The sequence below is a fragment of the Falco punctatus genome (genome assembly GCF_963210335.1).
Source record: "Falco punctatus genome assembly, chromosome: 1".
Lineage (NCBI taxonomy): Eukaryota > Metazoa > Chordata > Aves > Falconiformes > Falconidae > Falco > Falco punctatus.
Genome location: NC_137580.1, coordinates 101,358,734 through 101,605,197, shown reverse-complemented (window position 1 = coordinate 101,605,197; position 246,464 = coordinate 101,358,734). Strand labels below are relative to the sequence as shown.

The following is a 246,464-nucleotide window of genomic DNA, read 5'->3' as shown; positions in this document are numbered from 1 at the left end:
TTTTCTGGCACCAGCCAGGGATGTCCTCCCAGCTACGTCCTTAGAATTACTGACCACAGAAACACTTCTGCTCTGCCCCACCGCCCCCTGGGATTCACGCTGCTGCACAACTGGTAAAGGTAGATGAAACCAGGTTCTCCAGTTTAAGGGGAAAGGACTGAAGTGGTGGCACATCACACACGAGCTCAGCAGTCAAAAAAAGAGAAAACTTCTGTAGAAACGAAGGGGAAGCAAATCCCAAACCCAGGGTTGTTGCACTGATGGACACCCCAAGCAATGTGAGGCCATCTAATGGAACTGGACTGAGGGCAGCGAGTGCAAAGGTGGCCCAGAGGCCAGCGGTGAGGCCAAGCTGGTGGGGTGGTGCTTGGGGAAGGCTGCTGACTCCTGCCCATCAGTACTGCCTGCTTTTCCAGCTAACCTGGGAATGTTTCCTTTACCTCGGCCCTGTGTTCCCTTTCATGCTTTTTGTGCAGATAAAGCTGAGCACCCAGATAGCCCTCAGGGGGGATGTCTCCCATGGACTGTCCCTCCATGCCACCCTTCCCGTCAGCTCTCTTGCAGATGTGGTGCCACAGTTCGGTTTCGGAGCAGACGTGCCCCTCTGGAAAAGTTTGTACTGGAGCAGGCAGCAACTGCAGACAGCTGGCTCAGTGGAGGGGTGATGGGACATAAAGGCATGGGGTGGGAAAGGACCTCACAAGCCCTGAAGGATGTGGCTGACCCAGCTCAGGACAGTGTACACCCCTGCCCAACCTCAGCACGCTGCAAGGAAACTGGGTGTGATCCAGGGTGGCGAGATGCCTCCTGCTAGCAAGAAGCTGCTGACACCAAGCCATCATTCCCATCACTAGCGGGGTCAGAGCAGGAGCTGTCACGGGCTGGGGGCTGCAGATTGTGCCCTTGGTGTGGGACAGAGCCTGCGGTCACACCGGGGATGGTGGCTGAACTAAACCTGCTGTGATGGTAGCATCAGCCCCGGGGAGGGGACAACAAAGCCCTGTACAACCCCTTCCCAAAAGGAGAGACACATCTCCAGCTTGAGCACAAATGCTGCCCACATTCAAAAAAACCCCAAATCCTGGCTGAGCTGGTTGAGTTAGTCCATGCTTCCCAGCACATCGTGCAGTGCCCTCTGGTGCATGCTCAGGCGAGGGAGGTTTCAGGTTTGCAACAGAATCTCCCACTTCAAACACCATCTCAAAGCCAATTCAACCCTCACTTCACTTAAATTAAAGAAAAAAAAAAACCAAAAAAAAAAAACCAAACAACCCCCACAAAAAAAACAAAAACCCCCAACCAAAAACAATCCAAAGGGTTTGGTTTTTTTGCAGGGGTTCAATCCATTTAAGATGGGATCTTTTCCAAAATGATAGAAGTTATTCACCATTTTTAAAATATCTATGTCATAATATTTCTTAAATGACTGATGGCATTACTGGCACTGGTAGAGCACTAGACATGACATCACACTTCTCTATTATTTAAAGGGACAAATTCAAGTTAAAATTAACAGTCCTGCCTGCTAGTTCAGTGATATGAGACAGGGTAACAAATCTGACTTCAGTAAAATTGCTCTTGACTTCTGTCAAATTGATGAGATTTTTTTTCAAATACATATAATTTCCTTTCCCATTATGTTATGACTGGAGAGAGATGCAGTGTCAAAATCCAGATCGAAATGATCGAGCGCTAACAGAGACAGCAAGGGCTTATCAGCTGGGGCTGTCATTCAGCTGATAGCATCCCTCCGGGAGCAGAGGTCGGCCAGGAGCTGTGCCCTGTTGCTCCCTGGGCTTTGCCCCAGCACCGCCAACGCTCTTCAACACCCACATCTGGCTGAAAAACTGGAAAAGCCTCGGGGGAGTGGGGAAAAGAAACCCACAGCATTTCTTGCCTGACTCTAGAAATCATCTCTGATTTCTGGAGTTAGCACTAAGAAACTCCAGGGATGCTCGAGCTTGGCAGCACGCTGTCAGTTAGAGTCCAGGATATAAAGCGTAATGAGCCAAAGCGAGCATGACTATTTGATGGGACGGAGGTATAAAAGGAGAGTAAGCGACCAGGCTGCTCAGCCTGCTGAAGCACTTAATGTTGTGAGGAAAATAATTAGCGCCTAAAATGAAAAGGGACCAGAATCTGAAGATGCCAGGAGTGTCAGAAAAGAAAACTTGCCATGGAGGGTCCAGGTAAACAGAAATAAAGATGCAAGTAGAGATATTAAGTGATGTTTTCAAAAGTGGTTTAGGAAGCCAAAATTCCATTTTATGCAGGACTTTAATTTCCACGGGCTGCCAGTGAGGTCTGAGCTTCAGGGAAACTGAGTTGAAGGATATTTAAACACCTAAAATATGACCCTGAGCTTGGGGGCTGAAGGATATTCACTTATGAAGAAGTACCTCGGCACAACCAGCATCTTGAAAAGCCTCTGGCCAGACTTGTGCAGCCCAAGCCCACCACTGTCCCAGGATGCTCAACCATTTCAGAAATGGATTTGGGACAGCCTGAAAACTTTGCCTAAAATCCCATTTCTACAAGCAAACATCTTTGAGAGTTTGGCTCAAGTGTCGTTTTGAAAATCACTCCAAGAGCCCAGCACAGTCTGGGCAGTGGCTGCAACTTACAGTTTGTAAATAGAGTCCAGGAACAACAAACAGAGATCCAAAAAGGACTTAAAGGTAGGATGCTGCAGACATGGGCTTGTGTAACATGATAAAGGAGAATAAAGTGATGGCAGGGGGGACCCAGGTCCTGCCCTGAGGAGGTGCAGGTACCATGTTTATCAGGGACATGGATGTGTGCTATGGGGCGATGCAGGATCGGAGCCGACCAGCACATTAATAACAGCAGAGAAGAGGTTTAGTGAGCACAAAAGGGAGGGATGGCTGGAGACAGCCACTTCGTTACCGTAATTCACAAAATGGGTGCCCAAGGTGTGATCCAAGCACAGCTCCTTGCTTTGGAGACCCATCTGTTGTTTCTCCATCAGTAAATCAGCCTTGTAGGAGAGGCTGTCTGATAATGCTGCCTAATTACCAGCAAGGAGGTACAGATAAAGATAAACCCTCCAGTGCCTTTTTTTTTTTTTTTTTAATCAGTATTCCTGCTGTCAGAGAAGCTTATTCTGATCCATTTGATCTCCTCTTAGTCATCCAGCCCAGGACACAGGCAGCTCTGGAAGCGCAGGCTCTACATTTCGTTCAGATTTGCATTTCCATTTGTCCAGACATTTTCTCCTCCAAATGATCCACTGGCCATCAGCTAGCAAATGAGCAGGGCACCCACAGGGTGTTTTGCCCAAACACATCCATCAGTGACAGTCCCCCATCACTCAACTCTTCCACAGACACCTGCAGCCAGCTCAGCCCAGTGTCAGCGTTCCCAGGACCTCCACACCAAGGTCCTAATGGGATGCTCCCGGCTGTATCAGCCATGTTTCCAAACATTCCCTTTTGAATGGGACACCATAGCGGGTTATTAAGTCCCCTTCCAAAAATCTACTGGAGACACTCCAGCATCGCCCTTGGTGCATGTAGCTGGGAGGTTAAACCGCCCTCAGGCACCACGTTTTGAGGCTCGTCAAAGCCCTTGGTCATGGGTTTCCTCAGGAGCCTCCATCACTCAGAGACAGCAGCAGCACCACACAAGGAGGGGCACAGAGGGCAAAAATAAGCAGAGGAGTCCGATACGGCTTAGCTCAGGGTCTTCAGGATTTTGGCTGGCTTTTACTTGGAGCTAGCTCAGTGCATATCTCCACCTTGTCCTGATCCTTGCCAAAGATTTTTTTCTCATACTAAAAATATAAAATGAACAGAGAAGCTCTAGAGGACCAGGGCACTTGCACACCACCACGAATGTGCTGCTTCAGGAATTCTTGCATGGCTGAGATGTTTGAAGCTGAAGGAAGGAACTGAAGGATGGTTTATTCCCTCCTTACTCAGCTGGTCTCAGAACAACTTTCTCTGCAGCCATAAGGCCTTATTGCCTCCTCGTTCCTCTCTTTGGGATGCCAAGGAGCCAGATCTAGGGCAAAATGAGAAATATGCCTTCTCCTAACATTTCCTCAACCAAACACCAAGCAAACCATCTCGACACTTGCAGGTTTTACCATCTCACTTTTGCAGGCGTTGTTCTGTTGGGAAATTTGTGGTGCACCTGGGGGTGCTGAGGTGAGGTCTCAATGCGCTAGGCTCTCCACACACACGTGAGAAATCACCACCTTCATCTGAACAACTCCCAGCTGATGCTTACAGAGCCATGACTTCCAGGGATGTGATGGGTCAAACTTGGTCCCGCAGGCACTGAGCTCATCAGACAACCCACCAGCCTCCCTTCGCTCTCCTCTACAAAACTTAATATTTTCTTGCCTTCAGGTGAGAGCACAACATCTTGAGTACAGAACTTTCATCAGCAGCAGGAATGATGTGGCTGCAGCCCCAAACCATTACTCTGGGAATGGTGTTCGTGACTCAGCCACAACTTCTGGTGGGAAGCTGGACAAGTCTAAAACCCCTTCAGTCTCAGTTTGCCACCTGCAAAAGCAGGACAGTTAAGGACTGATTTTCTCCAAGTCTTTGCTGTTCTTCTGTATTAGAATTGTAAACTGCCATGGGCAGGGACAGTTCAGACAATCATACCACCTCTAGGCTTTTCCTTGATGCAAATAAATACTTCCATTATGGCTACGGTAATCAAAAGCTCAATAATGCTGACACAACATCAATAATGCTGCCTTAAGTGAACGAATGTCACTTTGGGATCTTTGAACTGTCATGCCTTATACCAAAACTTTTGGATTTAACATATGGCTAAAAATCCTACCTTCAGTGAAGACCCTCAACAACTTGTAAACTGGCTGATAAAACCTGGTAGCCACCAGTGACATGCTGAATTACTCCACTTGTCCTGTGTTTGGGAATGACAAATACACCCGGCAATTCTCCTTTGAGAGGTAAAAGAAAAATGTCAAAACACTCTATTTGATCCAATCTAGCTCTGTTATTAGAAATGCAAAGCAAGTAACTAGATGCATGCAGGTAGCACCGGGATTATTTATATTATTACTCCTACAATTATTATTAGAGCTCAAAAGATCCTCAGGCACGGCAAAACCATTATAGAATAAAATATGGAAGTAAATTGCAGAGGAAGGCAAATAATTGAAGTAATAAGTGAAAACACATAATGCACAAGAAAATACTGTAATCCAACAATGAGTTTCAGTGCTGTAAAACTGGAAGGAGTCCATAAGTAGAAACCCAAGGAGCACCCGTTTAGGAGAGCCTCCGTAAGGCTGAAGTGTTTCCATGAGCTTTCAAGCAGGCAGCAGAAAGCAATTCTGCCTGCACAGTTGATTTTGGGGGAGAACTTGGGGGGAAATACCAAGACTGGGGGATCACAGTCAAGGAGACATCATCTCTGGGTCTCTGCTGGAGACAGGAGCGTGGGCTAGATGGAGCCAGCTGTGGGCTGACTCGCTCAGCCTGCGGGCTGAGCCAGGAGCAATGCAAACCTTCCCTCCAACCTCCCCAAATTCAGGGCTTCCACTGGGGTCCCAGTTACAGCAAGGGGAGCTGCCTGGGGAGTCCTTGTTTCAAAAGCTGTGATGTTCAACAGATGTTCTCAAACATTTTTTTTTTATGTTTGATATTGATGATGTTGATTATGATGGTCAAACATCAAACATCAAAAGATGTTCAAAAGACATTTACGTGTCTTACCTCAATTTTCTGTACTTTAATGCTCTCCAAGCTTGCTGGGCTCCTGCTGAGTCCAGGGACCATGGTTATTTTCCCCATCTTACACCCAGGTTTTGCTGATTAACTCTCCCAGTGAGCCTCCTGAAGCAGCAGCTCAACCTGGGTCATTAAAGCACGTCCCTGTTGCCCAAGCAGAGGCTGCAAAACAGTTGCAGGCTTTGCAAGGCCAACCCAAGCAATGGTGACACCTACACCCACACAGAGGAAAGGTCATCACGGCACATTACCTTGCTCCAGCTTCAAATTGCAACTGAAGCACGTGACCTCAGCGGACCCCAGGCTGCAGCATGCTCAGCACAAAGTCCCAGCTGCTCAGAAAAGGGGAAATGCTCACAGAAGCAATAGAAGACTAAAGGGTGGGGAATTGTCATGCCTGCAGCCCAAAGTTTGCAGTCATTATGGGTACAAAGAGTCTATCAAGCCAGGAGCTAAAAGGAGAACAAATGAACTATTGGCCAAGAGCTGTAGGATTCCCAGTGGAGAAAGGTACAATTTTCTCTTCACAGTGAAGGTCTCTCTGAAGAATTACTGCCATTCCCGCTAATCTCTTTACTAGTAATGGTGTGGCACTTCAAATGATGGGACAAGAGCACCTCGTGGTATTTTAAGGATCATGCAGAGCAATTTCTTGTTTCCTGGGGGATTTGTTCTTCTCCTGCTGTTTCCAAGCAGCAGCAATCACAGCGGTCTGTGCGTCAGGGTTATGCTCGCAGGTTTTACAACTGCCACAAGAAATCAAAAACACGTGCAGGTGTTGGACACGTTTTCCTGAGGGCACTAATGACTTTGCTGTCATTCCCTCTACCTCCACCACTGTCAGTGTTATTGGTGGAGGATAAGCTACCATGCAAAGAGCACCTGCGAGGAGAGGGAAGGCTATGGACAGTTGAGTTTTGTTCTCAGCTTCTTTACACCCCTCTACATTGCACTGAAATTGTTTGATCTTGTTTTAAACTGTATTTCTCACAGCAGCCCCCCAGCTTGCACCTACCTGTAAGGATCAGCAGGTTGCTGTGGGGCAGGAGAAGGAGGCAGTCTTGCTCCTTCCCAGGGTTCAGGTGGCTCTCCTGGACCTCAGGAGGAGCAGGCATAGCAGTCCCCCTTCGTTATACTGAGAAAGGCAAGCGGCATTTTAATCACAGCTTTTGCAATCCTGAGTTAAGGCTGCTGCGTTCACAGCCAAAGTTGTCTTCCTGGTTGAGCTCAAGCATGGCATCAAGTACCTCTTTCAAAGCAGGAAAGACATTTGCTGCTGCATAAATGCGCTTTCTGATGCATATAGGAAGACTGTGTTTGGTAGGAGACGAAGTTAACATCAAGCAGTCCCTAAATTCTCTTCTGAGTTCAGATATGCATCCTCATGTGATTCTGTGGATGCCCAGCTGTCCAGTGTAAGATTTTTACAGCAACTTCTTTGCTGGGAAGATAGTTCCTCCCTTCACTACCATGTACCAGCAAGATTATTTATTTTTTTTATTTTTAATCTTAGACTACATCAGAGTATTTCGTTTCTTGCTTGGTTTTGTTGGCTGGATTTCAGGGAACTTGCCAGTGTGAGGTTATTAGCAAAGCTTTTCTAGGCTTATTAACATGATGCTGCGGGACAAGTCAACGTGAGGTTATCCTTTCAGCCCTTCCGTCTTGACTGGTCTAACAGGATGGCAGAGGACCCCACAAGTTAGTTCCCAGACCTTGGGACCTCTAGATAGATCTTTGCTCGTTAGCTCAGTTATTGCTGCTGTCTGCACATCAAAACACGGGCTTGGGTGGATTATGGGCACAGCCGCATTCGTTTCACAGAGGAGCAGATCATTTCTGAAACAGCTGGATTCCTCGGGAGCTGCAGGCGGTCTCTGCACACAGGGACACAGGGCTGTGCTGTGAAGGGCTACAGGCATTTTGCCTCTTGGTACGGTGAAGATGGCAGCAGGCGTGTATGGGCAGGATTCCAGGAGAAGTCATCTCCCAGCTAGGCACCAAAATAAGCCTCAGTATTTCAAACAACATCTACGCACCTCTGAGGGGAAGCTCACGGCCAGATGTTCAATGTGCAGTATGTGCACCATGGGCTTTTGAAATTCTGACTTCTCTGGGTTTAATCATTTTTTTTCACAAAGAAATTCAGTAGAGGACAAAGAGAGAACAGTCAGAAAATGGTTTTGTTTCAAGCAAAGATATAGAAAAATGTGAACTTTCCAAAGCTGCTGGCATTTGCCAAATTGCAGGGGGAAGAATGAAGTGCGGGGACTGACTCTTTCCTCCAGCATTACAATTGTAAACAAATCATCCCTATTTCCTCACCATTCTCTTTCTATAGCTGTAGGGGTTTGGTTTTTTGTTGTTGATATTTTCCTGTGACTTTAACTGGAGTGCTACTTTGCCAGCTAACACACAGCTTCTAAAACTCTGCGACGCTGGGCTTTGAAACTGCTGCAAATTCCATGTCAGAGGAGTGATGAGTGTTATCACTAGGGGCTTTACATTTTTAATCAAGAGCAGAGCTTATACTGAAGAGGAAGCTCTGGCCAAGCCACGAGTGTAGCCTGCCTGCCTTTGGGACCTGGGTTTTGGAGGTGAGCTTAATTTTAATGTCATTAATTTCTGCAGAACATGCTGTACCTGCTGCTCTGGAATAGCAGAGCTGGTATCTCAAACTCACACCCAGAAAAAACACCAGAACTCACTCATTTTGCAAAGACTACAAGAGCAAATATGTCCACCTGGTGCTCCTGGTCTGCTCAATGCACTCAGCCAGCATTTGCAAAATAAAGGGAAGGATGTGCTATGCCACCATTCTTTCCTAGAGAAAAAGGCTGCTGAGGAACGGCTTAATAATTAATGCAGCCTCTTAACTCCACTTAACTCATATTGTTAATATTTACAGCCAAGAAAAGACAGGTCATGGAGCGGAGCCATGCAGAGACTGGGCAGCCTGGGCCAGGGATGCTTTCCTGGCTCCACACTGGGATGCACAAACCAGGGTGCACAAAGCAGGATAGGAGTGCTCAGCAAACACACCCTGTGGTCAGCCCACCACCAAAACACAGACGGGGGTGTAAAGGCCCTGGAGGGAGCAAGACCCCTTGATTCAAGAGGCCATGCCCCAGAGCACGTCTCCCAGATCTGGGGGCTGCTGTGATCCATTGCCGAAGGGGCTTCAGTATCAGAAGGGTTTGGAAAAGCTTAGCAGGGTGTCAGGAACGGGGACAAATGCAGGCACAGTTCTTGCAGCTGTTTTCTCATTACTCAGCTCACACATTGTCATTGCAAGCAAAGACCTTTCTCCCAAAGCCTGGTTTTCGTGTTAAAGGTTTAATACCAGCAGAATAAATCAATGGCCATTAGACTACTGGAGAGTGCTAAGGTCAGCTGAATTAATCCAGTCCAAGGGTTTTAAAATTTCATAGCAAGTTTTTTTTGGATCCATTCCCTTGGCTGTAGCACGCCAGGGACATGACTCCCCATGCAAAGCAGGGTGGTGTGATCCAGCCACATGCTCCCTGGTGTCTAGAAGGTGGCAGGAGTCAGGAAAAACACCCGAGGTGACTGCAGACAGTGCTGCAGGAGCAGCTGTAACCCTTTGGAGACCAGGGATACCAGTATGGAGTGCGTGACATGTCTGATAACCTGGAGCCACATTAGCAGAGGTTTATGATGACAAAGTAGCTCCTGCACTGTGGTAAGGGATGTGATGAATATCCTGTAGCTACTTCTACCTGCAATGCACACCAGATTTACAGCCTCAGCTCCAGACACCTCTCCAAGGAGACCAGCTCTGTGTCCTATGGAAGGACAGCCACTACCTCTGCTTCTTCTCAGCCATCAGCTCCTTCCCTAGCACCAGGACCCCAATAACACGGCCACAGCCCAAGCTCTTATCCCACCTTCCTTCCAGCTCAGATTGTTATTAGACCAGAGACCCCACAGCCCATCGCTCCAGAGCAAAACCAGCCATGAGCCACACCAGCTGCACTGTTTGCTCTCACAGGGACCAGCACATGGTCACCCCCAGACCCTGCTCCCCTCTTCTCTCTTATTTTCAGACATGTACCTCTGGCTGCCTGAGGCACCGGCTCACTGCTCTGCCTTGCCAACCTCTTGTGCTGGTGTCTGTGCCTGCAGGCATCTGTCTGCATCCTCCTCACACATGGTCTTGAAGGAGAGGTGACTTTTGGATCCCTTCCCTGAACCCCTCCTTCTGCACTACACACACACACACACACACACACACACATATATATATTTATACACACACGCACATATTTATTGAGATCATTAGTATTGATGAGATTGAGTGTTTTCAATTTAGCAATTTTCAAGGGCCTGAGGGCGCTCAGTTCCCTTTGCTTTCCCTCTCCCTTCTCACCCTCACAGCCCAAAGGGGCCCGTTTAAAGGAGGTGTGTGCGTTGCTGGCCTGGCTGGGGGAACCTGGCACATGCTGGGTGGTGGGGAGCCCCCATCGGAGCTGTTCCTCACTCTGGTATATGCAAAACAACTGCAAATGACATCGCTCAACCCGGCTCACTGAACCCTCATACCACCCACCTTCCAAGATGTTCCCTGAGGCTCACTTGAATTTTTGCCACAAGGTTTTTAGTTTAATTTTGTGGATTTATTGGTTGGGTTTTTTCTTGCAAACATGAAACATGTCCTGATAAATGATATCCCTGCTTTTATGGTTCTTCCCCTTGTCTCTCTCATATATTTTCCCCATTTACGCAACTCTTTCTTCCCCTCCTTGCCCTCCCCAGGCTTTTTATCTTATGCATCATTCATCCCAGCTTACTGTCTTCTTTTAACACAGGCTTCTGGGAGATGCATATCTCCTTGAATTCCTTTTTCTCCTTCTGCCTTGCCCTGATTTGCACTCACACACAAACTTTCCCATCTCCACAGCTGCCTGCAGTCTTGCTGAGAACACTAAATCCATGAAGAGCAGAGGGAAGAAGAGCAGCCTCAACACATCTTTCACCAAAGCTTGGAAAATATCCATGCAGTCGCAATGACCAGAGCCTCGCTCCAGGTTATCCAGAGGGATAAGCCACTGCTTAGCAGTGTCCACCAGCATTAACACAGGTGCAATGGAAGGGGACAGGGCAACATGAAGGTGTTAAAAACGTGATAAAACACCGGGCTGAATTAACAGGAGAGCTGCTGGACACGTTTCACCAGGCTTCAGGTATGCTCCAATGCTAAGGGAGGATGCTCTGGTGGCTTCCCAGCAGCACTGGTGAGGACACTGCGTCCCCCCGGCAGTGTGCTGCAGGGTGATGCTCACATCTAAGCCTCATAGTTGGTCTTTCTCTAAGCAGCATCTTTAGGAACAGCCACTACAGATGCCATCCCTGAACCTGCCATCTGGATATTTAACTGTGGTTCAAGCACGCACAGACCACCGCAGAGCCCCTGGCGTGCCCACCACAGCAGTGTCCGTCGCAGCAGGTGCCAATGTTTTCACCCTGGATATTTCTATTGCATTTCTCTGTTGCTTGCCAGTTCTCAGACCAGCCAACATTATGGGCGCAGCTCTGGGATAGCTCAGTTCCTCCTCTCCTCTCGCCCTTTCCCAGTGCTCCCACTTGAAACCACACTGCAGATTTGCCAGAAAACCCGAGTCCTCCTTTGGTGGCATCTGCCACGCTTGCCGCCTTACAGCTGACAGCTCAACACACCAGAATACTTCCTGAAATCCCCCAAATGTGCTTGATCTGAACAAAAATGACAGCCCTGGGTAACGTGAACTGAAAGACAAAAGGAAGCGCAGAAGGAAAAGCTTGGGAAGGGCTTTCCAGTCCTTTTGTGAAGCCTCTCAGATTTCTGTCAACTACAGAAGCCTCTTAACGTCCCGTCTCTTGATTCTGACAGTAGTTAAAAAGGTAAAAGCTTCTGAGAAATTACCATCTGTACCCAGGGCTGTTAGGAGAGCTCACAGCTGGGGATTTGGCCTCTTGCTGGTGAGAAAGAACAAAACAGAGCCATCTCCATCTCCTTTCATCAGGTACCAGCACCGGTGATGTGCTGGGTGCCTTTCTTCAAAGTGCCCACACCTGCCAAGTGTGTGGGACTAGTGCACAGCCAGCACTCCTCTATTGGGCAGTCGATACACATAAAATTTTAGAGGCAGAGCACGGCAGACTGTTTCTGAGGAGACATAACAGCTTTTCTGATGCTCTTTGCCTATATTGAATGAATTAATGAAGCAAGTCCTTCCCTGCGGCAGTGCCGCCGCTTTCTGGTAGCTCAGAGACCTTTTCCAAGAAAATCCATGGCTCTTTTGTAGAGCTGTTAAATACATACCTAGGCAGGTATACATAAGTGTGACATGGCTTTCAAACTTTCTTTAGGGTAAGATGTTTGACTGTTGACCTGCCAAAGCAGAGTGGGAGGACTTCCCCCTCCCAGCACCAGGGCCACGGGTGCTGTGGACAGAAGTAGGGCCGAGCCAGGGAAAACCATCAGTGAAGTTGGATCTGGACATGGGGCAGCCTAATGCCGAACCTTCCAGACATCTTCTAGGAGTGATGGACCTTCATCGGGGTGAAGAGAGACACAGGCCAGATGCCCCTGGAGGTGGCTTGGCCACATCCACTTGCAATTCCCATGGTCTTAGTGGATCAGAAATGCTTGGACTCATCCCAAGGCAACGCTCTCAAGCTCTACCCAAGGCTTGATATTCCACTGAAGGAAGGGAGACCCGTCCAGCCATTTCAAAGCACATTTCAGGAGAAGAGCAGGGGTGACCAGCCGTAATGAAGGACACCGAGATTGCTCCAAGACCCTGGCCAAGGGCTGGTCCCACCTGGAGCTCACGTCTTCATCCAGGGATGGGTGCACAACTGACTGGGACCCTGGGTGGCTGATCAGCTTATGGTTCCCTTACTCAGCATTTGCAAAGTGCAGTTCACTTCTGAGAGGATTTCAAATTAAGCTTTTTAAGTAACAAAGCAAGACTTCTCTTTTAAATTTCTATTTAATCACATAATCCTGAGAGAAGACCTCTCCTCCCCTTGGGGAAAGAAAGAGGAGTAGGTTTTCTGAGGGAGACATAATTACTCTATCCCCATATAATCGGATGATATTTGCTGATTAACTACAGAAGGCCTTGGGGAAAGTTCAAGTTTTGATAACAGTTTAAACATCTTTAATAAAAAAAAAGATACCTCAAAACAAACCACAGGAAGAGCCAATGAATTACTCCACACCTGGAGTGCTGCGTCCAGTGCTGGGCTCCCCAGTGCAAGAGAGACCTACTGGAGAGGGTCCAGTGGAGGGTTACAAAGATGATGAGGGTACTGGAGCATCTCCCTGATGGGGAAAGGCTGCGAGAGCTGGGCCAGTTCCGCCTGGAGAGGAGAAGGCTGAGAGGGGAGCTCATCCAAGGCTACAGAAAGCTTAGGGGTGAGGGTCAAGAGGACGGGGCCGGGCTCTTTTCAGTGGTGTCCAGTGACAGGACAAGGGGCAACGGGCACAAACTGCAACACGAGAAGTTCCTTCTGAACATGAGGAAGAAGTTGTGTTACGCTGAGGGTGACAGAGCCTTGGCATGGGCTGCCCAGATAGGCTGTGGGGTCTCCTTCCCTGGAGACAGTCAAAACCCAACTAGACGCGACTGTGCACCCTGCTCTGGGTGACCCTGCTTTAGTAGGGGGTTGGACTAGATGGTCTCCAGAGGTTGCTTCCAGCCCTGACAGGTCTGTGATTCTGTGATCTTTAAGGAAAAAAAGATACCCTCTAAAAAAACCATAGGAAGAACCAGTGAAGAGGCACAGGGGAAAAAAGGGGTCTTGTTCTGGTGGCTTTGTGGTGCAAGCAGCAGATCATGTTTTGCCTTTGCGGCAGAAGGGTGCAGGAAGGACTCATGATGACTCCCGTTACAGTCCAATTGGCAAGGAGCTAAACCACCCCCAAAGCCTGCCTGGCTGTGGTGAGAACCAGGCGGCTCAGTACCAGGGAGGCTGTCATTTTGGATGACCCATGGCAAAGCTCAGTTCTTAGATGAAAAAGACCACCAGGCATTTTGAGCTGGCAGGTGCCCTGGAGGTCACCAGCCCAACCTTCTCCTCAAACATGGTCAGCTGTGGGGTCACACCAGGTTGCTCAGGGCTTTATTCAAGTGGGTCATAAAACCCTCCACGGATGGAGGCAGCAGGGGTGCATGGAGCCAGAGCTTCACCTCCACCCAAACACAGGAGGCTGCAAGACTCCCACCTCCCACATTTGCTAACCCTAGGGCTGCTGTGGGATGGAGTAGCTGCAACTATTCTGTGTGTGCGTGCAAAGCCTGATGCACAAGGAGGCTTTGAACACCAGGGCCTCCAGTCACAGAGAAGCACAGAGAACAAGGACCACGAAGCCCACCCACCAACACGGCCATGTGCAGAAGCATATTTCATTGATGGCAACAAAGCACTTTGAAGGCTTCAGATGGAAGATCTGAAACATCAAACAGCCCATGCATTACACTATCAAAGCAACAGTGAAGCAAATCTGAAAACAGTCTAGAAAATATTAAATAATATTACTATAAAATATTATTGAATACCTAAACAATATTAAGTCTCATTTTCTGTCTCAGACTCTCCTGATTTTTTCTGTTCACTCAGCATTACTTTTATTTAATGTGATTTCAGCACATATATACAAAGGAAGCAGCTTATGTGAGGCTGACATCTGTTTCATATGTGGAGCAGCTGACTGCTGCCAGCGTTCCTACAGAACTGGTCCTCCATCCATTGGTTAAAATGTAGGATCTCAGTCTACAAAGTTAAGACAGCAAGAAAAACACTTACACCACTGATAGCTGCTTTTTATACTACTCTGGGACCACAAACAGCAATATTTGCGTGCATTACTGTCGGATATTTAATGATCATGTGTACGTTGGGCCATTACACATCGCACCCAAGAAAGGAGCGTGCAGATGTGTTCCAGCTGCCAGCCCACACTGCAGCGTGTGTGTGCAGCACCTGTGGCAGGGACAGGTGAGGATCAGGACCACTCTGTAAGCGCTCTGTGGAGGAATCCAGCTCCAAGGGCATCCCAGAAGATTTCCCCAAACCCACTGCCCCGAGCTGCCTCCTCTGCTGCCACGGTGCCAGCAGCCCACACACAGGTGATCCCTCTAGAGCCCCTTCCCTCCTCCTACAAACCAAGTGGCATCAAGGGCCAGCAAAGAGGCATCAGGGACAGCTGTGCTTGGCAGCAGGGGAGCAGGATGAGGTACGAGCAGTGACCATGGCCTAGCACCCTTCCCTGGTAGCCCCCCAGGGTGGTGGTACCCAGAGCATCACCTCCCAGCATTCCCAGGGCTCCCAGTCCACTCTGGAGACATCCAGATCTCTTGCAGAGACAAGAATCCCAAGACTCAAGCAATTTCGGGAGATTTGGTGCCAGTTTTGGGTTAACAGCCTTGCCACAAAGCAATGGCTCATCTCCTGGGTAACCCAGGACCCTCTGCTTCCCTTCCAGCAGCAGAGATGGCTGCAGCTGCAGCGCAGCACCAGCAACATCCCACCCACGGCCTTGATGAGCCCTGTAAGGAAAACCTGTACAGCATCGCTTGCAGCAGACATCAAACAGGGCTGTTGAAGAGATCAGAGCTTTACAAGATTGTTCAATAGGGTCTGAATGTTCCCCATGTTCTCAGTTTAATCTTGAGAGAAGAAACACAAACCCCAAAATTAAGAACTACCTGCTGCATGAGCGAGCATGGGCAGCTGGGGAAAGGCAGCAGCCTTGGTCCATCTGGGGTCGGGTGAGCAAAGCTTCCCATCCCCTTGCAACTAAAGCGATACCCAAATTACCTCCCCGCATCAGCTGCAATCGTGGAAGCCCCTGCCCCATCACTCCTTGCTCTCTACTTACGGGCACCTTGGTGTGCCCTTCCAAAGCCTCTTCCAAAGGCAGCTCAGCACATCACAGGGCCAGATCCGGTGCCAGGAAAGGCTAACAACACGGTCAGAAAATCTGCCTACCCTTCCTCACGCCAAAGAGACTGACTATAAAAATAACGTGAAAACCTGGTTTAAAAAAAATACCTGAGACCACCTCAGAAAGACACAACTGGCTGTACAAAGCTAATTTGTTTTGTTTTTTTTTTACGGAAGCTTCACAGGATTACAAGTATGAACAATCATTAGTTTGATGCTCTTAGTTAGTAGAATATTAGGAGGGAATACATACCTGAGACAGGATGGCCAGAATGAAGTCGGGAAAGAAACACTCACAAATTATTGTCTGAAACTAAAGCTTTCCATATAAACATTGGCAGTTTTGCCGATTTTTTTTTTCCACTGAAAGTATTGCCAATGTTGTTGCATTGCCAGACCCAGAATTTGGGCCAGGTTTTGGGAAAACAGGCAGTTTGGCATGCCTGGGCTGTCCTGTGCCTGGGCTGAGGTCAGAGGAGTCCTTAAACCTGTATTTGCTGGTGTCACGTTGTGTTGGATGTGCAAGTGCAGGCAGGGAACCCCAGCCTGAGAACCTGGCTGCTGCCCACAGTAAGGGGGACGAAGGCATTGAGAAGCCCCCGCTGCCACAGGGGAGGCCAAAGCATCGCTGGGGGGGGGGTCTCAGCATTCTTTGGGGCAATCACCCACAGGCAGGAAAGAAGCACCCATAACCTGACCTTGCAATCGCTCTTCTACGAGCTGCAGAGTGCAAGCACCCAGATGGGGCAGAGGGAGGACCAGGAGGGCAAGATGAAGATATGACAGAGCTGGGAGGGATAAACAAGGGCTTAAATATAGTAATATATACACATATTTTGCAATACAGTAACATAGATACATATTTTGCCTTTTGTGGGAAGTCATAGTGCGCTTCTGGCAGCTCCTGCCCAACCTATCCCAGAGTGCTGAGGTCATCTGGTCCCTTGCAACACATCTCCCATCGTGCCAAGCTTTAATGGAGGAAAATGAAGGATTCAGGCAAAAGGAGATGCAGGGCAAGCAGCACACTGTTCCTCTCAGCCCATGGGGTCCTTGGCAGCACCACAGCCCCAAGGGAGCTGGTCCATGCTGAGGCTCCAGGTGGAGATAGCTTTTCAGCCTCTGAGAGGCCAGAGGAGATCTCAAAAAGATCCCAGCTGTCCCTTTTTGTCTTTGTTCTTGAAATTATATGATTAATTTTGCTACTGCTGTAAAGCACCGGAGCAGTTGCTGCTCTATTTCATGGCCCCTTCCCAGTAGGTTTCCCACCCCACATCTTGCCAGGATTCATTTCCTACCCCTAACCCCACTACCAGGTGTGGGGTGCAATCTGCCTGCAGCTGAGCTTGGTCTGGCAGGGCAGAGCTGCCAGCAGTGCTCCCTTCATGAGTCCCCAAGAAACATGGCCAAGGGTCCTCAAAGCCACAGTCACCACTAACCCCACCAGCAGTTTGTTGGATGCGGCACCACATCCCCATCCCTGGTCCCAGCGGGCTGAAAAACTCACCTCCAGCACCATCCCTGAGCAGAGACATCCTTCAGCATCAACTCCCCAGTGCTTAAGGATCTACCTTTGAAGCTCAAACCCAACCTCCCATTTGGGCAGCCCCAGTGGCTTCTGCAACCTTCCCAAGAGCCCTGCCCAAGTCCCTCCCTCCTGCTGTCCTTACAGCAAACCCAGCCACCTAGCGAGAAATCACCTGCTGCTGGTTTTCCTCCTCCAGAGCCCTTTTCCAGCCATGTTTCTGCTTCCACACAGCAGCACGGCCCTCACAGCTGTGGGAAATACCCTGCAACACTGGCCTGAGAAAGCACAAACTGCAAAAAGTGGAGGTTTTATGAAAATAACTACAAGGACCAAACAGGTTTTGCTGTTGGCCATGTCCACACTGGTGGTGCAAGGGGATGCAGGTGGAGACGGATGCTCACTGTTGCTCTCCAGAAGAGCTCTGCCCTGGTGGGCTGCTGGGGAAGTAGAAAACACCTTGGAACCACAGATAAACATGTCTCCTTCCCATAGATTTGATACTGCTGACTGCTATGGGAGTGTGTATCCCTGGAGTGTGAGCTAAGCACAGGCTCCCGTACAGCAAGCACTGTGGGAGCACCCAGGAGGATGCTTCCAGCCATGCACGCCACCCGTGCTGTGAGTGTTCCCAAAATATTTAGGAAAATACAATGAAGGAAAAGATGAGTAAGGAATGGAAAATGTGGGGAGATAACATACTCTTAAGACCCAGCACAGCATACAGCAGAGTGCTGGCGAGCCCTGCTCGCCTGAGGAGGTCCTGCCTGCAGCAGTGCAATCAAAGCCAGTAAACCCAGCAGGAAGGACCCAACTCCCATTTGCTGTTTTCACATTTTCACTTTCAAAATAACAGGCAGCAGATCTCGGTCCCTTTTGCTACGGCCAGGACGAGCACAGCACCACAGGCTGGCAGCCCGGCTGCAGGCACAGACAGCCCGCAGCAAAGCCAGGGCAGGGAAGGATGCTCCATCCCTGCCGACACCCCAGCCAGATGTTACCCTCCTTTTGTTAAGTGCAATTTGCTGCTTTCTTATGGGGCTGTTGAAAAAAACACATCATTTCCACTCCTTGTCTTTAAGCTTGCATTAACCACACCACTGGGGTTGGTGGGACCTGTATCATCTTCTTCCCAAGTGAAGGGCAGACCCGAAGGGAGTGATGGGAAAAACGTGGTATCCCCATCCACCCTCCAGCCATATCACCTCTTCAGAGATCTCCAGGGCCAGAGGAAACCCAGGAACAAGGTGATCTCCCATGCCTGAGGAGGGCTTTGCCCCAAGCATGGTCCTTTTTTGCAAGGTGAGCCCCAAACTGCTGCAGACTTAATCATGGAGAGGCCACCTCTATGAGATGAATAAGTTATGGGGAATTTGAGCAACCAACCCTGACATTTTAAAATTAACCACAAAAGTGTTCAAGGAAAGGTGGTGATTACCTTCGCACACTCCAAGTGATGCACAGTGCCTGCAGCAAAGGAACCGACACCATTGATTTTAGCTCTGTGTCTCCTCACTGCGTTACACAACTGCTCACCAAAGCTGCACTGCTCCTTGGGTGCTCTCTCCTCCAGCAGTACTCCTTGCGGCCAGGAGACATTCATCATCGCTTTCTCAAACCAGGAGGCATGATTTGGTGCTTTATTTTGAGAAGCGTTGATGCCACTCTCCCAACTCATGAGCTTTTTCATCTTATTTTCTCCCTGTCTTACTGAAGAGGGAGGGTGAGCAGCTGGGTGGGCACCTGGCAGCCAACCAAGGTCAACCCACAACACACATCCACACGCTTTTGCTCCTTTTCCAAGCGGGCATTTGCAGACCTTCTAGAAACTGTGTACTCCCCAGGGGACAAGGACAGCAGGCAGCTTGGCATTGGAGACAGCTCCTGCAGGACAGGGGTTTTTGTGTCCCCATGTCCCCCAGGGCTCTGCTTGGCTGCTGCACGGGGCCATGCATGTAGCTTCATGCCACAACTCTGAGATGTCGTGAGTGTGCCCGGGCTCAGAGACCTCACCAGGAATGGAGATTGCTGGCTCCATGCCCCATGCCTCTGAGTGAGGCTTGAGTCGAAAAAGCTGGATAACAGCTTCCACTTCTTAGTCTTGCCTTCTCACTGCTGTTCCTCTGTGGTGTTTAGCAACTTCTGTAGCTTATTTATTTAAAGAAAGCAAAAAGCTTTGTACTGAGCAGATGTTGGGAGAGCAGTGACAGGTATTTTGGTGCTACCCACGTAAGCTGAGCTGAGCTCAGAGCAGCTTTTCTTGTAATGCTGTAAGCCTGCTGCCAAAGAACAATATTTTATTATTACCATGTTAATGCCACGATCCGGTGTTTCGCAGCCTCAGCTTCTGCCTGTAGAGTTCACCGCTGGTTTTCCTTCTGCATTAATCTGGAGAGTAGATTTCCATAATATGTGGACAATGTATCATGTCATTCACAGGGTAGTCTGCTGGAGGAGACCAAAGCACACCAGAAACCCCTCCAGGAAACACGCCACATAGCATCAATCCTGTGCAAAGGTACTGAGGTGGTTTTTTATTTATCAGCTCCCTCACAAGGACCATGCAGCCTCAGTGCAACAAAACTCACCATCACTCCCTGCTGGAGAGGACAACTCTCTTATAACCTGTATCACTCCAATGCTGCAAGCCCAGCCCATGCTGGTGGATGCCCCACCAGCCCCTGATAAGGTTTGACCGTGGCCAGGGGGAAACACATACCTTGGCATGCTGTGGTTGACAAGCAGAAGGGCTGCATGTTAATCAGAAATAGAAAAGATGGGTTAAGGTTTTGCATGCCCAGCCTGCACCTGGACAAAAAGAAAAGAAAAAAAAAAAAAAAAAGGGAGGGGGAAAAAAGCAGAAAAGTCCAAGTTAAACCTCCAGGCTCAAAAAAAAAAAAAAAAAAAGCATTTTCACATCTCCAGTTTGCAACCACAGAGAAATCAGATCCAGTGATGGATGCTTGGGAAGAGCCATCCCCAGTCCAGAGGGACTGGAGCAAGGATGGGCACCCCTGGCTCCCTGAAACCCAAAGGGCACTTCGATGCACCATCAGTGCCCATCCCCCGAGGGGAAGGGAAAGCAGAACCTGAAGCCAAAGACTTGTCCAAAGTGGCAAATAGAAACTGCAAGTTACAAGTAATTTGCTGTATTACTACTGTTCCATTATTTATTGGTTTATTATTGTGGTTAATTAGCTTATTTTCACATTTTAAAAGGACTTGCAGGATGTCATGAAATGATACAAAACCTGTCGCTTTTATTTAAAAAAAAAAAAGTCAAGGAGAACTATTTCATTTTCATTTGTGGCAGCCTTAATGGCACCTGTAAGTTCCAGCCGTACCATTGCAGGCTGACGTGACTGCCCGGGCAGCGGGTGCTGCTGCCGCCCCAGCGAGGCGCACGGTGCGAGGGGGGGGCATCACCTGCTGACAGAGCCAGAACACCCAGCCCGGCATGAAAAGCCTCCTCCGATGCCATTTGCCTCAAAGCAAGCAGTCAATTAGCAAATACCACCCTTAAATCGGGCTGGTTTTTGAGTTGAATCACGCTGTTCATAAGCCTGATTTGAGGGATGGAGTAAACATGGAATTACCGGGGGCTTCTTTGCCCATGCTAAGCCCATGTGTCTCAATGAAATAAAAGTGCTGGTGGATCTGTTGCTGTTTCTGGGCTGCATTCCTACAGATCCTGCCTTTTATTGAAAATAAACCCAAAATAAATGTATTTCTGAAAACCCTAAAGCTGCTCCCCCCAGGAAACAGTGGGTGCGTGGGACACAGCAGCGGTGGCAGGGAGGAGAAATGGGGAAAAGAGCAATATTTGACCATCACCATCTTGCTGGGCAGCTGCACCAGGAGGGTTTCGAATGGGACCACAGGACCTGACCCAAAAGAAAAAAGGCTGAAATTTCAGCACTTCCAAGTTCTGCAACCTCCTGGATGTCTGGGAAGCCTCATCCCTCCTGGGCTGCCAAAACATCACAGCCACATACAGCCAGCGAGGAATATAACGGCTGTGGGGTGGGAATAAGTAAAACTCTGATAAAGCAAACATTTAGAAGCAAATGGATGTGTTTTAATGACATTTAACCAGGGAAGGCAGGAACTGGCTACCAAGCACAGGGTGCAGGCGGCTGTGCAGGCAGCGTGGCTACCTGCAAAGGGGCAGCCCCGTGCAAACCCCCAGGGGCTCTCCATCCACCCGCACCAGTAGCTTTTTGGGTTGTGGAGTGAGAAGTGGAAATATGTATGCTAAGGCCAGGGGAGTGAGGCAGCGCTCCCTCTCTGCTGGCTCCAAGGGTGTGGGATGCTCTAGATAATAGAGCAGCTGCGTAAAGGCCACGTTCCCCCCTTACAGACGCCGATGGAGCTTCACAGCTGGGACATAGCGACAGCAAAGGCTGCAACGAACCCGTTTCACTGCAGAACATCACAGTCAGGTCTTTGTGATTACAGCGGAAACGAACCTGCCAGCGGGCTTCACCTGCCATCCTCCCCCAGTCCCAGCCGAAGGAGAAATTACCAGTTACCAAAGACAGCTCAGCAGCTCGGGGGGCTGTGGATAATTTGACAAGCAGCTTCACATTTCCTGGGGCAAGCCACTGGCACGGCTGCGGCATTTAACAGCTAATTATTCACGTCTTTGATGCTTTCTCTCTGTTTTCCATATAACATGTATTTAGCACTAAGATGATTTAAACAGCTGATCTGATCTGAGCCCCTGGCAAAGAGGATGAAATTCAGCAGGCAGCGGTGGTTTAAGCTCCCAGATGGCTGCCCTGCAGGTGAGGATTGTTATTATCAGCATCCCTAAAACAAGCCGGCGATAGGAAAGGCACACAGCAAATAACGGCAACAAGGTGGCAGGACGGAGGTGATAGAGCTCGCCCCGGCGTGGGTGCAGGTGCTTGCAGGAGGTGAATAGAAACGTCCCTTGTTCCCTGTGGTCACCTGGCCAGGGTGACTGAGAGCTTCCAACCCACCTTGCAAACAAGGAACTAGTCCTTGGCTGGTTTAGGGACCTGAACTGGCTCACGCTTAGGCAAGCCAGGCTCCATTGGAGCAAAAAAAATGGCATCAAGTTTTGGAGGATTTTTCCCATCAGTATTTAACCACATTTTTTTCTAAGCAATTGCTGTATTCTGAATTTTGTCAAGGTTTTGGTGGTTGGTAGGGTTTTTTTTTTCTGGATTAATTTCTTCTTGTCATCAATTTTCATCTATCCTGATAAGGTTTTTTTGGTTTAGAAAATTTAATTTGAAAGATGGCACCAGTCACTATGCAACAGGGGACCTGAAGGTCTGGCTTCCCCTGGCTGGGGCATCCTGGCAGAGAGCACCCACCCATCCCAGCAGCTGCCCGATGGGCTTGAGCCCACCCTGAAATGAGATGGGGAAGAATGTGAATATAGCACATCACTGAAACAGAAATTGTCCACAAGGAAAGACTATTTCCAGCTCTTCTTCCAGGTCAAACGTTCCTTTTTAGGTTGTGAAACCCTTGAAAAGTTTCCTTCTTCATTCAATAGAACAGTTTATTTAAAAAAAAAATCTTTAGTTACTTTGTTCCTTTAAAAAAACCCAGTTTAAAATACATCAAGGTAAAGTGTAGAAGAAAATAAAATAAAATAATACAACTAAGTCTCCCAAGAGATTTAATCTAAATTTAAAGGAAAACCAGAACTGAGCTTTTTACTATTTTGTGGAAAGCATGGGACCCCCAGGCCAGTGCAGTTGCTCCTGGCTGCTCTGGAACCTGGACCACATTGGCACAGCTGGGATGAGCGATTAGCTGCTCTAGTTTGTTCCTCAAGAAACCCTCCTGTTGTGGAGATGCAGCAATTTTTGGCATCTTCTTCTGTTGCACCCTCCAAAATTTCCCAGTGGAAGTGGGAAGCCCTGTGCAGCACCTTCCCTATGTCTGCAGCATCCTTCAGAGGAGCCCGCAGCCACCCTGGGGGCTCTGTCATGGGGAATAACCATTTTGGATGTTTTTAATACACATACGGAACTGTGGCCTTGGCAGCCTGAAGACAGAGAGGCTGGGAAACAAAAAGGGAGAGGATGCTCCAGCCCTGGGATGGGGTGTTCCTGGGATGATGGGTGTCCCCAGGGTTGGGTGCTGCAACCTTTTGGTTTAGAAAATTTTTAGAAAATTAGCAAGTCACCACATCGGGATTTTAGGGGTATAAAAGGAAAAAGGTCAGGTCAGGCTGTGAAAGGCAGCACAGGGAGCTCTGGCTACATCGCTCCCTGGGGAGAGGGCAGAGGGTCAGCTGGGAACCAGGGAAAGTCACAGCTGGGGTGTGAGACCTCAGGGACAGCAGTGAGAACACAGGCCAGGCTTTTGTTAAAAAAAAGAAGAAAGGGTAAAACTAACAGAAAGCCTGCTGCGACAGTAAATTATTTCCAGTCCAACATGAACAGCAGCTTCTGGGGGAAATGCTTTAAATTGCCAGACTAAAGATAACTGTTCCTGGCATCCGCCTCTTTGCATCTCCAGGGCCCTGCTGTGTCTCCAGCCACCCTCAGCATCAGCGGCTGCAGGACTTTGGGAGCCCTTCCCTGCCCCCCACCCGGGCCAGCACAGGCTTCCCCACCCCGGACACCCCCTGCCCTCTCCTGTGGCCTCACCTGGAGCTTCCCCACCTGCAGAAGATACCAACAGTTAATTTAAACCAGCGCTTTGCTCTGGGAGGTGGTTTATCACCACCTGTGACATCCTTCTGTGAACACTTCCCAGCACTCCTGGGGTGGGAGATCATCTCAGCATCATCTCTTTGAGGACTGCTCATGAAATGGGGTCACCAGGGCTGTACAAGCAGCAGCGAGACCTTTCCTTCTTCAGCCTTTCCAAGTAATAATGGAGGAAGGCATTGGGATGAAGCGAGAGGCTGGGATTTGTCTAAGCACCAAGGAGACAACCCAAGTATGGTGGCCCTGCTACAGGCAGCTGGAGGATGCAGCCACATGGGCTCATGCCCCACATGGGAAGGGAGACCTGGGCGCCAGGGATGGCATGGCAGATGGTGACAGTCATAAAATCAGCCCCGCTTCATGCTCTCACTGGCTTCAGCCTTGCCACTGCTTATCACATTTTGGGAGTCAACATTCAGACTGGCTGAAGGAGGGAATGATGCCTACTGCAGGTTCTCTGCCTCTTCCTAAATGGCCTATCACTGCTGGAAATGAGATCCAGGAGCTCCTGCCACCTCCATCCCGGCTGCAGCGAGCCATCGAGCCATTGCTGGTTGGTTTTGCTTGGCCAGGGAGGAGACAGAGAGAGCAGGAGGAGGAGGGGGGGAAGGAACTGGTGAGCTCTCACCTCTGGGAAAGCTCAGCTCCAGAAAAGCAAGGGCTTCCTTTGAAATATTTCCCCAGGATTAATTGCCTCCCCTTCATCGCAGCGAGCTGCTAGAGCAGCACATGTTCTCGCGGCTGGGTCAGGTCCCCTCCCGCGGGGCCCACAGCCTTTGCCAACTCAGTCTGCAGCTGATGGAAGGAGAAAGATGCCCTTCCTTCAATTAATTCAGATATCTTCTTCCTTTCCCCTCGAGGCACAATAGTGGCTCTAACACCATAAATGATTTAGGAGCAGAGCCAAAAAAAAGACAAAGCTGATGGATGACAACTCCCTGTTTAGGCGATGTTTTCCTGCTGGAGATTTTTGGAACCAAATATATTTATCCTCATTCAAAAATGAAACACAACCCCTGTCTCAAAGGACTCACCCTGTGAATCAGGGCACAAGGGCAGCGGGGCCGGACAGCGCCCGCAGCACGGCGAGGAGGGATGCCAGCCGGCACCGTGAAAGGAGGCGCTGGGCCAGGCAGATAAAGCCAGGGAGCAATCGAGGAGCCCTGTGCCCCAGTTCAAGTGGTTAAAATAATTTTTGCCCATCTTGCCTTCAGGGTGGAACCTCCCGAGCTTCCAGGTTGGCTATTGAACCAACAGGTTCCTCTTCCCTGGAAACTGCACCCAGGAAGCACATTGTGCCCTGGCTTCGGGCAAACCCCCCCAAACCGGAGGAATGGCAGGTCTTCAGGGGGTTCTGGGCAGCCCTGGGGGCAGCAAAGAGGGTGGAGACCCCCCTGCACCCCAGAAGCACCACAGGCACGTGCTGCTGGAGGGTGGCTCTAGTCCAGATCAAAACCTATGGAAAATGGGTTGGCATCACCCAGATATTGTCATATACATTTAGAATGATAGAGCATCAACATCACAAGAGCATAGGCTGATCCTGAAAACATGACTTTGGAGAGGTTTTCCCAGACTGGGATCTTGTATCGATCTCTAGCAGAATAGAAAAGACCTCATTTAACTAAGGATCACTTCTTTCCAGAGTGCATCCCATACCATTGAAGTTTCCCTGTGAAAAAAACCACAACCCCCAGCCTGCATGAGCATCCTGGTGAGTGGCAATCTATTTTAAATCTAAAAAGAAGTAATTTCAGGTGAGGTATGAAATGCTGCTGTTAGGAGAGTAGGTAAAAAACCCCCTCCCAGCAGAAGCAAAGCTCCCCGGCCCCAGCACACGCGGAGCACGATCCCCACAACTGCCTGCAGACAGCTGGAGCGAGAGCAGCAACCCACACTGCCTGGCTGGGTCTTCAGTTTAGCGTGTCCCTGAAATAGCTATAGATGGCGATTTATATTAAGTTGTACAATTGAGAGCTACTTGTGTAAGAGGATTGCTTTTGGATATGTGCGTTGAAAGATTTGCTTTAAGCACAAGGCAATTCAAGTGTAATTGCAAAAGCAAATCCTGCGCAAATTGCTCTCAGAGCAGCTTCCAGATGTCAAGATGGACCCCAGGAGGTTCAAGCAGGTAGGATGGGGCCGTGGTTACCATCCTGCCTGGTATTTGGGGGCAGTGTTTTCCCTCTAGCCACTGAGCCAGGGGAATCGTGATTTTTCTAAGATACCTCAGCTGCCCATCCCCATGGGGATGCCACAGCACTGGGCTCAGTGCAGGTCACCCACCTTGTCTCTCTCCACTGTCTTCTTGGCTAAGCCCCGGTGGCGGTGGCCCCATCTCCAGGGCTGCAAACCAGCCTTCAGCACCTGCTCAGACAGTTGCCCCAGAGACCAGGAGCACAGTGGGCGGGAAGGAAGGACTGAGGGAATGTGAGGACAGGGGGAGGATCAGGGAGAAGGATGGAGGGAACGTGAGGACACAGGGAGGACCAGGGAGAGGCCTCTTACAGCGCCAACAAGTTATTTCAACTGAGCCAAATGGCGCGTGGAGAAGCACTGTGTAATGGGGACAGCAGCAATTTGTGTGTCCCAAGGGGGCTGGAGAAGAAATAGTGCCAATACCACAGCACAGAGAAAACACACAGTTTTCTTTAGGGCTCCCCTAGGATTTCTAAGGGAAGGCACTGTCAGGGTTTTACAGAGCATTTTACATGAAGTGCTAACCACCACGGCAGCCGTTGAGGCCGGCAGCCCCAGGGCTCTGCTGGCACAGGGACCACCTCTGCCTGGGCAGCACCGGCTGCTACCAGGGCTCAGTGTGTAGGAACAAGGGACTGGGGTGCGCACTAGTGATTTATGGCTTCTTCACCTGTCAGGGAGGTGTGTGCAGCATGGAGGTGTCTGGCCTAGGAAGGAGGAATAGGTGCAGAAGAGCTGGCACCCATCAGGAGGAATATTGTGGGTTATGGTGGACACCAAACACACCAGCCCAAAACTCCATCTGCACCCACACTCAACTGATGCCCCAGTGTGAACAAGAGTCCCACAAAAAGCTCACGTCTTGCCTAAGCTGCCACTGACCTCATTTAACCCACCCCACAGGAGGCTGCTGATGAAGAGGCACTGAAATATCTGTGGACCTTTATTATTTATGGCATGAAGAACTTCCCTTCCCTTGGGCATGGCTACAGGAAGGTCCCCCATGCTCTACCTTTACAGAAGCTCACACAGAGGAACAAGGATAACCATCATCCCACAGCTGATCAGAAGAAAAGGAAGACCACAGCCTAAATGTGCACACCTGGTGGCTTGGGAGATGCCCTGAACAGCTGGCAGACATGGAGCCAGGCCTGCCAGGAGTCTTGCAGAGCACAGCTGGTGGCTGGAAAAGTCTCTGCACCTACTAAACATCTGTATTCAGGCAGCTGCATCTCACCCCTGGTATTTTCACTTGAACTGAATTAGTTCTGCAAAAATAAGCCCAGAAAACAAGTTTTTAACTCAAATGTGGTCCAACATTGGGAGCTGCTGAGAAGTCACTTCTTCCATACACCATCCCTCCCAGCAGAAACAGGAGTCGGAGAACAGGTCTTGCTAGAAATGTTTTTCCCATTAACAGCTTCAAATCTTTCAGCATGGAGCACCTGGGCCCTCCTGCGCTGCTAACCTTCAGCCCAAAGCCCAGATGGGAGTTAAATGGTATCAAACATGACCAAGAGAACAGGGGAGCAAGTGAGCAGAGGATGGGATTGCCCCAGTGAAGCCATGGTAGGAACACAACAAATCCTTCTCCACAAGGCAAAAGGAGAGCATCCTTTCTCTAGCCAGGTCTTTAAGGAAACCAAGTCCCTAAGACTCACTTCCCATTTCTTTTGAAAATATGGTCAGGAAAGCAAGAAAAAAAAGTAGTTTTGGAGATGCTGGTTGAAGATAGATGCCCACTGCTGAACCAAACACACGAAGATCCTCACCTGGACTTTTCATTGCCCTTAATGAGTCCATGTCTTTCTTCCACCATTCACTGAACAGCAGAAAGTACCACTAAGAACATAAAAAAAAAAAAACATTTTCAGGTGGAATAAGGCAATAAACAGGTGCCCTCCCAGATGAACTGGGCACTTGCCAGCTCCTGTGAATGGGGCTGTAAAGGATGAAGCACACAGAGACGTCTTAGCTAGGAAGCAGCACTAGTGGCTCAGATCTGATCTCACCATGAACTGGCTCATGCCAGGCGCAGGTTCTGAGGTGGGTCATGATAGACGGAGGTCTGTGCACAGGGTCTCACCAGCCTTGCTGGGACACCTGAGACACCAAGCTCAGACTCCAGCCAGATGCAATCACGCAGCATGGACATCTGGGGGGCTGAGAGTCCCACAGCTGGACTTTGGTGATGCAACGCACACAAAGCGGCAGCATTACCGTGCCAGGTTTCTGTCGTAGGAACAAGACTTGAAAATGTCCTGTCCCACCTCAGGCCTTGCTGGTGCCACCTGTGTGCTGCTTGGCATTGGCCTGAGGAAGCATGGTAACTTCTGACCACCTCCAACCTCCATTCAGTGCTTTGGGGAGGGGAGCTGGGTGACCCACCTGTTAGAGCAGCCTGCCATCTGCCAAGCCCTCTCCATCATCTATGGGCACACACGTGCTCTCCCTTCCACTCCATATGCTATTAAGAAAAAAGATATTCTGCAACATTTGTGCTTTTGATCTCCTTAAAATCCCTTTAGCATCCCCTCTTACAAAGTCTTGTACAGCAGTGACATACCAAAAGGGCTCTAGGGAAAATTGCTTTATTTACTTTCTTCTTTAGAAACACTTTTAACAGTTTTAAGAAATGAAGTTCTTTTAAAAATAAATGAAATCACAACCTCAGGAACGCTCACCATCTACAGCACCATGGGTGCTGGGAGTTGCAGGCTTATGGACCTCACCATTAAGGTGGGAGTGTTGTGAACACCTCCGATATATGCTCAACAGGAAAACAAAAATGCTCCAGTGTGGTTGCACTTTCTTCTCCCCACCAGCTGACACTTCGGGGTCTAAATTAAAGCTATTTCTGCAGCTGGTTCAGCCAGCCACCTCTGCCGAAGGGCTTTAGCTGAAGCAGGTCAAGCCACCACGCAGCAGCCTGAGGAAACGGAGGAGCCTCATTGCCCACTGCCCTCCCACACGGCGGCCCATTCACCCCAAAAGGCTGGCTGGGCGCAGCGAGGGAGGAGAGCAGCCACCGCACCCCGGGCCTCAGGGAAGCCAGCGGCAGAGGCATGGGAAGCAGTAGTGTTGTAGCCAAGTTCAGCCATTTGGCAACTGAAGGCACTGCTGGCCATCGGGGGTCTGCTCCAGGCGTCTGCACGCTGCTGGTTGGGGACTGCAGCAGACACAGATGTTGCATAAACAGAAAGGGAAAGGTTATCAACACATGAAAGTGGGGATTTTCCCAACAGAAAACAACCCGCTCTGCTCTCATTTAAATGCAATTTTCCAGCCAGCCTGCAGTGCCTCCGAACAGTGCCAGGCACAGCCCAGGGTCTCCAAAAGCAACGCCCAGGGACATGTCACTGGACCTTGTGCCTAGATGCCACCTCTCCAAACTAAAAGAGTTGGTTTCTTGACACGAGAGATCTCAAGTGGATTCAGGTTTTGTTTACATCAGACTACCGCCTCTACCCAAACCAGGAGCAACACTGCTGACCTGCCTGGGTGAAGGAAGCCATCTGCTGATGCCCAGGGCTGCTGGCTCCCCACAGCATGTCCTCGCCATGAGCAGGACACTGGACACACACAGCGGGAGCATAACAGGCCTTTGAAGAATTATATGTGGTGTTTAGGGCTGCTGGGGGAGTGGGATAAAACTACTCAGAAAATATTCCTTGCCAAACCCATGAAACTGGAAGATATTTGGAGGGAGATCATAAGTTGCAGATGATATTGACAGGGGCTGTTACTTATACCATTACCAAGCTTTACCTTCTTGGGGATGGAATGGGGTTTTTATAGGAACTGGCACCAGTGTTCAAAACACATAAATCTGTGTTACTGTCTGTACAGTGATACTTCCAGCAGGGCTCAGGCTTTAAGATCCAGATCCGTCTGCAGTCCCACCTTCACAGGTCCAATCACCTCACAGCACTGAGGATCCTCTTGGCACAAGTCCGTATGGATGTGGTACGTATTGCTGCAGAGCTGGGTGCCACCACAGGCTGGGGACTCCTTGCAGCAGGGCGCAGAATCACACGAATATTCCCCCTCCATTCCCAACTCCAAATACTCTCCGCTGTGGAGACCACAGCCACTGCCCCCCTCCTCACACTGCCAGTTACGATAAATTGCTGGCATGCACCGTTTGTGATTTATCTTGAGATAGTATTATAAATATTTTCATCCAAAAAACTCTAAAAACAGGAGGGAGGGGTTAAATAAAGGCTTTACCCTCCTTCTCAATATCAAATGTCAGAAAAATCTAGGCGAATAGGTCAAAATTGATGTTAGCCTAGAAACGGAGATCAAAATTCAGCAGCCATCCATCCCAGAGTTCAGTGAGCCCCAACTTAACCTCAGCACCCAGAGATGTCTCTTGCTTTGTTCTTCCGCTGGTATCTTACATCCAAGGGATCAAATCCCCTTTCTTTGGACCCAAACAGTGCCCAGCGAGGAGTTCTGGCTGCATAATCAGCTGCTGTGAAAGTCTTGGATCCACCGCTCCTCTCGTGCTCTCGCACCAGCTCCTGGAAGCGCTCGTAATTGATCCAGGTGCACCACTCACCATTGATCTTGAACTGGAAGGAAAAGAAACATGGTACTGAGCCAGGGAACAATGAGTACCACCAAATACCACATTTCTACAAGACACTGGTTACCCAGCTGTAGTCTTTTAATCTTCAAGCCACATTAAGGTCCAGGGGTAAAGCTATCCAGAAGCTAACACGGGATAACTGCTTTAATAGGAAAAAAAATAATCTAGGTGGGTAAAAACCCAGAACTCATTGTTTCTGAGCCACACTATAACCACACGGTTTGACACCACGCACAAATACAGGATGGCTGTTTTTCTTACAGCTTCAGCCATCTAGTGCTGTCTACCAGCTGTCTACAAGGGTTTGACTGTTGGGTGCTTTGCTGGACCCTTCAAAGTACCAGATCCTACCACCACTTCGGCCCCACTTTGCCAGAAGAACAACTCCATGGTGCATCCCAAAGCCTTCCCAGGCGTGTCTGCCCTTGCCAAGTGTCACTTATACCTGAAAGACCTTGGCCTGGAGAACTGGAAGAGCCCTGGAAGAAAAATATAAATAACAGTGATAGCCAGGCACCCCTCGATAAACAGATCCTTCCAAGGCCAACCAAAACCCCTGTTCAGAGCATGTGACACTGACTCCAGACACCCACAGCCTAGCAAAACGGTACAGGAGCAGTGCCAGAGCCATGTATTGTGGTGATTGGCATGGATTTGGTTCTTTGAAAGGGGCAAGAGGGCTGTGTTTGGGAACAGGGAAAGATAAAAAAGTTTAAGGACACGAATCCTCTTTCCATACGAGAATTTTAAAATATTGTTTATTTTGACAAGCTGAAGCTGCATTTGTCTAGCAGACCTGCTCTGCTAATTTAGCAACATCCTTGACTGAATCCTCAAGCAGGATTTATCTGAACTAAGAGCTTATTATGCATTTCATCCCCACCCCACCCCACAAAAAAAAAAGAGGAAGACTGACTCCCTGTTTTTTTCAAAAACATAATGGCTATGGATTTAAAATGGCACTTGACTTTCTGCCCAAGAGCTAAAAGCTTTTTTGGTTGGAAAAAATGCTGACACTCACAAAATTTTGCAGTCAAACATTGCTAATGCTAATCTATTGCTGCCTGCATAATTACAATGAATTCTTGCAGGAGTCATCCTCTCCACACAGAGCAGAGATATCAGACTGCAGAGTCATAACAGTGGGGAACAAGTCTCACGGTAAATACACTTGCCCAAGCTCGCTCTTTATACGCCAAGGTGGAGGCCATGCTTCACTGAGGCAACACAGCCTCCCCAGTGTGTGCAGCCACCAGTAAAGCAATAGAGGAAACAACACGTCACCTGTAAAGCAGCAGGTCCCAAACAGGATCCAGGCTCAGGAGACTTGAACTTCCTTCCCAGTGTGTGTGGAGGTGCTGGTGACGCGTTCACACACCATGCATAGGACTACCTGTTCCCCCCAGATCTGATTCACTAACTCAGCAAATTCTTAAGCAAACTTGGGGGGGGGGCACGACACACCAACCAACCCACAGGATCCAGCAAAGCTTTTAACACACATGGCACCCAGGAGAGCTGTTCAGCACACAGGCTGTTGAGTTTATTCGCACAATGGGTATGGAGCACTCCTAACAGGTCGGATGGGTCCCTAGATAGCCTTGAGGCCAACCAAGAGAAACCTAGCACATAAAGAACAAAAAAGCTGCCATCTGAACTCAGCTGAATAGGTAATTCAGCAAAGCCCCTTTCCTTGAAAGCTAATGCCATGCTCCAGTCTCCGGATGGAAGGGGTAGCTTGCAATGAGCTGTTAACCCTGTGGTCAAGAGTAGCTCAGCAAGAGCACCAAAGCCACAGGAGATACTGGTGCCACCCAGACCCGCTGAAACAAGGGTATGGACTGCAGCCACCATCCCCAACCCAAATAGTGGCATTGACATCTGCCTCTCCAGAATCTTAAAGTCAGAAACTGCAAGAAAACAGCATTCTATTACCTGCAGGAGACATTGAGAAGTATTCCTAGAAGCAGCCCTGCTCAGACCATTGCTGGTCAAACCAGTCAATGGTGATGCAGCTGCACTCACAACTGGTTTAATTGGCAATGGGTGGGTAAAAAACCACCATCCCATGAATGGGCCGGCATCAGTGCTGGCATTCATCATCCACAGCAGCTTCAACATCAGTATGACACTATCACTGCCCAGCCAAGGGCAGAAGCGGTCTTGCACAGGGATGAGTCTGACATGAGTTTCTGGGACACAATCAGATGGTTTCTCTCTTTTTAGAAGAAAACTATTCCCCACCCCCACCCCCCCGCCATCCTCCACTCCCCACCGTATCATGCTGTGGCTGTATCTCACCAACGTCAGCTGCTCTTCCATGGAGTTAGTGACCTCTGACAAGACTAGCAGCAGAAGGAAAGAAAACCAAAGATCTTCCAACACCAGCCCCTGAAAGTCCCCATCACCTGCAGTCAGGCAGCAAAGCTTTCAGAGGCCACCGGAGGAAGCACAGCAGAGCGAGCAAGGATGCAGCTGGCCTGAAGGCAGTGGGCCCAGGCCCACCAGCTTTTGGGGCTGGGTTCTTGAGCAAGGTGGGACACAGAGGTGGCTTAGTGAGCGGCAGGAAGGGACCTCTGCCCTGTCCTCCCCTCATCACTCACTCCCTTTAGCATAAAGCACTATGTATGCTTTCCTGGGGATAAAACCCACCAGATTTGCATATGCATTGCTCTGCGTCCTGAACTTTGGCTAGGTCACCAAAGTAAGATTTTAAGCTATTTAATTTTGACTCCATCTGAACGTGCAGCTCCTGGGACTGAAGAAAGCCATCAGGGCTGAGAGCAGTCTGCTGCAGACCAAGGTGACGATACCGTTCCCACCAGAACAACCAAATGAAGGCTGCTTGGGATTCATTACAAAAGAAGATTAAATAATATTAAATATTTTCAGTGCTGCAATAGCAGAGCTATAAAACACGAAGAAATGAGAGCAATCCTTTAAGTGTGTCATGGAAAGCAATTACTTCTGCTGAGGAATAAAAAAAATAGACAAAGATGGGGTGCAGGAAAACAGCCTCAATTACCCACAAGATTTATAGATTGGATTTTAACCATTTTGTGATTATTCATAAGTAACAAAAGATTTAAGACTCAAAATACTTTCACAACATTCATATAACCAGCGAGCCAATACTAAACATCAGTGTTATTTCAGACTAATGTGGTCAGTTTTTTTATTGAAATTTTCACTACCTGGTTAAGTCTTTTAAGATGATAAACACATTGGCAAAAGATAAATGGCTGAAACTATTCTTTTTTTTTTTTTTTAAGCTAACATCATAAAAAAAAGTAATAAAGCTACTTCAGTTGGCTCTGAAGCCAAGCTGCGTTGCCTGGAAAGGCAAACTTGCCCACCCTGAGGGCACTTTACTTGAGCAGCGAGATGATACAGGAGCCAGGAGCCAGCACATGCCTTTCCCTCAGAGCTCATGCTCCCAGAGTCCCTCACTCTGGTCCCCAAGCTCCAGTCCCCATGGTCCCATCACCAATTGCTCCCTACAGCACTGCAAAACCTGCCTGATTTCTGCAGATCACACAGCCAGGGCAAGGAGCTCTGCCCCTAGCAGGAGTTAATGCTGGGAAAATGAGGAAACTCATAACAGCCTTCAAGCCCAGAAAAGCAGATCTAGGTGTGATGCTGGACCACGACTAGGGACGTGTGTCCAGGGGTTACACACCTCTGCCTGGACTGGGACAGCTGGACCTGGGGGAGCCACAGGGCAATGGTGCAAAAGGATGGAGCTACCTACCTGGGGTTGTGCTGTCCACAGACATCGCCAGCCCCTCTAACAGTCTATAGCAAAACTAGTATATATACAGCAAAGACAACTGGGAGCAAGGACTAAAATAGAGAGGCAAGTTAACTGGGAGCACCAACAGAGCATGGCTAACACCTCCCTTTTCTCTTACAACTCCCAACAGTGGATACGAACAGGAAATTTCTTTAAATTATCTTTTGTAGTAGGTTTACAGCAGCCCCAAATGCTGCTGTAAGCAGAGAGAGAAGCTTCTTGCTACAGAAACCCATCAACATTCATGGAGGAGAAAAGCCACACTACATATTTCTTTTCTTATCAATATATTTGCATAAGCAATTTTGGGGGGAGGGAGGAATGTATGCATATATTGAGGACAATATAGTAGTACAATTTACTACGTTTCTCCAGACATGCATAACTGCTGAGAAATAAACACGAGGTTTATGCAAAGGGATAAAATAGAGGAGAGGCAGAGACAGTGACACATGAAATGCTAACACTGAAAAATGGAAGTCAGCCAAAAATCAATTAGTTTGTCCTAAACAAGGATAATGTTATATTTTCTTCAGAGAAAAGCACACTGAAATGAGGTGGCTCCTCTTCATCCGTTCACTCTGATCTTTCTCCACACAAAAATATGAACGTATTTTCAGGAAAGGACTAAATAGTATGGGCTACCTAAGAGAATAAAACCTAGAAGTGGGGCAAAGCCTGCTGTGGCTCCTTGCAGACCTCATCCTTGCAGAGCAAACCCTGGGCTGGAAGGACAGAGGCTGCCCCCGAGGCAGAGACGACCCACGGGAAACCTTTCTCTGTGTTTCTCTGTGTGATGAGCTGTGTTGCAACACAGCATCCCCAAGGAGCAGAGGGAAGAACTGGGAAGAGAAAGCAGAGCTTTAGGTCTTGCAACAACTACTCTTTAATTACTTGAGGACACGAAGATTTAGTATTTCAACAAACAGATTCTTCCCCAGGCAGATGCACAGGGTCTAATAGTCAAACACGGCAGTTTTACACGTTGCTTTAAAGACCACACAAAAAAGTAATGTGGGAAGCAGGGAAAACAGCATGTACTTCAGTTGCAGGGAGGCACAGAACTGGTGTAGCATTATACAGGAGGGCAGGGAAAGCCCACTGCTCCTCTGATGCCTTTTTAGTTATGGTTTCCAGCATTTTAAAACCTGTCTTTGCCAAATGTTTCAGTCAACACTTATTTTGGTTTGCACATAGCATGAGACATTAAAGGAGCATTTTGCAAAAGCAAGTCTCAGCAACTCGGCTTTTGTAAGGCCAGCAGGTCTGATGCTTCCTAGTCCACAGTTACATCCCATCCTGAAAAACAAATTAAACCCAACTGCCAGCTCTGCTCTTAGACATTCAGAAATGATTAAGTCCTTCCCCCTGCCTAAGCACTGAAATCCCAGCCAAGCAACACAAGCTGACAGCTCACACGGGGGCTCTGTGCTGCCGGCATGCCTTGCTCCCTGTCTCTCCCCACAGAGCGGCTGGATCCAGCACTGTCTTCACAGCCCCTTCCTGGCTGCCACATGCAAACCAACCCTCAAGTGCCAACAGCAGCGCTGCTGCCCATGGCTTTGGTGAGCCAGGGCTGCAAGATGCAGTCAGTGTTGCAGGCTCTGTGTTGCAGGCAGGGGGTTGCTTTCACAAAAAAAACCACCCCAAAAAACCCCAACACAACCCCACCCCAAAAACCCCCAACACAACAAAGAAAACCAACAACAAAAAAATTGTTTTGTGCACAAAGACTTTACAGGAGGTAATGCATTCACAGTCCATCAAACATTACAGTCCCTGCAGAGCCTGAGCATTTAAACACAGAGGGATTTAAACAGGCCCAATACTACATCCCATTTATATTCCTTCTTGAGAAGAAAACTTATCTTTGAATTATCTTTGGAGAAGCAGTCAGGATATCCTCAGTCTGTTTTTCAGTGGCTTTCCTTGAAATATTTTCTTTGCTGAGCTTAAATACATTCTTTTGCTATTAAGGAAAAGCATTGTCCTCAGGAGATGGAGAGTGGCTTTGCACACAGGTCTTAAGCAGATGTATTTATAATTCCATGCTTACATAACTATGTGGTCCTGAAATTCAAAAACTTGTTTTCAAGTATCCACACAGCCTCCTGCCAGCTGTGCAGACTGTCCATCTCAAGCCAGGTGAGCTCACAGCCCACAGGGTCACTGAAGACCACTTGTCCCCACACTACAGGGCTTATATTAACGGTATTTTGAGATTAAAAGAAAAAAAAAAATCTGTAGTAGAAATGCTTCTCTCCTTAGAAGCCGTGGTAGCAGCTGGTACTACTCAGGAGCATCAAAACACCACAAGTTTTATCAATCTGCAGGGATACATGTTATTTATTAAATATTTTTTATTTTATCTATAGAAATATATATTAATAACATATATTTTAATATATATTGATATATATATGCAGCCAGGATGCACATGAAGTCTTCATATATAAATTAAAAATTATATATATTAATAGTATAAATTAAAATACATATTATCACATATGCAAAAATAAATCTGTCCCGGCTACTTTTCATACTGGCTGCAACTGGCCATGTGGCAGGGCAGTAGTTAACACCCAACATCCCTTTTATTTCCTCTTACATATTCATTGTCAGCAAAGAGACCAGGAGACACTTACAGACCCCAGGTCTGCTACAGCACATCGGTCTCAAAGGAACAGCACAAAGTTTGCTGAGAATCCCTCTATGAGCCACATCCACACATTCAGTGGGCTAACGTACACATCTGGCTTTTCTATAATGGACAGACAGAAGTCTCATGAACCATCTAGATGGTGCAGCTGGGCTCTCGCAGTCAGCAGGAATTTAAATACTGCAGCAGCTGAGGCCATACGTGAAGTTGGGGGGGTAGGTTCATCCCGCTCTCACTGTGACTGACCTGCCAGTCTTTACCTTTGTGATTCCCCTTCTGAAAAATAAAATCACATCTTCCCACTCCACTTCTGAGTCATTTGGCTTATAAGCAGTTCAGACCACTGGTACACAAAACAGGAGATGCCCAAGTAGAGGGTAATGCCGTGTCAAATGTGTTACTTGGGAATTAGTTACCACTCCAGATTTGCAATGCAGCAGCTTTCAGCTGCTGGTCTTCAATTGCTGGTCTCCACCATCAGCCACTTCTCTGGGCATGACATCAAAAAAGGCTTCTGTAAAGATGATCTTGATGGCTCAAGTCCTAGCTCCTTAATTTAAATTTGAAGGCTGCCCATCATTGCAATAAACAAAACAGCTTTTACACTGTCACACAGGGTATTATTAAACAGTTCATATATAATGGGAGTGCAAAGCACTTACATTATGCAATCGCTATGACTATTTTCACCACCTGCCAGTATGAAGCTCTCCAAGTCAAACAAATAATTCATTGAATTATTACACACAGTTTCTCACCTAATTAAAGCTCACAATTATTTAAGGCTCCCTTTGTTTGACAGTGGAAGTGACTGAAATGGAGTCACTCAGGAAAAGAAGAAATATTGTAAAATAATTAATCTTAACAGGGTCATATTGCTTGTTAAAAAGCTAAAATCTTTTGGTTTTAATTACCAGTTGTAACCTCAGGCTTTAGGGGGAAGAAATAAAGATTAAGGTGGTTATTAAGTTACAAATGCATGCAACAGAACAGAACAGAGGCATGCAGAGGCAAGTCTCACTACATGCCGTGTCCATAGGGCTAAATGAAAATCTGCAGGGACACCAAGCCCTGGGAACAACAGAGTTTTAAACTCCTCAGCAACGTTGCAGACAGTATCTATGAACAGTTAACAGTACCGAAAGTTTCCATCAATTTTAGATGGGAACAAAAAGTAGCCTTGCAGTTATATGTTCAGTGAATTAAATAAGTGCTCATTAGCAATCAGACATCTTACAGTAGATGAAACACCTTCTAAAGCTGGCAACTAGAACGCCTGGAAATGGGATCCGCTGTTGTGTTTTTCAAGAGAGTGAAACCAAAAGGCAACACGAAACCAACGCTGACCCGACCTGCGCGGCTGAGCAGGCACCGTCCCCCACCAGTGCTGCATGGCCCCATGCCCGTGGGACCAGTCCTCTGCAACTCGTTAGCTTCTATTTATTATATCTAATCTCACATGAGTTAGTCTAAAGAAAAGATTCATTATTGCAGATATTTTTTTTTAATCCCTACCCACTGCAGAGCAGAACATCTCATCTGCCAATTAAGCCAGGGCTACAACCAGACAGTTTTAATTCTAGTGGATGAAAAATGGATTACTTCAGCACAACTGTGATCATCTTTTAATAACTAACAGATCAAGCACAGCAGAGCCACCTTCCTATTTGGAAGGAGACAATGGAAAGAAAAAACCTTCAGGAAACATAACACTCATACTCATGCCTGCACTAAGGCTATTCTTTGGCTACTGAGACACCTTGTCCTCAGCTGGGGAGTAGCATCATCCCCTGCATCTGCTGCAGACACAGGGATGTGGCATCTACTCAGTGACCTGAAGCAGCAACCCCAGTTTGCTTTCCCCCTTTCACAGTAACGCTGTCACAGGTACAGGGTAACTGATGGGCGACCAGACAGAGAACATGACCCAAATTCTGGATCTGGAATGCTTGATCACAAGAACAGTTTATGCTCTCTGAATGATTTGCAAGGCAGGAAGGAAATAAAATGTGATGGACTATTTTTCTGTAATATAACCCTTGTTAGTCAATCTGCAGCTGGTAGTTAAGTGCTTCCTTTTCCTCCCTAAATATAGATGAAATGCTCAGCATGGAACAACTTCAACGCCTTTCACCCAACCTCTCAAGCCTTCTGCAAGTGCAGCCAGGATGCACGTGAAGTCTTCATGTCCCATCCAAGCCTCCATGGTGCAGACACAGGCCGTGCTGGAAAACCCGGTGGGAAAGAAAAGGCTGATTCCCTCTTTGCTGGGAAGATTTCTTGGTTGATGGAGAGTGATGAGCACCTTCGGTCAGGCTACTATCTTCTCCCAACTCATTTCAGTTCAAACTAACCACGACACCTGCCTCGGAGGTACCCTGTGTAACCTCAGCACTGCATTTTGATTATGGAAATGAAATGATTACAAGGACCTTCCTAAAATCATATACCTTGGGTCATTTTGTGGATGCCAGGCTCACACTGCCACGCTGGAGAATGCAGTGCTAACCCAGACCACATCAACCAGGGAAATAATCCAACTGGTGAGGCAAGGGAGGTTTGGGACACAAGACTGCCTCCACACCACAAGGGAACATCTGGATCCAGTCTATGGACTTGGATCTGCTTCTGGAAGTCAGGTGTACCCATTTATTAAGGCAAAAAAGAACAATGGCAGCCACCCTTCTGAACCCACCAGCCTTTCATTTCATCCTGCTAAGTGAGACATCCAAAGACAGCAAAAAGCAATGGGATTTCAGAACTATTCCCTGTGCCACGCATAGCTAATTGACACAGAAATCAATCCCAGCATCACGGGTGAGAGGCAGGGATCCTCACACCAACTAGAAAACTTGCTAAGGACCAGAGCGAGCAGCTAGGACACAATACAAACTGTACTAACGAGAAACTTGTGGCTGTAAAGCAACAGGGAGAATGTAGCGGGAAAACAACCCACTTGCAAAAGCAAGGTAGATATTTAAATGAACGTAATAGAAGAGAATTGGCAGGCAAGCGTTTTAACACAATGGAGAAAGTGGTAAACACAAAGCAAATTCAGCAGACCAAGGCAGAGGGGTTTATTCTATAAATTACCAAGATGCTAACTTTCACTCAAAAAAATCTTTGCTTGCAAGGCAGCTGCAGCACATTCCCCCTTCTTAAGCACTTGTTATGGTTGTCCTGAGGATACACTTATGGTTACAATCCAGGAAAAACAGCGCCTAACATCTCTCTGGAAAAGGTTACTTGAATTAATTGTTAAACTGAGACAGCAGCAACTTTATCGTATCTCAGCCATTAGTTCAACAGTGCCGTAATAAATTAAGCTTTTGTACCATGGTGTTTATAGGATTTGCTACAAAGAAACAGTTACTCAAGAACTTAGCCCTATTGCCACAGAATCAGAAAGGATGGAACCAAAACACACTGGGCACCTCTCAAGAATAGATGGAAACCTGTATGTGGAGGTGGAGGGGAGCAGAAAGCTGGGAGGAAGATGCAGGAAAGGCAGGGAAGAGGAGCTCTCCCACCCGTGGGAGCCCAGACCAAGCCAAGGAAGGGCTGCACTCAAGCCTAGCTGTCCTTGCTTGTCCTTCAGGCTCAAGCAGCTGACAGCCAGTTGGAAACAAACACCAAAAAACAACAAAAAAAAGTGGAAATACCAGTAACTAATGGTTTCTCAGGTTATGGTGAGTGGGGCACAGGCATTCTCTGTGTTATTTTTTTAGGCTCTATGAAGGGTAACTGGAAAACAAACATTTTACTGTAAGGTTTCAAGTTATGAGATTTTTTTTAAGGTCTCCTGGGATAGCGCAGGAGTGCCAGATCCAAAGCTCTTTGAGGTGAAGTGGGACATCTCTCACATCCTGAGACTCACCAAGTCCTGAAGGCTCTCACAAGCACCTCACCTGTAACTGCAGAAAGACTCAGACACCAGGAACCCACTCCTGGTCAGCAGGGTGCATGTGCCTGCACGCGTATGTGGGAAGAGACTTGGAAGCCCAATAATACACTCTTTGAGACACTGAGGTATCCTGAAAATGCAACAGCTCTAATCTCTGTATCACCTCTTGATTTCCCGAGAAAAGAAAATAACACCAATCGTACAAACTTCAGTTTCCTCTACCTAAAATCCCCTGTTTTCTACCTAAATCCCTGGGCTTAAGAGACTCAGAGCCGACGTTCTAAACTATCACTCATCAAGTAAGCATATGCCCATCAATGACTCTCCATAAATCAGGAAGCAGTGGCTGCAAGCAAGCAGCATTATTTCTCTGACATTTTCAACTTTTTTATACAGGCTGGCATTTCAATATTGGCATTTAAAATTAATATGAGCACTGACCACCTCAAAACTCAGACCTAGAAGAACACAGTGAAATAAATCACATTTCCTAATGATTTTTATTACCATCTTCTTGCAACTCCTTAACTTTTTTAAGATACCTTTGATTTTGCAATTAATCACTAGTTTGACTGTTCCCAGAGTACAGGTTTGCTGCGAATAATATACACTGACAAATTTTATTCTCCACTGGAGCCTGAAATTCAAAATTAAATGTAATAGAAATAAATTTATTTTTTATTAGTTATTTTAGTACTGAGTATAGACTGTTTCCAAAAGACACCCTCTCCTAATGGCTTTGGAAAGCAAAGCAGCTGTTGAATTCCTCCTGGGCCGGTATCAATCTATTCTTGTTACTAACAGTGTTACTTAAATTATGCATCAAGAAGTTCGGTGGTAATCTGTTTCCTTTCTTTCCCTGGGCCCTTTACTTCAGAACGGAAAAGAGTATTTTGCAATCAAGGATTTGCTCAGGCACAGTTGCCAGTGGCAACAACCAAGACGAGACTGTAAATAAAGCAACTTTAAATAAAGCAACTTTAAGGTGAATTAAAAGAAAAATAGTGCCAGGTATCCCATTTTCCTCTGCTCTTTTACAGCTGTTCCCATAAAACTGCAAATTGCAAGTAACAGTTTTGTAACTGTGCAGAAGTTTTCAACAATGAAATTCTAATAATGCTCAAATGTGGCTTTAAAATGTTTTGGATCTTTTGCAAATGGTGATTTTAACTAGTTATTCCCTGCACGTACTGTGAATCACCTCCCATGGAAATCCCTACACTACCACTCACTAAAAGCAGCTCCCATTTAAAGCAAGGGACATGAGAGCGCTCGTGACTTCAACCACAAGCAAAGAATATGCAAAGAGAAAGATCATCACAATTAGCATAATAAGTAGCTGCTCCACCAGCTGCCTAGCTAGCACATTATTAAACACTTTTATTCTCTTTCTATTAAGCTTTTCTGAAGCCCAGAAAGCAAAATTGTACTTGATCCTTTAAATCTAGTATTTTTTTGGCATTGCACTTTATTTCAAATTGTGTTGATGGTATTTAAGAAGGAACCCAAGTTTCAAACAAAATGTTTTCCACACAGGCTGCTGAAACACGCTTGGCCTGTGAGGCACTCCAATTGCACAAAGGGACGCTGGACTGGTGTCACAAGGCAGCACCACTACTTCTTCTCCATCATTAAGATGGAGAACGCATGTAATTGTTCTAGCTGCTTCGTTTGTCCTGCAAAAGAGTTTTGCAGAAAGGCAGCTCCAGTTCAAAAGGAAAACATCCTCTGTTAACTCTGCCAAAATTATTTCTCCAAAGGAAGAAATACACATTATCTTAACTCTGACTAAAGGGCAGGATGTTCTATAAATTTCTATAAAGTTCTAGCAGGCATCACAAAGATGCAGAAGAGGAAAAGCACAACACTAGCCTATTCTGGTGTAACTTTCTCAGCAAGCTGTCTATGCCACTGAAAATCATCATGAAAATACAGAAACAAGACAAAGCCAGCTGACCCACCTAAGCAAGATTTGTTCTTGCCTTTCTCAAAACGCAAAGCAAGTGTGACAAAGCACAGGCGATACTTGCTTCTTGTCTGGATCCATGGGAATGCTGCGAGTTACCACGAAGAGCTGCAACCTGTAGTGGCTTCAGTAACTATTCCACAGCATGCTCTGCAATATACGCTAATGCATTTTTTCCCCAAAGAAAATATCCAGCTAACTCTAGAGAGAATATGTATTGGAACAAGGCAATTGTACAACACTTCCAAGAAGATATGGTGCCGCTATCGCACCCTGACAGTCTCACCTTTTTATGAGCTATCAGAAGACAGTTTGAGTGTTCGTGCTCGCATGCAATTTCATAGTCGGGGATGAGGTCTGCCAGCTCCTGGACAAAGTGCACCACCTCCTCGTGCCAGGGGACGTTGGCCATGGTGAGGCTGCTGGCTGAGCTTTCACCGCAGTATGTCATGCCCTGAAAAGAAATACGGAAATCAGAGTCAGCTTAACCCTTCACAAGCTCAGGGCAGCGCTGGCATCAGTCAGAGCAAACCCTGGCAACAGTCTGCTCTGTCCTCCCCTTCATGCTGTATCTTATGGAAAGGTAACAAATTTGAAGATGTCATTAAAAAAAAAATTAAAAAAAAGAAATAAATCAGTCTCTCCCTCAGTGACCATCACCAAACCACTGTGTGCCTAGGCTTCTCCAGCAGAAAAAACACAGGTTAGTCCTTATTGTGGAAAGCAGCTTTAAAACCATGCAAACAGAGGATGTTCGTGCTGCTCCTGAGCCACCAAAGGCCCTTTGAATAAGTCACTTGGTCTTAAAACACGACATGCCTGAAAGAAAGTCTCCTGAACATCCAATGTAACAAGTCAGCATGACACTTCTAGAGATACCTGTCCTATGTGCCACAGAGATAAGGACCTTTCCCCTTCCAAGCCAAGGCTGTGATTTCTGCCACTGTCCTCTAGTATTCATATAAATCTCATTCTGGCCCCTCGTAAAACCGTTGTACGTGTCCTCCTCCCTAACCATGCCCAGGGAAGCTCTGCCAGCTGTACAGTGCTGGCTGTCCCTGCTTCCAGCTGTTCAATTTGTTACAAGAGGATTAAAACTGCCCATTTTAGCTGTAGACAATTGCTGTAACTGTCCCAGACCAAGACCATTTTGGCAATCAAGGTGAAAAGACAGTCCTTACACTCCAAACCCTTTTTCTGTTGTCCCCATGGTGCTCATGCGATGAGACCCAGGTAACTGTAACCCGGGGCTCTATGAATAACTATATTGGAGATTTTTAAGTAGAACAATTTTATTCACATGATTGTCTGGATTTTGAGATCTCAAGGTTCTTTCTAACTACTGGTCACAGAAGAGAAAAAATAAGTAACTCCCAGTTATGAAATGAGCATTTGTAAAGCATTATGCATCCAAGTGCAGATGGGCTGGGCAGAGTCCCACCAGGCAGCGGTTCCCAGACTGAGCACTAGCAGAGATGTGGATCGCTGGGAGAAAGGTATATATACATGCAGATGCTGGCAGGGTAGCAGCTGCCTGAGCCCAGAGAAACATCAGAATTATTTTAAACACCTTTCCTTCTAAAGAAAAGCTGGGGAGGGAGGGGGGGAGGAAGCAAAATATCTGCAAGTATGCAAATCATCCTTTTCTTCTGTGTGTGCACAAAGTGTACGATTTTTGACAGCACAGCAAAATCACTGAAAAAATTGAAAAGCGCAAAAGTGGAATAAAGCAGAGTATGTCTGTGAACCTTGAGGTCCTCTGAAAAGAAGTGCTAACTTTAGGTTCAAGCCAGGGGGATGGAATTGGGCTTTAAAGGTGGAGAAATGGTGAACTGGCACAGTTCAGTGCCACATCACCCATTCCCTTCTAAAACCTTTGATAAACCAGAAGCAACTCCATGGGGATAAAAGCATCTTCCCTGGGCTCAAAAACAGTTTCCCCAGAAAAAACAGGGCTTTGCTTCTGCCCCTCTGCTCATCTAAGCTGTTTTTGTGCAGTAGCCAAGCACCTAACGATCCTTAAAGCCAGGAAGTCAACATCTTCGAGAGGGACATGTTCCTACCCTCCTTTTACAGCCTGGAAAAAAGGGAGACAAGATTTGCACAGGCCATGGGGCAAGCTGTGGGGGAGGAAAGACAGCCGCCCTGGACAGCATCGTGGCACTGCTGGAGCTTCATCTTTCTAACCTAGCCTGCCTCGCCTCTGGTCTGCTCCTCTCCATGGCAGCACTGCTCCTCTGACTTCCAGTTAACAAGACTTACAAGACTGTAAGAAAATTTCAAGGCTTTGTAGGTGCTGCTCTTTGTTGTTCGTTCACTCCTTGGGAGGCAGAAATAACCCAGTTGCTCAGCAATGAGCTTGCTGTTCAGAGGTGACCACAGCGTAGACCACAAAAGCTGGTTTGCTGCTGGCTCTGCTGCTGCATCCAGCGATCCCAGGTTCCACCAAGATCCTCAACACTGGCGTGAAAGGATGAACACAAAGCCTCATGTGGCCACATGCTTCTAGAAACCAGGTGGAGAACTCTGCCCAACCTCCTCTATCTAAAGTAACACAAGTTGCTATTTCCAAGATAGTTCTTTAATTCTCTGGCTCAGTACCAGCAGTTCTGTTTGCATGGAGGGCTGCAGGCTGCCCACCTGCCGGGGCAGGCAGTAGCATTTTAAGGAAAATATTGAGCATGCTCCTCCCTGCTTTTCCCCCCAGACCTCACCTACAGAAGACAGCTACATCCACTGCTGGGCATTCAGCACTCTAGACCAGTGAATAGAAACTGGGGACACTTGTCCAAACTGCTCAATATCCCCCTTGGATGTCGAGGGCCATGAGCCAGATAAAAAAAAATAACATTGGCACAGTAAAGCCAGTACAAAGACAGTCAGTAAACACACAGATTATTTTTCAGGGCTGAGTACACAAGGAAACACCCCAAAATATAAAGGCTTTATAAAAACTCCCTCCAGCTCACTTCACTCTTACAATCTTTTGCTTAAACTAATTCAGTAAATACTGAGAACTGTTCAGAAAAAAAGTCCATCTCTGCCTGCACCTCCTGCATGCACACTGAAGGAGGGTAAAAATCCAGTTTTGATTGGTGCACTGGAGAAACTAATTGTTTACTGATGAGTAGAAGTGACTTGATAACATTAAAAAGCAGCTTGTGTTTTGGTCAAGGGCCATCAGAACAACTGGGGAGTTTCTATAATCCTACCACTTCACAAACAGTCTGTGCTGCTTTATGAAATGCTGAGAGCTGAAGTAATGGCCCCAGGGCAAATGTCCACCCAAAACAGAGGGAATTTTTTTAATGATTGATTTGCACTGATTGCAGATCCCCCACCCGATGCCAGCTGAAAGGCCAGCACCATCGCTCACACACCCCCAAAGCCCCCATTGCTCCTGATCTCCCGACTTGGCAGAAGTAAAGGTCATGCAACACTGGTACGTTGTATCTGTACCGATAAAAAAACACAACTAGTCCATGGCATGGGAAGTACCCAGCACATGCAAGCTGATGTGATGAGCACTACAAGCACCCCCCGGGCAGAGCACAGAGAGAAGCTTCCCACCGCACATCAGCCTGTAAAGCTCTGTAGCTTGCCAGTGTGAACATGCAGGAGTAGGAACCTTCGGCGAAGCAGCTTTTCTGATTGTTTTCTGGAAAAAGACTCAAAACTAGTTGCTACTTTAGAAGTGACATTGTTCAAAAAGACACCTTCATCTCAGATTTAATTGCACTAAGCTAGCAGGGATACTGGGTTCTTTCTCCAGCTCCCTTCTCAAACACCCAATACAGCACACAGACTGCAGAAGAGCACGTCAAAGCAGGACACACGTTCCTGCTGTGCCTACACAAAGCCAAGCCATGAGCACTGCTTGTTTAGGTGATTTATTTGCAGCAGAAGCTGAGCCCCTCCAGGTCACTGCAATACCCACCCCCTGCTGCCGCCAGCTCCATGCGCTGCAACGATCACTTGTCAGTGAATGCAACCTCTCAAGTTCTCCTACACAGCACTCCACCCAACTTCAGCCTCATCATTTTGAGATCAGCTGCTCTTAAATTGGAGATTGGATCACTTGAACCTCCTGAATTACTGATTTAGTCTTAGCCATGAACTCAAATTCATTACTGCCTTGCTCCATCTTTAATTTATTAATATTCTCATAAACTAGCTCAGCAGTACGTGGCTTGCTGAGACATGTGTTTTTCTTATTTCTTTCTTTCCAAATAAAATCCATTAAAGGCTCATCCAGGTGGTTTAACCTGTGGTATTGCAACCCAGGTCACAAATCCACTCGTAGCCAAAAGGGCAAATTCACACAAGAAACAGCTTTTCTTCTAGACAAAAGCCCAACCCCTCTCTACCTCGCTGGGTGGTTTCATCACCTTTGGTCTTTGGCCCAGCTATTTCTTATTCTAGTCACAGAATCCCATCAAGCACCAGTCTTTAAAACAGAGTGCACACAATTTTATGGATGATTATGTTTTGCGTTCTCATGTTTTCCTCTGTGAAGAGCACTTCTACTTCTTTTAAATGGCATTTGCATCCACACTATGTTTATGGCACCTGCTCCCAGCTGATGCTGCACTCCCAAGACCTAATTCACCTACATTTAAGTTGTTTATTGCTGACCGTGACACGTGCAGACAGATCCTTTGCAAATACTTAAAACTAGAGCAAGGTGAATCATGCAGTGCTTAAATAGGGCTACAAAAGAAACAGACTCATGCTAATTAGAAACTGTACAAGTTTTGGAAGCAATTACTTTCTCGCTGGTAAATTTATGAGGGACTTCCTCTATTAATCTGCCCATGCAAACGATATTAGAGCCACATACCATAACTCAGAGCCACCGTGGAAACAGGTTGACTGTGCACAACTGCAGCCAAGCCAGGGGAGCGCTAAACAGCTATGTAGGTTAATTTTTTTAGCCTGGCTCTGAAAGTCTCAAAAAGATTTTAAATGTTCTTGTATTAGAGCAGCCAGCCACGTAAATAATAGGATATGTATTTCCAGAGTTCAGCTGTATAGACATGGCTCCATATAGCAATATTTTCCCTGCATTCATTATACAGATTATGGTTTGAGCAGCATGAAAAATGTGTGACTACAGAGGGGGAAAATTCTTAGGAAGCTACAACATGACTCATTCTTTTAATAAACTTCAAAGATATCATTTACAAGCAAAGAAAGCGGAGAAGCAAATGGAATAACTAAGTGCTCGGATGGCTGATTAATTCACAAGCACAAATCAATGAAAATCAGCTTAGCAGCACACTAAATGAAAGCACATCAGCTTTCAACTTCCCCAACTTCTTAAAATTTGAGTTAATTAACAGTGCTGATACCACTTTAAAAATGTGAACAGTTGATTAGGGCACTCATGTTATATTTTTCAGTAATACACGAAGACAGTTATTAAGACATCAAGCATTAAAAAAAGGAAACCATTCTATTGTATACCCTAAGCTCTTACACCAACTTCCCTGCAGTAGCAGCATCAATGATGGTGCCTCTTAATTAGTCTTTAATAAGGGTGCTTTTAGCATCCTAATCATGCCACATAGCTTTGGCCAAAGACCTTGAAATGCAGAAGCCTTCTGAAAATCATCTCAGCTATTCTTGGTTATGCTGGTACGAATACAGAGCAACAGCGCTGGGCATGCTCTGGATTTCTGTGCTGCTGTAATGGAGCCGAGCATGCAACACTGTACTTAAGCAATGCCTTGTGCCAAGATGATTATCACTGCAGCAAAAAGCACGTTTTTTCCACTGTGATCTGGCTCCTTGCCAGAGATCTTGACAACCAGCAATCATTTTAATCCACAGGACTACGAAGGAAAAATTACTGGGGAACTAACTATGACAGTGCTTTGTTTCTCAACTCTGAAACTCCAGGCTTCCCAACTTAATTACTGAACAAGAGAATTTTCTTAACTCCTAGCCCACAAATTATAAATTTGTTTAATTGATGCTCATGTGAATTAACAGAAGAACAAAAGTGTCAGCCAAGCTGCTGAGTGACAGAGCCACTGTTTAAAAACTGGGGCAGCCTTGACCCAAAACAAATATAAAAAGCCTCAAATGACATGTTGATAGATTGCACTCTCTGCAATAAAAATGCTTATGATCTGAGCATCTGCATTGTCCAAATTATATTCACAAGCTTTCATGCACGTCTGCTCCTCATTGGAGTGCATTTGGACTCATTGGTTGTTTTTAATAATTGCTTTCAAGTTGATTTAACAAAGGACATTGGTTTATTTGTGTCAGTTAAATCTGAAAAGCAGGAATGGAAATGGTTAGTTATGCAGCATAACCCCAATATTTACCACCAGCTCTCCAGATGCACCACACATACAGATTATGCAGATCCGTGCTACTGCAGCCCATGAACCTTCGGCAACTCACTTGAAATCAAAGGAACTCCTCCTGTAAAAGCTAAACTCTGAAAGGCAGGACACAGACAAGCCATATAGATACTGAGACAGAAAAGGCCACTGTTAAAATCACTTATTTTATCACTCTGCTCCTTATACCGTCATAAAGAGCAATAGCACATGGAGAGGTGGGAGGTTTAGAAAGATTTAGGCTGGAAGGCAGGAGGTGAATTTTCAGCCAGTGACCTGCTTTGCTACAATCCACTGCTACCCTGCCTCAGTTGCCCCAGCTGCAAAACGCAGTACATAGGGCTAGCCCTTCTTCTCCTGCAAGCAAGCACTCAGGGCCGTGGACAGAAATTTATTATTACAGACTGTTGGCTGAGCACAGCAACACTGGGCCATCACACACAGCCAGTTTCCATATGCTCCTTTTTTTTTTCCTGCAGCTTCCCCTGGTCATATCTAAAAGCCTCACAAGCCTAATACAATTTCCATGCCCTGTGGTTCCCACTTATTGTGGATACTAACCTTTACTGAAACACAAAAAAAAAAAACACAGATGAGAACAATCCATTTTACCTTGGGTTTTCATCAGGCTTACACTTGTACCCAAGCCCAATGCTGGAATGCGAAAATACCTCCTCAATTTCACACATATATTTGTACCAAACCAAAGGCTTGGACTAAAGACTGACTTTTTGACAAAAGAGTGTGGCAGGGTCACTTGAAAACTCAAAATTTAATCATTCACCTATGTTTGCAATGAAACCTGTTATCAAGCCTTACTGTGTACGCACAACACTAAAAAACCCCATTGATGTCAAGCTGAACTCCTCAGGCACACCTATTAGTAACTTGTAACCTTTAGCTGGATCAACAGAAATAGCAAGATGGGTCCCTACCTCTGTCACACACACATGCTAATAATGAAAGGAGCAACTTGCAGCAGAGGCTGCTTGGGATCCACCTGAAAGCAGCTTTCCACAGCAGTCCAGGCCAACTGGGATTTATCCAGCAGAATGCTCAACCTCTTGTCGAGTGCTCAACAGCCCTGTGGCTCTCCAGCATGACAGGGAGGTGATGCAGCCCTGCCACTGCCTACTCTGCCACCTTGGACCATCCATGCTCTGTGTCTTGTCCTTGGACCTATGGCTCACAGTTGAGAGAATATTAAGTGGTCAATAGTTTGAGTTTTTTTCAGGCATAGAAATTACACATCGCTTAGACTTATTTTATAGCAGGTACTAGGACAGGAGACTTCACCTTCTCTTCATCTAAATGCAGATGGGAATAGCAGCAAGATTCTGAATAGCTTTTTGACAGGTGGGGGCAATCGCTGCTTGCTGCATGCAATTAAAAACTCATTAAAGCAGAGCTCATTTTCTTCATTATTTTCAGCACTTAAATAATCTTTACTGTTTAATATGACAAGACTAAGCAGATTGGGATAGATACTTCCCTCTGGTCCTTCCTTGCAGTCATTTACTGGGTCTTTTTAATACCATAAGTCAGTCTCAGACACTACGAGCAGGAGCTGCAGTCCCAGAACATCATCCTGAGCTCTGAACGACACCCAGCCTATCCTCCACCACGAGCTCAGCACAAGGATGCTGCACTGATCTGCAGAGCAATCATCATGTACAAATGCTTTCAAGTGGTTGAAAACTGATTTTATGAAGACTTGAAATTCTGTGCAATGCCATGGCTCTCATCTGGGCTCTGCCTAAGTCCTGCCCTCAGACAGCACCACGGGATGAACAGCCCTGGAACAAAGGACAAGCCAGGTAGGCCCACTCCCCCACCACCTTAAACTGAAGTGATGGAAAGCAGCAGCAAGGCTCTGCTCAGGCAGGAAGCCACGCTACTGTTGAGAACTGCAAGATGAAGCTTCACTCTAGCAAATACAGACCACTTCCCCAGGGATGTCACTCCACTTGTGGCTCTGACCAGAGCAACCAGATCTCCCTCACCACTGCAGAACCCGGTCTGAACTGCAAAGCCAGGTATTTGAGGCTGAACACTTGGCCCACATGCTTCCATATGCACAGCCTTAAAGCTAGTGGCAGCATGAAGGAGATGTGTGGACACAGCAACAATTAAAGCAGAAGTGTACCCAGCTGCGCCACAATGTGTCTGCAGTGACCAGAGGTCCAGGCTGTGTTTTCATGTGCTCATCTGGCCATGGTGCACCGGCGTGACCCTGCAGCACACTCCATTCACTTCTGGAATTAGTTCCTCAGGGCCTGATGAATATCAATGACCTGGACAAGGGGATTGAGTGCACCCTCAGTCACTTTGCAGGTGACACCAGGCTGGGGGAAGTGCTGACCTGCTGGGGGGCAGGGGGCTCTGCAGAGGGGTCTGGGCAGGCTGGGCTGATGGGCTGAGGTCAGTTGTATCAGGTTCAACAGGGCTCCGTGCCGGGTCCTGCCCGTGGGTCACAGCAGCCCCAGGCAGCTGCGGGCTGGGGGCAGGGGGTGGGAACTGCCCAGCAGGAAAGGGCCTGGGGGGGCTGGTTGATGGTCAGCTGAGCTTGAGCCGGCAGAGTGCCCAGGTGGCCAAGGAGGCCAAGAGCACCCTGGCTTGGATCTGAAACTGTGTGGCCAGCAGGACCAGGGCAGCGATCGTCCCCCTGTACTCGGCACTGGGGAGGCTGCACTGTGAATCCTGGGGTCAGTTTTGGGCCCCTCACCCCCAGACAGACACAGAGATGCTGCAGCATGTCCAGAGCCGGGCAGGGGCCGGGGAAGGGGCTGGGGCACAAGTGTCATGAGGGAGCTGGGGGTGTTCAGCCTGGAGAGGAGGGGGCTCAGGGGGGACCTTCTCGCTCTCTACAACTACCTGAGAGGAGGGTGCAGTGAGGTGGGGTTGGTCTCTTCTCCCAGATAAGAAACAATAGGACAAGAGGAAACAGCCTCAAGTTGTGCCAGGGGAGGTTTAGGTTGGGTATTAGGAAAAAATTCTTCACTGCAAGGGTGGTTCAAGTATGAGAACAGGCTGCCCAGGGTGATGGTGGAACTGGCATCCCTGCAAGTGTTTAAAAATACATAAATGTGGTGCTTAGCAACATGGTTTAGTTATGGGCTTGGCAGTGCTGGGTTAATGGTTGGACTTTATCTTAAAGGTCTTTTCCAACCTCAATGATTTTATGGTTCACATTTCATAGGAAAATCCTTTTGCCCCTTTGGTTTAAGAAGGATTAATTTTAATTAGCAAATTTAATTTTAAATAGCAAAATACTGCATGTCAACACAAATCTCTGGCTTTTAACACTAAACAGGGTAACATTGCAAAAAAGGTATTTTAAAACCAGAATGTGCAACTCCCAAGAATACTTTGTACAACTATGACAGTGACATTCTGACATTAAAACAGACTAATGCAATAAATAAACATGAATCAATTTTAATAACCACATCACTGCTTCTTCCTTTGAGTTTTACACAAGGGTAATCAAGGCTAATTTCTATTGGCTTAAATAAGAGAAAGAATAGGGTCCCACAGAGTTATACCACTGTAAGATAACTGATGTAAATGAGAACAAGTATTAAGGCCTGCAAGAATCTAAATCTCTATCCACTCCACCCTGTGAGCCTTTCTGAAGCAACAGTGGATTAGCTACATTCATTTTAAATGAACGTCATTTATCCCAAGTATTTAACCAGGAAATCCCTGCTGAGATGAGCCTCATTTTCTGGCAGATGCTTTGCAGTATCTTGCAATATTTTTTTAGTTTATTTGCTTTGAGCAGGACTCAGTCTTTGCCTTTTTGACCTGTCACACTGGAGTTCGGAAAAAAACCAACAAAATGCTAAGCCCTATTCACACGCCAAATAGATTCTTCAATATGCTTCATTCTCAAAGGAACACAAGAAATTACTTTAAATCAAAAATATGAGGTATTTTGGGAAAAACCCCAGGTCACAAACCATGTGGACACCACAGCTACTGGGGCTGGACGAAAGGGCAGCTACACACTGGCAGTTTTTTCCAAGTGCAGATCAATACACAGTGCATGAGAGGGAATACTGATAGCGATACTGAGTACTAGATTTGAACACACCTCAACCCACCCTCCTTTGGGTCAGAATTTAACTCCTATGTACTATTGTATGAAGTATCACTTTGAATGCTGTGGGATTATATCTACGTGATCACTCTGCTTACATATGCTTTGCCTGCACAACCGCAAACTCCTAGGCTCTAGGCAGGGGGCTGTGTGATGCAGTCCTGCTTCTGCTGTTCGCCTTTGCTGAAAGAGATTTGCTTCCTTTTATTCCAGAGCAGTCAAACATCGCAGGGACAGAGACCCTGTCTCTCTGCTTCACCCCACAAATGAAGAATCCCCCACAGGCAGAAGCAACAAAGCACCCTGAAGTATTCTCGACCCCAGCGTGCTCAACAGCACAGCTGAGACGCCTCTGAAACCACTGCACTGGCCATATGGCACCAGTGATCCTGCTGTAAGTGAAGGTTGATCTCATGGGTAGGGTGTTAGACAAGAGCTTTGCAAGCCAGGATTAAAGATGATCAGATTAAAACAACCTGTCTGCAAAGTGCACAGCAAAGGAGGATAACTACTGTCAGACCACAGGGTAAGGGTCTAAGCACAGGTGCAGCAGCAACATGAACACCTCCAGCAGCACAGGGGCACACCACCCCACCAGCAATCCATCAACACTTCAGAGAAGGATGGCCAAGTAAGGAAGCTGTCCTTCAGATAACATCCCCTCTCTCAGCCTCTCTTGTTGGTACTTGGCTGGACACTCACTACCCCGCATCAACACAACTAGCTGTTCATCAGCCACTCCAGAACATGTCACTTACTCCTGGCCAAAAGTGAAAAATTGGTTCCATGCTTGAAGTGAGAAACCATGTAAGCCCCTCACATTTCAAAAGTCAGACACTGCAACAAGAGAAGAAAGCCATTGTGCCTCCCTACAGAGCCAAATCTTCCACACTTTAGAAACTCTGCTGTTTAGCAGGAACTGGCAGATGAAACTGTGAAACAAATAAGGCCACTGACTGGGCTAATACTATATTTAGTGTGAGCTACTTCCCCTCTGCAGAGCACCAAGCACCCATCTTTTAGATCATTACACTTGCTCCAAAGAGGCAAGGAAGCAATGCAACTTGTTAAAAACCCCTTGCTCTCACATAAAAACATTTCATACAAAAATCTGTGAGCAAGACCTTTCATCCAGCTTTGGGTCTATTTAAACACAATCTGGTGTCAAGCAAATCCACTGCTTCATGGAAGCCATCACAAAGTTTACGAATTTTTCAAAGGAATGAAATGCCATTTAGACCCCCTGTGTTGTGCCGGAACAGAGTTGCACCATTGTTTCAGACAGCAGTAAGACCAGCTCAGTTCCTGCTACAAATGGGCACTCCAGCAATCCTGCTTGCAACATTGTGCTTCGTACATGAAATATATGAACCTTGCTTCCCTGTCTTCGAAATTAAGATAAGACAGCACAGCTCTATTTAAAAGCTCAATTAAATGGAAAAAAATGGAGACTATTTCAGAGCCTGCTAGTGAACGAGCTGGAGCAGCACCCTGACAATTCACTTCTGCTGCTGAAGCTGAAAAGGAATTAGTGTGTTTTCTTGTACTCAGCTTCTCACTTCTGTCTTGCGGGGCTTAGCTGCTGTCAGACTCGCTGTATGGTTTTGAGAGCTCTGAAAAATCATCCTCCCTCTGCTAGACTAGAAGAAAGAGCAAACTGTAGAAGACTTTTTGGACTTTGAGTATACAGATCATGATGAAGTTGTGATTTCACATTTGCTGTACTGCAGTTTTTAATGAGAGCTGTAACCAGGGAAGGGAAGACTTCCCCCATCACTTCCAGCCTAAATACAACAACTAGCAGAGACAAGGCAGAGAGATGCTGCAACCTTTGAAAGGCTTAAACTCTAGTTTCTCCAAGTACTGCTCTTGCGATTGGAAAGACAAGAGATTTTCCATATGCCAATTACAGACTGTTTGTAGGATCACAGTTTAGGCATAACACTAAATGATTCATAGAGGAAGAAACTGAGGCACAATTTTTGTTGCTTAGCTTGAAGACACCATGCTCTGGCCAGGATCACCACCCTGCCTGAAAGACAGTTCTGTCCTACAGCAGAAATGCATTTACCTGCTGGAAATTCTGAAATACGCAATTTCTGAAAATACAGCATTTAGAGCAAGGCATCCTGCTTACAAATTTAAGTAATATTAAACAGCATAAACTTCAAAAAAAGCAAGCCACAAAAAAAAACCCCAGCAACTGAAAACCAGTATCAGTCCACAAAAGTCCCAAACCCACCCAAGAGCATGTGGCCAGACAGTGCATCATTCCTTCTGTACCTCTCTGCCTTCTGTGCCCTGCAACCCCTCTGAACCCCCTTTGCAGCTGGTGTTGGCAGGTACACAGCAAGGCCGAACCCCCAGCTACACTACCGTGCTATGGGGTTTTGGGGAATGTCACACAGCCCCTCTCTGCCTCAGTTCACACTTTCGCAAACAGGGCAAAGTGTTCAATGCATATCCCTTCTGTAGAGAAAAGTCATCACTAGTTGAGATCTGACAAGCACTTTGAAGCACCTGGACTGCAAAGATGACTTTTTTTGAAGCAGAGTGGGCAGTAGCCTGTCCCAGCTGGAAGAGTACCAGGAGTACATCTATGACCACCTCTTTCCTCACCTATTTCCCTGGCAGCCCAAGGCATGATTTTGCCAGGGAAGAGCCGCTGGGAGAACTTAGCTCTGCGCTGCTGGGAAACCACAATTACGAGGCTGAATCCCTCCCCAGGCAAAGGGAACAGTAGCCTTCTGCCTTGGAGGAGACAGATGTTCGCCCTGGAGAGTGCTCAGGGGAATCTGTGCTCAGAAACATTAACTTACACCCGATTCATTTTACTAAAATTGCTACACACGACAGAGCAGTCTAAACAGCACGTACACTGACAGCCCCACACTCGGTGCTGCTCTGCACACTCATCTCTGCCCTTCGTGCACACTGGAAGGATCTCGTACAGCCAGGCTACAGTAAGAGAGTCAGGAGATGCAAGGTAGGAAGCGCCCCATAGGAGCACTCCTCCTGCTAAGTTTTACCCAAGGAATATAAAGCAGTCTGATACATGTTGTAAAGCTGAGGTTTTTTTCCCCCCAAACCATACTCAAAATCTTATTTTGTATTAAGCTATCAACTTCAGCAGCACATTCAGAGAGAAAGAGACCTCTCAACACTGACAATATCAAAACCTGTGGGTTTTGTTTCATAAGGAAATTGCAGCAAACTCCAGGCATTTTCTTCAAAGCAGCAGTAAATAAAGGTTAAAAAAGAGAGAAAGAAAAGAAAAGAAGAAAGAACCAAAAAAGTCCAGGAATAATAGAGCTGCAAAAATACAGACCTGAGGTAAATGTGCTGGTCACAGAGGAGTTTGCTGGATGAAAATGCTGATAGTGATTCTTCACAGAGCACTTTGTAATGTGCCTTTTCTACATTCTCTATATACTAAATTGATTAAGTCCAAGATAAAGCACCTCCTTCCCCTGCTGTATCTCACATGGGCTCCTGTTAGTACCTCTTCCAGTTCCAGAGGGTAATATTTCCCTGTTTCACACAGCCAGACAAATAGCATATCAGTAAACCACACCTTATCACCTTCTCCTCCGGCAAATTTGAGACTAGGATGGGAAAAATAATACCACAAACTACAAGCCTGACCCAGAATATTTTGTTTAAAATGTTGGTTAACACAAAGAAGGAGTATCTACATTTATCAGTTTCTGCTTTCATGAGAAATACGAAAGAGACCAGAGAGTTATGATTCTGCTGGGCAGAAACTGATGCTGGCTGGTACAAATCTTGTCTTGCATAATACTGAAGACTACTTTAAATGTACACGTAAGGTATTAGAAAGGAAGAGGTAAGTCTTTATTACATTAAAAGGAAGAGGTAAGTTCCTCATGCATCACTGAAATCTTTGAAATAATTGAATTTATTCGTATAAGTTTAAGACTAGGGGGTGGGGAACGGGGAGAAAAAAGTAAAATACTAACTAAAACGATAAAGTAGCTTTATGCAACTCACCTTGACCTCAATGAAGTCTGGTTTACCAAGGGATATCAGGTCAGCATAGGCTTTGAGTTCATCCACGTTCCAAGCTTTCACCAGTGTCAGCCTATAAACAGTTCGCTGTTGCTGAAATAAAGGAAGAATTACATTAGCAACACATTCTGACAAAGGAAGCATGTTCCAGCCTTGCACAAAGCTTCAAACGGCGGGGTGGGGTGGTGGTGGGCACAGAAATCTCAGTAATTTATTCCAAGAAGCCAGGGGCTAAAACAAACCAGACCCAAACCAAGAGCCCCCTCACTTGTTCTTTCAAGAAAGCTACTCCATAGCATCTGTGAGCTGAGCCACCTTTTGCTATACACTTATCTTCCCTCCATACATCCCCAGTACTTCAACTTAATGGGATAACCAGGCAGTTTATCACTCTCCGATTTGCTTCCCCAGACATAAAACCTCACCATTAGTTGCTACACAGATATACTTTACTTCCTCCAGCTGGATCACTTGGCATTGGTGACTTTTGGACAGGACAAACAAGAACAGACAGACCCTTGTCTGCTCCCATCTGCAAACTCCCCGTCAGGTACAGTATCACAGAGAAAAGGCTCTCCCGTGATCAGTTATGCAGAACATTTTATTGGAAGCACAAAGTGGCCATTAAAAATCACAACCAGAAAACATTGCAAGTACCCTGCTTATGACCTAGCCTTATAGAAGCGTGGTGCAAACCATTAGAAACACAGTTGCTACAGTGCTAACTACAAGAGCAGCACCTACCCCTCACTACCCTCTGCAGCACCAGGGCAGCTGGATTTTTGCCGGGCACTATCACTGCATGGACCTGTCCTCTCCATCCCACTGCTGAGCACTGCAGCTCCCCATCATCACACCAGTGCCCCTCCAAAACACTCAGACCTGACTTATTTCTGTGCACAGTGGCAGACAGCACTCTGAGAACTTCTTTCCTTGGAGTTATTCCGATTTTCCCTCTAAGAGCTGCTCACCACAACAGCTATTCATGACAAAAGGCCTTCTCTTAGCAATATAAGCACTTAGCCACGGAACAAATACAGTCTCATTGCTCGCATCTGCTTGTTTCCATCCTTCCCCTTTCCTTCCCTTCCTCTTCCACTAATGTTTTATTTTGCTTATCTCAAACTTATTTATAAAGCAATCTTCCAGCACAATTGTTTTTTGAATTAACTCATTTTCCTCCCCTGGCACACCGTAGACCATAAAACGTGACAAAAGCATCAGTTTAGCCAGCACCAAACAGCAATTCAACAAATCCGCAGCAACCCAAGACTCCATGGCTGGGGCCAGGCTGTATCGCAGGGCTGGGACTTCACAGTCCCAGCAAGGGCTGGAATCAAAGTCTCCTGCCCCAGAAAGTCCAGGCTTAGACTCAGCTCGAGTTAGGAGATCCTCCCTTACCTATTACCCACAACATGCCCATGGCACAAGGTTACCTGAACGTCAACGCCATGTGGGGGAAGCATGCACGCTATTCAGTTTACTACATTTTTCAACTGGAGAAGGGTAAGCTAATAAGGAACTTTCCATCACTAAACCTCAGACTGTTCCCCACTGCAGTACCTCTGACAGTATCCACTGACCTCAGGCAAAGCAGGGACAGATCCCAGGACCCTGAGTCCTGGTCCAAGGCTATTAAAGTGTTTGTGCTATGACCACTCCCCAGGTAACACCGGACACTTCCCAGTATCAATCCTCAATCTAGCCACGCTTTACTTCAGAGCCTCTAACCTACAGGCCATGTAAGTGAACTGTGCCCTCTGTATAAAAATCAAAACTTCACTTACCTAAAACACATTTACAGGGATCATTACAGGGAAAGCAAAAGTAGTATTTTCTACACCAGTTTACTATGGAAACATTGCAGATTATTTACTAACAATTAACTAGGACAAACCAGTAAGAAACAGGAGCATCTTCTTCCTCCCATTAACATCTGAACACAGCCAGGGGAAGGTCTTTAGGGCATATATGTACAGAGAACTGTATGTTCTTCTACGAACCAGAAGTGTCCCAGCACACTCACTGTCTCTGTTGTCTTGGGAACCTAAGCACCAGGTAAACCCACAAAATTCTCCAGAAGACAAACACAAGCAAGAATTCGATACATACAAGGAGTCAGTGTCTTAAGAAAATCATTAAGGTAGAGCTTTCTTTTTTTTTAAAAAAAAAAAGAAGTCTGTGAGAGTAACTTTGAAGAATTATTGAGAGAATGATTATTGAAAGCCAAATATCAAAAGAATTAAAATAGCTGGCCTCTACTTTAGCCACAGCATATAAGCACATATTTAAGGAGACTCTCAGTTTGAATGGATTGGCAAAAGAAAGGTTCACGCCAAGAAGCAACAGGCCAGTATGAAATCAACAGTTAATTACTAAAGAGAAAAACAATGAAGGATCTAGTACAAAAAATAAACGCATCATTTGCCATAGAACAGAGAAAGAAGAAACCAGAGGGGAAAATATCAAACAAGAGGAAAAACTCCAATACACATATGCCTATCAATCTGAAGTGATTAGATAGCCAATTAACTCAGAAATGTCTCCTCAAAGGTCAGCTCACAGCAGTAAACAAATGCGGGCAGCTTCAAGACAGCAGTACATAAAAATCACATTTTAATACCAGCTCTTAAGACAGGCTGCTGATCTGGACCCAGTCCTCAGACTAGGAAGTTGGGTTCCCAGTGCAATCAGAGTGGGGAGTCCACCATGAAGTGAAGCTTTTTGGGGCATATCTTTGTTCTGGCAGGATAGTTTTGTGCTGAAATTAAGAGCAAGTTTCTGGACATCTTTACTGTGTATAGAAAATGTAGCTTGGCAATGAGCACACTGAGTGGGACAGTGCATCCTACTAAATCCAGCATGAGCAGCATCACCACCACTGGCTGAACAGGCTGCAGCAGTGGAGGATATAAAAAAGGAAAAAAAAAATTATAATCTCAACCTTAACACAGAGACATAAAACACAGGAAATCCACTTGCAGGATGAAAGTCTCAGAAAATCCACTTGATCTTCAGACAGCAGATACTTTTTATTTGGGGAATTTGAACAGGACATACAGATAACAGGAGACCAGACCAGGCAGACACTGGTCTCAAGTGCTGGAATTAAGGATAACAAATATCATCAACAGATGTATGGAACGCTCCTATAGACTAATGAAAAATATTTATACTTAGCTCAAGTGTGAAGTGACAGGGCAAGGCCTTTAGATAACTGAAGTGCTGGCAGTTCAGGAGGGCATTTGCTACCCTGAAGGCCATGTGTGACAAGTGGCATTTACAGTACCGCCACGTTGCTTGGAGCAAGCTTAGAAAACGGCACTAAGTGTTCTCCCAAGGTTCAATTCCTTTATGAAGTCTCCAAGAAGACAGAAAATCTTTTCCAGGGGCCGAAAGGATCACTTGCAGCAATAAAAAAAACCCAACTACTAGCATCTTTGTTGGCAGCAAAAACTGACATCAACTGACTGGAGGAAGATGACCCTGGGAGTGCCATGCTGCGATTTCAGAGGACCACACTGTGATTTTGAGGGGGGCCCACACTGGTTCCCCCCTCTGTCTCTGCTGGCAGATGAATGTGCCAAGTGCACCCACATCCCACAGGAGACCATGCTGCAGGGGACTGCCCACAGCTCATGTTTTTTGCCAAAATACAGTGGAAGGAATATATTTGAAAAAAATCAACTCTAGTCTATTAAAAATCAATTAAATCAGATTGCAAAGATTAACATAAACCGTTATCAAAGAGGAAACAAATACACACTTGCTTCTTATTTGCCAGTCCTCAGCACTGCACTTACAGCCATTACCCGGACTTCTCTCCCTGGGACAGCTCTCCAGGAGGCAGCATGGAGGAAGGCGTAAGAGCAAGCAAGAAACATGTGGCTCCATCCTCTGCTGACACAGAAGACAGGGGTCCCCTGGGGTTCATAATCATGGGGCTGACCCTACGGTGCCCTGCTTCCTTCTGGGATCACAGGCACAGCCTCCAGCACTTGTCAACTTCTTTTAGACATGCCTGGTTGTTTCCCACATGTTCCTGGAACTGCCAGAGCAGATGGGGCAAGTTCAGGGAAGGCCACAAAATACTGACAGCAACTGGAAGAGCTGCCCTGCTTCACAGTGGCTGCCACAACCAATGCAAAGAGGGCGTGACGTGAAAGCTGCGTGAAGGCACATAGCCACCAACAGCTGCCTCTGGCTTAGAGCATGGGGACATGCACTCGGACAGACATGACCAAAACCCAACTGGATCAGCAAAAATATAAACATCTTGGAAAAAATAATCTTATGTTGGCAGAGGACATCCATGTGCAATGATGACCAAGCATTCTGCCAGCCTTCAGACACCAAAGGCAGGGAAGTCCACTCACCTGTCATCTTGCAAGCCAGAATGAGTGGGGACACCCCTCTGCCCAGCACTGCTAGGATCATCTCACTTCTTTCCTCTGTAATCTAATGAATGGTTTTCAGGGCTAATCCCTATTCACTCTCCGTGCTTTGCTCTTGTAACTCTTAACAGTTCGTTCCCTCCCCCACTTTGGAACTGGGCTGAGGCATGCAAACACTTCTGCAAAAACATAAATAATCATTTATTAATTTTACACTTGTTCTGCAGAGGGACTAAACAAATGCCACCAAAAAGTGGTTTGAAGCTCAGATCAACAAGCTGAACACAGGACGAATGCTGTCAGACCCAATTAAATGCAATATTGCAAGAACAGTTTTGTGGGGAGGACGAAACGTTACCAGTGTACTCTTAGCACAGCATTTTCACACGTACATTAAGTACAATGCTTCAGTGAGTGTTTCTTCTTACAGCAATGAAGGCTTGCATGAAGGGAGGTGGGTTTTTTTTTCTTCCCATTTAAATCTCATTTTTAATACTCTCCAATATACAGCCTAGATAATTTTAGAAGTCTAACTTTAAAGTTCAAATACTTCATAAAATTAAAACTGTTACAGGCACATTAAAAAGGCTTTTCCTCCCATAGGGCAGCACAGACAAGTAACAACTGCAACCTGTATTTTCCATCACTTCAGAAACTGAACTATCACAAAATCTGTATTAACTAATCACAACTGGTGGTGAAAGAAGAAACAAAAATATTGCCAAAGGGATACAGAAAAAAGGTAGAAAAAAATCATAAATTAATATTGCAACTGAATAAAACTCTTTCCAGGGGGCAACATCTCTCAAGCATTGTCTGAGCAGAGAAAAAGCTGGTAGAAGGGACAAATCAAAATGACTAAGGGTCTAATACCACAAAATCTTATATACAAGTAATCCTTACAGACTGCCAGCAGTACAAATAACAATCCTGTTTTATTAATCTATTATTTGTATTTAGTTGTACAATAATAGGGCCCCAGGAGATCCTCTTAGAAACACTGAAAAACAAGAAATAAGAGCTTAAGCCCTGAGAATTTAATGATCTAAACCATCAGGACAGAAAACCAGACTGCAATGCTCTAAGTCCGGTGTTTCCAGAAAAAGCAACCATTATTTATTTCACTTCAGAGAGCCATCAGAGTAACATTAGCAAAAAAGAAAAAGTTACCATGATAAAGAACCTTCTGAATGGGTGAAAGTTGAGGGTGTGGAACTGCATCTATTTTACACCAAAAAGCTCTTTATGCAAATGATCAGCCTATCAGGAAGGGCAGCTCTAGGGCCTGGCCCACTGGGTGGAAAAGGAAATCAAGAGATGGGAAAGAAAACTAGAATATGGCCTTGAAAAAATACCTGGTGGGGGGAGTAAAGCGGATGGAGGCAGACTCTTCTCAGCAACACCCAGGGAAAGGACAAGACATAATGAGCACAGGCTGAAGCACAGCAAATTGCATTTTTAAGTGAGATTTCCACAGGGGCTTGACTGAACAGCAGAAGGTTGCTGGGAGAGGCTGAGGAGTCTCCATGCTTGAAGATACTCACCGCTCAGCTCAGCCAAGCTGATCCTGCTTTAAGCAGATTTGTCTTCCCATCTCGACAGCTCCCATCCTGCCCATCTAGGAGTTGTAGATTTTCCTCAAGTATTTTTCAGGAGGGGAACCAAGGGCAGCATGCAGACCACTCCATGAGGAAGAACTACAAGCAGCAGTGGTTAGAGAAGGTTCCCTTAGATCAGGCGAGCATTGCACAAAACAAAAATTCGGGAGGGCAACAGTGCACGCTGCAGCCAAGCAGCCTCATTACAGCCAGAGCAGGAGCACTACTGCCCATCAGGTCATAATCAAGGGACACTAAATAACCAACAATTCAGACCTCAATGAAGAACTGGGAGCACAGAGAAAAAGCAGTTGAGTATGCTGAAAGAAATCTATTCAAGGCTGGAGAAGTCAGAATAACTTTTAAAGTAATACTACAAAAAACATGGAGTTCTTCAGAGCAGTTATATGGCACAATGCCTGCATGTCTGCACAGAAAGCAGGATGCATCCTTGCTCCAAAGTGACCCTCTGAGCACCAAGTACATTCATCCAGTCTGGGCAACAGGACAGCATTCAGCAGCAATCTTCAGCCTTTTCCTGACTCAGGTCACGGCTGAAGAGCATGCTCTCCAAAGGGCTGATTGCAGAAACAGAATAACTGACTATTAAAGTGTTATTTTTTCAGTTGTGAACATCTAAAAGCCAAATGAAGCCTCTTTGGCTGCACTCCAGATGCAATCCATCTCCTCACAGGGCTGCAGCAGAACATTGTGCTGGATGACTTGATGCTTTTGCTCTGATCTGCAGCTGCACGGTGGAGGAGAAATCATCTTGCTTTCTGCCTCTGCAGGGCACAGGGCAAAATGGTGCATGGCTGCAGGTCACAGCACATTCACTGTGCAGCCGGGAGGGCCAAGGATGGAGGAGTCTGGCCCTGCCAAAAATCTCAGCAGCCTCACAAGAGAGGCACCCACCCATGCTCCATGCCCCAGAAACCAGCATCCCTACAGGCCAACCCTTCTCTGCCAGGAAATCCCCTCTGTTCCAAAGCTCAAGGGTCAGCAATGCTTTTATTCTTGCTCTTGGTAAATCAGTTGACTCAAGATGCTACTGACAGAGCACATCACCGTAACAGCAACAATTACATGGTCACAACACATGCCAGAAGCACAAAGCCCATCCTTAAGAGCTACCAAAACAGCAGCAGAAAGGGCCTGTGCTGCTGTGTAAAATTAGCATCAGGCACTGCAAGTCCTTCACGCCAGGAGACGTTTCTCCAGGCCAGTGCACACTGCTTAGGAGCAAAGGAACAACCTGCTCCTGTGATCCTGTCCTGTTCTGATGAACTCTAACTCCCAGCCCATAATCTCAGGTATATAAAGCAGCTAATGAGGTGCTTTTCCCCACACAGGACACTGAGCCCACAGGTAAAAACTGAACAGTTTTACACAAATACCCTTTGCCTTCCCATACATTTGCTTGGGTTATCATGGCAGACTCCTCTAAAATACAGCACATGGTCTCTTTGGGATTGTACGTGATAGTTGGTTCATTAAAGGCACCTTAATACAGAATATTGTCCAAGAAAGATCTTAAAAGAAAGAAAAACACTAAGACAGACCACATATGGTATGGCATATAGTTGGTACATACCACAGTATGACTTGTTCCCCCATTTCATATCTTACTCTTTGGAGGACACGAACCACATCAGTGTTGGCAGCACACTTAAACAAGAGATCCTGCACTTTCTCATTGCATTCTGAAAACTGTGTAGCAACAGTCACCTTTTTATACTGGGGTCACAAAAATGCAAGTCAACAGGGGCCAGCTCAGCTTTCTGTTCCCCAAACATCTGAGGACAAAGGAATGAAGAACTAACCTGGGGAAAAGCAGTATCTTCCCTTCAGGCAACTCCTGCTAAAATCTTTCCAAGCTACCCGCCCCCCCAAAAAAATTGCATCCCTTGAATGCCAGAACAGGGTGCAAGGGAAAAACAAAACAGAACCCTCCCCAAAGCAAACAGGATTGGGGAAGGATACTGCTAGCTGATCTTTAAGGTCCCTTCCAACCCAAGCATTCTATAAAACCAAAAACCAAAAGAGTATTTTATTAACTGTATCTGAGATCCTGGTCTCTCACTCAGCAGATAAAAAGACAAAAATTCTTGTCTCAAAAGAACGTCTCATGCCCAGGTCCCAGCCACAGCGATGCCCCATGGACAGAGCTCAAAGTCATAATCTGGGCCAGCAGATGGGGATGGGGCTCCTTCCCTCCACCCTCGGGTGAATCCGCAGACAAGTCGCCAGGCGGCTGCACACCCGCACCCCTCCAGCAGAAACACAACCCCGGCCCCAGTGACAGCTCCGAGAACAGTGGGGTGACCTCCCCAGCCACCCGGCTACGCTGAGCCCAGCAGGATGCCCAGCCCTCGGGGCAGCACAGCCAGCACTGACATTTCTGTGCATTTCCACAGCGGTTACATTTTCCTTTGAAACCATTCTAAAACGTTCCTAGTCCTATAACATTTGCAAATGAACATTTGCTGCACGCGTATGCTAAGCCAACGGCCAAGTCCCTACGCCAAACCACCGAACACACCTCAGACTGAGCCCAAGCCCACAAGGCAACACTGCTCTCCTGGCATCCGCTGGCCCAGATGTTAATAAAGGATTCGCACGTCAGTTTGACAAAGTGCTCCCTTCTTGCTTCAATAACCAAGAGGGATTGGGGCTGGGGTTTTTGTGGGGTTTTTTATCATTTCTTTTTAATTCCCTCCTCCTCAACATTCATCTTTTCATAGATGAAATTATTCTTCATAAAACAACCCAGGTTTAATCTCAGGAGGAAAAGGGAATGGTGAACACAACTGTGCTGCAAAGAGCAGGTTGCTGGATTAATACAAGTTTTGCTGGGGTAGGGCAGCATCTCCCTTCTCCAGCTGGGGCAGGGAGGCAGTGGGAGCAGGATCAAAGGAGGCTGGGACAAAGGACAAGGCAAACAAAACTCCTCCTCCAAGCGACACGCTAAGGTCCTCCAAGACCCTTACCTTGGATCATCTCACTTGAACTTGCTCTTTTCATAAAGCAGAGTAACAGTGTCCTACTGTAATAAACCCCAGATTTTTATTTCAACCTGCTTAAAAGTCAGATATTCTGACCACTCATATACCTTACTCTGATATCAATAGAGTAATTTTGTTGTTGGAAATTACATTTCATTCATAGGCTCCTCAACATAAATTTATATTTTTGCAGCTAATGAATCAAGTAACAAAACCAGTATTGTCAACAGAAACACCACATTGCTTAAATGCAAAAAAGCACTCTTGGGGGAGAGAAAATTATGGTGCAAACTCTAAATGAAACCAGCTCTTGCTTTCACACAACTTCACAGATCCTTTGCAGGTATTAGATGATGAACAGGAAGCCACTTCAAAAGCCAGCTTCTTAGTTTCATTAATATTTCTTATTTCCTTCAAGGAAAGGCTCGACTTGCAAACTGACTTTATGACACATTTTCAGAGCTTCTTAGTTGGCAAGGACCCACTCTGATCATGATACAAATCAGGCAAAAAACTGAAACACGTATGCAATCCCGCAGCCCAGCGCCGCACTGGTGCTCTTTTGGCAGGCTCCTCACATGGTGGCAGGAGGCAGGCAAGCTGCCCTGTCTGAGCAACAGCCCCTTCGAAGGGAGGAGCTGTCCTCTCCAAAGACTCAATTCGGGTCCCTTAGTAAGGTGTTGCATAACCCGAACAAGTGAGCGAGTCCTGAATAAAGATATCAAAGCAATTTTCACACTTGGAAATTACTTGTCACAGGGATGTGATCAGAAAAAAAAACCACCCTGCAGCCAAGTTATCTATTCACCATATTCAATAACATACATCTTTATGCGTAAAACCCCACGAAGGATAAAAAGAGCCAAAATGCAGCAAAAAAAAAAATATATCTCAAATGCCAACAGACCCCGAATTTCACAGCTATCCAAACCCTTTCAGTTCAGCCTGGAGACAGCCAGTGTAAGAGGACTAGAGATCACTTCTGTCTCTCCCGAATGAGCACTGCTGAGCCTCCAGGCTCCCAGAAGCTCTGCAGATGAGCTGTGGCACCCATCACGTGCCAGGAGAACATCATCAGGAAGACTTGGCGCCCTTGAAAAGATGGCAGATTAATCTATTATTTTGGCAACCAGGACCCTCCCCTTAAACAAAAGCCTCATTCCTTCATTTGGGCTCACCTACCACTACACGACCAGCCCTGAACACGGGCACTGGAGAGATTATATCCTCCAAAAAGTCACATTGCAAACACCGGAGAGCCTTCTGCTGAGCAGATGTGCACAGCAGAGGAAGGTTGTTTTTTTCCCCCTCAAAGACCTAGTCAGCACAAAGCACAAAAGTTTTCAGCTTCCTTTTTTCAGGCTAATAGTCATTAAAGCAAAAAACCTGAATAGGTTATGCTGCGTAGGTATCTACTAAAAACATACATTGTTCAAGCATTTGCTATTAATACACCGGTTTAAAGCAAGCTGAGTCTTTGTCTTCATTGCTAAAAAAGGTGCGTATTACCATAGGATAATTAACACATTAGCTACTCTGCTGTAAAACTAGAGCGAAGCTCTGAACTTTGATTTTGCTGCTAGGAAAGTGAGAGCACACAACCTCAGGGTTTACCTGCAGACCAGCACCAAAGCCCTTGGCCTTCACCCAGGATCTTACAGCACAAGAGTTGTCCCCATGTCATCTCCAGGACAGGGGAGAAAAACCTCATCACTTCCAATCTTTTTAGACCCCCGTACCAGCTCCAGCACAACATTCAAGTTCTAATTCCAAAGAAACTAAGATGGAAAAATAACAAATCCAAATTTTTTTAAAAAAGCACACAAGAACTCCACCCACCCAAAACACAAGCCTGGTACTACCTTTGCATGCAAAACTCGTTCCTGCTTTTTTGCAAGAGAATCAGGTAAAGCCAATTACAAGGTGCACGCATCCAGATGATGAGGGACTGGTTCTACATCTTGTCTTGACACCTGGTTCCCAAGTCAGCCCACTTGGATGAAGGCCAAAGAGCAAAGCAGATTGCAATTCATTCAGTTTTAGTATACTTGTGTAACTATTTTTTCTAGGAAGTATTATTCTGAAGTGCTAAGTCTGAAAGCCATATACATTTTTTTAGTTCTGCTAGAACTGTGATGAAAAAGTTACAAAAAACATGAAAGTTGGGCTTTGGATTTGCACCAGTTTTTTTTAAAAGACAGATCAGTCAACATAACTATTCTCACATCATATAAAATCAGGTTGTATTGACCAGCTTTGAAATTCTCACTCGAAATAAAAAGAATATCCTGGAGTGAGATAAGCACATCAGCACCAATACCCAAGCCAGAATTTTAAGACAGAAAAGCCCCTCAGCCTGTGAGCAGTCCTGCTGATGTACAAAGCACAAGAACAAATGAACCAGACTAGAAACCAAGGAGAAAATATATCAAATTTCATTATCTCACCTTCCTAAACCGGCATCCTAAGTCACATTCCCCTCCACAATCATTCTTCCTGTACTTGCCACCTATTACTTGTAATCTCCTTTATTGCTTCACACTTTAGTAGAAATTAATCAGTTTATTTAGTTAAGAAGCTCTAGAAATAAAACAAAGTACAGCAACAGCTTTGTTCTGAGACCTAAAAATGTTCTTACGTAAATCCAGCACCATGACTGCTCCTCATTCATTTTCCATAGGCTCGTTTTTAATACATTTACTCTTGCAAATCAGCACCAACAATATTCCAGTTATTTATTTTCAATATTTCTAGAGCAGTTTCAAGGAATTATCATGTAAAATTTATACCAAGGGAAAGAAGTCCAACGCAATGTAACTTAAAATAGAAGAATAGCATTAAAACAGATCACATCAAATCAGCAGCAAAAAACCACTTCAAGCTTGCTGTTAAACAGACCACACAGCCTGCCGATATTTCATTTCCTGGGGAAGCACAGTATGTTTAACACCAAAGAGCCAACAAAAGCATTAGTGCGAGCCTGGGTAGCACTCCCACTGAGCCCTGTGCCAAAGCGTCATCACAACCAAAGACAGGCTCAAATCTGAGCACAAAGTGAACCCACGACACTAAAAAGCACTTTCACCAGGATAAAAGCTTTCAGCAACACTCCAAGTTTGTGCCCAGGTCCCACTGACTTTGAAAAGACAAACCAGAAGTTTGACAGGGGATAGTTTTGTGAAGGCTCCCAAATACAGGTGAGATCAAGACCTTTCCTGCACGGGTGTCTTCCAATTAAGAACGGCAGCAGTCCCACGGGGCAGAGGAGCAGCTGCAACAGCAGCAGGGACCTGCCATGCAGGCACCAAGTGACAAGCACTCTGTCCAGCTCCAGCTGCTACTCTTCAACACAAAGGGAGGATGAGCACAGGAGCACAGCCAGCAGCTGACCTGCTCGGCCACCTTGGCTCCATCCCATTTGCAAAACAGCTCCTTTGCCAAAGAGATGCAAAATCCAGGAGAATCACAGACTTGCTTTGATCTGACCATAAAAATGATTTCTCTTTAAGGCAAGCAGGTATCTCTACTTTTGTCTGGGCTGGCACTTTGTGGGTAAACATACTTGTGTCTGGTCCCATGTGGGAAAGAAGAGCCAGTCTTGTGATGGGAAGAGCTGAAACCACCCTCTGGGAACCTCTCACAACCTCTTTTCATTTCACATTCCCAAAAATGTCCCAGCTATAGCTCCACGCTGTCATGTCATTCTAGCTCCATGATGCAGTGTCTCAGGCTTGGCTGTTTGGCCAAAGATGAGGGTAACCTGCGGTACCTGGTGTGGTGGTCCTGGAGAGGCACCATTTTCCAACACGTCACATAGCAGTGCACAGTTTTAACTCCAGCAGTGCAAGGAAATCCAGAGAAGGACAATATTAAGAACAAGCTACAGACAAGGAGGGGAACCCCAAGGAGGATGACAAGGAAAAAAAGTTTGCTTCAAACAATGTGCAAAATATCATAACACACAGGTTGGGGAACATAAAAGAATAAACTTGAGCAGCATTTGTATGTGTGAAAAAAAGAAAGCGAAGGATAAAAGCAGTTTAAAAAGAGCTCAATTTTAGCCAAAAGCTTCTGGCTAAAGAATGAACTGAACATTCACCGAAGTCACTTTGGATCCAACAGAGGAACCCAGTCTCCTCCACGTCAGCTGCCAGGTGTTCGGTATTTTTAAGCCATCCCAACAGTTATTTATACATCCAGCCAATGACTTGGATGCTACCTTACAAACCTCTAGTTGGAAAGCTCAGCCAGGAAAACAACAGCCCACTGAAATTTTGCAGGGCTCTAAAAGAATATTCCTCAAAATCAGTGATTTTTGCTCAGCAATAGGGGATACAGAACAGAAGAATAAACCGCATTTTAAATAATTCTGTAATAATAATGGTTTAAGTGGGCAATTACAGGATAATGAAAAATGAGGCAGCATCATGTCTTTAAGGTAAAAAGAATCCACGATTTGACAAAACGTCAACACTTTCACCACTGTAACTCAGGCAGCAGCAGCCAACAACACACACATGACAGGCGTGTGACTAATGGCATGGCACACAGGCTTGGCCGAATACTGGGAAGGGGCTGTTGTAATGAAGAGAGTAAACTGACACTTGTTATCTTAGGAAACAACAAGCCAGCAATGCAACTGCAAGAGTCAAACGATGAAAGCAGAGATTAATCCACCATAAAAACATAATTACCTCATTAAAAATCACTCTCACAGTCTGTGAAGTAAAGTATTTATAACATTTTTCTCCTGGGTTTTGTCCAAATAGTCTAAAAATAGATCTAAAACCCCACCGCGATTTGCTGAAAATCCTGCCCGTTTTATTTAACAGAGCAATATAAACAAGGAGTATGAGATAAATTTCTTCATTGATTAAGCAATCCTTGCAAGCCTACTGCTCATGTAAAGCCTTAACTCAAGACTCTAAAGTAACAAACAGTATGGAAAGGTAAATACACTTTATTTTAACTGCCCATGCTATTAAACAGTCAAGCTCCAGCTTGAGCTGGGGACTGAGAGCACTCCTGCACAGTGGTGGGGCAAAGCAAGACATGCCAGGAGGTGACATATAGAGAGGGGACATTCCCCTCCCGAGCACAGAGGAGGAATGATGCTCTGCACCGGCAGGCTTGTGAAAGCAGGCCCTGAACAGCACCGGGATGATGCTCTGCAACACACTTCAGGTCTGGAGATCAATCCTGCTGTGAAACAGCTGTTTGCCAGCAGCCACTGTTAAACCCCTCCAAATTTTTCTCACCAGCACTACCTGTGTGTTCAGGTGCAGCACTGGGAGCCTTTTAGCAGCTCCCATAGGCTTTGTATCTGGCTCTTCATTTTGAGCAGTTACCCTCTGAGTTTTAGCCTTGAGGAATCAGAGTCCTTTCAGTTCCCACTGGTTTACAGGATTACTCCCTTCAGATATACTCTAGGAAAAATTGTAGAGGATCACCACATCAGAGCAGGCAACAATATGTGAACTCTTCAGCCCTTGCCCCATCATTTCCACCTGCTGAGAAAGTTTCACCTCCTGGCTACCACAGTCTCACAGCCAGGTCAGCACCATGGAACAACACCTGGAGAGACTGCAGACTGGCAGCTCATGCAGCAAGAATCACTTCTGCTTGCAAAAGAACAGCCATTACCTTTCTGTGCAGCACTCTGGTCCACTTGTGACCATGCAAAAATGCATCCAGCAGTCCACTGCAGGCAACCATCGCTCCTGTCTCAACGTGTTGTACACCACCACTAATACAGCTCTCACTTGCCACCGCGCAGCATGCTGCTGTCCCCACCTCACTCAAAGCACGGTATTGCTCCATCAGATTCCTAAGTTAGGTCCCCAAAGACAATTGAAACAGAAGCAAGGCATGGAATATTTAGAGCAGAATCAGAAGGATTTGCTCAATGCCATAGAGGCTGGGTGAAGGAGGAAAGAGAATTAGCCTCTTAACGCAAACTGTAAAAGTAATCCAAAGTCATGGCAAAAACCAGGGCTAGTGTCATGGTCTAAATGCCAAATCTCATTCTGGAGAGCAGCTGGGGAGCAGCCAGCTTCACAGACCTGCCTGAATGCAAACCCCAGGCACGAGGCACCATGTCACTGTTACTAATTACCAGCTTTCAGTGTTAAAGTATGTACAAACTCCACAAATTTGTGTGAAAAATGCTCCAGCAATTTAGCAGCTTCAAAGTAGACTTTGAATCCGTGTGTTGTAGTGCCTGCATTTCCTACACTGGCAAATTTAATAGCAGTTTCATCCAAGCAGAAAATGCAGGACATGGCTCTCAAGCGCACAACTTGCAAGTCAACAAGGCTCCAGGTGAGTTACTTCAGCAGCTATGGAAATTATGAATAGAGTATGTGGTTTGGGAGGCCACAGACCACCCCACTGATCACAGCCATCATTTACACCTACCAGCAAGTGTCCAAAGTTACAAACACCCAACTCACACCACCAGCTCCCTTTGGATTTTTAAGGGTGGAGAGCCATACAGAAGAACAGAGCCAAGGCACAAACATCTACATGCAACAAGGAAAAGCAGCACTTCTTTGCATGAGCTGGTTTATTGCTAAAAGTCTATCTGACAAAGGAGGTTTATGGTCAGATTCTGCTGTTGCTGGCACTTGGGTAACCCAAAGAAGCTGAGGAAGACAACTACTGACAAGCAGAGCACTGAAGATATGACTGTCCCCTGTTGCCATCTACCTGCTCAGGATCCTGCCCTAAAGAACACTGAGGAAGAGACTGAGCACTCCCCAGCTGCTTCAGCCCCAAACCAACTAAATCGGGTCAAATCACTTTCAGCAGCAGTTTGAGCCAAACACACCAATCCCACCTCACGGCAGAGGAGAGCCATCCCAGAGCCTGCAACACTGAATGGCCCTGTCCACGTGTCTTCCAGCTACTGGATGACAGAGGCTTGCAGAAAACACACCTACAGTACTCACTGCACTGTAGCTAACTCCTTAGAAGAGGATTTCTCATCCCCTCCAAACCTATGTCTTCCCAATTTTATTTACCTTGCACAAGTCCATGAGAATGTTCCCTCTGTTTTAGAGGACCAGCACACCCATTACCACATTCCCATAAAATCCATTTTTTTTGTCTCAGCGTTTTTGCCTCAATTATACATCCAGTCCAAGATGAGAAAATAGATCGCTCTTGCAGATGCTTTGTCAACTCATCTTTCCTGAAACGTCAAATGAATAGATTCAATAAATGCAATAAATGCTTCTTATGTGAATCATCATGCTAGAGCCATTGATAATCAGTCAGTAAGTAGAGAAATCCAACAGCTAATGCATCTAGCAGAATGGAATATTATGCAATGCTCTGCACAATCCCAATCTATGGCATTTGGCCCAGTTATTTCTACTTTATAGGCTTAAATAAAAACATGCTTTAAAATAAAGTGCAGATACAAGTTTCCTCTGCCTAGTTGCCACAAGCAGAATTTTAGGCTTGTTCTTTCCTTTTAAAGAGTTCACAAAAACACACACATGCTCTGTCTTCTCAGGGTGCTTTTACATGAAGACTACTGCTCTATTTCACAACTAGAGAATGAAAATGTGAGAAGACATCCCCAAGACCACAGAGAGAATTTTGGGACAGTTGGGAGTTCTGGCTGCCAGAGCCAAGCCCCAGGGAACAGAGCAGCCCTTTGCTAGTGATTGGGTTAATAAATAACAGAAGTGCTGGAAAGGGGAAGAGAGACTGGTTTGAACCAAGTTCTCTAAAAGCCAAACTTGGCATCTTTCATGTAGCCTCTAGGAAGAGCTCAATGCAAAAGAAAATCATATTTAATAAAGAACAAGAATAGCAAATGCTTCTTAAATGTTAAGTAGCATAAAAGCTACGCAAGCTAAATAATGTGTGCTAGTTAAGGAGTGAAAAAGAAGAGTGAACTTGGAAGAGGATGGCCGTCTGTTTCTCCCATTTACACTTCGTAGGCAGAGCCCAGCTCCAAGAGACATGGGAAGGTGGAGAAGTGCCTTCTACCAACAACACGGGTGGCAGCTGAGCAGCCTCTTTGCAGCTTTGCTCCCCTGGCAAGAACAAGCAGCAAACAAATAGTCCACTGGCCTGGCTTTTCCAAAGCACCAAGTATAGTAATGAGGAAGAGAAGACTGACATGGGCTAACTGACAAAGCATTGGACAAGGACTAAGACAACATGGATTTTACTCCCACTTCTGCCTCAGGCTCAGAGCCACCTTGCCTTCCCTCCCCAGCATCACTATACTGTCTTAAGACATGCAGTAACAACCGGCAGCTTGGAACAACATATTCTGATTGTGAAGTGTGTTTATGAACATTTTTCCCCTTTTCTTGCCTGCAAGCAAACCAAGAGGTACTGGAACAGACAGAAGAAATAAGGCTTCACTCCCTCTGCAGCCAAGAATCTTACCAAAGCCTCATTTGGATCACTTCTTGCTGTAAGCTAAACTGAAAGCAGATGATTTATTCCAGAGACAATAACTTAATATTAAACATCATACCTTTGCAGCACTCATACTGTGTTTCAAAAGGCTTACACCAGAAGTCTCATTAGCAAAACCATTAAGACAAGCACACAGCTGGTGAAGAGCATTTACTGTGCAGAAGAGTCAAATTCTTCTAAATCTATAGTGGCAAAATTGATTACCGATTCCAACATCTGTTGCAAGTTTTACATTTAAATTTTTAAGAAAAGTGACTTAGCTCAGAAACATCAGACTAGGCTTTACAAACCAGCTCCCCTCCCCCAGTAACCACATAAATGATCTCCATGCAAATCAAATGTGCTCTTTTCATAAAAATAATTGTTACTGTCATATAATATATAATAAGCAGTAAGACATGCTTAAGACATAACTTGATGTATTTACACTACATTTGTAATCACACAGAAGCCAAGAGTAACTTTGTAGAAAGGTTCTCATTGGGGAAGAAAAAAAAAAAAAAAAAGACTAAAGCAAACAGCACCAGATGCAAGCCTGAAAACTTTAAATATGCAAGCTGGCATCTTCATCATCCAGAAGTGTAAAAGTAACTACCTGTGAGCAGCATGCAAATGCAGACCTGGAAGATGGTAACAGGAGACATTTTTACATTTCATGCCTGCCTTTGGACAAGCCATCTCTAGCACCTTCCAGCAAGGAGTACATCACCACAGGCACCAAATCCATGCACTGTTAAGTATGTGATATCCCCGGACAAGTAGAGCTAAGAATTTCCCTTTTTGATCTTTTAATGGAAGAGGGTGGGGTGGGTGCAGAAATTTGCTACACCTCCCCCACAGAGCTTTTCTGTGAAATCTTAATTTCCTTGAAGTAGAAAAAGATTGAGGGCAAGATTTTACCCAATGTCTAAAGCAAGACTCATGTATGATGTCTAAAGACAAGTCTAACTGAATTCCACAAAGTGCCAATAAGCTGTTTCTTTTGCTTTTTGTGACCCTCCTGGAAGGACAGGAAGGATAAGGTTCTGCTTCATCATCAGTTCCTGCAGTGCCATAACATCTATTAACCTAAAGGGTTTTTTCCCCTGTTTGCTTTGTGCGTGGCTCCAATCTGTTTAGAGAACATTGGCACTTGTCCCCCTGAAAGTTAAAGCAGTTGAGCAATGCCTACTTGGTGTCTGGCAGCACAGCAAGTACTACACGGTACAGCATATCGAGCAGACTGGACAGGATTTATCATGATTATGTCAAGAAGATACAGACAGAAGAGGTGACACCACATCAAGTTTGCTCCCTCAGAGCACATAAGCAACACCAGGGACTTTTTTCATCGTGCTCATCGAGCCCATAAATGTCCATGGACCAGCAGCCCACTCGCTTCAAGAGTTGTCTTACTCTCTCAACAGGTGGAAAAAAGTGTGCTCAGAGATGTCGCAGTATAATGTAAATCCACAAACAGGGTATGTTCTGCTGGTATGTCCATCACCATCTTTTTTCCAGTTATTTTCAAAGTGCCTGGGTAGAAATCTGTGAGCAGTTTTGCCACAGTGGGTCACTGCATCCCCACATCAGCAGCTCAGTGGGGGATTCCCATTTGTCTCAGTCAACACACCCAAAGCTTGGGAAAACACTTGGTGATTTATGGATAACAACAAGAACAACAGTTTTCAAATTTCTCAACCTACAGAATCTGGTCTAGTTACACTGAAGGAAACAGCACAAAGTCAAAACACAAATGGATCATGAGTCTGACTGCTGGTAGATGACAGCTCACAGAACATCAGTTCCTTATTTTCTTGCTAAGACAGAAAACGTTTGGTTCATGCTATTTTTGAAAATAAGCATCAATTTGGTCATAAAATTTCAAGAGATACCTCTTTCCTCCTGGGCTTCTGGACCATCATTATTAATTTGTACCTTGCTTCTCATTTAGATATAGCATTATGAGGCAGCAATGGCTGGAAGAAATGTCTTTCAACCACTGGAACAGATTTTTCAACCTTATGATGAGAAAAAGGATTCACATCCTTAGAATTACCTCCAAGCACTGTCCATCAAGCCAAGTCACCCCTCAATCTTATGAACCCAAGGCTGTCAGAGGACAAGACTACAAGACTTCTCAAAGGTGATGTTCTGAAAGGGCACATTCCAAATGCATATGTTAATGTCTGACTTTTTCCTCTCAATTTAAGTTGGAAGGCAGAAGACACATGACAAGAAAAATAGAGCCTTCTGGGAGTCTATCTGCTGTTTAACAAACTCCTCTCAAAAAACATTTCTCAATATAGAAAATTTAACACAAAGATCATCTCAATGAGAATCACTCTAGAAAGGATAAACCTTGCTCCAAGTAGTAGTGGAAGAAAAGGGGGTTTCTTGCCATTTGTTGCAGAAAGAATACATTTTTATCTTTTAGTCCTGAACTTCCTTTGAAAATGCTGTAGCAACTGATCACCAACATGCTTTATGATGCTGTTAAATCATACTGGGAACAATCCATTATTAAATTCACTCCTTTATTAAGGGTTCAAGAACTTTGTGCAGAACTTCAGTTGAAATAATGAAACCCATTTATCAGTGTAACTACCTCACTAAAGACAACAGGATTTGAAAACCACCTCTTTGCCCAGGCACTTCCATTTCTATTTTGAACAAGAATCAGCCTGCTTTTTGGTGGCAGAAAAGAGAACAGCTAAGAAGGACATCCTCACTCCTTTCTCACCTAGGACCATGTCCTCTCCTCTTCCTTTCTCCTACTTGTCTGTTTGGATTATCAACATCTTGCAACAGGACCTGTCTCTAAGTACCCATCCCTGCAGCACTGAGCACAAGGCCCTGGGGACAGTCAGCAGTCACGCAAACGAGCAGGCGAACAGCACTTGCCAAACACCACAGTGGCAAGCACAGCAAGGTACAAACTTGTGGTTTTACAAAGCCCTTTCACCCATTTTTTAATGTCCATAGATCAAACCTACCCATGATTCTTATTAGCAGTGACTGCTATCAGCTGCAATGCCAGCTTGTCTCAGTCTCAGGAGACCTGAATAAGCCTGGACGGTTTGTCAGGCAGCATGAAAATATGGGAATTGTATTTTGTTTCCAGATATATTAGCATCACTTTCCGAACACAATGCATCAGCACTTCCCCCCCAATTCTGAAAGAGGAGCTGTATTTCTCAAGAATCAGCAAACGCATTAGCTTCCACCACCTTTCATTCATCACAGTCCTACAGAACAGTGCTTAATATCACACGAACACCAAGCAACAAGCCCAGCAGGAAAACAGAAAGGTGCTTCTGCCCAGAAGATACCCCAAAACTATCATTAAGAGAATGTTATAACCAAACAGCAGCCTCCCCAAGACTTCTCACTGTCCCTCATGTGTGATGATGCAATATGCAGCTGAGCAGGCGCTGGCAGAACAGCGCGAATCCGACTGGTGCAACTATTAATTGGCCCTTGCATTATCAGTGTTTCAAGGACCCTTCAAAGTGCAGTTGCTTCGAGGAGAAAATGCACCTGCTAGTTGAGCTTCTTTTTCCTCTCCTCTTCACCTTGACCAGAGTATTTTTAGCTGTATGGACAGACTTGCCAATACTTTCACCTTCAATTCTTCGCAAGGAAATTTCTGACAGCATACAGCAACGAATGAACCATATCTATCCAGGGTCAAGAGAGGCAGAAGGAAAGAAGTGATGGGCAAAAGCAAGTTTCCAAAAGATTTTTTCAGTATTTTTACTCCTCTTCTTTCCACAGCTGCCTCTACTCACACAGAGAGCTTTGTAAGTTTGTACCCGAGTACAGAAAGCCCAGAGTTTGACCTGAGATTTTGCTTAACAGTATCAGCCAGCAGACTTTCACACAAACAACTTGATCAAGCTACTCCATGTCTTTGTGTAATTGAGTGACACTGTATTCTGCACAGAGTCTCCCAGATCTACTAATTTAAGTACCTTTGGCAGAAAATGGTCCAATGTTGTCATCTCAGAAGGCAGAAAAACTCATTATTCAAATGAAACAGTCTCTCTTGTCTGTTCATCTCAGCAGGTAACACATCAACTTCTGCCAAACTGGTAAACAGAAGTACTTGCTTCCATCAGAGCGCAGTATCAGTAAATAAGAGGGGGAAGACACGCTCACAAAGCACTGTTCTTATTAATTCATGTGATGCTAGGACCATGAGTGCTTAATTAATACACGAACTGTTACACAGTAGACTAAGTTCTGAGCTGACAGCAGCAAACATGATCCCATGGGCCTTCAGGTGAATGCACTGTTCAGCTGTCTCAGACAGACATAAACTACTGAGTGTAAAGGGTCACCCTTGCTATTATGCTCAGGTCTACTGTTCTGGGGAAATCTCCCAGAAATAAGCAGATTTCTGTATGTAGCAGGAGGGCAACCAGAGCTACTAAATTCCATTAAAAACACATTTTAATGTCCCTTATGTACTGTAATTCAAGAGAACCTTTGAGAACCAGTGCTAAGTGCCACATGGGGATTTATGACTCTTCCTAGGCTTTCCTGAATTTTCAAGTTTTCCTTCAGCAGCCTGCTTTCAGTATAAACACTTCATCAGGAAATATTCTATTTTATAATCTTTTCACCTCTCAGCATCTCGTATTCGCAGCAGTTTACTGTTCCATTTGACACACTTCTGCTCACCATTAAATTTTTCCGCACATTGAAAACTGATCAAACTTGCTGGACTTTATACACCTTAACATACAAAACATGTAAATATGCTCTCAACACATCCAGAACCCACTTCATGGTCCGTCTTAAGTCTCTTAAGTCTTCTACTTTTGTCCCAAGTAGGTAAGATGCACAAGGAAGAAAAGAGTATGTAAAAATACGTCTTTAACTGGGTACCTTTTCAGACAAGGCCTTTAAACTGTCTAGAAACCTCTGCCAGAAATCCTTGAAGAGGGGTCGATCAATTCTCTTCAGACTCTCTTTGGTGCTGGCATCCACACTGACATACAGCTGTGTTACTGGCTCAAGGTTCCTTGGAAATAAAAAGAAGAGAATTGTTGTTTTCTCAGATTTGTATTTTCCTACCAAAGCACACAAAATACAGTATCACCAAATAAGCTGCTCTGCTGATCTAGTAGTGACAGGAACTATACAGTATTTACAGGGAAACTACCAAACTCTGATGGTTCATCTCTGCCAAGTGACCATCATCTTAACAGCAAGATGTTACAACCTACTTTCAACAAACAATACACCCCAAAGCTAAGAACGTCACATATAGAGGCCCTGGCTGACATTTTAATTATCTTTTCCTCACTGAACTGGAACATAATTCACTCCAGTGTAGCTGCAACACTTTCAGAAAGGCTTCTCAAAAGCAGACTGCCAGGGCTTCACACGAGGCACTGGAAGGCTCTGCTTCTCACCACAGCCCCCATGGTTAAAAACCATGAAGCTCATCCCCTTTTCCCAAGTTCTATTTGCCCTGGCCCACAGAAAAATAATCCCATTTAACAGAAACAGAACCATAACTCAACCAGTTTCTACTGCTGGACATGTTGAATTTACCTGACCTACAGCTGGCATCATCAGTCAAATTTTTTTTTAAGGGAAATCAAAGGCATTTAGAAAATAAAATCAAGCACAATCCTCCAATGTGTTCTCCTTCCAATTCCAAGGTTCTTATTTCATACAGATATTGCAACATAGTCTTTCTGGTCACATAATGCCAGCAAGCACAGCATCTGTGAGCCCGACACCAGTAACTTCTAAAAAGATTAAACCTCTTCTACTGTGCAAAGAGCCTGGGTTGAGTCTAATCCCTTCCCTAAACCCCAAGGGTGTAAAGGAGAAGCAGCAACCCTGCAGTCCATTAGCAGAGGGATAACGGAAGGCATTAAGAGGAACATCCTAAAACAAGCTCCCTTAATACAGACAAAACTGAAAAAGCCAGTGAGTGTAACACATCCACCCCCTCATGGCATCTTCCACCCTGGTGTCTCTAAGATGAAACGACAGCATCCTAGTTGTACCGCATAACTCTTTAGCTCTGAACAGTTTTAGGACAACACTGGAAGCGTTATTTGTGAAGTCTGTTAATGAGCAGGCTATAGTCCCAGCTTTATTTGTTCTTTATAGAAGATGAGAAGAAATTAGAAACTATTGTTCAGCTGCCAAACAGTGCCAACTAAAAATACACCAACCCCCCTGTCCTTACCAAAGGTGACAAGAGCTGTCCAGAATGAGCTCGAGCAGAGCTTTTAGTGTCCAGAAAAAAAAAAACACTTAACACCAACATTCAAACAACTTACCTAAATGTATTCTCTCTGTATGTATTCAGACAGAAGAATAAAGTGGCCCAGAACTAACTCAACATTTTAGGTTTAAAAAAACCTGTTTTGTAAACAAGCTTGTCTGGACTGGCAGCCCAAAGCCACAATCTCCAAAAATGACCAAATGTTCTAGGCATAAGTGGATCAAAGTATTCAGTTTCAAAGAACACAGCCAAAATACTCTTTTCTTTACTTAATGCTGCATTTGTGTAATTGCACGGGGCCCCACTGAAGATAGAGTGTGTTACAAAACATGAGCTGAGAAAAATCATCTCTTCTCTGAAGGTCTCAATCCTAAGGACAGGCAAGAGCAAGACTGGAGAAAATTAAGGAATTAGAAGAGATCTCAAGCAGAGATTTCTGCCTCACTTTGTTCCAAAATGGAGTGGTCCACAGTGCTCTGCCCTGGCTGGGACTGAAGCCAGGACAACTTTGCACATGCCCTGCCAAAGGGGAGCAAGGAGAAAGGGCAGTCATAGGTCCAGCCAGCACTAGGGAGAAGCCGAACACAAACTGATGTTCCTGGAATACAGCTACATTTCACAATTAACAGGAAATTTAGTTGCATGGTACTAGGATGGATTTTTCGACATTCTCCCTTAATTTTTGGTTCTAATTTCCTAGCTAGCTTAGACATCCAAGATCCCATCCAGATCAAATTGAGAGCATTTACCACATATGAACTTGGGCAGAAATCATGAGCAAGTAGCATAGCACAACTCAAGAGCAATAAATTTACTTCAGGCCACGAGGTGGTTTTACAAACCACACAGGACACAGCCTAGTCTGACACAAAGAACAGAAACATCAATATAATAAAAATTATCATTTGGTTATGAACAATAATAAGCATCTACTCATTATTATTATTGATGCTCATAAATGCAGACACATACACAAGGGTTCTAGTTCACAGCCACTGATCAGAAACAAGACAAGAAAAAGCACAAGAACCAGGTAACTGTTCAACGCCAGCTCACATGCTATAAAACACCCTTCAGTTTCTGAAAATGTGTGCCTGGAGGCAGATGAAGCTACAGTTTAAATACAAGAGAAGGAGGAAAGAAGAGAGGAAGGCACAGGCAGCATCACGCTGGAGACCCAGCCAGAGGGTCTGCAGAGCCAGCAGGCCCCTCTCCTAATCCCAGCAAACACCCCAGGACACGCTCCCCACGTGCACACTGGATACCAGAGGTCATGCTGTCTATTTTAGAGCTAACTTTTAGACCATAACTCCCCTCTGCTGACAGTGGAAAAGTGAGATTGGTGCATACTTCAGTTCCCAAATTAAGCAAATCATTTGCTTTGATGAGTCCAAAATCAGCTGCAATTTTTAGGACAGCAAGACTAGCATTTTATCACTTTCTTTTTTGTTTCTTTTTAAAAACATTCAGCAGATCCTAAGGAAATGCAGCTTCAAAATATAGTGCGTGCTCTCTTTTTAAAATACTATTTTTAGGAAAGAGCAATTTCTGTCTATCAGGCACATAATACATGACTTAAAGTAACTTGATTACACAGTTATTCAAATCATTTGGAATGCCTTTGTAGTGTATAATTACTCACTCAAAAATTGCATGCCCTCCCCCCTCACTGCCATATTCAGACCACGAGAAGGAAGCGAAAAGGAAGCTCTATCAGAAAGTGCTAACACAGTCATTGAGCTGAAATGACAAGCTGAGCAACATACAAACCCACCCTGCATACAGCTCTGCGAACACGCTCACGTAACACGAGGGTTGAACTTCATCAGCATTACTAGCTGACTGTATTCTGATGAGCTCCCAACCACCCTGCAGCTCACACCACATGCTGCATTTCCTTGCTACGTTGCTTCAGACTTTATTAAAAGCAGCCTGGATGCTCAAGAACATCAGAAACAGGGATTCTTTGTATTTGTGAAGACTCTTTCAGAGTTCATTAAAATGTTTTGAACACTTAGCTCAAATCCCTCCAAGAGGAGGTTAAGAACTACTGATCTCACTTTTGCTGATGAGTATGTGCTTCTCCACTTTCCTTATCCTGCACTCTGAGTCCTGCTGGAGTTGCTGGGCTGTATAGATCTTTGGTTCGCACCATTATAGCTGGTCTTACAGAGTTAGACCAAAGATCAGACTGCAGAGAAGCACACAAACCAAAAAGGCAGTTTATGAGTTCAGTCTCGGTCTAGCTGTTGGAAACACACCAGTTATTCATGTCCCCAAGCATAAAACACAGCTCACTTGCTGTTCTCTTCCTGTCGCACCTCCGGGAGGTACTATATTACATTCTCTTCACTTCCAGAGGTAATCACACTTTAGGAGATATAGAAAAGAAAATCAAACAGGGAGAGAAAGAGATGAGAAAGAGCACAGGGAGATTAAGGTTAAAATCAAATAGATGCTGAGTGAGCTTTTTCATTGCCAGTGCTCATGTAGAGTTGACTGATGAGAGATAAAACAGAATTAAAACACAGGTCAGCACTCAAATGTTTTAGTAGGAAGATATTTTGCCCAACTCTTACCTAATCTCATCTGGGAACTGTGCATTTGTAACCAGGAAAGTGGAGATGCTGTACTGGTGCAGGAGCTTCACAAACCGGTTGATCTCAGGGTACATTATGGGCTCTCCCACCAGTGACAGTGCGCAGTGCTTTGCTGTCATTGCTTCTTCAAAGCGATCTGCTTTTACTCCTGACACACCTGCAGAAAGAGGGAAAACAGGCTTAAATCAACTAAACCCCCTCCCAAACCACACATCTGTATCTAAAATACACTCTTGGCACAAGACAGACTGAGCAAAACCTGCCGGAGTCCTCCTGAACCAGGAGACAGCAAGCCACAGCCAGTGCCCACTGAGCCAGCTCTGCAGGAGTCCACAAAACAGTGCATGGCCGGACAGGCAAAGCTTGGGGCTCTGTGTGCCCTGCTAACTATGTAAGCAATTGTCTAGTAACATTTGAGTCAAGCTTTATATTGCTAAGACTGCAACGTGGTGCTGCCTGAATGCTGAGACAAACACAAATGCCAGTTTAATGCCACTTCAAGTAGGCTTCTTAAAAAACAAAACCAGATTATATCTGTGTCTGTTGCTGACCCCCTGGGGTCCCCAGCCCCACCAAGACCAGCTCCCCAGAGGAGCCAGGCAGAACACCAACCACCGCGTCTGAATCCACATTAACAAGTACATGAAATGCAGCTCTGAGTACACGTTCAAAAACAAAACCCAACTCATGACACCATTCCAAATAGCAAGAGACATTTCAGAACAAACTGGAAAACACAACTGAGCTCTACTGTAGTGTCCACGTTAAAATGCTGGCTGCAGGTTTAACCAATCAGAGTCACATTGTACCAACGGGAGGGCAGGGGAAAGGCAAATATTTCTCCAGCCCATCTGTATCCAACCAAGTACTCAGGACCCCGTGTGAAATCATCTGACTACAAACAAGCTTTTGTTCCAAATATGTCACTTCACATTTCCCTGACATGCCTTTATGTACTCAAATAATATCTGAAGTTTTAGACTGGGTGTTGGACTGTTTCAAAAAAAACCCAAAGACTTGAGTTTGAAACCGGGTCCTCAGCTCACCTTTCGTTGCCTAGATGCTGGAGCACAAGCAATACAGAAAATTACATGCTATGCTGTAAAGCCAAGATAAAAAGAGGTATTCGTGGATATTGCTTCAGCCTCACACAGAAAAGCTGGTGTGTGATCAGAGCAAAGCTTAGTGCATTTTAAACCAGCCAGGCTCAGTCCTGAGTAAGTGACAGGACTAATGGTTATTCCACTGAAACTTGACAGTACTAAATGAGAACTTTATTTGAAAAGAAAGAAGCATCTCAACCACACACTGAGATTAAAGGACTAACTTTGGTATTCCTAAAGCTACTGTAAGTCATTTTCGGAATTAATTAATTTCTCTCTGTCAGCATCTTGCAATTGGACTATGACAATTACTGTGCCAGCTTTATAAGCAGACAGAAAAAAATTCCATCACCACAAAGTCTCAGAGTAACTTTCTCCAAACAGCTTACAGCAAATCTGGCGTATAGTAAATACACTCCAGAGAAGGGTAAAGGTTTTGTATGTAATCATTTGACCACATAAATCACAAACTAGACAGGAATAAACTAAACAGGATTAGTGGGTATTCCAGAGAACACACAAACTCTCCTGCACTTTTGGCTCCCATACCACTACAGCACTCAACCTCTGCTCCTGCAGATGAGCCTCCTTCTGTCTTCAGTCAATGAATTTCAGCAAAGTCAGATCCTGGGCAGATTTGGCAGGGCATGCAGCAGCTCCAACAGGTGCAGGAGCTTGGAGCCGTACGAAGTTGAGAAGCCCCTGCAAGAGGCAGGGGTGTACAGCTTTTGGCTCCTACCAAGCTCAGATTCCGGCAAAGCATACAGCCAAGCATTCTTTGATCAGCACATCTCCTTTAAAAAGCAATTCCAGCTGCTCTCCTACTGATGCACTTCAATTTGGGAAAGAAAAACATTATCTGGCACAGCTGGTTGTTGACTTTAGGCACCCCTCTGCAAGTACCTGTACACTAGTCATCACAAGTGCCTGGGTGACTGGGAAGACAAAGAACTTGTTTTATCCACTCTTACAGCAAGACACACAGGTAGTCTTAGGCTTTCCTAGCTCAGGTTACAGTTTTGGTGGGGGTTTTTGGGGTTTGGTTGTTTTGGTTTTTTTTCATTTTTCCCCAAGTTGAATTAGAGCTGTATTATTAGAGAGTCCCACTCTCCTATCTTTGAATTATGTTTCTATTCTGTGTGTGCCCTTCACAAGGGCACAGAGATTTACTAGCCACTACTGAGAAAATGTATCCATCAAATAAACTACTTCACACTTTCCCACCTTAGCTCCCTATCAGTAAGATGTGTCTCCATCAGTTAGTCTAAAAAAGAATTATGTGACATTAATGTCTATGGTCTTCAAAACCAGTACAAAACTATGGCAACGCTAAAAGATGACACATCATCATCATCTCTAAAACCATCACAGGGACTCTTACAGGATAGTGTGCCATCCTCTAGGATACCCTACAGGACAGGGGGTCCCCAAGAATTCTTCTGTTCCTTCAAAGGATATTTCATTTTCACTACAATGTGTAGAATTAATAAAGCATCAGATTAGCTCACCATTTCCTTTGGCACATAGAGGTGTCTGTATGTGTACCTGAATGCAAAACTTTGGTACTGGTATTAGAAAGAGAACAAATTTATTCAAAAATCTTTGTGTGTTATCTCAGCAGCATTATCAGACACTTGAGGAGCCTTGAGGGCTCTCTAGCTAGGGTATTTTTCCCATGCTTTCTTCTCCAGCAGCCCAAACAGTCTGGTCTGCTTGAAGATGGAGATCTGTGTTCAAACATCTCAGCAGCCACACGCAGCACACTGCTGGAAACTCCTGTGTGCCTGCGGCTGCCCAGCCAGTACCACAGAGCCCAGCTGCAACCTGCCCTTCTTCAAAGCAGCAACCTAGTCCACCTCACTGCTCAAGCTTTGGGGTCATTTGTAGGGGTTTGGTGTGGGTTTTTTCTTTTAAAAACCAATCATAATAAAATCCAACCTACTATTTGTGGAGTGCTTTTAAGTTTGCCAGAAATAGTCATGTGTTCTGTCTGAGGCACTTCCAGCCTGGACAAGAGGACAGCTCTGACACAGCACGCAGGGACTTCTGTCCTGCAAGACACTGCGCAGCTTTTAACCCTCCCTGACTTCAGCACAGTGTTTCAACTCAATTTTTCTTTCACTGATTCTACTCTAACAATATTTTCACATGCACCTTAGGGAAGTGACAATGTAAAATTCACAAAATGTAACAGCAAGCTACTGGGCTTTTCTTACTGATTTGTCTTCTCATTAATAAAACTTTTACTTTTAGGCTCCCAAGACAAGAAGTGCATTGCCATGTATCACTCAGCAAAAGTAACACATCTTTTCTTTTTCCACTTTGCAGCACAGTTCTAGCTCAGAGCTTTTTTTTTATTTATTTTCTCCTTTCACAGTTCCAGGTCAAGCATAACTGTGCTGAGGATGGACATGCAAGTTTCAGGGAATATATGCAATTTTTTTTAGTGGAAAACAAGCTCCAAAAAGAGAAAACAGGATTGTTCTTAAAGGCCTCCGGACACTGGGAATATTTTCAGATGCTGCCAAGTCCATCTAGAATCCCTCACTCTTCTCAACCCTTTTTCGTAAGATACCAGGGCATAGTAAGAGAAGGAGGAGAAGATTATTCCTTAGTCTGAAGTTGGGTTTAAACATATTTCTACACTCAGCTTTCAGAAGGTAGGGCTTTCAAGTATCTGCAAAGTGACTTTGCTTTTCATCTTTCTTCAGTGCAAACAACATACATTTCTGCCACACATCCGTCACACAAGGGCAACACTTCCATCGCACTGCACGAGTACTGCACAGCTTGAGGGCAACTGCAGCCTTCACAAGCATACCCTAATACACCATCAGCAGCTGCATGCAAATCTAGTCATCGCTTTCTTTTTCCTAAGCAAACATAAAAGATTATTTTGAGTCAAGTCCTGCCTCATAAAAATGAGGGGGGGTGCTATTGTTTAAGCCTTTCAATTTTAACTCTCTTAACTAAAGCCACAGAACTTTAAGCTGGGGGGGCTCCCGCAGGTCTCTAGTTCAGCCTCTTGCTCAGAGAGGACAACTGCCAACACTGGACTGGGGTGATAATGGCTTGACTTGAGAGCCTCCAAGGTTGGAGGGTCCTTTACCTCTCTGGACACAATGTTGGCTGAACAAGCTTATGTTGATCTCTAATTTGAACCTCTCAAACAGAAACCTAAGCCTACTGCCCCATGTTCTACTGTGGCAGGTGGGTCTCCCAGCAGGGACTGACATGAGATTGTAACACTCTCATACACAACCTTCCACTTCTTGCTGAGCTCCACATGTATCTGTTGGCCCAAGACTCGTGTTTCTCAAGGTCCCACTGAAGTAAAGCTGTACCACCAAGTATGCCTGCCACGCTCCCTAAATTAGTATCACCTGCAAAGTCACTGAGGGTGTTCTCCATCATCATCCTCATTTGTTGATGGAGATGATGACCTGGCAACTGATATCATACAACCCCTGAAGCACCCTGCTTGTTATCAGCCATGAGCTTGACCTCAAGTTCTTAGTCACAATCCTCTCAGCATGCCCAGCTACATTTCAATTCATTTAAGAGCCTGACTATCCAAAACAGACTGAAAACAGCAGAGTCTGAAAAGTGCTCAGTGCCTTAAGTGCTAACCATGAACACTTGCCTATAGCTGTAACAGTCTTCTACGGCTGCTCTAGCCTTCCTGACAAGATTTGACATCCTAACATGCTCTTCAAGCATGCAAGCCACCTGTACCAAACTCCTGCTGTGCTGGCACTGCATCCCACCAGCTGAGTTAACAGGCAGCCAGGAAACCCTGCAGCAGCTCTGCCCCAGCCAGTCAGGCAGCACTGCTGCTGGCATCTCGCCTTAGCTCAGGGCTCTCCCCACACTGCCCACATGGCTGCATACCGAGGCTGGGGAATGAGACCTGCACTTCCTTACAGACTGCCCTGACTTGAGCGCCGACAGCTGTGCTTTGCTTAGTCTGAAAGAAGATGCAATGCTACCACCAATGACCACCTCTCACCTTGTTACCTCTTCCCCATGGAAAGCCTTCCCTACCAAACTGACATCACCTTTCCCTAGCCCACTGCAGCACCTTCACTGCTTTCCCCGGCCAAGCTCTAGAGCTGTGACCCAGACCACACATGCCGCAGGCAAAGGGCAGCATATTTCCTATCAGGTTCAACATTGACTTTTTTGCCTTCTACCAACCCTCACTTTTACACAAGATTCAAGACTCCTCATTGTCCAGGCCAGCTTTAACCACTGCAGAAGCCTCCACGCACACTGAGCAAAAAGGAGATGACAACTGTCAAGAAGCACAAGAGTCAACTCCACTGTAGTCCTTCAAGGCACCAGCAGATACCCAAGGACTGACGCGTGTTCTTATGTCAAAAAAAGACAGAACATCTCCAAAAACACTACATGCGCCACAGAAGTTTCTCCTTACTTACCCATCTTTATGATATCATAAAACTCACAACTCCTTCCCAGCACCTGACAGGTGACCAGAATGTTTTCATCTCTGCTTTAAAGATGCTGCTGCTGGTTATCTTCTAAAAGCATCATTAACAGGGAAGAAATGGGAGAAGTTACCTTTGAACTGCTTGATCATGTTCTGATGGTTCTCAATAGCTTCCTGCAAGATCATTTCAGGCTGGTCCATTTTCCATCGCCACTCTGTACCCACTGGATTTGTATGATGTCTGAAGGAAAAAGAGACAGTTATTTACTGCCATTTATAACATGCCTGCTGTCACCCTGAGGACTTTGACCTTGGTTAGCAACGCTAAAAGCAACAAGAAACTCTCAGTGATATCCTGCTTCCAACACAAATGTCAGATGTCATCTGTGAACACCATTCTCACATCCCCCTCTGCCCAGGTTCTGTCTCCCTAGAAGGAAGAATTGACCTTGCCATCTATATTAAACTTAACATACCTATTTTGAAGGACAGCTAAAAAGCTTCTAAGCTAAAAGGATGCTCTGCAGCCAGAAAGACCTCTGTAAAGAAAGGAAAACTGGTTCAAACTCTTCCTCTAGCCACAGCTGTGCAAAGCACTAGAAAAGGAAGGCCCCAAGCCATTTTTAGTTCCATTGCAAAGGTACCAACTACCACCCAGAGAAGGACGGGATTAGTTTCTAATCCAGCCTTTCTGTGATGCTGTAGTAACAAGACAGATGAGGGCAGACTACTTCAGACTGTATGAAGAAACTAGGAAGTCTGCTGTATGCTGGAGGTGCACTGCTGGTGGATCTGGTTAATCTCCCAGACTTACTCCATAGGGGCTTCTCATCACTTCTGAGACCTGCTAGCTACCACGTTACTGAAACCCAAACGCAAAAAATAGAAACAAAATGTTAACTTCTCTGAGCCAAGCAGAGTGCAGGAGAAAAAACACTGATCTTCCAACTAAGGGACAACTTGCGTCATACTGGGTTAGGAAGCCAACCTTGCCTACCCAGAAAGGATGACTGGACCCATATTTTGTTTTCTTCAAAAATGGAAAAAGCCTACCCAGGCGAATCCACCCAAGCACCTGGAAGATATGTGGAGTTTCTCCCCACTCCCTCTTTCATTAACATGAGAGGATGTTATAGATCCATTTTAAGTCACTTGCAAAAAAAGCACATTCTGACCACCAAATTAAATATTCCAAGCAATGGGGTACAACCCATCATGCTCACACCCAGACAAACACAACCCAGAGAGAGCCTGTACAAGACCACAGAGCTCTCCCTGGTGAGAGGAATTTTCCACCAGCCTTGCCACACTTAGACTGGTATTGAGCAGGGACATTTCAGCCTTTAAGTATCATCCTAAGAAAAACAATGAATTCCTGCACTTCACCTCCTTGCTCTTTTCCCATGTTCTGCTGCTTTTTTTCCAAAATATGATACATATTTTGTTCCTCTGCTTTTATTCTACCAATTCCATTGTAGCTCAGAGGAATTTATTAACAGAAGAGTAGCAAATTTTGCAGCATCTTTCAGCATAGCACTGCTGGATTCAAAACATATCTAGTCAAGAAAACAAGACCAAGCAATAAAGACTCCTGAAACACTTTTTTCTGGCCAGCTGATCTCTGCTCCCTGTACCACTCTCCATCATCCCTGGAAGTCAGCCACAGAGATGACTGTGAAGTTACCTGCCGTATTCAGCCTTCCAGCTACACAGGTATCAGGACTTGATGCCCAGCATTTAACTAAAGGTTAACTAAAGCAGAAGAGACAGGGAAGCACTTCCTCAGAATGAAGGCACTGGGCCTGCACTTACTGAAGACACTCAAGAGACTCCCCCTGACTTCAAGTGAGAAAGACCTGCAGCTCCACGCTTTGATAGAGCTAAAACACACAAACTCTAGACGCAGCACCAGTAATAACACCCCTCTGGCCCAAGCATTTCTTCATTCGCCTCAAGAGCGAAGACTGGAATGCTGCTCTCAAACTACTATACATCTCAAAGATCCTTTTAGCTAAAACAGCTTTGCTTTTCAAATTTCCGTGGATTGGGTTTTTTTTTCCCTGTCTGCCAACATGGAAAGTTTTCTGAATGCCAACTATAAAAGGCATTTATAAAACTCTTATATGTTTAACTACATGACTTGTACCTTGTATATTTAATAAGGCAAGTTGGCAGAAAATCAATAGCCTCTTGATGCACACTGGACAGCTATTAGTTTCTAACAGTCCTTGAATTTTTAACACATTCTAACTGTTTAATAAACATACCAGGTCATGCCAACAAAGCAGCTTATTTGGCAAAAAGCAGTTTCTCTTGTAATAGGGGGAGAAAAAGTCATGTCTTGTGGCTGATGAGATTGTTTCACAGCCCTTGGCACAGACAGAATTTCAGTCACCTTCCCATTCCCCTGCAGGCTCTCTGACCCTCCACATTAACCCCCTCACCTACTCAAGCCTCAAGCAGGTAATTGTGCATAGGATTCCTTCCCTTCCTGAAAGAACACAAGCCAAAAACATAATCTCACCCCAAGCCACACACACCAGAAAACCCTTCTTTTATCAAATATTCCAGGTGCGAAACAGGTTTGGTTTGCTACTGCAGAGACAAGCCATCACCGCCACAGCACCCCACCACCATGGAGTGATGCAAGACTGCACAAAACATGATGGGTAGCTCTCAGCTCACCCCTGGCTAACAAGCCTGCCTCCATCCAGGCTTATTTGCATTCTCATCAGACCTTTGATCGACCAGTATTACTGGCCAGCAATACCAAAGCATCGGTGAAGAACAATCAGACTTTTGTGGAGGTGTATGCTTCCGTGGGGCAGCACATCCCCCTCCATGATCGCTTGTATATTATATTACTAAATCAGCTTTTGCTTCTATACCCTCTTAAAATGGTTGCTGTCTTCTGTAGCAATGCTTAGCATTATCAAGTCTTTCAAGAAACTTTGAGGGAAAATGCCACATGAGTATAAAGTCCCATTTACTGCAGTGATCAACTGATCAACGTTGATACCTGGCGGGGAACATGATGGTGAGGAAAGGCTGGTGGCAGTGATCACAAAGGACAGAGCACATGGTTCTCAGGAAGAGGAGGGAAAGAAAAAAACCAAGAGAGCTCATGAAGCAGAATTCAGTGAACCCTGAGAACCAGTGGGCAAGATCCCAGAGGACAGGAGTTGAAGGGCAAAGGGGTTCAGGAGAACTGGAAGTTCTTTGAAGCCTATGAAGGCAGAAAGGCAAACTGCAGCAATAAAAAACAAAGCTAGGAAAAGTAACAAGAAATCAGCCTGCTCTTCTGCAACCTTGTGATCCTCCAGCTGAAAAATAAGAGCAGTAGCACAAGAACACAGGATCATCATCAGAAGATAGGCAAGGCAAAAAAACCCCCAACAGATACAACTAGCAAAGAACATACAAAAGGGCCAAGAAGAACCACTTTCCCTATAATGATGTGAGGAATAAGAGGAAGACTAAGAAAAAAGCTCATCCAACGCACAAGCAAATAATACTCAATGTTTCTCCATGATTACAAGAAACCTATTTACACCTTTTCTTCTGCTTCCTCCTGACAGCAATGGGAAGAGCCCAGACTGGACTAGGAAGAGGACAAATTAGATTTAATCTAAAGGAAACATTTTCACTAGGACTGCTAAACTCACCCCTAAGGCATGCTGGATGAACTGGCTGCAGTATTGAGGTTGCTAGCAGTAGGCTGGAAGTGTGTGAGGAGCATGTGAAAGTGACTTAAAACACACTGGAAAAGTGCAAACGCAATGCCCACTTCAGCAGAAGCCAAAGATTTCTATACTAGCCCCTCCTAACTGCCAGCTCCTCAATACATATTGGATTAAGTAAATGTTTGTGAGCCCCAGAACACAGCGCTGGGATAGGTAACAGCCAACATGAACCTGCTGAGAACATTTCACACCAAGACCACCACTGGTACCTGCAGACAAAGGGAAAGGAGAAGATGTTGAGCTTTTGATGCCATCTTATCCACTATTCCCATAATCTGCCAAAGAAACAGTCCGTAAGTAACACTTACACTTGTAAGAGAGAACAAGTCTGGGTGGAAAACTTGAAGATGAGCTACCACCGGTTCAGTAGGACGCTAGATCTATCCAAAAGGCATCTGCAAGGTCAGGTCCTGGAGTGGTCTTATTCAACAGCTCCCAGAAGCTGAATGATGGATGGCTCAGGAGCCAGCCTTACATCTGAGGGGGAACCAATCTGGCTGGAGATGCAAACTTGGGGAGGACAACATGCAATGAAGAAGATCACCACGTTGATGGTATCACATAGTCATAACTTGCATTGGACTGCAAAATGCCTTTTAGCAGAGATAAAGTAAAGACTTCAAGTCTCTCAGATTTATTTTCTACAAATCAGGTAACACCCACTTTAAAAAGAGAAGTTTTGATAGGAACAACAAAATCTCTATCTAGACCACCATCTGAGGAAGAGGAACACAGCATTTCTACAGAAGTTTTTGAAAGATAGTAGGCAATTGTCATGTTGCTCTAAGCAATCTTTTGAGCTGTACGAATGAGAAAAATAACAGGTTTATTATTAATAAATTCAGGAAAATAAAAGCTTTTCAAAAGGCATAAGTTTGTTGTTAAATGCTGATAAATTTAAACAATTTTAGAGAAGAAAAAATTGGAGAACTAAGACTGAAGTGTTTGGATATCTGAATATCCAAAGAAAACTCACTTTAAAAATGAGAAAATACTCAGTATTTCCAAAAGAAAATTTGGACTTCTCATGTTTTAAAGTAAACTTTAAAAGATTTATTTAAATCTAAATAAATTAAAATAAACTTTAAAAGATTTTTCAGAAACAGGTGAAAGAGCCCAAAATGAATTGATTACTTTTGAACAAAATAAATCAACCCATAACTTCTGCGTTTTCAGTCGGAGTATATTGCAGCTGTACCCTCACTAACTTACCTAAAGTTTTTTCAAATCATCTGCTCCATCAAAAGTAATGTAGTTTTCTCCTTGCAAGATACTTTGCTTGTATTACAACACCTGGCAGCAACTCACAATCCAGTACCATTAACTCACCTCATGATACAGTACCATTAGTGAGGTCTTTATACTAGGTTGGTTTTGCCAGTTCCTCTGAACTGAGAGAGGACCGAACTTTAGAATATTTTTGAAAGAACCCACTTCTGGTACTGGCACTGGTGAGGCCACACGTCAGACACTGCGTTCAGTTTTGGGCTGCTCATCCCCAGACAGACATTGAGGAGCTGGAGTGTGTCCAGAGCCAGGCAGTGGGGCTGGAGCACAAGTGTCATAAGGAGCAGCTATGGCAATGCGGGGGGGTGTTTAGCCTGGAGAAAAGGAGGCTCAGGGGGGAACTTCTCACTCTCTACAACCACTTGAGGGTGTAGAGAGGTGGGGGTCAGTCTCTTCTCCCAGATAAGAAACAACAGGACAAGAGGAAACAGCCTCAAGTTGTGCTGGGGAGGTTTAGGTTGGGTATTAGGAAAAATTTCTTCACTGCAAGGGTGGTTGAGCATCAGCACAAGCTGCCCAGGGAAGTCACAATCCCCGGAGGTATATACAAAAGATGTGTGGATGTATGTGGTGCTTAGGGACACAGTTTAGTGGTGGACTTGGAAAAGACCTTTTAAGATCAAGTCCAGTCATTAACCCAACACTGCTAAGATAAACAATTTATGATTCTTTCCTAACTCATACTTCTGAAATCTTAGGGATGGAAGACATCCCAGGCTGAAATACTACATCTCAACTCTACAAAATGTTCGCTTCGCTTTTAAGACCACAGTTTCTAGAAAGGCAGGCAATGCTGAGCACCTCCCAGAAGTTTGCCCTGGGCTCTTTTAAAGATATTTAATTCCTTCCCAGCAGAATCATGTTCAGCACAGTCTCAAAGCTTATTTCAAAACAAACCTGAACGTACAAGTTCACTTTCAAAGCCCACAACCACTCCATCACATTAGTGTAACAGAGTACTAAGTCACCAACCACCCACAGTAACTATCAAGACATATTATTTCGTAGTAAATAATCTGCTTATATTCACTACTGATGCCATAAATATGTAAATAATGACAACTGCAAAAGCCTTCAACAAGTCCAAGACCAGGAAAACATGCACTGCTGTAAAATAGCATAGATTTCAATCCCAGCAAGTTGCTGGTAGGGTATTTTTTCTTTCATAAACCTTTTGCATAACGGGAGTGAAAATACTGCTCACTGCACAGTGTGAGGTGGGAATCCTCACATGGCAGATACTACTTTTGGGATTAAGTGCATTTACAGTGACCTTACCCCCACGCTTCTGTGCCCTATTTGGCAAAACAGTGTCTGATACGGTACTGTGCAACAGGGTGGCTCTCCAAGAAACTGGTACAACTCCATCCTGCACAAGCATCAAGTACAAGGCACTGCCAGCATCTTAGCAAAGCGCCAACGCTCCTGCAAGCTGGCACATACGCACCCAGCCAAGACAGTCAACCAGGGTCTGCTCCCATCCCACCTGATGGACCACACTAACATTTTCTCCTAGAAATGCCTCAAATTATTATAGTGCTGGGAGAGCAGCACATAAAGGCACCATGACTTTTTCTTTTTTACCATTGACAGGGCATGAGCTAGGTATATCCTATGATGTCCTGTCCCCCACCCCATTTATATGGTTATTTCACAGGCTTCTGGAGGACAGACAGGCCGAGAGGTCAACAAAGCAGTGAAGAATCAAATCTGAATGAAACAATGAACCTTGGGTCACAATATATCAATTCCGTAAACAAAAAAATAACCAAATTGAAACACTGGGAGTAGAGAGTTTTAACTTGGCAGGACAAGGACTTCAGATGCAAGGTGACTGAGCTTTCAGGCTCAGGTTCCAAGTCTCACAAACCTGTAGTGTCAGTTCCTTTGGTATCATAACACTTCACATTTCCCTGAAGAATTTAGCCTCTGGAATCAAATTACTTAACGAGAAGAAGCTTTTGTTTTATGTTTTCAGTTTCTTAATTTTTCAATGATCTTAAGTAACTCTATGAGAAATTATTAGTTTTGAGTCTCTTCATTTTGCAGGGCTTACTGTGATCACTGGCTTTTGTCTATACACTTATTTAGATTGTCTGAACAGAACTTCAGTTGTCTACTGTACAATCTAAAACTGAAACCTTCAAGTACAGGTATAAACATCATAAAGTTACAGAAGAAATATGAACCAATTTCTTTACAGGATATTTCACTCTGTCTGGTTTCCCTCCTCCACAGATGCAAAAATAATAAACCCTATTAATTTAAATCTTACTTAGCTGTTCCATCTCTCCACAATAATTGATTGTGCTTTAGACACTCAGCCAGAAAACATAATCAAATCAGGTTTGCCTGGTGACTGCGCCACAGTACAGTGTCAGAAAGCCTCAGTCCTCACATTTGCTCTAATTGATTAAAAGATTTGGTCACTTGCACATTTCCATTTAGACAATTAAGCTAAAGAGACACTAGAAACACAGCAAGACCAGCTGAGAGCAATAATGGATAGTGACAGACTATTTTTGTAAGGAGAATTATGACTTTGGTATGTTGCAGTAATTAAGGTATGGGGTTTCTCCCTCCTCCACCACGCTCTTGATGCAACAGCCTCAGGAGTTCAACACAGCATAAGTGCGGTCTTGCAGGGGGAACATTATACAAACGAACAATCTGCTTTTCCAGCCTTCCAAAGCAGCTGCCACATCATAATTCTGCATAAAACTCTCAGCCAGCACTCTGAGGGGGAGAGGCAGGGAAACACAAGCCAGGAAGGGGGCACTACAGGCTTGATCTCTACCAGGGATGCACTGCTTCCAGGCACAAGATGGAAGATTTCCAGTGCAGAGTCAAGCTGCATCTTTTACAAAAAAACCCGTAACTTTCTGAGTGTGTTTGGATGCTTGCTCCACCCATGATTCCTGGTTCAGGGCCATAATCTGCCAGTCACGACCAGCCAGCTACCATAACATCCAATTCCCAGGGAAAGCAGCTGAACCACAGTATTTCTTCCCAAAGTGAGGAAGAGAAAAACAGGCTCCTTGGCCTTTTCCTCAGCAATTCTGGGAGAGCTGCAGGGATTACACAGGTGGGAACACTGGCAGACAGTCTTGAAGAGATCAAAGGAAAAAAACCCAAACCAATCACAACAGTCTTATCTGCAACTTTAGTGTGCACAGCTACACGATGAGACCAGCAAGGCATACAACTTGTATTAAAAACATTTTGCCAACAGTAGATCAAAACTATTGCTTCATATGTCTGCAACAGCACAGATGGTAACTGCTAATAAGAAGGTAACATATTTATCCTACCCAGCTACTGGTGACTGCAAGTCTACATTTAGTCTCACATGATTAATAATCTGCAAGGTGTGGTGGGTTTAAAATAAAAAGTGTATAGATAGCCCTGGCTGCAGGGTGTGTGAACTGTGCTGACATGCAACCAGTAGCAAGGAGAGTGGGTATGGAAGTCCCTTCTACCTACACCAAATTAACCCGATCAGTACAGCTCACAGCCACATGAAGGCTGCAGCAGCCCAAGCACAGGATCTGAAAAGCATCCAAAGTGAAGAAAGCTTCTTCCAGCAGCAGTTCTGGTTATGTCAGGCTTAAGGTGTAAATAAAGCAAACCTTGGGATAAGTCTCACACTGAGCCTTAAGTCTTCCAGCTTGGTAGAAGTCTGAGAAAAGACAACACACAGCAGTCCACATGTAAGAGTTAAACAACTGCAACGCACTTCACCAGAAGGTAAATAAGTGAGAACATTGTTCAGCACAGTCCCCCTGGAAAGCTGCTTCCTTGAATTCAGGTTGCTACCATTAGCGAAATAAGCACTGTTATCATTAAGGCTACTGTTTTCAGGATCCCTTTTAAAAGTGACAGTTACAGGATGATGAGTTAGAGGCACCTGGAATGTATCACACATGGTGATTTACCCCAATTACCGAACTTTTCAATTTGCACTTGTTTGACTTCCCTGAATCAGTCCCATACTCCAGGCACAGGCTGCTGCTGCTACAAAATACTGAGTTGGGTCACTTTGACGGGGAACAGCATCAGTGGTCTGCAGTACAATATTAGGAACAAAATGCCTCATTCTGATGATGTTATTGCTTTCTATTTGTTGTTTATGATACAACTTTTTTGTAGGGACAGAGAGATAACATGCACAGTAATCGTCTTCCTACCAGTACAGTCACCACTGTAGAATTAAATGCACCACTGCTAGGTGATACATGGAAAAAAATATGAGCAGTACATTTTTCTTCCCAGTCATTAGATTGCTCTGAAGAAAAGCAGCAAAACCTGCACATTAAACATGCCACTTCCTGTGTCCTTTCAAGCCAGGATATGATGAAAGACCATCAAGAGCACCAATTAACATTTTGGAATAGACTCCCAAATGCAAACTTAACAGGATGACCAGCATCTAATGCTTATACTTAACACTAACATGGGAGAGATCTTCAAAGCACCTTCAAAATTATAGCAGTTATTCTGCACTGATGCTGTCATTTAAATATTCTCATGAAATATTTGCATTATTAAAAATTGAAGCTATGAAAGACAGGAAGTGTACTCAGAATTTGGCTGGTTTTCCATGGAAATATTGCAATGTTGGACACCCAGGCTAAGGGATGGAATGGGTGTTATTGGCACCCAGCCCCCCAGGGTAGGCATAAATACCAAAAGCAGCACAGCCCCCACGGTATGAATTAGCTAGCAAGGTAGAAGACAAAAGAACTCAAAGAATAGCCTCCACATCCTCCCACTCAGTATGCTTTCATGTCACTGCTTTTATTTCTGCTGAGCCTCTCTGTTTCACCGATCCCATCCTGCACTCCTCCAGCCGAACAAAACCCTCCCTCAAAACTCCAGGCATTTTGGTGAGGAAGCAGTGCTAGAGCAGCTCACAGTTCAGATCCTGGCAAAGTTCATTTCCTTTAGAGAATTAACAGCAAAGCAATTCTGCTGAGAAAAGGGGTCACTTTACTGACTAAAATATAAGAGTCATTTATTAGCTAGTGTTTTAGGAAAGCAACAGCTACTAAGTCAACACTTTTCACTCCCTGAAAATGCAGTTGAATTGGTGGGGTGAAGGTATCTGGAAAAAGAAAAAAGGTCCAATTTCAAAACAAAAGATACTAGATAATGACATTGCTTAGCACCTTGGTGCCTTTGCACAACATGAGCCAGCTCATGTTCCCCAGAGCACCAGGAGCCACAGGGAGTTCCAGACAGTGATCTCCAGAGGCAATCAATCAAACTTCTACCAGGTGCTCAGTGCAGGTAGCAGTGGAAATTGCAGGGCACTAAACAGAGGAGTTGTCTCCTGCCCCCCTGATTCCCCCTTCTGCTGGTCCCCAGCTAGCCTGCACCTGCTGGGGCCTGAGACCTGGCTGCACAGGACACTGCTCTAGGGGAAGTGGTACTTGGGAGCCCTCAGATCCTTTTCAGCCTCCAAGATGTGGAGCTCACCGACCCAGCTCACCTCCAGCAACCCCTGACCCACAGGCTCTGCAGCTCTCAGAAGGAAAAGAGTACAGAGAGAGTAACGCTGCTCCCTTCCAAATCCTTCCTTCCCCAGTTTCCAAGTGAAAAGGGCACACAACTAACCCTGCCCTAGGTTTGAGGAACAGGACGGGGACAGAGAGGAACAGATCCCCCATCTCAAAGTAAAACTGCATTAATATTTTACCTCCAGCAAAAGACACATTTGTTTGCACAAGCCAGGCTCGGCGTGGCCTCCATGCAGCGGTGGCTCTCAATTCCATAAAATGTGTGTTTGTAGCAGCCTCCTCGGCCTCGAAGCATCGACTAACAGCAGAGAAAGACACATACAAATACCAAGAAAGTTAAAAACACACTATCTGTAGCCAAACTGAGTGCAAAGGTTTGAAATCTGCTCCCTAGGCATATTTGCAGTTTTCAGTCACTAGCAGCTTCAGTGTTCAAAGTCACCTGTGACAAACATTGCAAGCGAGGTCACAGCTGTGAAGCACGTCTGAATAATGGCAGATGCAGACTGTTTTAAGAAGTTTCATAGCACACAGATCAGTATGTAGCATGACTGTTTATATACACCCTTACAGAAAAAAGGCATTTATGATGTCGAATTTATAACTGTTTTAGAGGAAAGAAACTTTAACATAATCAATAACTTCTCACTTGCAACACCACAGCATGACAATGTGCTTTACTGAAGTTTTAACTGAATCAGCCAACAAAAGCAAGCAGGTGAAGCCACTTAAGCTGCAAGAAATATTATTGTAAAAGCTCACTAAAGAGTAACAAGGATCAATTTCAAGGCTGCCCTACTGAACACTCAATTCTTTTCATTTGTCTAGTAGAGTATTTCTTCTAGTACTAAATTAAATAAATACCCTGACCTTATAAACTCTCATTCACACCAGTCAGCGGCTCCAGCAGGACGCTGCACTTCTCCTCACAGTAGAACCACAGTAGCCTTCCCGCTGGGATTTAACTCCTATTTAGCATGCAAGTTGCTTGGAGCTAAGACTGTCTTTCATTATCTCAGTTAAATAATAATAAATGAGACAGGATCTCTGCTACTCTCAAGAGAAAATCTAAAATATGACACAGTAACTTTTAATATACCATCCCCTACCTGAAGAGTCCTAGTGACCCAAAAGAAATTCTCCACTGAGCAGCAGAGAAAGAATACACAGGTAACCCCTAACATAGGCACAGCCTTTTCATACAGTTGAAAGATTGAACAAAATGGAAAAGCTGTTTATTCTACCCACATCCACAAATTCTAGGACAGCAAGTTATATTTTGAATTTCATAAAACAGACAAATCGACGACTCTTAAAATTTGCAGGTTTTACACTCTTTTCCAGAATATGACAGAACACAATCATTTTAATCTGAGATATCGTTATGAAACTCTACTTAATACTAATCCTTCCAGCCCTGCTCCTGCTTTCTGCTGATACAAATCTCAAACAAGCCTCCTAAAGATATTCACATACTGGTGTGAATCTGAGTCAAAGCCACTGCCTGTAACCAATTTCAGCTCAATTTATTAGAATACTTTACATTCAATTCCTGCTTAAGCTAAAAATAGTATGGTCCTATCTAAGCACACAGAGCTGCTATTTATTTTGTGAAATGGCTTTACAGTGCTGCATTAAATTCCAGTTCTTTAATAAAAACAGGTTCTCTGGTTTTCTCTCAGTCACAGCACTGATGAAGTTTGACAACTTTTTCTTTAAACATTTCATGGCCTTCTCTGACATTAAAAGTGATAGAGAAATATTTTAAGAGTAAACAGCAGAAGCATCAGTGGGATCAGTATGTCTTACAAATATTCATGACAATACAGGGCACTTTAAACCATTCACAAGAACAAGTCCTTTGATGAAACAGTTCATTGATACCAGGCATTTCAATATGAAAACCTCACTGCAACCACCCACTTCGATGGATTGCCATTCAAAGAGCTCTTTTCAAAAATAAACAAAGTTAATCATGCAGCAAAAGAGAGCTAAGAGACCAAGGAACTGATCACTGACACAGCACAAGAATTAGAAATGTGCTGGCATTTTAATGAGATGATGCTTCCCATCATTTATCATCCCACAAATGCTGAAGGCTTTAGTATGCTGTATCAATGTTACTCCCTAAATATGTAACATTATAGACCAGCTTTCAACTTCTGAGCTTCTCAGGGACCTGAAAAGGACAGCTAGAACATACCAAAGTGGCTGAAGTTTGTTCTACAGGGCTGTGGTGCCTCTGCCAGGAACTTTTTTAAGCCTGCATACTTGAAAAAACTACTGGCTTACATAGCCTACAATACACAAACGCAGAGCTTAGAGGATGAGTTTTCTCATATGTATGTAAACATACACACAGACATATTATGTACAACTACATACATACAGACACACCCCCACATAGTAATTTCTAAAAAGTCCCAGGATTAAGAAGCAACAGCTACCTCTCAATCTGAACCTTATTTGACAAATGCTGAAAACCAGTGGAAGAGCACTGACTGTCGCAAACCAGATATATCAGTCACAGAACAAGAAGTTCAAATGCCCTTGTGTGCCCATTCCAGTGTAATAATGGACTGCGTTGTCTTTGTTTCAGAAGACCTCACACTGGTGACGTAACCTTCCCACTTTTCACTGCAGTGCTCTGCCCCTGCCATATATTTCGGTAGGCAGGAAATATTTCAGCAGACAGCAGAACAACAGGAAAAATAACAGAAAATTATGTTCCCAGCTCTTTGCCACAGCCATATTCTCACTCTCTGCAGAAGGATTTTAATAGCTTGAAAAGCAGAACTACAGCTTGGAAGACAAAATTTGTTCTCGTGTAGGTAAATTTATTTCATCTGGAAATTGTAATACCCAAGTCTCTACTACTTTTTTTTTTAATTTATAAAGTGAAAAAAGAAAAGAGAGCATACCTTTGTCCATCGGCAGAGCTTCACCCCAGAATGGCTTCCAACTAGTTTGTAACCTAAAAACAAACAAGATAATAATTGAACAATTGATTTTGACCTGCAATAATTGATACACAAAACATACCAATTGATACACAATATTAAGCATCACAGTTTCAGTGCTGCTCTTCCACATTAGCGTAAAGGTGACACTACCAACAAGATGTCAACACCCACCCGCAGCACACCATTTGATTTTAGGAGCCTGCATATCACAGCAAAGGCCATGGCCACCCAAGGCACTTCGGCCAACTTGCAACAGTTTCTCTTGATATGAGTAATATAAGTAAATCTTACGCTCTCTTGTTGGAATCAGCTGGGGGTGGCCAGAAGATTTCTCCATATAACAGGACAGCAGACTAACAGGACTAGCTCAGCAATGTGGGACCACCTTACTGACCCCAAAGAACAGCACATGGGAGGGAGCAGGACAGGAAACTAGAAGCATCTCCCTGGCCCCAAGCCATCACCCTAGAACAGACTCTTCTCCAGAATGAAGGGGACTATTTCCATTACTCCTTGGCAGGTCTGACCAAGCCTCAAGGATATCTGATTCACAGTGCAGCTGCGAGGGCAGAGGAAAAGAACCAAAATGCAGGGCTCAGCCTGAACCCAAACTTCACAGGTTTACCAATTCTACCTCCACTGGCCATGGTGGAGCCACTGTAAGGCAGCCACTCCTCCATACCCTGAGAAAAGCAGATTTCACAGCACTTCCCCATTCCCCAGCCAAGATGAACACAATTTAATTTAAATTTATTGGTCCAGGAGGATTAATTCCACAATGTTCGTTAAGCATCAAGTACTATTATTACCCAAACTGCTTGAGTTGGGTTATTTTCCTCTTTGAAAAAAGTGCTTAGAGACCAATATGTCTGAAGGATTAAAAGTCACTTCAAAATCAGCATAAAAATAAGAGGGATTTGAGAAGCCTCACTGTGTCATTCACACAGTGTTTATACATCAGTGTCCTGGTTGTCCCCAAACCCAGCACATCTCAACTAGCTGCTTTAGGCTGATGTTTGTTAACACGTTCAAGGGGGGAAAAAAATTCCAGTTTTAGGTATCAAGTCTCCTTCCTGCCAGCCAGCATGAACTTAACAAGCAAAAGAAGCCGCCTGCTCAGCAGAAGAACTGGCCTTCACTTCCTGCAATTTAAAGCAGCACAATTACCCTGCCCTGCTCGTTTGTCACCATGTGTTTCCTGCACAGCAAGATCCCTTGGGAGCGTGATTGTGCCCCAAAGTCTTCCACATGTCCTGGGACATTGAGCCAGTCAGAACTACAGTGACAGCAGATTCCACAACAGCTGCACTAGCTAAAAACTAAACTGTGTTGACACATACGTGGCTAACAAGGTATCATACAGCATTTAGAGCATGCTGCTCTAGCTACTCTGCAACTTAAACCCAGCAGACATCAGCCCAAGCTCCTCTTTCTTCTTAACGTGGTATTTGCTCCCATCTCCTTGTGCTGGTTCTAACCTTGCTGGGAGGTTAGGACATGTGCAATCTTGGCCTGAACAGTTCCCTGAGGTGACCCTCCAGGAGCCTGCACAAACACATGGACCAGCACAGGGGAGATGGTTGGCAGGGCCAGGCAGTGGGGACCCCCTGTTAGATGGCAAAGGAGCCAACTGCCAGATTAAGTGAGGCTTTGAGGACTTTGGTGTCAGGCTGCTCTCATGTCCTGAGCTCCCTCTCCCGTTTTCAGCTCTGTGGGAATGGACAATATTTCAACATTTTCCCCACTAAATGCATAACCCCTGATACAGCAAGAAAGAAAGAACTCTGTTAACGAAAAACCCTTGGTATTTCACATAGCAATCATCCAATCCTTTCCTGGAGAAAGGCATCAGTGTAACCCTGATCAGCCCTCCTAATGTGGAACCAATAGTCTCCAAAGCCACATGCAATATTGGGGACATCTTTATTTAGGACTGGGTAAGACCCAGAAGACTTTGTGGCAACTTCTGACTGACACTTGTCAGAAGCACAGCCAAGTGCAAACAACTGCATTTGTCTGCATCACATCATCTCTCCCACACTGGGTCTGTCCTGCCTATTTCTCAAGCATTTCTTTGCCAACAGGCTTGTCCAGCAATGTGTAATCTCAGCTGAGACCTGCCCATGCTGCTAAAATTCATGTCCTTACAGGACTTCTTGACAAGCATTGAAAAGGGTGCTGCGTTCCTCCTCCCTTTAATACAGCTGTCCAAGCCAGGCTCAGCTGGTGTCAACCAGCACAGCCCCAGCCTTTTTTTCCATTTTTCAGAAGCCAGCAACAGCATTCACGTAAGATTATTCTCTCACAGATCACTTGTCAGTGGAAGTAATATGGCTGCTTTAAAATGAGTTTTAGATTAAAATTAAATTGGAAATAGGACACGCTTGCCCAGATCGGCTGCAGAGTTGTTTAAGGGAAAGAGAGGAAGCAGCTAAACTGAGCAAGGTGCCAAGCTCCGGAGCCCAAAGCTGCAGCATTTTCTCTTAAGTTACTTAAATCAACTTCCACCATGTGGAGCACCCACGGCTTCCTTTAAAGGCCAAAAAAAATTGTACACGTTCAACATCAAAACAGTCTTACAAACTTCAGCCAGCTTTAGTGATGAGCAGGGGTTTACTCATCTTGTTCACTGCTGCCAGGAGTCACAGCTATGGTTACAGGAAGAAACAGCATATACTTGCAGAACTTCTTAAAACCACTGTATGAAGCTGTTGAACTTGGGTCTTCACCTCATTGGTAACTCTTGTAAAAAGCATGGTTACCCTGCTAAGCCATTACAGTGAACACTAGCAATGCCATGCTTTTTCAGATTTGGAAATTAAATAAATTGGTCAGGGACAGTGACCACGGCTGAACACTTTTCACACATCTACCACAGCTAAGCAGAGTCCTCCCACCTCTGCAAAGCCTGTTTCTTCAAGTATTGCTTTACTGCTGGCCAGTAACACAGGCAGCAAACCAGTCTGGGCTAGAAGAAAGTACAAAGGGTTAAGGCAAGAACCAAGCAGTGCTAAGTTTTAAACCAAACGTCAGAAAACATGTTCAAGAGCAGTCTGAGGGTCCACATTGTAGCTTCTGCTGAACAACCCTTTGGAAAGCTCAGGATAGCTCATCTCTTCCATCAGCTTTGCCACAACTTCACTGTGGCTCTGCCAAGGCAAACGGTGGTTGAATCATATCTTACTCATGGACCAGAAGTCTGTACCTATGCATGCCAGGGCTCACTGTGAACACATTCAACTTTTTGCTCTTAGGGCATATTACTTGTGAGCAATAACTCAGTAAATACTGGATACACCACTTTCCAAACAATGCAGTGTGTTGCCCTGATGGGACATTGCTCACAGTCCCTATGTACCTTCAGATATTAAAGGCTGAAAAAACCCAATCCATTTATTATTTCTACAGCCTAATATTCAAAGAATTCCTTAAATTTTAAGTAGGCTCATAATAATCAGCTCAACTCCTTATTAGAGGCACAAGAATGTCTAATCTGAAGTCTGTGAATTAGTTGATCCTGAGCTAGATGATGAATTTTGAACGACCTAGAAGCCTGCCAAACTTCACTGAAATTAAGTGTCATTTTTACTATAACAAGACATGAATTAAGCTTTTAAACAAGCTTTTGTGTGAAATTAGTATTATCAGGCAATAACACTAAGCTGATAAACATTTGGCGATTGCTCACCCTGACAATCCAACTGGAATTTAATAGACCACAGGCAGACTTTTAACCAAAGAGATGGCCAGTGTCACAGATTGTGACTGCTTCATTGTCTGGGACAAAACTGTTCTGTAACCGTTTCAAACTACATTGCAGCATTTCAACTATCATGTATATAATAGTTTTAGAAGTCCTTTACCTGAAATTCAAAGAATTCATCAAGGGACCCTACTGAGCTCTCAGCCAGAGACAGAACACTGCTATTTATCCATGTCACATTCCACGATATCAAGGTATTCCGATCATGTTTTGCTAGTTCACCAGCGCCATACACTTAGCAAGTCTTTCTAAGCTCCCAAATATTAATGAATTACATCCATGTGAGCAATTATGCCATTTTAATTTTGAAAACAGAACATGTAAGATAAACCAAATTACTACAACTTCAATTGTCCATAGCGGAAGCAGTGCCGTGATACCCACACAGTCTAAAAAAAATAATATATGCACCTGTAAGAAAGCGTCACTGAACAGCTTTCAAAGATTGCTGACTATCCCAACATGGCAAAACATCCGGAAGAAAACCCAAAGGCACCTTCCAGTTCAGATGCCTATACCACCCAAATCTTGTTGCAACAGAAGACTTTGAAAGCACAAAGCAGAAGATTTAATTATGAAAAAATGAAGTAGATAGTGGTTGAAAAAGAAAAAAAATCCCCAAAAACATACATGACTTAGCCATCCTTCTCTAAGAGTGCAGTCACCATAAGCTTGGTAAAAGCCAATCTGATGTCATCTTGTGCTTCACAACCTCCAACGACTTTCAGAATGCTTTTCTTCCAAGAGCGACATACAGCTGACAAGTAAGTGTGGTTCTACCAAGCAATCTCCTTAAAAAGCCCTCTGGGCTGAAGCAATGATTATGTGTTAAAGCTGAAACTCAGTGCAGAAAGGGGAACTTCACACTAGGAGAATGTTTACAGAGAAAAAGTTTCCAATTTTCTGCTGTTTTGCAAGAGTACAGTTTAAAAGGGCCAGAGCTGAAGGTCAGAGACAGAGCAGTAATCCACCACCACCACTTCAAGGATCATTTTGAAAGTTGTAATACTACTGATGCACTTGAGCCACTGCGAAGACAATGTTCTGACTAAAGCTTAAAAATTAGTAAGGAAAACGAACTAGAAATGCCATTGTAAAAGGAACCTGTTCAAATTATATCAATATTTTATGCAAATGTAGAAAGAAGTAGAATTACTCAGATTGCCCAAGCGCGATAGAAGAAACCTCCAGTTTCATTCCTAGCACTGCTCAATCTTCAATAAAACCTTGCAAAGCGCATCAAGACCTACTTTAGGGTTTTTCTTCTTTTTCAAAAAAAAAGTACTCTTAAAGCACAAAATGCTCGTGATTTGTGGAAGGACTTGCTTCCATGAGCCCAAAGTAGGAGTGAGAACACAAGAAAGGATTGCGGGACTGTACCTTGTATGGAAAAATGCTATCGTTCCAGAACGGATGAAAAGTGTGGTCTTTCAGTGGGGCTGCTGAAATGCTGCACCAGATCCTTTTCATTGTACACAAAACAAAAGCCATCTTGAACATTTTTAACACATAGTAAAAGCCTACTAAGGTTAGTGAAAGAAATATAGCTGCTTCAGCAAATCTAGTATCAAGAAAATGAGACTGGCAGAGTTCAAGGGTGGGAATGCCAGTAGCTATAATAAAATCCAGCCTCAACAGCTGATCATAAAAGATCTAAAAATTCTTAAAATCTGGCTTTTCACTTACACCCAGATGTCCATTTTAACCCAAGAGCACCTTTTCCTTTGCAGTACAGAACTGCCTGGGCAGTAGGAATATAAAACCTCCAATATTCAAATACATAACTTGTTGTCAAATTATGCCTTTGACAAATACAGCCAGAGACACCCTGATATTTTTACCTCTATCAATAGATACTGAAGAAAACCAAGAAAAGCCTTTTGTATCTGGCACCTTTGTCAAAAGGCCATGTGGTAAGCCAGACCATTTGCTGAGCTGTTGCAAAATGTTTGCCATGAACGGGTCATGTTAGTGACCTCCACTAGTAGCAACCACAGCAAAGCATGTCTTATAGAAGGAAGGCCATGGTCATCAACACCACGGTAGGCCATCCCATCTTAATCCATCCCCCAAATCAACTGCAAGTTCTTGAGACCTCCTCTCACCTCAAGTACCCAGAGTAATAGAACTACAAGTTGCTACAGACAAAGTCTTCTTTTTGTTTGTGTTTTATTGAGCTGCTCTCTCTCAGTCATTCCAGGCACATTTCTTTCTCCACATTTCCATTTGCATAAACTATCCCCTTGTTCGGTGAAACTCATGTTATGAAAAAAGGACAGCAAATTTTATCCTTGCCTGACTGTATCTTAAATTTTGTTCCAGCTTAATCGACTTAATTTCAAAGACCAATAACCTCCAAAGCCCTTCCAAAATCAAAAAAAAAAACCAACAATGCACTTCAAATATAAATGCATTTATGCTTATTTTCCCCTATTATACATGTAGTAATTCTACCAACTCCAGCAACTACACAAGGGAAGAATCAGGCCCGCAAAACCAAGCTTGTGCCATCTACTCTGCTCCTGATAAGCTCCTACATCGGTGCCAGCAAATTAGTATTGGAGTCAGCTCACCACCAGCTCTTGGCAGCGTCCACACTGTGAGACTTCAGCATCTTCTGCTTCCTGGATTCTTCCCCTTTAACCATGTAGTTGCTGTTTATTTACACAGACATTTTCTAAGGAACTACAAGAAAGTTTAGGATGCTTAACTTCATCTGGTTTCAGTCATTGTATTTATTCTGCTTGCTTAAGAACAGTTTTCTCTTTTTCAAACTAATTTTCAGTCTTCTCATGGGCAATATCTGAATAATGTGGCTCATTCAGGGACTGCACCAGCGTTACCAATCCCTGGCCCAGCTGCGAGCTGCTAGTGCCACCTGGAGTTTCCTAGCTGTATATAAAGCACACCAAATCCCAAAGATGGACGCAAACATTTTAGCACATGGCCTGCAAAATTATACATCCAGCAGCACCAATATCTGTGCAACATCTTTGTACAGTGGATCTCATTTCTAAAGTCTGGACACTCAGAAAGCTCAGCACAGTGAGCCAAGCTGAGACTGTCAAGAGCTCAGAGCTGCAGACACTGGAAACCTCAGTCAAAGAACGGACAGCAAAAACCACCAAGTACTTTCAAAAATTTGATTTCAAACAAGGCTGGTAAGCACTTGAAAAGCCCAGTCTTCAATATTTTTCTGATGTCAGCCTCCCGATTGCCCATACATACTGAAAAACACTGATCAAAGTGTGTCTTTATCAACCATGAAGTCAAAGCATGAAAATGAGTGGTTACTGAAGCAGCCTGTACTACTTCAGATACAAGCTGTCTCCTCAATACCACTTGCCTTTGGATACAAGTAAAATAGAAGTATCCTGGACACCCTGGTGCTAAATTGTAGGCTTGCTTAACCAGTAAAGACAGAACAATCCAACTGGACTGCAGCAAAACTGCACCTGTAGTAGCAGCAACACCACAGAATAATTTACACAATGTCAGTGGAGTCAGTCTTTGGGTATCATTAATCTATTCCCAATGCACTGCCTACCACGAAACACACAGCTTTAATAGTGCTACAGTAGAAAAGAACAAAGCAAAGAGCATGTCGGAAATACATGTCATGAATTGCTTAAGAAATCCAGGTCCTTGGAATCTCCTAAGCAAACAATCAGCTCTTCAGGGATCTGGGTTTGTTTTTTCTCAGTTTATTCCTGCACATTTAGGAGAAGCCCATCAAAGATGACCTGAAACCCTGCTAAACACAACTGTAGCTTGATGAGGACGATGAAACTGGCTGTCACTGGGCAATATCATGTTTGACCTTCAAATATTTCATGAAGTCAGCTGCAGTAAAACCATGATTACCCCAACTACCAGTCTTTGCTTTCACATTTGGCATGTCAGTTTGAGTTTGGCTTTCAGTCTGACCATTGCTATCAATAAAACATTTGGAAAATCAAAGAGTAGTTAAGACTAAAGATAGTTAACAACCCAAATAGAGCACAGGTCTGCACTATTGCTGTACTGACTTTATAGCAGCAGGAAAACAAAGACAGTCAAGATTTTGTACTGTTAAAATAAGCACAGTTGATAGAGGGGACACTGAAGGAACCCCAGTGGATTCATACTAGGGTGGGGTTTTTTTTTCAGTCATCTTTCCTATTAAAACAGCAGCTTCAGATGGCCCCTGAAGCTAAAAAGGATTTAAATGCATTTCCTGAAAAATCAGCAGCTCTGGAAAGGCAAACTTCACCATGTACAGAATCCTCCTGCTAACCAGGCCAAGCAAAAAAAAAAAACCAAAAAAAAACCCCAACAACCACACACCACACCACCACCCCCAAAAAAATACCCACAACTTTCAGCCCAGCAGGGATTGTTTCAAGAATCCACACAACAGCAGAAAGCAAATATAAACATGTTAGGCTGTATCTAACTAATCATCACAAAAAACATTAATGTGAAAAGTTTGTTTCTATTTTCAGTTTATTTCATGACATCTAAACAGATGAAATTGCTAAGGTATTAACACAGCAAAATGGTACCACTGCAAATATAACACACAGCCAAACGCTTCAAACTAGCAACTCCTCTCTCCCACTATACTTGTTACTTGGAGGCATTAAATAGTTTGCGCTGTATTTGTATTTCATGCAAGACTGAACACTGTTGGAAAGGGAATCAGTATTTTCTCACAACACAATATTGGCTATGACTTTAAAAAGCAATTGTTACAGAGCATCTTTTATAAAGGTGTTTGCAACCAAGCAACTATGAGGACTAACATCTATACAACCCAGTAGGTGAGGCTATATTTAGCTGAAATTCAATACCACTGCTAAAATAAAACTATTGTTTAGGCAATATGCAGTTTACCTACTGGAAGGTAAATTTGTCTGAAGGTGAATCAAAGTAAGAAGAGTGAGCATTACAATATCCTGGAGAGATGCTGTTCAAAGGCAAACTTCTGTTATGCAACTACAATTTAAAAGAGCAGCTTTCTCCTGAATCACTAGCACTGGTTTTCCCTCCTCTTGGGCTAATTGTGCCCTCAGGGATAATGTTGAAAAGTCACTGAACTTACACCCAAAGCAATCAGTTGTTGCTAAATAAATAAGATTATCTTTTGACTACCTTGCACTTGTTATTTTGAGGGGAACGCTGCTGAGGGAAGAAGGGAGTTGTTTTATTTTTATAACCACATAAGCCTGTCTTGGTGTGTTATTTGCAGAAAGAAAACATTATACGATGTGAAAAAGAAAGGCAGCTTTTCTTCACTGCTGAATGACCATTAAAGAGTTAGGTGAGCAGCACAGGAAAGGAAGGGAGGGCTGTGCCTGCAAGAGGCAGTGGTGACACAAATACAACAGTTTTAAATCTTTGTAACTGCAGATTTACATAAGTAGAACCTACTAGCTGATACAATATTGGCATCACCCTGAATATTGAAGGAAGGAAGAAACACATCTGCTTATATGGATAATAAATTCCTGTTCCCTGGAACATCACAAGGAAATCTGAGTTCTCTGGGGAGCTTGCCTTTTGTGTCAAAAAAATTATGGTAGGAAGGTGACTTTCCCTCTCGCACTGTTGTAATTTTCCAAATGACCACTTTTTATATACCATTAGAAAACCACAGTTTCATTCACTCCCAAAACCAAACCAATACAGACTGGATAAGAAAGCAAACCAGTGTGAAACATCCTAACTACCACAGCACAAGGCAGAGCCAGCACAGAGCCCTGCACCACAAAAAAGCCAGGGCAGTGTGCTGAAAGCCACCCTCTCAGAACTCAGTACCACAGGCAGTCTCCACAGTCCACCTAGGGTTCCTGTGCCTCAAAGCAAACTGAGGTGTCTGGGGCACTCTGTGCACCCTTCCACGGAGTCAGTAGCCCCTCTAACCTCTCAAACCAGGGGACTTGCAGCACACAAACACACTTACCTCCCCACTGCCCATTTCTAGACAGCCATGTTTCCAGCAGCCCACTCCCCCAGGCCTGCTAGTTAAATCTACTGATGCCCTAAACTTCCTTGCAGGCAGATAAAACAATTAGATTTCTGAATCAAAACACAGACAGTAGTAACTAAATAAAAGGCTGTAATAGTGTCCCAGATGCTCTGCAGCATGCTGCAGTGTAACTGCCACCATGTTACAGCCTTCAGAATTGAAGCTGAAAAGATTTATTGAACCAGCATCCTACAATCCCTCCACTGGTCACAGCCAGCAGCACCACCACTGTACTATGGGCATGAAGAGGAGGCAGGGTAACTACCGCTCCTTTCTAAGTCTTTGCTTTATTCCTTCAGACTATGAATCAAAATAAAGGCTCTGTTTTATAACTGTGCTAAGGTTAATGAAAAAAAACCCAGTAACCAAACATGTCAGATGCTTCATGGCAGAAAACACCACCAGTCACCTGGTGACTTAGGCCAAAAGCTTAGGCCAAAGAATGGTCATGATCCTGTGAGCAAAGGTGTTGGGATCCCACACCTGCTGGACTCATACAGGTCATGATTAAAACTTCAGAGCCCAGCTCTGTAGCAAGATGCCACCACTGCAATAACCAGAAGCGTGTTCTCAGAAGCATCAGGAGAGATACTACTGATTTAGCAAGCAAGAAAACTGAGCACACTCATCCTAAGAAATAAAAGAAATTAAGACTAAACTCCCATTAGTCTCCAAGTGAGTAGCACAGGGAAGCTCACATCACCCTTCCCCTGGCTCTGCCACTCAGAATTGAGGCTTCTGAACTGCAGGGCTGTCAGTCTGGCTCTTATTATGCTTGTCCTTTGTTTTAAAAAAAGGCATTAAGTTCATTAAAACTGTCCTCTACAGCTCATTAGACAGCTACTGATCTAATCATCTAGTGGACTGTTGGTTTGAACTACTTCCACTTCTGGAAATAAGGTTTCAGTAACAAAATCAGAGTTTGAAACTGAAATAAAAGCAGGGGCCTAAAATGCAAAATAGAGGTGCAAAGCTGATCTTTAAATATTCTTTGAGAAACCCACACTCTGGGAGCTAGGGGCATGCTGGACTACCATTTTCTCTCAGAAGTTGCCTTAGCAGAAACATTAAACTCTCTCAACTCTGATATACTCTCCATATGTTTTAGTGTGCATCACGCTTTAGATTCTTCCCCCGTAACAATCAGGTATAAACAGCCCCTACCTAAGCTCTGTCCTGCCTCTGGTTAGAGCCTATTATGACTGAGGGTCCAGAGCAATATTTTTAACATAAATAACACCACCTTTCACTTGCTCTGTTGAAAGCCTAGCATTAAGACTTCAAAGCCTGGTCCACCACCTGGTCTTTGCAGAGCCCCACCTTGTTTTGTGAGCACTTCTCTCAGAGCCGGGGTTATCATCTCTCTCTTTCCACCCTCCTTCTTCCCAGGGTTCTCTTGAGTCAAGCGCGTTTCAACACCTCCTTCCTCGAGCTCACGTTCTCCCTGTTTAAAGACAGTGAATTACAGTCATTTAGATTCAAGTATCACATTTTAAACAGTGGAACAGTTCAGCCACAGACTTGATGCAAGTGCCCACACATGAATCCTTGCATTTGTGTAATCTGGCATTTTATCACTCTTCCCATCAGACTCTGACTCTTCAGTAATTTAGGACAGTAAATTAAAAACAAACAAACAAACCCAACAACCACACCACTAGATTTGTTCTACTAACACGGCAATAAAATCCTCTAGGATATTTTAAGCAGCAAGGTGTTTGAATCTCATCTGAGAGTAAGAGGGATTCCAGGATTTAAGCTCAAGTGTTTGATGACTGCACAACAACCTCACCGGTCTACCGAATGCAAGCCAGAGGGAACAAATCATTTTGTGCCTGACAATTGCCTGGAGTGACAAGCAGCTACTGCCTCAATTATTTGGACAGGTCAAGGAAGAAAGCCACATCACGACACAGCCTAAGAGATTACAGACTAGAAGTTGTGCTCCCCACAAGTCCCCTGAGGCAGCAGCCATATGCATCACCAAGATTCAGTGATCACCAAAGGCCCTGCAAGAAAAGGTTGTTCCTCCCCACCCCACAGCCAACTCTAGACACATGAGCTGCAGCATCTCACCTCAATTTGGCTTCCAGCAGACGCTGCTTTATAGACCCAGTTAAGCCCTTGGAGCTTACTTAAAACCAAATGCAGGAATATCACATATTAGCATAAAGCTACAAGCAGGAGAAGCAAACCCCAGCACATGAGGAATTGCGAATCCCCAGCTGTATGGGTGTCACTTCTGAGACTTTATGGGTATTTATTGTTTCATGTCTGCACAAAGCAGCACAAAAGTGTAAATAATTACTTTGATATTTCATGCAACTTGTAATCTGTCAGTCCTTTATGGCTTTTTTTGAAATATTAAAGGAGTGAGGATAAACAACAGACAAAAAACAACAGAGGACATTTTGTTTTCACAAAACTGAGGCTATTTCACATCCAAGCCACTTTTGTGCCAAAGACATCAAGAAGTCAATACAAACACTTCCAGTTTGAGTCTGCCCACCGTTAGCATCACACACCACTGCTCTTGACTTGCCAAACTGTGTTCTTCACAAACAGGGAAAGTAATCTAAAGTAATCTAGCTGTTCCTAGACACACAAACAGATTACTTTTGTATGTGAGCAAAATTTCAGAAAATAAAGATGCCTCAGAAGAAAAAAAAAAAAAAAACCTACCACACACACAGATTCAGAGGTTCAAGGACAAAACAAGAGCTCCCAGTATGCACTTGAGAGGGGAATAGGGAAGTAAAACATTTTGGGACAGAGGTTATTAGCTTTCCTACTCGTTTTGAATAAAACTTTGCTCACAGTCTCAGGGAGGTTGTGCAGAAAGGTATTTTCTAATGACCGTTAAAAGCATGGTCATTACTGAAGGAGAAAGAAGTTTCCATCTTCTACTCCTTTCACTCAGTTTGCCATGTTTTCAGGCAGGCTTTCATTGGTTTCTATAATGCATCAAAACTTTCCTGAAAGGCTAGCTCTAAGTACTTGTCATTTGATGGATTTAAAAGTCTCATTTCTTGAGATTTGATATTCATTTATCAGCAAAATGCTTCAACAATAAAATATTAGTATTACTGGAAAAGCCTCATGCATAAGGAAGGAGGGAGATGAAATCTTCACCTTTTAACTATTGTCTTAAATAGCAAGCTTCTCATCCCACAAGCTATCAGTTAACCCAGAACTAAGCACCTTTCCTTTTAAATGGGTGGCTGGGCCATCTTAGCACAGATTTGTTAGCCACTTAAAGCAAAATGCTACACAGGATCTAAAAGTGGACACCATCCTGGCCAGTTTGCCAACAGTCTCATGCCAGGTTAATTCTTCCAGAACTAAATATGCATTATGGAGCACATCATAATATTAAAAATGCAGCAATTGATTTAAGTACAAATGAGAGACACTCCATTCAAGACAGCCTTCAGATACAGAAAAAGCCTTTCTGTAATCAAAGCATTTGCATTTCTACCTAACTCTTGCATCTGTTATGCAGTATCAGAGAAAAGCACCTAAACATAAGAACAAGTAAAACTGCCTTACTGGCAGGGCAGAAACACATTACAATAATTATTTTCCCCCTCACAGAGATAATATTTTTCCTTTCTCATCATGATATGAAAGCCTCTAAACAAAATAATTATTTGTTTCTCTCTGAACTGCAATACTTGCTCGTTTGGTTCAGCAAGTGAATGGCTTCAGGTATTTCTTGTGAGAAGTGGAATTTGTAGCCCCAGGAGTTTTACTTACTTGCTTTAATAAACCTTTCATATTTATTATTTAGGGTTGAGTGGAGAGAACAAAGTTAACTTTGCACAAAGCAAACTTCTCAAGTTCTGGTAATTTAGCAGAAAGCCCTGTAGTAAATCCAAGGTAAATTACTGTCTTTCTATAACAAATCAAGTGAGTAGTGAAAGAGGCAGCTTTTCAGGTCCTTGAAATACTTCAGTGCCAAAAAAACCAGAAGAGTCATCTTCTGGCCTGTGTTCAGAAATGAGAGAACCTACAGATGAAAAAACATAGGCGTACACTCCAATCCATTGGTACCTCAAGACTCAGCACAACTCCTGCTACAGCACACTGGAGAGTTTTTTGCTACTGCCATTGAAGCAGACCTGAATAAAAACAACTGAACCTCAAGTGTAAGGACTTATGATCACCCTCCTCTATAGGACAGGGCAAAAAAAAAAAAAAAATATCTCTTCCCTTTTACTGCCGTACAGGCAGCACAACAGGCAGAGGCACTACATCCTTTATGGGCAGGCAGAAGCTCATTTTTGATGTACTAAGAGCAAGGGGTCTCTGACACTGGGCAGAGACAAAAAAGGACCTCAGCATTCCCTGCCAAGGCAGAGGTGTTGCTGCCTCTTTGACAAATTACAGTTAAGTGTTTCAAAGGATTTCCTAAAAATATGCCCACCAAACTCATCCACAGCCACATCTGAGTGTGACCAACAGGACATGCTACTGTCGATTTTCCTCCTCTTTGAAATGGTCTCTCCAAGATGCCAAGGTGCCCAATATCTCCCTGTGTTTTCCCTTTTATTACATCAAATATTCTTCTAAGTAACATTGCAGAGGTGAGAAAGAAAAAAATCAAGAACTCCAAGCAAATTCCCTAAATTAATTTAATTTAGCATTTGTAGCCTCATGGCTCTACTTATTCACATGCCATGGTGAAAAAAAACACATTCCCCAAGAAGTTTTCAGTCCCAGAAGGAAAGTTACAGCCAAAATATCCTCATTTTGACTAAACTTCTTTCTTACTTAACCTCCCAGCGGTCAAAGAAGAGGAGACCCCTGGCCTTGTCATGATTTACAGCCTCATCCATCAAAAAGCTCCAAGATCTTTTAACAAATGAAAGGCACAAACATTAAGAAAACAGTAATACATCAGGGGCTGGAGCCAGGACTAACAGAACCAGTACTACAGAAAAATGTTGGCAAGGCTATTGGGAAAATTGTGCCTGGCAGCAAGAAATATTCGTAAAACTTTCCCAGGGGAGCCATTAAATGCAGCATTAGAGTTCATGAATTACACAAATGAGGAGTTGAAGTTCACACCAAGCAGAGCTCTGGAAGCACTACTCTAGTGACAAGAGGACAGCTAGAAAAGCTGACAACTTTTCCCCTAGTTCAGGCTCATCTGTCAGTGGCACCACAGGCAAGAACCATGCAGGGTTTTCTGAAAGCTGACTAGACATCAGGCTGCCCACAGGAACAGCATTCGTTTCCTTACAAAGCAACCTTCCTGCAAGACTAACAACACACTTGGAAAAAGAGTGGGACAGGGAGCAGACTTCCACAAAGACACTCTTGAACACAAATGAAGAGCAGAAGACTGCTAGTGTGCTGTGAGGACCTTCCTCATCCGGGTACAAAGCTCTGGCTGTCACAATCCAACTGTAACAGAGACAGAAGTGCAATTTGCTCAGTCCATGGAAGAAACAGCCTGCCAGTCTTACAGCAACACGGGATGCCCTAACTGCTGTCAGTCACCAATAAAAACAGCTTTGACTGTTTGCAAGTGAGCACAAAGATGAATATGGAAACTTGGATTGAGTAGTCTGTGAACCAGCAAACACCCCAAAAGCAAGAAAGTCTTATTAAAACCAGCTAGAGTCTACATAATCACAGGCTATATACTCACTCCATACATCACTGCCCAGTTAAGCACAAAGGCCTGAACTGAAGCAAAAAGCAGACAAGGGTTGAAAGCATGACAGCTGAGAGATTGGGAACTTGGCAATCCATTCCCTTACCCTAATGAAATAGGTGGTGGCTTGATCAAAAGCAAAAATCATGGCATGTGTTTCCAAGTGTCCCTCAAAATGGGGAAAGCCCCTGAGAAGTTCTGACTGACACCAACAAAACTACCACCACCACCACAAAACAAAAGCCACCAACAAACAAGAAAAAGAACAAAACCCAAAGCACCTAAAAAACTCAGAAGCAAGAATTTTTTTTCCCCTCCTAGAATAGAAACCTTTGTGAACTTTCAACAAGCTGGAAGGAAATCTCCATCCGCATCTACCTTTACTAAGCTATAGAATAGCAGAAGGTCCCTCATGTTATTCTGAGGCAGCAGGTACTAGCTGCCATCCAGAGAAAGGATGCTATTCAAACAGACCTGGAGCTCAGCCCCCACAGAAGGAATCTCACATTTTCTTTTGTTTGAAAAGTCAATGCTGAGATTTTTGGACATGTACAACAGCATTTGAAGACCCAAATTCACACAGACAAGTAATGACAGAAGATGTATGCTGCTATCCAACTGAATCAGTCTGAAAGGGCACTGTGCATCTTCCATGAAATGCAGAAGAGTAGATGATCCCACTGATGTTCATTTTCTTGTAGGTTCAATCCTTAAGGACAAAAAAATTCCCAGATCACAACTCTAAAAATGTATCTGTAGGGCTACAGTGGGGTTTAAGATTGTTTCTCTGAGCTATAACATCACTGCTGTGCTCTAGGGAAGGTTTTTACAAGGTGTCGTTGAACCACAACTTCACTTCACATACTGCTGCCTGATTCTGTCAACATTTGTTTGATTTGGGAAACTTCCTTCACCAAACAATAAAGAAAACTGATTTTCAAAGGCAACAAAAGAATCAAAATTAAAAATGTGTCTGTCTCCACCCAAAAGTGACTATCTTATTTTTGAAAATTGGGCCATTTAGTCACATTTTTATTCCTTTCTTCTGTGCTACAGTAATCTCAACTAAAATCCAGGTAACGTGATTCAACAAGCGTGCTGAAGTGTCCAGCCTAAAACTAGTAAGATTTTCCACTTCAGTCTATTCTGCTTTCTCACACACAGAGCATGCAGCACACATCCTTTCACAATATCTTAACATATTTTGCAGGTTATGGTGTTGTTTTTTTTTTTAATGGCTCTGTAAAAGACTTCCCCATTTCTTTCTTTTCCTTACAGTTTAGGACTAAAAAGACATTTCATTTCAACACCAATCTTTCAAGTGGTCAAAACACCATACACACATTTTAAAAAGTGTGATGAATTTTAATTCTGCAATCACTGGCTAGAGGCTTCTTCAAACATAGCAAACCTGAGCTAATACCAGCTAGAGGTATATTTCTTAGTAGCAATATTTGCTGTGGAAAGGCCAACCCTTGTAAGCAAAGCAGCCAGCTGGACTGCAGACTGCTATTTTGTATTAGGAAATCCTAAATGCCTTCCACAGAAAGGCAGGCACCCAGCGCATGCTAGCACATGGACATGTCAGATGTCAGCAAGCAGCAGTCAGTTCTCATATCTGCCTTAGCTTTCACTGGTCTTCAGAATTCCTATAACGCAGTAAAGCTTCCAACCATAAAATGTTAACACAGGTTATGAAACATGAGGAAAAGTGTCAGAAACACACTTTTCCTACGACCATGAGAGTTACAAGCCCAACTCCCCACCTGGGTTAGCCTTCCCAGGAAGACCATTTTCCCAAGACTACATGCAAGCTCCTAATCAGCAGAAGTCAGTGCTAACTGAAAAGCAGCATGGGAAAGTCCCAATTTGCATTTTCTCCACCTGTCTCCTCCTTGATGGGGAGCTGTATACAAGTCTTCCAAGAGCCCAAATTAACCATTTTGGTCTGCAGCCCTTTCAATGATATGCATCAACCAGCTTTTCAGAACTATTAGATGAGAGGCCACAAGATTATCATAAGAATACATTATTAAAGTCAAAAGGAAATTGCCTGGTTTCTACCATAATCAATCTTCACCAAGTGCAAGATAACATAAACCAGTCAGTTAGGAAAACAGACCAAGACTGATATCCAAGAGCCCTGCAGAGCATCCATCAAGACCCAAAGCCCCACATTCCAAAGTTACAGGCCAAAGAAGAGTCAGAAATGACTCAGTGCTTCATCCTCTCCAAGGGGACACAGCACAGTTCCACGCACACAGCTAGACAAGCTGCTTTTCCAGCAAAGCCTTATGCTTCACACCTCGGTCTCTTCTGCAACTTGTTTACAGTAGATGATATATAGCAGCACTCCTCTTTTTAAAACTAACAATCCATTATTGTTTCAGTAGCACTGTCACCAGGACCCAGCTCATTCCAGCCCAAACGAGCTGGGTCAGAATGGCCCCCTATGTGGGAATCACTTGTCAGCACAGACACAGACTGCCCTGCCATGAGCCACTGGCACAGAGGCTCTGGCCATACCAGCAGCAAGGAGGAATGTCATTTCCTCACGCAGAAGCTTAAACAAGAATGGTCTGGCACACACATAAAGTACTCTGCAATACAAAGACAGTTTAATGCCATGTTACAGTGTCCAGCTCTTCCTGTTGAGCTGAGATAATGCTACTTCTGTTCTCTTATGCCATGCTCTTCTGTTGAGAATATTTTTAGGAGGGGCTGCATCTTGTCTGCATATCCACACCACCTAGCAAACTAATCTCCATCTCATGTCAAGCCTCTGCAACCAACAGCAAGAGAGGGATGTCAGAGTATCAGCTCTGGCACAAACAAGAAGAGGTAGATACTTTACCTGCTTTGGCAGCCTAAGTATCAGCAAAGGAAGCAAGATTGTGGCTCACCTCATAACAGGAAAGAGAAAGCAGGTCTCACTGTCCCTGACCAGTGCTGCGCTTCCTGCAGAGGGGTAGGACACCGAGCAAGACATGGATGTATGCTTCTGCAGCTGAGTGCCACTTAAACTATACTGACCACTGGGCAGTCACAGCTAATAAGAGTTTGATTACAGACTACATATGGACAGGCTTACTGCTGGCTGCACTGCTGAATGACCAGCCTGCAGTGTTTGTCTAGGGGAACATGTATGCATTTACTGTGCCTCCTAACACCTTATTCAAACAACATATTTACTTGGCAACAGATGCTGTGCTCCCACAGGACATCCTTGTGCCACTCTCTTCTTGGATACAGCAATGACATCAACAGGCCACTTCCTCCATGCTTCTCCCCATAATTACCACCAGCAGATATTTACTCTCTGCATTGTAGACTTCTGTTAAATGGTGTTATTTGGCTGGCAAGAACCTTAAAAAACACACAGGAAAAAAAAGACACTTGAGAAATGTAGCACAAAGTTTGGGAGAAATGGTAAGCAGATGGGCTAGACTGCTGCAGGCTAAGCCCTGATCATCTCCAACAACAGATGTGGTCTAGAAAAAGTTGCAAATAAAAAGGAAGCCAAATATTCAGGGGGACTTCAGATTTCCAGAATTGTTTGTATCTACCAGCTCTGCTTCGCTACCCGTTTACTGGCTAGTTTACAATAGACTACAGAACAGCAAGAAATATGGTATCTACCATTAGGGCAAAAATAAAAGTTTTCATTCATAAATCTCAAAGCCCTTTACAAAAGCTTGTCACGGAAACCAATATCATACCAAATGTCAAAGACTAAAGGTGACCTCTGACTGGACATTTGAAGTATTTTTAATTTTTTTTTCATCTTTTTCATTGGGCACTCCCAAATCTTACACAGAAAAGGCAAGCCTCAAGATCTCTTGTAATGTTGTTTATGAATTGTAACTCTTTTCAATAGCCATGGTTTGGAGAAGAAAGATTTGACCACAGGAAAGGGGAAGGGTGAAGTGTCCCTGTGACAAATCCAGATTTTAACGCTAGAAGTAGTCCCCAAGCAGCTAATATTTCTTAAAGCTTATTTTAAAATACAGGATCACACTGAGTTCTGGAGCCAGAGTAGCAGAGGTCAAAATTCAGCCCAGAGCCTGAGCTGTTACAGATAACGGCACATTCTTCCTATAGGAATCTTTCACCCGCTAAAAGTTAGAAATTTTTGGAGAGCTCTAAGCATGCACATCTTTTTTAACTGTCAAGATTTAGAAACAACTAAGTACCCCAGCCTTATTCAATCCAGTTAAAAGATGGCTAACAGTTCTGGCATACTCCAAAAAGTTTCTGCCTGTAACACAAAGTTTGTATTTAAATACCTTATACCTTAACACTTACTGCCTCATTTCAAATAAAACTTCAGCCAACTTCCTGAAGTTTCTTCACCCAGTGTCAGCAAGGTTTGGTCTTCCACAGAATACACTCACAAAGGGCTCTCGGGAAATACTGCAAGTGGTGTGATTTACAATCCCAATGGTGTTAAAAGGCTAATGTAGGGTGACTTTTTAAGGAAGAGTGACAAAGGGGATCAGGAAACCTCTCCTGTGGCAAACATGCACAGAAGCAAACAAAATTCTTGAACATGCTCTCTGAGACATGCTCTGCTTCCTGTAAACTCAGTCATGGTCTTACTCTCTCACACACCCCGCTCCTCCATATTTACATTGCAAATGCAACTATCAGCATCATCAAACTTTTTGTTTTAGAAAACAAAAACATTAATCTTGAAATTCTGTCAACAAAATATGCCCATTTGATTACTTCCCAACCCATCCAAATAAAATTAGTATATTATTATTACTATTACTCATGCCTGCAGTTTATAAATATGAAGGTTAATAAAGCCATTTCATTCCCTGGGAACAAGACTAGATCGATCTGTCTTTCTAGTTTATCACAATCTTGCAGCTGTAGGATATAATCTACATTAAGAAATGGTGTCCCTATGATTAATAGCAGTCTTGCAGACCACAAACATACCCATTAGATTTCACATTTTATCTCATAAATACATTTCAGGAGAGCAACTTCAGAGGATGGGGAAAGTGTGGCACAATTGTAAAACTGAAGTCCACTTAGTTATTAAAGAACCACAACTGCCTTCTGCTGCTGCACAGAAGCAATTTGAAGAACAGGCCCAGGTTAGCCTAAGAACAAGCAGCTGGAATGGCAGTAACTTGCAGAGAACATCCAAACCTTAATCCACCTAGTGTGCATCATCCAGCCCCACCTGGCACCGCAGCCTTGGATCATCAGGCACCTGAGAGAAGCAGCTTCAGCCCTGCCCAGCCCTCCTTCAGGCTGTGGTCATATCACGCTCTGTTGGACTTTTGTGGCCAGTAATCCCATCCATGAAAGCACAGGCATTTTCTGTACTGACATAAAGGTTTGGTTCCAGTTCAGGGCCCTAATAAGTATCACCTGCAGCAAGGTCTAAAAATGTAATTACTCAGAAAACAAAGGGCTAGATTTTAGCAGCTATGAAGTTATCATTGCCACATAGTATGAGTTTTGGTCAACAAAGTGTGGAATTTACCTTTGTATCAGCCACCATTTTATATATTTAAATGATTTCCCTTTGCCGCCCAACCTGGTGCCAATTTTTGTGCTCAGATCCAGTGCACAGAAGGCACCATCACCATGAACTGTGTCTTTACCCTCAGAAGCTCTTCAAAAACCCACCTCTTTGCCAAGGGATAGTATGGAATAGTTACAACTCCACCAGGAAAAGAGGTTCTGGCATTCACCTTGAGCTCCTGAAACCATCTGCCTGATCCAAATGACTGTAAGAATCCAGTACTTATCTCAAGCCCTTTGACAGGGCTTTGTAAAGCACAGTGAAGCTGCTGCATGTGAGAAACAAGCTGTAAAACAAAACTCAGCCTTGATTTCCATCAAGTCAAGCAACAGGAGATGGATGCAAAATTAAGATCACCTGCAGGTATGTAAGCAAACATTTATTAGATACACTTGCCTCCACAGCCTCACTCTACCATCCCACGAAAGGCAGGACAACAAGGAACAATGACTATTTATAACTGCGCATCCATCTTAATCTGCCAGTGATTCTCACAAGACGTAACATATGCCTGTAGAAGAGAGCAAAGCTGGACTCCAGCATATTTCAAACTAAGCCAGAACCTGCTGTTCCACCTTCCACATGCACAGCCGTTTACACACAACACTGACATCCACAAAACCCATGCTGAAAACACAGCACATTTGAAATCCAAGGTACTCTGTGTATGAAGAAGTGTGTATTTAAGGATTATATCACAGACAAGTTTTCTTCAAACTTGTTAGCTTGTATAGGGATAGTTCCGTGACAAAAACCCAAAGCACTTGCCTGTTGGTAGTGATTACTGCAAGACAATAGATTACATCAGTGTAAAATAGAAGCATCAGACTAATTTTACACAGTTCAGCATTACGGGAGAGAAAAAATGGCTAAAGGCACGACTCAACTCATCTGAAAAAGAAAACTTCTCACTGCACAAACTCACAGCCACCAAAATGAGGATGTGACTTAAACCAAGATGCACTGGATTTAAAAAACTAAATCTTCCTGCCTGGGAGCCAGAGAGTGTGATCACGATAGATTACTTTCATAAATGCTGATCATCCTGCTCTTGATATCAAGTATTCAGCATTTATTTTCAGTAAGGCATCTACAGAATCCTTTTACAATTCAAGTGTTTGCATAAACCTGTTGCAAGTCCATGCACAAGTTCCCCAGGAGATTCACCATGAGGACCATCATTCCTTCTCCCAGTTAGCGACAGGGATAGCCATCAGTTCACGCTCTCTCATAAAATATTTACACAGGTATAATGTGCCATCACTCTGGAAACAATACCCCATACAAGAGAGCCGAGAATTTACAGAGAAGTCACCGCTGAGGGCCCTCTTTCCATTACCTGCACTGCTTACAGAAGCATGAAACCAGAAGCACAGACTGCAGTGAGGCACTGTAGCCATGCAGAACAGGAATAAAGGGACAAGCAATAAGAACTACATCATTTAAGGTTTCAAATTAATCCAAAAACCTGGGACATGACTATGGCAGCACAATTCAGTGGTATCGGCAATGAAGAAAGGTTGGCACACAGTTTTAGGGCCTCTTGTCTCATCAGCTGACAACAGCTCATGTACAACAGGGCCACGACACTTCCACGCACAGCAAGACCATACTGCCAGTCCTACACCCACATGTGCACTCGCAGGATCTAACCATTTGCAGAGGCAAGAGGGCAGTGCTCCGCTGTTACAGCAGAACAACTGTTTGCCACCTCCTCCAAGGAAAAGGCAGCAGCTCAAAACCTGCAACTTACAACTCCAGAGGAGGGTCTGTGCTCAGACAGAGGCTGTCCCTCACATCAGAGGGGCTACTTCGGTCACAGCCACAGGAACCTGACCTACACAGAAGTACCTGCACTTCTGTAGTAACTTGTACATACAACTGACAGGCCTCTCACCTCTCAAGCACAGCAACAAGGAAGCTAAGGAGAAAGTAATTAATTGTTGAATTGTGCACCAGCCAGAGTCTGACAGCAATGAATGCTCACTGCCTATGTATAAAACCACAACACATTGTTTTGGTAGCGAGCACAGCTGAATGCAATGAGCACAAGAAGCTACGAGCAGCATTTTATAGCTGTGCTCACTTTTTATTCATAAACTGAACTACAATGATATGTGGCTTTCCTGGTTTACACTACCTTTTGATCATGGTGTTGCCACATTCTGTCAGTCATCGAACACTCAATGCCTAATTTTTCATAAAACTGCTGGACGACGCCACCCCCCTCCCATCATCTAAACCATCTCCCAGGGCACGGTGCTACAGAAAACACCGTTCCCTTTTTGTCAGTGACCTCTAGTGGCGAGCGCACGCGGGAGAGGAGGAAGAGGACCGCTTCACTGCAGTTCCACAGAGAGAAAGGCTGACCTTTCCTCCCTTCAAACGAAAGCCAGATGGCTCACCCACCCTTCTGCGAGCTACAGTGCACGAGTCCGCACAAGCCCAGGGACAGGAGCTCGCACAGAGCGGCCTGCCTTGCCCCCAAGGTAGTGGGCTACTCTCCTGACAAAGTCTGTCACAAGCAACAGCAAGTATTTTCCCTTCTTCCCCTCCCTAAAGTGAGGAACAGAGATCCCCTGCACCCCAGCTCCCTTAGCAACCTCCTTCCCTCCTAAGCACACAGCCTCCCGTGGCCCCAGGCCTGCCTTGCTCTGGCCCAGCGGGGGCAGCTCAGCTCAGACTGCTGAGGAAATTGCCACATTTTGGGAAGAGCTGTGAGTCTACAGGCATGCAAGAGGAGGAAGGTGTTAAGTACAGGCAGAGAGGCAGGTTTGTTGCAAGAGGGATAGACAACAGCTCACATGTTCACAAGGAAAGACACCACCATGGAAAAGTCACTAAGGGGGAAACAATCAGCAACACACTACAACACTGTCCCAGGGCCAGCCCTTCCCACCCCAGCTGCCAACTGCTCAGCCAGCAGCACGGGGAGCACACTGCAGCTTAGCCCAGTAGCTATTTATATCCTCACTCCTTTTTGTGTGCTAACCCAACGGGTTTGATATATCCTGTTTGTGGGCTGAACACAGGAAAAGAAACATGAACAGAACTGCACAGGAACAGCATAACACCCTGAAATGAAGCAGGAGCTATGCTTGTCTTTTAACAGACTCAGCACAGATCAGATCAAGCTCACTGGCTTGCTCTGCAAGGACAGCACCTCATCTCAGGGCAGCAGCAAGCAAGACACAAAGTCTTGCAGCACCATGTCACAGCACACACCCACATTTCAGCTGACATGCCCACAGGCAGATACAGCAACAGGATTTGTGTTTAGACACTGGACCATGATTCACATGGGCAGAGACGTGAATTCAGATCTGAACATTAGCTGTGGAAGTAATTTTTCTGCAGACTGAAAACCACAGGTCACCATTGCAGCATTTGCTCAGCGAACAAGTCACAGTTAGCCAGGAACTATACCAAACACACCTCCAAGTACATTCTTTCTTGTGGCAGGTTCACCAGTAGATAATATTTTGCTTTCCCTCTAACTGGACTCCACAGATTCTAATTCAGCAAGCAGTATTTTAATCAATTCAACTGATTGGTTGCAAAGAGCTGACAGTTCTATACATGCTGTAACACCAGTACCTTTGCTTTCCTCATGTGGCTCACGATATTGCCGAGATCTTCAACATCGACAACAAAATTTGTGCCTCCAGCTACTTCAGCATCAGCCTCCTCCTCACTACTGGTTTCAAACAACTCCTCTGCCTATGTAAGAGACCAGAGAAAAAAAAAATTAGGAATTAATCTGAATGTTAAACATAAGACCTTCAGCTAGGCTAACCAGTGAGATCAGCCTCCACCATCAGTCAAGTCTACTGAAAACCAAGTAATAGTCTACCAATAAGCTGCATAACGTATGAAATGCATTTGAACTCAGGGCTTTTATTGGTGTGTATTTTTAAGAGTTCAGTAGCACACGGACTGCCCAAAAGTCAGTCCAGAGATCCTGCCTCCAGATTGCTGTTTTCCTCACATGCCTATCCGATCACTCCAGAAGCAATACAGAAGAGTCCAACCCCCACTGCATACTATGACGATCTGGAAGTCTAACAGCACTCCTTTAACTCACAAGTGCCCCCATCTGAATGAACAGGGAGTGAGGGACCTGCTTTCCAAGTAAAACTCTTCACAGAGCAGTTGTCTCCCTTCCTGTTCACAGTTGAAGTACAGCACAGCAGCATCAGTGCAACAGCAAGATATTTCCTCTTGCTCCTGCAGTACCCAGCACTTTTAAGCCCACTCAGCCAGAAGAGCCCCTGTTTCCCTACAAAATTTAACATGGCCATCCATATCAATCATTTCCAACCCAAAAATAAACGGCTTGCAGGGAGGATTAAGGTGCCATAGCAGCTCCGAGTCTTGCACTGTACAGCATAAAGAGCATTTCTTATGCAAAGCCTGCAATCAAAAAACACTCCAGAACACACACAAACAATTACAGGCAGACACGTTCAGAGGAACCACAGGAGTTGCTCAGATAACACTTCCCCAGCTGCCTTTGGAAAGCCTTTGGGATGGCAGGCAAAGCACCTAAGCTTCACCGAGCTGAAGTGGAAGCAGGTTAACCTCAGAGGGAACTAAATGCTTCACTTGGCCATGAGACAAGGTCAATACTCTGATTAGAGCCCAGACTGGCTCCCTGGAGCATCTGTCACAATGTATACCTCCCCCTATTCAAAAGGAAGGCTCCTACATCATAGAAACTCAGTCTAGGCTAGGTCCATCACTAATCCTTTGGTCCTTTTTGGATGGCTTGTTCTACTTGTTAACTGCCATGGGATCTCATCCCACTTCCCCCTCTGCTACAGAGCAAAGTAGTATCAAGCTCCCCCAGCACCCTCTGGACTACAGGAGGAAGGAGAGAACTCAAGTAGTGCTCCAAGGGGCACCAAACCAGAAACAAAGTCCCATGGAGTTTGCCTTTACCTCAGTATTCTCATTTTCTGATGACCCATGTTCATGATCCGAGTTCTCCTTGCTCTGCTTTCCTGGAGATGTGCACTTTCCTTTCTTGCACTTCCCACTGCAGGGCTTCTTTTCCCCTCTGCAGAGGGCCTGGAGCCGACTGAGGAACTTGGCTTTCCAGGCTTCAAAGTCTGCCTCAATGCTGCCATGCTTGCTCTGGGCCACATTGCAGTCCCCCTCAGCACGTGTCATGATACGGCTGGCACTGAGCATCCACAGCCACCTGTCAATATTTCTTCCAACCTAGGATGAAAATTAGAGGAAAATTAAACAAAGCCCAAGTTAAACAAAGAAGGCAACTACGCAAACAAGGACCAAGCCTGGAAATAGAGCTAGCAAACTGCACGGGACTGCAGGGCAGGGACTTCCAGACTCCCTCGTACCTGCTGACTCAGAGCACAGACACAAGGCATTCTGAACACCATCACACATCCTCCAGCTCCCATTTGAAAATACCTCTGCTATCACACTGATGTGATAAGAGATGACCTCCAGGAACAAACTTCTTTGTGTGATGCTTGCTGGTCAAAATGGCCACATGCATAACACATTCCACGTGGCCCCAACTATACAAAGATAACAACCTGGTGACAAGTCATGCCATTTATCTGAGTGAGATGAAACTAATTACGAGGTGAAGACATATTTCAATTTCTGTCATATTTCACATCAGAAAATAAAGCTAAAATCCACACAATACAGCAAAGTATTTATGTTCAAGAAAAGCACCCTAAACTAAAAGGCAGCAAGTGAGAGGGGCTACAGTATGGTGCCCTCATGCACTGATAGAAAGCTTTCAAAGCCAGGAAATTAACTCAGTAAGGATTTACCATATGTACTATCATACCTTCCAGATCAATGCAGTGCTTATGAGACTCCTTTCCCATACAAAAGAGCAGCACAGTTGCTTCAAATCTGCACTGTCCATGCCCTAAACCCAGTCCTTAATCAAGTCCACTGAACAGCTGCAATTCTCACACCAACTACCAGTATCATTTGTAGTATCTGTAGCAGTTAGTAGCATTTAAGAATGCTTCTCTGAAAAGCTAAGCTGAAACCAAAGAAAGGTGCACAGGAGATACTTACTGTGTTGTAATGATCAACATACACTGAGTTTCCCAAGCCAAACACAGCATATCTCAGGCCTTTCAGATATGTTTTCCCAAAGCGGAAGTCATTCACAGCCTCTTCCAACCACTTGCAGAACCACACTGCACTCTCAGTTGGCTGTCCATCTGTGTACGTAGCTACCAAGAACACACAAATGTTCCTGCTGGTTGTCTAATAATATACACAGAACAGAATGGAAAAGATCATTGCATTTTTCTGAACACTTTACATCAAAAGAGAGCCATAACACATCAGCAGATGAAAGCAGTCAAAGGATGAAAGCTCTGCTAAGTGGGTTGGTAGTCTTTGATGTGGGATGCTGCAGGTGGTGCAACAGTGGTGATCTCAGTGGTGCTGAACGGCCATCCTCCCTGCAAAGCCATCCTAAATTAGCCAAGGGAGATCAAGTTGTCTTTTCCCTACTTAACAGGGTCACAGTGGTAAAACAGAACTGGACATCTACCTTTCCCAGCCCAGTCAACAGCTTCTTGAACAGACTCTTGCGGCAATGAAGTCTCCCACAGATTCAAGGATTACTCAGCATTACACCCACAGATTCAAGAATTACACAATATAAATACATCTCACAAGAAGTTCCTAACTTGTAAGTCCACAAAGGCTGCAGAAGTATCACCATCTACTTACTCTGGTTTTGAACCACTCCCCACGTGTACACAGTCAGAGACAGAACAAGGGAACCTGGTGCAGCCACTCTTGCATAACTCACAACTGAGTTACAGAACTAGCTCATATAAAGTTACCGTCTGCCTCAAAATATTCTATGTGATCCTTTCCCAGTAATTTTCAAAATTTAAGTATTTTCTGCTGAGGGTTGACAGGCTATAACTTGCTTATGTGGAAGGGAAGCAGTTTTCAACACACAGCTTTGGAGGTTTCCAGGATAACAGGAGAGAAATACAACAGGAAGACAGCCTTCACAATCCCAGGAAAAAACTTGAATTTTTAGTCATATTTATGTCATACCCACCTCTTCTGATAAAAAATCATCTGGATCATAATCTCCCATGCTAATGACTTCCACAGGCAAATTAAGGGAAGTAACTGCTTCAGCCAGACCTTTGGCAAATCTCTGAAAAAAAGAAACATAGAAAATTTTTAATTACTTCAACCCAACTATCACAAAGGTCAAACAAGACTTATCCCAGCACAGAAAGAACAGTGACACATGACAACTGGACCTACAATTCCCCACATTAAAATAAAAGTATACTGGCTAAAAGCATTTTACATTAACAACTCATGATTTTACACTCACACACAGCAACTTCTTTTTAAGAAAACACCCAAAATAGCGCTTCCCTCTAAGAAGATCTGCTAGCAGATTAAGAGTATATTGTAAGAGTAAACTTTAAGCTTCATAATCACTGTCTCTACTGCATGCCCCACTTAAATGAAAATAATATAAAATAACGATTTTCCTACTCCCTTTATCTTTCACATTGGGCAATGACTTTTAATGACCTGATGAACTTCCAGATTTTTTACACAGTGCAGTGTTTTTAAAGCAAGCAACATACTTAAACCTCAACAATATTTCAAAACAATCATGTATGTGAAAAAAAGTAACTTATACCTTTGCTGTGCCAGTCTGAGACCCATAGAAAATCTTTACCCCAGCAACATAGACCTCCTTTGCCTGCAGAGCGGCACATCCATTTACTAGTTTGCCTTCTGTTCCTTCAGAAGCAGCAGAATTCCCCTTGGATTTTTCACCCTGTGAAACAAGTGCCATGCCACATTCAATCTCTTTTCAAAATTATGTTAACCCCATTTTCCCAAAAGCATTTACAATTCAAATCCTGTGACCAGATTCTCAGCACCACTAATAGACAACAGTTTCTCTCACACCTAGAGAAACGCACAAGTAACTATTTCTCTGAACTAGGCTATGCCACAATACACCCATCTCACACACCAGGGAGAGAACAGGATCCAGCTGAATCAGAGAACCTCCCATCTCCTGCAGCAGAACTTCACTCACCTGCATGAGGACGTTTTAAAAACCTGAATGGCCTAATCCCACTCCTATCCTAAAATCAGTTCAACCTTGTCATTAACATCACTAGAAATGTGAACGTGAAAACACTGGACATGAGCAGAGCTATGTACTTGAAGTGACAGAGCAACCCAGGCTGACACATTCTCTAAGTAACAAAGTGAGAGGTGTTCAGCTGGTATCTGCTCCAACGCCACAGCAACAAGGACATTTAGTTACTCACAAACATAAAACAATCCAGACTGAGGATTATAACCATCAAATGAACTAAAATGCCATTGAGATTTGCAGGATCCCAGGTGGGCCCACAGTGAAGCTGCACATTTCACTGCACCAGTGGGTACCCTTACCCAGCTACTACTCCCACACACAGACTTTTGGGGTCTTCTCAGACAAAAGTGATTACATGTTCAGTTACCTTCTTTTTGGTTTTGGTGGTGGTGAACTGAATGATGATCCAAATGCTGATCCCAAAACCAACAACAGAATAGATGTAAAATCTGTGCAGCCATAAGGACACCAGGCAAGTATAAAAGTTCCACGTATCCATTGAGACATCCAAATCTAGATTAAATCACAGATTTAACAAGAGCAGATTCCTACAGTATGAATTCAGAATGAACACACAAAAAATAACCACACAGTAACCACAGCATCATGCCATTAGCTATTATTCCCCAGGCTTCAGAGAAAACAATTTTTGGCTAAACACAAGACACTACAATTGACTCAGGGAACCTTCACCTCCTCAGATGTGTGAGCCTAGTTTCATCTGACTATCCAAGCTCATGTTTTAGCTTAGATAGGGCAGGGTCTGTTATAAGAAAAGACAGAAAACGCTTGTGCTGTGCAAGAGTCTGAACATAGAAAGTCCTTGTGAAACATCCACTGTATTGCACTGGCCTTAGTCTTGCACAGACCCAAACACATGCAGATCTCTGGAGCTAGAAAGCTCCACCTAAGGGGAAAATCATCTCCACACTTTGCTGCTGAATACAACCCTTGCTTGTACATATTAGACACCACACTGATTGCAATAGCTTTGATCCAGTTTCAAGGCCAGACTGAAACCTGGTGGATTCAAAGTACTTTTTCAGAAGTCTATCATGTGACGGAGGTTTGATTCAGAACAACTGAGATTTTTCAACTCTGTTCAGAACATTCAGGACACACAATGTTGTAGCCAGGAGGCCACGCTTGCACAGTGCCTGTGACTACATAATTCATACAAAACATTCGGGGGTTAAATAAGGCTTGTTGGTGACACTTATTGACTGAGAAACACAGATTATATCCTCCTCCTGTTATTTACAGTCCTCTTGGCTCTTGTTTTTACAGACATCATACAAGAGCACAGAAACAGCATTTACAAAGAGGCCGGAAACTTTTGGTATCTTACTTGTCCCCTAGGCAGTTACAGTATCAGAACAAAAGCTTGAGGGGATGCCCCTCATCCCTCCACCACCAACACAGACACTCCCAAAGAGCTGAGAGCACTTGCCTTTGTTAGCAGCCCCCTTGCTGCCAGGCAACACAAGCAGCACGTCCCTCAAGGGGGACTCTAGAAACCCGCAGCAGCCCAGGTACCCTGCTCCACCTCACCCTCTGTACTTGACACCCCACAACTACCCCACAGCACCCCCCACGCCTGACCCCCCCATGGCAGATGCCCCTTGTTCCTCACCCTTGCACCCCAACACCCACCCCATTTCATTCCTCCAGGGTACTCACCCCCACCCGCATAAGTGCCCTCCTGTAGGACCCCTCATGAAGGCCTCCCCCCCACCCCCAGTACCCTCATAGTTACTGCCACCCACACTGTTCTCACGGTTACTGTCCCCCACAGAACCCACACACAGTCACTGCCCCACCCCCCCGCAGTCACTGCCCCACAGCCCCCCACTCCCCCCCGCAGTCACTGCCCCACACCCCCCCACTCCCCCCCGCAGTCACTGCCCCACACCCCCCCACTCCCCCCCGCAGTCACTGCCCCACACCCCCCCACTCCCCCCCGCAGTCACTGCCCCACACCCCCCCACTCTCCCCCGCAGTCACTGCCCCACACCCCCCCACTCTCCCCCACAGTCACTGCCCCACACCCCCCCACTCCCCCCCCCCAGTCACTGCCCCACCCCCACCACACACACAACCCCTCATGGTTACTATCCCGGTCTCCACAACCCTCACAGTTTACACACAAACACACCGCTTACAACCCCCCACACACAGTTACTACCGTACACACACACACACACCCCTCCCCTCACGGTTGCTGCCCCACCACCAGCACCACCACACATCCCTCACGGTTACAGCCCCCGGTTACTATCCCTACGACCCAACCCACACACCCCTCACGGTTACTGCTCCCCCTACACCCCACCACCCGTTCCCTCACGGCTTACTGCCCACACAGACACACATCTCTCCCTCACAGGTATTGCCGCGGCCCGCTACACACCGCCGGGCCCCGCGCCTCAGCCCAAGCGCCACGCCCGCCTCTTCCGGCCCCTCCCCCCCGCGTTTCCTCCCGCAGGGCCTTTGCTGAGCGCGGGGGGGCGGGCCAGGCGCGGTGGCGGCCAATGGGGAGGCAGATTGTCCCGGCCCCGCCCCCCGTCCCCGCGCGCGCCCGCCGGTGGCGCAGGCACAGCCGCCGCCATGTCCATCTTCACCCCCACCAACCAGATCCGCCTCACTAACGTGGCCGTGGTGCGGGCGCGGCGCGGCGGCAAGCGCTTCGAGATCGCCTGCTACCGCAACAAGGTCATGGGATGGCGCAGCGGAGCGTGAGTGAGACCGGCCGACGATGACGGGGTCTGGCCGCCGGGGGCGGCCTGCGGGGGAGGCCCGTGTGGGCGCCCGGTGGCGTGAGGCGACTTCGTGTGGGGACCCGGGTGTGGCGGGGCGTGGGGGAGGCGGCGGGGCTGAAGAGGCCCGTGGCGACTGGCCTGTGCCGGGGGCGGGAACCCGGATGGGACCCGGCTGTGGCTTGGGGCAGGAGCCGTGCGGGACCCGGCTGTGGAGCAGGGGACACCCGTGTAGAGGGGGGGACCCAGCTGTGGGGAGCGGGGGGAGCCGTGCAGGGGCGGTGACCCTGCCCATCCCCGGCAGTGACGCTTGGGCAATCCTGGTTCCAGGCTCCCCTAATCCAGCCCTTGGCAGCAGGACTTCTTCCTCCTCGCTGAATACTCGTGTGCTCTTTCTTACGTGACTGACTTCACAAGTTTTTGAACTCTCTCCTCATCTTCAGGGAGAAAGATCTCGACGAGGTCCTGCAGACACATACAGTGTTTGTCAACGTTTCCAAAGGCCAGGTGGCGAAGAGGGAAGATCTCGTTCAAGCATTTGGGACAGATGACCAAACAGAAATCTGTAAGATGGTAGGTTTCACACACTTTGCTTTCTCAAAGCGTGGAGAAGACCTGCCAAATCTTTTACAAACAGGTCACATGGGCATGGTAGGTTGGTTTAGCCCTAGAAAGTTCCCACTGAATGCAGTGCTGCTGTAGGCAAAAGTGGTGTTCAATTGGTGAAGCAGTGCGACGGAAGGACTGGTAGCACTGTGCTGTAGTCTTAAACATTATCTGTGCAGCTGGCTGGAAAGAGTTGTGAGCTCTCTGTGTAACGTGCAGCTTCTACGTGCTGAGGTCTGCGGACACAGGAAAAAGGTTAGCCAGCACTAAGCAGTTCCTCATCTAAAATACATTATTAAGGATGCATGGAAAGAAATGGGACAGTTCCTTCTTACTTTGGACACTTCAATGAAATGCTATGTATGAGATATAGATAGATAGATAGATAGATAGATATTTAAAAAAAGGAACAGATCCACTTTCTTAGTCCTCGGCAGGATACAAACCATGGACTTATAGGTGGTGAGAATGTAAGTAAATCTGCGCTTTGTATAGTTGAGTGTGTCTGTGGTGGGTTTTTTGTCTGCAGACTTTACAGTAGTGCCTGCCATAATGGTGTACATTACTAATACGGCTGTTCTTTTGCTCCACTGTACCATCTAACCAAACCATTGAATCAATTGTTAAATTTAACAGAGTTACTAAAGTTTTCATTCTGTGCTCAAATCTGTATATTTATTAACTAATGTCTTCCTTTTTACTGTACAGATTTTATCCAAAGGGGAGCTGCAAGTATCGGACAAAGAACGACAGACACAGCTGGAGCAGATGTTTAGAGACATTGCAACTATTGTGGCTGACAAGTGTGTGAATCCTGAAACAAAGAGGCCATACACAGTGATCCTGATCGAAAGAGCCATGAAGGATATTCACTACTCCGTCAAGCCGCACAGGAGCACAAAGCAGCAGGTTGGTTTTCTCACGACATGAGCTGCTGCTTAGAGGTGGCTCTTCAAGCCTGATTTCTCCCTGCACAGCCACGGAGGGGTGAGCAGAGCACTGCGGTCTGAAGCCTGCAGAGCGGTTACTCAGCTGGCTGGCAGCTGCATGCTGGGTACAAGCAGCTTCTGAAACTCACGCAGTTTGTTTTCTAACAATGCGGAGAAGGGAGAAAGAAAGAAACCAATTAAAGCAGCAACAGTGGTATATCTGGAACAGAAGGAAGTTTTATCGTTTATTTTAATTGAGGCCGTGAATCAGGCTTTGCATCTGAGCCATGTGGGTTTCTGTTGTTTTGCAGTATGGCTGCTATTGAACGTGATTTTGGACAGGCTTGTTAAGTATTTGAAGTGGTCACAAACAGCCAGACCTCTGCCTTTTCTTGCTGCTCTACCAAGGGAGTGTAAACCATACTCCCTGCAGCAGGGTGACAATGATCAGTGCTGAGAACTGTGTCTGGAGCTAATGCAAAGGATTTGAGATTTTGGTCTGTGCGAGGGTTTGTAAGCATGTGTGTCAATGCTCTTTCCTCTTCATGTCGTGACAGGCACTGGAAGTGATCAGACAGTTAAAGGAAACCATGCAGATCGAACGTGCTCACATGAGGCTGCGATTTATCCTTCCAGCAAAGGAGGGGAAGAAACTGAGAGAGAAGCTCAAGCCCCTGATTAAAGTTATTGAGAGTGAAGATTTCCACGAACAGCTGGAAATTGTGAGTAATAAAGCAGTCCTTGGGTGTCATACTTGATTTGACTACACTTGTACCTTTGACTAGTTGATGAATAAATATGTGGAAGATGTTGAGATAAACTGCAGGTTTACCAGGGGTTCTAAATCAGAGGTGTGCTTTGTGGTTTTAATGTCACCTAATCCTAGTGAGGTCAGCGTGCAAGTAGCCTTTATTGTACAGAGGTTGCTGCTTCAAGCTGCGGAGGAGCAGTGTTATTCCTCTTAGCAGTGATTATCCTACAGCACGGATAAATTTCTCTGCATGTATGGAATGTTACTCTTCATTTGGTGGGTCAGGCCTGTATTTGACAGCAGTTAATTAGGTTTTGAAGAAATAGTCTGTGGCAAAGCAGAACTTGGTATTAGCCAGAATCTTTCCGAGACCAGATTAGAATCTAGCAATCCCAGCTGTCAAAAGACATGCCCAGCATGGGTAAATGGAACTGCAGAGCCTCTGTGGAAAGATTATTTGATAGAAATTGCTTATCAATTCTGCAAAGTCCTTCTTAGTCACAAAAGCATTTTTATTTTTAATGAAAATTAATGTGAGACTTTGAAAAGGGTCTAATGACAATCAAATACTATGGCTTGACATTTCAGGTGTGCCTTATTGACCCAGGCTGCTTCAGAGAGATTGATGAGTTGATACGGAGTGAGACAAAAGGGAAAGGAACCCTGGAAGTGCTGAGTCTGAAAGACGTGGAGGAAGGAGACGAAAAGCTTGAATAATGAAAGCCTTCCCACAGCAGTTCTACTTGCAACAGCATTCTACGAAATTACTGGCGATAGACATGCTTTTCTGTTCGGCCTTCGTGGTTTTTCCGTTCTCTTGCTGCCAGATATTTCCTGACACTAGTCCTTTCAGATTTTTCCATGCAGTGTGGGGTTTTTTATCCTTCCACACCTGCTTGGTTTACAAATGTGTTTGACTGCTGGAACGTTTTATGTCAGAGTTGCACTAATGAGGCCTGAGTTAAGATGTGGTAGAGAAGTGACTCTTGCTTTGGTTTCCTTTAAGGGTTGCTGTTGAAGAGTGTTGGGCTGATACGGTGCCCGTTGTTGCTACCAGGAGCTGTCAGTGCCGAGCGACAGGTTGCATAGATTGCTGAGGGGTGAGTTTGTCTGTGAGGAGAGGAACCTTCAGAAGAGAGCTGCGTGTTCACTTCTCAGCACGTGCAAAGCATGGATCGTGCCTAAAAATCTGTGAGCAGCACGATCACTGACTTGGGCTTCTACAATTGGCTGCTTGATAATTAAACCACCATTCTTAAAGATTTCCTTTGACTGGATAGAAGAGTACTTGCTGACTTATTAAAAACCTTCTCTTCCATATAACTTCTTTGTGACATGTATTTAGCCACCTTAAGAAAAATCAATTATCACCTGTTTCTATATTAGAGATACAGAAAGACATAAAATCATTTTTGTGAATGGTATAGGAAGTGCCTCCGGCCACGGCAATGCTTTCTGTAGGCCGAAGGGGTGGCCTGTGCTTGTGAGCTGTTCATTCCACAGTGTCGGTGAGAATCTCCAACAGGCATGGGTGGCCTCTGCCCATCGAGCTGGACAGGCTTTTGTTGGGCCGCCATTCCCCAGCAGGAGCGGTTTGGTTGTGCCCCGTTTTAGTGCGACACAGAGCAATCCTGGCAGCTGTCCTTTCTCCTCTCGCTGTTTATGCTGCTTTCTAATACCTGCCCAGCATTTCCAGGCAGCTCCAGATTCCATGAGCTCTTGTCTCAGCTGTGTTCAACAAATGCTTTTTAGTGGAGCTGGTGTGTTTCAAAGAAGAGGGGAAGAGAGCACAGCAAGTGGAGGAGGAGAGACGGAAAATGCAAACCACCAGGCAAAGCCCCTGTGCTTGGGTGACCGAAAGCTCAGCCAGCAGGGATTTACGGAGCCTTCAGCGTGACGTACCCCTTCCCATGCTAACAGCAGGCAGCAGGTCAGGAGCTGCAGGCTAGCCAACGCCTCGATGTCTCTCCCAGGCAAGTGGTGTGTTCATGATTGGCTGTTCACTCTTAGTGCGCCCGACTGCCTGCTACATGAGAACTGAAGGGAGCTCTGGCTTGTGCTGCTTACGTGACCTTTTCCTTTGTAGCATGACCAGCAAGGGAAGTCTCCAGAATTTAGGCAGGGACGGCTGAAGACAACTGAAACCGGAGAGGTTTGACGTGTGAGGTGCAGGGGGCCTGTGGGACTAGACCCTTACTCAAAGGCTTCCTCCTGGAAGCTGATTTCTGCAGGCGCCTGTTGACACGAGCTTGTACAAGCCTGGCTCACATTTCTTGAGCAATATTTTGGAAGAGTCGTCCACTCGAGAGTCTGAGCTTTGCTGAGGGCCACTGAAATGGACATCCTTGAGGCATTTTAGCAGTTCTTCTAAAAAGTTCTCTCTTGCCACGCCCCGGTAACCTACCATGATGTTTAAATGCTGCCTAGGACAGTGTAGTGGTATAATGACTCTATTTGCCACGTGGGCCCCGCCTCAGCGTGGAGATCTCTACGTGCATGGACAGACTGGCCAGGTTCCTTGTGGGCACAAAGCCTTCACTGCTTGTCTTTCAAAGGGCCATCTCTTTATGCACATTTTTATGAAGCACAGAAGATGGTAATGTCTGTGTGTAGCCTGTCACGGGCCATTGGCGTTAACATGCAATCCATCAGTCTGCAAATGAGGTGCTGAGTAAGAGCCTGGGATGATCCTGTGTCGGTAACACTGGATTTCAGAATCCTCTAATTTCTTTGTTTCCTATGTTCAGCAGCTAGAGCACCATAGGACGGCTGCACATTAAAGATCTCGAGTTACAGAAACTTCATCAGAGCTGATTTACAAGCTTGGTGCTAGGAAGGCAGTTTCCCTCTATAAGGAGTCTTTTTCTGCAAATCAAAGATTGAGGGTTATCCTCCTCTCTGGTAGAGGGAGCTTGGTTTTATTTCTCAACGAATAAATGTACATGCTTGCATTCCTCGCCGTGTCCGTAGCTGAGCCAGAACGCGCGGGAAGGACAAGACCAAAGCCCAGTCTCAGCCGCTGGTCTGTTCTTGCCCGGTGCCACGGGAGCAGAACTCCCTGCGTAGCTGTTCCGTGTTGCCGAAGGCACGTGGCGAGGCAGGAACGGGCTCCTGGTGCCATGCGAAACCAGCCGGCAGCTGCCAGAGAGCGCGGGGGGCTGTTGGGGTCCATGTGCCCACGTGTTTTCCCTGCAAGTGTCCTGGCCCCGTGTCTGGTGGGGCTTGGAGGGGTCCCCCAGCTGGGCGGGCTGCAACTGCTGCAGCCACGGTGCTGGGACCGCGCTGCCCGCCCTGCCTTGGGCTGCCTCAGTAACTGGTCATTCATTCGCCTGTGGCCCGCAGAAGCGGAGAGGAGGGGGCCGTGGGTGGCGATGGCTGAGCAGGAGGCGCTGGCCGAGCAGGAGGTGTGTGCCATGCGGCACTGGGAGGTGCCACCGTGACAGTTCCGCCAGTGCAGGGAGTGAGCTCAGCTCTGTGATGTCACAGCCCGTGTCACAGCCTGCCAACGTCCTAACAGCCCGGCAACGTCTCCACCGGGCAGTAGAGCCACGACGGCTGCCACGTGCGCAGCCAGGCTGGAGGGCCGAGGCAGGAGCAGCGGCACCATGCGGGGCCGCAAGGCAAACCTCAGCCAGCGCGCCCAGGAGCTGTGTGCCGCCGTCGCCTTGCAGGGTGCTGCCCCTTGGGCTTCTTGTGGGGACGGCCTGGGGCGGGCGGGTGGCTCTCGGTCCCCGCGTTGTGGACGGCCTGGGGCGGGCGGGTGGCTCTCGGTCCCCTCGTTATGGACGGCCTGGGGCGGGCGGGTGGCTCTCGGTCCCCGCGTTGTGGACGGCCTGGGGCGGGCGGGTGGCTCTCGGTCCCCTCGTTATGGACGGCCTGGGGCGGGCGGGTGGCTCTCGGTCCCCGTGTTGTGGACGGCCTGGGGCGGGCGGGTGGCTCTCGGTCCCCGTGTTGTGGACGGCCTGGGGCGGGTGGGTGGCTCTCGGTCCCCTCGTTATGGATGGCCTGGGGCGGGCGGGTGGCTCTCGGTCCCCGTGTTGTGGACGGCCTGGGGCGGGCGGGTGGCTCTCGGTCCCCTCGTTATGGACGGCCTGGGGCAGGCGGGTGGCTCTCGGTCCCCGTGTTGTGGACGGCCTGGGGCGGGCGGGTGGCTCTCGGTCCCCTCGTTATGGACGGCCTGGGGCGGGCGGGTGGCTCTCGGTCCCCGCGTTGTCCTGCATGGTACCAACAGCGCCTTTGTGTCCCCCAGAGCAAGGCAGGAAGTTTTGTGTGCAGCCGCGTGAGGAAAAGCGCAGTGGGACCGGAGAGCGGCTGCCCCGCCTGTGTGAGGCTGTGCAGGAGGACGTCCGTGCCCGGGGCCATAGCCAGCAGGTACCGTCGGGTCCCTCCTGCTCTGCCCCTGCCTGGCGCTGGCCCTGTCGGGAGCGGGCTCCACAGGGCAGCACTAGGCTGGGACTGGCCCCAGGCTGGTGGTGATTGTTCTCTCTGCCCCTCTCGTGCCCGCAGCACAACAGACACACCGTCTCTGAGACCTGCAGAGCGCCGAAGTCCTTGGGGGCCGCTTTGGCCAACAAGACAGGGCCCAGCGCGCCCGGGCTGCTTGCAGGGGGCTGGGGCTGTGGGAAGGCTCAGAAGGACAGGGTGGGTGGTAGAGTGACCTGGTGCCGGCACAAGGACAGCCCCCCAGGGCTGGTGTGGTGCAACGGGGGGTGTTTGTGTGTGGTCCCACGGGTCCCTTTCCACTGCGGGACCCACCCGTGCAGATCCTCCTTGAGCTCCCTGAGCAGATCTGTTGTCCCGGCAGTGCTCCCGGCTGTCCCAGCCTGTGTGTGCCCAGGGCTGCCCGGGTTCCTGCAGCTCCAGCCGCATCCCTGAGAGAGAGATGCTGGCCCTGCCCTGCCCTGCCCTTCACTGCCCGTCCTGAGGTTACAACCCGGTTATAAGCCCCGCTGCGGTGACAGAGACCCTGGCCCCGCAGAGCTGCCTTTGCCCGGGGGCCTCTTGCAGGGCCAGCGGCGGGCGGGTGGGGGGGGTGGTGCTGCTGCTGCTGCTGCTCTCCGGCACCCCCGCAGCTGGGGCACTGACGGATTCGATTGACGCCCAGCCCTGGGTCTCAGTTAGGCAGCGCCCCTAAGGCCGGTGTCCCCAGCTCCACCCTGGGGGCGGTTTTGCAGGCAGGACCCCCTTGTGCCGCGGGCGCCCAGCAAGCTCTGCCTCCAGCCTGCTGAATGCTCGCATGCCCATCCAGGTGGCCCAGGAGAAGCTCCAGGCCGACATCTATGAACGGGTGAACACCTGCAACATGCTGCTGCACCAGGTGAGGCAGCGGAGACAAGTGCGGGAGGAGCTGCAGAGGCGGCTGCAGCAGCTGCAGGATGCTGCGATGCCTGACAAGCGGCAGCAGGCACAGGCGCAGGTACCTGGGACCCCCTCCTGGGCTGGCAGCACCTGCAGAGGGCTCTAATCCAGCCCCTGCACCCCCCGGCTGGCCTCTGGGCTCGGCATGCGGGGTCACCCCCTGTACCCCCCCACCTCTGCCCCAGGCCATTCGCCAGCTGGAGAAAAACATTGAGAAGGTGCTCCTCAAAGTCCACACTGGACAGAAGGTGACCGCCCTGTACCTGGCGGTGCGGGATGTCCTGAGGAAGGTGAGCTCCTCCCCACCGTGCCATCGTGCCACCTGCTCCCCCAGCAGAGACAAGGAGGTGCCCCAGGGGCAACGCTGGTGGGACGCCCCCCTCCCAGATCAAAGAGGTCCTCCTGCTCCCCTCCATCTGCTGTCACAGCACGGGGGACCCCTGGGGCTCACTGGGGTGACGTGCTGTGGCTCCCTGTGTCCCAGGAGCTGGCCCACCTGCCTCCGCACGTGGACGTCCTGTGCAAGATGGCCGAGCTGTATGGTAGGGAGCTCCAGGACATGGATCTCATGGCCTTGGAGGCCTGCAAAGCCGCTGACAGAGCCAAGGTGAGATGGCCAGGGGCACCTCGGGGCCCTTTTCCACCCTCCAGAGCCCACCGACGGCACCATGTGCCCCGGAGCTGCTGAGTGTGCCTTCAACCAAGAGCAAAAGAGCCGGAGCTGGGCTTGCCCACAGCGCCCCGATGGCTCCATAGCTCCTCCCGGGTGTCGCTCTTGGGCCGGGCTGCCCTGGGGCTGGGGACAGCCTGCCCGAAGCCCCAGCTACGGCGAAGGCAGCACGCTCCACCCGCCAGCCCTCCTTGCCCACTATCCTTCCCAGCCTGTCTACTTGGCGGGGGGGCTGGTCATTGCTGACCCTGGCCATCCCACAAGTTCAGCTGGCTGCCAAAGGTCCGTTCCAGCTCTGACAGCCACTTCTCCCTTCTCTGACACGCTCCAGAAGGACGCAAACAGGACGCGCAGCCGGATCCTTGCGGAGAGAGCGCGCATGTACCGCTCCCGGGCCACCCAGGAGGTCTCTGTAGACACAGGGTGGCGGGAGGACGTGTACCAAAGGCACCTGAGAGCGGTGAGCTGGGGGTCCTGGCACAGGCCAGGCTGTGGGCAGACGGCAGGCATCGGTGCCGGGCCCCACACGGGTCGGGGGCCTGCAGGGCCAGCTCCCCCCGGGTGTCAGCAGCGGGGGGGGTGACACTGCACATCCTTGCAGCAGGAGAGGCACGAGCTCACCGTGGAGTCCCCGACCCCGGCCTCACAGGACCAGCTCGTGGGTGAGTGCCTGGCGGGGTGCAGGGGGGTGGGACGCGGGCACAGCCGCAGGCATCCTTCCCTGACGCTTCCCTCCCACCCCAGGCACCAGTCTGGAGGCCCTCAGGTCCCAGATGGAGCACGAGGCCAGGGTCACGCAGAAGTTGGAGCAGGCCAAGGCTGCGCTGCAGTGCTCCAGGACCTGGGTAACGTGAACCCCCCCTCTGGTAAAACCCACGGCTGCTCAGGGCCCGGGGAGCTGAGAGCCCTCTGCTTGCCTTGTTGCATTGTGGGCTTCTCTGCCCTCCTCTGCCTCGGGAGACCCCCAGAGGCCCTCTGGGGCGGGCAGGGATGGCACCACACTTCTCCGTGACATGAGCTTGCAGCCGTCCACGGTGCACACGGCTCCCCGAGGCCACGGCCTGGGTCCTGTACCCTGCAGGAGCACCGGGGGCTGAGTCCTCGCGCTCTCCCCCGGCCAGGACATACCCGGCAGGCTCCTGGAACAGCAGAAGTCCTCGGCGGACCTGGAGCAGTGCATCAAGGAGGGCGAGGAGAAGAAGCAGGCACTGGCGGAGAGGCTGCACGAGCTGGAGCTGAACCTAGCTAAGCTGAAGTTTCACCGGCCCTCGAACACAAGCAGGTGTGCAGTCGTGTCCACCGGGCCACGGGCCTTGGCGGGGGGGACACGTGTGTGCCAGGCGTCCTGACACAGCAGGGCACCCCTTCCCACGTCCCACTGCAGCCGCCCACCCCTCCTGTGCCGCCAGGTTTTCTGAGCAGGGGGCTCCCCCAGCTCTGGGCCTGGCAGAGCACCCAAAGCTCCCGCTGTGGCGGCAGGAGGACCCCCGCTTCTGGCCTGGCGTGGGAAGTGGTACCAGCAGCGTGGAGCTGGGTTGCAGGCAGCACCTCTGCTCTGCATTGGCAACCTGAGCAGCTTTTGCAACAGCTCTAGGGTGTTCCTGCCCCCCCTGTGCACTTGTATGGATGTGAATGTGCTTGGCTCCAGGGTGCTGGAGGAGGAGCTGCGGCTGAAACTGCAGTGCCAAGAGGCTCGGCTGGAGGACATGCGGGCCCAGATGATGAGGAGCAAGGATGATCTGCTCAAATGTGAAGACGACATCGACAGCCTTTTCGTCCGCCTGCAGGGCATCACCGTGCCCGGCCAGGTACCCACATGGCGCTGGCATGAGCTTGGCCCCGGCCACTGCCCGCTGGTGCAGCAGCACGGCGTGGTGACGCTTGGTGCAGCCACTGCCCCCCCCCCCCCCCGTGGCTCGTTTTCCCCACCAAGGTGGTGGTTCTCTCTCTGACTCCAGGAGGATCCTGTCAAGGCCATGGCGGTGGAGGAGAAGCTGCAGCACTGTGAGCAGAAGCTGCGCTACCTGGTGCAGCGGGTGGCCAGCCTGCCCCACGACTGGCGCAGCCCCAACAAGGACAACAAGGTGCGCGGGGCCTCCACCCCTGCTGTGGCCTTTGGGCACCCGCACGGGGCTTTCCCATACGGCCCATCCCAAGCGTCCTCCCAGCTGGCAGGATGGAGGTGGCGCCAGGGGAGAGCCATGGAGCAGCTCAGCCCCCGGTGGCACGGGGCACTGCAGGGTGTGCCCCGCGCGGGGACCTCGAGGTGGGGCAGCCCTTGGCTTGGAACACCCACCTCCCCTTCAGCAAGTAACCCGGAGTGTCTTCCACAGATTTTTGCCAAGGTCCGTAACGTACTAGAGAAAACCACCAGAGACCATCCACAGAACCTGAGGGTTTCCTTGGAGGATGCGGACAGCAGCCAAGGTAGGAGAGCACAGCGAGGACACGTGCCACAGCAACCGTCCCAGCCCCTGCCCATGGGGATTCCTGGGCATCCTTGCCTGTCTTCCACTGTCCCAGCAGAGCCCAACCCACGAGCTGCTTGTCCCAGGTGCTGTGGGACAAGGAGGGAGAGCCTTGGCTTCAAAATCACCTGGTTGTGGCCTCCTCCTGTTGGATGTTCTTGGGGGAGACCACGAGCTTTTGGCAGCTCACTACTGTGTTTTGAACAAAGCGGGAGCTGTACCCACCACCCCCCGGCTCCAGGCCTTTCTGGGAAGCCCCAGCAGTGTTGAAGAGGGGCCACAGCGGTGGCAGCCCCAGGCTCTGCAGGTCCCCCTGGGATGCGGGGCTGGCAGAGCCAGTCGGCAGTGCCTGTGCCTCAGGGCTCCGCACGAGGGCTCTCTGGGATGCCACCAGCCCTGCAAAAGGTGCCGGCTCTGCCCAGGGACACGAGCACACGGAGCCTCCACAGCCCACTCCTCTCCACTCTCTCCTCCAGAGTCCTTGGATTCTGATGACGAATCCTGTGGCCTTGTCCTCACCCGGGAGGGCATCAAGAAGCAGGGGCTGCTCCTCATGAAAAGCAAGAAGCGTGGCAAGAAGTAGCAGTTTCTCCAGCAGACCTTTGCATGCCCCACAGCCACCCGCTGTGCTGGGCATGCCCCAGCGCCACCCGCTGTGCTCTTTGGCCGGCAGCTTTAATAAAGTAGATGTTTTGCGCTCCTCACAGGCCTGTGGTACACCTGGAATGGGGGGGTCGCTTCTGGCACCTGGGACGCCTGGGTGCTGAGCTGGCTTTGGAAGCACCCCCATCCCCGCCGCCCCTCACCCCGTTGCGCTCTCTGCAGAGGTGGGGATGGACCGGGGGGGGAACCGCTTTCGTGGCCAAAGCAAAGCTGGGGTCAGGGTGGCTCTCTCCCCCTTGCTCCCGTGGGGCAATCACCTTCGCGGGACCTCTGCGGCCCCAGACCACTGTGGGACCTCAAAGGGCTGTTGCCTGTCCAAGGCAGCTCTGGGGAAACGTGGGGCAGGGGCTGAGACCTGTCCAGGCATTGGACCTCAGGGTGGGAGTCTTCATGTGCATGCGTGGGAGCACAAGGGCAGACCCTGCCTTGGGAAGGGAGAGCCACGTCTGAGCTGGAGCCCCCAGTCTGGGGCTGCCTGACCTGACCTGGCTGGGGACCCTTCCAGCTTCTGCCCTCCCCTGGCCCCCGCACACACGTTGTGCAACTCGTACTGATAACCCTGACCTCAGAGCACACGTCGGGCGCTACCTCTGGGCTGCGGGGCAGTGCCTGCAGGTAAGGGCTAACGCAGCATGACCCAGGACAGCAGAGGATGCTACAGCGAGCCTGTGGCTCCCGGACAGGATCCCCAGCCCTGCTGACTGCTCACGGACACCCAGCCGTGGGCTCCACGGTGCCTTCGCTGCAAAGGCACTCCTAAAACATGGCTGCAAAGGGATGGTGCTGTTTCCCCAAGTACAGCCAGCACTGACAGGGAGACCCGCGCGGGAGAGTGGCACCTCGTCCCCTTCAGCCGGGGGACATCAACACCAGACCAGGCTTTCACTGTCCTCTCTGCTCGGTCCCTGTACTTCATGCCAACAGCACTTGTAACATCATCCCTAGGGGGAAGGAAGGGCTCTTTCTGCCCAGCCACTAGCAGGCGGGCACATCACGCCAAGTGTTCCTGGTGGGTTTTGTGTGACTACTGGTACGGGGATGATATTGCCAAAATACAGCACAACTTGTGTTTTTCAAAGGAAGCTCCAGCAATAGGTGAACGTGCCAAAGAATGCATCTAATGGAGCTTCCCAGAACTGAGAGCGCGTCTATGGCTGTAGACAGGCTCTTCTGCAATTGAAAACCACGCTCTAATGACACCCATCCATCTCCTGTCCCTGTGCTGTTCCCACATGCCCAGCACACCAGGGGGGCTGTGCTGGGGTCTGGGTCAGGGAGTCCTGCCCTGCGAGCAGCTGCCCAGCCATGCAGCAAAGATCTGAACATACTCTGCCAAGCAGGGAGCCAAGCAGGGAGCGTGGGTGGCCAGCGCTGGGCCACTCTGCCCACGTCCAGCGCACCCAGGCTTTGAAGAAACTCAGCTGAAAGAGATGCCATTAGGAAGCAAAACAGCTGCACAGCACCACCCGTCCTGCTGACTGGGCATCTCTGCTCTTGCTGCAGTGGGCCACCAGCTGATGGTGAGATTGATGCACCCCCGGCTCTCGCTGCACCGCTGGCATCCTGGGGCAGCGCAGCTGCAGGCATGGCACTATTGGCCAGAAACCATGGAAAATCTGCCCATCCACACGCCTTTGTGCAAACCATCCATCCCTTCTCTCTTTCACAGCGCTCTACAGCTGCTGCCAAAACACTCTGAACTACGACGAGGCTATAGGAGCCAGCATGAACGCTGGTGTTTGCCTTTACAAGGTCTAGTACAGCAGAACCACGGAGCACCAGGTTTTGTGCCCATCAGCTTAGAAGCAGCAGCTCCAGGACATGTCTATTAGACAACAGTCACCACACCACTGGATAAATACGAATGCTTGGAATCCAGCTGATCAAACCATGCTAGCTTCATACACCTCGCACCTTCTGAAAGGGCTTCCCTTCCTCCCTTGGCAATGCAGAAACAAGGGTACACCCCACGGGTGCCGCACGGGGGAGGAAAGGTTTACAGCTCTCACAAGAATGCTGCCTTGAGCAGAGAGGAGCCCACCGACATCTGCCAAAGGCTCGGGTAGCTGAGAAACCCCTCTCTCCATGGTGACATTCACCCAGTCCAAAATCCAGCATCTGTTGGTCAGCAGCTGAGAAGGTCCCAGTTCCATTTGGATTTGCACAAGTCTTTTTTGGATTGGAGAAACTGTGCATATCGGTATCGAGGAATTAACATCTTGGTTCCCTAACCCATCAGTGGGGTTAAAGAAACCGATCATTATAATAACCGGGGCGATTTTTACAGTTGTGCCTGTGATTGTCCTAATGCAATGTTGTGTCACTTGTGTGACTGGCTTAGTAACACAACTACAAGAAAGGACGTGCAATCACGTTAGATACTAAACTATTGCAGGTATGCAATGATGAAACCAAAGGAGGGCCGTGTTAAAGACAATGGTTTTTGAACTAAGCGATTTACAGTGCTGAAGCTGCTAAATGGCAGGACCAGGCCTTGGTGCCTTGCACAGCCCTAACCCAAGGCTGGTTTAAAACTTGGTCAAGTTAACCAGTTAATGCGCGAGGTAAAGAGCGCTGGTGCTCGCCCCTGGAAAGGCTGGGGGTGGGAATTTGGGTGCTCTCCTCGCTGCGGTAGCGGGAAGGGGTCTCTCGAGGGGTAACAGGTTTTCTCCGGAGTGGTGGGGGTTTGGGTTTTCTTCAAGAATGTGTTTTGACCACTTTGCCATCTGTTGTAAAATTTGGTCCTGTGCATTATTTGAGCCCTCTTGTTTCTATTTGACGTTCTGGAATGGCATAACAGTGTTTGAGTTCGGCATTTCCATTATAAAATGGTATTGTTGCTATCTATCTGAGCGAGCAGAGCGAGCGAGTGTGTAACGGGCCCTTTTGTGTGAGTGTTTTGTGCAACTGAGACGCAGCTCAGCTACGAAGCCAGCCCTGAAACCTGTAACTTGCATGAAGTGGAAATGGAAAGTGAACAGAGTGGGGAAATAGTAAAAAAAGAGCCCTTTGGTTTGTATTTTGGCTCATTGGAAGAATATAGGAGGACCGCCAGGTGGGAGTCTCAATAAAAATATTATCATCAATGGTGGCCTTTATATATCTTAGAAGATCAGGAAATTGCAACCCCTTGCTATAATTCATGTTGGTTTTAAGATGACAGGGAAAATGGGATGAAGTAACATATGCAGATACGTTTTCCACTTTGAGAAGCCATACAGAGTAGCAGGAGGAGTGCGGGACTAAGATAGCACCACCTGATACTTGGATTTTGGCTCTAGAAAAGGATAGGGAAAAACTGAGACCTAAACTAGAAAGACGCTCTTGTTGAATTTTTTGTGTTAAACATACGATTGCTGTATTTTGCAAGAGCGAGCCTCAGGTCGCGGCTCCTCCTGTGGAGCAACCGGGGTGAAGCGCGAAACACTTGCACTAATGTAGGACCCGAGGCGGGGGAGTCAAGGACCCCAGGGAAGGGTCAAAGCCTTGGGGCGAGTTTGTACAAACCCCCACACCCGCTGGGAGCTGCGGCTTGGCCGGCAAAGGCACCACAGGCAAGGACAGAGACTTAACGCAGCAAGGAGCAGATTTGCATTCAGGGTACGAAAGGGTTAAAGCAGAGGTGCTGTTGCAGAGGCACGCACTTGTACCAGCTACAGAGCAGGGAAAACTCTCCTGCCCCTCGAGTAGGAGGTCACGATCTCCCACCGCCACAATTATTTTACCACAGCATCCTTGAGTTTTATCTCTTCAGCAGCTTGTTTTCTTTCAGCAGTTAGCATGACCTGCCGTGATGTTTAAATGCTGCCTAGGACAGTGTAGTGGCATAATGACTCTATTTGCCACGTGGGCCCCGCCTCAGCGTGGAGATCTCTACGTGCATGGACAGACTGGCCAGGTTCCTTGTGGGCACAAAGCCTTCACTGCTTGTCTTTCAAAGGGCCATCTCTTTATGCACATTTTTATGAAGCACAGAAGATGGTAATGTCTGTGTGTAGCCTGTCACGGGCCATTGGCGTTAACATGCAATCCATCAGTCTGCAAATGAGGTGCTGAGTAAGAGCCTGGGATGATCCTGTGTCGGTAACACTGGATTTCAGAATCCTCTAATTTCTTTGTTTCCTATGTTCAGCAGCTAGAGCACCATAGGACGGCTGCACATTAAAGATCTCGAGTTACAGAAACTTCATCAGAGCTGATTTACAAGCTTGGTGCTAGGAAGGCAGTTTCCCTCTATAAGGAGTCTTTTTCTGCAAATCAAAGATTGAGGGTTATCCTCCTCTCTGGTAGAGGGAGCTTGGTTTTATTTCTCAACGAATAAATGTACATGCTTGCATTCCTCGCCGTGTCCGTAGCTGAGCCAGAACGCGCGGGAAGGACAAGACCAAAGCCCAGTCTCAGCCGCTGGTCTGTTCTTGCCCGGTGCCACGGGAGCAGAACTCCCTGCGTAGCTGTTCCGTGTTGCCGAAGGCACGTGGCGAGGCAGGAACGGGCTCCTGGTGCCATGCGAAACCAGCCGGCAGCTGCCAGAGAGCGCGGGGGGCTGTTGGGGTCCATGTGCCCACGTGTTTTCCCTGCAAGTGTCCTGGCCCCGTGTCTGGTGGGGCTTGGAGGGGTCCCCCAGCTGGGCGGGCTGCAACTGCTGCAGCCACGGTGCTGGGACCGCGCTGCCCGCCCTGCCTTGGGCTGCCTCAGTAACTGGTTATTCATTCGCCTGTGGCCCGCAGAAGCGGAGAGGAGGGGGCCGTGGGTGGCGATGGCTGAGCAGGAGGCGCTGGCCGAGCAGGAGGTGTGTGCCATGCGGCACTGGGAGGTGCCACCGTGACAGTTCCGCCAGTGCAGGGAGTGAGCTCAGCTCTGTGATGTCACAGCCCGTGTCACAGCCTGCCAACGTCCTAACAGCCCGGCAACGTCTCCACCGGGCAGTAGAGCCACGACGGCTGCCACGTGCGCAGCCAGGCTGGAGGGCCGAGGCAGGAGCAGCGGCACCATGCGGGGCCGCAAGGCAAACCTCAGCCAGCGCGCCCAGGAGCTGTGTGCCACCGTCGCCTTGCAGGGTGCTGCCCCTTGGGCTTCTTGTGGGGACGGCCTGGGGCGGGCGGGTGGCTCTCGGTCCCCGTGTTGTGGACGGCCTGGGGCGGGCGGGTGGCTCTCGGTCCCCTCGTTATGGACGGCCTGGGGCGGGCGGGTGGCTCTCGGTCCCCGTGTTGTGGACGGCCTGGGGCGGGCGGGTGGCTCTCGGTCCCCGCGTTGTGGACGGCCTGGGGCGGGCGGGTGGCTCTCGGTCCCCGCGTTGTCCTGCATGGTACCAACAGCGCCTTTGTGTCCCCCAGAGCAAGGCAGGAAGTTTTGCGTGCAGCCGCGTGAGGAAAAGCGCAGTGGGACCGGAGAGCGGCTGCCCCGCCTGCGTGAGGCTGTGCAGGAGGACGTCCGTGCCCGGGGCCATAGCCAGCAGGTACCGTCGGGTCCCTCCTGCTCTGCCCCTGCCTGGCGCTGGCCCTGTCGGGAGCGGGCTCCACAGGGCAGCACTAGGCTGGGACTGGCCCCAGGCTGGTGGTGATTGTTCTCTCTGCCCCTCTCGTGCCCGCAGCACAACAGACACACCGTCTCTGAGACCTGCAGAGCGCCGAAGTCCTTGGGGGCCGCTTTGGCCAACAAGACAGGGCCCAGCGCGCCCGGGCTGCTTGCAGGGGGCTGGGGCTGTGGGAAGGCTCAGAAGGACAGGGTGGGTGGTAGAGTGACCTGGTGCCGGCACAAGGACAGCCCCCCAGGGCTGGTGTGGTGCAACGGGGGGTGTTTGTGTGTGGTCCCACGGGTCCCTTTCCACTGCGGGACCCACCCGTGCAGATCCTCCTTGAGCTCCCTGAGCAGATCTGTTGTCCCGGCAGTGCTCCCGGCTGTCCCAGCCTGTGTGTGCCCAGGGCTGCCCGGGTTCCTGCAGCTCCAGCCGCATCCCTGAGAGAGAGATGCTGGCCCTGCCCTGCCCTGCCCTTCACTGCCCGTCCTGAGGTTACAACCCGGTTATAAGCCCCGCTGCGGTGACAGAGACCCTGGCCCCGCAGAGCTGCCTTTGCCCGGGGGCCTCTTGCAGGGCCAGCGGCGGGCGGGTGGGGGGGGTGGTGCTGCTGCTGCTGCTGCTCTCCGGCACCCCCGCAGCTGGGGCACTGACGGATTCGATTGACGCCCAGCCCTGGGTCTCAGTTAGGCAGCGCCCCTAAGGCCGGTGTCCCCAGCTCCACCCTGGGGGCGGTTTTGCAGGCAGGACCCCCTTGTGCCGCGGGCGCCCAGCAAGCTCTGCCTCCAGCCTGCTGAATGCTCGCATGCCCATCCAGGTGGCCCAGGAGAAGCTCCAGGCCGACATCTATGAACGGGTGAACACCTGCAACATGCTGCTGCACCAGGTGAGGCAGCGGAGACAAGTGCGGGAGGAGCTGCAGAGGCGGCTGCAGCAGCTGCAGGATGCTGCGATGCCTGACAAGCGGCAGCAGGCACAGGCGCAGGTACCTGGGACCCCCTCCTGGGCTGGCAGCACCTGCAGAGGGCTCTAATCCAGCCCCTGCACCCCCCGGCTGGCCTCTGGGCTCGGCATGCGGGGTCACCCCCTGTACCCCCCCACCTCTGCCCCAGGCCATTCGCCAGCTGGAGAAAAACATTGAGAAGGTGCTCCTCAAAGTCCACACTGGACAGAAGGTGACCGCCCTGTACCTGGCGGTGCGGGATGTCCTGAGGAAGGTGAGCTCCTCCCCACCGTGCCATCGTGCCACCTGCTCCCCCAGCAGAGACAAGGAGGTGCCCCAGGGGCAACGCTGGTGGGACGCCCCCCTCCCAGATCAAAGAGGTCCTCCTGCTCCCCTCCATCTGCTGTCACAGCACGGGGGACCCCTGGGGCTCACTGGGGTGACGTGCTGTGGCTCCCTGTGTCCCAGGAGCTGGCCCACCTGCCTCCGCACGTGGACGTCCTGTGCAAGATGGCCGAGCTGTATGGTAGGGAGCTCCAGGACATGGATCTCATGGCCTTGGAGGCCTGCAAAGCCGCTGACAGAGCCAAGGTGAGATGGCCAGGGGCACCTCGGGGCCCTTTTCCACCCTCCAGAGCCCACCGACGGCACCATGTGCCCCGGAGCTGCTGAGTGTGCCTTCAACCAAGAGCAAAAGAGCCGGAGCTGGGCTTGCCCACAGCGCCCCGATGGCTCCATAGCTCCTCCCGGGTGTCGCTCTTGGGCCGGGCTGCCCTGGGGCTGGGGACAGCCTGCCCGAAGCCCCAGCTACGGCGAAGGCAGCACGCTCCACCCGCCAGCCCTCCTTGCCCACTATCCTTCCCAGCCTGTCTACTTGGCGGGGGGGCTGGTCATTGCTGACCCTGGCCATCCCACAAGTTCAGCTGGCTGCCAAAGGTCCGTTCCAGCTCTGACAGCCACTTCTCCCTTCTCTGACACGCTCCAGAAGGACGCAAACAGGACGCGCAGCCGGATCCTTGCGGAGAGAGCGCGCATGTACCGCTCCCGGGCCACCCAGGAGGTCTCTGTCGACACAGGGTGGCGGGAGGACGTGTACCAAAGGCACCTGAGAGCGGTGAGCTGGGGGTCCTGGCACAGGCCAGGCTGTGGGCAGACGGCAGGCATCGGTGCCGGGCCCCACACGGGTCGGGGGCCTGCAGGGCCAGCTCCCCCCGGGTGTCAGCAGCGGGGGGGGTGACACTGCACATCCTTGCAGCAGGAGAGGCACGAGCTCACCGTGGAGTCCCCGACCCCGGCCTCACAGGACCAGCTCGTGGGTGAGTGCCTGGCGGGGTGCAGGGGGGTGGGACGCGGGCACAGCCGCAGGCATCCTTCCCTGACGCTTCCCTCCCACCCCAGGCACCAGTCTGGAGGCCCTCAGGTCCCAGATGGAGCACGAGGCCAGGGTCACGCAGAAGTTGGAGCAGGCCAAGGCTGCGCTGCAGTGCTCCAGGACCTGGGTAACGTGAACCCCCCCTCTGGTAAAACCCACGGCTGCTCAGGGCCCGGGGAGCTGAGAGCCCTCTGCTTGCCTTGTTGCATTGTGGGCTTCTCTGCCCTCCTCTGCCTCGGGAGACCCCCAGAGGCCCTCTGGGGCGGGCAGGGATGGCACCACACTTCTCCGTGACATGAGCTTGCAGCCGTCCACGGTGCACACGGCTCCCCGAGGCCACGGCCTGGGTCCTGTACCCTGCAGGAGCACCGGGGGCTGAGTCCTCGCGCTCTCCCCCGGCCAGGACATACCCGGCAGGCTCCTGGAACAGCAGAAGTCCTCGGCGGACCTGGAGCAGTGCATCAAGGAGGGCGAGGAGAAGAAGCAGGCACTGGCGGAGAGGCTGCACGAGCTGGAGCTGAACCTAGCTAAGCTGAAGTTTCACCGGCCCTCGAACACAAGCAGGTGTGCAGTCGTGTCCACCGGGCCACGGGCCTTGGCGGGGGGGACACGTGTGTGCCAGGCGTCCCGACACAGCAGGGCACCCCTTCCCACGTCCCACTGCAGCCGCCCACCCCTCCTGTGCCGCCAGGTTTTCTGAGCAGGGGGCTCCCCCAGCTCTGGGCCTGGCAGAGCACCCAAAGCTCCCGCTGTGGCGGCAGGAGGACCCCCGCTTCTGGCCTGGCGTGGGAAGTGGTACCAGCAGCGTGGAGCTGGGTTGCAGGCAGCACCTCTGCTCTGCATTGGCAACCTGAGCAGCTTTTGCAACAGCTCTAGGGTGTTCCTGCCCCCCCTGTGCACTTGTATGGATGTGAATGTGCTTGGCTCCAGGGTGCTGGAGGAGGAGCTGCGGCTGAAACTGCAGTGCCAAGAGGCTCGGCTGGAGGACATGCGGGCCCAGATGATGAGGAGCAAGGATGATCTGCTCAAATGTGAAGACGACATCGACAGCCTTTTCGTCCGCCTGCAGGGCATCACCGTGCCCGGCCAGGTACCCACATGGCGCTGGCATGAGCTTGGCCCCGGCCACTGCCCGCTGGTGCAGCAGCACGGCGTGGTGACGCTTGGTGCAGCCACTGCCCCCCCCCCCCCCGTGGCTCGTTTTCCCCACCAAGGTGGTGGTTCTCTCTCTGACTCCAGGAGGATCCTGTCAAGGCCATGGCGGTGGAGGAGAAGCTGCAGCACTGTGAGCAGAAGCTGCGCTACCTGGTGCAGCGGGTGGCCAGCCTGCCCCACGACTGGCGCAGCCCCAACAAGGACAACAAGGTGCGCGGGGCCTCCACCCCTGCTGTGGCCTTTGGGCACCCGCACGGGGCTTTCCCATACGGCCCATCCCAAGCGTCCTCCCAGCTGGCAGGATGGAGGTGGCGCCAGGGGAGAGCCATGGAGCAGCTCAGCCCCCGGTGGCACGGGGCACTGCAGGGTGTGCCCCGCGCGGGGACCTCGAGGTGGGGCAGCCCTTGGCTTGGAACACCCACCTCCCCTTCAGCAAGTAACCCGGAGTGTCTTCCACAGATTTTTGCCAAGGTCCGTAACGTACTAGAGAAAACCACCAGAGACCATCCACAGAACCTGAGGGTTTCCTTGGAGGATGCGGACAGCAGCCAAGGTAGGAGAGCACAGCGAGGACACGTGCCACAGCAACCGTCCCAGCCCCTGCCCATGGGGATTCCTGGGCATCCTTGCCTGTCTTCCACTGTCCCAGCAGAGCCCAACCCACGAGCTGCTTGTCCCAGGTGCTGTGGGACAAGGAGGGAGAGCCTTGGCTTCAAAATCACCTGGTTGTGGCCTCCTCCTGTTGGATGTTCTTGGGGGAGACCACGAGCTTTTGGCAGCTCACTACTGTGTTTTGAACAAAGCGGGAGCTGTACCCACCACCTCCCGGCTCCAGGCCTTTCTGGGAAGCCCCAGCAGTGTTGAAGAGGGGCCACAGCGGTGGCAGCCCCAGGCTCTGCAGGTCCCCCTGGGATGCGGGGCTGGCAGAGCCAGTCGGCAGTGCCTGTGCCTCAGGGCTCCGCACGAGGGCTCTCTGGGATGCCACCAGCCCTGCAAAAGGTGCCGGCTCTGCCCAGGGACACGAGCACACGGAGCCTCCACAGCCCACTCCTCTCCACTCTCTCCTCCAGAGTCCTTGGATTCTGATGACGAATCCTGTGGCCTTGTCCTCACCCGGGAGGGCATCAAGAAGCAGGGGCTGCTCCTCATGAAAAGCAAGAAGCGTGGCAAGAAGTAGCAGTTTCTCCAGCAGACCTTTGCATGCCCCACAGCCACCCGCTGTGCTGGGCATGCCCCAGCGCCACCCGCTGTGCTCTTTGGCCGGCAGCTTTAATAAAGTAGATGTTTTGCGCTCCTCACAGGCCTGTGGTACACCTGGAATGGGGGGGTCGCTTCTGGCACCTGGGACGCCTGGGTGCTGAGCTGGCTTTGGAAGCACCCCCATCCCCGCCGCCCCTCACCCCGTTGCGCTCTCTGCAGAGGTGGGGATGGACCGGGGGGGGAACCGCTTTCGTGGCCAAAGCAAAGCTGGGGTCAGGGTGGCTCTCTCCCCCTTGCTCCCGTGGGGCAATCACCTTCGCGGGACCTCTGCGGCCCCAGACCACTGTGGGACCTCAAAGGGCTGTTGCCTGTCCAAGGCAGCTCTGGGGAAACGTGGGGCAGGGGCTGAGACCTGTCCAGGCATTGGACCTCAGGGTGGGAGTCTTCATGTGCATGCGTGGGAGCACAAGGGCAGACCCTGCCTTGGGAAGGGAGAGCCACGTCTGAGCTGGAGCCCCCAGTCTGGGGCTGCCTGACCTGACCTGGCTGGGGACCCTTCCAGCTTCTGCCCTCCCCTGGCCCCCGCACACACGTTGTGCAACTCGTACTGATAACCCTGACCTCAGAGCACACGTCGGGCGCTACCTCTGGGCTGCGGGGCAGTGCCTGCAGGTAAGGGCTAACGCAGCATGACCCAGGACAGCAGAGGATGCTACAGCGAGCCTGTGGCTCCCGGACAGGATCCCCAGCCCTGCTGACTGCTCACGGACACCCAGCCGTGGGCTCCACGGTGCCTTCGCTGCAAAGGCACTCCTAAAACATGGCTGCAAAGGGATGGTGCTGTTTCCCCAAGTACAGCCAGCACTGACAGGGAGACCCGCGCGGGAGAGTGGCACCTCGTCCCCTTCAGCCGGGGGACATCAACACCAGACCAGGCTTTCACTGTCCTCTCTGCTCGGTCCCTGTACTTCATGCCAACAGCACTTGTAACATCATCCCTAGGGGGAAGGAAGGGCTCTTTCTGCCCAGCCACTAGCAGGCGGGCACATCACGCCAAGTGTTCCTGGTGGGTTTTGTGTGACTACTGGTACGGGGATGATATTGCCAAAATACAGCACAACTTGTGTTTTTCAAAGGAAGCTCCAGCAATAGGTGAACGTGCCAAAGAATGCATCTAATGGAGCTTCCCAGAACTGAGAGCGCGTCTATGGCTGTAGACAGGCTCTTCTGCAATTGAAAACCACGCTCTAATGACACCCATCCATCTCCTGTCCCTGTGCTGTTCCCACATGCCCAGCACACCAGGGGGGCTGTGCTGGGGTCTGGGTCAGGGAGTCCTGCCCTGCGAGCAGCTGCCCAGCCATGCAGCAAAGATCTGAACATACTCTGCCAAGCAGGGAGCCAAGCAGGGAGCGTGGGTGGCCAGCGCTGGGCCACTCTGCCCACGTCCAGCGCACCCAGGCTTTGAAGAAACTCAGCTGAAAGAGATGCCATTAGGAAGCAAAACAGCTGCACAGCACCACCCGTCCTGCTGACTGGGCATCTCTGCTCTTGCTGCAGTGGGCCACCAGCTGATGGTGAGATTGATGCACCCCCGGCTCTCGCTGCACCGCTGGCATCCTGGGGCAGCGCAGCTGCAGGCATGGCACTATTGGCCAGAAACCATGGAAAATCTGCCCATCCACACGCCTTTGTGCAAACCATCCATCCCTTCTCTCTTTCACAGCGCTCTACAGCTGCTGCCAAAACACTCTGAACTACGACGAGGCTATAGGAGCCAGCATGAACGCTGGTGTTTGCCTTTACAAGGTCTAGTACAGCAGAACCACGGAGCACCAGGTTTTGTGCCCATCAGCTTAGAAGCAGCAGCTCCAGGACATGTCTATTAGACAACAGTCACCACACCACTGGATAAATACGAATGCTTGGAATCCAGCTGATCAAACCATGCTAGCTTCATACACCTCGCACCTTCTGAAAGGGCTTCCCTTCCTCCCTTGGCAATGCAGAAACAAGGGTACACCCCACGGGTGCCGCACGGGGGAGGAAAGGTTTACAGCTCTCACAAGAATGCTGCCTTGAGCAGAGAGGAGCCCACCGACATCTGCCAAAGGCTCGGGTAGCTGAGAAACCCCTCTCTCCATGGTGACATTCACCCAGTCCAAAATCCAGCATCTGTTGGTCAGCAGCTGAGAAGGTCCCAGTTCCATTTGGATTTGCACAAGTCTTTTTTGGATTGGAGAAACTGTGCATATCGGTATCGAGGAATTAACATCTTGGTTCCCTAACCCATCAGTGGGGTTAAAGAAACAGATCATTATAATAACCGGGGCGATTTTTACAGTTGTGCCTGTGATTGTCCTAATGCAATGTTGTGTCACTTGTGTGACTGGCTTAGTAACACAACTACAAGAAAGGACGTGCAATCACGTTAGATACTAAACTATTGCAGGTATGCAATGATGAAACCAAAGGAGGGCCGTGTTAAAGACAATGGTTTTTGAACTAAGCGATTTACAGTGCTGAAGCTGCTAAATGGCAGGACCAGGCCTTGGTGCCTTGCACAGCCCTAACCCAAGGCTGGTTTAAAACTTGGTCAAGTTAACCAGTTAATGCGCGAGGTAAAGAGCGCTGGTGCTCGCCCCTGGAAAGGCTGGGGGTGGGAATTTGGGTGCTCTCCTCGCTGCGGTAGCGGGAAGGGGTCTCTCGAGGGGTAACAGGTTTTCTCCGGAGTGGTGGGGGTTTGGGTTTTCTTCAAGAATGTGTTTTGACCACTTTGCCATCTGTTGTAAAATTTGGTCCTGTGCATTATTTGAGCCCTCTTGTTTCTATTTGACGTTCTGGAATGGCATAACAGTGTTTGAGTTCGGCATTTCCATTATAAAATGGTATTGTTGCTATCTATCTGAGCGAGCAGAGCGAGCGAGTGTGTAACGGGCCCTTTTGTGTGAGTGTTTTGTGCAACTGAGACGCAGCTCAGCTACGAAGCCAGCCCTGAAACCTGTAACTTGCATGAAGTGGAAATGGAAAGTGAACAGAGTGGGGAAATAGTAAAAAAAGAGCCCTTTGGTTTGTATTTTGGCTCATTGGAAGAATATAGGAGGACCGCCAGGTGGGAGTCTCAATAAAAATATTATCATCAATGGTGGCCTTTATATATCTTAGAAGATCAGGAAATTGCAACCCCTTGCTATAATTCATGTTGGTTTTAAGATGACAGGGAAAATGGGATGAAGTAACATATGCAGATACGTTTTCCACTTTGAGAAGCCATACAGAGTAGCAGGAGGAGTGCGGGACTAAGATAGCACCACCTGATACTTGGATTTTGGCTCTAGAAAAGGATAGGGAAAAACTGAGACCTAAACTAGAAAGACGCTCTTGTTGAATTTTTTGTGTTAAACATACGATTGCTGTATTTTGCAAGAGCGAGCCTCAGGTCGCGGCTCCTCCTGTGGAGCAACCGGGGTGAAGCGCGAAACACTTGCACTAATGTAGGACCCGAGGCGGGGGAGTCAAGGACCCCAGGGAAGGGTCAAAGCCTTGGGGCGAGTTTGTACAAACCCCCACACCCGCTGGGAGCTGCGGCTTGGCCGGCAAAGGCACCACAGGCAAGGACAGAGACTTAACGCAGCAAGGAGCAGATTTGCATTCAGGGTACGAAAGGGTTAAAGCAGAGGTGCTGTTGCAGAGGCACGCACTTGTACCAGCTACAGAGCAGGGAAAACTCTCCTGCCCCTCGAGTAGGAGGTCACGATCTCCCACCGCCACAATTATTTTACCACAGCATCCTTGAGTTTTATCTCTTCAGCAGCTTGTTTTCTTTCAGCAGTTAGCATGACCTGCCGTGATGTTTAAATGCTGCCTAGGACAGTGTAGTGGCATAATGACTCTATTTGCCACGTGGGCCCCGCCTCAGCGTGGAGATCTCTACGTGCATGGACAGACTGGCCAGGTTCCTTGTGGGCACAAAGCCTTCACTGCTTGTCTTTCAAAGGGCCATCTCTTTATGCACATTTTTATGAAGCACAGAAGATGGTAATGTCTGTGTGTAGCCTGTCACGGGCCATTGGCGTTAACATGCAATCCATCAGTCTGCAAATGAGGTGCTGAGTAAGAGCCTGGGATGATCCTGTGTCGGTAACACTGGATTTCAGAATCCTCTAATTTCTTTGTTTCCTATGTTCAGCAGCTAGAGCACCATAGGACGGCTGCACATTAAAGATCTCGAGTTACAGAAACTTCATCAGAGCTGATTTACAAGCTTGGTGCTAGGAAGGCAGTTTCCCTCTATAAGGAGTCTTTTTCTGCAAATCAAAGATTGAGGGTTATCCTCCTCTCTGGTAGAGGGAGCTTGGTTTTATTTCTCAACGAATAAATGTACATGCTTGCATTCCTCGCCGTGTCCGTAGCTGAGCCAGAACGCGCGGGAAGGACAAGACCAAAGCCCAGTCTCAGCCGCTGGTCTGTTCTTGCCCGGTGCCACGGGAGCAGAACTCCCTGCGTAGCTGTTCCGTGTTGCCGAAGGCACGTGGCGAGGCAGGAACGGGCTCCTGGTGCCATGCGAAACCAGCCGGCAGCTGCCAGAGAGCGCGGGGGGCTGTTGGGGTCCATGTGCCCACGTGTTTTCCCTGCAAGTGTCCTGGCCCCGTGTCTGGTGGGGCTTGGAGGGGTCCCCCAGCTGGGCGGGCTGCAACTGCTGCAGCCACGGTGCTGGGACCGCGCTGCCCGCCCTGCCTTGGGCTGCCTCAGTAACTGGTTATTCATTCGCCTGTGGCCCGCAGAAGCGGAGAGGAGGGGGCCGTGGGTGGCGATGGCTGAGCAGGAGGCGCTGGCCGAGCAGGAGGTGTGTGCCATGCGGCACTGGGAGGTGCCACCGTGACAGTTCCGCCAGTGCAGGGAGTGAGCTCAGCTCTGTGATGTCACAGCCCGTGTCACAGCCTGCCAACGTCCTAACAGCCCGGCAACGTCTCCACCGGGCAGTAGAGCCACGACGGCTGCCACGTGCGCAGCCAGGCTGGAGGGCCGAGGCAGGAGCAGCGGCACCATGCGGGGCCGCAAGGCAAACCTCAGCCAGCGCGCCCAGGAGCTGTGTGCCACCGTCGCCTTGCAGGGTGCTGCCCCTTGGGCTTCTTGTGGGGACGGCCTGGGGCGGGCGGGTGGCTCTCGGTCCCCGCGTTGTGGACGGCCTGGGGCGGGCGGGTGGCTCTCGGTCCCCTCGTTATGGACGGCCTGGGGCGGGCGGGTGGCTCTCGGTCCCCGCGTTGTGGACGGCCTGGGGCGGGCGGGTGGCTCTCGGTCCCCTCGTTATGGACGGCCTGGGGCGGGCGGGTGGCTCTCGGTCCCCTCGTTATGGACGGCCTGGGGCGGGCGGGTGGCTCTCGGTCCCCGTGTTGTGGACGGCCTGGGGCGGGCGGGTGGCTCTCAGTCCCCTCGTTATGGACGGCCTGGGGCGGGCGGGTGGCTCTCGGTCCCCGCGTTGTGGACGGCCTGGGGCGGGCGGGTGGCTCTCGGTCCCCGCGTTGTGGACGGCCTGGGGCGGGCGGGTGGCTCTCGGTCCCCGTGTTGTGGACAGCCTGGGGCGGGCGGGTGGCTCTCGGTCCCCGCGTTGTCCTGCACGGTACCAACAGCGCCTTTGTGTCCCCCAGAGCAAGGCAGGAAGTTTTGTGTGCAGCCGCGTGAGGAAAAGCGCAGTGGGACCGGAGAGCGGCTGCCCCGCCTGTGTGAGGCTGTGCAGGAGGACGTCCGTGCCCGGGGCCATAGCCAGCAGGTACCGTCGGGTCCCTCCTGCTCTGCCCCTGCCTGGCGCTGGCCCTGTCGGGAGCGGGCTCCACAGGGCAGCACTAGGCTGGGACTGGCCCCAGGCTGGTGGTGATTGTTCTCTCTGCCCCTCTCGTGCCCGCAGCACAACAGACACACCGTCTCTGAGACCTGCAGAGCGCCGAAGTCCTTGGGGGCCGCTTTGGCCAACAAGACAGGGCCCAGCGCGCCCGGGCTGCTTGCAGGGGGCTGGGGCTGTGGGAAGGCTCAGAAGGACAGGGTGGGTGGTAGAGTGACCTGGTGCCGGCACAAGGACAGCCCCCCAGGGCTGGTGTGGTGCAACGGGGGGTGTTTGTGTGTGGTCCCACGGGTCCCTTTCCACTGCGGGACCCACCCGTGCAGATCCTCCTTGAGCTCCCTGAGCAGATCTGTTGTCCCGGCAGTGCTCCCGGCTGTCCCAGCCTGTGTGTGCCCAGGGCTGCCCGGGTTCCTGCAGCTCCAGCCGCATCCCTGAGAGAGAGATGCTGGCCCTGCCCTGCCCTGCCCTTCACTGCCCGTCCCGAGGGTACAACCCGGTTATAAGCCCCGCTGCGGTGACAGAGACCCTGGCCCCGCAGAGCTGCCTTTGCCCGGGGGCCTCTTGCAGGGCCAGCGGCGGGCGGGTGGGGGGGGTGGTGCTGCTGCTGCTGCTGCTCTCCGGCACCCCCGCAGCTGGGGCACTGACGGATTCGATTGACGCCCAGCCCTGGGTCTCAGTTAGGCAGCGCCCCTAAGGCCGGTGTCCCCAGCTCCACCCTGGGGGCGGTTTTGCAGGCAGGACCCCCTTGTGCCGCGGGCGCCCAGCAAGCTCTGCCTCCAGCCTGCTGAATGCTCGCATGCCCATCCAGGTGGCCCAGGAGAAGCTCCAGGCCGACATCTATGAACGGGTGAACACCTGCAACATGCTGCTGCACCAGGTGAGGCAGCGGAGACAAGTGCGGGAGGAGCTGCAGAGGCGGCTGCAGCAGCTGCAGGATGCTGCGATGCCTGACAAGCGGCAGCAGGCACAGGCGCAGGTACCTGGGACCCCCTCCTGGGCTGGCAGCACCTGCAGAGGGCTCTAATCCAGCCCCTGCACCCCCCGGCTGGCCTCTGGGCTCGGCATGCGGGGTCACCCCCTGTACCCCCCCACCTCTGCCCCAGGCCATTCGCCAGCTGGAGAAAAACATTGAGAAGGTGCTCCTCAAAGTCCACACTGGACAGAAGGTGACCGCCCTGTACCTGGCGGTGCGGGATGTCCTGAGGAAGGTGAGCTCCTCCCCACCGTGCCATCGTGCCACCTGCTCCCCCAGCAGAGACAAGGAGGTGCCCCAGGGGCAACGCTGGTGGGACGCCCCCCTCCCAGATCAAAGAGGTCCTCCTGCTCCCCTCCATCTGCTGTCACAGCACGGGGGACCCCTGGGGCTCACTGGGGTGACGTGCTGTGGCTCCCTGTGTCCCAGGAGCTGGCCCACCTGCCTCCGCACGTGGACGTCCTGTGCAAGATGGCCGAGCTGTATGGTAGGGAGCTCCAGGACATGGATCTCATGGCCTTGGAGGCCTGCAAAGCCGCTGACAGAGCCAAGGTGAGATGGCCAGGGGCACCTCGGGGCCCTTTTCCACCCTCCAGAGCCCACCGACGGCACCATGTGCCCCGGAGCTGCTGAGTGTGCCTTCAACCAAGAGCAAAAGAGCCGGAGCTGGGCTTGCCCACAGCGCCCCGATGGCTCCATAGCTCCTCCCGGGTGTCGCTCTTGGGCCGGGCTGCCCTGGGGCTGGGGACAGCCTGCCCGAAGCCCCAGCTACGGCGAAGGCAGCACGCTCCACCCGCCAGCCCTCCTTGCCCACTATCCTTCCCAGCCTGTCTACTTGGCGGGGGGGCTGGTCATTGCTGACCCTGGCCATCCCACAAGTTCAGCTGGCTGCCAAAGGTCCGTTCCAGCTCTGACAGCCACTTCTCCCTTCTCTGACACGCTCCAGAAGGACGCAAACAGGACGCGCAGCCGGATCCTTGCGGAGAGAGCGCGCATGTACCGCTCCCGGGCCACCCAGGAGGTCTCTGTAGACACAGGGTGGCGGGAGGACGTGTACCAAAGGCACCTGAGAGCGGTGAGCTGGGGGTCCTGGCACAGGCCAGGCTGTGGGCAGACGGCAGGCATCGGTGCCGGGCCCCACACGGGTCGGGGGCCTGCAGGGCCAGCTCCCCCCGGGTGTCAGCAGCGGGGGGGGTGACACTGCACATCCTTGCAGCAGGAGAGGCACGAGCTCACCGTGGAGTCCCCGACCCCGGCCTCACAGGACCAGCTCGTGGGTGAGTGCCTGGCGGGGTGCAGGGGGGTGGGACGCGGGCACAGCCGCAGGCATCCTTCCCTGACGCTTCCCTCCCACCCCAGGCACCAGTCTGGAGGCCCTCAGGTCCCAGATGGAGCACGAGGCCAGGGTCACGCAGAAGTTGGAGCAGGCCAAGGCTGCGCTGCAGTGCTCCAGGACCTGGGTAACGTGAACCCCCCCTCTGGTAAAACCCACGGCTGCTCAGGGCCCGGGGAGCTGAGAGCCCTCTGCTTGCCTTGTTGCATTGTGGGCTTCTCTGCCCTCCTCTGCCTCGGGAGACCCCCAGAGGCCCTCTGGGGCGGGCAGGGATGGCACCACACTTCTCCGTGACATGAGCTTGCAGCCGTCCACGGTGCACACGGCTCCCCGAGGCCACGGCCTGGGTCCTGTACCCTGCAGGAGCACCGGGGGCTGAGTCCTCGCGCTCTCCCCCGGCCAGGACATACCCGGCAGGCTCCTGGAACAGCAGAAGTCCTCGGCGGACCTGGAGCAGTGCATCAAGGAGGGCGAGGAGAAGAAGCAGGCACTGGCGGAGAGGCTGCACGAGCTGGAGCTGAACCTAGCTAAGCTGAAGTTTCACCGGCCCTCGAACACAAGCAGGTGTGCAGTCGTGTCCACCGGGCCACGGGCCTTGGCGGGGGGGACACGTGTGTGCCAGGCGTCCCGACACAGCAGGGCACCCCTTCCCACGTCCCACTGCAGCCGCCCACCCCTCCTGTGCCGCCAGGTTTTCTGAGCAGGGGGCTCCCCCAGCTCTGGGCCTGGCAGAGCACCCAAAGCTCCCGCTGTGGCGGCAGGAGGACCCCCGCTTCTGGCCTGGCGTGGGAAGTGGTACCAGCAGCGTGGAGCTGGGTTGCAGGCAGCACCTCTGCTCTGCATTGGCAACCTGAGCAGCTTTTGCAACAGCTCTAGGGTGTTCCTGCCCCCCCTGTGCACTTGTATGGATGTGAATGTGCTTGGCTCCAGGGTGCTGGAGGAGGAGCTGCGGCTGAAACTGCAGTGCCAAGAGGCTCGGCTGGAGGACATGCGGGCCCAGATGATGAGGAGCAAGGATGATCTGCTCAAATGTGAAGACGACATCGACAGCCTTTTCGTCCGCCTGCAGGGCATCACCGTGCCCGGCCAGGTACCCACATGGCGCTGGCATGAGCTTGGCCCCGGCCACTGCCCGCTGGTGCAGCAGCACGGCGTGGTGACGCTTGGTGCAGCCACTGCCCCCCCCCCCCCCGTGGCTCGTTTTCCCCACCAAGGTGGTGGTTCTCTCTCTGACTCCAGGAGGATCCTGTCAAGGCCATGGCGGTGGAGGAGAAGCTGCAGCACTGTGAGCAGAAGCTGCGCTACCTGGTGCAGCGGGTGGCCAGCCTGCCCCACGACTGGCGCAGCCCCAACAAGGACAACAAGGTGCGCGGGGGCTCCACCCCTGCTGTGGCCTTTGGGCACCCGCACGGGGCTTTCCCATACGGCCCATCCCAAGCGTCCTCCCAGCTGGCAGGATGGAGGTGGCGCCAGGGGAGAGCCATGGAGCAGCTCAGCCCCCGGTGGCACGGGGCACTGCAGGGTGTGCCCCGCGCGGGGACCTCGAGGTGGGGCAGCCCTTGGCTTGGAACACCCACCTCCCCTTCAGCAAGTAACCCGGAGTGTCTTCCACAGATTTTTGCCAAGGTCCGTAACGTACTAGAGAAAACCACCAGAGACCATCCACAGAACCTGAGGGTTTCCTTGGAGGATGCGGACAGCAGCCAAGGTAGGAGAGCACAGCGAGGACACGTGCCACAGCAACCGTCCCAGCCCCTGCCCATGGGGATTCCTGGGCATCCTTGCCTGTCTTCCACTGTCCCAGCAGAGCCCAACCCACGAGCTGCTTGTCCCAGGTGCTGTGGGACAAGGAGGGAGAGCCTTGGCTTCAAAATCACCTGGTTGTGGCCTCCTCCTGTTGGATGTTCTTGGGGGAGACCACGAGCTTTTGGCAGCTCACTACTGTGTTTTGAACAAAGCGGGAGCTGTACCCACCACCCCCCGGCTCCAGGCCTTTCTGGGAAGCCCCAGCAGTGTTGAAGAGGGGCCACAGCGGTGGCAGCCCCAGGCTCTGCAGGTCCCCCTGGGATGCGGGGCTGGCAGAGCCAGTCGGCAGTGCCTGTGCCTCAGGGCTCCGCACGAGGGCTCTCTGGGATGCCACCAGCCCTGCAAAAGGTGCCGGCTCTGCCCAGGGACACGAGCACACGGAGCCTCCACAGCCCACTCCTCTCCACTCTCTCCTCCAGAGTCCTTGGATTCTGATGACGAATCCTGTGGCCTTGTCCTCACCCGGGAGGGCATCAAGAAGCAGGGGCTGCTCCTCATGAAAAGCAAGAAGCGTGGCAAGAAGTAGCAGTTTCTCCAGCAGACCTTTGCATGCCCCACAGCCACCCGCTGTGCTGGGCATGCCCCAGCGCCACCCGCTGTGCTCTTTGGCCGGCAGCTTTAATAAAGTAGATGTTTTGCGCTCCTCACAGGCCTGTGGTACACCTGGAATGGGGGGGTCGCTTCTGGCACCTGGGACGCCTGGGTGCTGAGCTGGCTTTGGAAGCACCCCCATCCCCGCCGCCCCTCACCCCGTTGCGCTCTCTGCAGAGGTGGGGATGGACCGGGGGGGGAACCGCTTTCGTGGCCAAAGCAAAGCTGGGGTCAGGGTGGCTCTCTCCCCCTTGCTCCCGTGGGGCAATCACCTTCGCGGGACCTCTGCGGCCCCAGACCACTGTGGGACCTCAAAGGGCTGTTGCCTGTCCAAGGCAGCTCTGGGGAAACGTGGGGCAGGGGCTGAGACCTGTCCAGGCATTGGACCTCAGGGTGGGAGTCTTCATGTGCATGCGTGGGAGCACAAGGGCAGACCCTGCCTTGGGAAGGGAGAGCCACGTCTGAGCTGGAGCCCCCAGTCTGGGGCTGCCTGACCTGACCTGGCTGGGGACCCTTCCAGCTTCTGCCCTCCCCTGGCCCCCGCACACACGTTGTGCAACTCGTACTGATAACCCTGACCTCAGAGCACACGTCGGGCGCTACCTCTGGGCTGCGGGGCAGTGCCTGCAGGTAAGGGCTAACGCAGCATGACCCAGGACAGCAGAGGATGCTACAGCGAGCCTGTGGCTCCCGGACAGGATCCCCAGCCCTGCTGACTGCTCACGGACACCCAGCCGTGGGCTCCACGGTGCCTTCGCTGCAAAGGCACTCCTAAAACATGGCTGCAAAGGGATGGTGCTGTTTCCCCAAGTACAGCCAGCACTGACAGGGAGACCCGCGCGGGAGAGTGGCACCTCGTCCCCTTCAGCCGGGGGACATCAACACCAGACCAGGCTTTCACTGTCCTCTCTGCTCGGTCCCTGTACTTCATGCCAACAGCACTTGTAACATCATCCCTAGGGGGAAGGAAGGGCTCTTTCTGCCCAGCCACTAGCAGGCGGGCACATCACGCCAAGTGTTCCTGGTGGGTTTTGTGTGACTACTGGTACGGGGATGATATTGCCAAAATACAGCACAACTTGTGTTTTTCAAAGGAAGCTCCAGCAATAGGTGAACGTGCCAAAGAATGCATCTAATGGAGCTTCCCAGAACTGAGAGCGCGTCTATGGCTGTAGACAGGCTCTTCTGCAATTGAAAACCACGCTCTAATGACACCCATCCATCTCCTGTCCCTGTGCTGTTCCCACATGCCCAGCACACCAGGGGGGCTGTGCTGGGGTCTGGGTCAGGGAGTCCTGCCCTGCGAGCAGCTGCCCAGCCATGCAGCAAAGATCTGAACATACTCTGCCAAGCAGGGAGCCAAGCAGGGAGCGTGGGTGGCCAGCGCTGGGCCACTCTGCCCACGTCCAGCGCACCCAGGCTTTGAAGAAACTCAGCTGAAAGAGATGCCATTAGGAAGCAAAACAGCTGCACAGCACCACCCGTCCTGCTGACTGGGCATCTCTGCTCTTGCTGCAGTGGGCCACCAGCTGATGGTGAGATTGATGCACCCCCGGCTCTCGCTGCACCGCTGGCATCCTGGGGCAGCGCAGCTGCAGGCATGGCACTATTGGCCAGAAACCATGGAAAATCTGCCCATCCACACGCCTTTGTGCAAACCATCCATCCCTTCTCTCTTTCACAGCGCTCTACAGCTGCTGCCAAAACACTCTGAACTACGACGAGGCTATAGGAGCCAGCATGAACGCTGGTGTTTGCCTTTACAAGGTCTAGTACAGCAGAACCACGGAGCACCAGGTTTTGTGCCCATCAGCTTAGAAGCAGCAGCTCCAGGACATGTCTATTAGACAACAGTCACCACACCACTGGATAAATACGAATGCTTGGAATCCAGCTGATCAAACCATGCTAGCTTCATACACCTCGCACCTTCTGAAAGGGCTTCCCTTCCTCCCTTGGCAATGCAGAAACAAGGGTACACCCCACGGGTGCCGCACGGGGGAGGAAAGGTTTACAGCTCTCACAAGAATGCTGCCTTGAGCAGAGAGGAGCCCACCGACATCTGCCAAAGGCTCGGGTAGCTGAGAAACCCCTCTCTCCATGGTGACATTCACCCAGTCCAAAATCCAGCATCTGTTGGTCAGCAGCTGAGAAGGTCCCAGTTCCATTTGGATTTGCACAAGTCTTTTTTGGATTGGAGAAACTGTGCATATCGGTATCGAGGAATTAACATCTTGGTTCCCTAACCCATCAGTGGGGTTAAAGAAACCGATCATTATAATAACCGGGGCGATTTTTACAGTTGTGCCTGTGATTGTCCTAATGCAATGTTGTGTCACTTGTGTGACTGGCTTAGTAACACAACTACAAGAAAGGACGTGCAACCACGTTAGATACTAAACTATTGCAGGTATGCAATGATGAAACCAAAGGAGGGCCGTGTTAAAGACAATGGTTTTTGAACTAAGCGATTTACAGTGCTGAAGCTGCTAAATGGCAGGACCAGGCCTTGGTGCCTTGCACAGCCCTAACCCAAGGCTGGTTTAAAACTTGGTCAAGTTAACCAGTTAATGCGCGAGGTAAAGAGCGCTGGTGCTCGCCCCTGGAAAGGCTGGGGGTGGGAATTTGGGTGCTCTCCTCGCTGCGGTAGCGGGAAGGGGTCTCTCGAGGGGTAACAGGTTTTCTCCGGAGTGGTGGGGGTTTGGGTTTTCTTCAAGAATGTGTTTTGACCACTTTGCCATCTGTTGTAAAATTTGGTCCTGTGCATTATTTGAGCCCTCTTGTTTCTATTTGACGTTCTGGAATGGCATAACAGTGTTTGAGTTCGGCATTTCCATTATAAAATGGTATTGTTGCTATCTATCTGAGCGAGCAGAGCGAGCGAGTGTGTAACGGGCCCTTTTGTGTGAGTGTTTTGTGCAACTGAGACGCAGCTCAGCTACGAAGCCAGCCCTGAAACCTGTAACTTGCATGAAGTGGAAATGGAAAGTGAACAGAGTGGGGAAATAGTAAAAAAAGAGCCCTTTGGTTTGTATTTTGGCTCATTGGAAGAATATAGGAGGACCGCCAGGTGGGAGTCTCAATAAAAATATTATCATCAATGGTGGCCTTTATATATCTTAGAAGATCAGGAAATTGCAACCCCTTGCTATAATTCATGTTGGTTTTAAGATGACAGGGAAAATGGGATGAAGTAACATATGCAGATACGTTTTCCACTTTGAGAAGCCATACAGAGTAGCAGGAGGAGTGCGGGACTAAGATAGCACCACCTGATACTTGGATTTTGGCTCTAGAAAAGGATAGGGAAAAACTGAGACCTAAACTAGAAAGACGCTCTTGTTGAATTTTTTGTGTTAAACATACGATTGCTGTATTTTGCAAGAGCGAGCCTCAGGTCGCGGCTCCTCCTGTGGAGCAACCGGGGTGAAGCGCGAAACACTTGCACTAATGTAGGACCCGAGGCGGGGGAGTCAAGGACCCCAGGGAAGGGTCAAAGCCTTGGGGCGAGTTTGTACAAACCCCCACACCCGCTGGGAGCTGCGGCTTGGCCGGCAAAGGCACCACAGGCAAGGACAGAGACTTAACGCAGCAAGGAGCAGATTTGCATTCAGGGTACGAAAGGGTTAAAGCAGAGGTGCTGTTGCAGAGGCACGCACTTGTACCAGCTACAGAGCAGGGAAAACTCTCCTGCCCCTCGAGTAGGAGGTCACGATCTCCCACCGCCACAATTATTTTACCACAGCATCCTTGAGTTTTATCTCTTCAGCAGCTTGTTTTCTTTCAGCAGTTAGCATGACCTGCCGTGATGTTTAAATGCTGCCTAGGACAGTGTAGTGGCATAATGACTCTATTTGCCACGTGGGCCCCGCCTCAGCGTGGAGATCTCTACGTGCATGGACAGACTGGCCAGGTTCCTTGTGGGCACAAAGCCTTCACTGCTTGTCTTTCAAAGGGCCATCTCTTTATGCACATTTTTATGAAGCACAGAAGATGGTAATGTCTGTGTGTAGCCTGTCACGGGCCATTGGCGTTAACATGCAATCCATCAGTCTGCAAATGAGGTGCTGAGTAAGAGCCTGGGATGATCCTGTGTCGGTAACACTGGATTTCAGAATCCTCTAATTTCTTTGTTTCCTATGTTCAGCAGCTAGAGCACCATAGGACGGCTGCACATTAAAGATCTCGAGTTACAGAAACTTCATCAGAGCTGATTTACAAGCTTGGTGCTAGGAAGGCAGTTTCCCTCTATAAGGAGTCTTTTTCTGCAAATCAAAGATTGAGGGTTATCCTCCTCTCTGGTAGAGGGAGCTTGGTTTTATTTCTCAACGAATAAATGTACATGCTTGCATTCCTCGCCGTGTCCGTAGCTGAGCCAGAACGCGCGGGAAGGACAAGACCAAAGCCCAGTCTCAGCCGCTGGTCTGTTCTTGCCCGGTGCCACGGGAGCAGAACTCCCTGCGTAGCTGTTCCGTGTTGCCGAAGGCACGTGGCGAGGCAGGAACGGGCTCCTGGTGCCATGCGAAACCAGCCGGCAGCTGCCAGAGAGCGCGGGGGGCTGTTGGGGTCCATGTGCCCACGTGTTTTCCCTGCAAGTGTCCTGGCCCCGTGTCTGGTGGGGCTTGGAGGGGTCCCCCAGCTGGGCGGGCTGCAACTGCTGCAGCCACGGTGCTGGGACCGCGCTGCCCGCCCTGCCTTGGGCTGCCTCAGTAACTGGTCATTCATTCGCCTGTGGCCCGCAGAAGCGGAGAGGAGGGGGCCGTGGGTGGCGATGGCTGAGCAGGAGGCGCTGGCCGAGCAGGAGGTGTGTGCCATGCGGCACTGGGAGGTGCCACCGTGACAGTTCCGCCAGTGCAGGGAGTGAGCTCAGCTCTGTGATGTCACAGCCCGTGTCACAGCCTGCCAACGTCCTAACAGCCCGGCAACGTCTCCACCGGGCAGTAGAGCCACGACGGCTGCCACGTGCGCAGCCAGGCTGGAGGGCCGAGGCAGGAGCAGCGGCACCATGCGGGGCCGCAAGGCAAACCTCAGCCAGCGCGCCCAGGAGCTGTGTGCCGCCGTCGCCTTGCAGGGTGCTGCCCCTTGGGCTTCTTGTGGGGACGGCCTGGGGCGGGCGGGTGGCTCTCGGTCCCCGCGTTGTGGACGGCCTGGGGCGGGCGGGTGGCTCTCGGTCCCCTCGTTATGGACGGCCTGGGGCGGGCGGGTGGCTCTCGGTCCCCGCGTTGTGGACGGCCTGGGGCGGGCGGGTGGCTCTCGGTCCCCTCGTTATGGACGGCCTGGGGCGGGCGGGTGGCTCTCGGTCCCCGTGTTGTGGACGGCCTGGGGCGGGCGGGTGGCTCTCGGTCCCCGTGTTGTGGACGGCCTGGGGCGGGCGGGTGGCTCTCGGTCCCCTCGTTATGGATGGCCTGGGGCGGGCGGGTGGCTCTCGGTCCCCGTGTTGTGGACGGCCTGGGGCGGGCGGGTGGCTCTCGGTCCCCTCGTTATGGACGGCCTGGGGCAGGCGGGTGGCTCTCGGTCCCCGTGTTGTGGACGGCCTGGGGCGGGCGGGTGGCTCTCGGTCCCCTCGTTATGGACGGCCTGGGGCGGGCGGGTGGCTCTCGGTCCCCGCGTTGTCCTGCATGGTACCAACAGCGCCTTTGTGTCCCCCAGAGCAAGGCAGGAAGTTTTGCGTGCAGCCGCGTGAGGAAAAGCGCAGTGGGACCGGAGAGCGGCTGCCCCGCCTGCGTGAGGCTGTGCAGGAGGACGTCCGTGCCCGGGGCCGTAGCCAGCAGGTACCGTCGGGTCCCTCCTGCTCTGCCCCTGCCTGGCGCTGGCCCTGTCGGGAGCGGGCTCCACAGGGCAGCACTAGGCTGGGACTGGCCCCAGGCTGGTGGTGATTGTTCTCTCTGCCCCTCTCGTGCCCGCAGCACAACAGACACACCGTCTCTGAGACCTGCAGAGCGCCGAAGTCCTTGGGGGCCGCTTTGGCCAACAAGACAGGGCCCAGCGCGCCCGGGCTGCTTGCAGGGGGCTGGGGCTGTGGGAAGGCTCAGAAGGACAGGGTGGGCGGTAGAGTGACCTGGTGCCGGCACAAGGACAGCCCCCCAGGGCTGGTGTGGTGCAACGGGGGGTGTTTGTGTGTGGTCCCACGGGTCCCTTTCCACTGCGGGACCCACCCGTGCAGATCCTCCTTGAGCTCCCTGAGCAGATCTGTTGTCCCGGCAGTGCTCCCGGCTGTCCCAGCCTGTGTGTGCCCAGGGCTGCCCGGGTTCCTGCAGCTCCAGCCGCATCCCTGAGAGAGAGATGCTGCTGGCCCTGCCCTTCACTGCCCGTCCTGAGGTTACAACCCGGTTATAAGCCCCGCTGCGGTGACAGAGACCCTGGCCCCGCAGAGCTGCCTTTGCCCGGGGGCCTCTTGCAGGGCCAGCGGCGGGCGGGTGGGGGGGGTGGTGCTGCTGCTGCTGCTGCTCTCCGGCACCCCCGCAGCTGGGGCACTGACGGATTCGATTGACGCCCAGCCTTGGGTCTCAGTTAGGCAGCGCCCCTAAGTCCGGTGTCCCCAGCTCCACCCTGGGGGCGGTTTTGCAGGCAGGACCCCCTTGTGCCGCGGGCGCCCAGCAAGCTCTGCCTCCAGCCTGCTGAATGCTCGCATGCCCATCCAGGTGGCCCAGGAGAAGCTCCAGGCCGACATCTATGAACGGGTGAACACCTGCAACATGCTGCTGCACCAGGTGAGGCAGCGGAGACAAGTGCGGGAGGAGCTGCAGAGGCGGCTGCAGCAGCTGCAGGATGCTGCGATGCCTGACAAGCGGCAGCAGGCACAGGCGCAGGTACCTGGGACCCCCTCCTGGGCTGGCAGCACCTGCAGAGGGCTCTAATCCAGCCCCTGCACCCCCCGGCTGGCCTCTGGGCTCGGCATGCGGGGTCACCCCCTGTACCCCCCCACCTCTGCCCCAGGCCATTCGCCAGCTGGAGAAAAACATTGAGAAGGTGCTCCTCAAAGTCCACACTGGACAGAAGGTGACCGCCCTGTACCTGGCGGTGCGGGATGTCCTGAGGAAGGTGAGCTCCTCCCCACCGTGCCATCGTGCCACCTGCTCCCCCAGCAGAGACAAGGAGGTGCCCCAGGGGCAACGCTGGTGGGACGCCCCCCTCCCAGATCAAAGAGGTCCTCCTGCTCCCCTCCATCTGCTGTCACAGCACGGGGGACCCCTGGGGCTCACTGGGGTGACGTGCTGTGGCTCCCTGTGTCCCAGGAGCTGGCCCACCTGCCTCCGCACGTGGACGTCCTGTGCAAGATGGCCGAGCTGTATGGTAGGGAGCTCCAGGACATGGATCTCATGGCCTTGGAGGCCTGCAAAGCCGCTGACAGAGCCAAGGTGAGATGGCCAGGGGCACCTCGGGGCCCTTTTCCACCCTCCAGAGCCCACCGACGGCACCATGTGCCCCGGAGCTGCTGAGTGTGCCTTCAACCAAGAGCAAAAGAGCCGGAGCTGGGCTTGCCCACAGCGCCCCGATGGCTCCATAGCTCCTCCCGGGTGTCGCTCTTGGGCCGGGCTGCCCTGGGGCTGGGGACAGCCTGCCCGAAGCCCCAGCTACGGCGAAGGCAGCACGCTCCACCCGCCAGCCCTCCTTGCCCACTATCCTTCCCAGCCTGTCTACTTGGCGGGGGGGCTGGTCATTGCTGACCCTGGCCATCCCACAAGTTCAGCTGGCTGCCAAAGGTCCGTTCCAGCTCTGACAGCCACTTCTCCCTTCTCTGACACGCTCCAGAAGGACGCAAACAGGACGCGCAGCCGGATCCTTGCGGAGAGAGCGCGCATGTACCGCTCCCGGGCCACCCAGGAGGTCTCTGTAGACACAGGGTGGCGGGAGGACGTGTACCAAAGGCACCTGAGAGCGGTGAGCTGGGGGTCCTGGCACAGGCCAGGCTGTGGGCAGACGGCAGGCATCGGTGCCGGGCCCCACACGGGTCGGGGGCCTGCAGGGCCAGCTCCCCCCGGGTGTCAGCAGCGGGGGGGGTGACACTGCACATCCTTGCAGCAGGAGAGGCACGAGCTCACCGTGGAGTCCCCGACCCCGGCCTCACAGGACCAGCTCGTGGGTGAGTGCCTGGCGGGGTGCAGGGGGGTGGGACGCGGGCACAGCCGCAGGCATCCTTCCCTGACGCTTCCCTCCCACCCCAGGCACCAGTCTGGAGGCCCTCAGGTCCCAGATGGAGCACGAGGCCAGGGTCACGCAGAAGTTGGAGCAGGCCAAGGCTGCGCTGCAGTGCTCCAGGACCTGGGTAACGTGAACCCCCCCTCTGGTAAAACCCACGGCTGCTCAGGGCCCGGGGAGCTGAGAGCCCTCTGCTTGCCTTGTTGCATTGTGGGCTTCTCTGCCCTCCTCTGCCTCGGGAGACCCCCAGAGGCCCTCTGGGGCGGGCAGGGATGGCACCACACTTCTCCGTGACATGAGCTTGCAGCCGTCCACGGTGCACACGGCTCCCCGAGGCCACGGCCTGGGTCCTGTACCCTGCAGGAGCACCGGGGGCTGAGTCCTCGCGCTCTCCCCCGGCCAGGACATACCCGGCAGGCTCCTGGAACAGCAGAAGTCCTCGGCGGACCTGGAGCAGTGCATCAAGGAGGGCGAGGAGAAGAAGCAGGCACTGGCGGAGAGGCTGCACGAGCTGGAGCTGAACCTAGCTAAGCTGAAGTTTCACCGGCCCTCGAACACAAGCAGGTGTGCAGTCGTGTCCACCGGGCCACGGGCCTTGGCGGGGGGGACACGTGTGTGCCAGGCGTCCCGACACAGCAGGGCACCCCTTCCCACGTCCCACTGCAGCCGCCCACCCCTCCTGTGCCGCCAGGTTTTCTGAGCAGGGGGCTCCCCCAGCTCTGGGCCTGGCAGAGCACCCAAAGCTCCCGCTGTGGCGGCAGGAGGACCCCCGCTTCTGGCCTGGCGTGGGAAGTGGTACCAGCAGCGTGGAGCTGGGTTGCAGGCAGCACCTCTGCTCTGCATTGGCAACCTGAGCAGCTTTTGCAACAGCTCTAGGGTGTTCCTGCCCCCCCTGTGCACTTGTATGGATGTGAATGTGCTTGGCTCCAGGGTGCTGGAGGAGGAGCTGCGGCTGAAACTGCAGTGCCAAGAGGCTCGGCTGGAGGACATGCGGGCCCAGATGATGAGGAGCAAGGATGATCTGCTCAAATGTGAAGACGACATCGACAGCCTTTTCGTCCGCCTGCAGGGCATCACCGTGCCCGGCCAGGTACCCACATGGCGCTGGCATGAGCTTGGCCCCGGCCACTGCCCGCTGGTGCAGCAGCACGGCGTGGTGACGCTTGGTGCAGCCACTGCCCCCCCCCCCCCCGTGGCTCGTTTTCCCCACCAAGGTGGTGGTTCTCTCTCTGACTCCAGGAGGATCCTGTCAAGGCCATGGCGGTGGAGGAGAAGCTGCAGCACTGTGAGCAGAAGCTGCGCTACCTGGTGCAGCGGGTGGCCAGCCTGCCCCACGACTGGCGCAGCCCCAACAAGGACAACAAGGTGCGCGGGGGCTCCACCCCTGCTGTGGCCTTTGGGCACCCGCACGGGGCTTTCCCATACGGCCCATCCCAAGCGTCCTCCCAGCTGGCAGGATGGAGGTGGCGCCAGGGGAGAGCCATGGAGCAGCTCAGCCCCCGGTGGCACGGGGCACTGCAGGGTGTGCCCCGCGCGGGGACCTCGAGGTGGGGCAGCCCTTGGCTTGGAACACCCACCTCCCCTTCAGCAAGTAACCCGGAGTGTCTTCCACAGATTTTTGCCAAGGTCCGTAACGTACTAGAGAAAACCACCAGAGACCATCCACAGAACCTGAGGGTTTCCTTGGAGGATGCGGACAGCAGCCAAGGTAGGAGAGCACAGCGAGGACACGTGCCACAGCAACCGTCCCAGCCCCTGCCCATGGGGATTCCTGGGCATCCTTGCCTGTCTTCCACTGTCCCAGCAGAGCCCAACCCACGAGCTGCTTGTCCCAGGTGCTGTGGGACAAGGAGGGAGAGCCTTGGCTTCAAAATCACCTGGTTGTGGCCTCCTCCTGTTGGATGTTCTTGGGGGAGACCACGAGCTTTTGGCAGCTCACTACTGTGTTTTGAACAAAGCGGGAGCTGTACCCACCACCCCCCGGCTCCAGGCCTTTCTGGGAAGCCCCAGCAGTGTTGAAGAGGGGCCACAGCGGTGGCAGCCCCAGGCTCTGCAGGTCCCCCTGGGATGCGGGGCTGGCAGAGCCAGTCGGCAGTGCCTGTGCCTCAGGGCTCCGCACGAGGGCTCTCTGGGATGCCACCAGCCCTGCAAAAGGTGCCGGCTCTGCCCAGGGACACGAGCACACGGAGCCTCCACAGCCCACTCCTCTCCACTCTCTCCTCCAGAGTCCTTGGATTCTGATGACGAATCCTGTGGCCTTGTCCTCACCCGGGAGGGCATCAAGAAGCAGGGGCTGCTCCTCATGAAAAGCAAGAAGCGTGGCAAGAAGTAGCAGTTTCTCCAGCAGACCTTTGCATGCCCCACAGCCACCCGCTGTGCTGGGCATGCCCCAGCGCCACCCGCTGTGCTCTTTGGCCGGCAGCTTTAATAAAGTAGATGTTTTGCGCTCCTCACAGGCCTGTGGTACACCTGGAATGGGGGGGTCGCTTCTGGCACCTGGGACGCCTGGGTGCTGAGCTGGCTTTGGAAGCACCCCCATCCCCGCCGCCCCTCACCCCGTTGCGCTCTCTGCAGAGGTGGGGATGGACCGGGGGGGGAACCGCTTTCGTGGCCAAAGCAAAGCTGGGGTCAGGGTGGCTCTCTCCCCCTTGCTCCCGTGGGGCAATCACCTTCGCGGGACCTCTGCGGCCCCAGACCACTGTGGGACCTCAAAGGGCTGTTGCCTGTCCAAGGCAGCTCTGGGGAAACGTGGGGCAGGGGCTGAGACCTGTCCAGGCATTGGACCTCAGGGTGGGAGTCTTCATGTGCATGCGTGGGAGCACAAGGGCAGACCCTGCCTTGGGAAGGGAGAGCCACGTCTGAGCTGGAGCCCCCAGTCTGGGGCTGCCTGACCTGACCTGGCTGGGGACCCTTCCAGCTTCTGCCCTCCCCTGGCCCCCGCACACACGTTGTGCAACTCGTACTGATAACCCTGACCTCAGAGCACACGTCGGGCGCTACCTCTGGGCTGCGGGGCAGTGCCTGCAGGTAAGGGCTAACGCAGCATGACCCAGGACAGCAGAGGATGCTACAGCGAGCCTGTGGCTCCCGGACAGGATCCCCAGCCCTGCTGACTGCTCACGGACACCCAGCCGTGGGCTCCACGGTGCCTTCGCTGCAAAGGCACTCCTAAAACATGGCTGCAAAGGGATGGTGCTGTTTCCCCAAGTACAGCCAGCACTGACAGGGAGACCCGCGCGGGAGAGTGGCACCTCGTCCCCTTCAGCCGGGGGACATCAACACCAGACCAGGCTTTCACTGTCCTCTCTGCTCGGTCCCTGTACTTCATGCCAACAGCACTTGTAACATCATCCCTAGGGGGAAGGAAGGGCTCTTTCTGCCCAGCCACTAGCAGGCGGGCACATCACGCCAAGTGTTCCTGGTGGGTTTTGTGTGACTACTGGTACGGGGATGATATTGCCAAAATACAGCACAACTTGTGTTTTTCAAAGGAAGCTCCAGCAATAGGTGAACGTGCCAAAGAATGCATCTAATGGAGCTTCCCAGAACTGAGAGCGCGTCTATGGCTGTAGACAGGCTCTTCTGCAATTGAAAACCACGCTCTAATGACACCCATCCATCTCCTGTCCCTGTGCTGTTCCCACATGCCCAGCACACCAGGGGGGCTGTGCTGGGGTCTGGGTCAGGGAGTCCTGCCCTGCGAGCAGCTGCCCAGCCATGCAGCAAAGATCTGAACATACTCTGCCAAGCAGGGAGCCAAGCAGGGAGCGTGGGTGGCCAGCGCTGGGCCACTCTGCCCACGTCCAGCGCACCCAGGCTTTGAAGAAACTCAGCTGAAAGAGATGCCATTAGGAAGCAAAACAGCTGCACAGCACCACCCGTCCTGCTGACTGGGCATCTCTGCTCTTGCTGCAGTGGGCCACCAGCTGATGGTGAGATTGATGCACCCCCGGCTCTCGCTGCACCGCTGGCATCCTGGGGCAGCGCAGCTGCAGGCATGGCACTATTGGCCAGAAACCATGGAAAATCTGCCCATCCACACGCCTTTGTGCAAACCATCCATCCCTTCTCTCTTTCACAGCGCTCTACAGCTGCTGCCAAAACACTCTGAACTACGACGAGGCTATAGGAGCCAGCATGAACGCTGGTGTTTGCCTTTACAAGGTCTAGTACAGCAGAACCACGGAGCACCAGGTTTTGTGCCCATCAGCTTAGAAGCAGCAGCTCCAGGACATGTCTATTAGACAACAGTCACCACACCACTGGATAAATACGAATGCTTGGAATCCAGCTGATCAAACCATGCTAGCTTCATACACCTCGCACCTTCTGAAAGGGCTTCCCTTCCTCCCTTGGCAATGCAGAAACAAGGGTACACCCCACGGGTGCCGCACGGGGGAGGAAAGGTTTACAGCTCTCACAAGAATGCTGCCTTGAGCAGAGAGGAGCCCACCGACATCTGCCAAAGGCTCGGGTAGCTGAGAAACCCCTCTCTCCATGGTGACATTCACCCAGTCCAAAATCCAGCATCTGTTGGTCAGCAGCTGAGAAGGTCCCAGTTCCATTTGGATTTGCACAAGTCTTTTTTGGATTGGAGAAACTGTGCATATCGGTATCGAGGAATTAACATCTTGGTTCCCTAACCCATCAGTGGGGTTAAAGAAACCGATCATTATAATAACCGGGGCGATTTTTACAGTTGTGCCTGTGATTGTCCTAATGCAATGTTGTGTCACTTGTGTGACTGGCTTAGTAACACAACTACAAGAAAGGACGTGCAATCACGTTAGATACTAAACTATTGCAGGTATGCAATGATGAAACCAAAGGAGGGCCGTGTTAAAGACAATGGTTTTTGAACTAAGCGATTTACAGTGCTGAAGCTGCTAAATGGCAGGACCAGGCCTTGGTGCCTTGCACAGCCCTAACCCAAGGCTGGTTTAAAACTTGGTCAAGTTAACCAGTTAATGCGCGAGGTAAAGAGCGCTGGTGCTCGCCCCTGGAAAGGCTGGGGGTGGGAATTTGGGTGCTCTCCTCGCTGCGGTAGCGGGAAGGGGTCTCTCGAGGGGTAACAGGTTTTCTCCGGAGTGGTGGGGGTTTGGGTTTTCTTCAAGAATGTGTTTTGACCACTTTGCCATCTGTTGTAAAATTTGGTCCTGTGCATTATTTGAGCCCTCTTGTTTCTATTTGACGTTCTGGAATGGCATAACAGTGTTTGAGTTCGGCATTTCCATTATAAAATGGTATTGTTGCTATCTATCTGAGCGAGCAGAGCGAGCGAGTGTGTAACGGGCCCTTTTGTGTGAGTGTTTTGTGCAACTGAGACGCAGCTCAGCTACGAAGCCAGCCCTGAAACCTGTAACTTGCATGAAGTGGAAATGGAAAGTGAACAGAGTGGGGAAATAGTAAAAAAAGAGCCCTTTGGTTTGTATTTTGGCTCATTGGAAGAATATAGGAGGACCGCCAGGTGGGAGTCTCAATAAAAATATTATCATCAATGGTGGCCTTTATATATCTTAGAAGATCAGGAAATTGCAACCCCTTGCTATAATTCATGTTGGTTTTAAGATGACAGGGAAAATGGGATGAAGTAACATATGCAGATACGTTTTCCACTTTGAGAAGCCATACAGAGTAGCAGGAGGAGTGCGGGACTAAGATAGCACCACCTGATACTTGGATTTTGGCTCTAGAAAAGGATAGGGAAAAACTGAGACCTAAACTAGAAAGACGCTCTTGTTGAATTTTTTGTGTTAAACATACGATTGCTGTATTTTGCAAGAGCGAGCCTCAGGTCGCGGCTCCTCCTGTGGAGCAACCGGGGTGAAGCGCGAAACACTTGCACTAATGTAGGACCCGAGGCGGGGGAGTCAAGGACCCCAGGGAAGGGTCAAAGCCTTGGGGCGAGTTTGTACAAACCCCCACACCCGCTGGGAGCTGCGGCTTGGCCGGCAAAGGCACCACAGGCAAGGACAGAGACTTAACGCAGCAAGGAGCAGATTTGCATTCAGGGTACGAAAGGGTTAAAGCAGAGGTGCTGTTGCAGAGGCACGCACTTGTACCAGCTACAGAGCAGGGAAAACTCTCCTGCCCCTCGAGTAGGAGGTCACGATCTCCCACCGCCACAATTATTTTACCACAGCATCCTTGAGTTTTATCTCTTCAGCAGCTTGTTTTCTTTCAGCAGTTAGCATGACCTGCCGTGATGTTTAAATGCTGCCTAGGACAGTGTAGTGGCATAATGACTCTATTTGCCACGTGGGCCCCGCCTCAGCGTGGAGATCTCTACGTGCATGGACAGACTGGCCAGGTTCCTTGTGGGCACAAAGCCTTCACTGCTTGTCTTTCAAAGGGCCATCTCTTTATGCACATTTTTATGAAGCACAGAAGATGGTAATGTCTGTGTGTAGCCTGTCACGGGCCATTGGCGTTAACATGCAATCCATCAGTCTGCAAATGAGGTGCTGAGTAAGAGCCTGGGATGATCCTGTGTCGGTAACACTGGATTTCAGAATCCTCTAATTTCTTTGTTTCCTATGTTCAGCAGCTAGAGCACCATAGGACGGCTGCACATTAAAGATCTCGAGTTACAGAAACTTCATCAGAGCTGATTTACAAGCTTGGTGCTAGGAAGGCAGTTTCCCTCTATAAGGAGTCTTTTTCTGCAAATCAAAGATTGAGGGTTATCCTCCTCTCTGGTAGAGGGAGCTTGGTTTTATTTCTCAACGAATAAATGTACATGCTTGCATTCCTCGCCGTGTCCGTAGCTGAGCCAGAACGCGCGGGAAGGACAAGACCAAAGCCCAGTCTCAGCCGCTGGTCTGTTCTTGCCCGGTGCCACGGGAGCAGAACTCCCTGCGTAGCTGTTCCGTGTTGCCGAAGGCACGTGGCGAGGCAGGAACGGGCTCCTGGTGCCATGCGAAACCAGCCGGCAGCTGCCAGAGAGCGCGGGGGGCTGTTGGGGTCCATGTGCCCACGTGTTTTCCCTGCAAGTGTCCTGGCCCCGTGTCTGGTGGGGCTTGGAGGGGTCCCCCAGCTGGGCGGGCTGCAACTGCTGCAGCCACGGTGCTGGGACCGCGCTGCCCGCCCTGCCTTGGGCTGCCTCAGTAACTGGTCATTCATTCGCCTGTGGCCCGCAGAAGCGGAGAGGAGGGGGCCGTGGGTGGCGATGGCTGAGCAGGAGGCGCTGGCCGAGCAGGAGGTGTGTGCCATGCGGCACTGGGAGGTGCCACCGTGACAGTTCCGCCAGTGCAGGGAGTGAGCTCAGCTCTGTGATGTCACAGCCCGTGTCACAGCCTGCCAACGTCCTAACAGCCCGGCAACGTCTCCACCGGGCAGTAGAGCCACGACGGCTGCCACGTGCGCAGCCAGGCTGGAGGGCCGAGGCAGGAGCAGCGGCACCATGCGGGGCCGCAAGGCAAACCTCAGCCAGCGCGCCCAGGAGCTGTGTGCCGCCGTCGCCTTGCAGGGTGCTGCCCCTTGGGCTTCTTGTGGGGACGGCCTGGGGCGGGCGGGTGGCTCTCGGTCCCCGCGTTGTGGACGGCCTGGGGCGGGCGGGTGGCTCTCGGTCCCCTCGTTATGGACGGCCTGGGGCGGGCGGGTGGCTCTCGGTCCCCGCGTTGTGGACGGCCTGGGGCGGGCGGGTGGCTCTCGGTCCCCTCGTTATGGACGGCCTGGGGCGGGCGGGTGGCTCTCGGTCCCCGTGTTGTGGACGGCCTGGGGCGGGCGGGTGGCTCTCGGTCCCCGTGTTGTGGACGGCCTGGGGCGGGTGGGTGGCTCTCGGTCCCCTCGTTATGGATGGCCTGGGGCGGGCGGGTGGCTCTCGGTCCCCGTGTTGTGGACGGCCTGGGGCGGGCGGGTGGCTCTCGGTCCCCTCGTTATGGACGGCCTGGGGCAGGCGGGTGGCTCTCGGTCCCCGTGTTGTGGACGGCCTGGGGCGGGCGGGTGGCTCTCGGTCCCCTCGTTATGGACGGCCTGGGGCGGGCGGGTGGCTCTCGGTCCCCGCGTTGTCCTGCATGGTACCAACAGCGCCTTTGTGTCCCCCAGAGCAAGGCAGGAAGTTTTGCGTGCAGCCGCGTGAGGAAAAGCGCAGTGGGACCGGAGAGCGGCTGCCCCGCCTGCGTGAGGCTGTGCAGGAGGACGTCCGTGCCCGGGGCCGTAGCCAGCAGGTACCGTCGGGTCCCTCCTGCTCTGCCCCTGCCTGGCGCTGGCCCTGTCGGGAGCGGGCTCCACAGGGCAGCACTAGGCTGGGACTGGCCCCAGGCTGGTGGTGATTGTTCTCTCTGCCCCTCTCGTGCCCGCAGCACAACAGACACACCGTCTCTGAGACCTGCAGAGCGCCGAAGTCCTTGGGGGCCGCTTTGGCCAACAAGACAGGGCCCAGCGCGCCCGGGCTGCTTGCAGGGGGCTGGGGCTGTGGGAAGGCTCAGAAGGACAGGGTGGGCGGTAGAGTGACCTGGTGCCGGCACAAGGACAGCCCCCCAGGGCTGGTGTGGTGCAACGGGGGGTGTTTGTGTGTGGTCCCACGGGTCCCTTTCCACTGCGGGACCCACCCGTGCAGATCCTCCTTGAGCTCCCTGAGCAGATCTGTTGTCCCGGCAGTGCTCCCGGCTGTCCCAGCCTGTGTGTGCCCAGGGCTGCCCGGGTTCCTGCAGCTCCAGCCGCATCCCTGAGAGAGAGATGCTGGCCCTGCCCTTCACTGCCCGTCCTGAGGTTACAACCCGGTTATAAGCCCCGCTGCGGTGACAGAGACCCTGGCCCCGCAGAGCTGCCTTTGCCCGGGGGCCTCTTGCAGGGCCAGCGGCGGGCGGGTGGGGGGGGTGGTGCTGCTGCTGCTGCTGCTCTCCGGCACCCCCGCAGCTGGGGCACTGACGGATTCGATTGACGCCCAGCCTTGGGTCTCAGTTAGGCAGCGCCCCTAAGTCCGGTGTCCCCAGCTCCACCCTGGGGGCGGTTTTGCAGGCAGGACCCCCTTGTGCCGCGGGCGCCCAGCAAGCTCTGCCTCCAGCCTGCTGAATGCTCGCATGCCCATCCAGGTGGCCCAGGAGAAGCTCCAGGCCGACATCTATGAACGGGTGAACACCTGCAACATGCTGCTGCACCAGGTGAGGCAGCGGAGACAAGTGCGGGAGGAGCTGCAGAGGCGGCTGCAGCAGCTGCAGGATGCTGCGATGCCTGACAAGCGGCAGCAGGCACAGGCGCAGGTACCTGGGACCCCCTCCTGGGCTGGCAGCACCTGCAGAGGGCTCTAATCCAGCCCCTGCACCCCCCGGCTGGCCTCTGGGCTCGGCATGCGGGGTCACCCCCTGTACCCCCCCACCTCTGCCCCAGGCCATTCGCCAGCTGGAGAAAAACATTGAGAAGGTGCTCCTCAAAGTCCACACTGGACAGAAGGTGACCGCCCTGTACCTGGCGGTGCGGGATGTCCTGAGGAAGGTGAGCTCCTCCCCACCGTGCCATCGTGCCACCTGCTCCCCCAGCAGAGACAAGGAGGTGCCCCAGGGGCAACGCTGGTGGGACGCCCCCCTCCCAGATCAAAGAGGTCCTCCTGCTCCCCTCCATCTGCTGTCACAGCACGGGGGACCCCTGGGGCTCACTGGGGTGACGTGCTGTGGCTCCCTGTGTCCCAGGAGCTGGCCCACCTGCCTCCGCACGTGGACGTCCTGTGCAAGATGGCCGAGCTGTATGGTAGGGAGCTCCAGGACATGGATCTCATGGCCTTGGAGGCCTGCAAAGCCGCTGACAGAGCCAAGGTGAGATGGCCAGGGGCACCTCGGGGCCCTTTTCCACCCTCCAGAGCCCACCGACGGCACCATGTGCCCCGGAGCTGCTGAGTGTGCCTTCAACCAAGAGCAAAAGAGCCGGAGCTGGGCTTGCCCACAGCGCCCCGATGGCTCCATAGCTCCTCCCGGGTGTCGCTCTTGGGCCGGGCTGCCCTGGGGCTGGGGACAGCCTGCCCGAAGCCCCAGCTACGGCGAAGGCAGCACGCTCCACCCGCCAGCCCTCCTTGCCCACTATCCTTCCCAGCCTGTCTACTTGGCGGGGGGGCTGGTCATTGCTGACCCTGGCCATCCCACAAGTTCAGCTGGCTGCCAAAGGTCCGTTCCAGCTCTGACAGCCACTTCTCCCTTCTCTGACACGCTCCAGAAGGACGCAAACAGGACGCGCAGCCGGATCCTTGCGGAGAGAGCGCGCATGTACCGCTCCCGGGCCACCCAGGAGGTCTCTGTAGACACAGGGTGGCGGGAGGACGTGTACCAAAGGCACCTGAGAGCGGTGAGCTGGGGGTCCTGGCACAGGCCAGGCTGTGGGCAGACGGCAGGCATCGGTGCCGGGCCCCACACGGGTCGGGGGCCTGCAGGGCCAGCTCCCCCCGGGTGTCAGCAGCGGGGGGGGTGACACTGCACATCCTTGCAGCAGGAGAGGCACGAGCTCACCGTGGAGTCCCCGACCCCGGCCTCACAGGACCAGCTCGTGGGTGAGTGCCTGGCGGGGTGCAGGGGGGTGGGACGCGGGCACAGCCGCAGGCATCCTTCCCTGACGCTTCCCTCCCACCCCAGGCACCAGTCTGGAGGCCCTCAGGTCCCAGATGGAGCACGAGGCCAGGGTCACGCAGAAGTTGGAGCAGGCCAAGGCTGCGCTGCAGTGCTCCAGGACCTGGGTAACGTGAACCCCCCCTCTGGTAAAACCCACGGCTGCTCAGGGCCCGGGGAGCTGAGAGCCCTCTGCTTGCCTTGTTGCATTGTGGGCTTCTCTGCCCTCCTCTGCCTCGGGAGACCCCCAGAGGCCCTCTGGGGCGGGCAGGGATGGCACCACACTTCTCCGTGACATGAGCTTGCAGCCGTCCACGGTGCACACGGCTCCCCGAGGCCACGGCCTGGGTCCTGTACCCTGCAGGAGCACCGGGGGCTGAGTCCTCGCGCTCTCCCCCGGCCAGGACATACCCGGCAGGCTCCTGGAACAGCAGAAGTCCTCGGCGGACCTGGAGCAGTGCATCAAGGAGGGCGAGGAGAAGAAGCAGGCACTGGCGGAGAGGCTGCACGAGCTGGAGCTGAACCTAGCTAAGCTGAAGTTTCACCGGCCCTCGAACACAAGCAGGTGTGCAGTCGTGTCCACCGGGCCACGGGCCTTGGCGGGGGGGACACGTGTGTGCCAGGCGTCCCGACACAGCAGGGCACCCCTTCCCACGTCCCACTGCAGCCGCCCACCCCTCCTGTGCCGCCAGGTTTTCTGAGCAGGGGGCTCCCCCAGCTCTGGGCCTGGCAGAGCACCCAAAGCTCCCGCTGTGGCGGCAGGAGGACCCCCGCTTCTGGCCTGGCGTGGGAAGTGGTACCAGCAGCGTGGAGCTGGGTTGCAGGCAGCACCTCTGCTCTGCATTGGCAACCTGAGCAGCTTTTGCAACAGCTCTAGGGTGTTCCTGCCCCCCCTGTGCACTTGTATGGATGTGAATGTGCTTGGCTCCAGGGTGCTGGAGGAGGAGCTGCGGCTGAAACTGCAGTGCCAAGAGGCTCGGCTGGAGGACATGCGGGCCCAGATGATGAGGAGCAAGGATGATCTGCTCAAATGTGAAGACGACATCGACAGCCTTTTCGTCCGCCTGCAGGGCATCACCGTGCCCGGCCAGGTACCCACATGGCGCTGGCATGAGCTTGGCCCCGGCCACTGCCCGCTGGTGCAGCAGCACGGCGTGGTGACGCTTGGTGCAGCCACTGCCCCCCCCCCCCCCGTGGCTCGTTTTCCCCACCAAGGTGGTGGTTCTCTCTCTGACTCCAGGAGGATCCTGTCAAGGCCATGGCGGTGGAGGAGAAGCTGCAGCACTGTGAGCAGAAGCTGCGCTACCTGGTGCAGCGGGTGGCCAGCCTGCCCCACGACTGGCGCAGCCCCAACAAGGACAACAAGGTGCGCGGGGGCTCCACCCCTGCTGTGGCCTTTGGGCACCCGCACGGGGCTTTCCCATACGGCCCATCCCAAGCGTCCTCCCAGCTGGCAGGATGGAGGTGGCGCCAGGGGAGAGCCATGGAGCAGCTCAGCCCCCGGTGGCACGGGGCACTGCAGGGTGTGCCCCGCGCGGGGACCTCGAGGTGGGGCAGCCCTTGGCTTGGAACACCCACCTCCCCTTCAGCAAGTAACCCGGAGTGTCTTCCACAGATTTTTGCCAAGGTCCGTAACGTACTAGAGAAAACCACCAGAGACCATCCACAGAACCTGAGGGTTTCCTTGGAGGATGCGGACAGCAGCCAAGGTAGGAGAGCACAGCGAGGACACGTGCCACAGCAACCGTCCCAGCCCCTGCCCATGGGGATTCCTGGGCATCCTTGCCTGTCTTCCACTGTCCCAGCAGAGCCCAACCCACGAGCTGCTTGTCCCAGGTGCTGTGGGACAAGGAGGGAGAGCCTTGGCTTCAAAATCACCTGGTTGTGGCCTCCTCCTGTTGGATGTTCTTGGGGGAGACCACGAGCTTTTGGCAGCTCACTACTGTGTTTTGAACAAAGCGGGAGCTGTACCCACCACCCCCCGGCTCCAGGCCTTTCTGGGAAGCCCCAGCAGTGTTGAAGAGGGGCCACAGCGGTGGCAGCCCCAGGCTCTGCAGGTCCCCCTGGGATGCGGGGCTGGCAGAGCCAGTCGGCAGTGCCTGTGCCTCAGGGCTCCGCACGAGGGCTCTCTGGGATGCCACCAGCCCTGCAAAAGGTGCCGGCTCTGCCCAGGGACACGAGCACACGGAGCCTCCACAGCCCACTCCTCTCCACTCTCTCCTCCAGAGTCCTTGGATTCTGATGACGAATCCTGTGGCCTTGTCCTCACCCGGGAGGGCATCAAGAAGCAGGGGCTGCTCCTCATGAAAAGCAAGAAGCGTGGCAAGAAGTAGCAGTTTCTCCAGCAGACCTTTGCATGCCCCACAGCCACCCGCTGTGCTGGGCATGCCCCAGCGCCACCCGCTGTGCTCTTTGGCCGGCAGCTTTAATAAAGTAGATGTTTTGCGCTCCTCACAGGCCTGTGGTACACCTGGAATGGGGGGGTCGCTTCTGGCACCTGGGACGCCTGGGTGCTGAGCTGGCTTTGGAAGCACCCCCATCCCCGCCGCCCCTCACCCCGTTGCGCTCTCTGCAGAGGTGGGGATGGACCGGGGGGGGAACCGCTTTCGTGGCCAAAGCAAAGCTGGGGTCAGGGTGGCTCTCTCCCCCTTGCTCCCGTGGGGCAATCACCTTCGCGGGACCTCTGCGGCCCCAGACCACTGTGGGACCTCAAAGGGCTGTTGCCTGTCCAAGGCAGCTCTGGGGAAACGTGGGGCAGGGGCTGAGACCTGTCCAGGCATTGGACCTCAGGGTGGGAGTCTTCATGTGCATGCGTGGGAGCACAAGGGCAGACCCTGCCTTGGGAAGGGAGAGCCACGTCTGAGCTGGAGCCCCCAGTCTGGGGCTGCCTGACCTGACCTGGCTGGGGACCCTTCCAGCTTCTGCCCTCCCCTGGCCCCCGCACACACGTTGTGCAACTCGTACTGATAACCCTGACCTCAGAGCACACGTCGGGCGCTACCTCTGGGCTGCGGGGCAGTGCCTGCAGGTAAGGGCTAACGCAGCATGACCCAGGACAGCAGAGGATGCTACAGCGAGCCTGTGGCTCCCGGACAGGATCCCCAGCCCTGCTGACTGCTCACGGACACCCAGCCGTGGGCTCCACGGTGCCTTCGCTGCAAAGGCACTCCTAAAACATGGCTGCAAAGGGATGGTGCTGTTTCCCCAAGTACAGCCAGCACTGACAGGGAGACCCGCGCGGGAGAGTGGCACCTCGTCCCCTTCAGCCGGGGGACATCAACACCAGACCAGGCTTTCACTGTCCTCTCTGCTCGGTCCCTGTACTTCATGCCAACAGCACTTGTAACATCATCCCTAGGGGGAAGGAAGGGCTCTTTCTGCCCAGCCACTAGCAGGCGGGCACATCACGCCAAGTGTTCCTGGTGGGTTTTGTGTGACTACTGGTACGGGGATGATATTGCCAAAATACAGCACAACTTGTGTTTTTCAAAGGAAGCTCCAGCAATAGGTGAACGTGCCAAAGAATGCATCTAATGGAGCTTCCCAGAACTGAGAGCGCGTCTATGGCTGTAGACAGGCTCTTCTGCAATTGAAAACCACGCTCTAATGACACCCATCCATCTCCTGTCCCTGTGCTGTTCCCACATGCCCAGCACACCAGGGGGGCTGTGCTGGGGTCTGGGTCAGGGAGTCCTGCCCTGCGAGCAGCTGCCCAGCCATGCAGCAAAGATCTGAACATACTCTGCCAAGCAGGGAGCCAAGCAGGGAGCGTGGGTGGCCAGCGCTGGGCCACTCTGCCCACGTCCAGCGCACCCAGGCTTTGAAGAAACTCAGCTGAAAGAGATGCCATTAGGAAGCAAAACAGCTGCACAGCACCACCCGTCCTGCTGACTGGGCATCTCTGCTCTTGCTGCAGTGGGCCACCAGCTGATGGTGAGATTGATGCACCCCCGGCTCTCGCTGCACCGCTGGCATCCTGGGGCAGCGCAGCTGCAGGCATGGCACTATTGGCCAGAAACCATGGAAAATCTGCCCATCCACACGCCTTTGTGCAAACCATCCATCCCTTCTCTCTTTCACAGCGCTCTACAGCTGCTGCCAAAACACTCTGAACTACGACGAGGCTATAGGAGCCAGCATGAACGCTGGTGTTTGCCTTTACAAGGTCTAGTACAGCAGAACCACGGAGCACCAGGTTTTGTGCCCATCAGCTTAGAAGCAGCAGCTCCAGGACATGTCTATTAGACAACAGTCACCACACCACTGGATAAATACGAATGCTTGGAATCCAGCTGATCAAACCATGCTAGCTTCATACACCTCGCACCTTCTGAAAGGGCTTCCCTTCCTCCCTTGGCAATGCAGAAACAAGGGTACACCCCACGGGTGCCGCACGGGGGAGGAAAGGTTTACAGCTCTCACAAGAATGCTGCCTTGAGCAGAGAGGAGCCCACCGACATCTGCCAAAGGCTCGGGTAGCTGAGAAACCCCTCTCTCCATGGTGACATTCACCCAGTCCAAAATCCAGCATCTGTTGGTCAGCAGCTGAGAAGGTCCCAGTTCCATTTGGATTTGCACAAGTCTTTTTTGGATTGGAGAAACTGTGCATATCGGTATCGAGGAATTAACATCTTGGTTCCCTAACCCATCAGTGGGGTTAAAGAAACCGATCATTATAATAACCGGGGCGATTTTTACAGTTGTGCCTGTGATTGTCCTAATGCAATGTTGTGTCACTTGTGTGACTGGCTTAGTAACACAACTACAAGAAAGGACGTGCAACCACGTTAGATACTAAACTATTGCAGGTATGCAATGATGAAACCAAAGGAGGGCCGTGTTAAAGACAATGGTTTTTGAACTAAGCGATTTACAGTGCTGAAGCTGCTAAATGGCAGGACCAGGCCTTGGTGCCTTGCACAGCCCTAACCCAAGGCTGGTTTAAAACTTGGTCAAGTTAACCAGTTAATGCGCGAGGTAAAGAGCGCTGGTGCTCGCCCCTGGAAAGGCTGGGGGTGGGAATTTGGGTGCTCTCCTCGCTGCGGTAGCGGGAAGGGGTCTCTCGAGGGGTAACAGGTTTTCTCCGGAGTGGTGGGGGTTTGGGTTTTCTTCAAGAATGTGTTTTGACCACTTTGCCATCTGTTGTAAAATTTGGTCCTGTGCATTATTTGAGCCCTCTTGTTTCTATTTGACGTTCTGGAATGGCATAACAGTGTTTGAGTTCGGCATTTCCATTATAAAATGGTATTGTTGCTATCTATCTGAGCGAGCAGAGCGAGCGAGTGTGTAACGGGCCCTTTTGTGTGAGTGTTTTGTGCAACTGAGACGCAGCTCAGCTACGAAGCCAGCCCTGAAACCTGTAACTTGCATGAAGTGGAAATGGAAAGTGAACAGAGTGGGGAAATAGTAAAAAAAGAGCCCTTTGGTTTGTATTTTGGCTCATTGGAAGAATATAGGAGGACCGCCAGGTGGGAGTCTCAATAAAAATATTATCATCAATGGTGGCCTTTATATATCTTAGAAGATCAGGAAATTGCAACCCCTTGCTATAATTCATGTTGGTTTTAAGATGACAGGGAAAATGGGATGAAGTAACATATGCAGATACGTTTTCCACTTTGAGAAGCCATACAGAGTAGCAGGAGGAGTGCGGGACTAAGATAGCACCACCTGATACTTGGATTTTGGCTCTAGAAAAGGATAGGGAAAAACTGAGACCTAAACTAGAAAGACGCTCTTGTTGAATTTTTTGTGTTAAACATACGATTGCTGTATTTTGCAAGAGCGAGCCTCAGGTCGCGGCTCCTCCTGTGGAGCAACCGGGGTGAAGCGCGAAACACTTGCACTAATGTAGGACCCGAGGCGGGGGAGTCAAGGACCCCAGGGAAGGGTCAAAGCCTTGGGGCGAGTTTGTACAAACCCCCACACCCGCTGGGAGCTGCGGCTTGGCCGGCAAAGGCACCACAGGCAAGGACAGAGACTTAACGCAGCAAGGAGCAGATTTGCATTCAGGGTACGAAAGGGTTAAAGCAGAGGTGCTGTTGCAGAGGCACGCACTTGTACCAGCTACAGAGCAGGGAAAACTCTCCTGCCCCTCGAGTAGGAGGTCACGATCTCCCACCGCCACAATTATTTTACCACAGCATCCTTGAGTTTTATCTCTTCAGCAGCTTGTTTTCTTTCAGCAGTTAGCATGACCTGCCGTGATGTTTAAATGCTGCCTAGGACAGTGTAGTGGCATAATGACTCTATTTGCCACGTGGGCCCCGCCTCAGCGTGGAGATCTCTACGTGCATGGACAGACTGGCCAGGTTCCTTGTGGGCACAAAGCCTTCACTGCTTGTCTTTCAAAGGGCCATCTCTTTATGCACATTTTTATGAAGCACAGAAGATGGTAATGTCTGTGTGTAGCCTGTCACGGGCCATTGGCGTTAACATGCAATCCATCAGTCTGCAAATGAGGTGCTGAGTAAGAGCCTGGGATGATCCTGTGTCGGTAACACTGGATTTCAGAATCCTCTAATTTCTTTGTTTCCTATGTTCAGCAGCTAGAGCACCATAGGACGGCTGCACATTAAAGATCTCGAGTTACAGAAACTTCATCAGAGCTGATTTACAAGCTTGGTGCTAGGAAGGCAGTTTCCCTCTATAAGGAGTCTTTTTCTGCAAATCAAAGATTGAGGGTTATCCTCCTCTCTGGTAGAGGGAGCTTGGTTTTATTTCTCAACGAATAAATGTACATGCTTGCATTCCTCGCCGTGTCCGTAGCTGAGCCAGAACGCGCGGGAAGGACAAGACCAAAGCCCAGTCTCAGCCGCTGGTCTGTTCTTGCCCGGTGCCACGGGAGCAGAACTCCCTGCGTAGCTGTTCCGTGTTGCCGAAGGCACGTGGCGAGGCAGGAACGGGCTCCTGGTGCCATGCGAAACCAGCCGGCAGCTGCCAGAGAGCGCGGGGGGCTGTTGGGGTCCATGTGCCCACGTGTTTTCCCTGCAAGTGTCCTGGCCCCGTGTCTGGTGGGGCTTGGAGGGGTCCCCCAGCTGGGCGGGCTGCAACTGCTGCAGCCACGGTGCTGGGACCGCGCTGCCCGCCCTGCCTTGGGCTGCCTCAGTAACTGGTCATTCATTCGCCTGTGGCCCGCAGAAGCGGAGAGGAGGGGGCCGTGGGTGGCGATGGCTGAGCAGGAGGCGCTGGCCGAGCAGGAGGTGTGTGCCATGCGGCACTGGGAGGTGCCACCGTGACAGTTCCGCCAGTGCAGGGAGTGAGCTCAGCTCTGTGATGTCACAGCCCGTGTCACAGCCTGCCAACGTCCTAACAGCCCGGCAACGTCTCCACCGGGCAGTAGAGCCACGACGGCTGCCACGTGCGCAGCCAGGCTGGAGGGCCGAGGCAGGAGCAGCGGCACCATGCGGGGCCGCAAGGCAAACCTCAGCCAGCGCGCCCAGGAGCTGTGTGCCGCCGTCGCCTTGCAGGGTGCTGCCCCTTGGGCTTCTTGTGGGGACGGCCTGGGGCGGGCGGGTGGCTCTCGGTCCCCGCGTTGTGGACGGCCTGGGGCGGGCGGGTGGCTCTCGGTCCCCTCGTTATGGACGGCCTGGGGCGGGCGGGTGGCTCTCGGTCCCCGCGTTGTGGACGGCCTGGGGCGGGCGGGTGGCTCTCGGTCCCCTCGTTATGGACGGCCTGGGGCGGGCGGGTGGCTCTCGGTCCCCGTGTTGTGGACGGCCTGGGGCGGGCGGGTGGCTCTCGGTCCCCGTGTTGTGGACGGCCTGGGGCGGGCGGGTGGCTCTCGGTCCCCTCGTTATGGATGGCCTGGGGCGGGCGGGTGGCTCTCGGTCCCCGTGTTGTGGACGGCCTGGGGCGGGCGGGTGGCTCTCGGTCCCCTCGTTATGGACGGCCTGGGGCAGGCGGGTGGCTCTCGGTCCCCGTGTTGTGGACGGCCTGGGGCGGGCGGGTGGCTCTCGGTCCCCTCGTTATGGACGGCCTGGGGCGGGCGGGTGGCTCTCGGTCCCCGCGTTGTCCTGCATGGTACCAACAGCGCCTTTGTGTCCCCCAGAGCAAGGCAGGAAGTTTTGCGTGCAGCCGCGTGAGGAAAAGCGCAGTGGGACCGGAGAGCGGCTGCCCCGCCTGCGTGAGGCTGTGCAGGAGGACGTCCGTGCCCGGGGCCGTAGCCAGCAGGTACCGTCGGGTCCCTCCTGCTCTGCCCCTGCCTGGCGCTGGCCCTGTCGGGAGCGGGCTCCACAGGGCAGCACTAGGCTGGGACTGGCCCCAGGCTGGTGGTGATTGTTCTCTCTGCCCCTCTCGTGCCCGCAGCACAACAGACACACCGTCTCTGAGACCTGCAGAGCGCCGAAGTCCTTGGGGGCCGCTTTGGCCAACAAGACAGGGCCCAGCGCGCCCGGGCTGCTTGCAGGGGGCTGGGGCTGTGGGAAGGCTCAGAAGGACAGGGTGGGCGGTAGAGTGACCTGGTGCCGGCACAAGGACAGCCCCCCAGGGCTGGTGTGGTGCAACGGGGGGTGTTTGTGTGTGGTCCCACGGGTCCCTTTCCACTGCGGGACCCACCCGTGCAGATCCTCCTTGAGCTCCCTGAGCAGATCTGTTGTCCCGGCAGTGCTCCCGGCTGTCCCAGCCTGTGTGTGCCCAGGGCTGCCCGGGTTCCTGCAGCTCCAGCCGCATCCCTGAGAGAGAGATGCTGGCCCTGCCCTTCACTGCCCGTCCTGAGGTTACAACCCGGTTATAAGCCCCGCTGCGGTGACAGAGACCCTGGCCCCGCAGAGCTGCCTTTGCCCGGGGGCCTCTTGCAGGGCCAGCGGCGGGCGGGTGGGGGGGGTGGTGCTGCTGCTGCTGCTGCTCTCCGGCACCCCCGCAGCTGGGGCACTGACGGATTCGATTGACGCCCAGCCTTGGGTCTCAGTTAGGCAGCGCCCCTAAGTCCGGTGTCCCCAGCTCCACCCTGGGGGCGGTTTTGCAGGCAGGACCCCCTTGTGCCGCGGGCGCCCAGCAAGCTCTGCCTCCAGCCTGCTGAATGCTCGCATGCCCATCCAGGTGGCCCAGGAGAAGCTCCAGGCCGACATCTATGAACGGGTGAACACCTGCAACATGCTGCTGCACCAGGTGAGGCAGCGGAGACAAGTGCGGGAGGAGCTGCAGAGGCGGCTGCAGCAGCTGCAGGATGCTGCGATGCCTGACAAGCGGCAGCAGGCACAGGCGCAGGTACCTGGGACCCCCTCCTGGGCTGGCAGCACCTGCAGAGGGCTCTAATCCAGCCCCTGCACCCCCCGGCTGGCCTCTGGGCTCGGCATGCGGGGTCACCCCCTGTACCCCCCCACCTCTGCCCCAGGCCATTCGCCAGCTGGAGAAAAACATTGAGAAGGTGCTCCTCAAAGTCCACACTGGACAGAAGGTGACCGCCCTGTACCTGGCGGTGCGGGATGTCCTGAGGAAGGTGAGCTCCTCCCCACCGTGCCATCGTGCCACCTGCTCCCCCAGCAGAGACAAGGAGGTGCCCCAGGGGCAACGCTGGTGGGACGCCCCCCTCCCAGATCAAAGAGGTCCTCCTGCTCCCCTCCATCTGCTGTCACAGCACGGGGGACCCCTGGGGCTCACTGGGGTGACGTGCTGTGGCTCCCTGTGTCCCAGGAGCTGGCCCACCTGCCTCCGCACGTGGACGTCCTGTGCAAGATGGCCGAGCTGTATGGTAGGGAGCTCCAGGACATGGATCTCATGGCCTTGGAGGCCTGCAAAGCCGCTGACAGAGCCAAGGTGAGATGGCCAGGGGCACCTCGGGGCCCTTTTCCACCCTCCAGAGCCCACCGACGGCACCATGTGCCCCGGAGCTGCTGAGTGTGCCTTCAACCAAGAGCAAAAGAGCCGGAGCTGGGCTTGCCCACAGCGCCCCGATGGCTCCATAGCTCCTCCCGGGTGTCGCTCTTGGGCCGGGCTGCCCTGGGGCTGGGGACAGCCTGCCCGAAGCCCCAGCTACGGCGAAGGCAGCACGCTCCACCCGCCAGCCCTCCTTGCCCACTATCCTTCCCAGCCTGTCTACTTGGCGGGGGGGCTGGTCATTGCTGACCCTGGCCATCCCACAAGTTCAGCTGGCTGCCAAAGGTCCGTTCCAGCTCTGACAGCCACTTCTCCCTTCTCTGACACGCTCCAGAAGGACGCAAACAGGACGCGCAGCCGGATCCTTGCGGAGAGAGCGCGCATGTACCGCTCCCGGGCCACCCAGGAGGTCTCTGTAGACACAGGGTGGCGGGAGGACGTGTACCAAAGGCACCTGAGAGCGGTGAGCTGGGGGTCCTGGCACAGGCCAGGCTGTGGGCAGACGGCAGGCATCGGTGCCGGGCCCCACACGGGTCGGGGGCCTGCAGGGCCAGCTCCCCCCGGGTGTCAGCAGCGGGGGGGGTGACACTGCACATCCTTGCAGCAGGAGAGGCACGAGCTCACCGTGGAGTCCCCGACCCCGGCCTCACAGGACCAGCTCGTGGGTGAGTGCCTGGCGGGGTGCAGGGGGGTGGGACGCGGGCACAGCCGCAGGCATCCTTCCCTGACGCTTCCCTCCCACCCCAGGCACCAGTCTGGAGGCCCTCAGGTCCCAGATGGAGCACGAGGCCAGGGTCACGCAGAAGTTGGAGCAGGCCAAGGCTGCGCTGCAGTGCTCCAGGACCTGGGTAACGTGAACCCCCCCTCTGGTAAAACCCACGGCTGCTCAGGGCCCGGGGAGCTGAGAGCCCTCTGCTTGCCTTGTTGCATTGTGGGCTTCTCTGCCCTCCTCTGCCTCGGGAGACCCCCAGAGGCCCTCTGGGGCGGGCAGGGATGGCACCACACTTCTCCGTGACATGAGCTTGCAGCCGTCCACGGTGCACACGGCTCCCCGAGGCCACGGCCTGGGTCCTGTACCCTGCAGGAGCACCGGGGGCTGAGTCCTCGCGCTCTCCCCCGGCCAGGACATACCCGGCAGGCTCCTGGAACAGCAGAAGTCCTCGGCGGACCTGGAGCAGTGCATCAAGGAGGGCGAGGAGAAGAAGCAGGCACTGGCGGAGAGGCTGCACGAGCTGGAGCTGAACCTAGCTAAGCTGAAGTTTCACCGGCCCTCGAACACAAGCAGGTGTGCAGTCGTGTCCACCGGGCCACGGGCCTTGGCGGGGGGGACACGTGTGTGCCAGGCGTCCCGACACAGCAGGGCACCCCTTCCCACGTCCCACTGCAGCCGCCCACCCCTCCTGTGCCGCCAGGTTTTCTGAGCAGGGGGCTCCCCCAGCTCTGGGCCTGGCAGAGCACCCAAAGCTCCCGCTGTGGCGGCAGGAGGACCCCCGCTTCTGGCCTGGCGTGGGAAGTGGTACCAGCAGCGTGGAGCTGGGTTGCAGGCAGCACCTCTGCTCTGCATTGGCAACCTGAGCAGCTTTTGCAACAGCTCTAGGGTGTTCCTGCCCCCCCTGTGCACTTGTATGGATGTGAATGTGCTTGGCTCCAGGGTGCTGGAGGAGGAGCTGCGGCTGAAACTGCAGTGCCAAGAGGCTCGGCTGGAGGACATGCGGGCCCAGATGATGAGGAGCAAGGATGATCTGCTCAAATGTGAAGACGACATCGACAGCCTTTTCGTCCGCCTGCAGGGCATCACCGTGCCCGGCCAGGTACCCACATGGCGCTGGCATGAGCTTGGCCCCGGCCACTGCCCGCTGGTGCAGCAGCACGGCGTGGTGACGCTTGGTGCAGCCACTGCCCCCCCCCCCCCCGTGGCTCGTTTTCCCCACCAAGGTGGTGGTTCTCTCTCTGACTCCAGGAGGATCCTGTCAAGGCCATGGCGGTGGAGGAGAAGCTGCAGCACTGTGAGCAGAAGCTGCGCTACCTGGTGCAGCGGGTGGCCAGCCTGCCCCACGACTGGCGCAGCCCCAACAAGGACAACAAGGTGCGCGGGGGCTCCACCCCTGCTGTGGCCTTTGGGCACCCGCACGGGGCTTTCCCATACGGCCCATCCCAAGCGTCCTCCCAGCTGGCAGGATGGAGGTGGCGCCAGGGGAGAGCCATGGAGCAGCTCAGCCCCCGGTGGCACGGGGCACTGCAGGGTGTGCCCCGCGCGGGGACCTCGAGGTGGGGCAGCCCTTGGCTTGGAACACCCACCTCCCCTTCAGCAAGTAACCCGGAGTGTCTTCCACAGATTTTTGCCAAGGTCCGTAACGTACTAGAGAAAACCACCAGAGACCATCCACAGAACCTGAGGGTTTCCTTGGAGGATGCGGACAGCAGCCAAGGTAGGAGAGCACAGCGAGGACACGTGCCACAGCAACCGTCCCAGCCCCTGCCCATGGGGATTCCTGGGCATCCTTGCCTGTCTTCCACTGTCCCAGCAGAGCCCAACCCACGAGCTGCTTGTCCCAGGTGCTGTGGGACAAGGAGGGAGAGCCTTGGCTTCAAAATCACCTGGTTGTGGCCTCCTCCTGTTGGATGTTCTTGGGGGAGACCACGAGCTTTTGGCAGCTCACTACTGTGTTTTGAACAAAGCGGGAGCTGTACCCACCACCCCCCGGCTCCAGGCCTTTCTGGGAAGCCCCAGCAGTGTTGAAGAGGGGCCACAGCGGTGGCAGCCCCAGGCTCTGCAGGTCCCCCTGGGATGCGGGGCTGGCAGAGCCAGTCGGCAGTGCCTGTGCCTCAGGGCTCCGCACGAGGGCTCTCTGGGATGCCACCAGCCCTGCAAAAGGTGCCGGCTCTGCCCAGGGACACGAGCACACGGAGCCTCCACAGCCCACTCCTCTCCACTCTCTCCTCCAGAGTCCTTGGATTCTGATGACGAATCCTGTGGCCTTGTCCTCACCCGGGAGGGCATCAAGAAGCAGGGGCTGCTCCTCATGAAAAGCAAGAAGCGTGGCAAGAAGTAGCAGTTTCTCCAGCAGACCTTTGCATGCCCCACAGCCACCCGCTGTGCTGGGCATGCCCCAGCGCCACCCGCTGTGCTCTTTGGCCGGCAGCTTTAATAAAGTAGATGTTTTGCGCTCCTCACAGGCCTGTGGTACACCTGGAATGGGGGGGTCGCTTCTGGCACCTGGGACGCCTGGGTGCTGAGCTGGCTTTGGAAGCACCCCCATCCCCGCCGCCCCTCACCCCGTTGCGCTCTCTGCAGAGGTGGGGATGGACCGGGGGGGGAACCGCTTTCGTGGCCAAAGCAAAGCTGGGGTCAGGGTGGCTCTCTCCCCCTTGCTCCCGTGGGGCAATCACCTTCGCGGGACCTCTGCGGCCCCAGACCACTGTGGGACCTCAAAGGGCTGTTGCCTGTCCAAGGCAGCTCTGGGGAAACGTGGGGCAGGGGCTGAGACCTGTCCAGGCATTGGACCTCAGGGTGGGAGTCTTCATGTGCATGCGTGGGAGCACAAGGGCAGACCCTGCCTTGGGAAGGGAGAGCCACGTCTGAGCTGGAGCCCCCAGTCTGGGGCTGCCTGACCTGACCTGGCTGGGGACCCTTCCAGCTTCTGCCCTCCCCTGGCCCCCGCACACACGTTGTGCAACTCGTACTGATAACCCTGACCTCAGAGCACACGTCGGGCGCTACCTCTGGGCTGCGGGGCAGTGCCTGCAGGTAAGGGCTAACGCAGCATGACCCAGGACAGCAGAGGATGCTACAGCGAGCCTGTGGCTCCCGGACAGGATCCCCAGCCCTGCTGACTGCTCACGGACACCCAGCCGTGGGCTCCACGGTGCCTTCGCTGCAAAGGCACTCCTAAAACATGGCTGCAAAGGGATGGTGCTGTTTCCCCAAGTACAGCCAGCACTGACAGGGAGACCCGCGCGGGAGAGTGGCACCTCGTCCCCTTCAGCCGGGGGACATCAACACCAGACCAGGCTTTCACTGTCCTCTCTGCTCGGTCCCTGTACTTCATGCCAACAGCACTTGTAACATCATCCCTAGGGGGAAGGAAGGGCTCTTTCTGCCCAGCCACTAGCAGGCGGGCACATCACGCCAAGTGTTCCTGGTGGGTTTTGTGTGACTACTGGTACGGGGATGATATTGCCAAAATACAGCACAACTTGTGTTTTTCAAAGGAAGCTCCAGCAATAGGTGAACGTGCCAAAGAATGCATCTAATGGAGCTTCCCAGAACTGAGAGCGCGTCTATGGCTGTAGACAGGCTCTTCTGCAATTGAAAACCACGCTCTAATGACACCCATCCATCTCCTGTCCCTGTGCTGTTCCCACATGCCCAGCACACCAGGGGGGCTGTGCTGGGGTCTGGGTCAGGGAGTCCTGCCCTGCGAGCAGCTGCCCAGCCATGCAGCAAAGATCTGAACATACTCTGCCAAGCAGGGAGCCAAGCAGGGAGCGTGGGTGGCCAGCGCTGGGCCACTCTGCCCACGTCCAGCGCACCCAGGCTTTGAAGAAACTCAGCTGAAAGAGATGCCATTAGGAAGCAAAACAGCTGCACAGCACCACCCGTCCTGCTGACTGGGCATCTCTGCTCTTGCTGCAGTGGGCCACCAGCTGATGGTGAGATTGATGCACCCCCGGCTCTCGCTGCACCGCTGGCATCCTGGGGCAGCGCAGCTGCAGGCATGGCACTATTGGCCAGAAACCATGGAAAATCTGCCCATCCACACGCCTTTGTGCAAACCATCCATCCCTTCTCTCTTTCACAGCGCTCTACAGCTGCTGCCAAAACACTCTGAACTACGACGAGGCTATAGGAGCCAGCATGAACGCTGGTGTTTGCCTTTACAAGGTCTAGTACAGCAGAACCACGGAGCACCAGGTTTTGTGCCCATCAGCTTAGAAGCAGCAGCTCCAGGACATGTCTATTAGACAACAGTCACCACACCACTGGATAAATACGAATGCTTGGAATCCAGCTGATCAAACCATGCTAGCTTCATACACCTCGCACCTTCTGAAAGGGCTTCCCTTCCTCCCTTGGCAATGCAGAAACAAGGGTACACCCCACGGGTGCCGCACGGGGGAGGAAAGGTTTACAGCTCTCACAAGAATGCTGCCTTGAGCAGAGAGGAGCCCACCGACATCTGCCAAAGGCTCGGGTAGCTGAGAAACCCCTCTCTCCATGGTGACATTCACCCAGTCCAAAATCCAGCATCTGTTGGTCAGCAGCTGAGAAGGTCCCAGTTCCATTTGGATTTGCACAAGTCTTTTTTGGATTGGAGAAACTGTGCATATCGGTATCGAGGAATTAACATCTTGGTTCCCTAACCCATCAGTGGGGTTAAAGAAACCGATCATTATAATAACCGGGGCGATTTTTACAGTTGTGCCTGTGATTGTCCTAATGCAATGTTGTGTCACTTGTGTGACTGGCTTAGTAACACAACTACAAGAAAGGACGTGCAATCACGTTAGATACTAAACTATTGCAGGTATGCAATGATGAAACCAAAGGAGGGCCGTGTTAAAGACAATGGTTTTTGAACTAAGCGATTTACAGTGCTGAAGCTGCTAAATGGCAGGACCAGGCCTTGGTGCCTTGCACAGCCCTAACCCAAGGCTGGTTTAAAACTTGGTCAAGTTAACCAGTTAATGCGCGAGGTAAAGAGCGCTGGTGCTCGCCCCTGGAAAGGCTGGGGGTGGGAATTTGGGTGCTCTCCTCGCTGCGGTAGCGGGAAGGGGTCTCTCGAGGGGTAACAGGTTTTCTCCGGAGTGGTGGGGGTTTGGGTTTTCTTCAAGAATGTGTTTTGACCACTTTGCCATCTGTTGTAAAATTTGGTCCTGTGCATTATTTGAGCCCTCTTGTTTCTATTTGACGTTCTGGAATGGCATAACAGTGTTTGAGTTCGGCATTTCCATTATAAAATGGTATTGTTGCTATCTATCTGAGCGAGCAGAGCGAGCGAGTGTGTAACGGGCCCTTTTGTGTGAGTGTTTTGTGCAACTGAGACGCAGCTCAGCTACGAAGCCAGCCCTGAAACCTGTAACTTGCATGAAGTGGAAATGGAAAGTGAACAGAGTGGGGAAATAGTAAAAAAAGAGCCCTTTGGTTTGTATTTTGGCTCATTGGAAGAATATAGGAGGACCGCCAGGTGGGAGTCTCAATAAAAATATTATCATCAATGGTGGCCTTTATATATCTTAGAAGATCAGGAAATTGCAACCCCTTGCTATAATTCATGTTGGTTTTAAGATGACAGGGAAAATGGGATGAAGTAACATATGCAGATACGTTTTCCACTTTGAGAAGCCATACAGAGTAGCAGGAGGAGTGCGGGACTAAGATAGCACCACCTGATACTTGGATTTTGGCTCTAGAAAAGGATAGGGAAAAACTGAGACCTAAACTAGAAAGACGCTCTTGTTGAATTTTTTGTGTTAAACATACGATTGCTGTATTTTGCAAGAGCGAGCCTCAGGTCGCGGCTCCTCCTGTGGAGCAACCGGGGTGAAGCGCGAAACACTTGCACTAATGTAGGACCCGAGGCGGGGGAGTCAAGGACCCCAGGGAAGGGTCAAAGCCTTGGGGCGAGTTTGTACAAACCCCCACACCCGCTGGGAGCTGCGGCTTGGCCGGCAAAGGCACCACAGGCAAGGACAGAGACTTAACGCAGCAAGGAGCAGATTTGCATTCAGGGTACGAAAGGGTTAAAGCAGAGGTGCTGTTGCAGAGGCACGCACTTGTACCAGCTACAGAGCAGGGAAAACTCTCCTGCCCCTCGAGTAGGAGGTCACGATCTCCCACCGCCACAATTATTTTACCACAGCATCCTTGAGTTTTATCTCTTCAGCAGCTTGTTTTCTTTCAGCAGTTAGCATGACCTGCCGTGATGTTTAAATGCTGCCTAGGACAGTGTAGTGGCATAATGACTCTATTTGCCACGTGGGCCCCGCCTCAGCGTGGAGATCTCTACGTGCATGGACAGACTGGCCAGGTTCCTTGTGGGCACAAAGCCTTCACTGCTTGTCTTTCAAAGGGCCATCTCTTTATGCACATTTTTATGAAGCACAGAAGATGGTAATGTCTGTGTGTAGCCTGTCACGGGCCATTGGCGTTAACATGCAATCCATCAGTCTGCAAATGAGGTGCTGAGTAAGAGCCTGGGATGATCCTGTGTCGGTAACACTGGATTTCAGAATCCTCTAATTTCTTTGTTTCCTATGTTCAGCAGCTAGAGCACCATAGGACGGCTGCACATTAAAGATCTCGAGTTACAGAAACTTCATCAGAGCTGATTTACAAGCTTGGTGCTAGGAAGGCAGTTTCCCTCTATAAGGAGTCTTTTTCTGCAAATCAAAGATTGAGGGTTATCCTCCTCTCTGGTAGAGGGAGCTTGGTTTTATTTCTCAACGAATAAATGTACATGCTTGCATTCCTCGCCGTGTCCGTAGCTGAGCCAGAACGCGCGGGAAGGACAAGACCAAAGCCCAGTCTCAGCCGCTGGTCTGTTCTTGCCCGGTGCCACGGGAGCAGAACTCCCTGCGTAGCTGTTCCGTGTTGCCGAAGGCACGTGGCGAGGCAGGAACGGGCTCCTGGTGCCATGCGAAACCAGCCGGCAGCTGCCAGAGAGCGCGGGGGGCTGTTGGGGTCCATGTGCCCACGTGTTTTCCCTGCAAGTGTCCTGGCCCCGTGTCTGGTGGGGCTTGGAGGGGTCCCCCAGCTGGGCGGGCTGCAACTGCTGCAGCCACGGTGCTGGGACCGCGCTGCCCGCCCTGCCTTGGGCTGCCTCAGTAACTGGTCATTCATTCGCCTGTGGCCCGCAGAAGCGGAGAGGAGGGGGCCGTGGGTGGCGATGGCTGAGCAGGAGGCGCTGGCCGAGCAGGAGGTGTGTGCCATGCGGCACTGGGAGGTGCCACCGTGACAGTTCCGCCAGTGCAGGGAGTGAGCTCAGCTCTGTGATGTCACAGCCCGTGTCACAGCCTGCCAACGTCCTAACAGCCCGGCAACGTCTCCACCGGGCAGTAGAGCCACGACGGCTGCCACGTGCGCAGCCAGGCTGGAGGGCCGAGGCAGGAGCAGCGGCACCATGCGGGGCCGCAAGGCAAACCTCAGCCAGCGCGCCCAGGAGCTGTGTGCCGCCGTCGCCTTGCAGGGTGCTGCCCCTTGGGCTTCTTGTGGGGACGGCCTGGGGCGGGCGGGTGGCTCTCGGTCCCCGCGTTGTGGACGGCCTGGGGCGGGCGGGTGGCTCTCGGTCCCCTCGTTATGGACGGCCTGGGGCGGGCGGGTGGCTCTCGGTCCCCGCGTTGTGGACGGCCTGGGGCGGGCGGGTGGCTCTCGGTCCCCTCGTTATGGACGGCCTGGGGCGGGCGGGTGGCTCTCGGTCCCCGTGTTGTGGACGGCCTGGGGCGGGCGGGTGGCTCTCGGTCCCCGTGTTGTGGACGGCCTGGGGCGGGCGGGTGGCTCTCGGTCCCCTCGTTATGGATGGCCTGGGGCGGGCGGGTGGCTCTCGGTCCCCGTGTTGTGGACGGCCTGGGGCGGGCGGGTGGCTCTCGGTCCCCTCGTTATGGACGGCCTGGGGCAGGCGGGTGGCTCTCGGTCCCCGTGTTGTGGACGGCCTGGGGCGGGCGGGTGGCTCTCGGTCCCCTCGTTATGGACGGCCTGGGGCGGGCGGGTGGCTCTCGGTCCCCGCGTTGTCCTGCATGGTACCAACAGCGCCTTTGTGTCCCCCAGAGCAAGGCAGGAAGTTTTGCGTGCAGCCGCGTGAGGAAAAGCGCAGTGGGACCGGAGAGCGGCTGCCCCGCCTGCGTGAGGCTGTGCAGGAGGACGTCCGTGCCCGGGGCCGTAGCCAGCAGGTACCGTCGGGTCCCTCCTGCTCTGCCCCTGCCTGGCGCTGGCCCTGTCGGGAGCGGGCTCCACAGGGCAGCACTAGGCTGGGACTGGCCCCAGGCTGGTGGTGATTGTTCTCTCTGCCCCTCTCGTGCCCGCAGCACAACAGACACACCGTCTCTGAGACCTGCAGAGCGCCGAAGTCCTTGGGGGCCGCTTTGGCCAACAAGACAGGGCCCAGCGCGCCCGGGCTGCTTGCAGGGGGCTGGGGCTGTGGGAAGGCTCAGAAGGACAGGGTGGGCGGTAGAGTGACCTGGTGCCGGCACAAGGACAGCCCCCCAGGGCTGGTGTGGTGCAACGGGGGGTGTTTGTGTGTGGTCCCACGGGTCCCTTTCCACTGCGGGACCCACCCGTGCAGATCCTCCTTGAGCTCCCTGAGCAGATCTGTTGTCCCGGCAGTGCTCCCGGCTGTCCCAGCCTGTGTGTGCCCAGGGCTGCCCGGGTTCCTGCAGCTCCAGCCGCATCCCTGAGAGAGAGATGCTGGCCCTGCCCTTCACTGCCCGTCCTGAGGTTACAACCCGGTTATAAGCCCCGCTGCGGTGACAGAGACCCTGGCCCCGCAGAGCTGCCTTTGCCCGGGGGCCTCTTGCAGGGCCAGCGGCGGGCGGGTGGGGGGGGTGGTGCTGCTGCTGCTGCTGCTCTCCGGCACCCCCGCAGCTGGGGCACTGACGGATTCGATTGACGCCCAGCCTTGGGTCTCAGTTAGGCAGCGCCCCTAAGTCCGGTGTCCCCAGCTCCACCCTGGGGGCGGTTTTGCAGGCAGGACCCCCTTGTGCCGCGGGCGCCCAGCAAGCTCTGCCTCCAGCCTGCTGAATGCTCGCATGCCCATCCAGGTGGCCCAGGAGAAGCTCCAGGCCGACATCTATGAACGGGTGAACACCTGCAACATGCTGCTGCACCAGGTGAGGCAGCGGAGACAAGTGCGGGAGGAGCTGCAGAGGCGGCTGCAGCAGCTGCAGGATGCTGCGATGCCTGACAAGCGGCAGCAGGCACAGGCGCAGGTACCTGGGACCCCCTCCTGGGCTGGCAGCACCTGCAGAGGGCTCTAATCCAGCCCCTGCACCCCCCGGCTGGCCTCTGGGCTCGGCATGCGGGGTCACCCCCTGTACCCCCCCACCTCTGCCCCAGGCCATTCGCCAGCTGGAGAAAAACATTGAGAAGGTGCTCCTCAAAGTCCACACTGGACAGAAGGTGACCGCCCTGTACCTGGCGGTGCGGGATGTCCTGAGGAAGGTGAGCTCCTCCCCACCGTGCCATCGTGCCACCTGCTCCCCCAGCAGAGACAAGGAGGTGCCCCAGGGGCAACGCTGGTGGGACGCCCCCCTCCCAGATCAAAGAGGTCCTCCTGCTCCCCTCCATCTGCTGTCACAGCACGGGGGACCCCTGGGGCTCACTGGGGTGACGTGCTGTGGCTCCCTGTGTCCCAGGAGCTGGCCCACCTGCCTCCGCACGTGGACGTCCTGTGCAAGATGGCCGAGCTGTATGGTAGGGAGCTCCAGGACATGGATCTCATGGCCTTGGAGGCCTGCAAAGCCGCTGACAGAGCCAAGGTGAGATGGCCAGGGGCACCTCGGGGCCCTTTTCCACCCTCCAGAGCCCACCGACGGCACCATGTGCCCCGGAGCTGCTGAGTGTGCCTTCAACCAAGAGCAAAAGAGCCGGAGCTGGGCTTGCCCACAGCGCCCCGATGGCTCCATAGCTCCTCCCGGGTGTCGCTCTTGGGCCGGGCTGCCCTGGGGCTGGGGACAGCCTGCCCGAAGCCCCAGCTACGGCGAAGGCAGCACGCTCCACCCGCCAGCCCTCCTTGCCCACTATCCTTCCCAGCCTGTCTACTTGGCGGGGGGGCTGGTCATTGCTGACCCTGGCCATCCCACAAGTTCAGCTGGCTGCCAAAGGTCCGTTCCAGCTCTGACAGCCACTTCTCCCTTCTCTGACACGCTCCAGAAGGACGCAAACAGGACGCGCAGCCGGATCCTTGCGGAGAGAGCGCGCATGTACCGCTCCCGGGCCACCCAGGAGGTCTCTGTAGACACAGGGTGGCGGGAGGACGTGTACCAAAGGCACCTGAGAGCGGTGAGCTGGGGGTCCTGGCACAGGCCAGGCTGTGGGCAGACGGCAGGCATCGGTGCCGGGCCCCACACGGGTCGGGGGCCTGCAGGGCCAGCTCCCCCCGGGTGTCAGCAGCGGGGGGGGTGACACTGCACATCCTTGCAGCAGGAGAGGCACGAGCTCACCGTGGAGTCCCCGACCCCGGCCTCACAGGACCAGCTCGTGGGTGAGTGCCTGGCGGGGTGCAGGGGGGTGGGACGCGGGCACAGCCGCAGGCATCCTTCCCTGACGCTTCCCTCCCACCCCAGGCACCAGTCTGGAGGCCCTCAGGTCCCAGATGGAGCACGAGGCCAGGGTCACGCAGAAGTTGGAGCAGGCCAAGGCTGCGCTGCAGTGCTCCAGGACCTGGGTAACGTGAACCCCCCCTCTGGTAAAACCCACGGCTGCTCAGGGCCCGGGGAGCTGAGAGCCCTCTGCTTGCCTTGTTGCATTGTGGGCTTCTCTGCCCTCCTCTGCCTCGGGAGACCCCCAGAGGCCCTCTGGGGCGGGCAGGGATGGCACCACACTTCTCCGTGACATGAGCTTGCAGCCGTCCACGGTGCACACGGCTCCCCGAGGCCACGGCCTGGGTCCTGTACCCTGCAGGAGCACCGGGGGCTGAGTCCTCGCGCTCTCCCCCGGCCAGGACATACCCGGCAGGCTCCTGGAACAGCAGAAGTCCTCGGCGGACCTGGAGCAGTGCATCAAGGAGGGCGAGGAGAAGAAGCAGGCACTGGCGGAGAGGCTGCACGAGCTGGAGCTGAACCTAGCTAAGCTGAAGTTTCACCGGCCCTCGAACACAAGCAGGTGTGCAGTCGTGTCCACCGGGCCACGGGCCTTGGCGGGGGGGACACGTGTGTGCCAGGCGTCCTGACACAGCAGGGCACCCCTTCCCACGTCCCACTGCAGCCGCCCACCCCTCCTGTGCCGCCAGGTTTTCTGAGCAGGGGGCTCCCCCAGCTCTGGGCCTGGCAGAGCACCCAAAGCTCCCGCTGTGGCGGCAGGAGGACCCCCGCTTCTGGCCTGGCGTGGGAAGTGGTACCAGCAGCGTGGAGCTGGGTTGCAGGCAGCACCTCTGCTCTGCATTGGCAACCTGAGCAGCTTTTGCAACAGCTCTAGGGTGTTCCTGCCCCCCCTGTGCACTTGTATGGATGTGAATGTGCTTGGCTCCAGGGTGCTGGAGGAGGAGCTGCGGCTGAAACTGCAGTGCCAAGAGGCTCGGCTGGAGGACATGCGGGCCCAGATGATGAGGAGCAAGGATGATCTGCTCAAATGTGAAGACGACATCGACAGCCTTTTCGTCCGCCTGCAGGGCATCACCGTGCCCGGCCAGGTACCCACATGGCGCTGGCATGAGCTTGGCCCCGGCCACTGCCCGCTGGTGCAGCAGCACGGCGTGGTGACGCTTGGTGCAGCCACTGCCCCCCCCCCCCCCCGTGGCTCGTTTTCCCCACCAAGGTGGTGGTTCTCTCTCTGACTCCAGGAGGATCCTGTCAAGGCCATGGCGGTGGAGGAGAAGCTGCAGCACTGTGAGCAGAAGCTGCGCTACCTGGTGCAGCGGGTGGCCAGCCTGCCCCACGACTGGCGCAGCCCCAACAAGGACAACAAGGTGCGCGGGGCCTCCACCCCTGCTGTGGCCTTTGGGCACCCGCACGGGGCTTTCCCATACGGCCCATCCCAAGCGTCCTCCCAGCTGGCAGGATGGAGGTGGCGCCAGGGGAGAGCCATGGAGCAGCTCAGCCCCCGGTGGCACGGGGCACTGCAGGGTGTGCCCCGCGCGGGGACCTCGAGGTGGGGCAGCCCTTGGCTTGGAACACCCACCTCCCCTTCAGCAAGTAACCCGGAGTGTCTTCCACAGATTTTTGCCAAGGTCCGTAACGTACTAGAGAAAACCACCAGAGACCATCCACAGAACCTGAGGGTTTCCTTGGAGGATGCGGACAGCAGCCAAGGTAGGAGAGCACAGCGAGGACACGTGCCACAGCAACCGTCCCAGCCCCTGCCCATGGGGATTCCTGGGCATCCTTGCCTGTCTTCCACTGTCCCAGCAGAGCCCAACCCACGAGCTGCTTGTCCCAGGTGCTGTGGGACAAGGAGGGAGAGCCTTGGCTTCAAAATCACCTGGTTGTGGCCTCCTCCTGTTGGATGTTCTTGGGGGAGACCACGAGCTTTTGGCAGCTCACTACTGTGTTTTGAACAAAGCGGGAGCTGTACCCACCACCCCCCGGCTCCAGGCCTTTCTGGGAAGCCCCAGCAGTGTTGAAGAGGGGCCACAGCGGTGGCAGCCCCAGGCTCTGCAGGTCCCCCTGGGATGCGGGGCTGGCAGAGCCAGTCGGCAGTGCCTGTGCCTCAGGGCTCCGCACGAGGGCTCTCTGGGATGCCACCAGCCCTGCAAAAGGTGCCGGCTCTGCCCAGGGACACGAGCACACGGAGCCTCCACAGCCCACTCCTCTCCACTCTCTCCTCCAGAGTCCTTGGATTCTGATGACGAATCCTGTGGCCTTGTCCTCACCCGGGAGGGCATCAAGAAGCAGGGGCTGCTCCTCATGAAAAGCAAGAAGCGTGGCAAGAAGTAGCAGTTTCTCCAGCAGACCTTTGCATGCCCCACAGCCACCCGCTGTGCTGGGCATGCCCCAGCGCCACCCGCTGTGCTCTTTGGCCGGCAGCTTTAATAAAGTAGATGTTTTGCGCTCCTCACAGGCCTGTGGTACACCTGGAATGGGGGGGTCGCTTCTGGCACCTGGGACGCCTGGGTGCTGAGCTGGCTTTGGAAGCACCCCCATCCCCGCCGCCCCTCACCCCGTTGCGCTCTCTGCAGAGGTGGGGATGGACCGGGGGGGGAACCGCTTTCGTGGCCAAAGCAAAGCTGGGGTCAGGGTGGCTCTCTCCCCCTTGCTCCCGTGGGGCAATCACCTTCGCGGGACCTCTGCGGCCCCAGACCACTGTGGGACCTCAAAGGGCTGTTGCCTGTCCAAGGCAGCTCTGGGGAAACGTGGGGCAGGGGCTGAGACCTGTCCAGGCATTGGACCTCAGGGTGGGAGTCTTCATGTGCATGCGTGGGAGCACAAGGGCAGACCCTGCCTTGGGAAGGGAGAGCCACGTCTGAGCTGGAGCCCCCAGTCTGGGGCTGCCTGACCTGACCTGGCTGGGGACCCTTCCAGCTTCTGCCCTCCCCTGGCCCCCGCACACACGTTGTGCAACTCGTACTGATAACCCTGACCTCAGAGCACACGTCGGGCGCTACCTCTGGGCTGCGGGGCAGTGCCTGCAGGTAAGGGCTAACGCAGCATGACCCAGGACAGCAGAGGATGCTACAGCGAGCCTGTGGCTCCCGGACAGGATCCCCAGCCCTGCTGACTGCTCACGGACACCCAGCCGTGGGCTCCACGGTGCCTTCGCTGCAAAGGCACTCCTAAAACATGGCTGCAAAGGGATGGTGCTGTTTCCCCAAGTACAGCCAGCACTGACAGGGAGACCCGCGCGGGAGAGTGGCACCTCGTCCCCTTCAGCCGGGGGACATCAACACCAGACCAGGCTTTCACTGTCCTCTCTGCTCGGTCCCTGTACTTCATGCCAACAGCACTTGTAACATCATCCCTAGGGGGAAGGAAGGGCTCTTTCTGCCCAGCCACTAGCAGGCGGGCACATCACGCCAAGTGTTCCTGGTGGGTTTTGTGTGACTACTGGTACGGGGATGATATTGCCAAAATACAGCACAACTTGTGTTTTTCAAAGGAAGCTCCAGCAATAGGTGAACGTGCCAAAGAATGCATCTAATGGAGCTTCCCAGAACTGAGAGCGCGTCTATGGCTGTAGACAGGCTCTTCTGCAATTGAAAACCACGCTCTAATGACACCCATCCATCTCCTGTCCCTGTGCTGTTCCCACATGCCCAGCACACCAGGGGGGCTGTGCTGGGGTCTGGGTCAGGGAGTCCTGCCCTGCGAGCAGCTGCCCAGCCATGCAGCAAAGATCTGAACATACTCTGCCAAGCAGGGAGCCAAGCAGGGAGCGTGGGTGGCCAGCGCTGGGCCACTCTGCCCACGTCCAGCGCACCCAGGCTTTGAAGAAACTCAGCTGAAAGAGATGCCATTAGGAAGCAAAACAGCTGCACAGCACCACCCGTCCTGCTGACTGGGCATCTCTGCTCTTGCTGCAGTGGGCCACCAGCTGATGGTGAGATTGATGCACCCCCGGCTCTCGCTGCACCGCTGGCATCCTGGGGCAGCGCAGCTGCAGGCATGGCACTATTGGCCAGAAACCATGGAAAATCTGCCCATCCACACGCCTTTGTGCAAACCATCCATCCCTTCTCTCTTTCACAGCGCTCTACAGCTGCTGCCAAAACACTCTGAACTACGACGAGGCTATAGGAGCCAGCATGAACGCTGGTGTTTGCCTTTACAAGGTCTAGTACAGCAGAACCACGGAGCACCAGGTTTTGTGCCCATCAGCTTAGAAGCAGCAGCTCCAGGACATGTCTATTAGACAACAGTCACCACACCACTGGATAAATACGAATGCTTGGAATCCAGCTGATCAAACCATGCTAGCTTCATACACCTCGCACCTTCTGAAAGGGCTTCCCTTCCTCCCTTGGCAATGCAGAAACAAGGGTACACCCCACGGGTGCCGCACGGGGGAGGAAAGGTTTACAGCTCTCACAAGAATGCTGCCTTGAGCAGAGAGGAGCCCACCGACATCTGCCAAAGGCTCGGGTAGCTGAGAAACCCCTCTCTCCATGGTGACATTCACCCAGTCCAAAATCCAGCATCTGTTGGTCAGCAGCTGAGAAGGTCCCAGTTCCATTTGGATTTGCACAAGTCTTTTTTGGATTGGAGAAACTGTGCATATCGGTATCGAGGAATTAACATCTTGGTTCCCTAACCCATCAGTGGGGTTAAAGAAACCGATCATTATAATAACCGGGGCGATTTTTACAGTTGTGCCTGTGATTGTCCTAATGCAATGTTGTGTCACTTGTGTGACTGGCTTAGTAACACAACTACAAGAAAGGACGTGCAATCACGTTAGATACTAAACTATTGCAGGTATGCAATGATGAAACCAAAGGAGGGCCGTGTTAAAGACAATGGTTTTTGAACTAAGCGATTTACAGTGCTGAAGCTGCTAAATGGCAGGACCAGGCCTTGGTGCCTTGCACAGCCCTAACCCAAGGCTGGTTTAAAACTTGGTCAAGTTAACCAGTTAATGCGCGAGGTAAAGAGCGCTGGTGCTCGCCCCTGGAAAGGCTGGGGGTGGGAATTTGGGTGCTCTCCTCGCTGCGGTAGCGGGAAGGGGTCTCTCGAGGGGTAACAGGTTTTCTCCGGAGTGGTGGGGGTTTGGGTTTTCTTCAAGAATGTGTTTTGACCACTTTGCCATCTGTTGTAAAATTTGGTCCTGTGCATTATTTGAGCCCTCTTGTTTCTATTTGACGTTCTGGAATGGCATAACAGTGTTTGAGTTCGGCATTTCCATTATAAAATGGTATTGTTGCTATCTATCTGAGCGAGCAGAGCGAGCGAGTGTGTAACGGGCCCTTTTGTGTGAGTGTTTTGTGCAACTGAGACGCAGCTCAGCTACGAAGCCAGCCCTGAAACCTGTAACTTGCATGAAGTGGAAATGGAAAGTGAACAGAGTGGGGAAATAGTAAAAAAAGAGCCCTTTGGTTTGTATTTTGGCTCATTGGAAGAATATAGGAGGACCGCCAGGTGGGAGTCTCAATAAAAATATTATCATCAATGGTGGCCTTTATATATCTTAGAAGATCAGGAAATTGCAACCCCTTGCTATAATTCATGTTGGTTTTAAGATGACAGGGAAAATGGGATGAAGTAACATATGCAGATACGTTTTCCACTTTGAGAAGCCATACAGAGTAGCAGGAGGAGTGCGGGACTAAGATAGCACCACCTGATACTTGGATTTTGGCTCTAGAAAAGGATAGGGAAAAACTGAGACCTAAACTAGAAAGACGCTCTTGTTGAATTTTTTGTGTTAAACATACGATTGCTGTATTTTGCAAGAGCGAGCCTCAGGTCGCGGCTCCTCCTGTGGAGCAACCGGGGTGAAGCGCGAAACACTTGCACTAATGTAGGACCCGAGGCGGGGGAGTCAAGGACCCCAGGGAAGGGTCAAAGCCTTGGGGCGAGTTTGTACAAACCCCCACACCCGCTGGGAGCTGCGGCTTGGCCGGCAAAGGCACCACAGGCAAGGACAGAGACTTAACGCAGCAAGGAGCAGATTTGCATTCAGGGTACGAAAGGGTTAAAGCAGAGGTGCTGTTGCAGAGGCACGCACTTGTACCAGCTACAGAGCAGGGAAAACTCTCCTGCCCCTCGAGTAGGAGGTCACGATCTCCCACCGCCACAATTATTTTACCACAGCATCCTTGAGTTTTATCTCTTCAGCAGCTTGTTTTCTTTCAGCAGTTAGCATGACCTGCCGTGATGTTTAAATGCTGCCTAGGACAGTGTAGTGGCATAATGACTCTATTTGCCACGTGGGCCCCGCCTCAGCGTGGAGATCTCTACGTGCATGGACAGACTGGCCAGGTTCCTTGTGGGCACAAAGCCTTCACTGCTTGTCTTTCAAAGGGCCATCTCTTTATGCACATTTTTATGAAGCACAGAAGATGGTAATGTCTGTGTGTAGCCTGTCACGGGCCATTGGCGTTAACATGCAATCCATCAGTCTGCAAATGAGGTGCTGAGTAAGAGCCTGGGATGATCCTGTGTCGGTAACACTGGATTTCAGAATCCTCTAATTTCTTTGTTTCCTATGTTCAGCAGCTAGAGCACCATAGGACGGCTGCACATTAAAGATCTCGAGTTACAGAAACTTCATCAGAGCTGATTTACAAGCTTGGTGCTAGGAAGGCAGTTTCCCTCTATAAGGAGTCTTTTTCTGCAAATCAAAGATTGAGGGTTATCCTCCTCTCTGGTAGAGGGAGCTTGGTTTTATTTCTCAACGAATAAATGTACATGCTTGCATTCCTCGCCGTGTCCGTAGCTGAGCCAGAACGCGCGGGAAGGACAAGACCAAAGCCCAGTCTCAGCCGCTGGTCTGTTCTTGCCCGGTGCCACGGGAGCAGAACTCCCTGCGTAGCTGTTCCGTGTTGCCGAAGGCACGTGGCGAGGCAGGAACGGGCTCCTGGTGCCATGCGAAACCAGCCGGCAGCTGCCAGAGAGCGCGGGGGGCTGTTGGGGTCCATGTGCCCACGTGTTTTCCCTGCAAGTGTCCTGGCCCCGTGTCTGGTGGGGCTTGGAGGGGTCCCCCAGCTGGGCGGGCTGCAACTGCTGCAGCCACGGTGCTGGGACCGCGCTGCCCGCCCTGCCTTGGGCTGCCTCAGTAACTGGTTATTCATTCGCCTGTGGCCCGCAGAAGCGGAGAGGAGGGGGCCGTGGGTGGCGATGGCTGAGCAGGAGGCGCTGGCCGAGCAGGAGGTGTGTGCCATGCGGCACTGGGAGGTGCCACCGTGACAGTTCCGCCAGTGCAGGGAGTGAGCTCAGCTCTGTGATGTCACAGCCCGTGTCACAGCCTGCCAACAGTCCTAACAGCCCGGCAACGTCTCCACCGGGCAGTAGAGCCACGACGGCTGCCACGTGCGCAGCCAGGCTGGAGGGCCGAGGCAGGAGCAGCGGCACCATGCGGGGCCGCAAGGCAAACCTCAGCCAGCGCGCCCAGGAGCTGTGTGCCGCCGTCGCCTTGCAGGGTGCTGCCCCTTGGGCTTCTTGTGGGGACGGCCTGGGGCGGGCGGGTGGCTCTCGGTCCCCGCGTTGTGGACGGCCTGGGGCGGGCGGGTGGCTCTCGGTCCCCGCATTGTGGACGGCCTGGGGCGGGCGGGTGGCTCTCGGTCCCCGCGTTGTGGACGGCCTGGGGCGGGCGGGTGGCTCTCGGTCCCCGCGTTGTGGACGGCCTGGGGCGGGCGGGTGGCTCTTGGTCCCCGCGTTGTGGACGGCCTGGGGCGGGCGGGTGGCTCTCGGTCCCCGTGTTGTGGACGGCCTGGGGCAGGCGGGTGGCTCTCGGTCCCCGTGTTGTGGACAGCCTGGGGCGGGCGGGTGGCTCTCGGTCCCCGCGTTGTCCTGCATGGTACCAACAGCGCCTTTGTGTCCCCCAGAGCAAGGCAGGAAGTTTTGCGTGCAGCCGCGTGAGGAAAAGCGCAGTGGGACCGGAGAGCGGCTGCACCGCCTGCGTGAGGCTGTGCAGGAGGACGTCCGTGCCCGGGGCCATAGCCAGCAGGTACCGTCGGGTCCCTCCTGCTCTGCCCCTGCCTGGCGCTGGCCCTGTCGGGAGCGGGCTCCACAGGGCAGCACTAGGCTGGGACTGGCCCCAGGCTGGTGGTGATTGTTCTCTCTGCCCCTCTCGTGCCCGCAGCACAACAGACACACCGTCTCTGAGACCTGCAGAGCGCTGAAGTCCTTGGGGGCCGCTTTGGCCAACAAGACAGGGCCCAGCGCGCCCGGGCTGCTTGCAGGGGGCTGGGGCTGTGGGAAGGCTCAGAAGGACAGGGTGGGCGGTAGAGTGACCTGGTGCCGGCACAAGGACAGCCCCCCAGGGCTGGTGTGGTGCAACGGGGGGTGTTTGTGTGTGGTCCCACGGGTCCCTTTCCACTGCGGGACCCACCCGTGCAGATCCTCCTTGAGCTCCCTGAGCAGATCTGTTGTCCCGGCAGTGCTCCCGGCTGTCCCAGCCTGTGTGTGCCCAGGGCTGCCCGGGTTCCTGCAGCTCCAGCCGCATCCCTGAGAGAGAGATGCTGGCCCTGCCCTGCCCTGCCCTTCACTGCCCGTCCTGAGGTTACAACCCGGTTATAAGCCCCGCTGCGGTGACAGAGACCCTGGCCCCGCAGAGCTGCCTTTGCCCGGGGGCCTCTTGCAGGGCCAGCGGCGGGCGGGTGGGGGGGGTGGTGCTGCTGCTGCTGCTGCTCTCCGGCACCCCCGCAGCTGGGGCACTGACGGATTCGATTGACGCCCAGCCCTGGGTCTCAGTTAGGCAGCGCCCCTAAGGCCGGTGTCCCCAGCTCCACCCTGGGGGCGGTTTTGCAGGCAGGACCCCCTTGTGCCGCGGGCGCCCAGCAAGCTCTGCCTCCAGCCTGCTGAATGCTCGCATGCCCATCCAGGTGGCCCAGGAGAAGCTCCAGGCCGACATCTATGAACGGGTGAACACCTGCAACATGCTGCTGCACCAGGTGAGGCAGCGGAGACAAGTGCGGGAGGAGCTGCAGAGGCGGCTGCAGCAGCTGCAGGATGCTGCGATGCCTGACAAGCGGCAGCAGGCACAGGCGCAGGTACCTGGGACCCCCTCCTGGGCTGGCAGCACCTGCAGAGGGCTCTAATCCAGCCCCTGCACCCCCCGGCTGGCCTCTGGGCTCGGCATGCGGGGTCACCCCCTGTACCCCCCCACCTCTGCCCCAGGCCATTCGCCAGCTGGAGAAAAACATTGAGAAGGTGCTCCTCAAAGTCCACACTGGACAGAAGGTGACCGCCCTGTACCTGGCGGTGCGGGATGTCCTGAGGAAGGTGAGCTCCTCCCCACCGTGCCATCGTGCCACCTGCTCCCCCAGCAGAGACAAGGAGGTGCCCCAGGGGCAACGCTGGTGGGACGCCCCCCTCCCAGATCAAAGAGGTCCTCCTGCTCCCCTCCATCTGCTGTCACAGCACGGGGGACCCCTGGGGCTCACTGGGGTGACGTGCTGTGGCTCCCTGTGTCCCAGGAGCTGGCCCACCTGCCTCCGCACGTGGACGTCCTGTGCAAGATGGCCGAGCTGTATGGTAGGGAGCTCCAGGACATGGATCTCATGGCCTTGGAGGCCTGCAAAGCCGCTGACAGAGCCAAGGTGAGATGGCCAGGGGCACCTCGGGGCCCTTTTCCACCCTCCAGAGCCCACCGACGGCACCATGTGCCCCGGAGCTGCTGAGTGTGCCTTCAACCAAGAGCAAAAGAGCCGGAGCTGGGCTTGCCCACAGCGCCCCGATAGCTCCATAGCTCCTCCCGGGTGTCGCTCTTGGGCCGGGCTGCCCTGGGGCTGGGGACAGCCTGCCCGAAGCCCCAGCTACGGCGAAGGCAGCACGCTCCACCCGCCAGCCCTCCTTGCCCACTATCCTTCCCAGCCTGTCTACTTGGCGGGGGGGCTGGTCATTGCTGACCCTGGCCATCCCACAAGTTCAGCTGGCTGCCAAAGGTCCGTTCCAGCTCTGACAGCCACTTCTCCCTTCTCTGACACGCTCCAGAAGGACGCAAACAGGACGCGCAGCCGGATCCTTGCGGAGAGAGCGCGCATGTACCGCTCCCGGGCCACCCAGGAGGTCTCTGTAGACACAGGGTGGCGGGAGGATGTGTACCAAAGGCACCTGAGAGCGGTGAGCTGGGGGTCCTGGCACAGGCCAGGCTGTGGGCAGACGGCAGGCATCGGTGCCGGGCCCCACACGGGTCGGGGGCCTGCAGGGCCAGCTCCCCCCGGGTGTCAGCAGCGGGGGGGGTGACACTGCACATCCTTGCAGCAGGAGAGGCACGAGCTCACCGTGGAGTCCCCGACCCCGGCCTCACAGGACCAGCTCGTGGGTGAGTGCCTGGCGGGGTGCAGGGGGGTGGGACGCGGGCACAGCCGCAGGCATCCTTCCCTGACGCTTCCCTCCCACCCCAGGCACCAGTCTGGAGGCCCTCAGGTCCCAGATGGAGCACGAGGCCAGGGTCACGCAGAAGTTGGAGCAGGCCAAGGCTGCGCTGCAGTGCTCCAGGACCTGGGTAACGTGAACCCCCCCTCTGGTAAAACCCACGGCTGCTCAGGGCCCGGGGAGCTGAGAGCCCTCTGCTTGCCTTGTTGCATTGTGGGCTTCTCTGCCCTCCTCTGCCTCGGGAGACCCCCAGAGGCCCTCTGGGGCGGGCAGGGATGGCACCACACTTCTCCGTGACATGAGCTTGCAGCCGTCCACGGTGCACACGGCTCCCCGAGGCCACGGCCTGGGTCCTGTACCCTGCAGGAGCACCGGGGGCTGAGTCCTCGCGCTCTCCCCCGGCCAGGACATACCCGGCAGGCTCCTGGAACAGCAGAAGTCCTCGGCGGACCTGGAGCAGTGCATCAAGGAGGGCGAGGAGAAGAAGCAGGCACTGGCGGAGAGGCTGCACGAGCTGGAGCTGAACCTAGCTAAGCTGAAGTTTCACCGGCCCTCGAACACAAGCAGGTGTGCAGTCGTGTCCACCGGGCCACGGGCCTTGGCGGGGGGGACACGTGTGTGCCAGGCGTCCCGACACAGCAGGGCACCCCTTCCCACGTCCCACTGCAGCCGCCCACCCCTCCTGTGCCGCCAGGTTTTCTGAGCAGGGGGCTCCCCCAGCTCTGGGCCTGGCAGAGCACCCAAAGCTCCCGCTGTGGCGGCAGGAGGACCCCCGCTTCTGGCCTGGCGTGGGAAGTGGTACCAGCAGCGTGGAGCTGGGTTGCAGGCAGCACCTCTGCTCTGCATTGGCAACCTGAGCAGCTTTTGCAACAGCTCTAGGGTGTTCCTGCCCCCCCTGTGCACTTGTATGGATGTGAATGTGCTTGGCTCCAGGGTGCTGGAGGAGGAGCTGCGGCTGAAACTGCAGTGCCAAGAGGCTCGGCTGGAGGACATGCGGGCCCAGATGATGAGGAGCAAGGATGATCTGCTCAAATGTGAAGACGACATCGACAGCCTTTTCGTCCGCCTGCAGGGCATCACCGTGCCCGGCCAGGTACCCACATGGCGCTGGCATGAGCTTGGCCCCGGCCACTGCCCGCTGGTGCAGCAGCACGGCATGGTGACGCTTGGTGCAGCCACTGCCCCCCCCCCCCCCGTGGCTCGTTTTCCCCACCAAGGTGGTGGTTCTCTCTCTGACTCCAGGAGGATCCTGTCAAGGCCATGGCGGTGGAGGAGAAGCTGCAGCACTGTGAGCAGAAGCTGCGCTACCTGGTGCAGCGGGTGGCCAGCCTGCCCCACGACTGGCGCAGCCCCAACAAGGACAACAAGGTGCGCGGGGGCTCCACCCCTGCTGTGGCCTTTGGGCACCCGCACGGGGCTTTCCCATACGGCCCATCCCAAGCGTCCTCCCAGCTGGCAGGATGGAGGTGGCGCCAGGGGAGAGCCATGGAGCAGCTCAGCCCCCGGTGGCACGGGGCACTGCAGGGTGTGCCCCGCGCGGGGACCTCGAGGTGGGGCAGCCCTTGGCTTGGAACACCCACCTCCCCTTCAGCAAGTAACCCGGAGTGTCTTCCACAGATTTTTGCCAAGGTCCGTAACGTACTAGAGAAAACCACCAGAGACCATCCACAGAACCTGAGGGTTTCCTTGGAGGATGCGGACAGCAGCCAAGGTAGGAGAGCACAGCGAGGACACGTGCCACAGCAACCGTCCCAGCCCCTGCCCATGGGGATTCCTGGGCATCCTTGCCTGTCTTCCACTGTCCCAGCAGAGCCCAACCCACGAGCTGCTTGTCCCAGGTGCTGTGGGACAAGGAGGGAGAGCCTTGGCTTCAAAATCACCTGGTTGTGGCCTCCTCCTGTTGGATGTTCTTGGGGGAGACCACGAGCTTTTGGCAGCTCACTACTGTGTTTTGAACAAAGCGGGAGCTGTACCCACCACCCCCCAGCTCCAGGCCTTTCTGGGAAGCCCCAGCAGTGTTGAAGAGGGGCCACAGCGGTGGCAGCCCCAGGCTCTGCAGGTCCCCCTGGGATGCGGGGCTGGCAGAGCCAGTCGGCAGTGCCTGTGCCTCAGGGCTCCGCACGAGGGCTCTCTGGGATGCCACCAGCCCTGCAAAAGGTGCCGGCTCTGCCCAGGGACACGAGCACACGGAGCCTCCACAGCCCACTCCTCTCCACTCTCTCCTCCAGAGTCCTTGGATTCTGATGACGAATCCTGTGGCCTTGTCCTCACCCGGGAGGGCATCAAGAAGCAGGGGCTGCTCCTCATGAAAAGCAAGAAGCGTGGCAAGAAGTAGCAGTTTCTCCAGCAGACCTTTGCATGCCCCACAGCCACCCGCTGTGCTGGGCATGCCCCAGCGCCACCCGCTGTGCTCTTTGGCCGGCAGCTTTAATAAAGTAGATGTTTTGCGCTCCTCACAGGCCTGTGGTACACCTGGAATGGGGGGGTCGCTTCTGGCACCTGGGACGCCTGGGTGCTGAGCTGGCTTTGGAAGCACCCCCATCCCCGCCGCCCCTCACCCCGTTGCGCTCTCTGCAGAGGTGGGGATGGACCGGGGGGGGAACCGCTTTCGTGGCCAAAGCAAAGCTGGGGTCAGGGTGGCTCTCTCCCCCTTGCTCCCGTGGGGCAATCACCTTCGCGGGACCTCTGCGGCCCCAGACCACTGTGGGACCTCAAAGGGCTGTTGCCTGTCCAAGGCAGCTCTGGGGAAACGTGGGGCAGGGGCTGAGACCTGTCCAGGCATTGGACCTCAGGGTGGGAGTCTTCATGTGCATGCGTGGGAGCACAAGGGCAGACCCTGCCTTGGGAAGGGAGAGCCACGTCTGAGCTGGAGCCCCCAGTCTGGGGCTGCCTGACCTGACCTGGCTGGGGACCCTTCCAGCTTCTGCCCTCCCCTGGCCCCCGCACACACGTTGTGCAACTCGTACTGATAACCCTGACCTCAGAGCACACGTCGGGCGCTACCTCTGGGCTGCGGGGCAGTGCCTGCAGGTAAGGGCTAACGCAGCATGACCCAGGACAGCAGAGGATGCTACAGCGAGCCTGTGGCTCCCGGACAGGATCCCCAGCCCTGCTGACTGCTCACGGACACCCAGCCGTGGGCTCCACGGTGCCTTCGCTGCAAAGGCACTCCTAAAACATGGCTGCAAAGGGATGGTGCTGTTTCCCCAAGTACAGCCAGCACTGACAGGGAGACCCGCGCGGGAGAGTGGCACCTCGTCCCCTTCAGCCGGGGGACATCAACACCAGACCAGGCTTTCACTGTCCTCTCTGCTCGGTCCCTGTACTTCATGCCAACAGCACTTGTAACATCATCCCTAGGGGGAAGGAAGGGCTCTTTCTGCCCAGCCACTAGCAGGCGGGCACATCACGCCAAGTGTTCCTGGTGGGTTTTGTGTGACTACTGGTACGGGGATGATATTGCCAAAATACAGCACAACTTGTGTTTTTCAAAGGAAGCTCCAGCAATAGGTGAACGTGCCAAAGAATGCATCTAATGGAGCTTCCCAGAACTGAGAGCGCGTCTATGGCTGTAGACAGGCTCTTCTGCAATTGAAAACCACGCTCTAATGACACCCATCCATCTCCTGTCCCTGTGCTGTTCCCACATGCCCAGCACACCAGGGGGGCTGTGCTGGGGTCTGGGTCAGGGAGTCCTGCCCTGCGAGCAGCTGCCCAGCCATGCAGCAAAGATCTGAACATACTCTGCCAAGCAGGGAGCCAAGCAGGGAGCGTGGGTGGCCAGCGCTGGGCCACTCTGCCCACGTCCAGCGCACCCAGGCTTTGAAGAAACTCAGCTGAAAGAGATGCCATTAGGAAGCAAAACAGCTGCACAGCACCACCCGTCCTGCTGACTGGGCATCTCTGCTCTTGCTGCAGTGGGCCACCAGCTGATGGTGAGATTGATGCACCCCCGGCTCTCGCTGCACCGCTGGCATCCTGGGGCAGCGCAGCTGCAGGCATGGCACTATTGGCCAGAAACCATGGAAAATCTGCCCATCCACACGCCTTTGTGCAAACCATCCATCCCTTCTCTCTTTCACAGCGCTTTACAGCTGCTGCCAAAACACTCTGAACTACGACGAGGCTATAGGAGCCAGCATGAACGCTGGTGTTTGCCTTTACAAGGTCTAGTACAGCAGAACCACGGAGCACCAGGTTTTGTGCCCATCAGCTTAGAAGCAGCAGCTCCAGGACATGTCTATTAGACAACAGTCACCACACCACTGGATAAATACGAATGCTTGGAATCCAGCTGATCAAACCATGCTAGCTTCATACACCTCGCACCTTCTGAAAGGGCTTCCCTTCCTCCCTTGGCAATGCAGAAACAAGGGTACACCCCACGGGTGCCGCACGGGGGAGGAAAGGTTTACAGCTCTCACAAGAATGCTGCCTTGAGCAGAGAGGAGCCCACCGACATCTGCCAAAGGCTCGGGTAGCTGAGAAACCCCTCTCTCCATGGTGACATTCACCCAGTCCAAAATCCAGCATCTGTTGGTCAGCAGCTGAGAAGGTCCCAGTTCCATTTGGATTTGCACAAGTCTTTTTTGGATTGGAGAAACTGTGCATATCGGTATCGAGGAATTAACATCTTGGTTCCCTAACCCATCAGTGGGGTTAAAGAAACCGATCATTATAATAACCGGGGCGATTTTTACAGTTGTGCCTGTGATTGTCCTAATGCAATGTTGTGTCACTTGTGTGACTGGCTTAGTAACACAACTACAAGAAAGGACGTGCAATCACGTTAGATACTAAACTATTGCAGGTATGCAATGATGAAACCAAAGGAGGGCCGTGTTAAAGACAATGGTTTTTGAACTAAGCGATTTACAGTGCTGAAGCTGCTAAATGGCAGGACCAGGCCTTGGTGCCTTGCACAGCCCTAACCCAAGGCTGGTTTAAAACTTGGTCAAGTTAACCAGTTAATGCGCGAGGTAAAGAGCGCTGGTGCTCGCCCCTGGAAAGGCTGGGGGTGGGAATTTGGGTGCTCTCCTCGCTGCGGTAGCGGGAAGGGGTCTCTCGAGGGGTAACAGGTTTTCTCCGGAGTGGTGGGGGTTTGGGTTTTCTTCAAGAATGTGTTTTGACCACTTTGCCATCTGTTGTAAAATTTGGTCCTGTGCATTATTTGAGCCCTCTTGTTTCTATTTGACGTTCTGGAATGGCATAACAGTGTTTGAGTTCGGCATTTCCATTATAAAATGGTATTGTTGCTATCTATCTGAGCGAGCAGAGCGAGCGAGTGTGTAACGGGCCCTTTTGTGTGAGTGTTTTGTGCAACTGAGACGCAGCTCAGCTACGAAGCCAGCCCTGAAACCTGTAACTTGCATGAAGTGGAAATGGAAAGTGAACAGAGTGGGGAAATAGTAAAAAAAGAGCCCTTTGGTTTGTATTTTGGCTCATTGGAAGAATATAGGAGGACCGCCAGGTGGGAGTCTCAATAAAAATATTATCATCAATGGTGGCCTTTATATATCTTAGAAGATCAGGAAATTGCAACCCCTTGCTATAATTCATGTTGGTTTTAAGATGACAGGGAAAATGGGATGAAGTAACATATGCAGATACGTTTTCCACTTTGAGAAGCCATACAGAGTAGCAGGAGGAGTGCGGGACTAAGATAGCACCACCTGATACTTGGATTTTGGCTCTAGAAAAGGATAGGGAAAAACTGAGACCTAAACTAGAAAGACGCTCTTGTTGAATTTTTTGTGTTAAACATACGATTGCTGTATTTTGCAAGAGCGAGCCTCAGGTCGCGGCTCCTCCTGTGGAGCAACCGGGGTGAAGCGCGAAACACTTGCACTAATGTAGGACCCGAGGCGGGGGAGTCAAGGACCCCAGGGAAGGGTCAAAGCCTTGGGGCGAGTTTGTACAAACCCCCACACCCGCTGGGAGCTGCGGCTTGGCCGGCAAAGGCACCACAGGCAAGGACAGAGACTTAACGCAGCAAGGAGCAGATTTGCATTCAGGGTACGAAAGGGTTAAAGCAGAGGTGCTGTTGCAGAGGCACGCACTTGTACCAGCTACAGAGCAGGGAAAACTCTCCTGCCCCTCGAGTAGGAGGTCACGATCTCCCACCGCCACAATTATTTTACCACAGCATCCTTGAGTTTTATCTCTTCAGCAGCTTGTTTTCTTTCAGCAGTTAGCATGACCTGCCGTGATGTTTAAATGCTGCCTAGGACAGTGTAGTGGCATAATGACTCTATTTGCCACGTGGGCCCCGCCTCAGCGTGGAGATCTCTACGTGCATGGACAGACTGGCCAGGTTCCTTGTGGGCACAAAGCCTTCACTGCTTGTCTTTCAAAGGGCCATCTCTTTATGCACATTTTTATGAAGCACAGAAGATGGTAATGTCTGTGTGTAGCCTGTCACGGGCCATTGGCGTTAACATGCAATCCATCAGTCTGCAAATGAGGTGCTGAGTAAGAGCCTGGGATGATCCTGTGTCGGTAACACTGGATTTCAGAATCCTCTAATTTCTTTGTTTCCTATGTTCAGCAGCTAGAGCACCATAGGACGGCTGCACATTAAAGATCTCGAGTTACAGAAACTTCATCAGAGCTGATTTACAAGCTTGGTGCTAGGAAGGCAGTTTCCCTCTATAAGGAGTCTTTTTCTGCAAATCAAAGATTGAGGGTTATCCTCCTCTCTGGTAGAGGGAGCTTGGTTTTATTTCTCAACGAATAAATGTACATGCTTGCATTCCTCGCCGTGTCCGTAGCTGAGCCAGAACGCGCGGGAAGGACAAGACCAAAGCCCAGTCTCAGCCGCTGGTCTGTTCTTGCCCGGTGCCACGGGAGCAGAACTCCCTGCGTAGCTGTTCCGTGTTGCCGAAGGCACGTGGCGAGGCAGGAACGGGCTCCTGGTGCCATGCGAAACCAGCCGGCAGCTGCCAGAGAGCGCGGGGGGCTGTTGGGGTCCATGTGCCCACGTGTTTTCCCTGCAAGTGTCCTGGCCCCGTGTCTGGTGGGGCTTGGAGGGGTCCCCCAGCTGGGCGGGCTGCAACTGCTGCAGCCACGGTGCTGGGACCGCGCTGCCCGCCCTGCCTTGGGCTGCCTCAGTAACTGGTTATTCATTCGCCTGTGGCCCGCAGAAGCGGAGAGGAGGGGGCCGTGGGTGGCGATGGCTGAGCAGGAGGCGCTGGCCGAGCAGGAGGTGTGTGCCATGCGGCACTGGGAGGTGCCACCGTGACAGTTCCGCCAGTGCAGGGAGTGAGCTCAGCTCTGTGATGTCACAGCCCGTGTCACAGCCTGCCAACGTCCTAACAGCCCGGCAACGTCTCCACCGGGCAGTAGAGCCACGACGGCTGCCACGTGCGCAGCCAGGCTGGAGGGCCGAGGCAGGAGCAGCGGCACCATGCGGGGCCGCAAGGCAAACCTCAGCCAGCGCGCCCAGGAGCTGTGTGCCACCGTCGCCTTGCAGGGTGCTGCCCCTTGGGCTTCTTGTGGGGACGGCCTGGGGCGGGCGGGTGGCTCTCGGTCCCCGTGTTGTGGACGGCCTGGGGCGGGCGGGTGGCTCTCGGTCCCCGCGTTGTGGACGGCCTGGGGCGGGCGGGTGGCTCTCGGTCCCCGCGTTGTGGACGGCCTGGGGCGGGCAGGTGGCTCTCGGTCCCCTCGTTATGGACGGCCTGGGGCGGGCGGGTGGCTCTCGGTCCCCTCGTTATGGACGGCCTGGGGCGGGCGGGTGGCTCTCGGTCCCCGCGTTGTCCTGCATGGTACCAACAGCGCCTTTGTGTCCCCCAGAGCAAGGCAGGAAGTTTTGCGTGCAGCCGCGTGAGGAAAAGTGCAGTGGGACCGGAGAGCGGCTGCCCCGCCTGCGTGAGGCTGTGCAGGAGGACGTCCGTGCCCGGGGCCATAGCCAGCAGGTACCGTCGGGTCCCTCCTGCTCTGCCCCTGCCTGGCGCTGGCCCTGTCGGGAGCGGGCTCCACAGGGCAGCACTAGGCTGGGACTGGCCCCAGGCTGGTGGTGATTGTTCTCTCTGCCCCTCTCGTGCCCGCAGCACAACAGACACACCGTCTCTGAGACCTGCAGAGCGCCAAAGTCCTTGGGGGCCGCTTTGGCCAACAAGACAGGGCCCAGCGCGCCCGGGCTGCTTGCAGGGGGCTGGGGCTGTGGGAAGGCTCAGAAGGACAGGGTGGGCGGTAGAGTGACCTGGTGCCGGCACAAGGACAGCCCCCCAGGGCTGGTGTGGTGCAACGGGGGGTGTTTGTGTGTGGTCCCACGGGTCCCTTTCCACTGCGGGACCCACCCGTGCAGATCCTCCTTGAGCTCCCTGAGCAGATCTGTTGTCCCGGCAGTGCTCCCGGCTGTCCCAGCCTGTGTGTGCCCAGGGCTGCCCGGGTTCCTGCAGCTCCAGCCGCATCCCTGAGAGAGAGATGCTGGCCCTGCCCTGCCCTGCCCTTCACTGCCCGTCCCGAGGGTACAACCCGGTTATAAGCCCCGCTGCGGTGACAGAGACCCTGGCCCCGCAGAGCTGCCTTTGCCCGGGGGCCTCTTGCAGGGCCAGCGGCGGGCGGGTGGGGGGGGTGGTGGTGCTGCTGCTGCTGCTCTCCGGCACCCCCGCAGCTGGGGCACTGACGGATTCGATTGACGCCCAGCCCTGGGTCTCAGTTAGGCAGCGCCCCTAAGTCCGGTGTCCCCAGCTCCACCCTGGGGGCGGTTTTGCAGGCAGGACCCCCTTGTGCCGCGGGCGCCCAGCAAGCTCTGCCTCCAGCCTGCTGAATGCTCGCATGCCCATCCAGGTGGCCCAGGAGAAGCTCCAGGCCGACATCTATGAACGGGTGAACACCTGCAACATGCTGCTGCACCAGGTGAGGCAGCGGAGACAAGTGCGGGAGGAGCTGCAGAGGCGGCTGCAGCAGCTGCAGGATGCTGCGATGCCTGACAAGCGGCAGCAGGCACAGGCGCAGGTACCTGGGACCCCCTCCTGGGCTGGCAGCACCTGCAGAGGGCTCTAATCCAGCCCCTGCACCCCCCGGCTGGCCTCTGGGCTCGGCATGCGGGGTCACCCCCTGTACCCCCCCACCTCTGCCCCAGGCCATTCGCCAGCTGGAGAAAAACATTGAGAAGGTGCTCCTCAAAGTCCACACTGGACAGAAGGTGACCGCCCTGTACCTGGCGGTGCGGGATGTCCTGAGGAAGGTGAGCTCCTCCCCACCGTGCCATCGTGCCACCTGCTCCCCCAGCAGAGACAAGGAGGTGCCCCAGGGGCAACGCTGGTGGGACGCCCCCCTCCCAGATCAAAGAGGTCCTCCTGCTCCCCTCCATCTGCTGTCACAGCACGGGGGACCCCTGGGGCTCACTGGGGTGACGTGCTGTGGCTCCCTGTGTCCCAGGAGCTGGCCCACCTGCCTCCGCACGTGGACGTCCTGTGCAAGATGGCCGAGCTGTATGGTAGGGAGCTCCAGGACATGGATCTCATGGCCTTGGAGGCCTGCAAAGCCGCTGACAGAGCCAAGGTGAGATGGCCAGGGGCACCTCGGGGCCCTTTTCCACCCTCCAGAGCCCACCGACGGCACCATGTGCCCCGGAGCTGCTGAGTGTGCCTTCAACCAAGAGCAAAAGAGCCGGAGCTGGGCTTGCCCACAGCGCCCCGATGGCTCCATAGCTCCTCCCGGGTGTCGCTCTTGGGCCGGGCTGCCCTGGGGCTGGGGACAGCCTGCCCGAAGCCCCAGCTACGGCGAAGGCAGCACGCTCCACCCGCCAGCCCTCCTTGCCCACTATCCTTCCCAGCCTGTCTACTTGGCGGGGGGGCTGGTCATTGCTGACCCTGGCCATCCCACAAGTTCAGCTGGCTGCCAAAGGTCCGTTCCAGCTCTGACAGCCACTTCTCCCTTCTCTGACACGCTCCAGAAGGACGCAAACAGGACGCGCAGCCGGATCCTTGCGGAGAGAGCGCGCATGTACCGCTCCCGGGCCACCCAGGAGGTCTCTGTAGACACAGGGTGGCGGGAGGACGTGTACCAAAGGCACCTGAGAGCGGTGAGCTGGGGGTCCTGGCACAGGCCAGGCTGTGGGCAGACGGCAGGCATCGGTGCCGGGCCCCACACGGGTCGGGGGCCTGCAGGGCCAGCTCCCCCCGGGTGTCAGCAGCGGGGGGGGTGACACTGCACATCCTTGCAGCAGGAGAGGCACGAGCTCACCGTGGAGTCCCCGACCCCGGCCTCACAGGACCAGCTCGTGGGTGAGTGCCTGGCGGGGTGCAGGGGGGTGGGACGCGGGCACAGCCGCAGGCATCCTTCCCTGACGCTTCCCTCCCACCCCAGGCACCAGTCTGGAGGCCCTCAGGTCCCAGATGGAGCACGAGGCCAGGGTCACGCAGAAGTTGGAGCAGGCCAAGGCTGCGCTGCAGTGCTCCAGGACCTGGGTAACGTGAACCCCCCCTCTGGTAAAACCCACGGCTGCTCAGGGCCCGGGGAGCTGAGAGCCCTCTGCTTGCCTTGTTGCATTGTGGGCTTCTCTGCCCTCCTCTGCCTCGGGAGACCCCCAGAGGCCCTCTGGGGCGGGCAGGGATGGCACCACACTTCTCCGTGACATGAGCTTGCAGCCGTCCACGGTGCACACGGCTCCCCGAGGCCACGGCCTGGGTCCTGTACCCTGCAGGAGCACCGGGGGCTGAGTCCTCGCGCTCTCCCCCGGCCAGGACATACCCGGCAGGCTCCTGGAACAGCAGAAGTCCTCGGCGGACCTGGAGCAGTGCATCAAGGAGGGCGAGGAGAAGAAGCAGGCACTGGCGGAGAGGCTGCACGAGCTGGAGCTGAACCTAGCTAAGCTGAAGTTTCACCGGCCCTCGAACACAAGCAGGTGTGCAGTCGTGTCCACCGGGCCACGGGCCTTGGCGGGGGGGACACGTGTGTGCCAGGCGTCCCGACACAGCAGGGCACCCCTTCCCACGTCCCACTGCAGCCGCCCACCCCTCCTGTGCCGCCAGGTTTTCTGAGCAGGGGGCTCCCCCAGCTCTGGGCCTGGCAGAGCACCCAAAGCTCCCGCTGTGGCGGCAGGAGGACCCCCGCTTCTGGCCTGGCGTGGGAAGTGGTACCAGCAGCGTGGAGCTGGGTTGCAGGCAGCACCTCTGCTCTGCATTGGCAACCTGAGCAGCTTTTGCAACAGCTCTAGGGTGTTCCTGCCCCCCCTGTGCACTTGTATGGATGTGAATGTGCTTGGCTCCAGGGTGCTGGAGGAGGAGCTGCGGCTGAAACTGCAGTGCCAAGAGGCTCGGCTGGAGGACATGCGGGCCCAGATGATGAGGAGCAAGGATGATCTGCTCAAATGTGAAGACGACATCGACAGCCTTTTCGTCCGCCTGCAGGGCATCACCGTGCCCGGCCAGGTACCCACATGGCGCTGGCATGAGCTTGGCCCCGGCCACTGCCCGCTGGTGCAGCAGCACGGCGTGGTGACGCTTGGTGCAGCCACTGCCCCCCCCCCCCCCGTGGCTCGTTTTCCCCACCAAGGTGGTGGTTCTCTCTCTGACTCCAGGAGGATCCTGTCAAGGCCATGGCGGTGGAGGAGAAGCTGCAGCACTGTGAGCAGAAGCTGCGCTACCTGGTGCAGCGGGTGGCCAGCCTGCCCCATGACTGGCGCAGCCCCAACAAGGACAACAAGGTGCGCGGGGGCTCCACCCCTGCTGTGGCCTTTGGGCACCCGCACGGGGCTTTCCCATACGGCCCATCCCAAGCGTCCTCCCAGCTGGCAGGATGGAGGTGGCGCCAGGGGAGAGCCATGGAGCAGCTCAGCCCCCGGTGGCACGGGGCACTGCAGGGTGTGCCCCGCGCGGGGACCTCGAGGTGGGGCAGCCCTTGGCTTGGAACACCCACCTCCCCTTCAGCAAGTAACCCGGAGTGTCTTCCACAGATTTTTGCCAAGGTCCGTAACGTACTAGAGAAAACCACCAGAGACCATCCACAGAACCTGAGGGTTTCCTTGGAGGATGCGGACAGCAGCCAAGGTAGGAGAGCACAGCGAGGACACGTGCCACAGCAACCGTCCCAGCCCCTGCCCATGGGGATTCCTGGGCATCCTTGCCTGTCTTCCACTGTCCCAGCAGAGCCCAACCCACGAGCTGCTTGTCCCAGGTGCTGTGGGACAAGGAGGGAGAGCCTTGGCTTCAAAATCACCTGGTTGTGGCCTCCTCCTGTTGGATGTTCTTGGGGGAGACCACGAGCTTTTGGCAGCTCACTACTGTGTTTTGAACAAAGCGGGAGCTGTACCCACCACCTCCCGGCTCCAGGCCTTTCTGGGAAGCCCCAGCAGTGTTGAAGAGGGGCCACAGCGGTGGCAGCCCCAGGCTCTGCAGGTCCCCCTGGGATGCGGGGCTGGCAGAGCCAGTCGGCAGTGCCTGTGCCTCAGGGCTCCGCACGAGGGCTCTCTGGGATGCCACCAGCCCTGCAAAAGGTGCCGGCTCTGCCCAGGGACACGAGCACACGGAGCCTCCACAGCCCACTCCTCTCCACTCTCTCCTCCAGAGTCCTTGGATTCTGATGACGAATCCTGTGGCCTTGTCCTCACCCGGGAGGGCATCAAGAAGCAGGGGCTGCTCCTCATGAAAAGCAAGAAGCGTGGCAAGAAGTAGCAGTTTCTCCAGCAGACCTTTGCATGCCCCACAGCCACCCGCTGTGCTGGGCATGCCCCAGCGCCACCCGCTGTGCTCTTTGGCCGGCAGCTTTAATAAAGTAGATGTTTTGCGCTCCTCACAGGCCTGTGGTACACCTGGAATGGGGGGGTCGCTTCTGGCACCTGGGACGCCTGGGTGCTGAGCTGGCTTTGGAAGCACCCCCATCCCCGCCGCCCCTCACCCCGTTGCGCTCTCTGCAGAGGTGGGGATGGACCGGGGGGGGAACCGCTTTCGTGGCCAAAGCAAAGCTGGGGTCAGGGTGGCTCTCTCCCCCTTGCTCCCGTGGGGCAATCACCTTCGCGGGACCTCTGCGGCCCCAGACCACTGTGGGACCTCAAAGGGCTGTTGCCTGTCCAAGGCAGCTCTGGGGAAACGTGGGGCAGGGGCTGAGACCTGTCCAGGCATTGGACCTCAGGGTGGGGGTCTTCATGTGCATGCGTGGGAGCACAAGGGCAGACCCTGCCTTGGGAAGGGAGAGCCACGTCTGAGCTGGAGCCCCCAGTCTGGGGCTGCCTGACCTGACCTGGCTGGGGACCCTTCCAGCTTCTGCCCTCCCCTGGCCCCCGCACACACGTTGTGCAACTCGTACTGATAACCCTGACCTCAGAGCACACGTCGGGCGCTACCTCTGGGCTGCGGGGCAGTGCCTGCAGGTAAGGGCTAACGCAGCATGACCCAGGACAGCAGAGGATGCTACAGCGAGCCTGTGGCTCCCGGACAGGATCCCCAGCCCTGCTGACTGCTCACGGACACCCAGCCGTGGGCTCCACGGTGCCTTCGCTGCAAAGGCACTCCTAAAACATGGCTGCAAAGGGATGGTGCTGTTTCCCCAAGTACAGCCAGCACTGACAGGGAGACCCGCGCGGGAGAGTGGCACCTCGTCCCCTTCAGCCGGGGGACATCAACACCAGACCAGGCTTTCACTGTCCTCTCTGCTCGGTCCCTGTACTTCATGCCAACAGCACTTGTAACATCATCCCTAGGGGGAAGGAAGGGCTCTTTCTGCCCAGCCACTAGCAGGCGGGCACATCACGCCAAGTGTTCCTGGTGGGTTTTGTGTGACTACTGGTACGGGGATGATATTGCCAAAATACAGCACAACTTGTGTTTTTCAAAGGAAGCTCCAGCAATAGGTGAACGTGCCAAAGAATGCATCTAATGGAGCTTCCCAGAACTGAGAGCGCGTCTATGGCTGTAGACAGGCTCTTCTGCAATTGAAAACCACGCTCTAATGACACCCATCCATCTCCTGTCCCTGTGCTGTTCCCACATGCCCAGCACACCAGGGGGGCTGTGCTGGGGTCTGGGTCAGGGAGTCCTGCCCTGCGAGCAGCTGCCCAGCCATGCAGCAAAGATCTGAACATACTCTGCCAAGCAGGGAGCCAAGCAGGGAGCGTGGGTGGCCAGCGCTGGGCCACTCTGCCCACGTCCAGCGCACCCAGGCTTTGAAGAAACTCAGCTGAAAGAGATGCCATTAGGAAGCAAAACAGCTGCACAGCACCACCCGTCCTGCTGACTGGGCATCTCTGCTCTTGCTGCAGTGGGCCACCAGCTGATGGTGAGATTGATGCACCCCCGGCTCTCGCTGCACCGCTGGCATCCTGGGGCAGCGCAGCTGCAGGCATGGCACTATTGGCCAGAAACCATGGAAAATCTGCCCATCCACACGCCTTTGTGCAAACCATCCATCCCTTCTCTCTTTCACAGCGCTCTACAGCTGCTGCCAAAACACTCTGAACTACGACGAGGCTATAGGAGCCAGCATGAACGCTGGTGTTTGCCTTTACAAGGTCTAGTACAGCAGAACCACGGAGCACCAGGTTTTGTGCCCATCAGCTTAGAAGCAGCAGCTCCAGGACATGTCTATTAGACAACAGTCACCACACCACTGGATAAATACAAATGCTTGGAATCCAGCTGATCAAACCATGCTAGCTTCATACACCTCGCACCTTCTGAAAGGGCTTCCCTTCCTCCCTTGGCAATGCAGAAACAAGGGTACACCCCACGGGTGCCGCACGGGGGAGGAAAGGTTTACAGCTCTCACAAGAATGCTGCCTTGAGCAGAGAGGAGCCCACCGACATCTGCCAAAGGCTCGGGTAGCTGAGAAACCCCTCTCTCCATGGTGACATTCACCCAGTCCAAAATCCAGCATCTGTTGGTCAGCAGCTGAGAAGGTCCCAGTTCCATTTGGATTTGCACAAGTCTTTTTTGGATTGGAGAAACTGTGCATATCGGTATCGAGGAATTAACATCTTGGTTCCCTAACCCATCAGTGGGGTTAAAGAAACCGATCATTATAATAACCGGGGCGATTTTTACAGTTGTGCCTGTGATTGTCCTAATGCAATGTTGTGTCACTTGTGTGACTGGCTTAGTAACACAACTACAAGAAAGGACGTGCAACCACGTTAGATACTAAACTATTGCAGGTATGCAATGATGAAACCAAAGGAGGGCCGTGTTAAAGACAATGGTTTTTGAACTAAGCGATTTACAGTGCTGAAGCTGCTAAATGGCAGGACCAGGCCTTGGTGCCTTGCACAGCCCTAACCCAAGGCTGGTTTAAAACTTGGTCAAGTTAACCAGTTAATGCGCGAGGTAAAGAGCGCTGGTGCTTGCCCCTGGAAAGGCTGGGGGTGGGAATTTGGGTGCTCTCCTCGCTGCGGTAGCGGGAAGGGGTCTCTCGAGGGGTAACAGGTTTTCTCCGGAGTGGTGGGGGTTTGGGTTTTCTTCAAGAATGTGTTCTGACCACTTTGCCATCTGTTGTAAAATTTGGTCCTGTGCATTATTTGAGCCCTCTTGTTTCTATTTGACGTTCTGGAATGGCATAACAGTGTTTGAGTTCGGCATTTCCATTATAAAATGGTATTGTTGCTATCTATCTGAGCGAGCAGAGCGAGCGAGTGTGTAACGGGCCCTTTTGTGTGAGTGTTTTGTGCAACTGAGACGCAGCTCAGCTACGAAGCCAGCCCTGAAACCTGTAACTTGCATGAAGTGGAAATGGAAAGTGAACAGAGTGGGGAAATAGTAAAAAAAGAGCCCTTTGGTTTGTATTTTGGCTCATTGGAAGAATATAGGAGGACCGCCAGGTGGGAGTCTCAATAAAAATATTATCATCAATGGTGGCCTTTATATATCTTAGAAGATCAGGAAATTGCAACCCCTTGCTATAATTCATGTTGGTTTTAAGATGACAGGGAAAATGGGATGAACATATGCAGATACGTTTTCCACTTTGAGAAGCCATACAGAGTAGCAGGAGGAGTGCGGGACTAAGATAGCACCACCTGATACTTGGATTTTGGCTCTAGAAAAGGATAGGGAAAAACTGAGACCTAAACTAGAAAGACGCTCTTGTTGAATTTTTTGTGTTAAACATACGATTGCTGTATTTTGCAAGAGCGAGCCTCAGGTCGCGGCTCCTCCTGTGGAGCAACCGGGGTGAAGCGCGAAACACTTGCACTAATGTAGGACCCGAGGCGGGGGAGTCAAGGACCCCAGGGAAGGGTCAAAGCCTTGGGGCGAGTTTGTACAAACCCCCACACCCGCTGGGAGCTGCGGCTTGGCCGGCAAAGGCACCACAGGCAAGGACAGAGACTTAACGCAGCAAGGAGCAGATTTGCATTCAGGGTACGAAAGGGTTAAAGCAGAGGTGCTGTTGCAGAGGCACGCACTCGTACCAGCTACAGAGCAGGGAAAACTCTCCTGCCCCTCGAGTAGGAGGTCACGATCTCCCACCGCCACAATTATTTTACCACAGCATCCTTGAGTTTTATCTCTTCAGCAGCTTGTTTTCTTTCAGCAGTTAGCATGTCCTTGTCAGAAAGCTTATCTTTTCTTTGAAGTGCTAAAGAAGCCTAGTTCCTGGCCCTATGTCGCAGACGGTCTCCACCACAGCCCACTGGCCCAGCAACAGGCACCTTCTCATCTATTTTGCAGCCGCTGTGCAGCTTATCGGCCGTCTGGTACCATCAAGCTCCCAATCCTGCAGGGAGCATATCGGAGGGAGCATGGCCGCGGTGGAGCCGCTCCGCTCTGTTATAAACGATAACAATTAAAACAATTTCATTTCGGGTCCAATAAATTCAGGCTGAGAAACAATAATATATAAAAAAAAAAAAAAAAAAAAAAAAAAAAAAAAAAAAAAACACAACAACACACCGTCGGCGACAACCCGACTACTTCCCCCACAAGCACGGCTGAGCCCCAAAAGCGGCATCTTTTATACCAGCATCGTGACCAATCACTTCTCGCCGGCAGTTCGTCCTGCTCTTTCTCCATTGGGTCGTTAGGGTACGCCTTCTCCTCCTATTGGCTCCTCTTTGGCGCCCTTTGGAGAGTCTCCGGGTCTTTGTCTCCCTTGGCGGGCTTTCCCTGGCGCGTGCTCTCTTTGTCCCCCTCGGCCTTTTCTCAGGAGCGGTTACCTCAGGGGAAGGGGGAGCTTTTACGTTGTCTCAAAGGAGAAGCACACGCGCCTGTTCATTACAATTGTGATGATATGGAGAAATAGTGTGAAATGGGGACAATGGACACCGACTGTGATTGTATATGTCTGCTCAGAAATGTGGGTATGGTGACTAGTCATGGGTGCGGGTGTCTGGTCACATAGGCACACAGCTCTGAGGAGACAATTACAGTTTTGAGGAGACGGCTGCCCCTCTTCCTCTAACAAAGGGGCTATTTAAAAGAGAATGAGAAAAGGATGAGAGACATTCAAATGCTATCTAGAGGGAGGGAGTGCTAAGTCTGCTTGCTGGAGAAGATCGATGGTCACAAGGACATGAATCACCTACAAACCTGCAAGACCACCACATTCCAGGAAACGGACTGATAAGCTAATTAACATACGAAGCGGGGTTTAGGTAACGAATATGTATAGGCGTTAATTGAATATTCATTTGTTTTATTGTATAAATGTGAGATGGTTCGTCACTTCGGGCATGCAGGCTTGTGGAGGAGCGATCCCCCGTGCACATGCGCGCAATAAACATACCTGCTTTATAACTTTCGAGTTATAGAGTCTAATTCCACACGTCAGTGACACAGGTTATAATGGCCACAAACTATTTTAGATTTACACACGGTACAACAATTACCACACTGTATTCTATTTTGACATGAATCACGACTGTGTTTAGCACAATTCCCCCTTTTCTTTTTAATTACTGGGGCAATTACTTGTTTCTGTTTGGGTCCCTATCTCAACCATGGTGTCCTCAGATGTGGTTTGAGTCCGTGCCTCTACTTTCACGTCCTCAGAAGTAGTTTGCATCCTGGTATCAGTCAAGGCACTCTCAGAGGTGGTTTGGGTCCCTGCCTTAACCACAGTCCTCTGATAGTACTGAACCGTGGCTTGGTAGGTACAGGCAAAGTCCCAGTAATAGTGCCAGAAGCTGCTGGTTTTCACTGGTGCAGACAAGGCACCCTTCTATGAGGTGGGGCATCAGTTTAGCAGGGTTAATTGCCTGTTCAGGCATAAAGTCCCAGGCTATGGGAGGTGATAATCAACCACCCTAGGCACCTGCCCAAATCCTTCCACACACCCTGCTACCCAGGGATGGCTGCCTCAGGGCACATTTCAGCGTCACCTCACCCAGAAGTTGCCCTCTCTTATGCCGGGACAATACCAGATTCCACAAGCCCCACAATATGCCAACAGAGTTAATTAGTAGTATTAAACAGCTCACATAGGGGTGCGCAAGGACCTTGGAAGCCTGCATAATAAAATGACCCCGTCAGTTCCGGTTAGGAAAAGGGAGATGCTTTCCCTCATCAGCTCCCAAAGACAGTTCCCCCAGGACAGCATGGGCATCAAGGGCAGGGCAAAGCCCACAGCCATTGTTTCTGTTGACATGTTCCCAAGCTCAGCAAAATAGATATAAGCAGTGCAGCCAGCAAACTCCGTGACCTGCACAGAAGCTGGTCACTTAATAACTACTACAGTTATAACACACTTAACACAAAACTGCTTTTGTCTCATGCCCCACGTTAGGTGCCAAAAAGGATTGTGGTGGGTTGACCTTGGCTGGCTGCCAGGTGCCCACCCAGCTGCTCTATCGCTCCCCCTCCTAGGCAAGACGGTGTGGGAAGAAAATAAGATTTAAAAGAACTTGTGAGATGAGTTGAAGGCAGTTTAATAAAGAAAAAGCAAAGGCCACACGTGGAAGCAAAGGAAAACAAAAAGATTTATTCTCTACTTCCCACTAGTAGGTGACGTCCAGCCACGGCCTGGGAAGTAGGGCCTCAGTACACATAGCGGTTGCTCCAGAAAACAAACACCTTAGTCATTAATGCCCCCTGACCTCCTCCTTTCTCTTAACTTCTGTTGCTGAGCAGATGTCATATGGTGTGGAATATCCTTTTGGTCATCTTGGATCAGCTGTCCTGGCTGTGTCCCCTCCCAATTTCCCATGTCCCTCCAGCCTTCTTGCTGGGGGGGGCTGAGAAACTGGAAGGTCCTTAACTTAGTGTAAACATCACACAGCAACAACCAAAGCCATCCCAGCCAAAACCAGGATACTCCTCTAGTCCCTGTCTTGCAGCCCATCCACTTGAGAGGTGTGGGAAAAGACGTTGCCAGTGAAGATTGAGGTAAAAAAATTGTGGACTACTTCATCCTTCTCCTTCTCCATTCTTAGCAGTTTTCCAGTTGTGTTCATCAGTGGGGGTATGTTTTCTTTGACCTTCCTTTTCTGGCTGATGTAGCTGTAGAAGGCCTTCTTATTATTCTTTGTGTCCCTTGCCAAGTTCAGCTTCAGCTGTGCCTTGGTGCTCCTGACCCTATCCCTACACAACTGGGCAATGTCCTTAATACCCTTCCCAGGATACTCATCCCTGCTTCCACCGCCTGTGCATTTCCTTCTGGCCCTTTAGTTTTACCAGCAGGTCTCATCCACGCTGGTGTCTTGATTTCCTTTCTTGATTTCTTACACCCGGGGATTGAGAGCTCTTGCTCTCTGTGTAAAGTGTCTTTAAAGATCTGCTAGCTCTGTCCTGCTACCTTGTCCCTGAGGCCAGTTTCCCAGGGGGGGGCTCTTGACTAACTCCTTGAACACCTGGAATTTTGCTTTCCTAAAATTCAGGGTCCTGACTTTACTCTTTGGCTGACCCATGTCCCTCAAGACTGCCAGCTCCACCGGTCCACGATCACTGTAGCCCAGGCTGCCTCCAATCTTAACGTCACTGATAGCTCACCTGTGCTGGTGACCAACAGGTCCAGTACCACATCCCCTCTGACAGGGTTGTCTATTACCTGGCTTAAGTAGTTATCCTCAAGGCACTTTGGGGGTCTCCTGGAGAGCCTACAGCTCACCTTGCTACTTTTTCAGCAGATGTAGGGGCGGATTAAGTTCTCTGGCAGGACGAGAGCCTGCAAGCAGGATGTCTCCTGTAGGTGGATTGAGAAGGCTTTGTCGACAGGCTCCCGTTGACTGGGCAGCCTGTAGCAAACACCCGCCACAACGTTCCCTTTGCTGCCTTGGTCTCTAATTCTTACTCATAAGCTTTCAGCCAGCTCGTGGCTATTCTTCAGACAACTCTTCACAATCTACCCATTTCATGACATAGAGGGCAACCTCTCTGCCCCTCCTTCCTCAATGTCCCTTCCGAACAGCCTGCAGTCATCGATACCTGCACTCCAGTCATGGGATTCATCCCACCTAGCTTCAATAGCGGCAACTAGGTCATAGATTTCTAGCAGCACAGTGGCTTCCAGCTCCTTCTGTTTCTTGCCCATGCTGCATGCATTGGTGTAGAGGTACCTTTGAGGTATTTCCCTGGTGTTTCTCTGTTGTCTCCTATTACTTCAGAAGGCCCTGGCTCATCTCCATAGGGCTTTCAAGTGTGTTGCAAGTGCACCCAGCACATCTCAGAGCAACAGGCTGACGGACTTCACTAGCACCCAGTCCCCCTAACCTGGATGTGTCATCCCACACCTTGTCATGGGCAAGCCTGATGTTATCCCTCTCCCCCTTCAAGAGCAGTTTAAAGCTCTGTCAATGAGCTCTGCTAGCTCGTAAGCAAAGACCTTCTTCCCCCTTGGAGAAAGATGAATCCCATCTGACACCAGTAGGCTTGGTGCTGTGTAGGCTATCCCATTATCAAAAAGCCCCAAACTGTGGCAGTGACACCAGCCACAGAGCTATGTATTAAGACACTGTGTCCATTTGTTTCTTCCAAAGTTGCTGCATGTAACCGGAAGGATAGAGGAAAAAATAACCTGTGCTTCAGATTCCGTTACTAACCATCTCAAGGCCCTGAAGTGTCTCGATTGCCTTTGGACTGTATGTTGCAGCTTCATTGCCACCCACATGGAAAAGCAGTAACAGATAATAGTCTGAGGGCCATACCACGCTGGGAAGTTTCCTAGTGACATCCTTAACCTGGGCCCCAGGGAGGAAGCAGACCTCCCTAAGAGGAGGGTCTGTCCAACATTAGACCCTCTGTTCCTCTTAGAAGGGAGTCACCTACAGCTATAACCCGTATTTTCTTCTTCGTAGAAGCAGTCATGATACTGTGGCCTTTCTGACCTTGGCAATACCTCTGGTGTAGATGGACCGTCGTCCACATCATCCATCGACTGGCCTTCTACATCCAGAGCCTCATACCTGTTGTACAGTCACCTGGGTAGACGAGGTGGCCAAGGAGAGTTTGCCTGCCACCCCGAGCATGGACTTGCCTCCATTCACTCCTACCCTTTAAACCACCACCTTCAGCCTAGCAGAGGGAGGATACAGGATCCCCTTGATCTTGATTTTCTTCTGGTGGCTGTTCCTGTTTCTGTCTCACGGAGGGCAGAGCATGGTTCCACCGGTCTATGCTTTCCTCAGACTTGTCAATGCTCCTTGAACTTTCTACTTCCTCTTGTAGCTCTGCCACCAGGCTGAGCAGACCATCCACTTGTCCACACCCCACAGAGCTCTTCTCACCACTGCCATCCATGAAAGGCACTTGCATGCCCTGCAGCCCGAGGCCTGGATGCCTGCATGTTTTCACCGGAGCTCTGTCTGGGTTGCCACATCCATCCTGGTGAGTGCAGAGTACATAGCTTTCTTCCAGGTGGATACCATAGCCAAGCTCCTCCTGGGAGAGTGATGACCACCAACTGAACTCACTTCTTTTGCTGGTAGGATGATGACGCCCTTCCTGCGCAAACTGCCATGCAAACTGCTGCGCACACCCTGGCTGATCACCACACAGCTGGCCTGCTCTGCTGGCAGTGCTCCTGGCCACTAGTGCTCCCTGGGCTGCTTTTTATGGGGGTGGGGTGGCTGCGGTTGCTCTGGCAATGCCTAGACCTTGAAAGCATCTTTCATGAGAGCTGTCAGCTCTCAGTGGGTGTCTCTGCTGCCCTGGCATTTTCCTGCCTTAGGAAACCCCCTTGTGCAGCAAGATCTGCCGCTCTACCATGGATCGGGCTGGCTCACCTGGGTGGATGAGTAAGGAGGTATTAATGAGATGGGACATGGAGGAATGAAAAGGAGAAGCCTTGCATAGTGCCTCTCTGCAAGAGACTGGACTGGGGGTGCTGACAGGACAGGGTCATAGGGACAAAGGCAAGGAACTGGACATCAAAATAGAGGGGATTTTGGGTCACCAAGTAAAGTGACCGGCAGGGACTGAAGGCAGAAAATCTGGGGAGACCAAAATGAGGGTCTGGGAGCCCATTCTCCAGCTGACACACTCCAGGGGACTCATATGTCTAGGTATCCCCACTCCTCTCAAGGGGGGACCCAGGTATCTGGGACCTACATAGGAACCCCACTGTCTCCTGGGTATCCAGGCGCCTGGGCTCCACCTGGGAACCTCACTGTCTCCTGGGTATCCAGGCGCCTGGGCTCCGCCTGGGAACCCCACTGTCTCCTGGGTATCCAGGCGCCTGGGCTCCGCCTGGGAACCCCACTGTCTCCTGGGTATCCAGGCGCCTGGGCTCCGCCTGGGAACCCTGCAGTTCCCTGGGGACCCAAGCATTTGGGTGCTGTACTTTGTGGCCATGGGGTGGTGGTGGGTGCTGGCTCCCTGGCTCCCTGGAAACCCAGGCATCAAGGCAGGGGGGCTTGCCTTGTGGCAATGGGTGGCCCTGGCATCCTGGCTCCCTGGGGTGCACTCCTGCCTGCTCTGCTTTGGGCCTCCCAGTCAGCGGGAACAGCTCTGCCATGACATTACTGGGGCCCCCCTCAAGAACCCTCGACATCAACGCTGCCTTGAGGCCCTTGCCCAGGCTGCTGAGCCACTTTCCTCTGTCACTGTGGGTGCGTCACGGGTTCCCCATCCTGACCGGCACCTCCATCCCACCAGGGACCTCCATCCCAAGGGGGACCACCACTCTGAACGGGATCCCAGAGCCGTCTGGGGTTTCCCACTTCAACCGATGCCCTCATACTGACACAGGATCCCTGGCAGTTGAAGACCCCTTTCCTAAACAGAAACCCCAGGGACCGACCCCAGACAGGCACCCTACGACTCCCAACAATGCCAATGTCTCCCTAGTCCTGACCTGGACCTCAGGGACCTCTGGGAACCCCAGCCCTGCCTAGGACCCTGAGAATCACCCAAACCAGAACAGGGACACTGAGGACACCCTGGCCCTACCTAGGACCTCAGGAATCCCCAAGAATATCTGACCCTTCCCCAGTATCCCTAAACCCTGATCAGGACTGCAGGAACCCCCAGAAACTCCCAGCCCTTACTGGACCCTCCCGTCCCTGAACCTCCAATCCCAACCCTGTACTGATCTCAGCACACCTGTACTGGTCCCAGGGTCGGGGCAGCGTGATATACTTCGGGAGATCATCATGGATGCCCTGCATTTTCTGGAGAAGCAGAGCAAGACGAGTGAGCAGGGGATGTGGGACATGTGAGGGGTAGGGTCAGGACATGGGTCACGGGGGATAGGACATGGAGGCCTTGAATGGGGGGTGTGGTGAAATACAAGATGATATGGAGGTCTGGGGCTGTAAGGGGATAGCTGGGGAATCCTGAGGGTATGTGGGCTTCAAGGTATACAGCTTCTGGGGGGAGGGGCGGGGTGTTGAGGGCGTATTTGGGGATATATGGAACTCCAGTAGGGACATATGGGGTTGAGGCAAGTACAGAGGGTCTGTGGGGTCTGAGGAGGGATTCTGGGGATCAGAGGGAGCTTACATTGTCTACCTGGCCTTCTGGGACACCCCAGAGCCCTTTGAGGTGTCTCTGCAGGCAGCCGTCAACGTAATCTGGGCGAAGCTGAGCCATCTGGAGAAAGGTATGGGGCCAGTGGGGACGCCCACCCAAGACTCCCACTCTGGAAATTCTCCAAGACCCCCACTAAAGGGACTGTCACAGACACCCCCACCATGGACATCTACACCCCAGGGACCCCCACCTTGGGCACCCCCATCCTGAAGAAACCCCTGGGGATCCCATCTGGGCTGGACAAGGGATGAGCCCTAACAGCTCATCACAGGGATGTGGATCCCCAGTGATCCCCAGTCTAATGCTGCTTCCTCTCCACCAGCTCCAGCCTGTGTCCCGCCTTGTGGTGTGTGCCCATCTCTCTTTCTTGCCACCCTCTGTCGCCCCATACATCTCCCATCCCCATGGGACCAGCAAGTCTCTCCATCCTAGGATACCAGCCAGCTGCTCGCGTCTTCCAGTGTGCTACCTGCCGCCTCGTGGACTGCCAGTTTCCCCTGGATTGCCCAGGTATGGGGACATGGTAGACCCAGGCATCCAGGCTGGTCTAAGTCCCACCCCGGCGCTGGGTGCCTCCAGGTCTCTGGGGGCAACTGCCATTCCTCATGTGTGGCCATGCCCGCTGGGCCCACCATGAATGCACAACAGCTGAGGTGCATGCCTATGCATCTCTACTGCGAGCACGTGAGCACTCGTAGTCACACAGGAGCACATTCATTTCTGTAAGTGCATGAGTAGATGTGAACTCACATGCTTCTCAATGCTCCCAGTGCAGGTCCTGCAGGCCCAAACAGATGAAACCGTCACACTGCACTGCTATGTGCCCTTTGCCACCCTCCCTGGCCTGCCCGTTACCTGGATGTTTGCCAAGGACGTGAGTTGCATATATGCTTGTGCAAGGGTGTACATAGACATTCAAGAGAGGACTGGGCCTGGGTAGCAAGGCCTGCATGCACACAGTTGTGCGCTTGCCATAAGGACAATCCATAGATACAGGTATGGCTTATACAGTAGATATAAGTAGCATGTGTGTAAGCATGCACAGGATGCAAGCAAGTGCTGACCCATGTGAAAGGTGCACACAAGCGAGAGGCAGGTCACTTGTGTTTGCAGATTCATGTGTACTTGTGTGCACACGTGTGGCAAGGAAGTGACTTTTGCTCTGCTTATGCATCCCTCTGTGCATACAAAGAGCACAAGGAGCACGTGGGACATAAGGTGCATGCACATGCATGAGTAAAGGGTACAAGAAGCATGCTTCATCACGTGGGACATGACAAGCATGTGCAGGACACGTGTGCCTTTGCATGCACATGTATATTGTTTCATGTACCTGGTGGACCAGGCTGCCTTGATGTGTTCCCCCCCTTCCGCAGCTGTACACACAGGACCTGGCACTGTTTGAGGAGCTGCGGGGGAGCACAGAGGGATCTCGCATTCTGAGCATCCATGACCCCATTCCAGGAACCATCGCCTGTTCCCTGGGGGAGGTTTATGAGCCATTGGTCCGCAAGTACTTCTACCTCAACGGTGCGCCCAGACACCTGAGTACCCTTGGGGGCAGTGAGCAGTGTGGGGTGAAGTAGCACCCCAGACACCTGGGTCCATGGGCGGGGGGTGCATGGGGTGTGAGTAGGGTGCCAGTACACCTGGGTCCATGGTGGACAGGTGTAGTGGAGCAGGTGTTCCCTGATGCCTGGCTTCTCTGGGGACAGCGGGGCACATGGGGTGGAGCAGGGCCCCCCAGATGCCTGGGTCCCAGAGGGCAGTGAGGTCTGTGGCGGGAGCAGGTCCTACAAAAGGACACCTGGTCCCTGGGAAGCAGTGCCCCATGACCCGAGGTGTCTGTGTCTCTACAGTATCAGAGGGAAGTGTGGAGGACGAGTACAGACTCCAGGCTCGGTTCAGAGCTGTGCTACGTTGGCGCCACAGCAAGACCCGCCTGCGCCACATGGTATTGCTGGGGCTGGCACTTGGCTCCATGGCACTCGTGCTGCTGCTGGTGTGAGTCCTCCTGACCTGGTAAACCTTAACCAAAATCCCTATAGACTGCAAGCCATGGACTATGTCCCCCTGGGACTCCCACTGTCCTCTGACCCATTCCAGGACACCTCCCTTGCACCCAGGACCACTCAGGCTTCCCTGCTGCCCCAAGACTCCCTAATTATCCCTGGGACCCTGCCATTCCCCCTTGTCCCCAGAACACCCGCTATCCCTTAGGCGCCCCAGTTACAGTCAGTTGACCCCATGGTCCCATACTTTCACCCTTAGACCCACCAGTTGCCCCCAGGACCACCAAATTGCCCCTTGGGCCCCCCAGATTCCTCATGATCCCCCTCTCCTCAGATGGAGATGCAGCATCTCCTCCCCCCTGTCCCATCCCCGCCCTTTCTCTATTCCCCCTTCTGCCTTCCAGGGCCACCTGTCAATGCTGGAGACTCCCAAACCGCAGTGACCCCCAGACATCTGACAGACCTGGACAACAAGGTCCCTCAGAGGATTCCGCATGCCTGGGATCACCCTAGGGGAGCTTGACACGTGGATTCATCCCTGAGGACCAAAATTTCCACAATTGCTTTCTTGTATTGGGGATGGCATGTGCAAATAAGGACAGTCTAAAAGCAGAACCAAAGAGTTCTAAAAATGTGTATTATGCTGGAGACAGAGATCTGGGTGTTTGGGGCTTGCACACAGAAATCTGTGGGCTGGCGTACAGAAAAACTGGGTAACAGGCAGTGCACAAGCAGTCCAAAATACAGTCCCGAAACTCCTGACCCTGCATTTCAACAGCCAGCACTAAGGGAAGGTCAGTCTGCTACCTGTAGGAAAGCTTTCTTTTGATACTGATGTATTACTATACCTTTATATGCCATGGCCATTACAAATGCCAAGTTACTTTCCCTCTCATATTTTTTTTTTTGCCTGAAACCATATTGTCACATATTTACTTTTATACCACTGTATAACCCAGTTGACTCGATTTGGTAATTTGAATAAACTGCTGCTACAGATTTTTCAGTCATTATGTCTGTAACAAAATGATCAAACAGTGGAAGAAGAATGCCATATGATTCCTTGAAGAAGAGATTTTAGAAAAAAAACTACTCTAAAACCCTTAGACTGTGATCACAGTATCTTCAGTGCTCTATGTTGCCTTTAAACATATCTAGACTTATGTTAGGAAAAACAACTACCAGAAAAACATGACAAAACAGGCTACAACTGCAGTACACACAGAGTATGCCCCTATCCCGTCGGCGTATTCAGTCCAAAGCTACTGGTAAAATGCTTCTGCCACCTGGGTGGACACTCCAGCTGCGTTTACATCTGCTGGGCTGTCAGTGCAGGTTATGGCTGAGCAGCAATCTCTGGGCTGAAGCCCCAGTCTGTGCCCCCCATCCCATCCCAACCCATGCCATGCCATGCCATGCCATGCCATGCCATGCCATGCCATGCCATCCCATCCCATCCCATCCCATCCCATCCCATCCCACAGAGGCCAACCCTCACCCGAGAATGGACCTTTTCCTCTTGCCTGATACCCAACAGAACCACCATGTGCTCCTCCTGGAGGCTGCAGCTCATGCTTCTCATCCAAGTAATACTAACATTTTCCATTAGAAACACACTGTGGGTTTGTGATCCCTGCCTATTTCTTCTGCTGCTAACGAGTGGGCTGAGGGGGCAGTGGGGTGCAAATCACACTCCCTTCAGTCACAGGTTTCCATCAGGCTGTGTGAAGCAAAGGGAAGAGGATGAAGTTCTTCCTATCTTGGGTGCTGACGACAAAAAATACACAACTGGCAAAGGAGGATGACAGAAAGATGCAGCCACCAGGCATGGGCTCTCCTTTCCTCTCAGACCTCTTGGGCTCTTTCCTTGTCTGTGCCCCAGGCCATGGCTGGAGGGGCTCAGCACAGCATGGAGCAGCTGAGGGCAGAAAGAGCGCTGGATTGCTGCAGTCCCACAGTGGAGGGCTTGCTACAAGGTCATTTGCTATGTGAAGTGCAGTGAGTGTGTCCTCCAGGACTCTGACTCCTTATTGCATGCTCTGGAGGGGTTTGTGGGGGGCTCAGCTGCACAGCAGCAGCTCAGACAGTCTTGCTGGAGCTCTAGCACAGAAGCCATCAGCTGCCAGGCACAAAATCCAGTTCCTGAGACCGTCCAAATGGACGGACCTAGGAGAATGAGCCCTTATGGCCCACTGTACGTTGGGGCTGACTGAGGGTCTCAGTGATGAGGCAGCCAGAATGGCCCCTCCCCAGAGACTGGGGCAGCTCTCAGGCCTGGCTATCCCTTCAGAGAGGAGGCTGGCAGTGCACCAGAGTGCACCAGCATCCTCAGAGGTGTGCCATGCTCTGCAGCACACAGCTTGCCACCCCAAGCAGAGGATCCCATGGAAGTAGGGGCCACCAACCCACACTCTTCACCCCAAAACCAAAATTAGATGGAGACAGGGGACATTTTTATTATATGTTTCCTGCAACCAAGCAAGAAATCAAGCGAAAGTAGCAGAAAGCTTGTGTGGATGAGCAAGGTGCTCCTTAGTAAACTCAGACATATAAAGGAAGTGGTCAGGAAAGCATGGTATGATGGTCAATGGAATAAAGAGATGATGGCCAATAGAAGAAAGAGATGCTGTCCAGTCATTCAGAGATGGCATTGGGAAAGCCAGGGCTGCCCTGGAGTTGAATCTAGTAAGGGGTGTGAAGGGCAGCAAGAAAGGTATCGACAGGTACAAAACCAAAAGGAATACTAGGGAAAATGTGGGTCTGCTGCTGAATCCCCATTCACGAGTCCTGGTGACACAGGACATGGAAAAGGCCAAGGTACTCAATGACTTCTTCACTTCTATCTTTACTGGGAAGACCACCAACCTTAAGGAATTCCAGGCCCAAGAGATCAGGGGGGAAATCTGAAGTAAGAAAGACATACTCTTGGTGAAAGAGAATAAGGTTAGGGAATACTTCAGCCAACTGTGTGTACAGAAGTCCATGGGCCCTGATGGGATGCACCCACAAGTGCTGAGGGAGCTGGCCAATGTCATTGCAAAGCTGCTCTAAAAAATCTTTCATCAGTCCTGGCAACTGGGAGAAGTGTCTGAAGACCAGAGGAAAGTAAATGTCACTCTTATCTTCAAGAGCAAGAAGGAGGACCCAGGGAACCACAGGCTGGTGAGCTTCACCTTGATCCCTGGGAAGCTGATGAAGCAGCTAGTCCTGGAAACCGTTTCCAGGCACATGAAAGACAAGATGGTGATCTGAAGTAGTCATCGTGGATTTACAAAGGATAAATCGTATTTAAGTAGCCTGACCATCTTCTACAATGAGGGACTAGCATGATGAATGAGGGGAGAGCAGTGGATATTGTTTACCTCGATTTCAGTAAGCTTTTGACACTGTCTCCCCAAACATCCTAACAGACAAACTGGCAAAATATGGGTTAAATAAGTGAACAGGGAGGTGGACTAAAAAAAAGATGAATGGACAGGCCCAGAGTGCTGATTAGTGACATAAAGTCCAGCTGGACACCAGTGGTGTACTCCAGGAGTCAATCCCAAGGCCACCCAGCTGCAAGGTAGGTCTGCAAAAAAGGGCACGGAGAT

At 51.4% G+C, this 246,464-nt stretch overlaps 12 protein-coding genes across 46 annotated transcripts; 11 read left to right on the top strand and 1 right to left on the bottom strand.

Annotated features, from left to right (window-relative positions):
- Positions 1-28,686: 28,686 nt before the first annotated feature.
- TYW1B (tRNA-yW synthesizing protein 1 homolog B) lies at positions 28,687-134,444 on the bottom strand. 7 transcript variants are annotated; one of them, XM_080387677.1, is made up of 16 exons: positions 134,357-134,444; positions 132,353-132,498; positions 131,512-131,652; positions 130,906-131,007; positions 129,894-130,088; positions 128,769-129,050; positions 127,425-127,547; positions 113,941-114,064; positions 102,806-102,858; positions 100,064-100,182; positions 89,467-89,576; positions 83,762-83,939; positions 79,823-79,958; positions 57,494-57,604; positions 43,314-43,481; positions 28,687-30,688 (listed from the first exon to the last, which is right to left on the bottom strand). In XM_080387677.1, exons 2-16 carry the CDS (start codon positions 132,482-132,484, stop codon positions 30,467-30,469), a joined length of 2,196 nt encoding a protein of 731 aa, XP_080243803.1. In that variant the 5' UTR covers positions 132,485-132,498; positions 134,357-134,444; the 3' UTR covers positions 28,687-30,466. The 7 variants fall into 7 exon arrangements, with proteins under 7 accessions (XP_080243803.1, XP_080243801.1, XP_080243800.1 ...); XM_080387675.1 differs by having other exon boundaries at positions 134,370-134,444; XM_080387674.1 differs by having other exon boundaries at positions 134,340-134,373.
- Positions 134,445-134,529: 85 nt separating this feature from the next.
- Positions 134,530-139,978, top strand: SBDS (SBDS ribosome maturation factor). Its single transcript, XM_080387737.1, has 5 exons — positions 134,530-134,720; positions 135,185-135,314; positions 136,056-136,256; positions 136,834-136,998; positions 137,616-139,978. The coding sequence occupies exons 1-5, from the start codon at positions 134,593-134,595 to the stop codon at positions 137,742-137,744; spliced, it is 753 nt and encodes a 250-aa protein (XP_080243863.1). The 5' UTR covers positions 134,530-134,592; the 3' UTR covers positions 137,745-139,978.
- Positions 139,979-141,247: 1,269 nt separating this feature from the next.
- LOC308071809 (coiled-coil domain-containing protein 183-like) lies at positions 141,248-148,623 on the top strand. 3 transcript variants are annotated; one of them, XM_080407783.1, is made up of 11 exons: positions 141,248-142,443; positions 142,571-142,675; positions 142,870-142,992; positions 143,387-143,515; positions 143,657-143,717; positions 143,800-143,900; positions 144,177-144,337; positions 144,704-144,863; positions 145,014-145,139; positions 145,389-145,482; positions 146,000-148,623. In XM_080407783.1, exons 1-11 carry the CDS (start codon positions 142,264-142,266, stop codon positions 146,104-146,106), a joined length of 1,347 nt encoding a protein of 448 aa, XP_080263909.1. In that variant the 5' UTR covers positions 141,248-142,263; the 3' UTR covers positions 146,107-148,623. The 3 variants fall into 3 exon arrangements, with proteins under 3 accessions (XP_080263909.1, XP_080263908.1, XP_080263907.1); XM_080407782.1 differs by having other exon boundaries at positions 143,660-143,717; positions 145,389-148,623; XM_080407781.1 differs by having other exon boundaries at positions 145,389-148,623.
- Positions 148,624-151,443: 2,820 nt separating this feature from the next.
- Positions 151,444-158,689, top strand: LOC308071797 (coiled-coil domain-containing protein 183-like). Of its 3 annotated transcripts, XM_080407757.1 has the most exons (12): positions 151,444-151,641; positions 152,519-152,686; positions 152,814-152,918; positions 153,113-153,235; positions 153,630-153,758; positions 153,900-153,960; positions 154,043-154,143; positions 154,420-154,580; positions 154,947-155,106; positions 155,256-155,381; positions 155,631-155,724; positions 156,242-158,689. In XM_080407757.1, exons 1-12 carry the CDS (start codon positions 151,489-151,491, stop codon positions 156,346-156,348), a joined length of 1,488 nt encoding a protein of 495 aa, XP_080263883.1. In that variant the 5' UTR covers positions 151,444-151,488; the 3' UTR covers positions 156,349-158,689. The 3 variants fall into 3 exon arrangements, with proteins under 3 accessions (XP_080263883.1, XP_080263882.1, XP_080263881.1); XM_080407756.1 differs by having other exon boundaries at positions 153,903-153,960; positions 155,631-158,689; XM_080407755.1 differs by having other exon boundaries at positions 155,631-158,689.
- A 4,214-nt stretch (positions 158,690-162,903) lies between these two features.
- LOC308071774 (coiled-coil domain-containing protein 183-like) lies at positions 162,904-170,709 on the top strand. Of its 5 annotated transcripts, XM_080407706.1 has the most exons (11): positions 162,904-163,186; positions 163,314-163,418; positions 163,613-163,735; positions 164,130-164,258; positions 164,400-164,460; positions 164,543-164,643; positions 164,920-165,080; positions 165,447-165,606; positions 165,756-165,881; positions 166,131-166,224; positions 166,742-170,709. In XM_080407706.1, exons 1-11 carry the CDS (start codon positions 163,007-163,009, stop codon positions 166,846-166,848), a joined length of 1,347 nt encoding a protein of 448 aa, XP_080263832.1. In that variant the 5' UTR covers positions 162,904-163,006; the 3' UTR covers positions 166,849-170,709. The 5 variants fall into 5 exon arrangements, with proteins under 5 accessions (XP_080263832.1, XP_080263830.1, XP_080263831.1 ...); XM_080407704.1 differs by having other exon boundaries at positions 162,910-163,186; positions 165,756-166,224; XM_080407705.1 differs by having other exon boundaries at positions 162,911-163,186; positions 166,131-170,709.
- A 1,780-nt stretch (positions 170,710-172,489) lies between these two features.
- Positions 172,490-179,901, top strand: LOC308064040 (coiled-coil domain-containing protein 183-like). Of its 5 annotated transcripts, XM_080387894.1 has the most exons (12): positions 172,490-172,684; positions 173,555-173,722; positions 173,850-173,954; positions 174,149-174,271; positions 174,666-174,794; positions 174,936-174,996; positions 175,079-175,179; positions 175,456-175,616; positions 175,983-176,142; positions 176,292-176,417; positions 176,667-176,760; positions 177,278-179,901. In XM_080387894.1, exons 1-12 carry the CDS (start codon positions 172,532-172,534, stop codon positions 177,382-177,384), a joined length of 1,488 nt encoding a protein of 495 aa, XP_080244020.1. In that variant the 5' UTR covers positions 172,490-172,531; the 3' UTR covers positions 177,385-179,901. The 5 variants fall into 5 exon arrangements, with proteins under 5 accessions (XP_080244020.1, XP_080244019.1, XP_080244018.1 ...); XM_080387893.1 differs by having other exon boundaries at positions 176,667-179,901; XM_080387892.1 differs by having other exon boundaries at positions 176,292-176,760.
- A 3,124-nt stretch (positions 179,902-183,025) lies between these two features.
- LOC308060282 (coiled-coil domain-containing protein 183-like) lies at positions 183,026-191,778 on the top strand. Of its 5 annotated transcripts, XM_080378779.1 has the most exons (12): positions 183,026-183,220; positions 184,088-184,255; positions 184,383-184,487; positions 184,682-184,804; positions 185,199-185,327; positions 185,469-185,529; positions 185,612-185,712; positions 185,989-186,149; positions 186,516-186,675; positions 186,825-186,950; positions 187,200-187,293; positions 187,811-191,778. In XM_080378779.1, exons 1-12 carry the CDS (start codon positions 183,068-183,070, stop codon positions 187,915-187,917), a joined length of 1,488 nt encoding a protein of 495 aa, XP_080234905.1. In that variant the 5' UTR covers positions 183,026-183,067; the 3' UTR covers positions 187,918-191,778. The 5 variants fall into 5 exon arrangements, with proteins under 5 accessions (XP_080234905.1, XP_080234904.1, XP_080234903.1 ...); XM_080378778.1 differs by having other exon boundaries at positions 187,200-191,778; XM_080378777.1 differs by having other exon boundaries at positions 186,825-187,293.
- A 1,780-nt stretch (positions 191,779-193,558) lies between these two features.
- Positions 193,559-200,967, top strand: LOC308060158 (coiled-coil domain-containing protein 183-like). 5 transcript variants are annotated; one of them, XM_080378530.1, is made up of 12 exons: positions 193,559-193,753; positions 194,621-194,788; positions 194,916-195,020; positions 195,215-195,337; positions 195,732-195,860; positions 196,002-196,062; positions 196,145-196,245; positions 196,522-196,682; positions 197,049-197,208; positions 197,358-197,483; positions 197,733-197,826; positions 198,344-200,967. In XM_080378530.1, the coding sequence occupies exons 1-12, from the start codon at positions 193,601-193,603 to the stop codon at positions 198,448-198,450; spliced, it is 1,488 nt and encodes a 495-aa protein (XP_080234656.1). In that variant the 5' UTR covers positions 193,559-193,600; the 3' UTR covers positions 198,451-200,967. The 5 variants fall into 5 exon arrangements, with proteins under 5 accessions (XP_080234656.1, XP_080234655.1, XP_080234654.1 ...); XM_080378529.1 differs by having other exon boundaries at positions 197,733-200,967; XM_080378528.1 differs by having other exon boundaries at positions 197,358-197,826.
- A 3,124-nt stretch (positions 200,968-204,091) lies between these two features.
- LOC308069718 (coiled-coil domain-containing protein 183-like) lies at positions 204,092-211,501 on the top strand. 3 transcript variants are annotated; one of them, XM_080402528.1, is made up of 12 exons: positions 204,092-204,286; positions 205,154-205,321; positions 205,449-205,553; positions 205,748-205,870; positions 206,265-206,393; positions 206,535-206,595; positions 206,678-206,778; positions 207,055-207,215; positions 207,582-207,741; positions 207,892-208,017; positions 208,267-208,360; positions 208,878-211,501. In XM_080402528.1, the coding sequence occupies exons 1-12, from the start codon at positions 204,134-204,136 to the stop codon at positions 208,982-208,984; spliced, it is 1,488 nt and encodes a 495-aa protein (XP_080258654.1). In that variant the 5' UTR covers positions 204,092-204,133; the 3' UTR covers positions 208,985-211,501. The 3 variants fall into 3 exon arrangements, with proteins under 3 accessions (XP_080258654.1, XP_080258653.1, XP_080258652.1); XM_080402527.1 differs by having other exon boundaries at positions 206,538-206,595; positions 208,267-211,501; XM_080402526.1 differs by having other exon boundaries at positions 208,267-211,501.
- Positions 211,502-214,608: 3,107 nt separating this feature from the next.
- LOC308064268 (coiled-coil domain-containing protein 183-like) lies at positions 214,609-221,873 on the top strand. Of its 5 annotated transcripts, XM_080388460.1 has the most exons (11): positions 214,609-215,694; positions 215,822-215,926; positions 216,121-216,243; positions 216,638-216,766; positions 216,908-216,968; positions 217,051-217,151; positions 217,428-217,588; positions 217,955-218,114; positions 218,264-218,389; positions 218,639-218,732; positions 219,250-221,873. In XM_080388460.1, exons 1-11 carry the CDS (start codon positions 215,515-215,517, stop codon positions 219,354-219,356), a joined length of 1,347 nt encoding a protein of 448 aa, XP_080244586.1. In that variant the 5' UTR covers positions 214,609-215,514; the 3' UTR covers positions 219,357-221,873. The 5 variants fall into 5 exon arrangements, with proteins under 5 accessions (XP_080244586.1, XP_080244585.1, XP_080244584.1 ...); XM_080388459.1 differs by having other exon boundaries at positions 218,639-221,873; XM_080388458.1 differs by having other exon boundaries at positions 218,264-218,732.
- A 2,866-nt stretch (positions 221,874-224,739) lies between these two features.
- Positions 224,740-232,424, top strand: LOC308064262 (coiled-coil domain-containing protein 183-like). 3 transcript variants are annotated; one of them, XM_080388421.1, is made up of 11 exons: positions 224,740-224,934; positions 225,812-225,979; positions 226,107-226,211; positions 226,406-226,528; positions 226,923-227,051; positions 227,193-227,253; positions 227,336-227,436; positions 227,713-227,873; positions 228,240-228,399; positions 228,549-229,017; positions 229,535-232,424. In XM_080388421.1, the coding sequence occupies exons 1-11, from the start codon at positions 224,782-224,784 to the stop codon at positions 229,639-229,641; spliced, it is 1,737 nt and encodes a 578-aa protein (XP_080244547.1). In that variant the 5' UTR covers positions 224,740-224,781; the 3' UTR covers positions 229,642-232,424. The 3 variants fall into 3 exon arrangements, with proteins under 3 accessions (XP_080244547.1, XP_080244546.1, XP_080244545.1); XM_080388420.1 differs by having other exon boundaries at positions 227,196-227,253; positions 228,549-232,424; XM_080388419.1 differs by having other exon boundaries at positions 228,549-232,424.
- Positions 232,425-234,730: 2,306 nt separating this feature from the next.
- Positions 234,731-243,898, top strand: LOC308068161 (uncharacterized protein). Its single transcript, XM_080398262.1, has 7 exons — positions 234,731-240,066; positions 240,446-240,520; positions 240,861-240,929; positions 241,166-241,382; positions 241,439-241,476; positions 241,549-241,733; positions 242,236-243,898. The coding sequence occupies exons 1-7, from the start codon at positions 239,679-239,681 to the stop codon at positions 242,443-242,445; spliced, it is 1,182 nt and encodes a 393-aa protein (XP_080254388.1). The 5' UTR covers positions 234,731-239,678; the 3' UTR covers positions 242,446-243,898.
- The last annotated feature ends 2,566 nt before the right edge of the window (positions 243,899-246,464 follow it).

Bases quoted from the DNA above. Each gene is read 5' to 3' on its own strand.
- TYW1B (XM_080387674.1), bottom strand. The intron at 131,008-131,511 runs GTATAAGTTACT...TCTTTTTTTCAG, and splicing joins CTCAGACTGGCACAGCAAAG to AGATTTGCCAAAGGTCTGGC. The intron at 79,959-83,761 runs GTAAGAGTTGGG...TTTATTTCCAAG, and splicing joins CAGTTCCCAGATGAGATTAG to GAACCTTGAGCCAGTAACAC.
- SBDS (XM_080387737.1), top strand. From the start codon at position 134,593: ATGTCCATCTTCACCCCCACCAACCAGATCCGCCTCACTAACGTGGCC. The intron at 135,315-136,055 runs GTAGGTTTCACA...TTTACTGTACAG, and splicing joins AAACAGAAATCTGTAAGATG to ATTTTATCCAAAGGGGAGCT. The intron at 136,999-137,615 runs GTGAGTAATAAA...TTGACATTTCAG, and splicing joins TCCACGAACAGCTGGAAATT to GTGTGCCTTATTGACCCAGG.
- LOC308071809 (XM_080407781.1), top strand. From the start codon at position 142,264: ATGCCCATCCAGGTGGCCCAGGAGAAGCTCCAGGCCGACATCTATGAA. The intron at 142,444-142,570 runs GTACCTGGGACC...CCTCTGCCCCAG, and splicing joins GGCAGCAGGCACAGGCGCAG to GCCATTCGCCAGCTGGAGAA. The intron at 143,718-143,799 runs GTGAGTGCCTGG...CTCCCACCCCAG, and splicing joins CTCACAGGACCAGCTCGTGG to GCACCAGTCTGGAGGCCCTC.
- LOC308071797 (XM_080407755.1), top strand. From the start codon at position 151,489: ATGGTACCAACAGCGCCTTTGTGTCCCCCAGAGCAAGGCAGGAAGTTT. The intron at 152,687-152,813 runs GTACCTGGGACC...CCTCTGCCCCAG, and splicing joins GGCAGCAGGCACAGGCGCAG to GCCATTCGCCAGCTGGAGAA. The intron at 155,107-155,255 runs GTACCCACATGG...CTCTGACTCCAG, and splicing joins GCATCACCGTGCCCGGCCAG to GAGGATCCTGTCAAGGCCAT.
- LOC308071774 (XM_080407702.1), top strand. From the start codon at position 163,007: ATGCCCATCCAGGTGGCCCAGGAGAAGCTCCAGGCCGACATCTATGAA. The intron at 163,187-163,313 runs GTACCTGGGACC...CCTCTGCCCCAG, and splicing joins GGCAGCAGGCACAGGCGCAG to GCCATTCGCCAGCTGGAGAA. The intron at 165,081-165,446 runs GTGTGCAGTCGT...GCTTGGCTCCAG, and splicing joins CGGCCCTCGAACACAAGCAG to GGTGCTGGAGGAGGAGCTGC.
- LOC308064040 (XM_080387890.1), top strand. From the start codon at position 172,532: ATGGTACCAACAGCGCCTTTGTGTCCCCCAGAGCAAGGCAGGAAGTTT. The intron at 174,272-174,665 runs GTGAGATGGCCA...GACACGCTCCAG, and splicing joins AAGCCGCTGACAGAGCCAAG to AAGGACGCAAACAGGACGCG. The intron at 176,143-176,291 runs GTACCCACATGG...CTCTGACTCCAG, and splicing joins GCATCACCGTGCCCGGCCAG to GAGGATCCTGTCAAGGCCAT.
- LOC308060282 (XM_080378775.1), top strand. From the start codon at position 183,068: ATGGTACCAACAGCGCCTTTGTGTCCCCCAGAGCAAGGCAGGAAGTTT. The intron at 184,488-184,681 runs GTGAGCTCCTCC...CCTGTGTCCCAG, and splicing joins TGCGGGATGTCCTGAGGAAG to GAGCTGGCCCACCTGCCTCC. The intron at 185,328-185,468 runs GTGAGCTGGGGG...ACATCCTTGCAG, and splicing joins ACCAAAGGCACCTGAGAGCG to CAGGAGAGGCACGAGCTCAC.
- LOC308060158 (XM_080378526.1), top strand. From the start codon at position 193,601: ATGGTACCAACAGCGCCTTTGTGTCCCCCAGAGCAAGGCAGGAAGTTT. The intron at 193,754-194,620 runs GTACCGTCGGGT...ATGCCCATCCAG, and splicing joins CCCGGGGCCGTAGCCAGCAG to GTGGCCCAGGAGAAGCTCCA. The intron at 197,209-197,357 runs GTACCCACATGG...CTCTGACTCCAG, and splicing joins GCATCACCGTGCCCGGCCAG to GAGGATCCTGTCAAGGCCAT.
- LOC308069718 (XM_080402526.1), top strand. From the start codon at position 204,134: ATGGTACCAACAGCGCCTTTGTGTCCCCCAGAGCAAGGCAGGAAGTTT. The intron at 207,216-207,581 runs GTGTGCAGTCGT...GCTTGGCTCCAG, and splicing joins CGGCCCTCGAACACAAGCAG to GGTGCTGGAGGAGGAGCTGC. The intron at 208,018-208,266 runs GTGCGCGGGGCC...TGTCTTCCACAG, and splicing joins GCCCCAACAAGGACAACAAG to ATTTTTGCCAAGGTCCGTAA.
- LOC308064268 (XM_080388456.1), top strand. From the start codon at position 215,515: ATGCCCATCCAGGTGGCCCAGGAGAAGCTCCAGGCCGACATCTATGAA. The intron at 215,927-216,120 runs GTGAGCTCCTCC...CCTGTGTCCCAG, and splicing joins TGCGGGATGTCCTGAGGAAG to GAGCTGGCCCACCTGCCTCC. The intron at 217,152-217,427 runs GTAACGTGAACC...TCCCCCGGCCAG, and splicing joins TGCAGTGCTCCAGGACCTGG to GACATACCCGGCAGGCTCCT.
- LOC308064262 (XM_080388419.1), top strand. From the start codon at position 224,782: ATGGTACCAACAGCGCCTTTGTGTCCCCCAGAGCAAGGCAGGAAGTTT. The intron at 225,980-226,106 runs GTACCTGGGACC...CCTCTGCCCCAG, and splicing joins GGCAGCAGGCACAGGCGCAG to GCCATTCGCCAGCTGGAGAA. The intron at 226,212-226,405 runs GTGAGCTCCTCC...CCTGTGTCCCAG, and splicing joins TGCGGGATGTCCTGAGGAAG to GAGCTGGCCCACCTGCCTCC.
- LOC308068161 (XM_080398262.1), top strand. From the start codon at position 239,679: ATGGGGTGGTGGTGGGTGCTGGCTCCCTGGCTCCCTGGAAACCCAGGC. The intron at 240,067-240,445 runs ACTGACACAGGA...TACTGGTCCCAG, and splicing joins ACTTCAACCGATGCCCTCAT to GGTCGGGGCAGCGTGATATA. The intron at 241,383-241,438 runs GTAGACCCAGGC...GGGTGCCTCCAG, and splicing joins TGCCCAGGTATGGGGACATG to GTCTCTGGGGGCAACTGCCA.